The following is a 288,358-nucleotide window of genomic DNA, read 5'->3' as shown; positions in this document are numbered from 1 at the left end:
GAAATCTTGATTCGGTATTTGTTGTCCTCATACATTTGATGTCCTTTGGTATTAATGCACCACAACCCAGCTGGGTTGTTAATATGAACATTCTGTGTTTCTGATTGCATGAGACTGAGTCACTGAACTTTAAACCATTGCAGTGTTCTGTCAAATCTAATTTAATGGAACTATATCAGCACTAGAGACAGAAATACAGCTTTGGCTAACATCCCGACTGACAACCACGATATAAAATTTAATTTAGGGTTTTTTCATTCACATGCAAATCTAGTCCAGCTCCTGTGTGTCTATGAACAACCTTCTCTGTCGCTGCCCTCAGGTGTAATGAGGAGTGTGCTGCGGGCACCTTTGGTCAGGACTGTAAAGGTGTGTGTGACTGCGCTAATGGCGCACGCTGCTACAACATCGATGGAGGCTGCCTGTGCGAGCCGGGCTTCAGCGGCCCTCACTGCAGGGACAGGATGTGTGCGCCGGGCAAATATGGCATGCACTGTGAGCGCAAGTGTCTCTGCCAGGACAAACAAACACTCAGGTGAGTTGATGTCTTCAGAAAAACAGCTTTAAGCTCTGTAGGCAGAAATTATCCAAATATGATTGAGTGAAATCTCAGTGAGCAAAGCCAAAAACTTTATTTGACTTCATTAATTTTAGGCGAGATAGCCAGCTACTGGTGGGCCCACACATTAACCTGCTCATCCACTCCTTAGACGCCCGTCCTGGTTGGTTAACACAGTAATGGGTTCACATTTGTGGGAAAAGTTTACAAAATCAGTTCCTAATCAAGACTTATCTCATAAAAATACTTCCAATAAAGCGTACATCTTACCTTTGGCAGGCTTGTCATAAGTACTGTATGTTTTCAAGTCCTTAACCCACGCTGGTGGGCTTGACGAGCTCAATGCTGCCACCTGTGTGTGTTTGCGTGGTTCCTTGGTTTAAATGGAGCACAGGTTGTTAGCTGTAGAGTGGAAATCCTTTTCAATTGGTCACAAGCCAGTCGGGCTTCACCCCAAACACAACGTTGAACCCACACAGGTGTTTTCTTCTTCTTCACCTGTTAATGAGTCTTATGGCGGTTGGCATCTATGAGTTGCCTTACTTACATTGTCCACTCCTTCACTCAGACTCAGTTACTTGAGTTGGTGCAAATCCTTCCCAAAGTGTAGCATCTAAAACTTCTCCAGGTGTGTCCATCAGTCTTAATCCTAATCTTTTCTGACTACCTCTTGATTTCAACCGCACACTTCATCATATCCACGGCGATTAATGCCAGTACATTCACTCACAAATCTTTTGTCAATTATCAATCATTTTCAGACTAAACTCTACTGATTCACTGTCATCACTGACCGACCAAATCAAGAGCATTATAGCAGTGTCGCTCCTCACTGTTTTCTTTGGCAGAGTCAGCACTCTCTCACAGCTAGGGAGCTGTAATTTTGCAGCGATTTCATCACATTTACCTCTATTTTCATTGTTCAGCTGCCACCCAATGAAAGGGGAGTGCACATGCCAGCCAGGGTGGGCAGGACTGTTCTGTAACGAGACCTGCGCTCACGGTTTCTACGGTCATGGTTGCCTGGATCCATGTCTGTGTGTGAACGGCGGGGTGTGCAATAGTGCCACGGGACAATGCCGGTGTGCCCCCGGGTATACGGTGAGTGGTGGAGTTTAGAGTGATTTAGTTAGGATTCAGTGAATAAATGAATAAAGTTAATGAATCATTTATATTTTCTTTTCACTCTCTGTGCTCAGATGACCTATTTCATTGTATATTTGTCTCACCGGTTAAATACCCTCTAGGTTTATCATTAAAGTTAATATTTTTTATTATTGCAGGGGGTTCACTGTGAGAGTCTATGTAAAAGCGGCACCTATGGCAAGAACTGCTCCCTGGAGTGCTCCTGTAAAAACGTTGTTGACTGCTCGCCGATTGACGGGACTTGCTTCTGCAAAGAGGGTAAAACACGTTCATACAGATGTGGTCACGGTGAAAGAGGAAACGTTTCGTCTGACAGGTCAATGCTTGACCTATTGACAGACTGATGAATGCATGACTGGAGCAACATTGGTGAAATAAGATTCTATCAAACATGGCTGACGGTCCTTTGTGTGTCTGCAGGCTGGCGTGGGCCGGACTGCTCCACCCCCTGCTCGGAGGGAACCTGGGGCCCAGGATGCAACGCCACCTGCCACTGCGCCAACGGGGCAAAATGTAATCCTGCAGATGGATCCTGCGCCTGCACAGCCGGCTGGCAGGGGGCGCGCTGCGACCAGCCATGCCCGGTAAATGTCTGGATATGAGGCTTTATAGCTTTGCCTGTTTAGGAAGTGGTACGGAGGAGAGCATCAGATGATCTCAAACTAGACTAAAAAAAAGTGTCTGTTTTTTATGCAGCAGTTGCTTTAATCCAAGAGATTTGTTTTCTTTCAGGAGACAATAAAATCAACTTGTAATACTTGTAATACTATATATATATATAACGAAACCTACAAATTGTACTATTCACATCCTTCTGCACAGGGAGTAGATTATTCCACCTGTTTTATCAGTTTTATTTCATGAAATTTGCATTATTTTGACTTTAACTACACAAAGATTTTTTATTTAAAAAAATGGATGAACTGCAAAAAGGTAAAATAGAATTTTGTTAATACTGGAAGACGTTTTTATGTAAAAAAAAAAATATATATATACATACATACTACAATGAATGAATTTATTTGATAAAATAATACAAACTATTGAAAATAAGAAAAGTGAACTGTATGTTTATTCTATGTTGAGTGGAACAAATCAACTGCTATCTTTGATTAGACTTATACACGAATCATGACGGTGATAATTATACAGAACATGTCGGCTCTGATTGGACAGTCTTCAGAAATGCTGTCCAGCTCTTCATCCCTCACCTCACCCTCTGTATGTTTTAATCTGTGTTTTGGACACGTACCCCTCTTGTCTCCGCCATGCCAACCCACCAGGCTGTCTATACAACCACACAGTGCCAGTGTAGTATTCTGTCTGAGCTGGCCGAGTGTTGAAGAGATTCCCCTGACAATTCTTTGCCTGTTGGCATTTGCTCACATGTGCAGATGGGCACGTTTGGGCCAGGCTGCCTGAAGAGGTGTGATTGTGTTCATGCCGACGGCTGCCAGGCTACCACCGGGGAGTGTCACTGTCTGCCAGGCTGGTGGGGTAAGTGATGACGTCCTCCCGGTGCCGCTGCCAGCTTGGCTTTGGTACCAACAGAACTAACTGAGCCACAGGTTTTAAACCACTCGGTCTCTCTTTCATCCGGATTGCACTGTCCTGTGACTTAAAGGACCACCATTGACTTCAAATCGACTAAAATTCAATAGAAACTTTTTTTTTTTTTTTTTTTTTACTTTTTTACCAAAGGCTTTCTACTTCCCCTGCAGCTATTAGTTTTCATTTTAACACCAATATCACATCCAGTGTTGGAGAAAGTATTCAGATCTTTTAGCGGTGGAAATACTGCAGTATAAAAACACAAATTAAAGTCCATCCAAAATAGTAAGTAGAAGTAGTTTAAGTATTAAAGGTTATTCATAAATAAATGACCCCCAAGTGTTGTTTTATTATATCCTGATGTATTATGTACTGTGTAAGTCTAATTTTACTGTTGTAGTTTGTCAAGGTGGATCACATTTGGACTATTGTATATATTGATTATTTAACTTTGTAATAATACATTTTTAAAAACCTGCAACGTAACTATTAACTGAAGCTGTTAAATACATTTTTTGGAGTAAAAACTACCATCTCAAAAGAAGCAGAGCAGAAGAATAAAGTATTATAAAAATGGAAACCCTCAAGCAAAGTACAAGTAGCTCAAAATTGAATAATCTTTATTACTTTCAACCACTGATCACATTGTAATACTGCTACGCAATGACAGTTGGTGTGTTTGTGGATACTGAAACACTAAATATGTGATAGTCTGCCCCCAATCAGCAACATTGTATAGCATAAACTACAAAAATAACCTCCTTCTCTATGTCATTGCCATTTGTGTTTGACACATGATTATAGTAGTCTTAGATGTTGGTGGTTCATTGAACACAGTGACAAGGAAATCCTTTAAAACAGTCGTATTATCAGTTAACTCTGACCAAAGACAAAAATGACAACTTCAGTTTCAGATTATTTATCTGAACAAGATTTCAAGTAAATATTTTCATACAGTTCTAAATTGTATTGAAACCAGTGGCTTTGTTCATGGAAGGAAATCAAACGCACGGTACACTATACATCAGTCAGTATTACGTTTAGTACACTCATCGTGTAGTGTGAAACATGCACACACAGCTCATTGCATCACTACTATAAACTCTGAGAGGAACCATTCTTCACATTGACTATTTTCTCATTTGATAGTTGAACACATTGCACTTGTTATAGTTGCTTACTTCTACTGAAGTACATTTATGAATGCATGACTTTTACTTGGATGGAGTATATCTCCATTGTGGTATTGACAATTTGAATACTTCTTATAAACACAATGTCTTTCATCCACCCTCCATGTTTTCCCTCCAGGTTCTCGCTGTAGAGAGCCCTGTTCAGAGGGCCTGTGGGGGCGCCACTGTAACCAGACCTGTTTCAAGCATTGCCCCAACAGCGACACGTGCTTGAAGGAAACTGGAGCGTGTGTGTGTCGCGCAGGCTACTGGGGAGTCACCTGTCAGAACAGTGAGTGTCGTCGTCAGCCGGCAGGGAAACAGCAGAAAACAGCTCAGATCAAAACCAAGAAGTGCACTGGACTGAAATTTGCATCTGCTCACTCTTCATCTTTTTGTCTCCCAGAATGCAGAGCAGGAATGTACGGGGACCAGTGCAGTATGTCATGCCCATCCTGTAGCCAGTCGTACCGCTGCCACCATGTGACAGGAGAGTGTGATTGCCTCCTTGGACACACTGGACCCAACTGTGATCAAGGTTGGCATTTACATCATTAATCATACACCCTAAAATCCTCATGGATGTTTCAGAAACCCTCTACATTCAATCACGACATAATCCGGTGCTGATCATTCTTCACATGACATTGTGTGTTTCACAGTTTGTCCAGCTGGCTACTTCGGCAAACAGTGCACTGAAGTGTGTGTTAACTGTGCCAACAACTCCACATGCGACCACCGTGACGGCCACTGTGAATGTTTGCCGGGCTGGACCGCTACTGACTGCTCCATACGTGAGTACATCAGACAGCAACTAGAAAAGGGCATTTTCTGGAGGAGTCGTCTCTAAGACTCACGTGAAATGTGACTGCTGATGGAGGAATACATCATAACATCACATCCAAGAGGGAGACCTTTAGTGTTATTGATCTACAAGTATTATGGGGATAAAAGCAACTGTTTTCAGCAATTGCCATACATGGCCTGTGAAGTGTTACTGTTTTGGTTAAAATATGAATAGTATAATAGGGTTGAAAGTAACAATTATATTTATGATAGAACAATCTGCTGATTATGTTCTGTTTTTAAACAGCAAAGACATTCAGTTTATTATCCAATATGAAAAAGAAAAGAAGCAAATCCTCACATTGGAGAAGGTGTCATCAGAGAGTGTGTTGTAATTTAGCTTGAAAATGTCTGAAACTATTAAACAATTATTAAGATTAATGTCCTGTTGATTGACTGGTAAATCTATCTATATTTGTTTCACGTGTCTGATGCATGGATGTGAAACGTACGTTGTGTTTTCCAGCCTGCAGTCCAGGCCGTTTTGGTCCGTTCTGCACTCAGACCTGCTCCTGTCCGCTCGACCTCGTCTGTGACCGATACACTGGAGACTGTTTGTGTGAAAGTGAAGGAGAGGACTGTAAACAAGGTATGGATCCAAACATGTTTGAAATCTTTTTCTGGAGAAGTAGTGGGAAAAAGATAATCCATTTGAAAATGGATTGGCTTCTATGGCTGTCCTTGGAAAGTTAAAGTTATTGTGAGTAACTTTTAACTGGTTATGAAACAGTGTCAATTTAATCCTGATGGTAAATGGACTTACATTTGTATAGCGCCTTTCTAGTCTTCCAACCACTCAAAGTGCTGTACACTACATGTCAACATTCATCCATTCACACACACATTCATGCACCGTTGGCAGAGGCTACCATGCCATCACCACCAAGGAAAATCCAACATGTGGACTGGAGGAGCCGGGGTTCGAACCACGATCTTACGATTGTAAGACGACCCGCTCCTTCTCCACCATGACTCTATATGAGCTACATTAGTTAAATGAAAGGTTTTCTCAATAGACTCTGGTGCTTGGAAACACTATGACTTTAATCCACAAGGACCGCCAAAATCAACACAGAATGAAAGTCCCTTGTCGTAACTTTGACGAAAGCCAGCTGCGGTACTTTATTTCTCTTCCCACCTGCTCTTTCACAGACTCGTCTGTGAAGTCCGACAGTGTCATGGTTCCCCTTCCTCCTGGTGAGCGGGAGTCGTGGGGTGCCATCGGCGGCATCGTCGTGCTCGTCATGCTGGTGGTCTTGCTGCTGGCTCTGCTGCTGCTCTACCGCCGCAGACAGAAGGACAAACAGAACAACACGCCGACCGTGTCCTTCTCCACCAGCCGCACGGTCAACTCTGAATACGCCGTTCCAGGTCTGTCAATGCAGTATATGGTGGTGGAAAAAGTAAAAGTAGTGTTGTGTTGGAGGGATTGCCTCCATGCGGCTCTCAACATGGCGACGACCGAGCCGATGGAAGCAGCTAACAGTGCTAACAGAACGAACAGTGCAAACAACGACACCAACATGCCGCTCGGCAGAAATATAACAAAAACAAAGACCATTTGTCTTCCTTTTCCTTGTATAAAGCTACATTTTGAGAGTAGGTTTGACTGCGTTATCAGATGTGATTTCAGTTGGACTTCAGTTGGAATAAATGGCAGGGTTTTACAAAATGGTCAAATTTGAATTATTAATAGTTTTAGTTTTGTGAGGCACTTAACGTTACCTTTGATTCAGCCTGACCATAGACTTAAGAGACTACAGGACAAGTAGTTTGCATTTGGACTATATTTGAAACAATAAATCCACTGGTTGAACATTCGGTTCTGGCATTTCATAATTATAAAAAGTGAGACATTGGAAGATTAATGGGAGTACTTATGTTTTTTTAAATCACAATTCCTATCTCATTGCATCAATTTTCACAAGATCATGATATCACATTTTAAATGGATGAGCACTGTTAAATGCTCACACCACAGTTGATGTGCTTGCAAAAGAGTGAAATGTGATCGAGTTAAATAATTGTGTAATGCCATGCAGTGAATTTTAAGTAAGATATTTAGCTTTTTAATTTTTATTAAATTGTCATAATATTATGATGTTTATATAGCTGCTCTTGGTCAGAATGTAGTTTTAGTTGTGTATCTGGGTTTTTGTAATAAGTGTTCCACAGAGATGCATTTTATTGACCTTGAGGTAATTTAATTGCAGCAGACGTGATTCCATGTGTTTGTTTTGGCCTCCAGATGTTCCTCACAGTTACCACCACTACTACTCCAACCCCAGCTACCACACACTGAGCCAGAACAGGCCTCCCCTGCCACACCTCCCCAACAACCACGACCGCACCATCAAGGTGAATGCCACCTCTGTTACATCACCTCGGCAATCTCATACTTTAAGCAGTGTTCAGGGCACTGATATGCCATTTATCCAGTCAACAACAACTGGATTGCTTTTTGTGGCCATGAAATCATAAACCTTAAAATATTGACCCAGTAAGTCACAGTTCTTTGGTTAATATGCTCGAAGCGTTTCATTTTGTTTTGCATTTCTGATTGGTGTACTATTCACTCTGCCCTACAGAACACCAATAACCAGCTGTTCTGCAGTGTGAAAAACATGGAGAGGGAGAGGCGGGGCCTGTTTGGGGTTGAGAGCAATGCCACTCTACCTGCAGACTGGAAGCACCACGAGCCTCGCAAAGCCTCAGGTCCGTCTGGGGGACTCTCCACTGACTCACATTCGGGATCAGCTTTTAGAGGAGACACTGATGCAGATAAACCTGCAGCAGGGAAATGAAATGAGTGCAGTAACATTTACAAGCTGATAAAAATAAGGATTTGGTTTCCAGACCTCCTGACCACAGCTTCATAAAAAGATTATCTGTAAAACCTACAAATGTAACTTTCTGTTAAAATTGTTTTTCTCATTCTGAGAGTCAGTGGAGTGCTTAGTGTCCAATAGCGGTCTGAGTTTTATCACACTGAATTTGTTTGTATTTCACAAAAAATAATATTTTTTAAAGAGTAAAGAGTAAATATCATCAATCTTGTGTTGATAACGGCATTCAAACCGCAGATGTAACAAAACCATAGGAGTGTAAATTGAGGGAAGAGACATGCAGTGAGAGCTGAGGAGAAAAGTTTTCTTTTATACACCAAAATATATCGTCCAGCATTTCCTTTTGGACAGAAAATCATTCTCGTCAACAATGCACATTTGATGTGAGACTATAAAAACAATGAGGACTTCATAAAACCTGGTGGTTGCATTGCCAGCATGCACTCACCTGGTATTGATTTAGCAGCTTTCCAAAGCAAATTATCTGCCTTTGATTAGTTTGCCATAAATGAAAATGAAGATGCCAGATTTGTCTTTTATTGCTTACAGGAGCTTTTGGAATTGATCGGAGCTACAGCTACAGTGCCAGTCTCGGAAAATATTACAACAAAGGTAGTTGATCACTCTATTTTCACCCTTTTTTGCTCTTCTATCATCTAGAGAGAAGTAGGGACACCAAAACATACATCAGTAAGAGGATGCAACATGAAACTATAGGTGCAATATTGTAAAGATCACATGAATATATGTTTCAAAGAACTGATAGCAAGACTACAGATCCACATCTTGGTCCTGCTGTTGTGCCACATGTCCCTGACTGTAACGTGTCTTTTCTTCCTGTGGTGGCAGAGCTGAAGGGCGCGGTGGCGGTGAGCAGCAGCTCTCTGAACAGCGAGAATCCGTACGCGACCATCAAAGACCTGCCGGGTTTGCCCTTCGGCCACCCAGAGAGCAGCTACATGGAGATGAAGTGCGCCGTGCCCAGAGAGCGAGCGTACACCGAGATCAGCCCGCCGCCCTTCCACACGGCCACCTTACGCAGAGGTGAGCGCCTCTTTAGACCTCCTTCAAACTGTTGGTTCACACTCATGTTTTTAGTGTTCTTAACTAACTAGTGTGTAAATTAAATCTACATCATCAGTATTACAAGAAAAAAAAATCTGGTCATTAGGAAGAATCAGAGTCACATTTTATATTCCATGTAGTGAGCCAATCACATGAAGGAGATCCAATAAAGACTCAAGCTATTCAAGCATAAAGAAGAAGAAATTAAAGGAAATGACAAGAAGTGGAACGAGACAAAAGTAAACATATCTTACTGAACCCTGAGTCATTTAGGGCCCTCCTTCTGAGCAGCATAGCACCAATTCAAAAATGCATCATCCTTCCAGCCTCGATCCATATTTAAAATGTGTCGACCCCTTCTGAGAGAGCTGGGACCTAAAATAATGTGAAAAGCTCATTAAGTTCCTTCGATCAGGCAAACGTTAGAGGAGGATTTGCGCTCCGACAGATGGGGAGGACAGGCTTCCTGAAGGCAGAAGCCTGAAAAATGAACAACTGTTTGTGGGGAAGAGGAAGCGCAGGAGAGAGGATGTTCTTTTGTTCGTCCAGACACCAGCGATACATCAACATGAAGCCACAATAACAGATGATGAGGGGAAACATGTGAGAAACAAATCCTGAGATTAATGGCAATATTGGCTCGATATGAGTCTTTCTCTTCTCGTGAAGTAGAACATCCTCATTTTGGATTCAGCTAGTCTGGAGCAATTTGGGGGAGGAAAAGTGAGAGAAATTAGCACTCCCCTCCGTCAATAACCATTATTCACCCTCACTCTAATGGAAGCAGACGATTGAGCAGAATGGAGATTAATGATAGGAAAACATATATATCAAGGGCGTTTTGCGCATGGACTTTGAGGGTACGATTTTGTTCTAATAATAAACTCTCAATTTAAGATCGGTGATTGTGAAGTTAAAAACTTGGTTCTTGGGTTCATCAGCAGTTTAGTGAACCGATTGTTATACAACTAAAAACACAACGCAAGACAAATACAGTGCAATCTGATTCAACTGGTGACATGATTAAGCATTTAGCATTGTATAAGAAATACATGGTTTATAACACACTATAATGGAGCTGTGAGCAGATATAAGAATGTTTTTAAGTGTTTAATAGTGTAAAAATATTCACATTTTATATTATCACAACTGTGTTTTACCATGTCAGTTGTTACACTTATGGATGTCCTCAGGAGGAGTTGTAGTTATACATTATACATTAATAAACATTTTTAACATGCCTTACTATTAACCACAATAGTCTTTTTGTTGATGTGTATGGACGAAAAGATTTATATTTAATTACATTCATGATACCATCTGTGTGTTCAGCAGACAATTTATACTTTTATAAGAGGAAGGAGGATATTAGTTCTAAGATGCAGAGCAAAGGTTAAAACATACTCTGTATCGGTTTAGCCAACAACTTTTACTATGATTCAATTATATTGTGACATTCTTCTATAACCTTTTGTTAGAAAGCTTTAGTCAGGACTGATTCAGACCACTATGAGTAAATCTCAAGACCAACCAGTCCAGTATGGGTCAATATCGGACTAAAAGCATTACAATAGATTTTTCAGCATGCCACCTGCAACATTGAACTAACCAGTACTATAAATATTACTACTACACTAAAGTACACAGGTGTAGTCTACTTGCAGTACTAGGAAGAAAAAATAGTCAAGCCAGTTGCTGAAACATGACAACTTTACTGTTAAAATTGAACTAAAATCAACATTTTTGCTCAGACTAAAACCAAAAAGTCAAAAAGATGATCAGCAGTAGACATGGTATTTTAATTGTTTAAATAAATAAAGTGGATTAAGAGGTTAAAAAGTGTTTGTTTATCTCTGTGTGTTGTTCATCCCCCTCAGAGCGTCAGAGTTCCCTCGGTCACGCTCCATACGAGGACCCCCAGAGCCACTACGACCTCCCCGTGAACAGCCACATCCCGGGACACTACGACCTGCCGCCCGTCCGCCGCCCGCCCTCCCCCAGGAGAACCCCTCAGTGACGGTCGCAGCAGCGAGCAAGTCTCCCCTCCTCACGTTGGGGATGATTTCAGGCCTGTGCAAATCTTTAGGCTCTTGTCTGACAATCAGAGCGGCAGACCACCCACAGGCCAGCGCCTAGGCGTCTGTCCCACTGAGGACCTCTCGTTTTCTGTGGATGCCCACCCCTCCCCTCCTGTCAACTCAACACTGCCCCTGTGTGGGCTAAAGCGGTACTTGCTTCACCGTGACAGACTTGTCATCCAGACTGGGGAGCCAGCGGGCTGTGGTGAGGGAGGCAGGACTGCGGCACCGCCAGCAGGGCTTCAGCTGCATTCACATCCCGTGGGAAAAACACGCCAGAAGACTTCACGCTTAAACGCAGCAACTGGGGAGCTAAACATGCTGTAATTGAAGTTCTCCACATATTTTGTCTGCAACTGATCAGCTGATGTGCGTAAAAAGGCCCTTTTTTTTTTTTTTTTTGTTGGTATTTTACATTTTCTGTTTTCCTGTTTTTATCAGGCAGCTTTCGATGAACTTATCACAGATGGATTGAAAATAAACCTTTTCAACCTCAAAAAAGGAAAGAGACCAAGGTCATGGGACCTTTAGAGATGTCCTCCAATACATATGTTTGTTTTGTACAGCAAAAATCCTGCCAGTCTTTGCTCCGAGACATAAAAAATGTTTGTTTTTTATTTTTGATATTCAGTCTTTAGTAATTGGAGAAACCAGGTTGTTTCACCAAAGTGACAAAGATCAACAGTATTTTTATAATCTCCAATGATACACGTGTCCCCCGTTTGTTTGAACTAATGTGGGTCACTTATTGCTGCTGTCATGAAAACTTTGTAAATATAGAAATGAATATATTATCTTCGCAGTAATGTTAAATAACAGCCGTATTTCAGAGATGTTTAAGGGGTTTGTGGCCCAAGATCACACACACACACACACACACACATGCTCACCAATATATACATCATTATGTTGTGAATAATCAACAATCAAATGTGGGAATACAAGCCAAATTAAAGCAGCGTTATGAATGTCAAAGCATGTCTTTGTGCGGTATTTAAAGGGACGGTTCACCCAAAATACAAAAAAGGGTCACACAACTACTCCGACTTAAATCATTTAAAATAGTTTTTGGTCTCGTGTTGCCTAGAAGTATTTTTTGAAATTGTATAAATGCCTTTTATCAAATTCAGTAAATTTTTCAGTCAATTAGATAACATAAACCCTGTGTACCAGAACAAAAAAGTACATTGTGCTTTTAATGCCATAGCTTTGGGTAGAGCTTCAGCTTTCTTTTATGTATGAACATATATTTTTGAATGTAATCATGGGAACATGCGTGTATAATGTAAATAAAATTGGCTGCACTTTTCATCTGTGGTTTTGAATGACAATGAAAAAATAAATACAGCAGCCAGTCACTAAAAAAATAAAATAATTTTACTTTTTTATTTTAGAAAAGCAAAAAAAACAACCATTCATTACATAAACTTAATGGCCTTTTCATATTTTTAACAGCATCATTATGATAGACACAAATTCTACATCAAGCAAATTACAACTTTGGCATTAAAAAGGTACACTACAAGAAATCCCTCCAGGTAACATTTTTAATCCTCAAGTCCTTCAAAAGATTCCGGAGGCCTCAAATCAAGACTTTAAGAGGGAAGTCACGATTTCACAAAAGGCCTTTCAAGACTGTCAAATAAATTCACATCTGTGATTTGAATCCGATTTTGTAGTGTCTTCATTAACTTGTTAAAATGTTAAAGAGCTGTCTGTTTCTTAAGAGAACACACTGAAACCATAAGTTCTGGACAGGAAAAAAGTTTCTTTCTGCTTTATAATCTGTCAGAGAGGCCTCTGAAAAACCCAGACCGCAACTTTTAAAGGATCCCTTTCGAGTATGCATGATTCAGTTAATTGCATATATTTCACAATTGCATACAGTAATCGTGTCTCATATTTACATTCTCATATGAGAAATACTAAATCTTTGGAGCTGGTAATTTCTTTAACAATTGTTAGACTTTAAGGCACGTTGAGGATCATCTACTTGAGGCAAAAATAAAAGAATCTAATCTGGCAAAAATACCATTTTATCTTAGTACAATACAAAAACAACATCAAAAGCTATCAAGTATTTTCTCTAAATGCTTTGCTTTTCCTGGAGTATAAATGATTTAAGATGCTAGACTACAGTACAAATCTACCTGCTGTGCATATTTGGCGAGGCGCTCATTAGAAGCAGTGCATAAAGCCAAAGTCACAAAGTATAGAAAGCCCACAATCCCACTGCGATACCAGAATCATGCCAAGAGATTTGCAAAGTCAGGAAAGAAAAAAGAAAATACCTGTATGACCAGTTTTTAGGAGCAACACAAATCGGACAGCTGACACAAAAGTGTGATACGAGCCATGTGCCCAAAGAACAGCGATGGTTGTTTCTGTCCTCTAAAGGCACTTTTGTTTTTTTGGTTTAATCTGTAAAAAAGCTGGTTAAAATGTTTCCAAAAACCCAGAATGTTGCACTCTGTAAACAGCAGCACCAGCTCTCTAGTGGAATAATGTTAATTTGGTTGAATAGGCAGTAAAATCCTACAAATATATACTTTATGTATGGCACAAGTAGAGATTCAAAACATAGTACCCATTTCTGATATTTTTGCAAATCCTACATCCTTCGATCATCATGACAAAACACTTTGAGTTACTTATTAAGCAACACGTTTACATGTCCAACTGAGATGAGCATTCATAACTTTTATAATATTTGACTTATCCAGGAAACAATAATTCCTTATTTCCGTACACGTTCATAACAACATATATCTCTCTGGAGCCGAGCTGTGAATTACAACAACAAAAAAAATACATATTTTCTCTGTGTACACCATAGCAGTCCAAACGCATGATCTAAATCTTTGTCTAAGGCTAAAGGTGAAAACAAAACATCTCCTGAACACCCTGAGCGTAAAGTACTTTGGCTTTCTTTTACAAAATAGTTTATCGAAAACAAAAACTACATTTTATGCATTTTCCCTGCAGTACACAGCAAAATACTGTTCCAAAAAACAAGGATATTTAGATTGTAAACGACTACAACGTCTGAAATAAAGAGTTGATTAATTTGATGGACGATAAACATGATTAACAAACCCCACAGGATTAATGTTCCTGTCTGTATGGCAGTGGGGACGTATTCCTGACCATTAAATGTGAAACCTCGGCTCGGAGCACAAGCACTGGTCAATGGAGCCGTGTGTGCGTGTGAAAGAAATAGAGTGTGCAAGAAGAGCAGGACAAGCATTAGCACAGCACACATGCAATAACATAACTTTAATATAAAACTCAAAAGCTGAATATGAAAATCCTGTGCCCATTACCCAAAAAACCTCAAAGCAATGCTAACCTGCAGATTAATCTGAATACAAAAAAAGATCATATATATTTAAAAAAGACAAACAACCCAACAGTGAGACATTATTATTCTCCTTTGTAGGCTGCCGGAGGTGTTGGTTCAGGTGATGTGCTGTCTGGTTTTTACATGATGGAGCAGTTCTCCGGCTTGGCACGGCCCTGAAGGAGGAAGTGACATTGCAGCGTTAAATGTGGAGAAAATAGGACAAATGGCAATTTTATATTCTTTATAGGATTGGGCCTTCATCTTGTTTATTGGTGTAATTTCACAAACTATTTGAATCTGCGATAAAACAATTTCAAACATAATTTTCTCGTAAAATATAGGTTGATTCTGTTTAATTACTGTTCATATTGTAGCAGATAACTGTGCAGTACCTTTCTGGGCTCGTTGGTCCCCATGAAAAAGGATTGTCCCACAATGCCCTCAGGTAGACCCCCACCGCTGCCGGCACCGGAGCGATCCGATGTCTGCCCGCAGGAATCGCAGATCACTGTGCGGCTCCGAAGGTTGTATTCGTTGTCTCCACCACTCGTGCTGTGAGCTCCCTGCAGCGGGTGACACACAACAGGGTACTTGACACCGCTGCTTCACTGTGAAATGCTGCAGGAGTTGCCTAAAAAGTAGAGGTACATACCATGTCATCGTCTTCGTCATCATGGAACAGGGTGCGTGTCACTTTCCTCATGGCCATTTCCTGATGGTTAATAAAATTACAAAAATTACTAAGTAATTGCAGGAAAAAAAAAAAAAAAAAAAAGGCACGCTAAACCAAATACAGGCGAAGACAGACCTCTCCGTTGGCGCTGATGAGGGCGGTCTGCAGGAGGTCGCCGGTTCCCCAGGAGCTCTGGTTCTTCCACACCAGGTCAGAGGGAGGGTTGTGAGTTCCACCGCCGGAAGCAGCCCAGATCTGCAATGGTCAAAGTTTGCAAGAGATTGTCAACTTTTAGCAATTTAAAAACTGCTCATGATATACAGAAAAAGCTGTCCTGTGGAGTTTTCTCAGGGTTTTCATTTTTTTATTAGTCGTATGGTAAAATATTCATTAGTAATCAATAATAGTATGCTTATTCCACATGAACTACAAAAACTATTCAACATGGTATTTTTGTCATTATGCAATGATGATTACTGGATAATATGTATGCAGATGTTGTCCAATGTCATTTCTTCATTTGATCATGTGACAAAGACAATACAATGGTGTGTGTGTGTGTTTCATAACTAGTAACTAGTGGGCACTGGGGCCCATCGTAACTATCCTAAGCCACTGCTAACATCTAAAGCGCCATCGCTCATCCGAATTTTGCTCCACAGCACTTCTAGTGGTCAACAAAAGACTAGTACCTTTGTGTGTAGGGCAATATTAGTCAAAGTAATGAGAAGATCAAGAAATGGACAAATCTAGAAACTTGATGTAACTTACAGTGACATTTCCTCCAGCCTTCAGAGTGAACTTGTGGGGAAACTTGTAGATGATGGGAGTGGTGTTACCCACTTGTCTCTTCACCTGCCAGTTGGCCAGAGATTGGTCCTGCATACATACATACATACATACATACATACATACATACATACATACATACATACGTGAGAGAGAGAAAACATTTAAAAACTAAATTTACTCTGGCTTGTACACTTCTTTAAAGTCTAAAGCAGGTTAAAAGGGTTTGAAAAGCCACCTGATAGATGGCCTCACTAACCTCATCAGCCTTGTTGCTGAGACGGATGTACTTGCCCTCGAGGTCAACCTCGTCCACTGTGATGCGGCCGCTGGCTGAGGCTTGCTGACTAATGCGAGTCTTGGTCACAGTGCCCCCTGCCATGCTGGAGGTTTCGCTGTCGTTGTCATTGAGGCGCCGCTTCTTGGAGGGGGCTGTGCCAGAGGAGTTGCGGCTGCTGGAGGCGGTGCCAGTGCCGGCTGCGGCGCCGGCTGCAGTGGAGGTGGCGGCGTGGAGCACACGGCTGGTGTGGCTGTGGCCCAATCCGGAGGTCCTCGCCACTGTGACCTTGATGGTGGGAGAACCGCTGGGTGACAGACTCAGCCTGAGGAAAGAGGGAAGAGCTGATTCAGATGATGGATTTAGACCAAAGCAGTCACATGTAACATACAGTCTTTCTTCCTGCTCTGGCACTTGAACCCATACAGTAGCTACTGTAATCAGTGATTTGTTGATGCTCCAAGAACCAGAACTGTTCTTGGAAGAACTGGCTTTGCCGTTACTGCAGCAGGCGCACAGAAAAATCATATTCCTGTAACAACCTGTGGACCTTCGATTGCCTCAAGGTGCATGTTTTTCAATGGTTTGGCTTCTGATCCACAACAACCTCACCTTGCCTCCTCTCCCTCCAGCAGCTTCCTGTACGCATTAATCTCCATGTCCAGGGCCAGTTTGATGTCCAGCAGGTCCTGGTACTCTTCCAGCTGCCGCATCAGCCGAGCTTGAATATCAGCCATCTCCCGCTCTTTACCCTCCAGCCGCCGCCGCATCGTGTCCCGCTCCCTCGACATAGCCTCCTCCAGCTCCCGCACTTTGGACTCGCTCGCTGCCAGCTGGTTAAAGAGAACACGCATACAAAGGTTAGTCAATTAAGATCAGTTAAGCAGTCTATACACAACCTGTTACAGTACAAACACCAAGTCTGCATGATGAGTTGGGTGAAGCTTAACGGTAAATTAATCAATGATGCTCAGTCAGCTGCCAAGCAGCGCGGCCAGTAAAACCAGCAGACTGATAACAAACCACTGAGTGAGTGAGTGTGTACCTGTTTCTGCAGCAGGCTGAGCTGGCTTGACATGCCCTCCACTCGCATACGGGTCTGCTGCAGTTCTTCATGAGCGGCTCCCACCAAGTGGCTGTTCCTGTCAGCCGACTGACGAGCGTTGTCCAGCTGACAGAGATAAAAATTAAAATAAAAAAAAATCCTCAAACAATCCTACGAATGTGGGGGTAGGGGGCTGCTGTGAAGCACCTGGGGGTCGTTAGTGTCAGTGTGCGGACAGGAGGCCCCGGCAATCAAACCGCCAACCTCGTGATTAAAAGGACGACCCGCTCTACACCCTGATCCACAGCCACCCTGCTGTTGTGTTTACTGTATTTCAGGTGACTGTTCTTCAAAAGAGCAAAACATTTCATTCCTAAAATGATGGCAAACACCACGAGAAATAACTCTTTAGCATCTTGCAATCTTTTGTTAGCTCATTTAGAAATAGTAATTCCCAAAATAGATTTCCTAAAAAGGGGTCTAGTAAATAAAAAAGTTCAGCTATGTTTTTATTCTAAAGTAAATTCCAATGACAACAAACTGTTGTGTTTATCCACATTTCTTCACCCACACACTGATTACAGCTGTTAAATGAATTCCCCCTCCTGTATGAAAATCAGTAAACAGCAAGCTAATCAATATGCATTACTGAGCTGTGGATGTTGGACTATTCATAGCTCATTAAATCCATTTGCAAATGCAAAATCATCTACACACAAAGCTGAACTACGACCAAGACAACTGCATAGCAGCCTCTGCGTCACCTCTAGGCGGCGACAGAGCTGTGTCTGCTGCAGCATCCAGACATACCTTAGAGTTGTAGGTCTTCTCAATCTCCTCCTTGTAGAGGCGGATCTGCTCTTCCTGTTGGACTCTCATCCCGACCAAGGCGGCTGCCAGCTTGCTCTCAAAGTCCTGCCGTTGCCCGTTGTCCAACTCCATCACTTGAGTCTCATAGCGACGCCTGGACTCACGGTGCTCCTACAGACAGACAGGCGAAGAATATCAGTGTCAAGAGCACTTACTTTTAGTTTTTTTTCCTCGCGACTAATCCAACTAGGATTAGAAGATAATCTGACTTTCTCAACTCTTATCAGACTACAAAAATAGTAATTTGTATTGACATTTGGTTTATTTCCAGACACTATAAACAAATAAACAGATCTTTAGAAACCTATTATGGTCATTGAACTGAATTGCATTGACTAGTCAGTTTGCAGTATTTACTTGTTTAAAAGGACAGAGCTCCAGCAGAGAAATCTAACTCTAAACTCCTAATTATTGTTGATTGTCTTGTCTAACATCTCATGTCTAATGTTTATGCACCTTCCGCCATGAAAGATTCCTTGTTTCTGTAAACAGTCCTGGCAAATAAACGGTTTCTGATTACGTTTAAATTTGTGAAAGACAAGTCTGTTGCCAGTTTTGGTTCGCACATGACTAGAGCATTACAGAGCATTGTAAAAAGCGACTTAATTATGAAAAGAATATAAAACTAAACATTTAAATAAAATGTGTGCATTTTTTTACTTAAAATAAAAGGATAGGTGAAAAGCAAAAAGAAGAGACATCTGAAGTAGAAATGCAAAACAAACAAGCAGGATGTTGGAAGCGAATCAATAGCCTGTGGAAAAGATGAAAAGTGGCACAGATGACTTAGACAGCTGAATAAAAATAGAAGGGTTCAGGTGAAAAGTGGGAACCTCGTTGGAGATGTTCTTCTGGAACTCCAGCTCCTCCTTCACGGTCTGCAGGCGGTTCTCGGCATCCACCCTCCTCAGCATCTCATCCTGCAGCTGCCTCTTGGCATCAGCTAAGCTACCTTCCAACTGGGAGGGAGGAGGAAAGAGAAATGTTCTTTAGTAGAGGCATGCAAGTAAAAAAATAACTCAAACCCAGCTCAAGGTGTAATCTGGCCGGGCATTGTTTACGTTCCCGTGTGTGGCCAGTAGGTGGAGCAGGGCCACAACTGCATCTACAGCAGTCCTAAAGTAAACTTCATTGATAAAACAAAAAAGGCAGAGAATGCAACCTTGTCTGCCTTGCCACCTCATTCATAATCAACTGCCTGGAGGGTTTACATAAAATTACTACTTCCAGCAGCTTCATTTCAGATGTCGGTCACTGCAGCTTCGCACTCAACTGAATGATTTTTTCTGACAGGTGGAAAACGAGTATTTGAAATAAATTATTTTTTACCTCCATTACAATCAATGCAGGAGAAAACATGTTTTCTGTTTACAGTTTAGAGTGATGTGCAACGGGGAAGACGTCCTCAAAAAGCTGAAATGATCCTGATATTATGCTGGTGTGCCACAGTAGTATAAATAAACGGGCATTTTTGTAATTTTTCCTCTGCTTTCTGAATGAGTTTGTATTCTCCGAGCCATGAAACTTGCCCGTCGTCCCAACAACCACCACGCAAGACTTTGGTCCCAATAAAGACGTTTTTACCTTGGCCAGCTGGGCCTTGAGGTCCTTCAACTCAGCCTCCAGGGTCCGCTTCTCCCCCATGGCAGTTGAGAGGGCAGCATCTTTAGAGTTCAGCAGGGCCTCCAGGTCCCTCAGCCTGAGCAGCGCCGCCTCAAGGTCAGACTCCTTCTTACTGTTCCTGTAAAGACACGAAACGGACGTCAATACTTCATCCCCCATGGCTTTTTTTTTTTAGAGATATGTAAGTCTTCAGTTATAGCTGATAAATGCTGCCAAGTAGCATTACACCTAGGATCACTGTGTTCTTAAATGTCATTATAATAGTTTATTTTCTTTATGTTCATCACTTTGAACTGCGTCTGTGTTTTGAAAGACGCTATACAAATAAAGCTGCCCGTTTTCACATGTGATTTATGCTATATGTTGCATGCATTATGTATTATAGGTTTTCTGTGAACTGTTTACATGTTCTAGTCTAAAATCTTCCCCCAGTAAATTGTTGGCAACTCTTTATTTATATCTAATGAGTCATGACATTAGATGTCAGGCCTGCTGAGTTAATATCAACACCAATGACAACATATTCCTTTACATCTACTTAAAGTGAAACTTGATAAGCACTGGACAACTGGGCTGCAGTGACAGATGTTGCAGACACACAAACCACCATTGTACAGTCCAGAGAGCGCAGCAGTTGTCCGCTGTTGATGTGAACTGAACTTAGACCAACAAATCAACGTACTGTTATCACGTGCTGTACTTAACAGGTGCCCATTAAAGTCCATCTCGAGGGAACCAGCGTTGAATAAAGAGAATTCACGTTTGTCGCGTATGTGCTTGTGTGCACAGCCTCTCCAACATTTAGACTAATTTAGGGTTCTGGGTTGAAAAAAAAAAAAACTTGGATACAGCCATGGAAAAACAATATATACCCAGGAGAAGATTGAGAGAGCAGAGGGGGGAGAGGGAGAGATGTTGTTAGCAGTATAGGTGGTTCATGCAGAGTCAAGAAGGAAATGAGCTCCCTGTTATTCTATTTGGCCCTGTAGGCTAGTCTTCATTGTCACTAATAATGGCCATCTGCTGGGGGAGATGGCTTACAGGCTGCTCACACAGACCTCAGAGTCCTCCAGTCTCTGGCAGCCGAGCATTAGGACAGCCAGGGACGAGCAGGCAGAGCGATACGCACACACACTTTACTAACACACTCACAAAGTTACCGCACATCAGAATAAGGACTCTTTCACAAGCTTCAGAAGTGAAACGGTTATATATAATACTGAAATTAATTTATATTACTGCATTCAATAAACACTAACAAAGTAAGAGGAGCTTGAAAATGCAATTCTGCATCCTGAAAATAGGAAGAGGAAGATGAAGTGGCAGGAAAGCAGAACTGTACTGTGGCTGAAAGAGTCTTTCATGTCCAGCAGAAAAGAAAAAAAAAGAAGTCTAAAATTAAATCCAGAGAGAACATTCGTGATGCTTTACAGATGTTCAGTCAAGCTTAGATAACTTGAATGGGTAATTATATAAAAGCCTCATTGTTCAGATTCAAATGAAAACACACAGTGATGTTGGAAGCTGTAGTTGGTGGTGCTGTTGATTTGTATTGTGTTACACTGAGAAGTGTTTCTAAATAAAATATATAGTTTACCCTCATGTACTACATTTAAGTTGTTTTTGCTAGGTGTACCTATAAACTAGCAACTAAAGTCTATATATTCTACAGAAACTTAACAATTACCTTTTCCAGAGCCCTTGACCACATTTAAATGACCAGATGTTGGGACCAGATGTTTCTACATTCCTTTTGTTTTTGAAACAATGAACCAATTTGTATTGATAAAGGTATTCTCTCGCAGGTAAAATACAGTCCACTACCATTTAACCGCTGGTTGTACAAGTTGTTTTGTTGAAACAGAGGCTTTGATTCAACTTTATGGGCATTTTGGAGGATGCCGTTCATGGTGATGTTGAGTTGTATTCCATTTTGCCGACCACATTTCTTTCCATGATTGTCAGCTGAATAACAAACGCCTCTCTTTACTGTACATAAAAAACTGAATACATTGGAGGAAATCCGAGGATATCACAGAGCGAGGGACGTTTCTTTCCAGTCAATATACTTGTAAAGAGACTCAAGAATGCAACTCTTTACGAGCCAGGTGTACAAATACTTGAGATTTTTGTCTGACATGACACACACACACACACACACACACACACACACACACACACACACACACACAATACGACACCTAAAAGACACAACCTCAATTCTTGAAGATCCCGACAATAATAGAGGCGACAGTGACACCATCGCCCGCCGTATGAACATGTCAACACGCCTCGACAAGCAGAGTAGTAACAGAGGTAAAATGAGACAGCTACTGTAAAAAAAAAATTAATTACTATTATCTTGTTGTGTCTGTAAAATAGTTTAACCACCTCTGGCTGGGCCAAGGCTTCTTTAGCTCTCTAGCTGTGAGGAAAGCTCCAAGGCTGCAGCTGATAATATTGTGGAACATTTTAAATTCACAAAGATGCTGCTCAATCAATTATTATGGACTGTAATAATAAACCCAAACCAACCAAAACAGCTCAGAGACAAAAAGACGCACTTTGTTTTTACTTAAATGGGCTGTAAAGTGTAACACACACGCACACACACGTTTACAACTTGAGGTGAAGATTACTTGAAACTATGCAGCTTTTTGTCTGGACGTCTTTTTAGAAACGTTTTAACAGTGTGATTGTAGTGTGTGTGTGGAGGTGGTTGCTGTGGGGCTCATTAGTGCTAATGGGCCCAGCGGATCAGCACCAACAGTGAATCACTGGACAGAATAATAAGTATATTAAAAATGCTGCTTGACTGTTTGTATTCTCGTCATACACAAATGACAGCAATACAGAGAGGGTTCCAGTGCCTTAAACTTGCAGTCCCTCTCCTGGCCATCAGGCAGCTACGCCTCAGATTGCAACATAAAAAAAGTCTTTGTCTATGAGAAATTGTAAACAGGAGTTTACGGTCTCAATCGCTAGTTTCAAGTCAGTATGAATTATGGTCCCATTTAAATTGAAAGTAAAATAGATAAAGCAGAATATGTTTTAGGGTGTGGCTACCTTGTGATTAACAGCTCGCTACCACGGCATTGTGTGGTCTGGGAGTTGTACACATTTAAGTCTTAGAACTTGACCTTTCAGTGTCTTTCCAGTTCATGAAAGTTAATTGAGAGTAAAGGTCAGATGATCCGAGTCATGAGACTTCTTCCTCAGGGCCGCCTAACCAACATTCCCTGCCGTCTCTACAGCCACTTGTCAAAGAGAATCCATTTATGTACAGCAGGAGGTCCAGTAACATTAGTTAGGATATTGTGCTTCTGTTGTTTGCAGAGGCTAATATATTGTGACCTCTGACCTTTATGGAGAAAATGGATGAAAGAAAATTCTCTGGGTACTAGTTCTTAGTATTAGTCATTAATGCTTGGTATCAACTTTGTATTGTCGAAAAATGTTTCCCTCGCATTAATAAAGTAACTATCTATCTATTTATCTCATGTTACATATTTTGGTAGTGAATTTATGGTCCAATTCTCAAATCACATTTAATGCAATATATTTTTAAATGATAACCTAAAAAAAACATGATTCATTAATAATTACTTAAATAATGATAATATAATGAGCACATTAATCACATTTTATATGCAATATTTCCATTTTTAATGCACTAGTCAAATGCCATAAACTGCCCAACCTACTACTTTAGGGATGTTTCTAAATCTAGCCAGGAACCCTGCATTCCTGTTTGCCAACCACATGGTGTTAAACAGCAGTGTTGTATCAACAGGTTGACTTTTCACATATCAGTGGAAAATTAAATCCTGGATTATATTTTTTTTTTTTGTTTGGAATCAACTGATCACCAAAGCTTGACAAACAAAAAGAGTCTGTAAGGGATTGTAAATCTCTAAATTTAACACCGATTAAGGGCGAATATGGGTTATGACAATAACGACCATTGGCTTCAGGTAAAAGTAAACAACCCAGAGTGGTACGATGGTCTGAGCTGTACTTAAACATGTTGTCTTTACTTCTTGCTCCCGCATGTCGGCTAAAAAACTGTTTGTGTCGCCTGAATGCAACGGAAGGATTTTGGAAAACCTTGTCAGTGTGTGTTTGTATTTCTCTTAAGTGCATGTGTATATGTGGGTGTATTTGTGCATGTTTGAGTCTGTGTGGGAGTGTTGGCTGCAAAAACTGTGTGTACCCCTTTGTGCGTTAAGTGAGAGTGTGTGTGTGTGTGTGTATATGTGTGTGTGTATAAAGTACATGCATGTTCCTGTGCACGTGTTATTCTCATATACAATTTACATAATCCTGTGCAGGGTGCATGTGTTTGAGGAATTTGCTTTGGACTACCCGTTTATATAATCCATGTATGAAGTGTGTAATTAGAGAGCCCCAGCATAAATATCCTCTGACTCCATGTTTATATTGCGTTCCATCAAAACCTCACAGCCTGCGCTCAGAACACATGTGAGGAGCCTCTGCAGTTATTTCCTAGGAATCACACTATTAATATTTACAAAACAATAGACAGTCAGCATGAGACTAACAAGTGAGGTACTGAGAGCCAACAGATGAGCAAACAAATGCAGATTACATTTGGGAAATTAGGAAAATAAAGCCAAAAAACAATATCAGCCTGTTTCATCAAGATAAGGGAAATCTGTTTGCAAGTAAAACAAGGCGGACGGCAGAGTTGGTTCTTGCAAACTGAGAAAGACCTTTGTGCCGAAAGGCTGTGCGATTTACATTCTGCTTTGGAAGAAGGAATTCAAAACAGAAAATTAAGTGTAATTTTGGCAAGCTTTATTTGTATTTTTTTAAGCATAGACCACTTGTCTTTCCACCCACACACAAATGTCTGCACTCGTGAAAGAAATATATATATATATATATATATATATATATATATATATATATATATATATATATATATATATATATATATATATATATATATATATATATATATATATATATATATATATATATATATATATAAAATAAAAAAAAGTAAAGGTTTCACAATTCATCACACCATTTTTAAGCAACAATTTTAGAGCTTTGAAAGGCATTTTGTTGCAGAGTAAATTACACAATTTGAGGCACAAAGACAAAATGGGAGCCTTTGGACACAGACAGTGTGAGATGGGGGAGAGGAGAAGAGGTGAGGTTGGCGGGTGGGTGGTGGTGGGGGGTTGTGAAATGGAAATGCAAGTAAGAAAGAAAGAGGCAAAAAGAAAAAAAGAAAGAGGGGGAATAATAGAGACGAGAAATCTGAGGAGGAGGAAGAGGAATGTGTTGGCTCGGCTCCCAGCCTCAAGGATGACTCACAGCTATCTTTGTCCACCCCGGTAACGAGTAACGAACCCCGCCTTGTGGAGTGAGAGAAAAGCCCACTACACCCCCCGCCCCCTGTTTTGCTATGTCGTTGCCGTGGTAACCAAGGCCTGCTAGTATGCCGTTTCTACCACACTGTGGACGCTACAGAATAAAAATAAATAAAAAAAAGTGTAGACTTTTCTAAATATCTCCAGACTGAAAGAGTGTACGCTTTTTTTATACGCTCCATAAGGAAAATCAAACCCATAATTTCTACAAGATAGCCAAATTACTGCGGCCATAATGGGACTTTGAGACCTTAGCGAGGCCAATGTCAAGTAGTTAATCAGCACAAAAACAAGATCTCAATTTAGAGTGTTATTTAGCAATGTTCAAGCCATTCTAAATGTTTAAAGAAAAAAAAAAAACACATCTTACATTCTTGTGTACAATTCCTATGATTTAGCAAGAGCAAGCAGTATTTTAATGGAATCTATCCTTCTAAAACTACTACAGTAGAAGTTAAATATGTGTGCTGAATATTTTTCAGGGCCACTTTAACACATCCATCCTCTAAGCTCGGAGCAGCCTCCCCCTGTTTTTCCAACTTTGCAAACCAAATCCATGCCCTTGCTACCGAGGGTCAACGTAGTCCAATAGTCTGTGCTGAATGTGGCTGCGCAGGACCCTGTCTAAAAGGGTTATTTCACCCAAGTTACAAAAAAAACACATCACCTTCCTCACCTCAAGAATGATCTACCCATGCAGACTTTTTTGCAGGCGTTGGGGGGGGGGGGGGGGGGGGGGGGGAGTTTGAGATTTCTGCTGCTATCCCAATGTAATTGAACGGCAAATTTCTTGCATTTGTAATTTAATTTAACATTTCTTTCCAGAAACGTAAATTATCCACATTAACGAGGTAATGTGGATAATTTACAGACCTCAGCATCAAGTAAAAACAGTGTTTTTTTTTTTTTACATTTTCATTGTTGTAAGCAACCAAAATAAATTAACCTACATTTATTTTACTGGGGCGGTGGCAAAAATCAGACATGAATATTTCAAACCTGAGGCATATAAAACCAGTTCATCTGTAGGGTTAGTGAAGAGATTGTTTTACATTTGCTCATCTTTTGTAAGGAAAGTTGACTCACATATTCCCATTTATGGCAGTCGCATGGATAAAGCAAAGTAGCTGCCAGGGATTGAGATACCTACATGCAGACAGACACCTGGGAGCTGCCTACTACAGCTGCAGCTCCCCTGCAGCAGTCAGGGGTTCAGCGCTTTGCACATGGGCACATCTGCTGAAGCTGTGGGGGCACAGAGAGGGGGGAGGGGCTCTCATTCACTTCACCCGGGAGGTCTCTCTCTGCAAGAGGCTGCTATAGTTACAAACACTGCATCACCTCGTTCATTTCCTGTAGTACTTTTCAAACAATTCCTGACATGCAGTACAAGGGTCTGTTGATCCATACTGTATGTTCCTATGTAAACACACACACACACACACTCTGTCTGGCAAGCATGGGTGGGTGGGTGGGATTTCCTCATGACTCACTGCTCCAACACAGAAAAAAGGGGTTCTCCCAAATTCCCTAAAGATTGTCAAATTTTCCCTCGTCCAATTACAGCCCCTCTTTTCTTTTTCCATCCATACTACGTTTAGTTTAGCTATTCACATAGCGGCTTTAAGTGGAACCTGGAGGGAAGAGGTGACTAAGAGGAAGGCTGTTGAATAAGGGAAGGGGCTTTAGTAAACAAACATGGGGGCCCAGAAATAGAAGCATGCTGGAGTAGTTTTAATACCATGTTAATGATCCATTTAAATAAAACACCTTTGAATCAGGCTGCAACTAAGCATAATTTTTGCTGATACATTTTCAGTCTATGTAATCAATTAATTAACTGATCATTTCAGCAGGGATTTGAGTGAACGTGACTGAACTGATGTACTTAAACCTATGAATAAAAGATGTATTCGACAACCTCCAAGATGGACTGTTTCACCAAGATGTGTAGTACAGCAGGTAAGAGTTCATCTACACTCTAAAGATAAGAGATGGGAGGAGCACTGATGGCCATTTAGGCCCCGCTACCTCAAGTCAACTGTGCTTTTCCAAGTGTGTTGTTCAACTCCCCCCAAAAAATGTGCAGTAAAATAAATATTACAGGCTGGCACATGACTTCCTGTGTTTCTTCAGGGATGAGGAACACAATAACAGGGATTGTGCGTGTATCTGCGTGTGATAAATCACCAGAAACCAACAACAACGCAGCCTTTGCCTGGGGCCACCCGGACTCATCCACATGCGGCAGATGGCAACAGAGTTGCCAGTGTCTTCGGTCTTAAAGCAGAGCAAATGCCGAGCGCGTCTGATTTCAGGGAGCCGACTTCTGACAAGACGACCACAAAGGAAGGGGACACCGAGAGAGGCCAGGCAATGTTCTCTCATGTCACACTCATGGTTTTGTTTAAGCCGTCTCCAAAGCAAAGTTTGGAAACTGAAAAAGAACCATATGTTATCTCTTTGTGCCATTCACGCTTGTGACAATTTACATTTGTTAATACAGTTCCTCAAACAGTCAGTCAACAAGAGATGAAAGAGGAGTGTCCCGCCTTTTACAGAAAAAAAAAAAAAGCGTTCACCCACAGACACCAAAAGACATATGAAACAGCCTTTGTTCCTCCTTGCATGATTAGTTGATGATTCATCTGAAAGTGAGTCAGACTCTGGATTTGTGTTAGTTTATAAGCTACTTTTTATTAGTGCTGAACCAGATTAAATTCTAAGATAAAGAGCAGTGCAAGGACTTGGAGATTGACACACTTTCATTTTCTGATTGAGCAGTGTTGTAAAAAGAGCCAGAGTACAATTGAACATTGGATCAAAAGTAGGGAACACATAAAACATTGCCTCCATTACATAACAGGTTTAGCTGCATTGCCTCAACATTGTTTCTCTAAGTATACAACATTATCTTGCTGCCAGATGAGACTTTATAAGCATCGTCGCTGTGCACACACCATGTGATGCTGCACTATGTTTCCATGATTCTGATCGGAAGGGTGTCTCCATTTGCATCCTTGAGTTTAATTCTCATTTGCATTAACAAGTCATCTCCCCAGTGCATCAGCACCCTCACTTGTGCTCCACGTAGTAAACAACAGATTGTTATTGCCTCCCCTTCAATGAGGCAGCTGCAGTGAGTTACAATGAAAACTCCATGAGCAGAACCAGCGCTCCTAATGTTAGCTTTAAGCTAAACAAAAACCCATGTGGAGTGTATGGGACTGTGACGAGCTTTGGCTTTTTCGGTGCATACGAGGTGGTGAAAAAAAAAAAAAGGATTTGAAGCCTGGAGTTTAACCAAGTTGTGGTTGTGGGACAAGCGGGTGCTCTCACGCGACTGGCATCAAATACAGACGTACAAGAAATAGAGGGAAGCTCTCTAGTGAGAACTCACCGGCGCGAACGGAAAAAAAAATTCTTACAGCACACAGAGTGTAAAATGTGGAGTTTGCATGAGGAAAACTCATGTAGTGTCAGGTGAGCTATAACACGCTGAAAATAATGTGCCGTTGACTTTCCTGTCATTGTCTCAACTCTGGCACCGTGTGTCCTGTTCTCTGTGGCAAACCCCACCCTTCTGGCAACAAGTGATAAAGAAACAACAACATGCAAACTATTTTCCAAGTACTTTCTGAGCCAGAGGAGTGTGCGTAACAAACATATTTACACAACAGTAAAATAGCTGAGCATTGCAACACTCAGAATACAGGTGATAAAGATTACAAATGAAACTAATCAGCATCTCCTATTATTATTATTATTATACCAAAGTACAACAAACTAAGTGAGGAGGAACCACATCGAGGCATTAAAACCTTGCTCCACATTTCCTTGAGTCGTAATAAACAAAGAGTACAACAGTTAATGCAGAACATCCGAGACGTCTCAAAGTTGAAAGAGCTCCCTCAAACTCAGTGCCCCGTTTAGATTATATAGCAGAACTGCTCCAATCATTCCATTCAGCGTAAAATTCCTTTCCAGATCTGGAATCAGAACATTGTGTTACATAACCAACGAGATGGTAACGAGGGGACGATTGAGGATACAGTCCAACCTCGCCCAATCCCCAAATGAGCTGTTTTATGGGCAGAAAGAGCGAGCAAGCACGAGAAGAAAAAAAGACGGAAAGAGAGAGCGAGTCTGGAGTCCCACCATGTTAAAGTGATTTACTCTGTCCATGTGCGAGTGAGTCATCGAGGGCTTGGCTAGCTCTGAAAGCTCTATGGAAACTCTAATTCTATAAACCACACACACACACACACACACACACGAAGTCCAAGAACGACACACATTACTCGCACATCAATAAACCCGACACGGCTCCATACAACAGCCATTCAGCACATTTGCAGGCCACATCTGCTTTCCATTACAAAGTATTCTGCTAGTAGACGAGAGAAAACCAGCCACTCTTATATACAGCGCCTCCTGACAATACCTGTAGATAAAGAAACCGTTACAGAAGAAAAAAAAAAAGGGTCATTAAACAAACTGTGCGTTCCTAAGCTACAAAACTGAATATCTGCCTCATTAGGGGAAAAAGGTCAGTAAATATGAACATTTTAAATAATCTGTCACGGTTGATTAATTAAAAAAATTTTGATGATCAATTAATAATGCCAGTGATTTTTTAAGCAAAAAGAATTCCGTCTCAAGCTTCTTAATCTTTCTCTTTTAAAATAGTTATTAATTGAATCTATTTGAGTTTTGGACTGTTTGTCTGAGAATTCAAGTAGTCCGAAGACACAACCATGGAATTTTGTTTTAACAGTTGAAGATAAAAAAATAAAAAAAATGACATCAGAATGAGTCGCTTTTTGTAGCCATACTTGTGATACAATTATTCATTTTGTTGTGGAAGAAAACATACATTACACCTTTAATTTACAGTTAGTGTTGCTGTGTAATGTCACAAAACACTGTAGAGAAACTTAGGGACAAATGTGTTGGGGAGGAAACATACTAAAATGACTAATGCATCTAATGAAAATAACTAGGGTCTAAATTATGTATCGCTCCCACATACAAAGCACTCTTTTGTACTTTTGAAGAAGTCTTTCAACACGAAAAGAATGTTTTGACGCTTTCGAAAGAGTGATCCGATTTACACCCCTGCTGGACGACACCCAAAGTCACCGGCTCGACGCGACAGACGATTGTCTGCCATCACACAATAAAAGCTGAGCTCATCGTAGGGGAACACAGGGACGTGTTGCCAGATGAAACCTGACGCTGGTGCGCGGCCCGTTAGGGAGCAGGATTCGTGATGTCGCGCCTCAGTTTAAATCTATGAAATGCTAAATGTTGTGGAGTTTGTTTGGTTCAAACCTGAGAGGGACAACGAGACGGATGCATTCACAAAAGTAGACATTCTTAACGGCAGACTTTTTTTGATTGACGTCATTCTGGTGTAGTTAACGGCATTAATGAGGTTCCAGGCTCCTGGTTTTGTGCGTGCTGCCCCACTAGCACGACTTACTGACTGAATTAATACATTGTTAATTTAATTAGTTCTTCCTGTGCTTCTCCGGATATGACAAGGCAGAATATCTGCTGTGAAAAGGGTCTATTGTTTATTGAAACTGAAGGAAAATGTGTTTACCAACGGCAGCTGGCTTTGTACTATGGTGATGCATACATTGAATACATTGACCACTTTATTCATAGACTATGAGCGTCCACATTAAAGAAGAGAAATACCTGTCATGGTGGATGTTTGACATTTAACAATGGTTTAACAGGATTACAAAGAACCCCACAATTTCATCCCACCAAGTACTTTGACCTAATAACAGCTCATTACAGTCATACATTTTTTACCAAGTCTGCATAATTAGTCTTTTAGATGTTGGAGGAAGGTGCAAACAGTATAATGTGCCATAGTCTCAACTGAAGCTCTTGAAAGTATAATTTTTTTCCCAGTTGTAACTACCAATAAATAGAGCATTTTAATATATACAAAGTATAATGCTGTAACTGTTGCCACCAGACTCTTGAGGAGGAGAAGCCAAGACACTAAAAATGCTTAACAGCACCATAAGAAGGGGAGAGCACACTGCTCTTGTCCATTTTAGGACGAGACTTTGAAAGCAAACATTTTATCTCAACAAACTCGACATGAGCAGCTTGAGCGAGTCCTCCTGTTATCCTCAACATGGCCCAACAGCAGCGCAGATGTATAATGAGTCACCGTAGGGACACATTTAAACATCCCCTCGAGTTAAAAATATAAACTTTTCTCACTGAAACTCAAGCCGACAAACATTAGACCACTTCTTATGACATCCACCTCTGCCACCGATCCTTCACACTCTCCCGTTTTACTTCATTTTTTTCCCCCTCACCAGGATGAAGGTTGGCAGAATATTAAAAAGCTTGTTTAATCACATTGTGTGCGTTGCTTAGTGAGGGTGAGGTTCGTTTCCTAGCTCAGATGACGATAAGAATACATGACGAGTTTGCACGAGGCAAATGAAGTCTCCAGATAACAAGTTAAAGGTCAGAATACAACTTTACATCTAAAGTTCCAGCATTAAACCATATTCAATAGAAAGGAATTTGGAATAGTGCTATAAAATAAGAGCACTTCCTGCTGTGTTGAGATAGTTGGCTTCAACGCATGCTGCGCCTGCACACGTTCTACCACGTTGTGTCTACCATAGCGCTATAATCCTTTCAAAAAAAGAACTAAACATTGTTCCAACGGGCAGGCAGCAAATTAACCTGTGGGGTCCGTCTACCTGTTGCCACACCCTAAACCATGTGCCGACAGGTGGGGCAGACCTGGTAACAGTAGACCTGGTAAATCCCTGTTCTTATATTCAAAGCAGATCGGATCCAGAAAAGGGTTTGGCCGTTTACTTTTCAACCTTTACAGTTGAGTCTCGTCTTATCAGGCAGACTTTGACCAAAGAAAATGCCGTTCAAGGCTGAGAGTTTACAATTAAAAAGGCATTTGATCTTAGACAGTGTGTGCAGCAGGAATAAAGACTCGTGCGAGGCACAACTAATATCACATTAATAGTTAACCATGACTGCAACTAATAATTATTTTCATTATTAAATAACTAATCTCTCAATTATGTCAACAATGAAGTTGACATATGGCTTGACAAATACATTTAGTTTAATATCATAGATCACTAGGAAAACCTGCAAATGTTTACATTTGAGACGCTGGAAGCAGTGAATTTATCGCATTTTTGGATAAGAAAATGGTTTAATTGATTATCCTAAATCATACTTTTGACATCAAGACTTGTCTAATGGTTTCAGTTCACATACGAGCGCGCGTCTTTGGCAAAAACAAACAAACAGATAAATCAAACTGTGAAATTAAAACCATGTGTAGATTGTAAACACTCCCTACTCTGGTCTGCCTGGGTAGAGCGTTAATAAAGGATGTAGAAAACAAGTCCCGTCAGTGACACCAATGAGCCAGTTACCTACCTACCTACCTACCTACCCACCCACACAAAAGGTTCTGTCGCTCAGGGGCTCATGTTTAGTGTTTTCTGACCAGACTTACAGCTTTAGACTTAATTTACAGCACCGCATTACACCCACACCTGCGTTTGCCAAGTTATGTGCATCTTTCTTCTATAGTTCTGAATATTTACCAGTAAAATAGTGCTGTAGGTAGAATGGTTGGCATTGTGGCCCAACAGCTTGAGGGTTATGTAGGGGGAGGGGTAGCATGTGTTCCCAGTCGTAGTTCTGCATACAAAGACACATGTGAGGAGACGCAGTGTCACGCCTTTGGGCCGAACAGGTGTGTCCAGTCAGCTGAAGCGCCGTGACAGACACACCTGTCGCTGCGTTGCACGAGAGGAATAACCAAGGGCGCCCAATAAAAAGTAAACATATTGTGAGGCGTATAGATGTCCGTTGTTTATCGCGCTTCCGTCTGCTGCTGTCGCCACCGCTCAGCGTGCCCGTCAAAGCAGCCGTCACCGTGTGTATTAATAAACCCGACTTCCCGTTACAGGGAGTCAGCAGTCGGCCCATTCCAGACGCCATGAAAAACCTCTGAGTCACCACCCCTTCACACGGCCGAGCCAAGACTCTCCATGGCAACCAAACACACTGGCTAAAGTGCAGATAAAGCCGGCCCTGGTTGGATCGAGGGATTCTTTTCCACCACACGCAAGTCAAGAGATCTGCTTCCTTTAGAAAACAGTATTGCTGCGGGAGCCGCTGGTGCTTCTCCTGCCAAGTAGCTGGAGAGTAACATGAAGCACAAAGGCTAGAGGGGGTTATTGTGGAAGGGAAGAGAAAATTCAAAAATACTGTTCTCTTATCACATTGAGCGAGCGCGCACCCCCACACATGCATGCACACACTGGATTGATGTTGAGCTTGGGACAACATACATGAGCCACATTATTATTTTTTTTAAAAAGGCACATTTCCTGCAGAACTTTGACAATTGTATTCTTTCCAGATGCAGAGCTTTGTCTCTATTCACATGGACATGCTTCACCGTTCACATTTAATAACAATGTGAACTTTTATAAAGTTTACACAATGGTGCTTATTGGGGGAAAGGACTGTGTGTGTGCGTGTCCCACACAGAAAATGTGCCTTTTTGTTTCTTCTCTCCTTATTTGGTCACTCACAAAATGCAGACTGTAAAGGAGCACATATTGTCTGCCATGTGAGTAAATGTACTGGGAGAGTACAAATGCATTTAGTATATTTTCCTTTTTCTCCGACCCGAGGTGAACTGCCATGACGTCAACACATTCCTCGACAGCCACAACTGACTGGGGTCTGATCTGATGAGGGAAACACCCGCAACCAACTCTGCCAACCTGCTGCTAACACCACACTTCACGTGAGCGCTGAGATACAGTATGCGACTCAAAGAGAAAAGATTAACTTTATTAATTATCACCTGAAGTTAATCATTTACTACCCTTGAACGCACCTTCAGTGCCAAGTTAGCTTAAAGGCAGTAGGTCACTTATGATTTCTGTGACTTTGTCCTGGTAAAATATGATTAACTTGTAATTTGATGGACACGTAATTGACAGGATGTAAATACATTTGTGATGTTTCTAATGAACACAAATTATTTAAAATATGGTATTACTTGATCCTCTGTGAACACCAGGCAGCATGTTAATCCCAGAATCAAAAATACAAATTGTTTTCTCTTACCTTTAGTGCTATTTTGAAACTAGATTGTTTTGATGCAAGTTTTCCCCTTTAGGAGATATTGGCTGTAGAAATGTCTGCCCGCCCCTCCTCTGCAATATAATAATAGAAGATAGATGGCACCCAGCTTGTGGTGCTAAAAGCACCATAAAAGTATATTTAAAAAAAACAACAAAAAAAACAGCAATGTCTCTTTCCAGAAATCATGACCTGGTTACTTAAAATAATCCACAGACCTTATTGGGAGCAGTTTCATGTAGGAACTATTTTCTTTAGACCATAGTTCTACACCTTTATAATGTATTGCTTTGAGCACCAAAAAGGTCAAGTGCCATATAGTTCCATTACATTTGAGAGAAAGCAAACAGCTCTACAGCTGATCTCTCCTAGGCAATTTACAAAAAGAAAAACTAAAACTAAAGAATAAGTGTATTTTTGATTTTGGTGTGAACTTTCCTTTTAATGATTCAACCCCATTAAAATGTGCAACAGATCAGAATTGTATGTTATGCTTCGTTATTACATGGAGCGTCACAAACACTAATGAAAGACGTTCTGTCATCAGGGCAGCAGTCCTACCGTAACAGAGCAGGCTGTGTGTTTAAGGTGTAGCCCGCCTCGCTCGAGGTGTGTCATTATGAACACAAAACAACCGTCCTTGCCAACTGACGAGTTAAACAAACTTAACAACCAGGAATGCAGTTGTGATGTTTGATATGATTAAATGCACCGTGAATTACTGGATGAAAATTAGGGTCGTACCGAATAACAGGTGTGAAGAGGCATCATATCAGAAAAGGGAAAGTTGCATTCAGATCGACATGTTCAGCTGCAGCACTGCCTTAACCACCATGATGAAATGTTTTGGGGGGGCCCCAAACTCAGATTGCTCTGGAACGGAACATTTTAAAACACAGATGCAAGAGCAAACCTGCGCCGGATGATGTGCCACAGCAAATACCAGGACATGATACATTCATTATGTGGAATGTATTCTTATCTGACCTTTGGGGCTTAACTCTTTTCTCCAAAAGAATGAATAGTCAGAGTTATACATTATATATATATACACATTATATAAATATATATATATATATATATATATATATATATATATATATATATATATATATATATATATATATATATATAAATAAAATTATACGTCATCAATACTGTGAGACAACTTGAAAGATCTGTGGATGGCTTCTGGTGGTTCTGCTCACTTTAAAAAGTCTGTTTTATTCTGTGCATTTAACATTTAACACTGAACCCTTAACTGCTCCCCGGGCGCCTCACAGGGCTGCCCACTGCTCCCTATCCAGGGATGGGTCAAATGCAGAGAAGAATTTCCCCAAGGGAATTAATAAAGTGCATGTTTCTTTCTGTTTCTTTTTCTTTAACAGTGCATTATTAAGAGAAAATACGTGTTCAGAGGGATGAACAAAATTGTAAATGCGTGTACTTTTTGCCTCTAAAATACAACCACTGTCGCCACAACCATTGTGTGACATTCCTACTGTAACAAAGCCCCTCCCTCTCAAGCTCCACCCTCCATGCTCCTCCTACCTGGCTTTAAGTTCCTTGTGGTCGTCCCTCAGCTTGCTCAGCTCCAGCTGCATACGTGCTCGCTCCCTGGCCACCTGGTCCAGCGTCTTGCGGGCGTCGGCCAGCTCGGCCTCGTAGGCCCCCTTTATGCCCGACATATCGCGGGTGATTGAGGACTCCGACTCAGTGATGCGCAGCCGCAGTCCGGCATTCTCCGTCTCCAGGGAGCGCACCTTCTCAATGTAGACAGCCAGCCGGTCGTTGAGGTTGCACAGGTCCTCCTTCTCCTGCAGCCTGGTGATGCGGGCCGGGGAGATGGTGGCTCCACGGCTGGCGCGTTTCTGGCTTGGGGTTTCCATGGTAATAATGGCTCAGCAAGAGGTGCAGAGGGGGTGAGTCACTGGCTGTGGGGGAAGGAGGGCGAGGGACAAAGAGTTAATGAAAACTACAGTATCCGAGCTTCCTTCTCTGCAAACGCAGTGCACCAAACCATGGTTTGAATCACACTTTAATCTTTAATGAAGTTTGTTCTGAAGAAATGTGACAGCCTTACGTAACCCTGATCCTTGTCTGGGCAGCCCGCCTGCAGTGCTGTGTCTGCACACAGGTCTGCATGATAATATATTCCAGGATCCTTTTTCCACAGGCAGTGAGCATATCTATAAAACTTCATTAAATACCTAGTCTCTAAAGTATTTCAATTGGTATTAAAAGCAATCTGCAGAGGCAGCGCTCTAACAGGAATGTGATCCGTTTTTCATGGTTCTTGTTTTTTTAAGAGCCCATCTTGTTTTATAAAACAAGGTGTGACAGTATTCCTGTCCTCTTCCTGCTTTTGGTGCTCCTGATTACGTCCCTTATTCACACTGTGATAGTATACACCTCTAAGTCCTCTCATCCAGCTCCCTTAAATTGTTGCAGGAGCAGTTACGCCACTTTATGCCATTCACTCTTGAGCAAACATATTTCCCACGAACACCAACCCGTACCTTCGGCTCACTCGCAAGGCAATTAAAACATTTATAAAATTACTCCTAAAATATGCAGTCGTAGCCAAAGACACAAATGAATGAAAAACATTCCCTCCTCTGCTCTCCAGACTTTTGTAAAATGTCAACACTCCCACGATGGTAATACCAAAGTTTTGACTCATATCAGCAAATGCTGCAAGATGCCCTGATAAGGACACGCATCCGCTATAAATGGGTGCTAACAGAAGAATGATTGAAAGAGTGCTGTGATTAATTAAAAATTAGGGGAAACAAGATTAACCTCTTGAATGGACTCATCCAACATTGCAAAGATAAAACATTTCAAGCTGTAAATAAAAAAATCAAAAAAAATCAAAAAAAAAAAAATCACTGCATTAAAAAAAACATGCAACAGCACTATTTTTTTTCAAGCGTCAGAGAGCGTTATGAAGCAATTATGGATGAGGCCTTCAACAACTTTAATAAATGTAGCAGTATTGTTATCAACTGCACCTGTGGCTAAACAGGTGTGACTTCAAAACTGCATCTTATTTCTGAGCAGCCAGCCGCTCACAACCAAACTGCCATTTGTTCCCTGAACGGCGGGGAAGCAGACTTCAATTTGGTTCAGCAGTGGGTGGACTTTTCCGTCCATCTCTTCAGCGGCCATTAAAAAAAAAAAAAAAAGTGCACCCAAGGACGCGCACGCCCATGTGGGTGGGTTGTCGCCCACATGATGCGTGCACACGCCCACAGGAGCAAACCCATACACTCACAAGAGCTCTATGGCCTAATTCTGAATAAATGAAGCATCCACTTACGCTCCCAAAATGCGACGAGCTGTCTGATGTTCCACTCTCCTACAACAGCGGGTAGTAAAATGAGCTGCACCTTTTAAAGTTACTTCACACCACTCCCTGACCAAATGAAACCAACTCTGAGCTGAGCGAAGTTCAAAGAAGCACTATATTATGAGCACATTATTTGTACAACAGTAGCAAATAATGTCTGTCAGTTGAACAAACAGAAAGTCTCACAGGGCAACAGAAATCTGAGCACACTCCCTGGACCTTACCTCGGCTGTGTGTGGGAACCTCTCTACTTCAGCCTCCTGACGACTAAAAGTGAGAGTACAGGACCTTTTTAAAAGTTTGTCTGCTGGTTTGGGAGTGTGAGTGTGAGTGTGAGTGTGTGTGTGTGTGTGTGCGCGCCATACCCCAGAGAAGCGTAGAGAAGTGGATCCGTTGAATAATGCAGTCTTGCTCTCTGCTAGTGGGTGTGTGCGCCTTTGGCTCGTGCCCTGAACTACTCTCCTAGCTGTCGCTCACCGCACATGTACCTACTGCTGAAGAGGGAGCGAGGGGGCGGGAGCGCTTGAGAGGGGAGGGTGGGGCTGCGAGGAGGAGCCAGGCCAGACAGTCTGTGTACACTATACACACACACACACACACACACACAGAGAGCAGCTGCTGCGCTTTATCTCTCCCTGCACTGGCCCTATCTTTTCCTTTCTCATTTCACTCCGACACAGCCCTCGCAGACAGACCGACCTCAGCGACTGGTGCAAGTGGTCTGTCAATAAAACGCAGTGACAACGATGATACTGAACAGCTCACGGGTGGGTGAAAGCGTGTGAATGTGCGGCTCTCACCCTGCTCCTCCTTACTGCTATGAAGAATGCATTCTTTGCCCACATTTGTTATTTAAAAAAACAAACAAAAAACAAACAAAAAAAAAAAAACAGCTGTGACATCCAACTTCAAAGCAGAAAAGAGATGAACACGACACACACAACGTCGCAAGATAATCAAACAAATCCAAAGTACATGGAAAGCATTAGTCTCCTCATAGCCGCGTAGTGTTGTTATCCATGGCAGAAAAAATAACCTGTCGACAATAACGTCCACCGAATCAAAAGAGGAAAAAGTCCACAAATCTTTTGTATCATAATCCCAGTGGGTGATAGAATAATTGCCACACGTCATCTTGGAAGTCTAAAGGTCTGTCACTCCAGAACCAACTTGACTCTGGTCTTATATGTATTTCCTCTGGGTGGAGTTAATGGAGTCATAGGTCCAATCAAGTTCTGATGCAGGGGGAAAAGACGTTTTCTGCGCGTGTGTCCGTGTGTATGCATCTCCTCACCATGGAAATGAAGGTTACTCGATTTGTGTGTGTGTGTGTGTGTGTGTGTGTGTGTGTGTGTTTAAACAAGGGGCAAGACAGCATCTCTGTTTTTGGGCATGGGGCAGGCCCAGTGGCTAAGGGAGTATCCTGGCTTCACCGTGGCCTTCCAGTGGAAAGGCGCCGTCAGCCTCTGAAGCTGGCTCTGAGTCACACATCCTGATACAAACAGCTCACTTGTTCACCTCTCACATTTTCTTTGTCTCTCCATTTTGAAGTTTTTGTGTTTCCATGGAAGTCACACTTGGACAAGAATGCCTGACTGGCAGCCCGAACATCTCTCTACAACAAGTGTTTCAACTACTCTGCAAACATTTGTGTGTGTGTGTCCCAATAAGACCGCATCGCAAACGCTTTCATGTTGAAACAAGGTTGTTCAGGTCAGAAGCAGGCTGGATCCCTGAAGCAGAAAGAGGCCATAGTTGACTCAGATTACAGAGCAAATCGGATGGTAATTGATAATAACTAACTTGTGGTTTTAAAACTCTGCTAATTCACATTTGAAGACAACGTATTCCCTTGTTACACCTAAATACTTATGAGTTTGCAATTTTAGCCGCTTCTTCAAGAATGGACTAACCGAGCAAAAATATTTTAAGTGCTAGAAACATGCGTTTACCATGAAGGGAATCTTTCTTGGGGAGCAACTTTTGATAAATTTCATAAAAATAAAAAAAAGTTGTTCAAAGAAAAAACCTGCCCTAAAATATACAATCAACAATGCTATTGCAACCGAGAAAAGCAGATTATATTTGCATGATTTAAAACTGGAGTAGCCAGTTTTTTGGGATTGCGTTATTGGGCAAAAAGTCCATAACAACCTTTCAGTATATTGTAATTCAAGAGGTCTGAGAGAAAACTAGAACTCTGCACTGCCTCTTGGCTCCGTTGTCTTTAGAAAATCTAGCCTACGACGAGACTTGCATCATTTTAGAGTGGGAGTTCCTATTGGCCGTTTTACAAATGCAGATGCACTTCTCTTTGGGGAAAGTCTGCTGAAAGTGGCGATTCCAACATTGGCAACATCTGCAGAGACTACGAAGCAACCCCCAAAAAAAATATATATAAAATGTACAGACGTATCAAAAAGAGTGACAGAAAAAAAGAAAAGAAATGCACTGAGAGAGAGGCTAACTTGAAACACCTGTGTTACTGTCACAGAGGGAGACGGGACTGGTTTTAATGAAAAAACAACTTTTCAAACTATTGTATTTGTGTGTAACAATGTATGATATATAAGAATGTGTGTGAAACGTTTTTGGAGAGTTTAAAATGTGAGCAGGTGTCTTAAGACTGTGGATATCAGCTGACCAACGTCAGTTGCTCCTCCTGCCTGTGTGCGCGTCATAAGTTGTCGTGGTGACAGCTCTGATTGGCTAACTGGAAGCAGCCGTGTCACAGAGGGAGACTGGACTGTGGATTTAATGTTCACGTTTCCGTCAGAGAAAATTGTGGTCTGATTTAACATGGAGTCCAATGGAGCAGTTGGCCGGACTTCATGTCACTTTCAGGTTTGCTGACAAAACAGTATTCGTTTGTTGGATTCCACGACGCATGTGTATCACAAGCACAATATTTCCGACGTTTTCATATATAAATTATGCCTCAAAAGTAAATATTGTGGAGTGAATGGCAAAATACAAATTCCGCAAGAGTCTTAAGGTCCTCCGTACTAGCGATGACATCACCACTCTAACCTGTGCCATTGTAAACTCTGAAATGGTCCCCAAATTTTCCTAAACTGATGGGAGGGGCTAAGGTTCCACATGCCCATCAGGACTGACTAACATTCATACACCGTAGGCACAGCTACGGGAGTAATTGTGGGTTTAAGTGTCTTGCCCAAGTCTCCAGCGGGCCTTTGGCAGCGACCAGTCCAGCATGGACAGACACAGAGCCAGAGCCAGCAGCAGCGCTTCACCTCGCTGCCCCACCGGTCTCTGCTGGGAGCCAACGCAGACACCACGCTGCTGGAGGCCCAGGCTGGACCCGCTGGAGAGAAGGGAGGCCCGAGTGAACCAAAACTGAGAGTAGCAAGCAGACTGTTGGATGCCTGCGTCAGTAAAAAAAATAATGTAAATGAAAAATAATAAAAAGGGACTGGTGCTCAGAAACACTACTTTTGTCCACGGGGGTTTTAGAAATAGATAAATAATCTAGTTAAATAGATAACTGCAGATTATTTTCAAAGTACAAAATGTTGCAACTGTAAACCACCACTTTGCAACCACCAATAACCTACCTACTAGCGATGCATTCCAGTCTCCAGCCGCCTGTCTGACACTCAGATGCACTCGTTAAAACAGGAGCAGGCATGACAGACTGTGATGCAACTCACGATTCAGAACAGGTACTGAACAACGTGTCAGCAGCCTGTTTCTGACTCGTCTCACTCCTCGCCTCTCTCCTCCGCCCTCACGGCATTCCAAGCGGGCAGCAAAAAAAACAAAAAAGAAGGCAGGGCCGTTGTGCAATCGAGAGATTTGATTTCTCCATTATGAACCACTGACTTGCTGCTCACCTGGGAGGAAAAGGAGCGATGATGACAAAGACGGATTCAGCTTAAGCATATTTGGAGTGGGAGGGGAACTCAAGTAGGCCGTAGCCGGCTATTAACTGTGCACCCATTCCTGTTTCCAAACCTGAGGAACAGCTCCTCTTTGTCATCCTTTATAACCCTTTCCTGCACAGAAGAGTGAGCGTGCATGTATATGTATATATGTATATATAAATAAACTTGTGCAATGCAACAGTTCACAGAGGTATTAATCTTTAATTTGCCAAACCACCACAGTCAGTTACTCAGAAACACGTCAACTGTCCTTGAGTGTGCTTTGTACCTATAATTGTAAAGCAGTCTTTCACTTTGATACATCTGCTGCTCGAGAGACCATTGTTCACACAAAGTGCATTAATCATTAATAAAAGACTCAGATATCTTATCAAATCTCTGTCCAACGCACAAAAGCCTGTTCTTCAGACTTCTGCGTCGTTCTTTGTTTGCTTTTCAAAAGGAAAGCTAAATATTTGTTTGATATTCTGTCCATTTTTACATGTATAACATCAAACCATTGTTGCTTTGCTTACCATGCAAATTGTCCTCAACGTGATCATGGCAGCCTTCATGCTTATGTAAATTCATTTTTCATGATTTCCATAATGTGGACAAATATTGCCCGACACAAGCAACACAATGCGTGTTGTCTTTGTTGCTTGAGTGTGTCTAAACAGATATAAAGCTAATGGAGGAAGGACCAGAAAACTCTCCTCATTCCTTCACTCAGCGACAGGAGGAAGTGACGGTCCCACGAGGGAATTCAGGAAACTGTTAACAGGGCAGAGTCTCCTCTCAGGCCAAGTACTCCTCAACCACTGAGGATTCGGTAATCTTACTAGTAATGTTACAGAGGTGAACAATAAAATAAACAGTGTGGCTGCGATCAGTGGCAGAATGTATCTAAATTACCACAGTACTTTAGTAAAACTCAAGTTCTTTGTTTTTACATACATATGAGTTTACTGCACTAGTGTATTTATGCGACAGCTACAATTACTTTTCAGATAAAAACATAATGTGCATTCAAATCATTCAACCATACAATAGTGTAACACAGGTAGAATAGGCTCCGTGTCTTTTTTTTTAATTCATATCCTCCAACCTATTCTTATATTGCATAATCCTTATTTATTGACTGCACCAGTCTATATTTTTCGGTTTATAATCGTATTGCTTTATTATCAGTTGGTCAGTCCAGATTGCATTAACCTGTACTTACATGTGATTTACAGATAACGTTTGATTCAAACACATGTAAAAGGACAGGTTCACGTTCCAGGTACTTAAAGTATAAATAGTATTTCAATGATTTTTGACTTGTAGTAGAGTAGTTCCACAGTGTGGTATTTTTATTTCACTAAAGTAAAAAAAAAAGGGTCTGAATACTTCACGGTGAATACTTCAGGGTGTACCAGGGTGTCAGTCTCTCCCTCATGAATGACGCTGCAGCTCCGTCACACTGCGCCTCTCTGGCGCCCCCTTCCGTCTGATGACTCACCTCGAGTCATCACAAGCTCAGAGAAGACGCTAAGCGCCATCCACTGGCGGACCCGTATGCCTCCAAGTGGGCAATATCTCTCATTTAGTTCACGAGTTAGTTCAACACCCTGTCTGCTCGTCCACTTTAAACACAAAAAATAAATGCGCCCCCCCCTCCCCAAAATGCACAACGTAAAAGCAGCTTCAACATATTTGCACTGCGACATGTTATTGACTCGACAGTCTTACCGTCTCTCCTTGGAAAAGCGTTTCCTGCAGTAGTTTCAAGCACGTCCTCTCCTTTCCACGGTCACTGTTGACCTTTCAAAATGTCCACAGCCGAGTTAATCATGATATTATCCACTGGGCCGGTTTTTCTTTGGACAAATCGGCGAGGGCGAACTCCTATGAGGCGAGCAGACAGCCACCTGCAAATCAACACGCTTGATTAGACAGACAGTCACAATCTGCGCTAATTACAACGCAGCCTGCATGCGCCACCTGGCGGCCACCGTGAGCATTTACGTCCGCGTCCAATGCAGACTATACCGAGATTATGTTTAACTGGGGATTTTCAGTGAATGAATAAATGTGTGTATATATATATATATATATATATATATATATATATATATATATATATATATATATATATATATATATATATATATATATATATATACGTGCATGGCTATTGTACTTTCAAAGAGTTACTGTCTGTAACTGTTTCTTTCCATACAGCTGCAAAGAGATCCAAGTGGGGTATATATATATATATATATATATATATATATATATATATATATATATATATATATATATATATATATATATATATGTATTAAACACCCAATTCTAGTGCCTGTTATCACCACATGATCACTACACATGGACCCCTCTTTGGCAATGATTGATCTACTGACCTGAATTGATAATTTAATTAGAACCGGCTGCCAGGAAGCACCATACAACTATTCCTCAAGGCAGCTATACCAGCATGACTGCCACTATCAAGCTGTACAGATGGCCCAGTTGAATGGTGCAGGCAGTTTAATTCCCTGTGATCCCAAACTCAAACACACACAAAAACGTTTTTTTTAAATACACAAATTAAAAACAACTCAAGTGTGCTGCTGGAGATATTTTACAGAGCTCTTCGCAGATATGCTTATCATTATCTAACAGCTGAACATGAATTTTACATGACCTATGTTACTGAGCTGTAAATGTTTTTTTACATTCATAATGATCATAAATGATGGAACAGCACAGTGGGTCACTGGGAGGCATCGTGATGCAGAGAAAACAAGGTCAGAGAATGTGCTGTGATTGTGGCCTATCTGGTACTAAAACTGCACCTTCAGAACAGTATTGGCTTGTCATCGTTTGCATAACCCAACTAACAAAGATGCTCATATATTGACGCCGTGGTACAAAACTGCACCATTCAAAATGTCCCTTTTGGGGCGACCAAACAAACAAATCGTAGAGAACTACACTCACAGTTGTAACTTTACAACAGTAAACATGTTTCTGATATTTTGGGAATAATAATAATCATAGTGTGGTCGTGTTCAAAAGACAGATCTCCAAAAAGCACTCAGTTCCTTAAATAAAATCAACACCATGATTTTAAAATGCTTCATTACAAACAAAGGTGCCGCATTCAAATTTAAAATTACGATGAGCAAAGTGTACTTAAAGTATCCAGCGAGAGCATATTCATTGTGCTAAATTGACCATTTAAGATCATAAATCCTAAATAGTTTTATGTTGTAGCTGGTCAAGCTGGAGCTAATTGTATTTATTTAGTGAGCTTATTTTAGTGAGCTGGATTTAATTAAATTGACTTAAATTTAGTTGCAGTTTGGTGGCAGGATGAGTGCTGGAGGAAGTGTGGTTAACAGAAATGTCTGACCATTTCCATATATTTTCTGGCCTTTCATCTTTTCATACTGCCAACTTAAATAATTAAGCTTTTTGGAATATGAATTGATTGCTGTATTGTCACATTATACTTGGGCAAAAACGCAGACAGAGTTATGACTCAAGATGAATATATCTTTAAAATACCACAAGAAAGTCATCAGATGGAAATGGATGCAGCCAAACTCCCCAACAAAGGATTAATGGAGTGCAATTGTAAAGGAAATAATCTGTATGGAGAAATGTACCTTTGCTTTTAGTCTACAATGTATTCATTACGTAAAATACTGAAAAAAAAGGACACTATATGTATACTTATAAGCCGCAACCCATTACATGTCACACTGGAAGACCCTTGTCTCACAACATTGTCAGCATAAAGCAAAAAAAACAACACAAGAGAGACCTTTTTAACTTCATATAGTGTTGGATAAGATTTTTTACGTGTTTTATGTTAATCTGCAAAGCATACATATAGCCTTTAGATAGATGTAGTGGAGTAAAAAGCACAAAGCGTCCCTCTGAAATGTAATGGAAGTGAAGTACTGAGCAGTGATAAAGTACTCAAGTCCCTCACTTAAGTGAACAATGTAGCACAATGTAAAACATCTGCTAATTAAAATATTACTTAAGTTAAAACAATTTAAAGCTAAATGTTCTTAAAGTCTCAAAAGTACTCAGAAGAGGCATAATGACCCTTCCCATGTAATATTACAGATGTTGTAGTTGGTAAAAGTGGAGATCATTTTAACAACTTTACATATTGTTGGGTGGCATGTGTCAACATGTGTCCTTTTCTATAAATTGATGATTGATCATTTTGCGTGTAAAATCTATATGTACAAGGTAATAAATGTGGAAAGTGGAGAGGTGAAAAGAAGCATTACATTAAAATACTCAGGTAAAGTAGAAATATCACAGAATTGTACTGTTTTTAGTTACTTTCCACCACTGCTATTATGCAGCATACAAGGTAAATACTCAAGTAAATCAGGGTTCATTAAAACTGCACAATAGTACTTGACTAAATGTACTCAATTACTTTCCATCACAGATGATACATGTCTGACAACAAAATTAATGGTTTTAAAGTGCATCTACTTTGCATTTTGTCCCCTATCTGATGTAAAATAAACTAAATCATAAAGTGCATTAAAGCTGCGTTGTGTGGAATCAGGTGAGAGTTTATCTCTGAGAAGCCATCCTAATTCATCAACAGCATTAATGTGCAGATTTTTTTTTTAAAGGAGAAAAAAGACAAAAAGTAAACTTTCACTGCGTTCAATTGAAGCCATATCTAAATCAAATGTCATGCTGTCTGCAAGATGAGAGCAGAATGCCAAGATTAGAACGAGGACCAAGCAGGACTCTTCAAAGCTTTCTGTGATGCGTGTGAGCTCACCGCCATACGGGAAGCAAGCGGTGAGGTGAGCCTTACTCATCACTAGGCGTGTCACTAGCTGCACAGCATCAATGTGATTAGAGAGATGGAACGGGAGGAGGGAGGGGGGCGAGTGTGAGAGAGATGACCTAATACCCTGTAAAAAGCTATGAAGTCATACTACCTGACTCATATTCCCAGCTGACACCAGCTCTCCCAATCACAACATCCCAGTGCATCATTTATGTGTTTGTTGTTGAGGAGTGAGAGTGAGAGAGTGTGTGTGTGTGTGTGTGTGTGTGTGTGTGTGTGTGTGTGTGTGTGTGTGTGTGTGTGTCACACAGAGTTTAAAGATAGAAGAAAAAGTGATTGTTGAACCAAAGAATTTCTGCCACGATGAATTAACAACTGATCAACTGTTGTTTTCAGAATTTATTATTCACTTATCAAGTATTCATCAAACATTCTCTGGTTCCAGCTTCTCAAATGTGAAGTTTTGCTGGGACGGTTTTCTGTTTTATATCATTTTAATTTTAATATCCTCAGGTCAAAACAAGCATTTTGAACATGTCACCTTGAGCTCTCACCTTGTGCATTTTGATTGTACTCCAGCACCTCTCCAATCACCCTTCATCTCTGTGTTATTCTATAATATTCTCTCAAGTCGGTGCTTGTCTTATTGTATCGTCATCATGTGCAGTGTGTCTGTAAGTACTTGTACTGCTGCTGCCTGGACTCTGGAAAAAGCTTACAACAAATGAAAATAAGGAGAAATAAAAAAAAGAGGAGAAAAAAAACAAAAACAAAAAGACAAACACAACATGGCCTCTGGATTTAGAGTTTCATCTGATCAGCTGATCGACTTCAGGGCTTATGAGCACAAGATGTGGTATCATTTGCATGAGGTCTTACATCATCCCTGAGCCCGCTCACTATGGCATCAGCACGTGGTGCTTAGCCAACACGTCCCTTTGTGCTCCACAAGCCTCATTCAAGTGACAGCGGGGCACCAGAAAAGTCCTGAAAAGGACATCTGGCCGTGGAAGTCAAAAGGACGTCCTTTAGGGATTCTGAGACATGTCTTCACAGCCTATTAAGCCTGTACTCTTCGGGAGACGGACACTGTCCATAGGTGAAAGCCATATTTGCATGGGCTCTTGGACAAAGAGGTTGGGAGGCTCCGTGTGTCTCTGCGGCACAGTGAACCACAGCATCTCCCCAAAGATGCCAGGCAGCCTTTCATCAGGGGGGAAAAAAGAGAAACAGCACTACTGTGACGACCAGATGGTCAAGATCATTGAGGGTTTTTTTCATGTGCAAGTAACATGACCTCAGCACTCTGGGTTTCACAAGTATCCCGCAGCTAACATACACACCACACGCACGCACACACACGTACACACACATAGAGAGAGAAATTACAATTGTAGCTCACAGCTAAAGACACTGAGGTCTGAATGAAAACCAGACCTGCTGGGATCCATTCAGAGCCCAGAGACGGTTTCGGTCAGGGTCACAAAGGTTATGTAGTACAGTAGCGTCACCAATCAGGCCTCCAACAGGACACACCAAAACACACACACCCAGGCAGAGAGGGTTGTGTTGGAAGAAAGGGGTGGGGGGGCACAATCCCAGATCCATGTTTTTTATTGATTGGGGCTCTGGACTCCCAGCAGACCCCTTTTAATGGAAATCCAGACGACCTCTTGGCCTCATTGGTGCAACCACTGAGAGGCTCTCCTAGGCTGCTCGTCCCCATCACACCAACCCCTCGCCCAATCATCTGGCCACTCCACTGGGTGGGGTTGGGGATTGGGCCAGACCTCCTGAGCCCACCCTCTGGTCCCTCATGCATCACGCAATATGTTTTTTCTTTTCTTCCATCCATGTTATTGTGTGGAGTGGGGATGTTTTAATTCTGGACTCACACCAGGAGTCTCCCTGTGAGTTCTCATCTGCAACGCACCCTCAGGGAACGAACCCCGTCCTGATTGGCACCCAGAGAGCGCGTCTAGACCGTGATTACGCATGTGAATACACCTGCTCTCTCTTTTCTGGGACCATTTCAACGCAACGCTTGTGTTGTTTCGACTTTCAGAACTGCCGCTGGAAATTATATTGTTGCCCAATCCTGTGCGTTATTTAAAGGCAGACGGTGTTCTCACTCAAAATGATAAAATATGCATCTGTGTGAGAGTCACATGCCACTCTCAGTCGGTCATATGAGGCCACAATGGACGACTGTGTGTGTTTTCTTGTTTTTGTTTTATTTCAGTGGTAACCCAGTTACAGTGTGGGAAGACACCACCCATGATGGGGAATAATTAATTGAATGTAATGGATGGGGTTAAAATGCACACGTTATAAGGGGCAAATTCAACACCTCCCTCTGGGAGCACAAAGCACACACAACGAGAGGATTCACCCAACAGCAATTTAGAGATCCCACATGTGTGTAAAGATATCTATCTTCTGGTGGAAGTGGAGAACCAACAACAACAACAACAACAAAACAAACAGTGGAGCACCGGAGCATTTCATGCTGTTCTCAAACATCCCCAGAGTTTTCTTGTCGTTCAGGTAAAGCCTCACGCAACAGATACTCCCTGTACATCCCACCATGCATATGCACAGATGGTAATGGCAGACTAAGCTCGAGTTAGACTGACACTTTGAGGAAGCTGAAAACATGGACATCAGTTGTCGCTCAGCACTGGGTGCCAAATTCAATTCACAGCCAGTACCAGGTCCAATGTTTCCTCGAAGCTTCATATTTATGGCCTTGGCCAAAGTGTGGGCTAATAATAATTTACAACTCAGTCAGAAAATAGTTATATATCATGAGAGGAATCTCCCCCACTTTATTTTCTGCTGATATCATGGATTCGTTGTAAATAGATGTTTCCTTAATTTCTACATCTTAATGACAATAAACGGAAGTTGCAGGTACTTTTATACCTCTTTGAAACCAAAACAAATCTTCAAAAAGGGGAAAACGGTCTGACTACATGTAAGATATTGATACAAATATTGTTTTTCTCCAAAATATTATAAATATTATCAATACTGCAGTTTGGGTCTTTGTGTAGTAGTACAGCCATGCCGTCAGGCGTGGTTTCTGTCGAGGACATCTTGGGGAGTCTATACGCGAAACGAACGGCGCGGTTCTTTGTTCACCGGGGCTGCTGCTGTTTTCTTTTTTTAACGGGAAGTGTGCGAGGGCTTTTCTGATGTTTCCCCCGCTGCATAGGTTCTGCAACGCCTGTCTGACAACTCCCTTTCTCTTCTCCTCCTCGTATACAGCCCCCACCGCCCCAGACACCCTCTTTCCCTCCTATACATAACATCCTCATGCGCAACGGCGCCGGAGACAAAAACGCGGTGACCTGCCGCAAAGCACGGCTCCGCGCGGCTCCGTAGAGGTGGGCGTACCCCCCCCGCACCCTTCCCCCCCCCCCCCCCCACACACACACACCAACAACAAAATGTCACAAACTCCTTAACCCCCTTAAAAAAAAACAATGTCAGATGCCCCCCCCCCCCCCCCCCCACACACACACACACACACACACACTTAAAAACGCACGAGCCGCTCGTGTTTCTATCTCTCAATGATAAAGTTGACATCATCTTTTCAGCAGCCCCGCCGGATGACCATGTGCGCACTCGTACTTGCACCTTTTTCGGTAACGCAACTGTTTACATCCCGGATGGCTGTTCTTACATAAGTCGCCCAAAAATGCGGTGTTTTGGGGGGTTGGGAGGTGGGGGGGGGGGGGGTTATTGGTTATTGGTTATGTTTTTTTTGTTGTTGTTTCAAGTGCACACCGCAGCTCTCGTCTCCGTGAGCGAGTCTGCGGTAACAGTGCGGTGGCGGGAGGTAACATGGTGAGGTATTGCTCTTCCTTTTCATATAGGAAGAGCAAGCGGCGAGGCAGCTTGCTTTGGGATGCCACGGGCTCGGGAACCTGAGACGGAATGGTACAACGGGAGGGCGGCTCGTTTTGTCTCGGCGAGGAGTGGGGAGCTGTGTAAACCAGACGGGGTGGAGCAACGCAGCGCCCGCCCCATCCATCGCGCAGACGGCCTTGTGTCCCGTTCGCCCGGAGCTCGGAGAGAGACTACTGTACTGAAAAGTCTGGCGGATAGAGAGAGAGGGGGCCGGTCTATGGGAGGGACTAGCGCAAAGGGGGGAATCGGAAGGAGGAGGGGGGAGGAGGAGGCGGCACGGTGCTGGTTCTCCAGTCTCTTTCCCCTGTCTTTGTCTCACACACTCTTTTGTTAGCCATGCCTAGCCTGCTGGTTCTAGCAGGGATCATGGAGAAAAATGGGGGCTTCGCCGGGGATCTGGCCGGCTCCGGCTTCGGAGGCGACGGTCTCCTCGTGCCGCCCGACGAGGAGGAAGACGACTCCCGTGCCCTCAGGGTCGCGCTGGGCCAGTTGTCTCTGCTCGGGCTCGGGGAAGGCGAGGACGGCGGCGGAGCCCCAACAACGGGAGTGCAGGACCGGAGTAACAATAACAACAACCACCACAACCACACGAACAACGTCGGGGGCGGCGGCGGGGACGCGGCGATCCTGCAAGGGAAGAGCAAGTTGTGCGCCCTGTACGAGAGCTCCTCAAGTGAGACGAAGGGACGAGGCTGCAACATAACAGAATGCGTCCCAGTGCCCAGCTCTGAACATGTGGCCGAAATAGTGGGGAGACAAGGTAAACCGCTGGCTTGCATATTATCCCCCCTCCCTTCCCCAGCTACCACCACCCCTCCAAACTTGTGCTTTTATCCCGCTAACAGTGCTGCATTATCCCCGCCGTGGTTTCCTGTGTGTGTTTGTTCCCTAACTGTTACCTGGTGTTATTTGACAAAGAAAAGGGAGTGGTGTGTGTGTGTGTGCTCGTGTTTTTTTTTTTTTTAGTACTCCCCCGAGACATCAGCCTCCCACTTTTTTTTCTCCTGCTAGCAAGTTCTCGTGGTCTCATCATTACACTCAGAACCTAGAGACGAGTCGCTCGCTGCTTTGTGTTTATTTTGTGTGTGTGTGTGTGTGTGTGTGTGTGTGTGTGTGCGCGCGTGTGAGAGTGGATTTTTGCACAGAGGCACGGGTGAGCCCCGTCCCCCTCTCCTGGGCGAATTATTCTACATCCACGCCATCAATGTCAGCGCACACACACACGCGCGCGCGCGCACACACTAGAGAGAGCACTTGCTTCCTTTGTCGTCTGAGACGCGCCAGACTGTTCAAAAAAAGGCAACGTGCTGGTGAAAGAGAGGGAGCAACGGGTTTCACTTTGAATTGACGGGCTTAGGAAAGATAAAATGTACACATTTGAGTCTCAGTGGTGGGAGATGGGTTTTGCCTTTTTCCAAATGCATTCAGCGCGTTGTTTATGTTGCGCAATGCCCCAGTGACACCATCGGACAATAGAAGCGTGGTACACTTGTGTGTTTTTTGTTGTTGTTGTTTTCAAATGAGGGGAGTTAGGAAGTTCAATCCCAGACACGTTATAGATTTGTTTTCTTACAGATAGTTTTAATGTATTTATTATTGAACAAAGACCTGAAGTTGAATGACAGCAGCTGTCAAACAAAGGTGTGAAAGTCGGGGGATGATAAGGGGAGGGGCGCATTAAGACTACACGGGATGGCCTTAAAGGGGTGACTCAGCGAGAAGTTGCACCAGGGGGTGGAGGTCCCTTTTTAAAGCAGACCAACAACAAATTCTAATAATAACAACAACATAAAAACATGATATCCTGTTGTTTGTGCTTATTTGCAGTAATGTCAGGTGGGGCTTTTTCACTCTATCCAAGCTCCATATTTAACCAGCTTGAACCTAAAGTTGTTGTTTTTTTTACTCCAGGGATAGATTCCCCTTCTTTCAATTTAGTGGTGGTGTTTATGTGGCTGCACCCGTTGTTAACTGTTATGATGAACCCACGGGGACGAGAATGGGGCAGAAAAAACAAAAAAACAAAACAAGGACTGGGACGCAAGGGCAGTATCGCATCTAAAAAGCTGAATGGGAGTCACGCCTTAGAGCTGAACACAAGGGGCTCCTCATGAGCCCCACTTCACTGCACACTCTCAATACCACATGGTCGCCTGTCAGGAGAGGGAGAAATAGGGGGGCTGGTCTTGGAGAAGTACAAAGACGGCAGGGCGGGTGAGGTACCATCAGCAAATCCTGATTTATCTCACAGCGAAAACAAACAGGTCTCGAATAATGTCATAAGGGGTTCAGGTGGCTAATTTTTTTCCCCCTTTTAAAAAAACAAAAAACAATACCTGCTCTTTCTGGCTTCTGCTGTGGTAATGTGGATTTAGTTTGTGCGGCTAAGTGCCCCCTTGTCTCCCATTGCGGCTCCTGTTCTTTACTCTGAAGTGTAAGTTTTGAATTTTAATGGGGTAACCAAAGACAGCCGGAGGGTGGATCCGGTGAGCGCGAGTGCAGATAGAGGGCCCTTTCGCCTTGACCGAGAAGAGGTACTGATTTTTTTCTGGGGGGGGGTAAGACGAGCCGCTTTTGACCCCCCCCCTCCCCTCGTTGGCTGGCACCGCGTACACACACCCTTCTCCGCACGCATCATAGCCCGCCTGGTTGAATCTGGCAAACGGAGCATCCTGCCTCGGAGGAAGGGTTGGATATGATCATTTTCAAGAGTCACAGGCGTTGATTCGCCAAAGACGCTCTTGTACACTTTTCTGCTCAGATCAAGGGTGGCTTTGTTTTCAATCACTCTCGCAACACAGTTCAATAGCTGGAAAATAAATTTGTCTCCAGTGACCTCAATATCTGGTAGCGATTAATTAATCTTCCCCCTATTTTGTTGACAGGCAATTCTTTAATTGAGGCATTCATTTGGACTAATTAAAAGGTGCAACACAGTCTGAGAAAAAGGAATTGTACAGGTCTATTAGCCCAAAACAAGGCTGTGGCCACAAAGGGCATTTTTAGATTTTGGATATGAGCAAAGCTGAGAGCGTCACTATCTTTCTGTCCGCACCTCTGGCCTCTGAGGAGTAAGTGTTCCCGAACAAAGTGGACCTATTTAGCAGCATTGGAGCGACGCTCGTCTTGAACTTGGGGTGTCTCTGAACCTTTTGAGACCCACTGCTGTGATTTTCAGACCGGTAATGTGATGATGTGCCGTGTGATTGTAGGCACCTGGAGTCTAGTAAGATGAGCTCAGATTTGTCCACAGAGTAGACCCCCGCCCTCGTTTATCCAAAGAAAGGCACCGGCCTTTTCAAGACGCCGGCCTGAGATGAGAAAAGGCCCCGTTTTAAGTCGTCAATAAACGTGGACGTCTTAATAAAGGAGCTGCCGGAATTTCTGAATGAAAACCGACCCGTGCAATGCCTGATGCATCCTCCTCCATGGAGTGTAATATAAACAGAGTCTCACCGTGTTCCTCTTGACCTCAAACATACCTGACAATCCTCCTAAAGAATTACAGATTTACTGTATGTACTGTTCCGTCCCATAACGACGTTGGGTAATTTGTCATGAAATAACATTAACCTGCACTCTCTCACCATGAGACTCTGCCTTTTAAAAGCACTTAATAGAGTAAACTATTGCACTCTGTTCAGAAACGGGGCAGATGTACAGCAGTAAATGTCCCAAAAAACAAAGCATATGTGGGCTGACTGTGTTGTCTCGTGAGTTCAAGGTGAGGTCAAGCGGCTCTTACAGCTCACCAAAACAGTCATGTCGGTGCTGGTTAAAACGTCTGCAACATCCATGTATCGCTTAGTAAGAAGTGAGTCTGATTTAGCACTAATAAATAAGTGCACGGAATATGCTTAAGTGCTGGAAACCTCCTAAATCATGGCAATTACTCGGCGTATCCTTTGCCAGTAAAAACCTGCAACACATTAAGTTAAACTGGTCTTAATTGGGGAATAAATTTAGAATTTTGAAAGATTTTCGTTTCTGTTGATGGTAAAGTTTGTTCCCACCGTTCAACTTGATCCGTGAGCCACAAAATGCAACTGATGTATCATGTGGACTAATTTTCAAATGTATGTTGTTGACTCTGCAGGTTGCAAGATCAAAGCCCTGCGGGCCAAGACCAACACCTACATCAAAACCCCGGTTAGAGGAGAGGAGCCTGTGTTCCTAATCACTGGCCGGAAGGAGGATGTTGCACTGGCCCGCCGTGAAATCATCTCCGCCGCAGAGCACTTCTCTATGCTCCGGGCATCCCGCAACAAGCTGGGCGTGTCCTTTAGTGGCTCCCCGCCCACACCGTTGCCGGGTCAGACCACCATTCAGGTGAGAGTGCCATACCGCGTCGTGGGGCTGGTCGTGGGGCCGAAAGGCTCCACCATCAAACGCATCCAGCAGCAGACCTGTACTTACATCGTCACACCCAGTCGAGACCGCGACCCCGTCTTTGAGATCACGGGCTCGCCGAGCAACGCCGAGAGGGCCCGCGAGGAGATCGAAGCACACATCGCCTTCCGAACGGGAGGCCTGCACGACCACAACAACGAGAATGACTGTCTGGTGGGGCCGAACGGCGGAAGCAGCCCAGTGGGCAGCAGCGGCGGTCTGGAGAGCCGGCTACAGCAGGTGTGGGGGCTGCAGGGGGGCCAGCGCAAACCTCTCACCAGCAGCTACCGCCAGAACTTCTCAGATGCCATGGTGGGAGGGGGAGGGGGAGGCGAGGGAGTGGGAATCTACAGCAAGAGCAACTTCTCCAGCTCCGGGGAGAAGCCATGCTCTTATTTCGGATCGGAGAGCACCCAGAGCTGGGGCGACCCAGACTACCCCAAACAGGTGGCCTTCTACGCCCAGCAGCGGTCCAAGAGCTTCGGAGGCCTCCCGCTCCCGCTGACCAGACTCTCCCCCGGCTTGTCCGAGTCCTGCGGAGGCGGGAGCAACAACAACTCATCAGTCACCAGCATTGTGCCCATATCCGGCTCACCTCACGCCCAGGCCCGCCGCGCCCACAGTGAGCCCATCTCAGCCGGCGAGGGATTCCCGGGCCGTCTGCCAGTGCCGGACTCGCCACCGATCACTGTGCGGGACTGCATGACCTGCTTTGAAAGCAAAGTGACGGCTGCCTTGGTGCCCTGTGGCCATAACCTCTTCTGCATGGAGTGTGCCATCCGAATCTGTGAGCTCAACCACCCGGAGTGCCCAGTGTGCCACACCCAGGTCACTCAGGCCATCCGAATATTCTCTTAAGGAACCACATCAGTTTTTATCATTAGTTTTGTCAGTGTTTGTTCAATAATTATTTACTGTTATTATGATTATTATAGTACACATTTTTGTTTTCCAGAAAATTTACAAACAATCAAGCAGATATTTTAGAAGGCACTGCTTGCTTTACTAAAAAGTATAAGAAATATTTTTAAGTTTTTCTTTTATATATATATATATGCATATATATTTTATAAAAGTTTTGTTTATAAGAGAAGTATAGTACCTTGCATTTTCAGTTTTTTGACTGCTGCTGTTTTTCATTCATGAATCGCAGTGTAGGCAGAGGTAGACAGTAATGTGAACATTTTATTATTCAAATTTTTTATTTTACCATGAAGTGGGTTTATATGGAAGGAAGAAGATGATTGTTGAGATACCCAATCTGCACCTGACTGACCCAGAAAGTCAATGTTGTTATTAGGAGAGGGAAAAAAACGTAGACTTGTCATTGCACCTTACAATCATCATGGTCTAAAATAGGATTTTCAATCATACCTTAAAATTTTGGAAGCTGATGTGAAGGTGAATTCAGCCTTTTCAGTTTTTACTGTGATTGTGGTTTGATTTAATTGGTCCAAAACAGATATTAATTTTAGCAAAAAGATGTGAATAGATTGGTTCGAGTCAAAGCTATGTAATCGTTACAAGAAAATAAAACACAGCCCCCCTTATTTCATTCTTATGCCTTTTTAAAGTCTTATAAAACCGGGTTGATGCTAAAAAAAATTAAAAAAAAGGAATAGGACATTAAATCATTTATTTATGGTAATTGGTAACATTTTATTGGTGTCCTCATTCACAGAGAGGGATGAAAGTTGCATGAAGTATCAGTAAAAAAAAAACTTTCCAGTAGCCATTGATTACACTTCGGTCACTGCAGTTTGTTGAAAAGACTCAGTAATGCTCGCTCCTCGTGGCACTTGAAAAGCGTGTGGTTCCTCGGTTGGCTTAAAGCACTGATTTAATTTGTGAGGCCGAAAGCCTTGGAATTCGTCCAGTTGGCCAGTTCTCCATATCTGTCTCCCCGATGGACTTGTTTCAAAGCCACCTAAACCGCGCTTTATTGTCTTGTGTGGTCATTTGGCCACGGTCGCTGATGCGATATAGGACACAGCAAGAGCTCCAGTCAACAAGCACCTCTCCGAGGTGTGCACTGTAAATAAAGAGGAGAATTGGTACGCCGGACAGAAGCCGAGTAAAAATAAAACGTCCACCGTTTCCTGAATCAGCAGCGGACTCCGATTTTCAAATAGTTGACACTGTAAAATGCAGAGTCCCAAATCAGTAATCCTTCCTCCACGTTCCCCAACGGCTTTGTGTGTGAGCTCCGAGGGGCCAGCTGTCTCCCCCTGTAATTAGCAAAGCTGTACAGGAGCAGGTGTTTCGTGGCACACTGTAGCTGTGACCCCGAGTTGGAGGTTTCGCATGGCCCCCTTTTCTTTCTCCCTTTTCTTTGGGAGGGGCTTTTATTTCTCGCCCTGCTTACAGTTTGATCGTTTGCTTTTCGAAGGCCTCTCCGAGCGCGGCGCATTGTCTGGGCCCGGTAGCGGCGTCGGCTGCGGAGTGCTCGGACACGGCCTGGATCCACTCATTGACAATTAGGCAAATGGGTTGGTCCAGGTGCGGACCGTGTGGGGGGACTCTGGAGCTTGTATGAGGGGTCCGACGGGGTCCCGCAGCGAGCCCCTACCCGCCTCGACCGTTACAGCCACGGTGGGGGCTGGATGGTCTGGATGCAGCTGGGCGAGTAGGACCCCCTCCTTCCACTCCCTCTTGCCCCTCCCCCCTCCTTTTCCTTCCCTTTGCTGCGGCTCCGAGCTATCCCTACGGGGGAGAGGGGGCCTCTTTTGTCCCAAAACACACACACACACACAACATTTGAAAGACACTAGCTGAATTTGGCAGCGCTTGTGAAATGAGGGGAGGCTTAGGAGGAAAATAAATTATCTCCAGACATCGGGGGATTCCCCAGTTACCTGTTTCCAACGTTAAATTGGCTGCACACCCGTTCCTAATTATGAAACTGCGCGCTCACCTCCAAAAGAAAGCGCTGATCTTGATCTGGATCTTGTGTCACACCGGGTGCAGCATTAACTCCCCCTCCACTCCCCCAACATAACCGCCTTGAAATTTGGACGGGGGGGCGTCTGTTTGTGTGACAGCGCGCCAGTGCAGATCGTGTCAGCCCACTACTGTATGGGACATCCTGCAGCTGCCCTCTTCACTATGGACACCCGGGCTTCAGCCAATGGCAGCCCTCCCCCCCTCGCTTTGAGCTTCCAGAATGAAATCAGACAATTGTAATTGACAGGAAAGCAGAGGAAACGCCCCATTTAACCAGCACTCATGCTGAATCAAATTACACACCCTCTGCGTCTGCCTCAGCCCCAGCCTGGGGATTTCTGAGGGCTAGAGGAGAGCGGATGGGGGTAGGGATTAAAGCTGTTGAATGATAGGAGTGGAGAAGGGGGGGATTCATTTTGGCTGGAGAAAGAGAAAAGTATGCTCCCAAAAAAAAGAAGAAAGAAAGAAACCGTGCAGATCTTGCAATTTTATTGATCATACAAGTCCTGCAGAGCTGTTGTCACATGTGGGCCAGGGAACCTCTCTTTGGAGGACAATTCAACTCGGCTTCTGTCTATAAAATATATTTAGCATTTACAGCATGTGTCTTCCGGGACACAAAGGCCCCTCCTTTTTTTTTTTTTTTTTTAAGACTTTGTAAGAAAAACACAAACAAAACATATAAAGCAGACCACTCACATTACGTGTGGACTGCGGGGAAAAGCACCACACTTGCAAAAAAAACCTGAGATCTATCGGATGTAGGAATATAGAATAGTTATGATTTAATGGATGGAGGAATTGCACAGTGGTTTGGCCGAAGCTTTCAATGTCAAATTCAAGGCAGTGTGACACTGCTGCTGAACTTAGTATTTTTTTTATTTTGTTTTCTGCCTTAATATTTTGTATTCCAATATTGCCATAGCTTTGGCATACAAGGTAGCAACTTTGGCCTTTGATAGCACCCCCCCCCCCCCCAAAAAAAACAACAACCTTTTAAAATACTTATTTTTGGAGAAAAGAATGTGAATCAAACTGCTCGGGTGGGGATTAGAGGGATTCAGGAAATTAGGCTCTTAAAACACTTTACTTCAAATATAGAGTAAAGCACCTTATTACAGAACATTTGATTAATACCAAACCGACCACTGATGGTGAAATACTTTTTCATAGAATTTGAAAGACATGCACATAAGGATTCCCTATCATTTTTATTTTTTTTGTATTATGGTGGTTCTTGTTATTCTTAATACTAAAGTAGTACTCGTGGTAATGTGGGAGACCTCTCGTCCTTTTAGTCAATGCTGATGACTTGGTTGAGTTTTGCACTGGTTTAATGAAGAGAAGGCTTATTGGAGATTCTCCCTGTTTAGACGCTGTATAAGTTAATGAGTATTGTACTTTATAGGAAAGCACTCTGAACATCGATGTAAATACAGTATGTGTATCAGTTATGACCATCCAGACAAAGGCCCGCTTAAAGTGCGGTTTTGATTATTTTTACACGCTGAGGGTGTCATCGTCAATGTTTTAGCATATGGAATTCAAAATGTCTCTGAGTTTTAGGGAGAGTAAATCTTTTATATATGCGTCCCATCATCCTTTTTGACTATAATAGTATATTAGATAGATCCATACATTTTAAGAAATATTATTTAAACTGATTAACTTAGTATTCCATCCAAATATATAGATAAGAAATTAACCAGACACTACTATAAACTGTAATAATGAATATCCTTTATGAAGCCGCTGATGTATAAATCCAATCTCAAATAAAAACTGGAATGAATAGTATGTGTAATAACCCCAAATGGATAAATCTGTTTCTATGTATATTAGGATGAAAAGCAATAATAGGACTATACTGGGACAATAAACAGAGGAGCCTGCTTCGTCAGTTCTTTAAATAATATTCTATTCAGCAATTGACCTTGATTATTAGGATTAATACCGTTTATGTCTCATATCTGCTTAAAATTCATTATGGATTCATGCCAGTGTAAAAAAAACAGAGATATAATGACTTAGTAACAATTTCAGGATAAGTAATTGTGTTTATCAGGGTCTGAACTCATTTGATTGTTTAATTATTATCATTTTTTATTACGTTGAATATCAATCAGATCACAGGGTGGGTCAAGGCAAACTGAAATGCTGAAACTGCAAAAAAGTTCCGCGACTTAAAGAGGAAACGGCACGGAGCTGTAAAAGTTACCTGTCTGGAGTAAAAAAACAAACTGGACCAGAGCACGAGCGCCGAGGTCTGGAGCCGGTGACTTCGCTCATGACGGACTGATGTCTCGAAGGCTTCGGTCAAAATAAACGCGGCGGCGGGGAGAAGGGGGTCGGACAGCACGATGCGATGAACTGTCCTTGTGTTGATCGCTGGAAGAGCTTTGCTTCTTTACCCTCGGTGCTCTCTGTCGAGCTCCAAACGAGTCACGTGCGGCATGTCGTCAGAGGATTTCCGTTTACCTAGCGATGCGTTTCTGGTTTCACGGCTCTATTTTTGTACTTGTTTTTGCACCTACTTTTTTTTTCTTCTACATTTATTGTTTCTAAAAGGAAAAAAAAAGGTCAGACATAGCCAAAGAACAAAACACGAGGAGAGGACTTATCACTTGAGTTAACTTATTTTAGCATACAAACAATTCACTTGGTTTAGAGTTTACCCAAAAGTCTTAGAGGCTACGCAATCGATATCTGTGAAAATGAAGGCATATCATGTTTCAGTGTTGTAAGATTAGTTTAATACTACAGAGGCGCCGGTAACAGACTTACTTCTCCCCAAAGAGATCAGCTTAAAGCACATCCTGGCACTTACATAGGTCCTTTTGAGTCGTTTCTTTTTTTCTTCTTCTATTGTCACGGTTTGGTTGATGGGAGAGAAACTTAAATGTGATCAGGTGAAAAATCATCTGATCACTGCCCACGTGATTTAAAAAAAGAAAAAAAACTAGACTGAGAAGTAGTCGTGTTGACAATGACAAGCCAGTGAAAATTCAGGCTGAATTCCTCATTTCTAAAACCCTCGGAGTAAAGGTAATGGGTTGGATGTAACCAAGGTGACAGTGTGATGATGAACGAAGCAGCACTGTGGTTTTAGGGTCAAATCCTTTGAAGGAGCGTCGACTGTATCCTTAAGTTTAACTGCATGCTAGTAACATATAGTACAGTAGGTAAGATTTATCAGAAAAAAAGTTTAAGATCGCTTAAAGAATTCATCAACCTGATACCTGAAGTTTATAAAGAAGCTTTACGACCTTAAAGTGAACATCAATTTAAAATCATATATTTACCGTGTAGTTTAACTAAGTGATACATAAAGTTTAATTATGATTCTTAAGAATATACTAAGGTGTAAGTTTCATTTGTCCAACTCACCCAGTATGAAACACATTTTAATTCAGTGGAGCAGCAAAGGGATGGGGTGACTCAGTGACATTTGATTCGTTAAGTTCTTGTTAGTATTATTTACAATATTGTATTAAGCTTACTATTATAGTAATGGTAGAAACTGTTGATGTTTTTCTTCTCTTGATATGAAAAGGTCTTTATGCATTTATGTAGAATCCCTTTTAAGGAGTGATAGGAAATCCTTATTTTCAATGGATGCACTTAAGCAATTGTACCAACCTGTCTAAATCCACATTGAGAAAGAAATGCATTTGAATGTAAAAAAACAAACAAACAAAAAGACCACTCGACTCAATGCACTCCTTATGCTTATTGTTTTGTCAATTTACAAGTGAGCTCTAAGTTTTTGTTTGTTTTTTGGAAGGAATTTGCGACGTAGACTATATTTGAGTTCTTCCACATACATTTATAGAAAGTAACTTAAAATTAATAAAAAAAAATAAAAAAAACATATTACAGTTTCTCAAATCTATTTTGCTAACATGGGTTATTATTTCATAGAAAGCAGAGGGGAAAAAAAGTCAGTATCTGGATGTTATTTATGAAAAGTACAAAAAAATGAAGCAACATATTTATGAGTAACCTCGAGACATTTTGTTTTTTAATTAAAATGACAAGAAGTTAATATATTTCTAAACACAGGGAGGTCAGTTTCTACTAATAAGTCAAATGAGAAAAGAAGTTTAGAAGTTTTATTTATGAAAGTTATGGACGCTCGACTCCGTGCACTTCATGTGAAGTAACTGGAGGGAGAGTTCCCCATAGCTGAAATTTTAACTTCAGGCGTGCACTACTTTAACACCAGTGCATTCACAATGGAATAATTACAGAAAATAATATAATATTTTTTAGAATTTGGAGATATTTTAGTCACAGAGCATCAATTTTGTGCCTCAATTATATATTTTTCCTGCATCAGCATTCTTTGTGCAGTGCTGCTTGCTGTAACCCCTTCCGTCCCCTCCCCCCCTTCAACTAACCCATGTTACTGACTGAAACGCATAACTCATTTCCTCTGTAATCTAAACTTGCTTTTACTTATCAAACCTATAAAACACGTTACGACTGCTCGGTGTGAATGAGGCAGCCGTGGTCCTCCCGCCAATGGGGGCCACACGCAACTTGTACACACTTTCATTCATACATTTTCTACATCTACTACTCTGACAGTTTGTGATCAATAGCGACGGAGTGTAATCAGCTTAAAGGAAGCCTTTATGAGAGACTTTTCCCCTAATGTGTTGATTAGGCGAAGTGTGCAAATCGAGCAGAGACATCTAGGAGAGGACAACGGCGCGCTGTGTAGTAGATCTATGTAACTAGACGCACACATATACACAAAACAGGTTCATTACCGTACTAGCTTGCATGTATGTTGTATGGTCACTTAGACGGGAGGAATGGCCCAGGGCCCGCGTTATCCTTTAACGTCGGCGCACTTGGGCCGTTTCTCCTCTGTAGATTTTCATAGTTGGGAGTCTCTTTGGGAAGCTGACATGAGTTTGGAGCCAGACAAAGAGTCCATTTCAGTCCCCGCATCAAAGTTGGACTTTGTATTCTAAGTTATCCGTTAGTGATGAAAGACTCTTCGCACCTCATATGAATTAACTTGACGTTCTCAGTTTGTGCAGGAGTTGATCAAGATAAGGACAAAAAAAAAAAAACTTGACGAAGTAAAACACTACAACGGCACATTTTCTGCTACACGTAAAGGACGGGGACTGAAGTGGCGCTCGCTGGTGAAACTCGCAACCTTTTCCAAGGGGGGTCAATACAGTCTGACAGTTTGTCTTTGGTAGCGTTTCCAAATGTTCCAGCACAGTAGAGGTGTTTCATACCGGTCTAATAGTGGTCGTAGTGCATTAGTTTTTGGGCTAGCATCAGCTGGCATTAGTTTCTGGTTTCTCTGTGAACAGTGAAAGACGGACGCCAATGTGGCCCTCGGTGGCTGACCGTCAACTTTGATGGATGGAAAAGAAAAAAAAAGAAAAAAGGAAAAAAAGAAGTCTTTGAACTCTGTTACAGTATGCCGTGCCCTTACAAGGCATGCGATATTGCAGGTTTATTTGTTATAGCACATGTTTTTTTTTGTGAATTACATTTTTGGGGACATTTTTATTATTATTGTATCTGCGCCATGTTAGTTCTGGTTCTTTGTTATTTTTCCAAGATTCAAGATGTATTGTAAATGTTTCTAATAAAACAAAAATGAAATGATCTCCAATTGACACGATTGTATTTTTGTTCTCGAAAGGGGAGCCGTTATGGCTTAATTGATTCTTTGATGATGACTTCATATTTTAATCCCAGTGATCAGAGGGACTATAATTTTACAGCAAAGATTATTAAATAACAGTGGACATTAAGAATGATATAGTAAATACATTCTGGCCTCTACCAGATTCATTAAAGAAAAAACATCTTAGAGAGACATGAGAAGAGGCAGGCTATAACAAATGAGATTTATTTATACATATGCAGTCCAAATATACATATATTAGAATAAATGTTTAAAAAACCTACACCACCCAGTTTAAGACCTATGAAGTCAACAGAAGTCAGTGTTGATGTGGAAACAGATAACCAGGATAAACACCATCTGTGTGTGTAACCTTTGGATTTAATTAAGCCCCACCTAACCCTACCATCCTTTCTCCTTTTCCTCGATCTATTAAACTATTAGATACCAACAAACCCAATCCTGCCTCCCGAAGACAACCCCCGCCCCCTCCACAGGAAATACAGACAAGTGAGAGCGAGGGCAGACCTCAGGGAGATCCCAGAAGGCAGAGTCCTGTTCCAGTTACATACAGTGTGGAGAGAGACAGAGAGGAGTAGGTAGCAGGCAGTGGAGGATTTCACTTACAGTAAAACAAGCCATCTCGGGTACATCAGAGACCACAGTAGCAGGGCAGGGCTGAGTGCCCTCACTAACTCATCCCCTGAAACATTATCCATCCATCTATCCCAGCAAGCGGGCAGCAGGAGCTGCAGCAGCACAGGGTTGTCCATGCATTCAAACCAATTCCCTGATCTCTCCCACAGGTTCAGGGCAAGGGTGACCAGCCGGCTTGCGAGGCGGTTAACCCATTCACTCGTGATGCGAGCTTGGCACAGCGTTAACTCTAAATGAGATGGTGTAGCTGCAAGAGCATGACTCATCTGTAGAGTACAAAGTGTGCGCAGAGCAGGAAGGCCTCCCAAACAAAAGCAATCAAAGAGAAATGACATGTCACTGGTAGAGAGGGATGTTATTGCTCTGAGTGGAACACAACTTGAATTAACCAACCAGCGTTGACCAAATTCCACCATGTGCATTTAGGAAGAAAAAAAAAAGGGAGGGGTAGTTGCCCTTACAAGCTTCTTCAAACAGACATACGATTGTAGGCATCAAAAAGCAAGAGAGCTCCCTTCACTGCAAAGCGATCAGTGTGGAAAAATCAAAACCAAATAGTGTTAAATTGCAAAACTGTTTGGCCATAGGAGACCTTAATCTAGTGTTCAATAAATATTATAAAGGAACATTATTTTCTAAATATTATACATTCAAGGAAAATGGGAATGACTGCAGCGACAGAGGGGTTGCAGTTCAGTCTTTTGGATATGGATTTCTATTGCCCTATAGACTGGCGGTGGGAAAACAGAAATAAAGCATTTACTGGCTTGTAAAATAGAGCTTTCAAAAGGGAGGACAGTTTTGAAAGACAGAAATCGTGATGAGATACAAAAGCGACCTCATCATGTGTTAAATTTTTCATTAGACTGTGAATCAGTTCTGATCATGTACCTCTTTCAACGGCTTAATGCATTTGGTACGTTGCATCGCACCCGTTTTCTTTCCATTGATACTAATCCACACACATCCGCACCACAACCCCCGTCTAAACTCCTTTACTATCCCTCCTTTACTGGTCCCCCTTTTCAAACTGTATTACGGTCTCTTAACAAGACAAAAGACAAATCAACCCCGGCACAACTCAACTGTCCTTGTGTGAAATGGTAATCTCTACCTGTCTCTCCATTCTCCCTGTCCATCTGTCTGTCTCTGTTCTGTCTATCTGGTTGTTTCTCCAATTGCCTGGAGGTGAAGGAGGAGGTCAGTGGTAAGGCCTCAGTTGTTCTGGCAGCAGACACCCTTATTGGCTGAGTTTTGGGTGGGCTCAACCGTGATGGGCACTACGTTGGAAGCCGGTGAGAAGTCGGAGTCACTTCGCCCTGACATCTGCCTCTGTGACACGATGTTGTAGATGGCTGTGATGGAGAGAAGGGTTAAAGGGAATGAGTTATGTGTAGATGCCTACAAATCCAACCAACAGTGGGACATATTGGGATAAGGACAAACGGCATGGCAAAAACTGAACAACAACTGTTCTGTCCAGACTCCTGGCAGCAATGAAGGATTCTTTCCTTCCTAAACTGGCATCGTTATGTCATCTACCGTGTCTCATTTCAGGCATTCCCTAATGCTGCAATGTGCGATACTGTTTAAATTAAAAATTGCAAAGCCGAAATAAATATGATACATTGTGGGACTTGCTTCTGTAAGAAAATACAATACAGTCACATATTTAGCAGACAAGAGCTGCACACACACACACACACACACACACACACACACACACACACACACACACACACACACACACACACACACACACACACACACACACACACACACACACACACACACACACAGGAAATTCTCTTTTCACCTTTTATGTGGATGTCCAATTACTGTTGATGGTCAATATAGTCGATTGGGGGCGATAAACTCCTTTGTGTGTGTTATATGGACAGAGAAAGCGACAAAATATGTCTTCCTGCATCCAGCGCCGTCATTTGATATGGCAGTGATGGAGTTGGAGGCAAGATAGAACTAAACACAATTTTAGCAAGATAGAACTAAACACAATTTTAGCTTGGATTTCTAGTTCTGGGTGGCATGCTCTAGCTGCCGCTTAAAAAGAAAGAACTTTCTTTTTTTCCGCTTGCATTGGAAACTGCAAATGGCATCCCGAAATATGAATGCAAAGGGTGTTGTGGACGAGGATACATTTTACAGTGTTTTGGCTGACTCAGATATACTTATTTATTCAAGCCAGATTATACAGTCGAAGAAATGCAGAAGAGATCGTCCGCGGCTGATTTAAAAAGAGAGGATATGGCGGGGACACTCTTGCCGTCGGTACCTTGAATGCAATTCATCCTGGCACATGCCGGCATTTTATCTGTCACCAACGTTTGCTTCTTCAATACATTTCTGAATGTCAGTTCCCTAAACTTTAGCTTTGATGCCATTGGGGTGGTCAATTGATCAACCTGAGAGAGGGACGCAGGACTAGTGCAGACACCCCTCTGACTTATTGTAACAGTAACGCTGGGTGTCAGTACTTGATGCCTTTATCGACTGAAATAACCCAGTACCAGGTAGTATCAAAATAAGCATTTGTCTGTACAACCATACAGTCCGTGGCGTTGTGAAGTCGAGCGATTTGTATTTGACGTAGTTGGAAGTTCAGCGTGCCGAGAACACTTCAAAGTGTTTGAAAGTATGAAAGTAAATAAATGCCTCTATTCACATTATGGCTTTTGAATCAAGTAATCTATTGGCATGGGTATCTCTTTAAGAGTACTGGTATTGGTACTGGTAATGTCATTTAGTCAACGACACCCAGCCCCACTGTTACATACTGTAGCTTTAGCTTCTAAACTACAGCCAGATGTGGAACAAAAAAGTCCTGAAATAAGGACTGCTTATGAAGCAAGAAGGTTTAAAAACAAGACTCCTTGCTCACTGTGATGTGACACATCAGGTGGAGGAACCATGACTCATTACTACAGATCCTACACAGCACGAGCTGCTACGCCTACATAATCCGCTAGGACTCTCCGACCTACGATCTGTCTGCTGCTGAGATCTATGCACGTGACATCTGCTCTGCTCCACTGGGTCTAAAGTTCAGTTCTAACTGGCCCGCTAATGCACAGCTAACTTCCTCTCTTCTCCTCCCTTTAACAAGCTAATTAACTACGTTAGCTGAGAGGAGGCTTGTTGGTTTGAAGTTTTTATGAATTTGAAATTACTGATAAAGCAGTGGTGTGGGCAGACTGACTCAAACGACTCAAGCTGAGGCAACTGGGAATTCAATGCGGAGCAGAAGCAGGATATAAACAGTAAGTGGCGCAGACTGATGACCCCTGGAGCAATTGAAGTGGAAGCACCAGTCACTGTTGGACTGCTCCTTTACGCACTCCAGGAGTTGACTGAGCCACAACAATTGCTTTTTCCCCCTCCATTGTACCAAATCTGACATTTAATGCACTTGTTAGTGCCTCTATATTCCTCCAAGGGACACTGTTCACAGACATTTACTTGATAAAAGATATCTGTGAGTGTGAACCAGTATCCGAATTTCTGTCCTGAACAGATGCATCTGGTCCAGTGGGTCAACGGGGATTTGTGACCACAAACAAAGACCATTAGTGGTTGGTCAGTGATTATCAAACATCATCGCAGCTCTCACAAGGACTGATTGGCTGAGTGCTCCTTCATTGTGCCAAACCATTATATTTGTCTGTAGAACATATTCGGGTGGTGCTCTTACCACAGACTGCCCATCAGTGATGGGGCATGGAAAACTGATAAGATGGATTTTGTTGCCATCTAGTGGCAGAGGATGAGTGTTGTTATGTAAACCATCACTGACTGGATGAAAATGTGACACTTTCAGCCAACTCAATACCGCGCACACACACACACACACACACACACACACACACACACACACACACACACACACACACACGCGCACACACACACACACACACGCGCACACACACGCGCACACACACGCGCACACGCACACGCACACGCACACGCACACACACACACACACACACGCACACACGCACACGGCAAGAACGTGAAACTCACCTGTAAGAATAGTCTGAAAAGCCAGCTCCACATTAGAGGAGTCTAACGCCGACGTCTCCAGGAAAGACAAGCCATGCTTCTCTGTAAAACACACATGCACAAAATGTGAAAAGCTTACATTATTTTTCAACTTTCAGAACTACGCTAAGGTGTGTTGTTGTACTGGCATTAACACTGCACTGATTCAGGGATTGATTTATTCTGCATTATGCACTCACTCCAGGGTTCCCCCTAGAAGCATAGTCATTTCAACTGCTTCCTGTTTGATCGCTCACAGTGAACTGCTTTGTACTTAGAAACTCTAATGGGTTGTGTGACAGCTGACTGGCCTGCTGTATATTTACAACATGATGAAACGCAATGATGCTACTCACAAAGACCGAATAAAGAATATAATATAAACCCTTTATTAGCAAATAATACAGTCTGCTGGGATACAATTTATATAAAAAAAGGTTATACTACTGTATTACACCGTTTGTATAGGCTAATGCATGATTAATCTGTAGCCAGTCAAAAACTATGTTTTTTATGCTTGCTTGATCTTACCAATAACTACAATATATGACATGGAACCAAGAAACAAGTCACATTTCTGAAGACAGTCAGCAAATAAATGATTGACATATTGTTTTGGCACAAATCATACATCACTATAATTTTCAACTTTTTTTTTCTTCATTTTTTCACTGTGGCAAAAGTGAGACATCAGGTTTGGTCCACTGTGATGTTGTGTCCTTTGAGAACCTATCACTCAGGTGGCATTACAATACACTTTGCATGGACGTGTCCACCACCATGGTCTTTATGTAAATTATGCAACATAAATTACGTTTGTGCCGCAGAAAACCAAATCAGTTAAATCTGAATGCACTGACGGGCACCGACAGAATTCATCCAGCAACGAAAAAGAGTATTTTTACTCCAACATGAATCAACAGGACGAACGTTCTTACAGGCCGACCAAGAGTCATTTACCAGTCAAAGCAGGTACAACACTGACTCGGACCCAAGCCAATAAACTCAAGGTCAAGAGTAGCCACGTGGCCTAACTAATCTAAAACAACAGCGTGCGAGTGTCAAAGAGGTGACAAAATTGTACTGCAAGGCTGGCCGTAACAAACAAACCTGCTCTGAAACAAAGCCTTGAAATTCTCAGAGGGCCGAGATAAATGGAAGTTTAATTAATCTAAATCAAGTACTGTTGACCTCGGGCTGTGCTTGCTTTCATTTACTCACATTCAAGCCAAGGACATATTCATGTAAAAAGCTGTACGTTGTGCAAACATTTCTAACATGGGTGTTCCCAGCGGTAATGAGCGCACAAAACAGTCCTAACTAAACTGAAAAGAAATGTATGACACAAGTAGAAGCATTGATCAGATCACTGTTGGCAACACACGTACGTTATAAGCACCGAAGAGTCTAACTAAAGCAGTTAGGGTCCAGCTCAGTCCATCTATGCTCATTATCACAACTTTAAACTGGAAATAACCTGCCTGTGCGCGCGCACGCACGCACGCGCACGCACACGCACGCACACGCACGCACACACACACACACACACAATACCTGCCAAGGCCTTGGCCTCTTCTGTCGGCACCGCCCTCAGGTGGCGTAGATCACTTTTGTTGCCCACTAGCATGATGACTATGTTGCTGTCTGCGTGGTCCTGCAGCTCCTTCAGCCAGCGCTCGGCATTTTCGTACGTCAGGTGCTTGGCAATGTCATAAACCAAGAGAGCTCCAACTGCTCCACGGTAGTAGCTGGACAACACAGGAGGAGGTGAACATGAAATAAATTAAAGCAGAAAAAAAACTTGTTCTCGTCACAGCCTGTTGATTTCAGGATTCTTCGTGGGTGTCACATGGGCTCGGCCAGCTTTGAGGCTGAGAAACACCAGAAATAAAAGCGTAAATACCCCCCAATAAAAAACTGCAGACAAAGCTCATAAGACAAGTGAACATTGGCTGGCATTACTTATATTTAATTAAAGACTGGCCCTAAAATCTGCTTCCTCAATGCCTGTGGAGGGCTTTATACAGCACATGCCAATGCCTCAGGGTCGGTTATGCCATTGAGGCAGACAACTAAAAAAAGGGTGACAAATGTTGGGACGGGAACTTGATCGAGAGACGAGGAGGAAGTTGTGATTAATGAAACGCTTCCTGCCCCGAGGCAAAAGACTGCATTTTGTAGTATTAATCACTTCAGAGAATATATCGTTCTAACCATTTGAGAAATGATGATTCAAAACTGAATTCATGGATGGAGGATGACTCCAGGTTGGAAGTTTATAACCCATAACCTACAACCCTAGACATTGATAATGCAGTAAAAACCTCATTCGAGTGTTAATAAAACAAAACAATGGCACAATGCATGAGGAAGTAAAAGAGGCACTTAGAAGTTCCTGTCCTTAGGATGTATCTATATTAAAAAACATGCTCATTTGAAACACTGTGTGTCTGCATGGGCGCTGGACTTAATTAAAAGGCCCATTATTTTCTTCAAGTGAGCATGTACTTGTGTGAAGTGGTTATTATCTTTGCATATGTGCGGAAGTGAGCCTGTGACAACAGACACCACAACAGTGTAATGGAGCTTCCACAAGGGCTTCAATGATTACGGTCATGTACTCACGCAGAAGTGATAGCTCGGTATCGCTCCTGACCAGCTGTGTCCCAGATCTGAGCCTTGACGGTCTTGCCCTCTACCTGGATGCTGCGTGTGGCAAACTCCACCCCGATAGTGCTCTTGCTCTCCAAGTTGAACTCATTTCGGGTGAAGCGGGACAGCAGGTTACTCTTCCCTACACCTGAATCTCCAATCAGCACCACTACAGGAGGAAAAGGAACAATCACCATCAGTTACAGGGTTTATTGTAGACTTTTTATTTTCACTTTCTTTATTTAACTCTTGACTGATTGGGTTAAAACAATCTCAGTTTCAAGAATAAAAAACACACATGGAGAATAAACTAACACATCAATGCATTTGTGCAGATCAGCGTACTTCATGGCTGTAGCTATAAAGGAAAATCCATTGTAAACTTCTGTTGTAATAGGTCATTAAACCCCAATGGGTTGATTTTTTTAAACATTTGATTCTCAGTATTATTAGATAGCATGTTACATCAATGACGCATGTGTGTGGCTCCAAGCCGAGGTGCAACAGAAACTCATGGCACGCCCACTGAGCATACAAAATATTAGTACCATCTGATCTTTTCAGGAAATAGCTGCAGATTGAGAGCAGGTAAAACCAGTGAGTCACTACAGATTTCACCTGTCAAATGTACTTCAGTCATTACGGTATTTGACTATAATAACGTTGAATGTTTTTTGTTAATCATCAAGGCAACCGAGACATAGATTATACCACATGGTTGCTTAAATTCATTTGAATACATTAAGTTGTCCTTCCGCATTTATTGTCTCAAATAAATCTAAAACGCCTAAAACTGAGCACTCACTCGGGAGCCAAAACTCTGCTGAAGTTTGTGCAAATGTCAAGCACTTCCTGCAAATTACTTTAGTTATGGCACCACCATTGACTTACCAAACAAAGCATAAACATCAATTACATTCAACATCAATCATGAATACACTTGGAAAAAGGCCTCGCTTTGGTTTACATACAAACTTCAGAAGGGTTTTTACTGACATGGGGTGAGAGAGGTAAATTACTACAATGTAGAACTATTCCTTTAATGCCTAGTGGGTAATGGTGACAATGAAAACAGAAGCTTTGATGGTGCGTTTCCTCTACTGGATCCTCTCTTAAAAATGTACTTAGACAGGCATTATTAGGGTGAGTGTTTAACTTCCACAATTGTCAGGTGAGTCAGTGTGTCAAAAGGAACCAACCACACCAACTCACTGCCAGCACACCACCCTGCCATTACGAAAAAGGAACTTGTTATGGAATGTTGAAATTGCATTAACAAACCGACTACCGTGTCTACACTTGCATTCAAGCAATACTGCTTAAAAGGGAAACACTGCATCAAAGTGTGTCTGTGGTACTACGGCGTAACAGGCACAAGTAGAAATCTAATCAAAATATGGGGCACCAGTGTGGCTCTCCTACATGCCTAAAAAAATAAAAAAGGTAACATTGTCATTCTCTATAGTCTATCGTCAAAGACAAAAGATCTTGGGTGGAGGACACACATCATTACGCAACCATTTCAAGGTGCTCTGCCATGAGACGAGTAATATCATGGCTGCATTACACGCCCATTCACTATTGTTGGGTTGGGCATTCTTCAGCTAAAAAGCTATGACACCTCTCTATTACATTATACAAAACTGCACCCAGTGATCGAGCTCAGACTATGACAATTCGGAGGTACAGTAGAAATAAAGAATGGAACTAAATTATACTGAGGATCTGAGTCAGTATCTCGGTCTGTTCAACCAGATTAATTGATATCTCCTGCTCGGTGTGATAACCATCACATCATTTCCAGTGATATGAAATTAAAGCGGTGTATAATGCTGGCTAAGGCTGGCGATCATCAAGATATACTTTCTATTAAAGTGGGATAACTGTTTTTCATCAGTGCTGATTTTATGGCATCAAAATACATCAATGAGATTTAAAACATTTAAAATGTATATCCACTGAAATAAGCAGATGGCCTTAACATTATATACTCAGTTGGGCAGTGCTTTTAACCCGAAAAGATTATACATGAGATAAAACTGAATTGAAACAGTGTGTATGAAAGGTTCCTACAACAAATACTCAGTAATGAGACTCGCACACGTCACTAAAATGAACATGAGCAGTGAAGTGAGACAGGTATGCTTCAGCAGGACAGCGGGTTTGACTATCTGCACCGACGTCTCTCCATCAGTTGGGTTTATGTGACTCACTAACAACTCACCCAACTTGACTCGGGGCTATCTAGCAAACAACAAGGGACAAAAGGAGGTTGTACGAACAAAGGAGTCATGACAATAAGGTTAGCTCTTTCCTGGTTCACGCAGAAGACGGATACAAAAAAAGGCAGCCAATACCTTATCAGTGCCCTTGCGTCGCTGCACATGATTTAGACAAATTTTCTATTTGGTCACTAAGAGTCATGTCATTTTATCCGAGAGTGAGTGAGTAAGTAAGTAAATCTCATCTTCTCTATGGTCGGGGACACTGCGGCCACACACACACTCTTCGTGCAGGTATTTCCAGTTTGACGACACATGCTTGTTTGGTGTTCTATAATTGAACCGACTGTGAGCACTTCATTTCCCCTTTGCTTGTGACAAGATTCAACTGGAACAATCACTTTCCACCCCCAGTATACAGTTACAGTAGCTTTAGAGTATTGTGGTATAATGTGTCTGCCTTTAGGGAAATTGTTTAAAACATCTATAAATGAGGCTGGACCATCGTATGATATGTTAAACATTAAAGTTAAGGTGGTGTAACAATTAAAGCAGATGATAGATGTTATGACAAGAGTTTTTTTTTGGGGGGGACGAACGAAGGCCAAGACCTGTATGTAGGTTCAAACTACTGGTGCATTATGGAGTCCTTAGCTACAAAACATAATTAAAAAATAATGTATTCTCCAAGCAAGTACGGATGGACGCTCACAGTTGTTGTCCTGCCACAAATTACGACCCCCTTGTTGATCAACATCGCATCCCCTCACGCGATAGCATCATCGGCCTGCAAGATGACGACTCTACTAAAGATGCTGCTTTTACACATAAGAGTACTTGAAAGCTGCCTTTTAATGGGGCGAACGACTGTAGCATCACGTCGAAATAATACGTCGTCAGTCAAAGTTGCGGCCAACAGCAGGTGCCTTTGTCTCCGATGTCGCGCTGCACCTTGTTGTCGGGCACGAGGGTCAACACCTCGAACAAGTCGGCATCAGGTGACAGTTGCTCACAGGTGAATGGGCTTGGTGTCAAAGTTTAGCAAACTAGCTAGAAGATAAAGAGCTACTCACCTTTAAAAAGATAGTCATACTCGTCTTCTCGGTTGGTCATAGCTTCTCTCCTTCTGCGTATCTACGTACAACAAACTTTGTGGTGTATTTCAACTAACTTACTTCGCGACCGACGGAGCGCCGTTCACGACTTTAACGTGATAGTTAGCCTCACACGGAAGACGGTGAAGTCTCACTAAACAACTGCGACGCTAGACAAATACTAATGTCGGAGTAAAACAATGTGGCACTTCTGCTGTTATCGCTGTTATAAAAACATCCAACGGCAACCGGTAGCTGGAAAAGTTTCGCCTCGTCTTCCTCGCCCTCTGTCACTTGCCATTACCGAGGCTGCGACGTAACGTCAGTTTCCTTTGTGCCGCCCCTCGCTCGCTCCTATTGGTCAACAGCAGATGACACCTGTGACCGAGCTCGACATGATTGGTCCGCTCTGCCGTCGGTTATTATTTGTGCCGCTGGGCGTTAACTTTGATGACGTGTGTGGCCCCGAGCCTCAACAGGTAACATCGAGCCGCAGGTTAGTTAGCGACAAAGCAAAGCACAGCTGGCAAACGGTGGTATGACAAATATCTTACTGCAGCGCGTGTCACAGCAGCATAGTACAGTACAAATACAATGGTACACCACAGTAAGCAATGGAGCTGATCAGGAAGACATACTGTTCTGTTTGTGGGCCCATGAATATGGGCCCAGTTTAATATCTAAAAAAATACATTCAACAGAGTTTTATCAACTCGATACTTCATGCAATTTCCTTAAATCGATGACACCTACTCATAAATAGGATGTTGAAACTGATTCATGTTGTTGTATGCTATGTACAAAATAGTCTATTAGTTCTCTCAAGCGTCAAAGCTGAACATGGTGAAATATACTGCCATGTTTTATATTATTAGTATTACTGAGTGTTCTTTATCTGTTGATTTTTTTTCACAGCAGCAGCCAGCACAAATCCATATAAACGTACCAAATATTGAACAGTACGCAATAATGCAAAAATAACAGCAAAATTCCATTTCTAACATTTCCTGGTTCCACCTCAAATGTGAGGATGTGATGTTCTCTTTGACATACATGATCATAAACTAATTATCTATGGGTTTTGGACTATATTTCAGACAAAACTAAATATGTCTCAACAAGTCACCTTTGACTGGCATTTTCACAATATTCTAACCTATAACAAAATGGTTTATTGATAAAACAATCCCTGGCCTCTGACATAATGGAAATAATTGTGAGTTGCAGCCCTAGAAACATGAAGTATTCCTTTATTTGGTGTGATAACAATGTCCCACTCACAGTCATGCCAGTTGGCCACCCTGCACAATACCATGGTCCACCTAAATAGTATAGGGCCATAGTTAATGTTATCAAGTACACCTGTGTTTAGCCTGCAATGACATGTCAAAATGGCTGCTGTGAAAAGGGCCTATACAGTGGGGTCTATGGACGACAAACAAGTAAAGGAAGTAAAGACATGTGTTCACAAAACAGGTTTATTCAAATTCCCCCTTCTGCTTCCTCCTCTTTCTATGCAAAGTTATATACTGACGTTCCTGAAAGACACCATTTTGTACCAATATAAAGTACAAGTTTTAACATTTGAAGTGGAAATAGTGAAATAGTAAGACTTTATTTAGACAATGGAATTCATGCCATTCAAGACTATCAGATGCAGACTTCAGTCATTCAAGGTATCCATATGGATACTAAAAGTGACATTAAATAAACTGAAATTTGGTTAAAATTAGGTAGATTTATAAGATATTTGAGATTGACCTTTCCTAATCCCAACAGCACAAAACACAGTCTTAAAAGAAACTATTGGAAACTAATATAAGAATCTAAGATACTGATCTGGAAATGTGGGAAATAATTGCATATACAATTTTTCTTCCATGTATACATTGACAATAGAGTAAAAAGTGCATTTTAATACATAGTCATTAATAGTAATTGTAAACATTATTGGACAATTTAACTCTTGGCAGTCAGGGGAAGTCCCTGAAACAGCTTGCAGTCAGTGTGTAAACTTATCAATAAAATGAGATTGCACACAGGTTTTACACACTGTTGTGATGTGCTCAGGGAGTACCTTATTTTGTTTTATCATATCAGACATGGATAACACTGACCTGTGGACACCTTGTGTTTGATAAAAGGCCACGTTATATTTGTTCAAGTCTTGTTTTCTCCGTCTCTTATCAGGCCATCCACTAATTTCCCATAAAACTGACAGCCGGTTTGGTTTCCCTGTTATCAAAAAAACAAAACATTTCTACCATATCTGCCAGGCCTAATACAGAGGTCTTTGCACTCATTCACTATGTGCATCATCATTCCAGCAGGTTTTCGCCAACTTTAATTCGGTCAGTTAACCATCGCAGCACAGTCAGAAGAAAAATTAATATCATGCTCCAAAAGGTTGCATACCTCTGACCTATTCTGTCGAAACGGAGATGCTAAAGTATGTCTAAAAATATATTTTTTTGTCAAAATGTCCTCTGAGAAGAAGGCCTATATATTTTGTAATAAGACACATATAGCACGCACTAGGTCTCCATAAATCATTTATTTTTCAACAGAATTGCAATCAGTCTGACCCGCGATCATCAGCTGTAGCACAGGCACAGCAGTGACAGCAAGACTCACAGTGCCAACCAACACAAATTATAAAACAGTCACGTGTCATTACATTTACACATGCCGTGACGCATCTATCTGTGCTCCAATTCTGTGCATGGATTATAAATATGTCATTTTACAGGTCTCACGGTTCAGTGTAACTTTTGACCTATGTTCAATAGTCAGCAGGGACTCTGAAAAGAATGATGTTGGACTCCAGCTACATTCATTCACATATATTAATCATCTTTTGAATATGCCATCATGCAGCTTGCACAATTTATACAACAAAGTGACACCACTTAAGCAAAAACCGTTTACATTGGCACCCACGGTTGCCGTTTCGTGTGCTTCTCGTCATGTTCAACACAGGGTTGTGGGTGAAGGTCACCTGTCGCCCACCCTGAGGCCCCGGGGCTCCTGGAGGACCTTGTGATCAGATGTTCCTGCAGCAGGGTTTCCCCTCCTCTGTGTTTTCTGCGCTGGAGCTGTTCAAGGACACAGCACTGATAGCGTTCCGAACCACTTCCTTACTGTTCGCCTTCCTGTGAATCTCTGTGGCAGAAAACAAATATATGTATAATATACAATTACAGACTTTGAGAGGTAAAACATGTAACAAGTACTATAAAACAAGCCAGACTTAGAAAAAGACAGTAATACTCCACAAAAAATTAATTTATTGAAGTTGTTCATTTCCAACCAAACCTCCATGAGCTGAGGAGATGGAGCTGAGGTTAAATTCAGGGACACAGGGTGGAGCCTAATCCAAGCATGTTTATGGGGAAATGTGTGTACCTAATCCACATCATATATATTCATTAGGATGAGGGCGACCGGGAGGGAAAGCCATTCAGAGCAGCAAATAGGAAGAAACCCAAGAAAAGACCGGGGAATGCTGACAGGCAGCGAACCATATCACCCCACACAGTTCGTAAACAAAAAAAAAAACGCTTTACATTGGTAAAGAATAATACGTTTCATCCGGCTAACGGCTTTTAACCAAATAGAAGTTAAACACATTACAATGAATTACCTGTTAGGACATTGTTGAATGCTGCCTCCACGTTAGTTGACTCCAAAGCAGACGTCTCAAGAAACAGAAGACCATTCTTTTCTAGACAATACAAATAAGCTACATTAGTTAATTTACACATGATATTTATTACATTCAAATATGTAGTTGTTTTCTCGCTACGAAGTAAATTTGACTCAAATTGGAAAAAAATGTAATATAACATTTGGTCCCAGTCTAAATAAAGTAAAATCTACTCTTGCATCAGAGTTAATAATTAAAAGTATGTTTTACTCTATTCAGTGTTCATATTTAACTATACATGATGATATATTTACTAGAATTGTATTAAATTCTAACTTAAGGAAATGTAGTGGGCATGGTCACGCTGTTTTACTCCAATAGATTTTATTCTGAATATGTGCCCCTACTCTACTGGGTACGCCTAGTAATTACGCTCTAAAATGGTGAAATATTTCTACTTGTAAAACTTGTATTTCTACTTGGGAAATTTTAATTTCGGAAAAATTACCCCTTTTTTCCTGTGTAGTGTCACTTTAAAGCTGCATTCCCCAAATCACAAAATGTCACTGTTGATCTTCTCATGAATAATCCTCAAAGAAATTGATGATTTGCGTAGCAGTACTCTGGCCTTTAGCAACATCCCGCAATGTATCTTTATCACATTGACAGGTTTTACAGTTTGGTGAGCAGACTAATTTACATTCTCTACAATCATCATAAAAACTAATGAACATACAAATGCAGTGAGTTCCAGCACGGTGGTAACACTTGTGGACGTTGTACCTGCAAAGTCTTTTGCCTCTTCGGTGGGCACAGACCTTTCTGATTCCAGGTCAGTCTTGTTGCCCACCAGCATGACGACAATGTGGGGGTCAGCATGGTCGTACAGCTCCTTCAGCCAGCGCTCCACACTCTCATAGGTGAGGTGCTTCGTGATGTCATAGACCAGCAGGGCTCCAACTGCACCTCTGTAATACCTGTCCGGAGGAGATTGACTTTACAGTTACTCCTTATGTGACATTTAGGTGTCTCTTCTTTCTAGAATGCTACCTTTAGGGACAAGGTCTGTGAAGTTAAATTAAGGCGATATAATATAACAAAAGTAACAATAATTGAATGAAACGAAACATTAACAATCTACACACACAAACACAAAAGCCTTTAATAACAGATATGTTCGGCTGCTTGGAAGTAGTGGGAAAAAAGAAAAAGTTGTTCACACAATGTACATATGATCACGTTTTAAGTTGATATGGGAAACTTGTTAACAAATAGATACACATTCAGAAGTTAAGGAGCAACACAATCATTAATTCAGTGTCGTGCTTTTGACCAAACGATGAATTTAAGACCAACATTTACCAGCTTTTAGCTCTGTTTTTGGTCTCTTCCATCTCCTGAGGAAAATATATGTCTCTTTAGCTGCTAAATGCTCCACTATGTTCACCGGCTAGTTGCTAACTGTGTCTGCCTGCTGTTTGGTGCTGAGCAGGTCGTTTTCAGAGTATTTATAGCTGCTGTAGAAACGAAAAATTACGCTATAAGAGCAGTCAACCAAAACAGTGAAGTTGGTGTTTAGAGATGCCATAAAACTCTACAGAGACCATTGTTATTATAAGAATATCGATTATCGCTTTAAGCATTGTCTTATATCTTCATTGACAATACGCAGCTGCTGTCAACCAAAACAACACAATGTCTGATGATTGCTCTGAATTCCTGAACCAATCAATACTTCCTTTACAATTATATCTCTGCTTCACTCTTCCAGCAATGTAATTAATTCTGCTTTAATAGGTTTTAGATGCTTGTTACAGCACAAATGGGAAATTCCATGGGAGTGAGAATTTGCATACTGGAATAAGTCTGCAAGTAATTACACCAAAATCTAAGCTGTCAAAAAAGAACTAATCCAGCGCCGTAGCATATCCTCTGATTTTTCCATGTCTTAAAAATAAAATTGACATGGTTCCATTGTTTTAAAACCAATTTTCACACTGTTAATCCTTCTAGTTTAATTAAAAAGAAGAATGAATCAGGAGCACCCTCAGTAAGAACAGAGACCCGCTGAGTGTTCAAACAAAGGTCTCTGCTCAAACCAGTTGGATTTTAGGACTCAAGCGTGCCAGTTGGGAACTGACGAGACCAGAATGTGCTGGTTGTTGTTCAGGTAGTGTGAAAGGAAATTGTAGCATCAGTTCCTGTCCTTGCGTGTGTTTTGGCTGATAACGACACCACCTTGTTGTTGCCGATTTACAGGTTGCTCAACAACTGTGGAGCAAGAAAGCAAGCATGAAATGTTGATTTTTTTTTCTTTCTTTTTTTCGTGTGCCTGCTTAAAAGGTGAGCATGCTTAAAAATGTAATTTCCCCAAAATATGGATGGGACCTTATAGTACTAATTCATAACACGTAAAGAAATGCACACTGTGTTACCGAAAGTTGCATGAGGCAGGTTCTTCATGAACAAACACAACACTTGTGTTAGTCACAAAGGGATAATGCAATGTGAACCATCATCTCCACTAATTGTGACTTTTAGTGTTTCCAAAACAGAACCAAGCAGTTGTACGAACAGACATTTGCCAACGAATGCTGTCCCTGTACCTGCAGTTGGCTAGCTGTTGGCTAGCTGTCTCTATGCTAAGCTAAGCTAACTGACTGCCGGCTGTACCTCTATTACAAAGAGTGGTATCGCTCTTCTCATCTAATACGCAAATTTCCCTAAATGTGGACATATTACTTTATTGTACTACAGTTACTGAAAGTCTGTTTTTCCAAAACAGCCACAATGCAGCTTAAGGGCAGTTAGTACTGATGATCAACAATAAAGCAGCAGGAAATCATTATGGAATACAAAGAGAATTTGATTTCTTTACTGACAGTAAAACCATGAAATATTACAACCACAATACATGATCTCCGCCAGGTGCGTCTGCAACGACCACCGTGGTAGTATGTGATTGAATGAAAACAATCCGTCGCGACACTGATGGGTTGTAAAACGCACTTCATTCGCTCAACTCAAAAACAGGTGGCAATGTTTGCAGGCAATTGGCTCGAAGTCTTCGCATAAGACATTTCATACAATCTTGCCAAAAGCTAAATTAAACTCACCAAGATGTCTGCCCACGTAGCTGTGGATGAGTGGTGGCGATGTGCTCAGCACTGTATGTACTGATGTTCCGTTAGTTGTTATAGATGAATGCCAAAGACACCATCCAAAACATCAACCCCACTGTGGTGATGCACTCAGCTGTGTTGCCACTAGTGGCCCCTACCGGCCGAGGGCCAATTAGGAGTAACGAGTGAGGAGTCAGCAGGCAGTCAATTGCAGTATAATAAAAGCAATAACAGTTATTTTGAGAAACTGTGAGTCAGGCCTCGAGCATCCAACAAACATTATGCAGTTTTCTGCAGCAGAATGCGAGGTTAAGAGTGGACAGACACACAGGTGCACACTTACTCACTCACACACGCACACAACCAATTGCATCATCTTCCTGGCGGAGATCATTTTAAGGGGCTTTCTGGCTTTTTACATGACCAGGTGCCCCAAGTGAACTGAAGGGGACAAGTTCAAATACACCTCTTTTGGGATTTATGCAAGTGATCAGCAAGTAATGGGGAAAGTTGAACAAAAAGTGGATGGCCTAAATATGTGATATTTAATCATTAAGGAACTGCAGGATTGCCTTGAAAATCTGCTCTATGAAAGCTGTGATGGATCTTGACACTCACGCAGAAGTGATGGCCCGGTATCGCTCCAGTCCGGCCGTGTCCCAGATCTGGGCCTTGATGGTGAAGCCGCTGAGCTGCGTTGTCCGTGTGCTGAACTCCACCCCTATGGTTGTGCGGCTGTCATGGTTGAACTCATTTTTGGTGAAGCGGGACAGCAGATTGCTCTTTCCTACACCAGATTCTCCAATTAGAACCACTGCAGAGGAAACAAAAAGCAGGCAAAGCAAATGTCTTAATCATAGTTCTGTTTAGTTGTTGCAAAAGTAAACTGACTGACATTTCCTGGATAAAGGAGACAAGCCTCATTCAGAGAACCTGATCCTGGGCGTCCACTTCATCCTCGACAGCTTTTGGCCAAGGCGTGTCTTTCTTGGTTGCCCCGTAAATCCTCATTCTTAGCTGTCTAATACTGGGGGTAATTACACTATTATTATGATGTCCTATTTGAAAAAATAGCTCCACACCTTCATGGTAAATTACTTTAATGTTTTACGTCAAGACTGCAGAGCAAATAATGAAGAGAAAAACAATGTTGAGTAAAACACTGGTGAAACACTGACGTTGGCCTGCTACACCAGAGTATTGATCGGTAAGGAGATAACTTGGGCTGTGGCCTGTCCCAGCATGCACTGGTGAGATGCCAAATCTTTAATCGATATATTTTTTTATTTAGACAGGAAGGGGTAAAGGTGCCAAGTAAAGGAAACAATACACAGGCTTGAAACTAGTCAAGGCAGAAATGTGGTTGCAGAAGTAGAGGACTTTACAATCTTCAATTCGCTTTTCCGTTTGTCTGTAATTTTCCTAATTATTTAATTTAATTCTTATGGCATTACTTTGTATTTAACGTTGAAGTCTTGCAGCACAACGATAAGTCAGTCCTTACTTTAGATTTGAGTTACTGTTGTTTAGGAAACCTTAATTTCGCAAAACGGAAGGACAAATACATAAAACCAAAAACCTTTAAACAAGTGAGCCTTTATTTCAGGAAATAAAGCAGTCACTGAGAGTGTAAGGCGATCCTAAATCAGGTGGAACAAGTTAGGCTGCCACTACCTTTCATCTTGGTCAGAAGAACCAACTGGGTAAACAGGACGAGAAATAACACAGACACCCCCTTTTTCTCCAGTTCAGTGACTAATGTTTGGCTTTCAGTTGTTAGTGGCTGACTCAGAATGAAAAAAAAGGCTTGACTTAATTGGCACAGATAGGAAAATATGACCACACTGTGAAAACACAGAGGCACTGGGATCTCTGCACAAGTGAATAAGACAAAGTCACAGTTTACTGCCGAGGCGTGTGAGCTTGTGAACACTGAAACAATAATCCAAGTTATATTTTTTATTTTCCAAGGGTGAGATTTAACTTTGCATCTCGACTTTTACCCCTAATGGAGTAATACATTGTTTACTAAACTGCTGTTTCCAAGGCTGAGAATAAACTTCAGTTGGAGTTCACAAATTATTTCTTTACTATTCACCGGTTGCAGAAGAACAGATAATAAAAAATTAAAAAATTCCTGAACAGGTGCATCCTCCCATAAAGGTGCACTCTGGCAGCACCTGGCAGTGCTTGACTTCCAGTATGGTTAACCTGACGTCTAAAGACACGGCAGAGAATGTTTGACAAGTTATTCTGCTTTTGCTCGTTTTAGGTAATTGTTCACTCTGCAGCCAGATCGCTGCACTGCTTTCTCCTCCAGTGGGTGAGGTGAGAATGCCCGTCCTCCCCCTCTTCTCCTCCACTACTCAGTAACTTCTTATGCAAACAATTCCCACCCCTGGTTTCTATGGCGATACGGGACAAGAGGCCTTCGAGTCTGGTCTGTTGATTCTCAGGAAGAACTTGAAGTGATGCAGCGAGGATTACGTTTTCCTTTTGGAAATTAACTTCTGTATTCAGTTCAGAGTATATATACACGCCAGTTTCATTCTGATGTGATACATATTAATTCATGTTTAATCGTCAACATTAAAAATGGTTTAACCCTGTGTTATAGTACACAAGAAAATGCGTATTAGTTCACTTTAAATGTCTGGTCTCTATATATATACATATATATATATATATATATATATATATATATATATATATATATATATATATATATATATATATATATATATATGCAGTTGTAGTAGTAGTAAAGAGTTTTTCTGGCAAAAAGAAAAATCCTTTGCAAAGAAACTCACAACTGCAGCATCTCCATCTGGACACTTTACCTTTTATACTTTTACTGACAGTTTTACACCTGTTTACATCTGTAAAGTGCAGTATACCTGTGTGTATAAAACTTCTGATTAAGTGTCTGTGTTTACATTTCGTTCATTCATTTTTACCTTAAATATATTTTATTTTATGTTGCATATTTGTTATAGTTATCCGTACTTCTGCAGTATTTCATGTCTTAGATTCTCATTTTTTAAAAGTTTTATTTTTATACATATTTAATGGACGGCGCCTGAGATCTAATATATTATATTGCCCACGACTGCTTCTCTGTAATTGTTGGGCATGTGACGATAAATAACTTGAATCTCAAGAGTTCTTCCCCAACGTGTCTGTGTACAGTGGTGCAGGCTTTACTTTCCAAGCAAACTCGATACAGAATCAGATTTCATAGATTAGTTTCTGTGAGCTATCTATAAATCGCTGGAGGAATGAAAACCTGCTCGTACCTTTGAGACTATACACTCTATACGTCCCACACTGCCTATCGGAGCGCTGTAGTGTTGAGTGCTCCTTCTTTTTCTACATTAAGGAACAGCTAAATATTTAGTGAAAAACCACATATTCCCTTTTTTTCTGCAGAGAGTTAGACGAGAGGATCAATTAATGTCTATAAAATATGAAGCTATACGCCCAGCAGACAGTTAGCTTCGCATAAAGACCTGGAGGCAGGGGAGGTTGGACAACCAGTGGGGAATCGGCCCTGCACCTCATCCTCAGTAAAACCGCAAGTTGATGTTTTTACTTTTCCGTCTTTGCACAGATCAAACCAATGAGATGTAACGCGTTAATTAGTGAGTTTTAGAAATGGTGGTAGATGGATTTAGTTGCATTTGGACAAAGCCATGCTTCCCCATTTCCAGTCTTTGTGCTACGCTAAGTTAAGCTAAAAAGACACTTCATATCTACTGTACACATATCAGAGCATCAATCTTCTCACCTAACACTCAGCAATAAATCAAATAGGCATTAAAATGTTGAAATATTTAGTTTTCTAATTTTTTTTTTTTTTCGTGAACAAATCAAGAAGAGAGGGTGTTATAACCGGTACTGACTGTGATGTAATATATAAAGCTGTCCTCTTATGAAGAAATAAACACTTGTGGTGAAACACTGAGTTTCTCCACAAAGAATCACGCAAGAGTACCACTTTATATCTTGTGTTGACCAGAGATGTGCTCATTCATTTCTTAGATTAAGTAGTAATTAAGCATGAATAAAGTACAATGAACGACTATGACTAACACTAATGTAGTATTTGTTGGCATTTCTGCATAGCTCTGATAGTTGACAGCTTAGAGATAGACAGGACCCGTCTCACTCCTTGATGCAGGAGGTGTTACTTTGGATTTAATATTCACCTGCAGTGCCTTTTATCAACATGGCACTTTGTACCCAAAAGTCAAATCACTGTACCTGAACCAAATCACCTCTCTGAATGACTTTCACTTCTCTTGTACATCTGCGAAGAGCCATCTGGTACCTCAACCAGCTGCATATAAGACATGATTACTGTGCCATGTAACCTGAGTGCAGAATGAATAGAGTGAGCGGCACAAGCTGCTTCTCTTCAAAGCACGGGGCATAATTCAGATCCAACACTTTTTCCGACTGGAAGAGTTGTATTTGGGGGAACTCCTGCATGATTGTTGCACTTTGTCTTTTGCCACCGATACGGGGCTTTAAACCAGACATTCTATGTTACGATGTTGTTTATGTATGAACTGCTACAGATAAGCAGGAATTAAAGTACACACCTTGGTTTCAACAATAACCTGTAGCATGCTATGCCTGCTTACTCACACAGGGGCAACGTGATTGTAGTATCATTCACCTTCAAAGGAATGAAACTCACCTGAGGAGCTTTAAAATTTGCAAAATACGAGCATACAATATTTACCTAAACAGCTGACTGAACACACAGACACATACGTTCAAGCGGTTGGTTATCAAAGTGATGTATTACCATGTATTACCAAGTATTGTTCATCATATTAAGCTGTTAAATACGAAAGATATGTTGCATTATGTTGCCACACAGCACATGTTCCTGTTCCTGGAAATAGGCAAGTTAATAATAAACAAGGAAGTATAATTTGAAGGACAAAGGAACACCACAGAATAACTCCTTTCATGGACTTTAAGGATGTACAAGGGGATTGAATCAAGCAAGCAGGAGAGCATGCACTCACCCTTAAAGACAAAGTTGTAGGCCTCATCTGACCCCATGTTCTGTCCATTCAGTGTTGCCGCCCCTCAGTTTACTGCCGTGTCTCCAGCACTCACAGACTGATCTGCAGGTCGGGATGTAAGACGACACTGACTCACACCACAACACAGCCTCCTCCTCAGATCCTCAGGCTTCAGGCTTCAGGAAACACGGTGGCTGCAGAAATGTTTTGACACATGAATGCCAGTCGCCAGCTTTTCTGCCCTTCGCCACCCTTCGCTATCTGAGCTGGAAAGCTGTCTTGTTTGAACAAGACATGCTCAGTGTATCCAGGTTGCTGTTCTGCTGCAGCAGGCGGGGCTTGTTTCAGGGAGTGGCGGGGCAGCTGCAGAGGTGTGTCTTAATGCAGGGCAGGTTGGACAGGTGGGACGACTAAGCAGATACAGCTGGAAGGGGCTGTCAGGCGCCTCCTGCTGGACCGATCCAATGACTGGAAGCAGGAAGCAGGAAGCAAGTCTCACTGCTCATCATCACCACAAGGTAATAAAAACACCCTGAATCAGAGTTCACGTGGGTTTTCTGAAATGCAGCAAAGGTTTGATCAGACTCTGCTTAATCTCCTCATGACTATTGTTTCTCATTTTACTGCATGTGATAATTTTTTGTAAAATTTGTTTCAAGATGCATTTTCAAAAGAAGAGATAATTCATCTTGTGTGAAGTTTATTTAACTTTGGAACGTGATATTTTGAGTTATCTTATCAAACATCTTTCATTGTCCTTCAAAGAAGTCAAGGTCACTTAAACTGTAGGGAGTGTTAGCTTTTGTGTCCCTGGGCCATAAATGCACTATAACATCATATCTATTCGCCTTTTTAGCCCTGTCATGGTTAACTGACTGTTTGGCATTTTGGGCTCCTGGTCTTAAATATTTAGCATTAAGTCATCAAAATGTTTTATGTAATTGTCCATGCTCGTCTCTAAACACTGACATACAGATGAAATCATGTTTTAATCTGTGGAATTAAAATCTCCAACTGATATGAAGTGATGTTAAACAAATATATATATATATATATATATATATATATATATATATAAAAAAATTGTACTGCACTTCGAATTACCAGTTTTCCAGTTAGTAAATCATTAGGCTACTCAAAGGATTTTAGTAATATTCGTTCAGCTTTTAAAAAGGCAAATGAGGATGCGGACAGTGAGTCAAAAGTCTGTTAAAATGAAACTCCTAGTTTCAGTGAATATCTACAGAAAACGGATGGAAAGAGCATCATGGAAATATAATCTTTTTTCCAATTGGAGCTAAATAACAACATGAGAACGTTGTATTGCATGTACCTGATGAATCCATTCATAACAATGCTGAGCTTTGTTAATGGGTAAAGACGAAGACAATACAAAATACATCTAAAGTGCTTCTGATTGATTTAAGATATTCTCTTAAGCTTTCTTTTGAATTTGACACTAAAAAATTAACGTTTGTGTCAGAGAATACTGAAACTATAGGTGCTTTCAAAGCCTAGTACTACAAATAAAGCTTTGAACTAATAGATAATAGCCCACTCACACCAAGCACTCAGTTCAGAGCATAAACACAAAATAAATAAAGTGAATATTAATCAAAATGTGGTTTATTTGACAGCTTTGAAACTAAATGTAGCAAACATCTTCACTGCATTTGATCCGACAGACATTCTTACAAAAGTTTTCCACAAACCACTTTACTCCTCGTACAGGCTGAACTAAAACTGCAAATGAATGAATCAACCGCGGGAACAGTTGAATAATGGAAACCTCTCAGCAGCTGTACACTCAGACTTCCTATTGACAATGTATGTGGACTTTCTGAACAGACCATGAGAAGAACACAAGCATTACAAGGGAAGACAAAGTGTTAAAAGCCCACACAAGTTATTAGTTTCAATACCATGATTATAAATACACTGACACTCACTCATAGATTTATGCATGTAGACAGAATGGTACAGTAGTCAGCGAATGACCTGAATCATATGATGCTTTTTTTTCTCCTACAGGCAGACAGAATCGTCAGGCGGAGCATCAGTCACTTCTCTACTATGATGCCGCCACTTGGGTTAAAGGTTCCTCCAGGTACTTCACCAGGGCCTCTGCCTATAAACACAACAAACACAGGACAAGGCTTACTAGAATTACTGCCAACCAGTCAAGTTGCAGTTCACATCCAACCAAAAACATCCTGACCAAAACGGCATCGCTTCATCTTCTTATCCTTTTCGACATTCGTGTGAAAGTGTCATGATTAGCGCATGAATTCGGGCCAAAAACTTGTATTATGAGGTCACAGTGACTTTTGACCATCAAATTCCAATCTGTTCATCCTAGAGTCCAAGTGGACATTTGTGCCAGATTTGATGGGTTTCGCGATAGTGGGATGGACGCACGACCAGTGTTCCCTCTAAGCTGTGCGCGGCCGCGCAGGCCAGTCGAAGTGGCCGCGCAATAGATTTTTCAGGCCGCACAAACGATTTTTTTTTCAGGGGTTAAAAATATTTTTTGCGCCAGTGCTTCTGAGATAGGAGTGAGTCATCTTCACAATAATTGATCTTTGATGTGACGTGTCGAGTCTTCTCGGCCAATCAGCGTCCCGTTTCTCGACATGCGCTCTCTGTACCTCTGCTAGCGCTCTGCCTCCGTTAGCACCCCCCACCCCCGCTGTCCTCCTTCGGGCGCCAGGAGTGAAGCTCGCCCAGAGCGCCACATGAGCTCGGGCTGGCGCTGTTTAGGCTCCTCTTGGCGGGCCTTGCTCCAGCAGCTATAGGCTACCATGGCGAAAAGAAAGGCAGAGCAGGTGCCCCAGAAAAAGGTCTGCCTAACATTCAAACATGAGTGGCTAGATGAAATAGTCCAAATTGACACAGGTAGGATGAAACTTTAAGACATATTTAAATATTTAAATATGAAGTTATTAAATTGTTTATATAGGTTACCTTTAAGAAAAATGACACCATGTCAATTAAATAGGCCTATAATTATTGTTAAGCACTGCATTAGCATTTTTCTTTCAATGAAGTTCCACTTTAATGTTGTACCTGCTGAGAAATGACTAAACACCTTTGATACTTTTATTTTTGTGTGTGTGTATATATATATATATATATATATATATATATACACACACATATATATATATACACACACACACACACCCACACATATATATATATATATATATGTGTATATACACATATATACATACATATATATATATATATATATATATATATATATATATATATATATATATATATATATATATATATATATATATATATATACATACATATATACATATATATATACACATACATATATATATATATATATATATATATATATATATATATATATATATATATATATATATATATATATATATATATATATATATATACACATATATATACATATACATATACACATATATATATATATATATATATATATATATATATATATATATATATATATATATATAGTTCAACAAAGACCCTTTAAGTTCAACTAAACTGACTGGTAAAACACCATCATTAAAATGTTCCCAAAGTCCAGCCATTATAAAGGATATTGAATACATATCAACCTTGTATACATATTGATGCATTTGCTGTCATCTCTTTGAATCCCCTACGGCTAACGCAGGCGTGTGGTCATTTTCGGCAGGTCGCGTGGTTGCGAATTGCTCACAGTGCTGAAATGTGCGCTCAGAAAAAAAAAATGTTGCTCAGTGCTGAAAAAAATTAGAGGGAACATTGCGCACGACCCCAAAAAACATAGTGCCTCTGGCCGTGGCTGTTGCCATACAATAACAAAGGCTGCATTCAGAGTGACCGGGGATGCAGGATTAGCCTTATGCGGTGTGGTGTAGCATACAAGCTGGATTATAAGGCTTCCTCAACATGACATGATTGGTTTTAAATCACGTCAAGCTGAAGACTGCGTCAGAAATTGAATATCTTTGGGTTTTGGACGGTTGACCGGACAAACCAGACAATCGATTGGGGACCCTCAAAGGCCACGTTACTATTGTGTGCTTTAACCCCCAATATACAAATGAGCTTGGCAAGTACAGCAAACCACGATGAACGCATTAAACACCATGGCAGTGAGATCAGGACACCGGTTGTACAGGTAACCACCGACTGCTGAAGAACTCTCACCTTGGCTTTGAGCATTCCAAAGCCCACCGTCTCTTTGGCGTACATACACAATAGTAGGTTGGCTACACGGGTGATGGCCACTCTCCCCTCCTGAGAGAGGAAAAAAATGAAAATTAGAAAGTGACAAAGTGCCCCAGGTCACATTGTTCCCATCTCACACACTGATCACTTACCCGAGAACACCTGCAAATGGTTTTGGAGGAAATGCACTACGTACCATACAATCCATTAGTATGAACTTGAGATTGTCTTCGTTAAAGGCCTGGTGGCCGTTCTTGTCGTAGGCCGCCCAGATGTTGCTCGCGATGGCGGCTGTCACTCGCGCGTCAGTGTCCCCGTAGCCGGAGTAAGCCAGGAGTGAACCTTCATTATTCAGTAGGCTGGTGGACGTGGAAATGTAAAAGTTGCATGTTTCAGTATCCAGCAGATACCTGTACAATGACTTTTACTCAAGACTGTCATTCTATGGATTCTACTCAGATATTTATTAGTCCTTTTTAAAAGTAATCATGTGCCACACAACAAACTTTAGGTATGTAAACGGACAAATATAATTCCAACACAACCTTAAAATGCTCTTCATTTCATATGATGTCATAAGCTGAAGTACACTTACACACAGAGAGGTTAAGTCTCTCTTTTTCATCATAATCATAGTGGAACTTGTCTGTGTGACTATAACGCTAAAAACATGGGAGTCGTTATGAAGTATGTTGCACTTTATCTGTGGTCTTGGCCAGTTTAATTAAACTAGATGTAAGACCTAAAAAAAAACTATTAGAACTGGCAGTAAAAACCAAGAGACTGTAATTTGTTGTCACTAATACGACAACTACGACAACAAATTTCCCCTTGGGGATTAATAAAGTATATATCTATCTATCTATATACTATACAAAACATAACTAGAAATGCAGGAACTGATTAAATTAACAAATGGAACTATGCAAAGAAGCGAATCAATCTAGACAATCTACATCCAGCAAAACATGCTCCATGCAAACAAGGTTGAGCTTTACAAGATGCTGTGAAAATATAATATTGCAAAGAGAAATAATCATAGTAAAACATCTGGTTGACTTTACTAGTATTAGTAGCTGGTATTTGTCTAATGTAGCTAGTTGTTATCGCGGGATGAAATATTATTTAACGTGTGCAGACTTTTTGTGTTTTCTTTGAAAGTCAAAAATCCCGCAATTGTATACAACAACAAAGTGTATACTGGTCAAAAGCCACATTACTCCTTCACCATGTAGCACTAGCTAGCTAGCAGTATTTACAGAGTACTCTGTGTACTCGCAGTATACTCACAGTGTACTCTGGACTCCGTTTGTGTTCGCTTGGCTGAGAACCTGCGTCAACGCCTTTGGTCGCAACATAGCGATTTAGCCACTAACATGCGTGTTTTTAACCGCGAGTGGAAGGACCCTAAACTGTCAGGAACAAACTCAACTAAACACAAGCAGTCAGCTGACGTTCTTTCATTTCCGGTTGCGTTCTCAATTGCATTTTGGGAATTGTAGGCATCGACATTATTTACTATATGACGTAAGCGAAACGTGGAAAGTATTACGTGTATTAAAGTTTGAGTATTCACATTTGCGTGAGGCTTATTACATTGTGTGTGTGTGTGTGTATGTATATATAGAATTTACTATCTGTTCATACTCATCACAGACCAACATTTGTACAATTATTGAAGTTCAAACCATCCAACCTTTCAGAGCACATTCAAATATGTAAGACGCATAAAGAAATAGGCGCAATAACAAGAAAAAAAGTAATTCTACTTTTAATAATTTAAACAGTTGCGTTGTTATATTTAATAAAGGCACAATAGACTTTTATGATTACTGGAATAGTATTTCTGGTAAACAACATTTACTTAATTAAATTTGTCCTCTGCGTATTACTGTACAGATAACCGTTAGTGACTATTAGATTATTTAAATGTATTTGATTTCTAAAGGAGATATATATACCTACTTGTGAAACCTTTCTGATATCACTGGTGACAGCAAACAATTTGTTACAGGCTACAGACAAAAACATATTGCAAGGAGAAACAGACATTTCTATAAAGGGTTAAATTCAACATACCATAGCAGTCAAATTGCATTTCCAAAGTAAATCATTCACACATATTTAGAATCGACAAGACAAATTGCAAATCATTTATTGGGCTGAAAAGAAAGAAAAAAAACGTTGGCTACTTGGTCCATATAGGGAGACATGCAACAATAGATTTCACAGATAATTTTTGCAATATATTGCTGAACCCAACATGGCAACAATGTATATGAGTAACCCATAGACACAATTAATCACAGTATCATTAGGGCATTGACACTTATTAGAGACACCATTTTATAATTTACAACAAAAAAAATCTAAATGAATTTGAAACGTATTTACTTTTACACTTTTAATCGACAGGAAATCCTCTGGGGCCAAATTGGTTTGCTTAGAAAGTAAATTCCAATGATGTGGTCTTTACTAAAGTTGGGTGACGTGCGGTTTATGTTATTTTAAAGGCGATACTGTGATTCTGGGGCTTCAATGTAGAACAGTTTATAGATTCAAAGATGGAAATGACTGTTTTGGCTAATTCTGCAAATGAAAAACCTGACAAATGTACCTGAGGAAAATCTCTGACAGTTTCCTCCTCCCCCCATTGTCCAACCATTGCCCACCCACCCGCGCACGCACGCACGCACACACTTGGTCCTGGAATCCGAATCCAATCCTAACATATTTAGGCAGCAATGCCAAGCACCTGTCAGGGTAAAAAAAAAAAAAATAAATAAAAAAAAAAAAACTTTGAATAGATAAATACCAGGGAAGTGGACAAAACAAAATGTAAAAACAAGCCGAGAGCACAGAAGACCATCATCCAACCTAATGCGACAACAACCAAATTTGAAAAAAAACTTTATCCAACGACGTAAATACAATCTGTTAAAATTAAATAATGTAAATCTAAGTAACAATTAAAAGTGAATTCCTTGGTAACCTCCAGTGAATGAGCACTTGTCATGTCAGAAATCACCTCCAGCTGCAGTGGCAGGAGTAACTTATTGGTCGTTGGCAGTGATAGTCGTGGCGTCACTTAACAGCAGCAGCGCTGCCATAGCAGAGGACCAACTCTTCCCATCAGGACTTCCCAACCTCCCCATTTATACTTCCTATGATTTACAGATCGGCTAGATAACAAGTGATATCTGGGTGTCAGGTCAGACTTGCGTTTGATGTGGGACTGCGTTCACATGTTAAAATCTCCCCTTTACCAGTCCACAGCCTGTCTTCCACCCTGAGGGAGTTAGGCTAGGAGTCTCTCGATGGCGGCGTTGACGTCCCCTCCTGTGGCGATGAGTGCCTGCAGGTTGGCTTGGCGGTCGATGAAGCCCATGGTGTTGAGCTGGTCGAGCTGCTGCTGGAAACGAACCTCGGGGGTCTGAAGCTGCGAGTTCTGGAGACGAAGCATGAGGTTAGAATCAGATGCTGCGTATTTACAGAGGTGGACCTCTTTCTATTACAGGCAATATCTGGTGAGTGAGGAGAGTAAATCGACCAAATATTTCTTCACACTAGTCGATTCTGACACATTTGCTTTTCCAAATATAATCAAACTAACGTCGAGCACTTTAAGCACTAATTATACTTAATCTCACTTCATCAACAATGTCATATTTTAAGTGTTCGGCCCTATCACTAAACTCATTAACTTACACCTTTACTGACAATTTAGGCACTTCAATCTCCGACACTTCATCTCCTTTCAGTAATTAAACTTCAACTCCCTTTCAGGTCTTCACTTTTACTTTGAACAAAAAACATAAAAACTCAAATTAAACTTTAAACTGTCCCTACTTCCACGCTACTAATAATAACTAACTATTAATACACTCCAACTGCTTTCTCAACACCATGAAGCCTATGGTGTTGAGATGAATTTATGTTAATTTATTCCAGAACTTCCACTTCAACATCCTTTCTTCACTTTTTCCAATTAAACTGATTTTTCACGTTAAATCCACACATTCATATTTGATGAAAACAAATTGAGTGGTATTATTATCATCTATTGTTCTCAATGGAAAAACACCAACAATCCACAAAAAATAAATGTGGCTCTGAATATGCAAAACATGACAAATTCCTGCAAATAGATGAAACATACTGGTGGCCTTCCGCCTGCGAACATCTGTAACATCTGCTGGAGGAGCTGTTGGTCAGAGGGACTGGTGGCCGAGGAGGGGCTGGACTCTGTTGCCATGGCAGGAGGCTGAGGGATCTCTGGGAGGATGCTGCCCCCTGTGGCTCGAGGAACTGGGAGACCTCCAGGAGCAATTCTACAGAGGGGAAGGAAAAAATCCTACAATCCAGAAAACTGTGGCCATTCCATTGAATTTCACCTATACAAGGTTTAAGTATTTCATTTGGAACAAATAGCCAGTACCTGGACATGAACCCCGGGGCCTCGGTCTGTAAGGTCTGCAGGCCCTGTTGGATCTGTATGAGGGCCTGCATGGCTCTGGGGTTGGTCATCATAGAAAGCGTTTCGGGACTCTGCATCTGCTCAATGACAAAACACGGCACAAGTCAACTTCAAACCCAACAGAGACTCCAAAGACCTGATATGTTACTTTCATCTTGTGTACACAAAACAACAATTTAGATGTTTGCATACATTCTCCACAGAGCATTTTAAACCCTGCGGATGCTCTCAGGGTTACTAAGCATTCAGTCCTGGTTACGCATCACCTCTTGCATCATTGCTGGATCCCTTGCCAACTCTGGTCTCTCAAGGGACGAGAGGATGTAAATGACAAAAACAAGCAGCGAGAGCTGAGGAACTAATGTCTCAATAAACTGTTGAGCTCCATCTATATTCCAACACATTTTACCTGATCATGTTGTGGGATCGTATTTCTTGCAGAAAATATTTAATGAAACAATAAGTCACCCAATTACAGAACATTCATCATTGGCTGCAAACAGGACTATCCGGAACAGGTGGTGGAGAGGAGGACACTGAAGAAAGCATTGTCCATATTGGATAACCCGGACCATCCTCTTCACCACCTACTGCAGGTACAGCGGAGCACTTCCTCCAACAGACTGATTCAGCTCTGCTGTCATAAGGACTGATACAGGACAATATTCCTGCCCACTGCTATAAGACTTTATAATAAATCACCTCTGGCCAGATCCTCCTTCAATTGAGTCATCAATAACCCTAGCACCGCTTTTGTCGTTTAGTTAGTCACTGTATATACTTCTACTTCACTGTAAACTTTATATACTTTGCATTTTCTTTATTATTTAATTTTCTTAAATGTAATATTTTCTGCTATTTTATTTTATTGTATATATTGAGTATTTTCAAACATAATGTTGTTATGTTTACTCTGTAACTTTGCTTGCTGCTGCTACAAACAACAGAGGTTAAAACCACAGAGAAGAACAGATGACAATAATACTTCTGTATCCTCAGTGAAAATATACAACTGCAACATCTAGACATAAACCCAGGCAGAAGTGGTAAAAGATATGCACAGAAGTCAGCGAAAATAAATAACTGCGGTGTAAACATAGCTGCAAACTCAAACTGCGTAGAAAAGGTGACATTACTTGGACGAGCTAATGTCCTATAACTTAGTAAAACGACATTTCAAGTAACAGCAACCAGCGTCACAAATATGTGATCAAGCTCGGTCCTGCGTCAAGAGCAGGTGTCTGATTTTCCCTGGCAGAGTGCGGACCACCCAAATATTGAAACACCGCTGCCACTGTTTTCATTCTGAGAGTTGCCGAAAAGCGGTAGGCTTGCAGCAGTGAGAGACAAAGAGGAGAAAGACAGTTTGGGGAACACCTGTAGAAGGAATCTGACGAACTGCAGCGACTTTTCACACAAGAGCTATATTTTAACAATTGGACATTTATCTGCTCTTTGGTGTTTCAGAGAACTACTCTGTACTGACCTGCCTCATGATCTCAGGGTTGTTGAACATGCTGGAGATGTCCGGGGTCTGTTCCACAAGCTGCTGCATCTGAGGGTTGCCTGCCAGCATCTGTCTCATCAGGTCTGGGTTGGACATCATGTTCTGCACCATCGGGTTGCCTGCTATCTGCGACAGCATTTGTGTGTTGGACATCAGCTGACTGCGCACCTGCTGCTGCATCTCCATGAAGCTGGATGAACGCATGCCCTGACCTAACAAGCCAGACAGGTCACCGAGTCCACCTGAGGAGGAGTTAAGCCGGAGATAAGTTCCTTGCAGGTATGTGGACATGTTGAAATTATAGTCATATTACGCTGTAGAACATAATCGTGTTGGTCCATCAAAATGTATGTACGTCAACCAACTATGCATTTAAAGTGCCACATTTATGACGGCATCTTATCAAAAGTCTGTGCGGAAATGCAGTTGACTTCACACTGCATGGCTTAGTGTATGTGGCATTTTAAGTCATGCATGTTCTGTGAATGGCTTATAATGTGTTCAGTGTCCAATACGCTTGTTCTAGACAAATTTAGTCCCCTAGTCAGCCCTCGTGGTTTCTATTCATGCCTTAACAATAACTTACAGGACAGTAGGCAAGCCAAGGAGAAAGACGAGACAAAGAGAGGCATATGGCTTCAGACGTTGTCTTTTCCCCCATGTGGATTTGTACTTTGCAACTCTAATTACAAGGGCATATCCATCACAAGACTTACACGCACTGCGGTGAAAAAAGTAATTCTAAAACTGTATAACAATTCTAACCCATTGCATTCGCAGATTGTGTTGGTGTCTGACTCGTGCCACTTCCGGCTCTGTCTCCTGCGCTGGTGTTGCTGCTGCTGTTGCTGCTGCTGCTGCTGCTGCTAGTTTGAGGCGTTGCAGAACGGGAACTTGTCTGAGACGTACTGTCACCTGTCGATCTTCAGAGAGAAAGCAACCATCAAATAAAACTCTTACCAGCTAACTCTTGATTACTTGTACACATAGATGTACACATGCATTGTACTAGTACTTACTTTGGGGAAGTCTTGATGACAAGATGAACGGTCAGGCCATCTTTGATTCCATGCTGGTTTAACGTATCACCATCCTTAAGAATCTTTCCAGCAAATATCAACACCAGCTGGTCCTGCTGGGCCTCAAACTTTTTGGATACCTCCTGTTTGAACTGGACAGATGAGACAAGAGCGAGGGAAGATTAAAAACGGGGCAAAGTAAAGTAAAATATCAACCAGGTCCTGCATTAGTTTGTAATATTGTGGCCCTCTTTTGAAGAGGGTGTCGTGTCAGAATCTAGTTCTGAACATGTACGTGGAAACTAAGGCCAGACAGTTAGACAGTTGTATTCATTCCTTATATATAGTACAAACAAATGTAGGGAGAACTGCTGTTTCCATGGTTAAATTAGTTGATTACATGGCGATTACTGATGAATGTGTGGATTGTTTGTCGATTGGTGTCAGGCAAGTAGTAACCAAAACAATCCCAGTTTTCTTCAGCTAAAATACAGATAGACATACCAAAAAAATCATGGTAAATGATAAATGGACCTGTACTTCTATAGCGCTTTTCTAGTCTTCCAACCACTCAAAGTGCTTTAACACTATGTCGATCCTCTGATTGAAGGTCATCACTGAGCCATACTGACCTTAAACTGAGTCATTTACAGGAGAGGATGACAACAACTATGATTGACACAGCATATAACTGGGAAATACTCCAACAGTTTCACACAGCATTAAAGAGCGGGTGGTCATCAAAAAAAAATGTTGGTCGACAGAACCCCACCCAGATACTATCAGCGACCTATCGATCTGATACTGTAGGAGGAAGTTACGTCGGGTAGCGTTAAATGTCGCGATATTTCCCAAGTTTTAACATTAGCTCTTGGGCTCGTGACGCCAAGTTTACGGTTATTGTCTACCGTCTGAATAACGGTTGGTATTGGCTCTAAACGTGACGTAAAGGTTGATTTCGCACCAGACAACCGTGATACATTTCCTGGCCAAACAGTAGACATATGTGAGACCACCAGTATAACTTTGAAGATGGCCCCCGCTGCTGGACAACAGTTTAAAAAAGTGACGTTTTGACCTTTCCCCTAATGTTTGCAAAGATTGGGATGGCAAGATCATATTCGCTGCCGGGTGTTGGAAAAAAAGGTGAATTAACGCACCTGGGAGACAGAGGAACCCTCTGAAATCGAGATTTCTTCTTTTCCATTGGGGGTCTTGACGGTGACCACCATCATAGATGCTCCGGGAGCAACGTTTTTATCCATGTTGTCATCCTCCGTACGGTCCGTGCTGCTTTTCTCCGCCATCTTTACTAATGTTTCTCTCTCGCTCTTCTTCTGCGTTACTTCCGGTCATGTTCTTCTTCTTCGTTTTTTTATGCGTGTGGCAACCAGCGTTGAGGTGAATTACCGCCAACCCCTGTGTTGGAGTGTGGACTGGAGTCGTCGATAACCCTACCCAGACCAGCATACAACAAATAAAACAAACAAAAACAGAACATTAATAATAATAATAATATTTAACAAAACAAATATTTTTGTACAGCTTCGACTTCCAGCTTTCCGATTTCCCTCTTGATGTTTCTCGTTCTCTAATTAAATTCCCCACTGGTTCCTCTACTCTGCAGTGTTATATGATCCTGAGCAGTGTATATTACGTCTGATATGTCCTACTCCATGCAAAACTCCCGTTTAGCCCTCTGTGTCTCCCAACATGGCAGAAGTACTTTTGTAGTTGGATGTCAATCTTCAGATTTACTCCGTTTTGTCTTACCTTACTGAGGTGGAAGTATATTTTTTTCTTAATTAAAACTACCAATTCCACACTCTAAAAATACTCTTTTAATATACAAGTAAAAGTCCTGCATTGAAAATGTTACTTCAATAAAAGTAGAATTTGGACAAGTTACTCAAAGCATTAAAAGTATAAAAGTACTCATAGCAGAAAAAGGTCCCCTGTGATTCAAATCGACCAATCATTTCTGTGATTCTGTACTTACATACTGTTGGGTACTTTAATGTACGACACAACATTATATTTCATGAGCTCTTCATAGGTTTTTGCATGCAAAAATCTTAATTAGTAAAATAACTAAAGTTGTCAGAAAAATGCTACAATATTTCCTCTGAGATGTAGTGGAGTAGAAGTATCTATAGCATGATGAGAAAAGACACGTACAAGTACCTCAAATGTGTTTAAGTACAGTACTTGAGTACATTTTACCTTCACCAGTTATAGCTGCATGGCCATTCCCATTCCAGTATTTCCACAGTCCTGCCCTGTTTAATAAGCTGATAAGCTTTTATTTAGTTATTGCGAATAAAGTCACCACTAATGTGGCAAAGATAACAGCTGAGATGTGGTTTGTTTTGGTTGCGCTGGTGTGGCCGCTGGCCTTCGAGATAATTTCAGTTAAAAAATCAAGTCTAATCTGACTCGATTCTTTTTTCTAGAGACGCACCTTTTTTATCTCTTCGGAAACAAACACCACAATCGGTAACAATATGGTTGAACAATCAGTCTGCATTTGTAGTCCACACCTATACAGATAACAAGGGAATATAAATTAAGATATTTTTTGTTGAGCCGTCCACATTCTGACCATCGGTGAAATTCTCCTGGCTGGAAGGTATAGTACTTTTTTAATTTTTAATTTGACCTGAAACTGTTAATTAAAACTTTTCAAGTGTGCTTACTAATGCTTACCTGACTCAGGCTTACCTTAATTCATAGTTATTTATCCATGTATGTCTTTCATTCAAAATAAGTGATCTTGATTCATGCATATTTTTTATTTTATTTTACACATTAGATTGCTCATCTTCCTGCAAAAATGAAGGCTGGTCATACGTGTCTGCTTTCCTACTTTACCCTACTGTCTGTCACGTAAGTACAATATTAAAGTTTTGCAAGCAAAATGCAAGAATAGATTGTTTTTCGGAGAGATAGATTGTTGAACATTCCAAAATCGTGTTCTCAATCATCAGCTTTTTGTGCCATGGAAAAGACGGTTTCTTCAATGACGATGGAAACCTCCTACTCCCGGGGTCCTACAATGTTCCATGGATGGCGGGCATTGAGAATTTCCGCACCCTCTCTCTTATCACCTTCCCCGGTTCCCATGCCAGCATGGCCCTGGATGGAGGACCAGAGGTCAAATGCCAGTCCTGGTCCCTGAAGGATCAGCTCAGGGCCGGTATTCGATTCCTGGATCTCAAGGTGTTAGGACTGGGGGACACCCTCTATGTCATGCATGGAGTGGTGTACCAGCACAGCACTCTCAAGGATGTCCTGGACACTGTCCGAGCCTTCCTGTCAGAGTTTAAGACCGAGGCGGTGCTCATTAGAATCCACCCAGAGTCTTTTGAGAAGAATACTGTCAATCAAATGGTGCAGAGTCTCATCGGCAACGACCAAAATGTCTGGGTGAAGTCTGGAATGCCAAATATTGGTCAGGTCAGGGGGAAAATTGTCTTTTTACAGAAGAGCACCTTCACACTAGGAATTCCCTTCATAGAAACAAACGGGAAAAGTATCAAAGAGGTTAGCAACGTTAAAGATAAAGACAACCGTATAATCAAGCAGCTGAACCAAGCCACGGAAGCGTGTGGAGGGGATAATGCTGTTTTGACTTACAGTAGCGGCTCTGGCCTTGGTACTTTCTGGGGAATGTTTCTGACTCCAAAGAGAGTGGCTGAAAAGGTAAACCCCTGGCTCAACCAATACATGAGACAGTTTTATCCCAATCAGCCCAGACCATGCTTTGGTATCGTTGCCATGGACTTCCCCGGCATTGACCTCATTCAAACTGTCATCAATTTAAACTGGTGGTAATTATGTAACACCGTGTGTGTTTGAGAGGTGGAGGGGTTTCAATCTAATGGATCATTGTGAAATGGGTTCCTGTATCTTTCCCATCACTTGTCTCTGTAAACACTGTGATGTAACTGAATTACTGGAAATAAAAACTTTCATCTGAAAATCGAAAGTCTCCTTGTCTTTGTCGGTTGTATCCTGAACTGTGTAATTTTGGAAGTAACCACAGTCACATTTTGTGATCAGGATAATCACAAAAATGAATGTTGTTTTATTGCCTCCTCATTGACATAATATAATGCAGCCTTAATGTTCTCCATATAAATGTAAAGTTGGAGTAATTACTAAGGATATAAATATTTTAGGTAAAAGTAGCAATAATATGTTAAATCCTCCTTTAGAAGTAAAAATACACTCATTCAAAATCTCAGTTTAATAAAAGGACAAATGTAATATTTGTAATAAGTATGAAAAGTGACACGTTATACCAAGTGGCTTCTGTCAATATTATTATTATATCATTATTGTTATTACAGTTTCATACATATGTAAACATCTTTTAACGTAGCTTGTTGAGGTTATTTCAACATACTGTACTATGGGCCATTTAATTAGAATAGATCACGTTTAGAAAACAAGGCCTTATAATGTGTTTTGTGTGTAAAAGAAAAACAATGTGATGGTAAAACCTATTATGAATGTAAAGAAGTAAAAATTACAATATTCCCCTTTTGGAATGTTGTGAAAGTATAAAGTAGCATAAAATGCAAAATCTTGAGTATCCAATAATTGATCAGCTTTTATTTAATATATAATGCATAAAAAATGTTTTAGGTTGAGCAAAATGTGTTTACTGTATGTTTAGGATATTTCCAACAGGATTTAAACAGGATTTTATAACTGTTAATGGAGAGAGCGGGTCGATTAGTAGATGTGATTATTTTTTGAAAGGACATTGTTTTATTAATCGTCCCATTAATTATCTCAAACCATATTCTCGATGAGATATGAGGTGTTGGTAAAGCTAACCTTGAATCTTGGAAAAGCACCCAGGCTTTAGTTTGTCAACAAGAAGTCCGTTATGCGTCATGACATTATCTTTTAGCAAAAAAAACATTTTTGCAGAGCAGAATCTGCCATTAGTAATAATTACCTTGAATAAAGAAGTGTTCAATTCTGGAGTGAATTTCAAACATTTTCAACAAGAGAAGAACATATGGTTCATTTAGACTGCAGCCTTATGTTCAACATTTGAAACCTTTAGAGGTCATTTTGTACAGAACACATTTAAAAACATGTATAATGTGATGTTCTCGCCATGCAGGCGGAAGAGAAAAGAAAATAAGAACTCTTACTGAGACTCTTATCAACATACCGATTCTTTTGGCACCTATTGATAAGATTGGTTTATCTGGGTGAGAGCTGTTTGTTAAGATTTGTCACTAAGCAAAACTCACCAAATACAAATCTGATATACAAGAGAACACAAGAGAACACAAGAGTGACGTGGAGTATGGCACTAATTAGAAAAATACTGTAAAGCACGATTACTTTAAACTTCAACTTGAGCTACTTGACACATTGTACTACTGACATTGCCAACTGATCTGCACTCTGACACATAAAAAACAACAACATTGGCACGCACTAACTGTCATTGCATCTGTTATTCACTTTGCCAAGACTGCATTTTTTATTGGAGAACAGCTCTCCTTTGGAGCCCCCTCAAGCACAAAGAGGCGGACGAAATAACAAGAACAGTACAACACCATAAACAATCAAACACAACCATGAAATCAAGTCAAGGCACTTTTACTCAGACAGCACAATATCACAAATGTTCCTGATATTTTGTGTTCGCAGCAATGTCAGGCTGATATTTGATTAGCATTTTGCACATCTGAACTGGCATACATCAACTGAGAATGTGTGATTATGAGATATTTTACAAAGAATATCTTTCTAATATAAATTATATTATTTGTACAATATTGCATGCATGTTGGATTGTCCAATCTGCTTTGTTTGACAAAGGTGGGCCTCATTTCTGTCCACAGCTTTGCCCTGGTTCCTACTAAACCTTCCTCATATGTGACCACACAGTCAGCTTTGTTGTGTGTGACTCAGTGTTTGTGTGCTTCTCTTTTCAGAGCCTTAGGGACACAAATCTCTGCAAACTCCCAACGCTGAAGGAGGTCGCCACTTTCACAGCTTAAAAGAAAGGCGCTATGATATGAGTTGAAGTCCTATAAAAGTCTAAGAAATAAAATATAATAAAGGTTTCGTGTTTTGGCTTCTTCAAATATGAGATGCTTATGTGTGTTTGTGTTTATCATGTAACAGGGGCGTTTCTAGGATTCAAGGGAAGGCTTAGCCCCAAGGGAACTGGCACGTATGCGTGCGCAGCGCGCAAAAAATTATTTGGGGCCCATTTGGGGCTGCAGCAATCCATTGTTTCAGACAGTTCATAGATTGGTTCGATCAGAAAGAGTGTGATTTTGCTCTGTAGTTTCGCTTGCATTCATTCAGTATATAATAACACAAGAGACAGAATTGCAGGGTCATAGTGAACACAAATATGAACTTTTCTCAAATAACGAGAGAGAAATACTTGTCCTGCTTGTAAAGAAAAGACGGATAAACTAGCTTTCATATCCGTGTCACTCCCAAATCCAATGGATGGAGAATGGACCTGACAGTGTCAACGTTTGAGTTGTTTACTTGTTTTATTTTGAGCAGAAGGGAATAAGATTTTGATCAACATTTACATCTATTGTGTTGTCTGTGTAGTTTTTACAAACTAGTGATATTTTATGCTCATTTGGACACTATCACTGAGATAAAGATGAAGTAGTGCAGTGTCAAATATACCATTCAATAGAATAAAAAAACATGAATAACAAAAACATTTCAAGTACATCTTAATTATCGAATGATAAATATTGTGTGATGGTACTCCTCCTTGGTATAGTTTACTTTTTGTTAGGCCTGACGCGCAGTGGAGGGCCGGCAAACCCTTGAACAGTACATTATTGTAGATACAGTACTGCCTCGAGTACCTTATTGCTTTTATAATACGGTTTCCTGCGACTTTATGAATAATAATAGAAAGCTCCCTTTCAGCACGAAATAGTTGTAGCCACCAAACGTTGTTGTAGTGGCCATTTGTCCCATAAACCAAATAAATAAATATAAATTAAAGAAAATAAACCAATATCAAAAGCCACTGATGCACCGTAGGTTATGTTATTGACGCAGCCAAAATAATGCAGTGTCCAATGCGGGAGTCTGGTTTTATTGCTATTTATTGTAACTTAACATAATCAAACAAACAAATAAACAAACAAAACGGCCATGCTGCCTCTCCCGTGCTGACCTGTCGCTGTCGCTGCTGCTGGCTGGCTGGTAAAAAACCATAGGCCTACCCAGGTGCATCCCGGTCCTGTACCTGCCTACTCCTTTAAGTACACTAGGTGCCCACAGCATTACCAAATTAACAAACTAAAACCTACGTAAACAACTATAAATAAACAATACTCATCAAAAGTCATTCCCCCAAAATATCAAAGTTTACACGAAACATGTTTGGTAACTGTCAAGCTTGAAATGACAACTAACAGTGGCGCAATTTAAATCTACCTGTTATTTTAAGTGTGCACTGATATGGAACGCTCTAAATGTAAACAGGCTGTACAGTACTTTATGGCTGAACAAAGTACACCCCGTGACTCACTCTCAACCAATCAGAATGCTTGATTTGATCTACCCGTATTATAATTGGAGCTAAACTCCTTTGTGTAGTTTACTTGGAGCTGCCTCGTCCACATATATTAGCTCATGATTTACTGCATCTGCATCTAGCTCCATGACTCTCTGAAAGAGACAAGACAAAACAATGTAGCACAGTACGAAAAGACAGGGATCAGTCAATATGATGTATCACCATACACTTCCAGATCCAGTACCAATGATAGGATAGTATAGCTTACCTGCACATATTCATATCTCAGTTGTTTTACACGGTCTGTGTTTCTTTCAAAAGGGACTCTGCTGCTTCATCCTAATCCTATTGCGTTTCAGTAGACGAGACAGTGCAGAGAGACTCACTCTGTTGACGTTTTGGAGGGTTGTCTGCTAGTATGTGGGCCTGCAGTTCTCGGAGTCTGATGCAGTTATTTGCAATGACCATATTTACTATGTGGGTCTCCTGCTCTGGGGTGAAAAGTCGACCTCTTCCACCAGATATTGGTTTTCTTGCAGTTCTGTAAAAACATTTACGTAAATGGTTTTAGTGATAGATCCTTCTCATTATGAAAGTACAGTACATATTACTGTACCAGTAAGTCTACAGAACTTACAGTTACTTACCGGTTCTCATTTCGAAATATCCGGATGATACCTGCAACAGTATAGCGGCTCAGATTTGGTTGAACCCGTTGCCCAGCCTCCCTCATGGTCATCCCATGGTTGACAACATGGTCAACCACAGTCGCTCTGATCTCATCAGTTATTGTGTTCCTGACTTCCCTTCCTCTTCCTCTTCCCCGTCCTCTTCTTATCCCCCGTCCTACTTCACCTCTTCCTTCTCCTCCTCCTCCTTCTCCTCTTACTTCTTCACGTCCTCGTCCTCCTCTAATTCTCACCCCTCTTACCGTCTGTCCAATATTGGCCTCCATTGTTGTCCAAACCAAATGTTTACCTGTGGCCTATTTATAGTGCTCAAGCTCTGATTTGTAAGTGAACTCATTATCTAAAAGTGTTTTCACATGTGTCAATGTGGAAAAGCAATTGGCAAAATAGTGTAGTAATGTAGAGACCAATGTTTACAGTTTTGCTAGAAGTATGTTAATGAATTGCAAACTGAGTGTAAAGCAGTGGTTTGTGTTTACAGTTTTGCAAAAAGTGTGTTACAAAATTCTAAACTGAGAGCAAAGCAGAGAACGTGCATTCAGTTTGGCACACTTGGTAAATGCATTGGCTAAAAATGTTAATGGTTACTTACACCTACTTACTAAAAACTGTAGGTAGGCTATTGGATTGTAATTTGAAGGGGGAGAAAACATACAAACCAGAACGCACGTACATATGTAGCATATTAGAGTTATAAATAACTTGTCCATGTGAGAAACAATAGTTTAATTTAATGACATCACCAAAATAAAAATAAAGAAAACATTTTTTTTTCAAGCCAAATTATTTTGGAGGGCTGAAGAACATTTTAGGGGGGGTTCAGCCTAATGACGCCCCTGGTTACCACTGTCAAATTATGGCCAGTTTTCTTAATACCTCTGTCTGAATACATATAATATATTATTGGTACTGTCAAATTTTTATTCTAGCAAACTGTATCTCATCTAAACTGTCAAGCGAGGCCTCCACACCTGGCGCTCCCTCATTCCTAGGTCTAGTGATTGGGTGAAATTACCTTGAGTCGCAGACGCTTTGGCGCATACTTCTACAATTGGAGTTTTCCCACTCCTTGAGCAAAGTTGTTATTTTCACCTCAAATAACCTGGCTTCATGGCCTGCTGTACAAAAAACGGATGCTTTATCAAGATGGATGCCTTCAACAGTACCTATAGTATTGGTACCTGTAGTACCATATTTCCCTCATTTTTCCTAATTGATTTGTGGAGTTTGAAGTAATGTTAATCGGTTGTTGAACCTGCTATGAGTTATTTGGCATGTATTGAGTTCTCTAAAAGTAATGTCACTGTTAGTTAGTTAATTTGTTAGTCTGCTAGTTGGATGAAGCTAACTAGCGTTAGGCCAACATCATTAGCCTTGAATACGTGTGCGAAAAGCTAGTCAGTGGTGACGATTCAGCGACACGTTGCACATTATTTAATGTAGTAAGGACAAGCTTTAATTTATATCATGGAGCAATAAAGGTGTGTCTAAGCTTTTTGACCAGCTGTGGAGGAAGAAGCAGGACACTGTTTGAATAAGACTCTTCTCAAGAGAGAGCACAGGACATATACTTATACAGCAGACACCTTTGTTCCAGCAGGCATAAAGAATGGATTTAATGTTAGTTGTTAGTTGAACTAAAAGCGTTGGTGCTTATATTTTTCAGGTTGATGACAAATACACCTGTTGATGTGCTGTAGGTTTTTTTTTGTACAAAGAAGTGCAGTAGACATATTCTGAGAATAGTATATTTTTAACACACTGTATCCATCAATAGCTCAAATGAACTAAAGTGCTGTCAGTGGCAACTGTATCTCTGCATTGAGAGTATGTAGAGGGCTATCGGTGTGTCTGTGTTTTGGGGCTTTTCATTTATTCAAGCAGAACAGATATTATTTTATGAAATTGTCAGAAATAACAAATATTATTATGATAAATATTAATGCATAGATTGCATTGAACAGACCTGTTGCCTTAACTGTGCACGGGCTGACCTTGCTGTCCATTGAATGATGGATTCTGCTAGACCAGACTTGAGCATAAACTGTGTATTTGCATTGTCTTACGAAATACAGTAATAGATTAAGCAATATAGTCAAGAAATAATGTATGCATTGATTTGAAAGACTTTTAGTCTTTTAAGACATGCATTGTCAATAAAATGTATATTTTCTGTATAGCGGTCTCCAGCTCCAGTTTATTTTGGGTCTATAATGGGTTTACTTGACAATTTACAATGTCATCCTCAGAGTTTTACAGACATGACAACACTGTCGATCCGTGATCACTACAAACGGACCCCTCCACATTTCAGGTGAGAAATGTTAATGCACACATTTTTAGAGGGAAATGTTTTCACAGCAATTTAGACTCATTTGAGAGGGAATTGTATAACCTAAACCTACTTTGTAAAACTAGTCATCTTAATGATATGGTTCTATAATGACCAGATTTGTTTTAAACCATTACAATACTATATAAGTGTATAGAATAGTGTTTTTATGAAAATAACTTGACATGCTATACAAGCACGAAGATACCGATACATAAAATTAAGAACAACTAGATGTTTTATATTTGCTTAAAGAAAAGATGCATTACAAACAATGGTTGCGATCTATTTTTGTTTGTCTGTTTAGATCAAATGAATAGAAAGACTGGGCCTGTTTCCAGCTCCACCATAAGACGAAGGGCCAAATTACAAGAGAGACGAAAGAGATTGGACAAGGCTGTCAAAAACGGCAAAGAACCTGGACCTGACTGGCAGACGCATGACGTCAGAGTAACTAGATCATGTGGTCTGCTAATTATATATTAATATTCTAATAACAATTGCCAGTTTTAAATGGATATAAAAAATAATTTACCTTGTTTTGCTATATACAGGGGGAAAACATTCTAATCACATTGTTTATCACATTGTTTATAAATCTGTACTTTTTCATTCTGTTAATTTTACTTAATTTTTAGGTTATTAGTTGGAGGCAAAGACGATGGATGAAGAAATATGTCTTGCGACACTTCCTATAAAATTCCTATAAAGAGGAAGCCAGGAAGAGGCAATTCCTATAAAGAGGAAGCCAGTGCCAGTGTGAGTAAATACATATGTTTTTTAATTTCTTTACAACTTTTTTACCTTTTATTAAAAGTTTAAAAAAATGCATCTGTCATTCAGTGTTATAGTATGACAAATGAGTATTCTTCTAACCCCTTTTATAGCTATTTTGACAGTGAGGAAAATCCTCCAACAAAAAAGAAATCCAGAGTTCAAACCACAGTTGCCCCTCCAACCGTTGCCCCCCGTCTCCCTCTTCCACGGACGCCATCACCAGCGGGACAGCAAACACTACAAGCCAGGGGTACAGACCAACTGGGCGAGGGGGAAGGTGTGGATCAGACACCGTTGCCTGTTGTGGTGAGCAATAACAGCTATGGGATTCAAATGTAACCTTTTAATCATTTCCCTTTTTAACAATGTTAACAATTGTTAATTGTATACCACATATATTACATGCAATACACACTTCCATATTGAATCCAAGCAAATATGATTATTAGGATTGCATTACTAATTGTATAAAGCTTGATGCTTCCATATTTTAAGTGAAATCTGTCTTAATCGGTTGTCCAATTAATTATTTTTTACCTTATTCTAATGTTTTTTGACAGCTGCTCAAGTTCATATGATGAGCTGAATGGAGAAGATGAAACAGCAGCTCGACCAATTGATTGTCAAAGTTGACAATCTCACCAGTAAGCAACACTCAACTGGTCAAGAAGTCGAAGTGACTGGAGACCCGGTTCTGTTTACCTCAGTGGAGGAAGTGAACCTTTTTGAGCAACGGATTAAAGATCCCTCCAACTTTCTGCTGAAGACGAGTGTGGTGAGTTTTTTGTTTTATTAAGCATCTCAAGCAAATCTAATTCAAATTGATCGTCATTTGATCTTTTATTTGTATGTAATTAACACTATATAATACCCTGTTTGATGGAAATGTTTTTTTAAAACATTCTGTAAAGTATCAGATATTAATAGTACTTTTTTGATCCATTTTAGATTTTCTCCCTGGCAACTATCGGAGGACATGATACCAAACAGGTGAAATGGAACATCCTCGCCCGCATCTTCAGTGATGATGTTGGGAATAGCATCAACTGGAAAGGAATACATGGGAAAAGGTCCTTCAGTCAGATGACGTCAAAGACTGTGCTCCTACACGTGCGGCCACATATGAAGAGATTCTCAAACACGCCATTAGGTGGTCCAACCTGCAGCAGACCAGGGCAGCGCCAGGAGCTCCAGGATATATATATATATATATATATATATATATATATATATATATATATATATATATATATATATATATATAATATATATATATATATATATATATATATATATATATATATATATATATATATATATATATATATAGGCCTGACAAACATATATATATGTTTGTCAGGCCAAATGAGCCGCTTTATAAACGGGTCCAAATTGAATACTGGCCGGATCTGGTCTGGATCTTTGACCCGGATCCGTCCCGCTGTGCATCTAGCCATCGAGCCTATGATTCCTCCTGGGCGGATCCGGAACGTAGTCAGTTTGCTATCTGAGTGGCTTCTGCGCTGCATATTATCAACACAAAGTACATGTATATCTTTCTGTTCAGCTGAATGTTCAGCAAAGGGTTAAGTTTGTTTACAGTTGCCAGAGGGAGGTACTTCTGGTAACAGGTTGGCTCTCGTCCACATCTGTCTGCTCGTCTCCTTCCTCTTCCAAACAATAACTGCGCAACAACCTGTTTCAGCCACTCTTCGTCAAGTGGAGTGCAATAGTTTTGGGTTTCTCTTCCACTCTACCAGACACAAACAGGTACGTCTTTTTTCATGTTTGATTCAGTTTGTAAACGAGCCGAATTCAACGTTGGACACTCTTTATTATGTATATATGGCCCTGTGCTGCTGTGCAAGTGAATCCAGATATTTAAGACATCCAGGACTCAAACGTGTTAATTGACGAGTATTTTAAGTTCGAACTCACCAGAGGAAAGTGAAACTTATTGGCAACTTATCAGGGGAGAAAACGTTTATGCCAAGCGGGTATTAAGCGATACAAAATACGACTTATTGAAATGGGTTGAGATTTGTGTTAATCAATCCAAGATGGAGTTTTTAACTTCGCCCACGGACTGCAGGGCTCAGTGGAAGCTGGAAACTCATTTATATTACTACAGTACATGTTCGGGATCATATTGAACTCGCGTGAGACCTATTGTAGTATTTTACCACAAAATAACTACTTTTGTTATTGTAAAATACTACAATTGGTCTAGTTCAATATGATTGAAACCCTAAATGTGTGTTTCCGTAAATTGTCGGTGCAATGCAACCTCTGGCCACAAGTGGCAGCACTGAGCACAATGCCGCTGTGCGAGCAGCACTTCAGTCCGTGAGAAAGGAAGACGTATTTAACTCATTGCAGTCAAGTTTTAAAAAAAAAAAATTACCAAAAGGCTGTGGCTGAACATGAAACATAAAGTATATACGATTTCATATTAAAGCTGTGAATAAACACACTTGACCTACATAATGCTTGCAGACCTTAACGAACCAGTTACACCTATAAGCACAGACATTACTCATCATCATGTACATCCTGCACGTGGTTTGCACACTCATTTGCCATCTTATTATCTCAAACTAATGCAGTCTAATACAACAGGCATGCAACACTCATTCTACCTTCATAAGAACGTTTTTTCTTTTCTTTTCAAAGAGGTGTTGAATCAACTTAATGGTAATTTTTAATTGCAGGATGTCTGTGACCATGACCAAGGCTGAGGGGGTCACTGTGTTCACCATGACCTCTGACCCCCAAAGTGTTCTTCCTCCACTGTGCCACATCCTCAAAGGCCTTTGCTACAGCCCGGTGTGCTGCTCTGTGTCTCAGCACCTGAAGAGGGTCCAGAGAAATTCCCAGTCAGTACTGGGGGTGAGTTGCAAACTTAATTATGTCTTAAATTGCTCCGTTGAATTCTGCCTGAAAGCTTGTATGCTACATTGCATTTTTTTTACACATTTTTAATTTACTACTTTTTCTTTCCCCACCCAATTCTGATTTAAACTTTGAGTAAACATTTTGTTTACGTAAAGTAATTCAATTCAGCGTGTCATTTATTTTTAATAGAGTTTCTGTGAGTGACGTTGTGTTTATATACCTGCATTTAGAGAGAAGGTGGTCCAGTAACAGTTACCAGTATGTTCTGCACAGCATGGTTGTTCTCCAATAACTAGAACAGCGTCACCTGGTAACTGCAGTCTTACCGTACAGGTGTGTGTCGTTCATACCATGTTTCTTCCTCCGCAGGCTCTGCACATTATGGTTGGGTTGCTCAACATCGGCCTTGGACTGATCCTTCTCTGCAGTATCTCTTCTTCATGGATGATGAGTGAAACCATGTTTCCAGTGTGGATCGGAGCATTGGTAATCAAGAGAATGTTGTATGATGCTATGTTTGTTTATGTTGTGTCTATGTTTATGTTAACTTTAATTGGGCTGATCAGTCGTTTCCAAGGAGATCATTTAACAGCTTTCCCAATTTTAGGGTGCACGTACAAGGATTTTGTTTTGATGCATAACAGTAAACACAATGTGAAAAGCAAGATGGTGCACATGTACAACAGAAACAGTGGAAGAGATGTTCAGATTTCTGCTGCAGTGTGCAATATATTGACCAGGCTGGTTGACAGGTTGACAGTATTAAGTAAAAAGTACAAATGTGGGGAGATATTAAAGATGTGCGTGCATGTAACATATAACGCCAGTCATCTGGGACAGTCTGGATACACACCTTGAACTCACTTTGAGGTGTCAAATGACAAGAAATCCACAAAAAAAATCACTAATTGATCGGCATCAGATAAGCATATTTTAATTGTTCCATGTTTTGACGACCTTACAGAATTCTGCCTGAAGCAGAAAGTAGCGCTGGGCAACATATCAATATGGATTGTGATATGAGACTAGATATTGTCTTGGGTTTTGGATATCGTAATATGACATAAGTGCTGTCTTTTCCTGGTTTTAAAGGCTACATTACAGTAAATTGATGCAATTTTCTGAATTTAGCAGACTGTTCTTGCTGTTCCTTTATTAGCTTTTACTTACTTAGTTATTATATCCACATTATGACGATTATTTAGTCAACCCTGCAATATTGTTTCAGAAATGATATTGAGGTATTTGGTCCAATATAAGTTATTAGATTTTTCGCCCTGCCCTAAACTCAAGTGTGACAGTGATACGTAGCAGGTGCTTTGTCTCTGACACGTATGAACTTTTTGTGTGGAGGAGTGAACGCTTACATATTTTTTTTGTCTTTTCTCTCTCTAGAATTTGTTGTTTGGCATCACTGGCATTTTGTCCGAGAAGTGCCCCAGTCCATGTCTGGTGAGTAGTTCATCCTCATGCTGCCTTTTAAAAGTACTATTTTATTTGATTGTCATCATGTAGTCTTAATACAGTGGAGGATAATTTTGTACACACATCCGTTACATATATGTAACGTTTCTCTGCCGGAGGACTGGAGGTGGAATTTGGGAGCGAGTCCCTGTTCCAAAGGGGGGAGGTATTATGTATGTCATCCAGCCTGGGAACACCTCAGGGTCCTCCAGGAAGAGCTGGAAAACGTTGCTTGGAAAAGATGATGGATGTTCCATATCTCTCAAGGATGCACACACCCTCATTGCCTCTTGTGTATACAGTATGTATTTTCATTGGTGGGTACAATAAAGGTTCAGTGTCTTGCTCCATGGCACTTTGGCCGAGTTGCAGGGGTTTCTCAAAATAAGTACCAGCCCACCAAGCTGTGGAGGCTGAGATAATCTGCGGCTTTTTGAACTTCATGAGAACAAATTGCCTGTTGTGTTTTGTGTCTTGCATTGTAGGTCATCGTCAATGTCATCCTGAATCTAGCAGGAGTTGCTTTCTCCATTGCAGCTATCGTACTCTACAGCATCAATATAGCAACCATAAGGCTGTGGTGGATGTGTAACAATGAGGATTCTTACTACTATTACCGTTCACGCAATGAACAAACCACAGCTTCCACTGCATCTCCCGGGCAGAAGTACATGGAGGAGAAATGCTTGGAGGGCAAAGAACTGGCTCTGGTAAGTGTGAAAAATGTCTTTCCAGCCATCAAAATACATATAACTGATGAGTGTAAAACAGAGGGCTTTATTATTTCACATTGTCTTAAAAGTTACCATCCATGATAACCATGTACACACTTATACCGAGGTTATTATGAAGAAGCTTCACAGAGAATTAACTAATGAATATAAACCAGTGATGAATTAATTAATACAAAATTAATCACCAATGATTTTAATTATTTATTGAAGTAGTTTATCAAATGAAAATGGCAAATAGGAGCGGGCTTCTGCTTTTCTCTTTTTTGTGTTATTAAGATTTTGGGGTTTTCTGACTCTTGGTCGGACAAAACAAGCAATTTAATCTTGGGCTCATGGAAATTGTGATTGCCTTATTTCTTTTTATTTATGTAATCTAAAATACATACATTTCATAGAGAAAACACAATCGTAATAGAAAATGTATGGTAGTGCATTGTATTCATAAAACAATTAAAAAGGCCTTGTAATTATAACCTATCTCTTAGTTGTGAGATTGTTTTCTCATATCTATGGGAAAATGTTATGTTAGTTTTCAGTCACTGTTATTTGTGAGTAATATGTATGTTGTTATTATTTTTGCGGTATTATATTCCAGGAGTATTCAACCAATCAGTCCTGACGACTCAATGCCGTTATGTTGATAAGTAGATGGATGTTAAATAAAGCAGAAGTATCCTGCACGTCGTTACCGGAGAGTTAATGTGTAAGACTTGTGTATTCTTTATATGTTATTTTGTAATTAAAGGCATGTTTTCCCCTAATCTCCAGATAGTAAGTCATAATTATGAGATGAGGTCTCCATTTCTTTTTCCCTTTGTGAACACGATGCAGCGCGAAATAAAAGCCAATTTGAATACAAATATGAAGATGCCACATTTGAATGATATGAGCCAAGTAAAAACAAATATTTTAAAGTTAACACTGTTTTCTTGTGTCCCACCAGATGCTTTTGAGAAGCATGAATGTTCTGCTGATCGTCCTGTCAGTCCTGGAGCTCTGCCTCGTCATCAGCTCTGCCGTCATGGGGATCAAGGCTCTGAAGAGCCGTGGGAAGGGAGAAAAGGAGGTGAGAGCTTTGAAAATCACAGTATTTCTGCACCTTTTGAATAAAACATTAGTTTTACTGACATAATTTTTCTCTTTAATAGAAGACGGGTGACCCAGAACACTACAAACCACTGCTGGAGGAAGTCACTAGTCACCCCACAGCTTAGATAACACTCTCTGCTGTGTGCTGTCTATAATCATTTGCATATATTCATACCATTGATTCTATGTGCTGTAACTTTAATGATTTACACAAATTCAACCCGTACGGCCTCTGCCAAACTTCTGGGAGTATATTTTTTATAATAACTTGCACTAGATTGTATATGCTCCTGTCCATTTCATCCTCTGTTGATGTTTAAAAAACTGTTTCCGTTGATTATGATTTTCTATCGGGTAATGTGCCTTACATTCAGCTTGTTTGTGGTGAAAGGGAGGGTCATTCACATGTGTGTGACAGACACCCACATGCATGGACTGATGGGCTTCTTGTTTTCTATTTTACAATATAAAACTATATTTTAAAAAAGCGATTGAGTGTTACATATATTTTGGTGTATTTCTGCTCTGTACTTTACATTAAATCTGAAAAGCATGGCGGAAAAATTGTATCAGTATAATATATAGTTTTGCTCTTTATGTACAAATAGAAGCGATAATTATAAAGTGTGGGGTGAAGGAGATTGTATATTTAAAAAAGGTAATTATAGTCCCCCTTTTTGAAATTATGTTTCTGGAATAAAAAAAGGAAATGATCAGTTCAATAAAATGATGACACTTGGCTCAGCAGCAGTGTCAATCCAACTGACGTGAACACCCTGTGTCTCTGGGTGCAAAGTAGCAACTGAGAAGTGTGTTTCTCAGTAGCGTGTCAGCCAAACATGTGGCTCACATCTGGAGCCCGACTGGTTCCTGGCTCCTGCGCTGCATATTATCAACACAACGTACATGTATATCTTTATGTTCAGCAAAGGGTTAAGTTTGTTTACAGTTGCCAGAGGGAGGTACTTCTGGTAACAGGTTGGCTCTCGTCCTTCTCCTTCCTCTTCCAAACAATAACTGCGCAACAACCTGTTTCAGCCACTCTTCGTCAAGTGGAGTGCAATAGTTTTGAGTTTCTCTTCCACTCTAACAGACACAAACAGGTACGTCTTTTTTCATGTTTGATTCAGTTTGTAAACGAGCCGAATTCAACGTTGGACACTCTTTATTATGTATATATGGCCCTGTGCTGCTGTGCAAGTGAATCCAGATATTTAAGACATCCAGGACTCAAACGTGTTAATTGACGAGTATTTTAAGTTCGAACTCACCAGAGGAAAGTGAAACTTATTGGCAACTTATCAGGGGAGAAAACGTTTATGCCAAGCGGGTATTAAGCGATACAAAATACGACTTATTGAAATGGGTTGAGATTTGTGTTAATCAATCCAAGATGGAGTTTTTAACTTCGCCCACGGACTGCAGGGCTCAGTGGAAGCTGGAAACTCATTTATATTACTACAGTACATGTTCGGGATCATATTGAACTCGCGTGAGACCTATTGTAGTATTTTACCACAAAAAAACTACTTTTTGTATTGTAAAATACTACAATTGGTCTAGTTCAATATGATTGAAACCCTAAATGTGTGTTTCCGTAAATTGTCGGTGCAATGCAACCTCTGGCCACAAGTGGCAGCACTGAGCACAATGCCGCTGTGCGAGCAGCACTTCAGTCCGTGAGAAAGGAAGACGTATTTAACTCATTGCAGTCAAGTTTTTAAAAAAAAAAAATTACCAAAAGGCTGTGGCTGAACATGAAACATAAAGTATATACGATTTCATATTAAAGCTGTGAATAAATACACTTGACCTACATAATGCTTGCAGACCTTAACGAACCAGTTACACCTATAAGCACAGACATTACTCATCATCATGTACATCCTGCACGTGGTTTGCACACTCATTTGCCATCTTATTATCTCAAACTAATGCAGTCTAATACAACAGGCATGCAACACTCATTCTACCTTCATAAGAACGTTTTTTCTTTTCTTTTCAAAGAGGTGTTGAATCAATTTAATGGTAATTTTTAATTGCAGGATGTCTGTGACCATGACCAAGGCTGAGGGGGTCACTGTGTTCACCATGACCTCTGACCCCCAAAGTGTTCTTCCTCCACTGTGCCAAATCCTCAAAGGCCTTTGCTACAGCCCGGTGTGCTGCTCTGTGTCTCAGCACCTGAAGAGGGTCCAGAGAAATTCCCAGTCAGTACTGGGGGTGAGTTGCAACCTTAATTATGTCTTAAATTGCTCCGTTGAATTCTGCCTGAAAGCTTGTATGCTACATTGCATTTTTTTTACACATTTTTAATTTACTACTTTTTCTTTCCCCACCCAATTCTGATTTAAACTTTGAGTAAACATTTTGTTTACGTAAAGTAATTCAATTCAGCGTGTCATTTATTTTTAATAGAGTTTCTGTGAGTGACGTTGTGTTTATATACCTGCATTTAGAGAGAAGGTGGTCCAGTAACAGTTACCAGTATGTTCTGCACAGCATGGTTGTTCTCCAATAACTAGAACAGCGTCACCTGGTAACTGCAGTCTTACTGTACAGGTGTGTGTCGTTCATACCATGTTTCCTCCTCCGCAGGCTCTGCACATTATGGTTGGGTTGCTCAACATCAGCCTCGGACTGATCCTTCTCTGCAGTACTTATGACACTTATTGGATGATGAGGGAAACCATGTTTCCAGTGTGGATCGGAGCATTGGTAAGCAAGAGAATGTTGTACTTGTTCTTTTGTGTCCTCACCAAATTACAACCAAGTTTTCCTTAAAAAGAATGTACACCTGTCCTGCCAAGTCTCTCCCAAAGTGATGCTATGTTTGTTTATGTTGTGTCTATGTTTATGTTAACTTTAATTTGGCTGATCAGTCATTTCCAAGGAGATCATTGAACAGCTTTCCCAATTTTAGGGTGCACGTACAAGGATTTTGTTTTGGTGCATAACAGTAAACACAATGTGAAAAGCAAGATGGTGCACATGTACAACAGAAACAGTGGAAGAAATGTTCAGATTTCTGCTGCAGTGTGCAATATATTGACCAGGCTGGTTGACAGGTTGACAGTATTAAGTAAAAAGTACAAATGCGGGGAGATATTAAAGATGTGCGTGCATGTAACATATAACGCCAGTCATCTGGGACAGTCTGGATACACACCTTGAACTCACTTTGAGGTCTCAAATGACAAGAAATCCACAAAAAAAATCACTAATTGATCGGCATCAGATAAGCATATTTTAATTGTTCCATGTTTTGACGACCTTACAGAATTCTGCCTGAAGCCAAGTAGCGCTGGGCAACATATCAATATGGATTGTTATATGAGACTAGATATTGTCTTGGGTTTTGGATATCGTAATATGACATAAGTGCTGTCTTTTCCTGGTTTTAAAGGCTACATTACAGTAAATTGATGCAATTTTCTGAATTTAGCAGACTGTTCTTGCTGTTCCTTTATTAGCTTTTACTTACTTAGTTATTATATCCACATTATGACGATTATTTAGTCAACCCTGCAATATTGTTTCAGAAATGATATTGAGGTATTTGGTCCAATATAAGTTATTAGATTTTTCGCCCTGCCCTAAACTCAAGTGTGACAGTGATACGTAGCAGGTGCTTTGTCTCTGACACGTATGAACTTTTTGTGTGGAGGAGTGAACGCTTACATATTTTTTTTGTCTTTTCTCTCTCTAGAATTTGTTGTTTGGCATCACTGGCATTTTGTCCGAGAAGTGCCCCAGTCCATGTCTGGTGAGTAGTTCATCCTCATGCTGCCTTTTAAAAGTACTATTTTATTTGATTGTCATCATGTAGTCTTAATACAGTGGAGGATAATTTTGTACACACATCCGTTACATATATGTAACGTTTCTCTGCCGGAGGACTGGAGGTGGAATTTGGGAGCGAGTCCCTGTTCCAAAGGGGGGAGGTATTATGTATGTCATCCAGCCTGGGAACACCTCAGGGTCCTCCAGGAAGAGCTGGAAAACGTTGCTTGGAAAAGATGATGGATGTTCCATATCTCTCAAGGATGCACACACCCTCATTGCCTCTTGTGTATACAGTATGTATTTTCATTGGTGGGTACAATAAAGGTTCAGTGTCTTGCTCCATGGCACTTTGGCCGAGTTGCAGGGGTTTCTCAAAATAAGTACCAGCCCACCAAGCTGTGGAGGCTGAGATAATCTGCGGCTTTTTGAACTTCATGAGAACAAATTGCCTGTTGTGTTTTGTGTCTTGCATTGTAGGTCATCGTCAATGTCATCCTGAATCTAGCAGGAGTTGCTTTCTCCATTGCAGCTATCGTACTCTACAGCATCAATATAGCAACCATAAGGCTGTGGTGGATGTGTAACAATGAGGATTCTTACTACTATTACCGTTCACGCAATGAACAAACCACAGCTTCCACTGCATCTCCCGGGCAGAAGTACATGGAGGAGAAATGCTTGGAGGGCAAAGAACTGGCTCTGGTAAGTGTGAAAAATGTCTTTCCAGCCATCAAAATACATATAACTGATGAGTGTAAAACAGAGGGCTTTATTATTTCACATTGTCTTAAAAGTTACCATCCATGATAACCATGTACACACTTATACCGAGGTTATTATGAAGAAGCTTCACAGAGAATTAACTAATGAATATAAACCAGTGATGAATTAATTAATACAAAATTAATCACCAATGATTTTAATTATTTATTGAAGTAGTTTATCAAATGAAAATGGCAAATAGGAGCGGGCTTCTGCTTTTCTCTTTTTTGTGTTATTAAGATTTTGGGGTTTTCTGACTCTTGGTCGGACAAAACAAGCAATTTAATCTTGGGCTCATGGAAATTGTGATTGCCTTATTTCTTTTTATTTATGTAATCTAAAATACATACATTTCATAGAGAAAACACAATCGTAATAGAAAATGTATGGTAGTGCATTGTATTCATAAAACAATTAAAAAGGCCTTGTAATTATAACCTATCTCTTAGTTGTGAGATTGTTTTCTCATATCTATGGGAAAATGTTATGTTAGTTTTCAGTCACTGTTATTTGTGAGTAATATGTATGTTGTTATTATTTTTGCGGTATTATATTCCAGGAGTATTCAACCAATCAGTCCTGACGACTCAATGCCGTTATGTTGATAAGTAGATGGATGTTAAATAAAGCAGAAGTATCCTGCACGTCGTTACCGGAGAGTTAATGTGTAAGACTTGTGTATTCTTTATATGTTATTTTGTAATTAAAGGCATGTTTTCCCCTAATCTCCAGATAGTAAGTCATAATTATGAGATGAGGTCTCCATTTCTTTTTCCCTTTGTGAACACGATGCAGCGCGAAATAAAAGCCAATTTGAATACAAATATGAAGATGCCACATTTGAATGATATGAGCCAAGTAAAAACAAATATTTTAAAGTTAACACTGTTTTCTTGTGTCCCACCAGATGCTTTTGAGAAGCATGAATGTTCTGCTGATCGTCCTGTCAGTCCTGGAGCTCTGCCTCGTCATCAGCTCTGCCGTCATGGGGATCAAGGCTCTGAAGAGCCGTGGGAAGGGAGAAAAGGAGGTGAGAGCTTTGAAAATCACAGTATTTCTGCACCTTTTGAATAAAACATTAGTTTTACTGACATAATTTTTCTCTTTAATAGAAGACGGGTGACCCAGAACACTACAAACCACTGCTGGAGGAAGTCACTAGTCACCCCACAGCTTAGATAACACTCTCTGCTGTGTGCTGTCTATAATCATTTGCATATATTCATACCATTGATTCTATGTGCTGTAACTTTAATGATTTACACAAATTCAACCCGTACGGCCTCTGCCAAACTTCTGGGAGTATATTTTTTATAATAACTTGCACTAGATTGTATATGCTCCTGTCCATTTCATCCTCTGTTGATGTTTAAAAAACTGTTTCCGTTGATTATGATTTTCTATCGGGTAATGTGCCTTACATTCAGCTTGTTTGTGGTGAAAGGGAGGGTCATTCACATGTGTGTGACAGACACCCACATGCATGGACTGATGGGCTTCTTGTTTTCTATTTTACAATATAAAACTATATTTTAAAAAAGCGATTGAGTGTTACATATATTTTGGTGTATTTCTGCTCTGTACTTTACATTAAATCTGAAAAGCATGGCGGAAAAATTGTATCAGTATAATATATAGTTTTGCTCTTTATGTACAAATAGAAGCGATAATTATAAAGTGTGGGGTGAAGGAGATTGTATATTTAAAAAAGGTAATTATAGTCCCCCTTTTTGAAATTATGTTTCTGGAATAAAAAAAGGAAATGATCAGTTCAATAAAATGATGACACTTGGCTCAGCAGCAGTGTCAATCCAACTGACGTGAACACCCTGTGTCTCTGGGTGCAAAGTAGCAACTGAGAAGTGTGTTTCTCAGTAGCGTGTCAGCCAAACATGTGGCTCACATCTGGAGCCCGACTGGTTCCTGGCTCCTGCGCTGCATATTATCAACACAACGTACATGTATATCTTTATGTTCAGCAAAGGGTTAAGTTTGTTTACAGTTGCCAGAGGGAGGTACTTCTGGTAACAGGTTGGCTCTCGTCCTTCTCCTTCCTCTTCCAAACAATAACTGCGCAACAACCTGTTTCAGCCACTCTTCGTCAAGTGGAGTGCAATAGTTTTGAGTTTCTCTTCCACTCTAACAGACACAAACAGGTACGTCTTTTTTCATGTTTGATTCAGTTTGTAAACGAGCCGAATTCAACGTTGGACACTCTTTATTATGTATATATGGCCCTGTGCTGCTGTGCAAGTGAATCCAGATATTTAAGACATCCAGGACTCAAACGTGTTAATTGACGAGTATTTTAAGTTCGAACTCACCAGAGGAAAGTGAAACTTATTGGCAACTTATCAGGGGAGAAAACGTTTATGCCAAGCGGGTATTAAGCGATACAAAATACGACTTATTGAAATGGGTTGAGATTTGTGTTAATCAATCCAAGATGGAGTTTTTAACTTCGCCCACGGACTGCAGGGCTCAGTGGAAGCTGGAAACTCATTTATATTACTACAGTACATGTTCGGGATCATATTGAACTCGCGTGAGACCTATTGTAGTATTTTACCACAAAAAAACTACTTTTTGTATTGTAAAATACTACAATTGGTCTAGTTCAATATGATTGAAACCCTAAATGTGTGTTTCCGTAAATTGTCGGTGCAATGCAACCTCTGGCCACAAGTGGCAGCACTGAGCACAATGCCGCTGTGCGAGCAGCACTTCAGTCCGTGAGAAAGGAAGACGTATTTAACTCATTGCAGTCAAGTTTTTAAAAAAAAAAAATTACCAAAAGGCTGTGGCTGAACATGAAACATAAAGTATATACGATTTCATATTAAAGCTGTGAATAAATACACTTGACCTACATAATGCTTGCAGACCTTAACGAACCAGTTACACCTATAAGCACAGACATTACTCATCATCATGTACATCCTGCACGTGGTTTGCACACTCATTTGCCATCTTATTATCTCAAACTAATGCAGTCTAATACAACAGGCATGCAACACTCATTCTACCTTCATAAGAACGTTTTTTCTTTTCTTTTCAAAGAGGTGTTGAATCAATTTAATGGTAATTTTTAATTGCAGGATGTCTGTGACCATGACCAAGGCTGAGGGGGTCACTGTGTTCACCATGACCTCTGACCCCCAAAGTGTTCTTCCTCCACTGTGCCAAATCCTCAAAGGCCTTTGCTACAGCCCGGTGTGCTGCTCTGTGTCTCAGCACCTGAAGAGGGTCCAGAGAAATTCCCAGTCAGTACTGGGGGTGAGTTGCAACCTTAATTATGTCTTAAATTGCTCCGTTGAATTCTGCCTGAAAGCTTGTATGCTACATTGCATTTTTTTTACACATTTTTAATTTACTACTTTTTCTTTCCCCACCCAATTCTGATTTAAACTTTGAGTAAACATTTTGTTTACGTAAAGTAATTCAATTCAGCGTGTCATTTATTTTTAATAGAGTTTCTGTGAGTGACGTTGTGTTTATATACCTGCATTTAGAGAGAAGGTGGTCCAGTAACAGTTACCAGTATGTTCTGCACAGCATGGTTGTTCTCCAATAACTAGAACAGCGTCACCTGGTAACTGCAGTCTTACTGTACAGGTGTGTGTCGTTCATACCATGTTTCCTCCTCCGCAGGCTCTGCACATTATGGTTGGGTTGCTCAACATCAGCCTCGGACTGATCCTTCTCTGCAGTACTTATGACACTTATTGGATGATGAGGGAAACCATGTTTCCAGTGTGGATCGGAGCATTGGTAAGCAAGAGAATGTTGTACTTGTTCTTTTGTGTCCTCACCAAATTACAACCAAGTTTTCCTTAAAAAGAATGTACACCTGTCCTGCCAAGTCTCTCCCAAAGTGATGCTATGTTTGTTTATGTTGTGTCTATGTTTATGTTAACTTTAATTTGGCTGATCAGTCATTTCCAAGGAGATCATTGAACAGCTTTCCCAATTTTAGGGTGCACGTACAAGGATTTTGTTTTGGTGCATAACAGTAAACACAATGTGAAAAGCAAGATGGTGCACATGTACAACAGAAACAGTGGAAGAAATGTTCAGATTTCTGCTGCAGTGTGCAATATATTGACCAGGCTGGTTGACAGGTTGACAGTATTAAGTAAAAAGTACAAATGCGGGGAGATATTAAAGATGTGCGTGCATGTAACATATAACGCCAGTCATCTGGGACAGTCTGGATACACACCTTGAACTCACTTTGAGGTCTCAAATGACAAGAAATCCACAAAAAAAATCACTAATTGATCGGCATCAGATAAGCATATTTTAATTGTTCCATGTTTTGACGACCTTACAGAATTCTGCCTGAAGCCAAGTAGCGCTGGGCAACATATCAATATGGATTGTTATATGAGACTAGATATTGTCTTGGGTTTTGGATATCGTAATATGACATAAGTGCTGTCTTTTCCTGGTTTTAAAGGCTACATTACAGTAAATTGATGCAATTTTCTGAATTTAGCAGACTGTTCTTGCTGTTCCTTTATTAGCTTTTACTTACTTAGTTATTATATCCACATTATGACGATTATTTAGTCAACCCTGCAATATTGTTTCAGAAATGATATTGAGGTATTTGGTCCAATATAAGTTATTAGATTTTTCGCCCTGCCCTAAACTCAAGTGTGTTTCGTTATTGTACATCTTAAACTTTTAGCTCTGAGATGACAGTGATACGTAGCAGGTGCTTTGTCTCTGGTCTGCCTGTGTGAGCGGTGTGATGAGGTTTACCTAGTTTCCCTCTTGCTGCTCAAAATGCGGTTCACTCAGTCAAAGTGACACGTATGAACTTTTTGTGTGGAGGAGTGAACGCTTACATATTTTTTTTGTCTTTTCTCTCTCTAGAATTTGTTGTTTGGCATCGCTGGCATTTTGTCCGAGAAGTGCCCCAGTCCATGTCTGGTGAGTAGTTCATCCTCATGCTGCCTTTTAAAAGTACTATTTTATTTGATTGTCATCATGTAGTCTTAATACAGTGGAGGATAATTTTGTACACACATCCGTTACATATATGTAACGTTTCTCTGCCGGAGGACTGGAGGTGTTATTTGGGAGCGAGTCCCTGTCCCAAAGGGGGGAGGTATTATGTATGTCATCCAGCCTGGGAACACCTCAGGGTCCTCCAGGAAGAGCTGGAAAACGTTGCTTGGAAAAGATGATGGATGTCCCATATCTCTCAAGGATGCACACACCCTCATTGCCTCTTGTGTATACAGTATGTATTTTCATTGGTGGGTACAATAAAGGTTCAGTGTCTTGCTCCATGGCACTTTGGCCGAGTTGCAGGGGTTTCTCAAAATAAGTACCAGCCCACCAAGCTGTGGCGGCTGAGATAATCTGTGGCTTTTTGAACTTCATGAGAACAAATTGCCTGTTGTGTTTTGTGTCTTGCATTGTAGGTCATCGTCAATGTCATCCTGAATCTAGCAGGAGTTGCTTTCTCCATTGCAGCTATCGTACTCTACAGCATCAATATAGCAACCATAAGGCTGTGGTGGACGTGTAACAATGATGATTCTTACTACTATTACCGTTCACGCAATGAACAAACCACAGCTTCCACTGCATCTCCCGGGCAGAAGTACATGGAGGAGAAATGCTTGGAGGGCAAAGAACTGGCTCTGGTAAGTGTGAAAAATGTCTTTCCAGCCATCAAAATACATATAACTGATGAGTGTAAAACAGAGGGCTTTATTATTTCACATTGTCTTAAAAGTTACCATCCATGATAACCATGTACACACTTATATCGAGGTTATTATGAAGAAGCTTCACAGAGAATTAACTAATGAATATAAACCAGTGATGAATTAATTAATACAAAATTAATCACCAATGATTTTAATTATTTATTGAAGTAGTTTATCAAATGAAAATGGCAAATATGAGCGGGCTTCTGCTTTTCTCTTTTTTGCGTTATTAAGATTTTGGGGTTTTCTGACTCTTGGTCGGACAAAACAAGCAATTTAATCTTGGGCTCATGGAAATTGTGATTGCCTTATTTCTTTTTATTTATGTAATGTAAAATACATACATTTCATAGAGAAAACACAATCGTAATAGAAAATGTATGGTAGTGCATTGTATTCATAAATCAATTAAAAAGGCCTTGTAATTATAACCTATCTCTTAGTTGTGAGATTGTTTTCTCATATCTATGGGAAAATGTTATGTTAGTTTTCAGTCACTGTTATTTGTGAGTAATATGTATGTTGTTATTATTTTTGCGGTATTATATTCCAGGAGTATTCAACCAATCAGTCCTGACGACTCAATGCCGTTATGTTGATAAGTAGATGGATGTTAAATAAAGCAGAAGTATCCTGCACGTCGTTACCGGAGAGTTAATGTGTAAGACTTGTGTATTCTTTATATGTTATTTTGTAATTAAAGGCATGTTTTCCCCTAATCTCCAGATAGTAAGTCATAATTATGAGATGAGGTCTCCATTTCTTTTTCCCTTTGTGAACACGATGCAGCGCGAAATAAAAGCCAATTTGAATACAAATATGAAGATGCCACATTTGAATGATATGAGCCAAGTAAGAACAAATATTTTAAAGTTAACACTGTTTTCTTGTGTCCCACCAGATACTTTTGAGAAGCATGAATGTTCTGCTGATCGTCCTGTCAGTCCTGGAGCTCTGCCTCGTCATCAGCTCTGCCGTCATGGGGATCAAGGCTCTGAAGTGCCGTGGGAAGGGAGAAAAGGAGGTGAGAGCTTTGAAAATCACAGTATTTCTGCACCTTTTGAAAAAAACATTAGTTTTACTGACATAATTTTTCTCTTAATAGAAGATGGGTGACCCAGAACACTACAAACCACTGCTGGAGGAAGTCACTAGTCACCCCACAGCTTAGATAACACTCTCTGCTCTGTGCTGTCAGTTACCATGAACTATAATCATATCCATATATTTATACCATTGATAAACTTTAATGATTTACACAAATTCAGCCCGTACGGCCTCTGTCAAACTTCTGGGAAACTTCTGGGAGTATTTATTTGATAATAACTTGCACTAGATTCTATATTCTCCTGTCCATTTCATCCTCTGCTGATGTTTAAAAAAACTGTTTCCGTTCATTATGATTTTCTATCGGGTAATGTGCCTTACGTTCAGCTTGTTTGTGGTGAAAGGGAGGATCATGCACATGTGTGTGTGACGGACACCCACATTCATGGACTGATGGGTTTATGGTTTGCTATTACAATATAAAACTACAATTTAGATATATTTTGGTGTATTTCTGCTCTTTACTTTCAATCTGCAAAGCGTGACAGAAATTCAGTTTAATATCTAGTTTTGCTCTTTATGTACCAATAGAAGTGATCATTTTAAAGTGTGGGATGGAGGAGATTATATATTTTGAAAACGTAATTATAGTCCCCCTTTTTGAAATTTTTCTGGAATAAAAAATGAAATGACGGTTTAATAAAATGATGACACATTTGCTCAGCAGTGTCAATCCAACTGATGTGAACATCCTGTATCTCTGGGGGCAAAGTGTTTTTTGTTTGTTTGTTCTATCAGCCACTTAATGTCCACATTTCACAGTTTCTATCTCTGGATGATCCTTGCATTCAGGATATTTGTGTGGTTGGTATCATGTGTAATCTGAGTGGGAATTTCCAGTTTGCCCTTTTGTTAAATTGCACAATCACACCAAGCCTGTTTTAACTTACTCATCATGCTGAAAACATTCACTCAAAGGCTTTTAATATGTAATGCACGTGCATCCATTTTATATTCATTCAGTTAAGTCAAATGCAAATGTACATCTGTTTATTTGCTAATTTGGACAATAATTAATCATTATTTATTTATTAATTATTTTTAACTGGTTTTCAAGCTTTAAAATGGAATTAAGTTACTGTATTTACTGTACTCTGAATCCTAAATGAGAAACCTGTAGTGACTTTATTGATTTTGATTATTATGTAATCTTGGCATCGCTACTTTTACTGAAATATAGCTTATTCTGGCACTGCTGGTTACTTGCCATTTGTGAAAATTAGGCTCTTATTTTTGAAAGAATGTGATGGGAAGTTTAATATGTGTTGCTGAGAAGTGAACAGAGGCAGCATAGACAGAATAACAGGCAGAATAACCAGACGGTCACAGGTACAGAATCAAATCACCAGGTGAGTTCTCTACACAAACAAGCTCATGACTAGGGTTGGGTACCGAGAACCAGACCGAAAAGCAATGAATTCAGATGGTGCTGAAAGGAAATGTCATAAAAGTAGGCCTTATTACAACAAAGTAAACTATACCAAGGGGTTTAGCTCGCAGTGAATGATGCACGGAGTGAATGTTCATACAGGTGGTTACAGAATGTGGCTATCTGTAGTTGTTGATGCTTGTTACCTGCTTACATTTAGGTTTACTTGGAGCAAATGAAAGGGAATACTGTAGTGGGTTATGTTAACACTAAGCTAGCTATTTTTTTATGATTTTTTTTTTATCTGCCCATAATGCTAGTGTTTTTCTCTGTACATTGAAATCCTAGTTTGACTTGATTATAGTGAATTGGATGCCTTCCATTTCAGCCCATCATACAATATTTATCATTCGATAATCAAGATGTACTTAAAATGTTTGTTTTTAAATTTTTTATTCATGTTTTTCTTCTTCTATTAAATGGTATATTTGACACTGAACTAGTTCATCTTTATCTCAGTGATAGTGTCCAAATGAGCATACAATATCACTGGTTTGTAAAAACTACAACTCAAGGTCAGCTGCACTTAAAGGTGGAGTCTGCGATTCTAATCAAATGGACCTTTTTGTCACATTCAGCGAATATCTATTTGCCTGTTCTCTGCGCTGAAAACAAATCTGGTGTTAATACACAGCTTTTGCTCTGCAAATGGGAAAGACACAACTATTCCGCTTGTGGAAAGGAGCACTGATGGATACATCCATCCATCCATCCATTATCAGCCGCTTATCCGGGGTCGGGTCGCGGTGGCAGCAGGTTCAGCAGGCCGACCCAGGCTTCCCTCTCACCCGCAACACTTTCCAGCTCATTCTGGGGGACCCCGAGGCGTTCCAAGGCCAGCCGGGAGATATAATCCCTCCAGCGTGTCCTCGGTCTTCCCCGGGGTCTCCCACCAGTTGGACGTGCCTGGAAAACCTCTAATGGGAGGCGTCCAGGAGGCATCCTGACTAGATGCCCGAACCACCTCAGCTGACTCCTTTCGACACGAAGGAGCAGCGACTCGACTCCAAGCTCCCTCCTGATGTCCGAGCTCCTTACCCTATCTCTAAGGGTGAGCCCGGCCACCCTGCGGACGAAGCTCATTTCGGCCGCTTGTATTCGAGATCTCGTTCTTTCGGTCACGACCCAGAGTTTGTGACCATAGGTGAGGGTTGGAACATAGACCGACCAGTAAATGGAGAGCTTCGCCTTCCGGCTCAGCTCCCTCTTCACCAGGACGGACCGGTACAGCGCCTGTTTTATTGCTGCAGCCGCACCGATCCGTCTGTCGATCTCCCGCTCCACCTTACCCTCACTCGTGAACAAGACCCCGAGATACTTGAACTCCTTCGCTTGGGGTAGGCAGTTTGTCCCCACCTGGAGGGAGCAATCCACTGGTTTCCGGCAGAGCACCATGGCCTCAGATTTGGAGGCGCTAGCTCTCATCCCTGCCGCTTCACATTCGGCTGCAAAACGCCCCAGTGAATGCTGGAGGTCACAGTCCGAGGAGACAAACAGGACCACATCATCCGCGAACAGCAGAGAGGCGATCCCGAGACTCCCGAACCGGATCCTCTCCGCCCCCTGGCTGCGCCTAGATATCCTGTCCATGAAGGTCACGAACAGGACCGGTGATAAAGGGCAGCCCTGGCGGAGGCCAACACCCACCGGGAACGTGTCTGACTTATTACCGAGGATACGAACACAGCTCCTACTGCAGGCGTACAAAGACCGGATAGCCCGTGCCAACGGGTCCGGCACCCCATACTCCCGCAGCACCCCCCACAAAAACCCCCGAGGGACCCGGTCGAAAGCCTTCTCCAAGTCCACAAAGCACATGTAGACTGGTTGGGCAAACTCCCAGGACCCCTCCAGTAGTCTTGCAAGGGTAAAGAGCTGGTCCACTGTTCCACGACCGGGACGGAATCCGCACTGCTCGTCTTGAATCTGAGGTTCGACAAGCGGTCGGAGCCTCCTTTCCAGCACCCTGGCATAAGCTTTTCCCGGGAGGCTGAGCAGTGTGATGCCACGATAGTTTGAGCACACTCTCCGGTCCCCCTTCTTGAAGATGGGAACCACCACCCCGGTCTGCCAGTCCATGGGCACTGTTCCCGACCCCCATGCGACACTGAAAAGGCGTGTCAACCAAGACAGCCCAACAATGTCCAGCGCTTTCAGCATCTCAGGGCGGATCTCATCCACCCCTGGCGCCTTGCCACCAAGGAGCTTTTTGACTACCTTAGCGACCTCTGCCAGGGATATGGGAGAAACCACCCCAAAGTCTTCCGGCGCTGCCCCCTCTCCGGGGGACATGTTGGCCGGGTTTAGGAGTTCCTCAAAGTGCTCTTTCCACCGCCCGACGATGTCCCCAGTCCGGGTCAGCTGCTTCAGGAGACCCCTGGGCCAGCCAGGCCCGAAAGGCCTCCTTCTTCAGTTTGACGGCTTCCCTCACCCCCGGTGTCCACCACCGGGTTCTCGGGTTGCTGCCACGACAGGCACCGATGACCTTCCGGCCACAGCTCCGAGCAGCCGCGTCCACAATAGAGGCCTTGAACATGGTCCACTCGGGTTCCATGTCCCCAGCCTCCCTCGGGATTTGTGAGAAGTTCTTCCGGAGGTGGGAGTTGAAGACCTCCCGGACAGGATCCTCCGCCAGACGTTCCCAGTTCACCCTCACTACACGTTTGGGCTTGCCAGGTCTTTCTAGCCGACTCCCCCGCCATCTGATCCAACTCACCACCAGGAGTTGATCAGTTGACAGCTCTGCTCCTCTCTTCACCCGAGTGTCCAAGACATACGGCCGCAGATCAGATGATACGACTACAAAGTCGATCATTGATCTCCGGCCTAAGGTGTTCTGGTACCAGGTACACTTATGAGCCACCTTATGCTCGAACATGGTGTTCGTTATGGACAAACTGTGGCTAGCACAGAAGTCCAACAACAAAACACCATTCGGGTTCAGATCGGGCAAGCCGTTCTTCCCAATCACGCCCCGCCAGGTTTCTCTGTCATTGCCCACGTGAGCGTTGAAGTCTCCCAGGAGAACTATGGAGTCGGCAGGCGGCGCCAGGACCCCTCCCACCGACTCCAAGAAGGCCGGATGCTCCGAACTGCTGTTCGGTGCATAAGCACAAACAACAGTCAGAGCTTTACTCCCTGCAACCCGTAGGCGCAGGGAGGCAACCCTCTCGTTCTCCGGGGAAAACTCCAACATAGCAGCGCTCAGCCGGGGGCTCGTGAGTATCCCCACTCCCGCCCGGCGCCTCTCACCCTGGGCAACTCCAGAAAAGGACAAAGTCCAACCCTTCTCCAGGAGCTTGGTTCCAGAGCCCATGCTGTGCGTGGAGGTGAGCCCAACTATATCTAGCTGGTACCGCTCCACCTCCTCCACCAGCTCCGGCTCTTTCCCCGCTAGCGAGGTGACGTTCCACGTCCCTAGAGCTAGTCTATGCTGCCGGCGATTGGCTCGCCCAGGTCTCCTGCCTGGCCCGCCGCCCGGTCTGCATAGCACCCGACCCCGATAATTCTCCCCGCGGGTGGTGGGTCCACGGGGTGACTGCTGCTCCATGTTGTTTCTTCGGGCTGAGCCCGACCGGGCCCCATGGGCGAAAGCCCGGCCACCAGACGCTCGCCGACGAGCTCCCCTCCTGGGTCTGGCTCCGGGAGGGTGCCCCGGTTTCCCTTGTCCGGGCGAGGTAGCTTTAAACCGTGGGCTGCTATTCATCAGGGTTTTTTTGAACCGCTCTTAGTCTGGGCTCTCCCCCGAGACCTGTTTGCCTTGGGAGACCCTATCAGGGGCTGACGCCCCGGACAACATAGCTCCCAGGATCACTGAGCCACTCAAACTCCTCCACCACGTTAAGGTGGCGATTCATTGGAGGAGTCTGATTTTTCTTTGATTAATCAGAAGACACGTCTTATTTTTATACATTCCTTTAATGACAGATGTTAGGACCTGGACACTTTTTATTTTTTATTCACTGCAGGCATTAATTTAAATCCAGTGACAAATGAGACTTCAGTCTCTCTCTGTTTCGGGGAAAAAAGGAACGCCACTATGAGGTGTAGTCGTGGTAGCAAATCATCTGATGTCAAAATCAGAGAAGAGATGAGGAGTTTTGTTTTGAAACAGAATTTTGAACTGAGCCATGTTGGTTTTGAAAAAGCTGACTTTTCAGAATGAAACGGATCACTTTTCAGTGCTTTGTTTTTATGTTCAAATATCAAAAATCTTTCTCCACAATGGCGGACTTCACTTCTAATCCAATCCCTGCGCTTCCTCTGGTAACAAAGGCGATAAAACAACAAATTAATAAAAAAAATGTTGTGAAGCTCTCTGCAATAGTTCATCTGCATGTGCCTGTCAATCAGTAACCTCATTTGGTCCTCGCTGACAAGTTAACACATTTGGAAATAACGCTATAAAACAGCATCTCATATTTTCACTTTTAATTCTGCCAGATATTATTAAACAGGTAGTGGATTTCTGCTCATGAATAATGTTTAAATTATGAAATTGGAGAGTGTATTAGTGGATTCACTAAGTAGAGGTGAACGTCACTCACGCATCAACGTTAGCGATGCAGCTTGTGGAAGAACAAAGAGCACCGTTCTTCGTTGCAATCAAAACCTTTTTAACTCCAAGCTCCAATTAAATACATAAATAAATGTCCACAATGTCTGAATGAAGCTAAGATATAAAGAAAAGAAATGTGTAAAAACGTACGCCGTGAAGTCAAAAGAATAAAGTAGTCTTTCTTCTCAGGTGGGCTTTGCTGTGTTGGTGAACATAATTGGCTCTATCTTCGCCATTATTGGCGTTGTGCTGTACGCCGTGGACATTGGAGATGTCTTCACCTTCAACTTTTGTGACGACAATGCATATAGTTCTGATGACAACTGCAAATATACTATTTCCAGGTAAGCATACTTTTAAAGGATCAAGCTGTTTTTATGCAGCAGTATTTTTGTTGTTGTTAACACACCCCATTAGTTTAGCCCGTCACTCAGCACTTTCCAACTTGTCTGCTCCGTCTGTGGCGCTCAGCTCAGTCGTAAATCATTAAAAACTTCCTACGTATACATAGTTAGATGATTTTTTTTTTAAAGGCTCCTCAATTTCCTTAAACTGCTTGGAACTGTAGTCTTTAGCAATTGTTACTCAGAGGAGTTAATACAGAATTAGTTGAGACTATTTTCAACTTCTGTTATATATATATATATAATATATATATATATATATATATATATATATATATATATATATATATATATATATATATGTATATATATATATATATAAAATCTATGGAAAAGAATGAAACTCAGTGTGTATTGTTGTCCTTTTAATGGGATTTGTTGACAATGACAAAGATATTGAATTTTTCCAGCCTTGTCCTTTAAAATTCCAAACTGACATTTGGCAGTTTCATAGTGCAGGAATCTATTCCCATTTTAAAGTTGAGTTTGAAATACCCGCAACTCAAACTGAATTCCTTCCTTTTTATGTGTTTCTTGTTGCGTACCAGCGGTTGCTGACAGCCATGGACATCACTATGATCATCTGTTCTCCCACTGTGTGTCTGCATCATGTTCACTGTGCTGGGCACCTACGCTCTGTTCAACCTGAGGAAGCAAAAGGTACGAACACACCCGAGCACTATCCAAGTCAAATAGTGATCGATTGTACTTGTAGTTGTACTCCCGGTAGCATTAGTAATGGCAGCAGTTGTAGTAGGGTTACAGTAAGTGGTTATATTAGTGAATGTAGTGTACAACTTGAGTAACAAGTTGACTTTACTGAACTCTCTCATGTTGTCACGTTATGAAGGTGGACTTTGTTGTGTCAGCAGGGCGGCAGAGATGAGGAGATTTACCAGCCAGTGTTGAAGGAAGTCCTCATGACCAGTCCTGGTGCCTAAAGTCTATCAATTACGCTTCCAAACACAAGATGATGATGTCGGAGGACGATAAGCAATACATCGTTGTAATCCTTTAATATAGCACCTTAAAACAAACAGCATTTTTTTTCTAATCACAAGTACACTACAATTGTATGCTGAAGAGAAAATACCGTCCGTAGTCTGGCACAGGTTGAATGGTAATTTTAACGTTGTGGGGATTGTTTTGAAATATACAGTATATCCTTTTATTAACTTCTGGATTATGTTTTAAAGTAAACTTTCTTGAATAAAGGTAAAAATGGTGAAAACATTTTTGAGTTTTTCAAATTTCAGGAATGAGATTCAATTCACTTCATTGGGGAGGCAGACATCTCAAACTCTAATTTCATGTAAACTAAATCATCAGCATGGATGCAACAGCATTGGTTATGTTTATCCCCCCGTTTTCTGGGAAAGTAATGACTTATTACATATTCACCAAGGGTACCACAGTATGCACGATCTGAAGTATACACAAAATATAATACTTGATGGCAGGGAAATGATCAGGAGACTAGAAATGAAAGTCCATTTAACATGTATCGTACCTGTAGGGGTACATAGGAAATACAAAAAATAATGGCAAACATGTTTTGGATTCGGCTATTTAACCAACTTTCATTGATGTGAATGTGGTGCACGTAATAATACATTTGAATCAACGCCCATGATAGGTTAGGTAGGCTGTGTTGCAGGCCTGTTGTCTGTAATGACACTGTTGACCACTAGGTGGTGTCCATTCTCTAAGATACACACTTGTACATTACCTGCTGTGTTGTTCCTTTAGCTGTACATGTACATTTTTTCTTATTTTGAGAAGGGAGCAAGCTCTACTTTATCCAATACTGATATAAGCCTAATTCATATTGATGCTATTGATTATAATCACTGAAAAAGAATATTGAATATAAGTTAAATTTCAAAACATCATTTGCGACAGCTAAATACAAATACTTAAAAAAAAAAGAAAACTGATATGTTGGAGGAGACAAAGCATGAAACTTAATAAATAACAAATATTTTATAGGAATGGCAAAAAGTCAAAAAGTTTGTGAAAAACCTAAAGAACGCTGAATCCTGGTGTCTGTGTTATCCTGAGAAAATAAAATAAAAACTGAATTAATCTAAACAGTTTGTTATGTCAGAGATAAGGATAGAGACGGTCTTGCAGATGATCTATCGTCAACCATTTCTCATTTCATATGTCTTTCTATTACACTTATTTGTATTTCTCCCCATTTTTCATAGTCAGTCATTGCCACAACAGTCAGAATCATTGCTTTGTGTTCCAGATGGAACTTTAATCTGGTTTGAAATGCATTAATTCTGATTAATTAATTAATTTTAATAAAGTTATTCTGAATTCATTCAAAGCTAGTGATTATCCAGCTGAAAAGTACTCTTTTAATCACCCCTAAAAAAATGTTTTACGGTCAGTTTAAAGACACAATCCCTGATTTTGTAAAGTACTCGTACATAAATAAAAATGTATAGTTTTAAAATATTTCAACTCTGAGAGGAAATTGTGAATTCTGGGAGGTAATTGGGCCCTGAAGGGTAAAGCAGGCGTTTTCTTGTTATTAACTCTAGACTCTCACACATGTGGAGGTGACGAAGGCACCTGTCCTATTTGTATGCGGCCTACAAGATTCGGTTCTCATTTAAATTACAGCAGGTGCCTCAAATGTACTTGTTGATTCATGTTGAATTCCTGTTGCACAATAGTTCCAAACCCACAGAGCGGCTTAAGGCAGAGCCACAGGTATGTCTGTGTTTTTCATGTGTTATCAATCCTGAATGATGAGGTGTAAGACATCTACGTAACCTGTGTTTAAAGGTACAGCTTCCAGAGCCAAGATCAAAACACAGGACTGGAGGCCGATGCTTTCACAAATGACTTACTGAACACCCTTATTATTACCACTGAGTTGCCCTTGAGCCCTTAAACCTCAACTTCCCTACTTAAAAGTGCATGTGAATTTCATGTTTTCATATATCATATTCATGGAATATGATATTTACATGTAAAATATCACACAATATTTCACATATGAACTGTACAAATACCTCACATTCACATATTCATGGGTAATGCTGTTTCACACTAGCTCATGCATGTAAAACTGTCTTGGATATCTTACATTTCAAAATATCCCAAAATCACAAGCACCAATATGATGTCAATGTATCACGTTTGGAATGAACACAAACCAGATGCCTATGTGAATGTTTCACACGTGAAATGATATTCATGTGTTTTTAAGTACTTGCTCTTAGAGACGCTGGATACATAAATAAAGGTGAAAAACGAAATACTGATAAACTGAACAGAACCATGTTGTTTTACTGTTGGCCACAGATACACTGCTCCAGAATTAAGGACTGTGTTCTTGGCTCCAGTCAAAGTGTTTTTGTCTTCTACCGTAATGGGAGAGAAACCAGTCAGGAGTTATTCTAAATACTGAAGATGTGCAGATGGTGACTGAAGGCTTTGCATAGTTTGTGCTGGTGTCATTGTTTGTTATTATATTGCAAAACAGACATTGGAGTCACTGCTCGTACAATGTCTGGAAGAAAAGTTGTATGAAAGGATCTGAACGAAGCCTCAGGTTACATTTTGAAGGCAATACCAGAGCTAACTGTGATACCCCTGTAAAGCTCCTTAGTAGAGGGTTTTCTTTGACGCAGTCAGAATGCAGTGCCACATACGCTTGCTGGGTCATGCCCGGACGCTGGTATGTGAGGAGGGGAAGGCCAGAAGATCACAGTAACAAGGGTGAGGAAGGGGTCCATCGTGAGTGAAAGTTGGTCAAGAAGTTTGTGTTTTTTTTACTTTTTATCCCGCAAATGATTTATGGATTTTAGTTGACTTAATTCAGAAGTCATTAAACTAGATGCAAATCAAAACCTTTCAAACTGAATGAATTGTTATTTGGCCACGTGGAAGCAGCGCAGCAAGCTGTGAATAAATCATTGAAATATTATCAACCAAAAACTCCAAACTTTAGTCCAAGGTAAAAAAAAAACATTGAGTAGAGCAGCTTTATCAGTATAAAAATAAATCAATGGAAAAATAAACAAATGATTGACATTGCGTAATCCAGCGAGGTCATAAACATATTGATAACTGATAAACTTCATTGAGTTTTGTGTTGATGTCTCCTTCACTTCATTCAGCATCAACAGACTATTTCAGGTTCCTCAAACTGGACACAGACGGAAACCTGCTGGTCTGAAAAGTGAAGCCAATGCCTTGAACTTGCATTCTTCATAGTAGCCATCAGGGCTTCTCTCTTGATTTATTACCTCAGTAAACATTGTAAACATTACTTTTTGTTGGCAACTATAGTTTCAAGGCTTCTTTAATATAGCATCATGTTAATTTAGTAAATGAACAACATAGTAAAGTCTAAATCTCATTTAGAGTCAAATACACCATAAAGTAGGGTAGGCTTTAGGGCGTGGCTACTGTATGATTGAGAGGTCGTTGCCAGCGTTGTCCAGTCTGGGATTTGTCTGTGTTTTCGTCTTAGAACTGTAACCCTTTCACAGTGAGTTTCAGTTAGTGAAAGTTGATTCTAAAATGTTTGGTTCGCTTAAAATGTCTTAAACAGTGTTCTGTTGTACTTAGCTTCACCCTCTCGGGTCACTTAAAGTTGCAAAAAAACAAGATGGTGACACCAAAAACCAAGATCGCGACGATCAAAATGCAGAGCTTGAGGCTTCAAAATACCAAACGTATTTGTTTCCTCTTCTTAAAATAAGATTGAGTTAGAACCCTGAGCCCTGAGAAGACGATGTCTCTCAGAAAACTGGCCCCTCCCACGCACCATCTGACCTGAACCATCCAATTCAAATATGTGATAAAAAATGTTATTTCCCCAAATGACTGCTATTCCTATTGAGTTAAGGCAGAGTTGAGGATTACGCTGAGGTGACGGGTGGCAGCACAATGTATTCCTGCAAAGCGGGCGAAACCTTTCGTTGCACGTGATGTTTTTCTGCGTTCCTGAGGTCAACTGACGATCCGGACTCAATGCAGGGCTGTGTGGCCCAATCATATTCATGGTCCAGTAATTCTGGTCTGATTAAAAGCACCACTTCCCCTATTCCAATGGTTTGTATCAGCAGCCCCGTTGGCCCACCTGGGCGTAGAAAGAAACTGGCCTGTAGCAGCCTTTCAAAGGAAAACAGATCAGGAGCTCGCCAACAACGTGTACTTAAATTACTCTAATTAGTTAGTTCTATTGTACTATTTTATTCCTGCATAGCAATTTTGTTCAGAGTCAAAGTTTTCTAGTTGCATAAATTAAGATAAATATGGGTTAAAATACTCATTGGCTCATCAGCAGCATTGGTGGAGACCAAAAACAAAGCTAAAAGACAGTGGATATTGGACTGGTATTCATCAGATGACCATAAACATGACTCCAAATGAATGATACTGTTGATCTTTAATCTGCTGGATGTATACATATACAACTGTTTGCTCAAAGGTTTGTCAGATCAACTTAAAAGATGATGATTTCTTGTCCACTTTCCTAAATGACAAAAATGTAGAAATATATCCAGAAAATTCTAAAAGGTTTTCCCATATTGCAGATGTTTGTCAATGATGATCATTTTCAGGCTTGTTTTCTGGAGGTTTCTTTCCCTCAAAGTTGCTGATAAAGCAGTTTGTGGGCCTCAGCTGTCTGAGCATTGACGTAACTCGGTCATTTGCTAATGGAATTTTGGAAACTCTTGTAAGAGATTTGCTTCATTAAAAAGCAAAGGGAAAGCTCTACATTCCTTCTGTCTCAGTCTGGTTCCATTGGCAAACAGGTATCAGACAACAAGGTATGTCTCCTCTGTGAGCCAGATTTGATAATTTGAGTGTTTTTCCTGACATCAAAAGACTGTCTGAGCTCCCCAAATTTCTTGCTGTTATTACAGTATTCTTTATATTTCTTATGCTGGACAAAATCCCATCTCTCCTTTGGTTTGATATACGCTTTAACTCCACATCATTGTCCATGTTATTGTGTTTTATTGTTGTGCACCTATTGCACATCTTTCGGGGTTTGCTTGTCTGTCTCTTTACAGCCTGTTGAGACTTGCTTGTGACTGTATAAATAAATTGAATGACCTTGAATGTGTCGCAGTAGATCCAGATACAGAGAATATGCGGCACTGACTAGACCACAGATTCCCAACCTTTTTTTGGCTCAACACGTTTGTTTGATTCATAAACTAGTCAAAGTCATCTAACAACTCTTAGTTCCCCTGTTAAAGTTACATATTTGAATGAGCATTTCAAGCAAAGAGAGTTTCACCTCCTGAGATCATTTTAACATGTTCTAGAGTCCTGAAGAAGTGGAACTACACAGTATTTCACAAGGAAAGAGACGAGACAAGATACACCTGTTCTCTTCTCTTCCTTGCTATCTTGTGAGAGGTACCTTATTGTATCTTATCTTGTGAGCCCTCAGATTGATCTCTGGAGCTGTTGGGGGATGGGTTGGGAAACCAGTGTAACAGATTAACATGAAGCTGTTTACTTGCTGTCATTGTTCGGGGCATCAATCATGACAACAGCTGTTTAGATCAGCTGGTCTCCTCTATCCAATAAGCACAACGAAACAAGTACATCACTAGCCTATCATCGTGCTGCTGTCTCTTTTAAATATGACCCCATATGACCCTATATGTCCCTATGTCCCTATACTTTCAGTTAATTCATGTAGTTGTTACGTACCCCTCCATCTCCCCATCTCCGCCCAGTCTTCGCAGATCCATCAGCTTCATCAACTCATCATTCTATCAGCCTCATCAGCACCACCAGGTCTTGACTCCACGGGGGATTCACCTTGTTGCTGATCGGGGCAGACAGCCCTCAATTACAAATCTTCCTGTAGAGTCCAAACGCCAAAGACTCAGAAACTTTATCATCACATATCATCTGTTAACAATAAACAATAATCCTTTCTTTATTTGACTGGTCTCTCCTAATTGAAATCTCTTTAGCGTGTTGGAGAAGTATGGTTTCAACAGCAACTGTCTCTGAAAAATAAAGAGTTCCCATACAATGAAATTGGTTTCCCGATGTCCACACGGGGAGGAGGGTTGGGGTGAATGGGTCAAACAATCAAGGAGACAGCTTTACATGTCCCGCATAAAAAAAAAAAAACACATGTTAAACCACATGTAACCACATGTTTAAAACTGTTTTTAAACTGAGACTGTAATCTGGGGGACTAAATATCTCCTTCAAAACTTAATTGAGAGTCTAGTCGTATGGGAACGTATATCATTTTGTAGGTGACAAGGTTGGTTTGACGGGTTGTCTCTAGTGAACATGAGAGATATTCATCCTGAAATATAGTTTTCTCTTTCATTGTAAATTTGATTGGCTTATTTGTCACAAAAGGTCAGAGGTCACAAAGGTCACATTTAGCCTGAGTTCACTGTGTCATTTTCTTTGCTTCCGCTTAAATGTCCAATCCAAGAACTCGTAGTGGAAATACAGACAACTATCTTTGACCCACTTGTTTTCCTGTGCACTTGTTCATTTCGGTTCGGGCACTTGACCCGCCAGTGTGCTCCACTGCAGGGCCCTGAGTCTTTGTACGCCGAAGATAGAAAAGCCACAACCACATAATTATAGAGCACTATGGGTGTTTCCAAACAAGCTAACCAGAATATCATTTTCCTCTTCTCTCTTTTTCTCCCAAAGATGTAAGATTTCTCCACAGAGCAGTTGGGTGTTACATCCTCTGCTCTGTGACACCTCAGTGGAGTGGAATTTGATGTGGTATTGTGCATTTAGCTTTCAAGAGTCACCGTATTAAAGGAAAAGCTTTTTTAGTGAAATGCATAATAAGGACACACATTTGTGGTGCAAGTGGTGCAATCACAAATATTAGCAATCAGATCTGTTATATTTGATCAACAAGTGAACAATAAATGAATTGATTAACAATGTCATTATTATTAACACTGCAGTTAACTTGTTTTACTCATAGCAGGTATTACCCCCTCCAGTAACCAGACAGACAGTCAGAGGTTTGTGTGTCACAACAACCAACACACTGTGAGTCAGTCACAAAAATAAACAAACAAATGATGATGACTTTTTTTATTCGTAATATTTTGGTATGACATTCATTGATTTGGTGTACCAATAGGATTTTGACTCTGAGACACTGATAATCCAAATGTACTGTGTGAAAATAGAAATAATAAAGTGCAAGATGAACATTTTATCAATCACTTAGTATTGATAACTACAGTAAATACGGGGCAAGTTTGGGTCAATTGGTCACATGTTTAAAGACATTATTAAACTTATAGGCGATAACATATAGACAAAGAACACACACAAATTACAGCGGTTTAAAATAAAAAAGTGATCTAAAACAATAACAGGTCAGTGGTGTCTTTCTTCAGTGTCTACAAGTACATATTTCTTACAAAGTAGTGTTGATGTTGGACAAATTTTGATCAAAGCTTTAAAAAAAAGATCCCAACCCATGGTTTACCTTCTATAATTCAACAAAGTAAATATTTCACCATTGAGCAGGTACAACCTTCCAGTTTGTGTTGCAACACCACATGAAACCGTGACTCAAGAGGGGCTATGCTCGGCATCTGTCTGCAGTGTTGCCGTCACTACGCCTCGGCATGTTCGTGGCAGGGTGTGTAAATAAAGTTTCATGGGTACCAGTTCACGACAGCCAACGCTATGTGGGGCCTTGTATCGTTTCTGCTTTGCTTGTGCTGTGCAGCAGGCAGTGACTTTTTGAGAAGTATGAGTAGTGAAATCAAAATGAAGGTTTCTGTCAGTCTGTGAAAATATCTGGAGACATTTCTCTCTTGTAGCTTTGTCCACAACAAGGCGAGGTCACCGCTTATCACCACCAGCAAGCAACACAATATCTCTGTAAGACAGCTGGATTCTAAGTCAACAACTTTCCCAAAACAAAACAACCACGTCCACCTGAAACTAACAGCGAAAACACAGTCGTAGATCACATACTAGAATTCCTCAGCAACTGTGAACTTGCAGATTATTACGTTACACGATTGAGCAATTTCATAGCAAAAAGAGACATATAATACAGCCTAAAGAGAAGAGCCGAGCTCTTCTGCCTGTTCAGAGAATACAGCTAAGCACAGCTATAGGGGATGAAAAGGTCATTATTCTTAGTGAAAGAAAGTTACTTTCTTGTGGAAGTCTGTCTATATGACATATATTGCATGTCTGTCCAGCCTGGGAGACGGATCCCTCTCAGGCGTTCTTCTTTTCCCCCAATTAAAGTATTTTTCTCCTGATCTAAATCAAGGGTCTAAGGATAGAGGGTTTCGTATGCTGCACTGACTGTAAAGCGCCTGTAGACAAATTGTAATATTGGATGAATATATACAATTGACCTGATTTGATGCACCCATAATACAATAAACAAACAGTTAACATCTTTAGAAAAAGAGAATAATTTGGTAAAAAAAGACTCAATTAAGGCACAAAATGTGAAGTATTTAAAGACTAAGGCAGCGATAGACTCTGTGAATATCCGTGTAAATATGAAGTAACCTACAAAGTGAATGATTGACTTTTGAGAGTTTTTTTCCGCGTTTAAAACTTCAGGCACAGTGAACGCAGACGTAGAGGTTCTTGTGCTCCTCCCAGTAGTGGAGCTCATCTGTGAAGCTCCAGGAGCAGGCCAGGTCTTTGCTGGTTTTGACCGTGTGGACCACGCAGGAGCCGGGCAACTTCTCATACAGGACCTCGGCTACACCCACCACCGTGAGCTTCTTCTGACTCTGGATCAGCTGCTGGATGTGATTGCTGTCCACAGGCTCGGGCGAGGAGCTGTAGGACACCCAGACGTTAAGTTTCTCATCTGATGAAGGGACCTGGAAGCGACTCTTCCCTGTCGGGCAGTGGTAATCCTTCTTGTTGGCAAACAGGCCTGAAGGGGACCTGAAAATACGCACGGACCAGCCCACCCAATCGTACTTCTTCTTCAGTATCTTTATGATAGCATCAGCTAGCTGCTGGTTGGTTAAGTTTGACTCGTCTCTCACCAGTCGACGGGAATCCATCTCGGCCTGTTTGGGGAAGCTGACGATGCAGTCTTCAATGACGGCATTCATTTTAAGTTGGACGGTCTTCATCTTCTCACCCCACTCTTTCAGAAGCGCGTCCTCCTCATCGTACCCCTTCAGAGCGGCGTGGCCCAAAAGAGCGATGATCCCGATGCAGAAGAGCTTCTTCAGCCTGGCGCAGAAGTCCTCCAACGGCCGGCGACTTTTCTCCTCGTAGTTCAGAGTGATCTCGAGCACGGATTCCCCAGAGAAGTTATCTCCCGTCACAGAGTTGTAGAGGGTGATCAGGTTTTTGTCACCGCCGGACTTGGCGAAATGATCCAGGAAAAGCTTCTTCTTGACCTCCCGAAACTTGGGTTTGGCGTTGAGGATGTCCATGTACTTCCTGAACTGGTTAGTGATGTTCTCCTCCACTGGGAAATACACAGCATCCAATCCGCTCTTCTTGATCTCCTCGTTGATCCGCTGGATTTCCTCGGAGACCCCCTCCAGATGATCTCGCACCTTTTGAAACTGCTCCTTCATGAAAACCGCCTCTTTGCTTTCCACATTGTCCAGAGCCAGTTTAACGATTGGGGCAGCGATGGCGAATATGGGGAAAAGGTCGCCAGCGATGCTGGCCACCATTTCAGCTCCGTGTTCAAACACTTCCATCACAGTCTCCACCGTGTCCTTCCTCTCCGCTACAAGCTGCTGTAGCTGGCTTGCCATCTTTGCTGATGTCTCTCAGGCTGATTGTAATAAGAGAAACATATTGACATGGTTAGAAACAGTCTGTTGTGATATTTAAGCAAGAAAACCTCCTCTAAGAACAATCAAACAGGTAAAACACTGACCGCAAAAGAAAAGACAGAAACAACAAATGTTGGGCTTACTGTTCTTTTCAGTGTTGTTAGACTGCAGCCGGCTCCCTCGCTCCTCTTACGACACAGCAAAAACTGATAAGGAAAGAGAGAAACAGCCAAGTGAGCTTCAGTGCTGGCTGAAGGCCACACCCAGTGAGCAATGACTCAACAATGCAGAGGGAATTCAGCAGTGACGGAGGGCCGGTGTGGGCTGAATTGTTTGTATGCTATTGGTGTGCTTACTGTTGTAAACAGTTTCATCGAGGTGGCTCATTAAACCTTTTAAGTTAAAGTTGTGGTAATTGTGAGAGTAGCTGGTATTGGTCTTAAAGAAGAAGTGTAATCTGTCATTTCTCTTCGTGGAGTATAACTTGTGAAGACAACATGGAGGAGAGCTGACTGACTGCCTAAAAGGGTTTAGTGGTGCTAGAGTCCTCATATCAAGGAAATGACATCCTGTCTTGTGCTTTGCACTTGAAAAACAAGGTCCATTGGATTTTGAAAAAAAAATTATATTCACCAAAACGCCTCCTCCCAAAGTACAGGAAACGGAGAAAAAGCTGACTGGCAGAGTAACCCAGATTGATTTTCTAGGCATGTTTGGACATGTCCTTTTGCAAAATTGGAAAAGTGTTATTTGGGTGGAAATCTAATTTGAATGCAAGATGATGGAACAGTCTTCTACTGGCTGCACAAACTCAGTCTCACATTAATTTTTCACACAGCAGCTCAAGCAACATGTTTTAATTCATGTTTCTGGCCTTCAGAGAGGCTTTTTTTTTAATTTGGGGCTGAAGGAGGAGCAGCAGCAGTGCTTCAGCAGTGTTTCAGCCCAGTCAATAATGGAGCAGCAGGCGTGGGAAGTGATTAAGTGTAAGAGGTTAAACTTGCTGGGCAAGGGTGCGTTTTCCAGTGAAACTCAGCAAGTTACCACAGCAACAAGACAATGGAAAATAATCTGTCAGCTTGTTATTCTTTCTGCTGAAGTGTGCTCTGTGCCGGTAATCTAGCTCGACTGCAGAAGATTTCTGTGAGAAGATATCACCCATTTCTCAGTCTGATGCATCAAACACTTCTACAGCAGTCAGACACATCTGCAGGCCTCCACAGACAAGAAGGCTGTCAACACTGGTGACTCCATTCCAACATGGATTTACAGATCTCAACAAAGGTTTAGGGGGTAGTTCAACATTTGTGGGAAACACACTTATTCTCTTTCTTCCTGAGAGTTGAACTCATATCTGGTTGTCGGGAGATTAAGAGATTTGAACTGAGCCAGGCTGTTTCCCCCTGTGTGCAGGCTTTATGCTAAGCTAACCATCTGCTAGCTGTAGCGTCATATTTAAAGGACAGACATGATAGTGATATTGATCTTCTCATATACTCTTGGCCAGAAAGCCAAATTCATTTTTTTCTGGCTTTTTCCAAATTGGGAAACTATCCCATTAAAGCATCCTTTGAATGTCAACCACAAAGCTCTGTTTCTGCATTAATTGTGAAATAAAATATGTAATATCTGCATAATTTCCTTGTGAGACTTGACAACAAAAACAACAAAGTACAGGACATTCCCGCAGGATGTTAGAGCATTTACAGTTACTGTATCTTATTGGATTTGACCGTGCTAAAACTGTGATTCCTGTTTTCCACTGACGCTATCTATCTCTTTCTCTCAAGGTCCCGGGGGTGGTGTAACTGCAGCTGAGTGCATGTGAAGCACCTTCACACAGTTTGAGCATAAAAGTGCTTGAAGAAATCACATTTTCAGAAACAGAGAACTGAAGGTGCATCTCACCAGAGATATGATTTCCACCCGATAGACACGGATAACAAGTATTGTTTTTTTTACTAATGTTTTCACTCTAGTTACTTTCCAGTGGTGGAACGTAACATACAAATGTTCTTGTAAACATATACTAGACTGTAACTTTGAGGTATTAAGTATTTCCATTTATACTACATTTCAGAGGAAAACATTGTACTCTTTACTTTCTGATTAAGTGTATTAAACCCTATACATTAAAAAAAAGCACTGTTTCCAATATGTTTTGGCTTGTGACACCTCATAAAATACTATATTTGACAAAAGTCAAACAAATAAAATAGATTTGTGTCTAGAATATTTGTTCTTTCTTGTTTCCTGACCCATTAATCATCTCACGACCCCTTAGATTCTTCTTGTAACCCTATGGAGGGCCCGACCTCTAGTTTGGCAACCACTGGACAGGAAATAAATATAAAGTAGTGAGAACTAGCTCCACCTCTACCCGCTATAAAAGCACACGGATGAATCTGTATAAACGATCTAATATTGCAATACATAATAATACGTCAGTCACAGGGGGCCTTTTTTTCTGCAGAAGATACTTTGAGTACTTTTAGCCGATAGTTCTTCTGTATTTTGACCACAGACTGTAGATTTTGACCTACATTTTAAATGCAACTTGTATTTGAATGTGTATTGTGTATAAAATCGAAACTAATAATTTAAGTTTAGCTACATTAGAAACGTGTTAATTTCTCAAAATAAAATAAGTGAAACGTCATGTGCATGCTACCACCTCCATCAAACGATAGTTCCATTAATGTTTCATTAATGTTGTGTGGCAGAGCTTCCTCTGAACACAAAGATGACCAAACCCTCTGACAGCTGACCACTCAGTCTGGCCGCCGAGAGACGAACTAAGCGCTCAGTTAATGCGCCTCTTAATGGAGCATGTATTGATCGGTCCGCGTACAAGGCTTCTAATTGTATCATTCTACAGCCGATGGACAGAGAGCCAAACAAACATCGCAGGTTAACACCACAGACTGGGCTTTTCTGTTACAACGCAACACAAGTGGATAGCGCCATTGAAAAAAGTAAAACACTTCCTGGACAAAAAAAAAAGAAGTGAAGCGGTGGCAACAGATCTGGCAACCAACGCCCATACAAGTCGACGCGTTTCAGTTTAACTGCATTACTTTTACTTTTTTTTCTTTTTGCTGATTCATCTAATCACCCACTTCACTTTATTAAATGAAGCCGCGTTAACAAAATACGCGCATTTGACTTTTTTTTTTACACAGCACGTTGCTGCTGTCAAAGAGGGAGAAAAGAAAAGCTCGATTATATAACGAGAGACTGGAATGGAGTTGATGAAGTGGAATCGATCGTTTTCTATTTCAGTGTCTTATCGCTACCATCACTGTTAACCTATATGAGCCTGTCCACTATGGAACATTTTAATCAGAAAGGCACTCACCTTAAAAAGTTTGCGGAAGAAATACACTAACTTCCAGACTGCGTGTCTTCCTATTGGTCATGTGGCTCTCGTGTTACAGAGGCACACCCAGTCAGACAGAAAAAAGAAAAAGAAACTTGGGTGGTAGAGGATTACAAAAAAAAGTTGTGAGCACAATAGATTGTTGCTGTGGCGATATTATTACAGTTCAACCTCCACCCATTTGATAAACAATGTTATTAAAGCATTACTACTGTTAAAAGAGATGTGCTGTCAGCAGAGCATTAGGCGTCATAATTAATCATGATTTTCAATCATTGTAATAGGTTCTAACTCAAAAAGTGCTTTTGAATAACTGAGTAATGATGACCAATGATGACAAAAATACATTCATATTTTCGTGTTTATTACAAATTAAAGTAAAATATACATATGTATCTTTGCAAAGTGATTGTGGAATAAAGATTTTGGACGTTCGCCCTGCAGCAATATATTGCACCAAAAGCAGCAAGAATATTGATTTTGTTTTATACACATTTATATCAAGGAATGGGCAATATACAAATAATCCGCTACAACAGTGTGTGTCATTTGTTTTCATTTTGTGATATAGGTGGTAAATATTCTCTTAAACAAATTGAGAAATTGTATAAGAAATTAAAAAACAATCTCAACTCAAGGTCCATTTATTTACTTATGTTGCTTTTGGCCATATCAGACTCTTACTAAATATGAATCTCCAGCCAGGAGGCGGTTATCTTAGCTTAGCATAAAGTCTGACAACTGCTATCTTACGCGTCCAAAGGTAAAATAAATCTCACTAGTTTAACGCGTTATATGTTGTTTATTTAACCTGCACGGTGGTTGTGTGACGAGAAGTCCCTGTTAGTAATAGTTCGGCACATAACTTGCAAATTGTCATTTGGCACTTCCTGTCTTCATGCTAAATTAAACTAACGGTCTCCTGGCTGTTGACTCATATCTTACAGACAAACATGTTACACATGGTCTGCATCCTCTTATCTTACTCTTAGCAAGAAGGGGGGCAAGTGTTGAGCTACACAGTTATTTTTACATCAGAAACAGCAGTCCACAAACAATCCCAAATCAAGGTAAAATTGCTTGCTTTGAGACAACTTTCAAAGGTCAATAATGAACTGGGAGGCCTAAAATAACTCAAACAGTACTGCATCACATCAGTGCAACAGGACATTTTATACAAATCTGATAACGCCATAAAGTAGTCTTGCTGTAGTTACTAAATTGCCTACAATGATCTGAGAAATGTTTAAAGGTATTAGAGGGGAAGGTTGCCTTGGTATAAACTGTATGGCTAAGTCCCTCGCAGTTAGAGACTAATATCGTCATATCGCCCAACTCTAGGAATATCCAATGGGGACAGAATCATTACAAGAGTCATTACACTACGTCATAGCTGGCATGGAGATGTAAGACACTGAAAAAACCCATGAAATATATATGTAAAAGAATACAAATCATTACAAGCAAGACAATGAATCACAAGCCAGAAACCTGACAAAGCAGATTATGAATCAACAAAGACAGAATGTATGAATTAATTTTTCAATATTTAATGGAAATATTTCCAGGTCCCTGGTAAAGACATTCATTAATGTATGCGTTGCTCATTCCTGTAAGCGGCTGTACTTTTTTTCTGTGAGCCTACTCGGAGTGGATACACAGGTAGGCTCTTTTGTGTTTACCATAGTAGTAACAATCCTCATGAAAGTTGTTGGACTCCACCACCTCCTTGTAATGGCTGACAGCATGGACCAAGCAGTTGGGGAAGCTCTTGTTCAAGGCCAGAGCCACTTCAATCATGTTCCCCTTCATCTTCTGAATTTCAATCTGCTCCTGGATCTGACTCTTGTTGATGGGCTTGGGGTCAACGCAGAAAGAGACGACCACTTTGATCTTGCTCTTGGTCAAAATGTCAAACCAGTTGGCTCCTCCACTTCCGTGGCACTTCTTTCCGGCCAGCCAGTTGAAAAAAAAAATGCGCTCCTTGTCGCTGAAGGCCCTGATGGACCAGTTCACCCAATCGTATTTCTTAACGAGAGAATCCAGAAGGGATTTGGTGAAATCGTGGTTGATAGCGCCGGGATTCTCCTGTAGCAGGAGCTCCATGTCCAGCTTGGCTTGATCGGCGAAGTTGTCAGTACAGTCATCCACAGCCGCTTTCATTCGTGTCTCCACATCCTCCATCCGTCCCTGCCACTTCTTCACCATCTCCTCCCCCACCACCCCTTCCTTGAGGGCGGAGTGGCCCATGACGGCGATAATGCCCACCACAAAAAGCTTCTTCAGCCGGGCGCAGAAATCCTCAACTGCCCTTCTGCTTCTCTGCTCTGTGGTGACGACTGTTTCAAGCAAGGGGTCTCCCGCGGTGCTCTCTCCAATGACAGCATTGTAGAGGGCGTCCAGGTTCAAGTCGGCATCGGTGTTCTCGTAATGGCTGAGGAACTTCTCCCTTTTCTTCTCTTTGAACTTGGGCTTAGCCGTGACAAAGTCCTGGAACTTTTCGTACTGGCTGAGCATCTGGGCCTCTCGATCAAAGTTCTGCTTGTTCAACGACGACCTCTGCAGCTCCAGGGCAATTTTATCAATCTCATCTTGGATTCCCTCGAGTTGCTGGTTGACTAGTTCAAACTGCTGAGTCAGGTAGCGAGCTTCTTTGCTGTCCGGGTTGCTGAGTATCTCGGCTGAAGCCACGAACACGGCCTCCAAGATGGGGTGGAGCTGGCCCACGGTGGCTGCGAGCACCTCTGAGGCTTGCCCCATGATCTCCACACCTTTCTCGATCTTGTCCCTGTTCAGCACGAGCCAATCTGCCACACCGTTCATCTTTGCGTTATGTATTTCACACTAACTGATCTAAATTGTTTTCCACTGCCAGAGGCTTTGCTGTTGCCTGAAAGAAGAAGAGACATGAAACCCTTGTGAAGTTCATCATAGTTTTATATATTTGATGACATTTCAGAAAACATATGTTCACTTTTTTTTTTAACTTAAATTTGGCAAAGCAAAGCTAAACAGCTGACATAGAGTCTTTTTTTTCTCACAGGACATTTTCCTGACAAACAAAACCCTAAAACGTTATAGCCAACAGCAGGTCATGTCTGCACATGTAGGCATCCAGTTTCATGCCGCACCCTCGAAGCCTCGGCTAATGACAGGGACTCGTTTTTTTAAGCCTTGGTGGCATTGACACATATCAGAAAAAAGCTCATGAAAGTACACAAACGAGGCACACATGGATGGCAATTCAGAACAAATATCAAACATGGTGTGTGTACTCATGAATTATGACGTATTGTGCAACATTGCCATATTGGCCCTTTGAGATGTCTTTTTTTTCTTCTTTTTTTTAACTGCTCCAACAATAGCCAAGACCCAAAGCAAACACAGATGTTCACAACATGGTGAAAGAAGGGGAACACTTTGGGAACGATAGTAGGTTTTCGATGTAAAATACACAAGAGAGATGACCTAACTAATTTCTCGCTCCCTGGAGCCCATATCCAGTTCAGAAAAAGGCACACCCAGGTCTGAGAGAAGAAAATCCCCACCACTGCACTTGCTCAATAATGCAATCACACTTCCCTAATCATTACAGTACCAATGTAATTAAAACTAGTATGCATACAAATGTCTTTTTGGTAGAGAGAAATACAGGTTTATATTATTGCAGTAACTACAGAAAATAGTAATTGCTGCAGTGATGAGATCAGTGGTGTCGTTTCAAAGCCTTGCCTAATACTAATTAGATCTACTTTATTCAACCGCATGCCATCAGTGCTTTTAAGATTCATCCACATCACATCTCCATGTCATTAAAATAACAAAAAAGTGCACCATTTAAAATGTTTACATAATTAAATTCCATTCTAATTGAAAGGTAAAACAAATAACAGTGAAAGTAAATACTTACTGAGTAATAATCTTGGTTTGTGTTTGAAAATATCTTCCCTTGTAAAAACCCCAAAAAGTGTGTCTTCTTTCAGCTCAAAAAGTGAAATATATTTTGTGAAAGGAAAAAAGGCGAGTCGCACACGGCACTTGATTAAACACTGGTCTCCCCTTTCAATGTGATATACTTTGCTACAGAGCTAGAACTTCAATAGGAACCACACACGTAAGCTTTTAACAAGACCACATCCCCCAAAGGACTTAGTTCTTCCTCTGGAATTTCACTTACATACATTTTTTCCTGTAGAAAAACATTTTACCTTTAAAGAAATTAAAAAGCTTCTAATGAAGGCCAGCTTTAATAAAGGTGGGAAATGCTGAACCTACAAAACTGAATATTGAGTTTTTCATTACTTCTTTCTTTCTTTTTCTTTACCTTTTATGGAAAACTATAAATGATGGTTAAGTGGTGAAGTAGATGATGGAGATGCTGAATAAAGAACTAGAGCAGAAAAAGATGAACTCACCTTTCTAGCTAAATATCCAGTGGGCTACGGTCCAGTTATCCAGTAGTCCAGCTGTGCCTATGAGCACCAGCCTCCTAGGGATGTATATATAGACTCCCTCTCTCTCTCTCTCTCGCTCTCTCTCTCTCTGTCTCTCTCTCTCTCTCTCGTCACTCCCCCTTTGGAACTCCTCCATCCCGTTCCAGCATTCCTCAGAAACCCACTCAGAGGGATGAGGGGCCGGCACTGACACAGATAACATCCTGTAAACACTCCCCATGCAGGGACACCATGCACCCTGGGAAAATTAACAAAAAAACAAGACTGGTTTGTGTGTGAGTGTGTCTGCGTTAGAAAGAGAAACAGTCAGACAAGGAGAGCGAGGGAGAGAATGAAAAGGAGACCAATGACAGCAGGGTTCACCAAAGCGACCCATGAGCACAAAACCCCTCTTGTTATGGCTCCCACAAGGTTGCCATGGCCACTGAACTGGTTCCTTTAGCTTCTGTGAGACTGTGCATGCTCCAAAAGCCCAAATAAGCGACCTGTTTGCAACAAGTTTGGATTCCCAGTAAGTTACTAACCTAAATATAAAAAAAAAATCATCACACTTTTTAAGAAACACCTTTGGAGATGATTTGGTAAATGTTGACCTACTTGACTCTGATTCTGATAATTAGTGATGGAAAGCTATTGGCTGCTGGTTTCAAGCATTGCAAAGAGGGATGACATTATCCCTGCGAGGGCTGCGCTGAGTCCGTCACAGCGCCGCTCAGTGAAAGACGGTCTGTGTTTCCGAGGACACGCCATGACAGTCGGAGCTCACTCACGGCCTTTGTGCTTTATATAGCAGGCCGTGACACATGCGGCTCGATGCCCCTGTCAACTGTGCTCTTTTCTGGATCGGCGGGAGCAGGAAGAGGAGGGAAGGATGTCTGCTGCAAATTGATACTGGTCAGCCGGGCTGAGGAGGGTTAGGCGAGCACATCGGCCACCGCCTTGTTCCCGTGTCGTCCCTCTGTCAGATCTCACACTTGACTCGCTCATAACCATCAGAAAGTGGAGCGTGGACCTTTCGCAGGGACTCAACAGTATGTGGCGTGATGGGTGGCACAGGCTGATGCTGGTGAACACACACTGTAGAGGCCTGAGTGTGACGTCACCCAGCTGGAGGACCTCACTTGCTTTTATGGGTGTTGTGCTGTGTGTTTGTTCTCCAGACAAATGATGACTTTCTTTCATGTTGGCAAAGAAAATGGAAAATTTATGGAAAGGTTTTTACCTTTGTTGCTTGTGGTTTCAGACTCCCCAGGTGGAAACATGGGTGAAATATTTGAGATAATGACCGCCAGCTGAGGAAAGAGCTTGTGTGCGTCGAGCTGTTTTGTCTTGATTTACTCAGCATGCATCCACTCGGCTTGTTGGACAAGCTGAACTAATCTATTTCATGATGTTGTGCTTGAAGGTATTATGTCTGCTTTTGAATGCACTACTCTATCAAGATAGAGCTGGCTCTATTTCCAGCATCAGGAGCTTTGATTCCGACAATATCAGATATAATATAAAATATATGCACTATTTTTAAGAAATTCTGGATCTAAGTGTTGGACTTGAATTACTTGCTGATGTATTTTTTGGTCTATTTATGTTATTTTATGTAAAGGTCATGACTATTTTGTTTCATGACACTAAATCAAATGACAAAATACAGTAATACAGGTTGTGCTGTCTTTGTTGTTTGTGTCTGGAAGGCTGAAGAGATAAATTACTTCCTGGTCTGAGGAAGCTATTGGCCACATTTTATCTTTTTGACCTTAGCCAATGGCTAGTGTTTCCTCTTTGCCACAAGATGTCTCTTCAGCTTACAGGAAAAGCCCACAGTGCCTTATCCCATGGTAGAATACACACAGCATTTTCTAGAAAGGGCTGATGTTTGAAAATATCAATGGCACTAATTGAGACACAAAAGAAAGCATTTCTACATAAGATGACGTTTGTATCGTTGACTATCAAGTACTAAGAAAAGAAAGGCGCAGAGACTGCACAGAGGAAAGAAACCAAGATGCTCAGCCTGAAATACAAGACTTATTTTTGGCAGAGCTTTAAACAAAGCCGTAAAACAATGTTGATGACCTGCTCAGACCAGGATATAAAGCAAATTATTTAATAGTACAAACTGTATTTTGGTTGTCGGCACATTGTTATCCAAACCGGCTGAGTAAGCAATCAAGATACCACACAACAAAGAAAAGGGTGATGTGTGCTTGCAGACGTTAACTTTCCTTCCATCTATCCACACCTCCGTATTACACCAGTGTAAGTAAGTGTGTAGGATTTCTTCATAGATAGAAAGTCGTTTGTGGGAAAGACGGGATTTAAAACCCGTCATGCTGGATTTGACTCCCATGGGAAAAATAAATGTGGGCAGGATTGACGGGTCCTTTGAATACAGCTGAGCTGTACATATTATATTTGTTCTTTTGTGTAATTCATGCTTGATTGTGGGATATTGCCAGAGGCCCCAAACAGCAGACACAGAGTTGGCCCGTGCCCAGATCCTCACCTATTAACATTTCCCCTGAAACTGCATGCAGGAAAATCAGTGATGTGTTCACCAGGGTTTGATGAAACTAGAACGGAGGTAACCTGAAGAAGACTTGCTGCGTAAACAGTATTTAGTAAAATGATGAGATACATCAGTGCAGCATATAGATATCATTTCTAGGATCTCATAGCCAGCTTTCTGGAGGGATAAATATCTCTCCAACAAAACATCTAAATATTAAATATCTAGAGATATCTAAGAAGATAAATATCTCTCCAACAAAGTGTGTGTCTTTAAAGAGAAAGAGCAAAACCTTGGCTTCTTTTTCCTTTTTGAAGTTGTAAATATTTTATGAATGCATTTATGCTCTTACTGCCATGGCGGGAGATTAGATGAAGGTGAACATTGCAGCCATGTTAAATGCTTCAGTCTCTGACTTGATAACTCTTTAATGCAATATCAGCATCAAAACAATCCCAAAACATTTATACCGCCACATGAAGAATGATCTGTGGTATGACCCATTCACAACTGACATTACAATGCAATCTGAATGTAGAACATTATCCGGATAAAGGAATTGCAATTGCATTTGGAGGTGGTCAGTCTCACATTGTGATCAGATCTCAGTTAAGTGCAGGTGAAGACCACATTCTTGAGAAACAAAAAACACCTGACAAGATGAAAGGTGACCTAACTCCGCCTCTTCCTGCTATCTTAAACAATCCCAGTAAAAGCTACAAGTAGTTGAAGTGAGTGGCTGCGGTCGAATAGTCTTTTTTTGCTTCGTAAGGTTCGAGTGAGAAGACAATGAAGTTGCAGCCGTGATAAGAGCTGGTGCAATTCTCTAAATGCCAAGGAAAGGTACTTCAGTGCTTCCTTTCTTATCTCCTTTATCTCCTTGGGATACACTGGACCATCATTTACAAAAGAAAATTACATAAAGCCGTCCCTCAACATTTATAGCGATGCAAAAACATCCACTGTCACATGATTACAGAACCCTAGTGTAAATGCAGTCGGATTATCTGAACAGAGCTTCTCTTTTCCTAAATCTTTAGAATCTCTCCTTCACATCTTGCCTTGACCTCATGGCGTTTTCCACCGAGGTTCAGGAAAAGTGGCTGTTTGCAATGTTTGACCACCAGCAAATCTTCAAACAAAAAGTTATTTAAAAAAGACTTTGATTTACAACATGCCATGTATATTGATAGGTCAGCCAGAAACACCTACGATCCGTCATTATAATGCAGGCCCACTCCAGATAATACAAACATGTCTTAACCGCAGGTGCAAAGACCCATCGTTATCCAGATAATGTATCCAGATCCACATCACATGTTGATTTTTTTCTTCTTCCGGCTGTTCTTATTGGACTCGCCAGAGCCAATCATTTATTTCCATCTAGTTGGTTATCCGGGCCTCGACCGATCCGATATTGAAATCTGATCACAGACTACATGTTAATACCAGATGTAAATGGAGCCTTAAAGTTTAAATACACATTTGACAATATGGATGCCCAAATGTATTACAATTAATCCTGAGCAGAACGTGATTGTCTGCCCCAAAATGTCATGGCATCCATTCAATACAATAACATACTTTTACAAAAAAAACACAAATGTCAATGTGTAGAAAGGTTAGGGGATTCCTAAACCATTAAATTTAATCTGAGGATTCACAGAGCTGCAAGTGTGGGTAAAAATATGTGCATAGCACACACTCTTCATACTGAGACTAACATTTCAGCAATGTCAGTTCTTCGTTGCATCCACATTTGGCCATCAGGGTTTTTTGTGACGTGACATAACCCTGAACGGCAGCATATCCACTGTATTTGAGAAGGTCTGTAGTTTTGGTTTGAAGGTGGTATTTTCCTCTGAGTAATGTCGGCCTTCCCCCTCCCCTGTCCAGATGTTTCCAGGTCACAGAGAACATGACGTTTGGTGACATACTACGCCATTACTTGGTCTGAAGAAGTCAAAGGAGAGCAGGGACAGAGGGAAAGTGCTTCCTTAGTTCATTTCAAGGACGTTTTTCATGGAAAATAAAAGTGACAGAACTGCTATCAGTACCTCTTCGCTGACTTATCGCTATCAATTTACGATCTTGTGCTGTAACTTGAGCCATGGGTTTAAAGTCCTGAAAATGGCAACATGTTCCACTTGTAAATGATCAAAGAGGCATTTTTAGAGGGAATGATGTTAACATTATTAAAAGGTAATCTACCCCAAAAATAATTTGAGACAGAAACAGTTTTACAAACAACAGCTGACCATTTATCACTTTAACTGTTATCATTGTTAAATTTACAGTAATACGTTGCCACGTATCTCTTCCTCACCCTCTTTTTATTGAGTTGCTGTATACAGTTTGCTCATAATCCGTAACACAACTGAACTTTGACCAGTCTGAGTCACGCACCAACGATCTGTATGCGCAACACTTGACTCCAGCAGCGAAAGGCCGACCGCCCGCCTTGATACGAACCCAATCTGTCACTCACGCAGATCAATACAAACTCGGGTTGGATCTGAGGAAACAGATAAAGGTTCAGGGGCTGAGAGAATGCCATTTATTGATTGCAGGCAAATTCACCCCAAAGTCTATCTTTGCCCTTACACAAGTGAGTCAAAGCACCTTCAAGCTCATGTCTATTGGAAATCCAATTACTCTTCCTGGCAGACATTTTGTTTAATCATATTGTTGTACTCCTGATTTACCGAAAGCCTCCAAAAAATGGCCTCTAGTTTCCGCTTTATGCTGTACATAAATAATACAGAAGTTAAACTAATTCAATGTTCTCTATTATGTTAACTAACTACATGATCTATTATTTTAGATGGGTTTATGTCCACAATAAAAGCTGTGGCTCTAACATGCTCCTTTACGTGGAACAGTCAGTCATATCTACAGTTATTCACTGAGACAAGACATGTCATCATATCTATTGTTGCAGGTAAAGACTGCTGGAACAAAAAAAGAGAAACTGATGCTGGGGATAGAACATATTTTACATTGCAGATCAATACAGCAATTACGTCTGTAATTCACTAATGCTTTTGTGGACAGACAAATAAGCCTCGGGGACTATTTATATTCCTGCTTGGGGGGGAAACTCCCAGAACCTGAATGTTGAGGTCACACATCGCCATCCACCAGGCCTCCTCCTCAAATTATACCATTGCTTCTTTAGAAAACCACACTGTGTTAGTTACAGAGTGGACTCCTACACAAAAAAATATAATTAAAACAATCTGATGCAGTAGCTCATTGCTTTGACTAATCTCCTTTTCCGTTGACATCCACCCCAGATATCAGCTCTAACTCTGAACTGAATAAACATGTCACTACATTTCATCTTCTTTTCAGATGTGTTACAATGTGTTTCCAACAAAGAGTCCATCTGCTGCTACTATGACCATGGCTGCTATAAAAACAAGTTCTACTAAACAAGCATTGGCTCTGTTTGAACTGTTAGTGAGGGCCAAAGGTAAATAATGCAGTAAATACTGATAAGAAAATATGTAGGAATTATGGAAGATTTTAAATGCCAAAATGAAAACAAATCAAAGAAAAAGTTGATCACAATTTAATGAAAAATATTCATTAAATGACATTCATTCAGCCTTTTATCTTGAACTATTTAATGTATTATTTTTTGGTTTATTGTGACAAATAAAGTGAGGAGGTGCATTGCGTTACTGTGTTGGCCAGCAGAGGGCAGAACAGGCCTGCCGATAATAAATGCAAAGCGCTGTCTTTAGTTTTCATCTGGAGGTGTAAGACAGTTTTTTATTTTTAAGAGTGAGACGCATCATCGATGGCAAAATGAAAAAGCCAGTACCAACTGTCCATTCTTTGCTTTGGGCAGAGCATATCTGCTCGGACACCAGCTGGTCACAGATTTCACAATACAACAGTTTCCTCTGAGACGTCAGCTGGAGGCACACGATTATTGAATGTAAATTGAGTTACATTTGTGATTGACTGTCTGCAGTTTTAGGAGCTGGATTGTGCTTCAGGAGGCTGTGTAGACAGACACTTGGAGGGTTCTTAAGAGGATTCTCAGGAAGTGTTGATGGTATAGCTAACTAGTGTTAGTTGACTAGCTAGCATTCGCTTACAGTAAACAGCTGGATGAATGGAAGAGAATAAAAGTAAAGGTATACGATTTTTTTTAAACAGCATTATTGACAGTACGGCATCACTGTTAGGGTAAGTTTGAGTTCAAAGCTGGGTCGGTATCAAAGTCCTGCGCTTTGTGCACCCAGACTCCACCCTTATGCCTTTTGTGTCCTGGAAAAATGCAGCCCTTCCTCCACTAGAAAACTATGTTGCCTCTGTTTAGTTTTTTTTAAATAGAGTTCAGACTCTGGGGGGGCACTGTTAGTATTTGCCTCGAGCCCTTAAATCCTGAAGTCCGTCCCTGCATCTGATTCTCTGTATTTGTTGATGTTCTCATGAGGATTTGATTCAGATCGGGAAGGATTAACCCACTGAAAGCAATGACTATCTGTGACGTGGCATTTCCTGGTTCTCCTCTTTCATTTCCTCTTTCTCACGCTTTTACCTCTCCCTCCATAGGGGTCTTGATCCACAACTTCACCTCTCCCATTTAGTGTTGCACAACCAGACTCACCTAGTTTCTGTTACTCATGAAACCAAAGAAAGTAGGGGTTTTCTCACCCAGTAAAGTGTCTTTTAAATTATGGAAAACATTCCTGCAAAATAACTTAAAACATTCTCAAAATCAGTCAGTCTGGCAATTTTTTTTTATTATTACCAGATTAGTAACATATGCGAAGTGCTGTTTCCGAACATAGAGGAGTGGTTTGGCTTTTGTTGAGGTTGTTACCTCATCTGCTCATCTGCTCAACTAAGAATGACAGAATGACAGAAGACAGGTAAAGAGCAGCAGGACTACAAATGAGGAGCGACAGATGGGCTTGCGGCAGAAGAGTGAAGGTCATGGTGAACAAAAACACAGATTAATATTCAGAGATTCTCCAGAGGAATCTGAGGAGGTTACACTACAACAGCACTGGGGGTTCGAGTGAGACAACATGGGGCCTTGAAGAGGGAGCGCAGACAGCGATGGCATCAGAGGAGAAAGGGAAGAGTTGGAAAACATGAGGGAAATTTTGAGGCGCTACAGATGGCCAAAACACGTGTTTCCCACCCAGTGGATTTCCACTTAAAAAAAGCTTTACTGACAAATGGATTCCCCAGATATTCCACTCACAATCAACGCGACGGTCCTCTTTATGTACAGCAGGTACAACTGCTGTTAATACTGAAAGCTGCAACATTGTATCGCTGCATTTCCTCACTTTGAATATGATTCAAACATATATTAACATTTGTGTTACCTTCTCCAATGACGACATGTTTGCTGCAGACCAACAATATGGTGACACAACTTTACAAACAGTAATGCTATATGTCACGTTGAAGGTGACAGTGGTGGAAGAAGTACTCGATTATTTTACATCTGTAAAAGTAATTATACCACAATGTAAAAAATAATAATAATAATGTCACAAGTAAAAGATACTGTAACGGTTTCATTACCAAAAATAACTCCTTGTTTAGGTTAATTGAGTTCTTATATCCAGACTTTTTAAACTAATCTTCCATCCAGTCATCACATTGGAGCATTTATTAATTCACCCACACCAAGTCACCCTTTATTAGCTCCAGTTTGTTTTGTTGTTGTATCTAGACAACCAGTCATGTGTTGGACTTCCATGTTGGTGCCAGATGTGGTCTCTAGGACATTTGCATGAAATAACTCTAAAACTAAGGTCAACAAAATCACATGTCTTTTGTGTCTAAAGCAGTCAGCCAGCTTCTGGGCTCGGACAAGCAGCCGGTGTGTCACTGAACAAATGTTTTAATGCTTTTTATCGGATTAGAACACTCAAAGAGCAGCCGGCTGGTCGATGCTCCACTCGGACTGATGGGTAATAGCATTGTCCTGTGTGGGCCTGCGGATTGGCAGACAGCAGTGGACAGAGCTATCCTACCATTGATCGACTCTCCTCCAGGGCCACTCTGATGCTAGCTTCCATCCAGTGTTTCATTTGTTTATGAAATATTGATATTGGCTTTCTATCTCCTCTTGGAGATGAGGAGAGTCAGCTTGATGGAAAGGACAGCGTTTAGAGATGCTGAATAAAGGTTTTATGAACTGAAAGTGGTTTTTCTTTTTTTTTCTTGGGGGGGGGGTCATACAAGTTTATTATTTCCAGAATTACATCAGAAAGGCTTTTTCTTTTTGTGCAAACACATCCAAAAGTACAAGATGAGCAAACCTTGTTGACTGCTTCCTGGTAAAAAGGTCAAAATCTGTGATCAATAGGCTCATGTGACAATGTGACCTTTTGCACTTTAATGGCATAGAAGTTCTATAGTAAATTAATTAAGAAAAAACATGAAATCATCCAAAAAAAACATTGCAGACTTTCATATTTCTTTCATATTTCTTATTAATATTGCTTTAAAATTATTTTTGAAATATATAGGGGGATTCTACAACTGTCAATCAATAAGGCCCATGCAACATAATTTATCTCTCATCTTTGGTTTTGTTAAAAACTTGATTGCCCTAAGATCTGAATGTTGATAGCGCCCTCTGTCTGCCAGCTACCTCTGGTACCACTCCCTCAACAGATCTCCCTCTGTCGTCCAGAAAACCTTTCTTTAACCTTCCTTTCACCACAAAACCAGATAGCTCTGGCTCCTGCGCCGCGGGACGGATGCAGTCGATCTTGTCAGTAAACAGATGCTTCAGTCTGCCCATAACGACAGTCAGGATTGACGGGCTACCACAGCCAAAGCCTTTTACGCAGGGGAAGAGCTTCTCGGATCAATAGTTGTTGCCTCGGCAAAGCCCACACAACCACTAATGAATCCTGTGGCTTACAGTACAGGCCGCCGCAGCCGCTCTTTATCTCCGCACAGAAGAAAAACCTCGGAAATACTTAATGCTCCTGGTAATAATGTGGAAATTAGCATCCAAATGCATCCACCATATTGGATTAGCAGATAAAAATGAAGAGATTCGGATGAATTTAATTTAAATAAACCGTGCATGTAGGCTATCACAGGCCTGCTGTTTAGACACCAGCAAGTTTCCAGTTTTGTTCGTCGTGTTGCAACATTTTAGTGTTCTGTTCTCTCGGACTGGTTCAGTGGTGTTTGTAGACTGCGCGTGTTGTCTGGCACACCCGTCTCGCTGTCTGTTCCACATTATCTGTTATTTCAGCGTGGGATTTAGGTACTGATATATCAAAGCGTGTTAGTCACCTGTCTGGGATTTCTCATTATGAAAAGGCTGTGTGCCAACGAGGTAACAGGTGCAGTGTTGTGTGTTGCAGTCCAGAAGTATTTGGACAGTGACGCATTTTCCTTTGTTTTAGTTTTGTACTCAAACATATTTGATTGAGAATGTAATGAAGATGAAGGTCAAATGCTGAGTTTTAGAAATCTTTTTTTTATGACATTCACATCAGAATTCAACTGAGTACCATTTTTTTTTAAACAGTTCCCTCATGTTTTTGACAATGCAGAAGGTCAATAAACTCCTTCAAATTAAAGGAATAGTTTACCATTTTGAGGACTTCTCTTTCAGAGTTAGCCCAGAAGATTGATGCCCCTATATCTATATTAAAGGCAGAGATGGAGTCAGTAAATTATTAAGCTTAGCATAAAGACAGCAAGCAGTGGAAAACAGATATAGCCTGGCTGCATGCATTGTTAATAAATACACCTACCAACACTGCTAAAGCTCACTAATAAAGGAATAGTTTGTCATGTTCATCAACACGCTTGTTTACTTCCATATTGAGAGTTAGAAAGCTGATGGTTGATACCTCATGTCTGCACGCTAAAGATTAAGCTAACATTAGGGTTAGCTTAGTTTAAAGACTGTAAATCCACCAAAAGGTGATAAAATATGTAAACCAACATTTGTTTTTATTCAATACATGTCATTTGTTTAGTATTTACAGAAATTGAAGCGTAAAAATTACAGTTTACAAGGGGTTTGCGCCTATTTCTTTGCTGAGAAACAGCGATTTGTTGTTTCACACATTGTTTTTGTCCAAAATAAACAAACTACAAACATCACGTAAATATAATGAGCTTTAGAGGTGATTGAAAGCCTAATTTTGAACCAGAGCCAATCTATCATTCAAAAATCTAATTCATAACATTGATTTAAAATTGGTTATATCCACGAATTGTATCATCCTAACCACCTCATCCTCCCAGCTGCTATTTTCCACTGCAGACACAGAAACTTCAGATGGTCAGTGCATTTCCTCCTGCACTGCGCTGTATAATACACATGGCACTTGATGGAGTCTGACAGGATGGATTTACGAGCAGCTAAAGACCTCCCAGATCCACTGAGATATGAAATGATGGCCGTCTCCACCCGCTCTGCACCTACACCAGGCCAGCTTTATGACTGACACCATTCTGCTAAGCCAAGCACTTTGCAGCTCGTCTGCAGGATATTAGCTTCGCCAAAGGTTATTCATAGACTATCAAACCAGAGCTGCGGTCAGGAAATGCTGACTTATGTGCAAAATATCAATTAAATTAGTCGGAGTGCCTGTTGCTGAGGGTGCACTACCTTGTTTTAATGGGCCAAGACGCTAACAGTGATGCGTAAATCACATTTGTACAAGGAAAAAAAGAGGCAGATATTAGATTATACTTGTTTACACATCCATTACCTATTTGTATTTGGTCAATACTTGTCTGAAAGCACAACACATTTGTTGAACATTGATCATGCACTGATTTTATTCAAAGTATTTGGTTTGAACATAGAAGTTGATGTGATTTAAGTAATAATACATGACATTTTGATATGACTAAATGTTCATTTATGTCATTGATCGGCATAACACAGTGGATTTCAACCTACACAGTACATAAAAGTGTATGTGTGTTGTAACAGGGTTTTCTTCCATGGGGAAAAAATATGGATGCACATGGACTGAACTTATTTTACGCATTTGGCAACAGAAAAAAAGCAGTGGTTTGTTTGAAATCAGCAAAAAAAGAAGTGTTTAGTATGAGCAGGATATCATAAAAAGCTAAGAAAAATCATATACATGTATAATCTTGAAAATAAATCTTCACTTAAGACTGGGAAGTGCAAAACCGCACAGCAGTCAGTGTTTAACAACAAACGTTACAAAAATATAAAACAAGAATCACAAATGAAATATCTTGCAGACGAAATCCCTTCTCATCAATTTCATAAATAGGCACAGCACTGGTGAGCAGTGAGGTTCAGTTGCTTTGGTTCGAGGGGATTGAATGTGTTTAGAACACAAGGCACATAGTCGCCTCTCCAGTGCCAAACTCCAAGCCTCTTGTTGGTTCACGCCTGAAGAGGTAACCTCTGTCCCCCCGTCAGAGTTATGTAGGCCAGCCTGCTGAGCAGAGACAAAATGGGAGTGCAGCTCAGTAGATGCAGCCTCAGCAAAACCATCTCTTCAGAGCTGCATAGGTGCAGAAGCCATTTCTCACGGGAGACTGATTATTACTGTATGAAGCTGCGGTAAAAGCACAGACACTTCTCATTAGTATAGACAGTAGTGTTTGTGTAAAATGGAGTTAGTTACGAATACATTACAAACAAATGCAGATCGCCACAGTTATGCAAGCAGTTGATTTTAAAAAAAGCGACAACATTAAATACATTTACATCATAACTTTATAGAAAATTGACAGAACATAGAAAGCTAATAAAAGTGCATTTGTGATTTAATTATTTTAACTGTCTATCTGAAATACTTTTGATGCACCGATCTGACTTTTTCTCTCCTGACATCAACATTACTTCTTCTTAACTGTAAGTGGAATATGAGTTATAAATGCACAAAGTTAGGAGTAGTGCACCCTGCTGTAAGAACGCCATCTGGCTGACTGAAGTGAATAATAACTGCTGTCACATTTTGATGAATACGACAATATTTTGCACATTGGATTGTCAGAATGAAGGTGGGTATTAATGTGGATTGGTTACATGTGGTCGGTACTCGGTTCTCTTCACGCGGTCCATATCGGTGCAGACACCCATCAGGCGTATCGGATCAGTGCATCCTTAGAATAATGGATCTCAGAAACTAATTTAAGGTAAACTTACATGCGGATATCCTCAGCTCACTCTTGTAGATGGACAAACGACACAAGTATCTCAACCTAAATACACCCTTCTGCTGTGAAATCCTAAGAGGTTAAACACGAGTCAGCTTTACTCCGAGTGCACACACACTGCCACATTCTTGTGCCTCTCCCAGTAGTGGCAGTCTTCAGGAAAGCTCCACGCAGCTGCAGACTCCTTGTGGCGACTGACGGCGTGGACAACAAACCCGCACAGCTGCTTCTCCAACACCTCCACCACCGCCGGGGCGTTTCCCTTCTTACCCTGGCCCTCCATTACCTGCCGGATGCAGTCGCGAGGCACCGGCTTGGGTTTGGCACTGTACGACACCACCAGGTTGATGTTGTTCACCTGAAGCACCTCGAACCAGTTCTGTCCCGCCACGTGGTGAAAGTGCTCCCCTGCTCGCCAGTTCCGGTAGGTGCTCCCTGAATGATTGATCAGCCGCACTGACCAGCTGACCCAATCGTACTTTTTCACCAAGAACTCAAGCAGCTGCTGAGTCGTATCTTGCATGCTCTCTTCTTCCTTTTCTTGCAGGAGGTGTTGAGCGTCTAGTTTTGCTTGCTCCGGGAAGGCGGCGACACAGGACTCGATGGTTGTCTTCATCCTGGACTCTACTTCTTCAATCTTGCTGCTCCACTCTTGGATTTTGTCATCTTCTTCCTCTTGGCCCCGGGTTAATGCACAGTGGCCCAGCAGAGCAATCAGACCCAAACAGAGGAGCTCCTTCATCCGGACACAGAAATCTTCCAGGAGACGCCGGTTCCTCACTACGTACCTGCAAAACACAGGACCCATTGACATTCATGATGAAGTTTATCTTTTGCTCCAATCCAGCGAAAACTTCAGTTATGACTGTGTGAGAAGCATGCATATAACAGCATGGCGGCTACAAAGATACAGAACTTACCTTTCAACCAACTCTAGAACTGACTCTCCAAAGCTGTTCGTCCCCATCAGAGCATCGTGCAGCACAAACAGGTTCTTCTCCCCTCCGGTTTTGGCAAAGTGCTCCACAAAAAGTCTGGTCTTCACCTTTTTGAACTGCGGTTTTGCCTCCAAGATGTCCATATACTTCCGAAACTGGTTCCGAATGTTCTCCTCCACTGAGAAGTACTGGGAGTCCAGTCTCCCCTTCTTGATCTCGCAGTCGATGTCTTCCAGTTGGGTGGAGAGCACGTCAAGCTTGTTCCTCACCACCAGGAACTGCTCTTTGACGTAGAAGACCTCTTTGCTGTGCACATTGACTAAGGCCAAGCGAAGAATCGGGGCCGCGGCCTCACAGAGGGGGAAGAGCTCGCCCACAGCGCTCGCCAACACCTCGGCCCCCTTCTCAAACATGTCCATCACGGCCTCGATGGACTCCTTCTTCTGGGCCACAACCCTCTCCAATGAAGTGGTCATGTTCGGAGACTCAAGGTCAAAAATCTATTGTCAGAAATAAACATTAGGGAGAATGATATGAAGCGAACAGAAATGTGATAAAAACAAACAAGAGAAAACTACATTTGGGTAGCAGAGTAACTTACCATTACCAAATTGAATTGAACCTAAATGCTTTTTAAAGAATCTGGGTCTTTGTTCTTGATCATGAATAGGAGACTTTTCAAAAAAGCACACACTGGTATTAACACAAAGACGCTTCCTCCTTGAAGGTTATAACATACATTGGTGAATGGTTATCTAAATATTCCAGAGCTGAAAGAATTCGTCCATCAATTGTTTGATAAATTCTTCAAGCATAAATGCCAAACATTTGGCCTGTTGCTTCTCCAATTTTAGGATTTGCTGCTTTTCTTTGTCTTTTGTGATGACATGATTAGTGTTGGTCGGACAAAACAAGACATTTGAAACTGACAAACTTATGAGCATTTTTTACTATTTTTGACATTTTTATTGAAAAAAAGAAGAAACTAATCCATAATGAAAATAATAATTAGTTGCAGCCCGAGAATACTTCTATTAAGACAGACAAATGACAAAATCTCTGTTTTTGTTATTTCAGGAGATACATGTGAAGGTTAATATGGGCATCAGTCTTGAATGCAGGATTAAAAAAAAGATAAATTGACCCTGCTTTGACATGGCGCAGAAGGTAATGATGTCATATACAAAATGGGGGGGCTGAGATAACTTAGATGAGAAAATGACACAGATACCCTTGGGTCTGTGCATGACTCATTTCAGAGCAGAAACGAACAGACCAGACCAAGGCCAAACAGGTTTGAAAAACCCTCATTCTCCCTTACAACCAGATCAATGACCTCTGCTCTGTTTTGTCGGTGGATGGAGTCCAACTGCGTCACCTGACTCCTCGACAAATTAACATCGACATTAATTTGGCTTATCTGAAAAAGGCTATTTCTATATTTAGATTGAAGACATGACAATTGAAGAAACAACTGAAAATCAATTAATAAAAAAAAGACATGCAAGTGCATATGCCTGAAATATCCTTTAAATAAAAAAAGGTTTGTCATGTGAACAAGCTGCACCTTGTTCTGCCATGCGCACCCAAAAGAAATGCGCAACGAGAGGCTTTTACGCACACATCCCCTGAGCATCAGACACACCCTGCAGCATATTTACCCCCTCTGACGGGAGATAAGAACATTCATCACATTCCTATATTACCAATGATGTTTTTCTGTACCTGAGTGAAATCAATCTGCTGGTCCTTCTCGCTTGATGAGCTCCAACAGTTGCAAACCAGTTTTTTTGTTATTCCTGTAAGTTTGAGGATTTTCCCACGGTTCTCTCTTCTGGTGTGGAGCTGAGGAGGGGTCCAAAAGCAGGATCCAGAGAGGGGGAAGAAATGCGCACTTAATATCTGCAAAGGAGAGAGAGAGAGAGAGAGAGAGAGAGAGAGAGAGAGAGAGAGAGAGAGAGAGACAGACTACAAGAAGTGACATATGTGGTCGCTTCCATTTTCTTATCAGTCTTCGCATCAACATGAAAGGACGATTCAGTCTCTTCTCAACACAACGGGGCTGAATTTAATTTGCTGTTTATCAGTTTCAACATATCTTCGACGGATTTTAATCTGCGAGGTCTCTTGCGCACTTGGTGCAAATGTCTCATCACCATCATGCGATTGAGCTGCTATTGAAGGATCCAGACTTGAGGTAAGACGACTGGGAAACTCATTTGTTTTGTATTTCTAGTGTTTGAGGTCGATAAATTGATAAATAATCATTAAATAAATATTCAATCACAAATGAATATGCTGTACATAATAGGTGGTGTGACATAAATACATCCTAAGCGTGTGGATTTGTAAAAAGACTCACAATCTGTTAAATCAAATTATAAGGATATAAATGTGCAGGGAGCGAGCCAATTTGTCAACCACAAAGCGTTTATTTATAACTATATGAGCGCCACCTCTCTCCACTCAGAATGGTCACAAATAGATCAGAATAAAACATGCTTATACAATCAAAATGAAAAACGAATTATGTTGTTTTTTTCTTTATCACTCGGAGGACTTTACAGTGAAATGAAACCTCGCATCTCCTTCATCTGTGCGCACACGACGCGCCCTGCCCGTCCAGCCGAACCTCCCTCACAAAAAATAAATCATTACGCAAATAATTTCTCCTCCAAACCACGAAGAGCTTCACCTCACGTAGGCTATGAAGCCTCCTCTTCGTTTAATGCCAAATACTTTTATCTGAATTTCTGAAGAAGTACACGTTCATTATCCTCAGGTGGAAAATGGATTCTCTGAAACGAGCTCCTGTCACGGAGAGAAACATGAGCTCCATCACATGACAGACGACGCGCGTCTGCGGCTCAAAGACACTCATCGTTCCTCCGCGGAGCAGGTAAGAAACTCAATTTGCTGTTTCTCAGTAATCTGCATTTCAAACGCCTGCAGTTCACATTTTCCTGTTTGGGTTCCCCAACTCTGAGCTGTGAGTCAAACCTGTTCAGCTGGAAAACGATGCATGAGGGCCATACCAGAGGTATTGGCGCAGGCCATGTGACCATTTAACTTCCCTTGAGGTGCATTCTTCTATCGTTTGATCCTAATAATAATTTGGATTGCCTTCGCGCAGGTCATGTAGCAAATCAGTTGGAGCACAAAGGAGGAAGTTATTAGCTCGTCCGTTTAGATGTGACGCTTCAATCCCGTTGGCCCTCAGGGAGTTCAGTGAAAACAGGTGTAGTGATGAAGCAAGTGAAGTATTCACGCCCTCTTGCGTACAAATCACTAAATTGCACATTTTTGACTTTCCCCTTGCACTGGCCATTCAATAATGTTTTCTAAAAATAAAATAACAATCTCTCATATTTCAAATATTCCAAACAGGCAAAATTTGGGCCAAATACAATTGTATAAGAACCTTAAAATATAGACAACATAAATGATATATAATTAAAAAACACAAGGCCTTATTTTGAATATTGTACTACCCTATACATTAAAAAGAAGTGTTTAATTAAGTAGGAACTAAATAAACATGACTTTGTCAAACTGTGGAGAAAAGTTACCTGCTTGTTTCATGTGTGTTTTATATTCTAGATTAAGATGCTTCCAACACAAATATTTGGCTGTGAATTAGATTTGCTCTGATATTATTGAACAAATATCTGAATAATCCAACAACAAACATTGCATCGCATAGTTTAAAACCAAAAAATGATTTCAAAAAGCAAAACCTGCCATGAAACTGTTATAGTTTTCGCTTGTTTTTCTGTTTCTCAAATGAGTGTGATTTAACATGTGTTCCTGTTTGGCAGTAGAAGGCGCTTGTTTGACTGAGTTAGAAAGCACATTTCATTCCAACAGACTCACTAAAGAAATTGTTTGTTTTGTACATAGCAATAAAAAACACACACACGGTATATATGTTCTACTTGCAATGTATTATTTTGTGCTTTCATGGTGTTTTCAAGATTATTCAATAGAAATGTGAGCTAAATACACTATAGGGGCCAACAGTATGTACATAGACAACCAAACCATATTCCCATACACAATAGTTCACCATTTCATTTCTAAACCATCTGCCGGTACAAACGCCTCCATTCTTATTATGAAGGCTTGCAACAAGATTTTGGATCTGCTCCCATTTAGCCACAAGAGCATGAGTGAGGTCAGACTGGCTCCCAGTTGGCGGTCCAGCTCGTCCCGGAGGTGCTGGATGCGATTTAGGTCAGGTCTCTGTGCAGGCCAGTCAAACGCTTTAATAATGGTCTACTTCATATCAGTTTAATTCACTCACCTTTATTTATAGTGGTACATATACAACCAGGCATCAAAGATTCATAAAAAAGGCAACATGTTCACATATGGCATTTCACATAAAGCTATATAATATTCTTCTAAATCGACAGCATTTAGACTGTTTATGTAGCGTAAATTCAATCTGTTGTAACAATAACAGATATGGCTCAATGCCACAGAACCATAAAGCAGTTTTGAACAGTTATATGTTGAACGAATGAAACTAAAACAGGCTAGACATGTGTGAAATATAAAAAAAGAAATAGAAACCAATAGATTGGAAAGCCATTAATGACCATCAAATATTGTTTAGTGATCACGTGTTTAGTTGACTGTTCTAATTTACAACTTTGCTGACTGAATGGGCCTGAGGCAGCGAGCTAAACCCACCTGGTACGACTGAGACCAGTTTGCTAAAAAAAAAAAGAGACATTTACAAAAAATAGTTTGAAATCTGTAGTGTAGAGACCATTCAAAACACAATGCCTTATACAATCATATAGTTAAATGATTAAGACAAAAAGAAAGTGAAAAAGCGTTTACCTTAATGCTCAGACTTAACTGTAATAAAAAAAAGCTATTTTCAAGGCTCTTACCGGCCATACACCAAATAAACCCATTGATAATTGCACATGTAATCGAAAATAAAGTTACGAGTGGTAGGATTCATTCAGGGACATTATAACTTCCTATAATACAACATTTAGAAAGTCAAACGCCTCAGTTGTGGATCAACATAAAACCCTTGCAGGTAGTGAAAATAGAAGCACACATCTTCATTTGTTTAATTTGACCTCACATTTGACCTAGTGTATCCTCCTGTGATGACGTGTTTTGCCATGTAGTGTTAAAACAAATCAGATTGTCTGTGTGCCGTTAGTGTTTAGAATTAACCGCAAACGTTAAAGCACTAAAGGTTGAGAAAAATAAAGAACTCTGTACAGCAGCATCAGAAATTAGTGTGAAATTACATTAAATTTTTCCACAGCAACAAGTATGCATAGTGTATCATGAACGCCATGCACAACACATATACAATGTATGTGACATATTTTGCACATGGCAGTATGATGATGATGATTATATTACGTCTGTAGTTACATTCATAGCTACGGAAACTTTGGGATGTGTGTTACTTATTTTGGTTTGCTTATTTATATTATAGATTAGTTATAACTTAAATCACTCTGTTAGCAAACAAAGGATGTCTTATAGCAGTTATAATGTCAATAAGTCAAAACATTTGTTTAATTAATGAGGCCCTCTAGTGGAGATATACCAGTATGACAGCAGCTTAAGCTTGTTTCTCGTTCCTCTTAAAAACAGTTGCCTCTCATGTGGAAGTTGTATCCATTCCAACTGATTATCTTGTAGTGTAATGTACTAATTTACTTGACTTTGTATGAAGTTTGGAGAAATAGTGTATGGATAAGAATGATACATGTTGCTCCTCATCATCACTGATGTTTAGGGGAGAACAAGCTGCGAGGGAGCAGTAACAGAGGGAATGTGGACATGTGAGTCCGGACTATGAAGGAAAAGCAGCAGAGGAGGAAAAGAACGCTCTTCGTTAGGCTTCTTCTTCTTCTTCATTTGCACCTGGAAAGCGCATCCTGCATCTTCACCTGCACATGCTCCATCTTCTCGGCCCACTCCTCGCTCAGGCCCTCCTCGTCGTCGCCGATGACGGTGGCGTATCCCATGAGGGCGATGAGGCCGATGCAGAACAGGTAGGTGAGGCGCGTGCAGAGTCGGTCCATCGTGAGGCGGTCGCCTTGCGAGTGCTTCAGGTACACCTCCAGGATTGGTCTGCTGAAGAGCTTCGGCTTGCCCACCACGCCGTCGTAGAGCGTGTGCAGGTTCTGGTCCCCCATGTCGTTGGAATAGCTCTCCTCGAAGTCGTCCTTCTTGCGCTCGCAGTGCTCTGGCCGCGCCTCCACCATCTCCATGAACTTTCTGAACTGATTCTTCAGGTTTTCCTCCACGCGGCAGTACTGCCCATCCAGCGTCTCTTTCTTGATCTGCACCAGCGTGTTGCGGTTCTTCTGCGAGAGCTCGTCCAGCGCCAGGTGGATTGAGCCGAACTTGCTCTTCAGAGTGCGTATGTCCTCGTCGTCGACGTGATGCAGCACCACCCGGATCAGGGAGCCGGCCACGCCAAAAATGGGGTTAACCACAGCTGCTGCCGAGGAGATGGCGGCCACACAGTGGAGGACTTTGACCAGGCCCTGCTTCAGCTTGGCCCGGTCCTCAAGGATCTCCTCTTCCATCATTTTGTTCGGGGTGGGGCAGATGTTGAGCTCACCGTGTGCAGATGTTGCCGTCTGTGACAAAGAAAGATCATAGTTTGTTATAGTTGATGGTCTTTAGGATTCTGCAGACACATCTGTTTGTTCATGGGACAGTTTCAAGTGTAGCATTAAACGGGCATTGCACCAATTTTACACATTAAGTTCCGCTTTTGTGTCGGTGGAGGGAGCTTTAATTATGGGGAATATACAGACAATGTGTTAGACTTCTGATGAATTAATTGTAATTAGCTGCTGGGGTAGTAACCTGGAAAGTGTTTGCCAACAAGGATGAACTACATGATATCAAAGCCATGTTGTTTTTAACCTCAGTAATAATACTCCAAAGGGATGTATTGTATATTATAATAACAGTTGAAACAAGTGGCTGATTAATCTCCAAGCAATGAAGCTTGAACATTTTTAAATGTATTGAATTAACTCAAAAAAGAAAAAAAAGGCCACACATTCACGGCCTCCAGCCGTTCAAATTGCATTTTTTTTTTTTGATATACATGGTATAAAATTAGCAATTTGTTATATTGTTTGATGAAAAAAAGCAATTGAAGGCACTGACTTAGCCTCTGTGAAATTATAATGGGCTATTTTATGACATTGTATGACCAAAAAAATGACTAAAAAAAGTCAAAGGGCAGATAGACATTGTAATAAACAGTTATGAGATTTCACTTATAAATCCATGTGCAGAAATTTGACAGTCGTGAAAAAGGGATAAACTGTCCATTGTTCTGGTGTCCAGGCTCAGCTTGACCAATAGTTTCACAGCTATAAATCAGCTGAGGCTACTTCTCAGTCGCTCGATGAATCTGCTTGAAGACTGCATGCAAAACTGATCGAATAGAAACAATAACATCGGACTGGCGCTCTTTACAGAGACACTTTTATTCAGTTAAGCTCTACGGAAGCTTATCACTGATTATTTCAGTCCCTCTCAGCCTGACATGTCTTCTGACAGCCAGTTTCACAGCAGCTTCACAGAAAGTCTCAACATGAAAATAAATAAGTCTGCAGTTTAACTGTTGTAGAAGACTTGTGGCTTCTTACATCGAATCTCTTGTCTTCTTCAGGAGCCTCGCCCTGAAGTTGTTGTAGTGAGAAAGGGACTCTGGTCCTGATCAGGATGATTCCTGAAACAAGAGACAAACGGGGACCCAATTAAAAAAATATCCAACGCAGAAGTTGCAAAGTACATATTTTCAATCTGTTTCTCGTTGAACCAGGAAGTGAACAGATTATTTTCCCTTGCTGGTTGCAGTTTTTAAGCAGTGAAGGAGTTAACAGCCTCTCTGCTTCTTGTGTGACGGAGCTTCATTCGGCACTCGGGCCTTTCAGCACCAGGCTGCTCTGTGTGCGTTTCTATGGACGGAGCTGATAGCTCCTCAGCAGCAGCGATATAAGCTGTATGTAGGGAGCTGAATAGGGGAGGCACGCTGAGACGCTAGCAGCAGCAGATAATGGGCGGGACAGTGTAAAAACAAATGTCACGGCTGACTGAGCCGTAAGACTTGTTTATTACATAACAGATGTTACTGTACAACACATGACATGACTTCAACATACCTTAGAGGCAGAGTTAAGATATTTTAAAGTGAAATGTGTGTGAGCTGTAAGGCGACAAGAGGGAGCCGTAAAAACTCTGTTGACACAGATACTTGTGTTTGTTAAATAAGGATTAAACAGGAAGGCATTTCCTTCAAACACAAACATAATATGTGACAGTTTGACATCTGCCACAGAGCTGTTCCAAGGACTTGTGTTCCTAGCAGCAGGATCAGTGTCCTGTTATCTTCTTCAACACTTCAGTAAGTTAGTTATGGCTCGGCATGCGTGCTATGGTACTACAGACACATGCCACTCTGAGATTACAACACAGCCACAAAGACAATCACAACAAAAGTGTTGTGCTGACACTGGGGACCCACACAGCTGATGACCAAAAGGCTGAGCAGGTTCAAACAGGCCTTGAGACACAGACACCTGCAGAACAGGCTGGTGTGCGTTTCTGTTTTGTTTTCGTCCCTTTTTAATATACCCGTATTCACCAGAGGGGGGCAGTAATTCAACCTATAACGACAAAGACACCCATAATATCCACCATCAGGTTTCAGCACCATCACTGTGGACTAAAAGCAGTGACGTCTGGAGCTGGATTTAACCCTTAAACTCCAGGTTAACTGTAAATGATGTGATTGAATGCACAAATTCAACTTTATTTCAATACTAGTGATTTTACTAGTGTTTCTTTGCATGACATCATCTTTGCATTTGTGCTGAAAGTCATCTGCTTTGCCTATAAATGTCCTTTTCCCCCATATTATGACTGCCCATGAAAAGAGTTATTGGCGTCACAGTTGGTACTTTGCGGCTACTAAATAATAATCAAATTAAATTAATGTGTGTGTTATATTATAATTGTGTCCCTGTTTTCACAGAGGATGTTCTACAACAGAAAGGCTCCATGTCTCAACACAGTACGGCAAACTGCAAGAGGACAGGCAGGTAATATAATTACAGTTTATTTAACTTTCATAATTCTCTGGAACAATACCACCATACAATTTTTAAGATATCTCTTTTTAAAATACTAGATAATCTGAGTTAAATTTAAAAACAAATCGGATGATTTTGGTGAATCTGAATATACTGCAGCTGCATTAAAATCTGCAACAGACAATGAATTAACCCTTAAAATCAAATTAAATCATTAGATGTAATCTTCACCCACAGATACATGTCCCAATAAATGTTAGAAATCAATCTGAGGGCAATCAAGGATTGATGTGTGATCATATTAGTTTTACATCTTATTAAAAATCTTAATTAAAGGCCGATAAATAAGACCGAATCCAGCTCTTCGTGGGTTCACCAATCACTGCCCTGGAGCAGCATGGCCTTTTTAACGAAAGCACAGCAACTTCTACATCTCGGTGAGAGCGTCTGGGGCTAAAGTTGTGGCGTGACTCAGCTTCTGCAATGCTGTGCATCTATACAGACCAGAGCTATAAGAACATCTGAAGTTTTAGTCAGTGTTGGGAAAGAAACGTTTGACTGATGTGTTGGTTGTAAACAAGCAGCTCTGTGTCTAATCAGGAAGTGCCGGGCTGCTCTCACCTGTTTCCCTGCAGTGGAGTGGCCATCTTGAATGTTTTCTATGATAGCAGCAATGCTAGGTCAACCGACATTTACACGTTATATTCTTTTAAAATTATCCCTTATTGTACACAGTTTACATTTTTACAACTCGTCTGAATGATGTCCTGCCACTTCTTCGTGTTAATTGACTTGTTGCTATCTCTTTACAGCTCACAGACTGTGTGGCAGTCAGGACACTTTCTAAGGAAGTGTACACCCTTGAGGCCAAAGCAGTTCAAACTAACTTTTGTTTATGAACGCTAACGTACAACAATGAAGTATCTTCCGGAGTTCTTCTGATTGTGAGTACTAAAACAAGTCAAACACCCCCTCTGCTAACGGCTCAGGGCCAGGCAGCTGCCTCCCGGCCCAGCTATGGCTCCCCCTAGCCGTGCGTCCATATTTCCTTGTTAATGCACACCATAATGCCCTGGCCCTCCCTGCTATGTCACACTGCAAAGACACCAAAAATATACATGAAAACGTCACTTTCTCTGTCTAAATGTGGAGTACATAGTCTCCATCTGCCTCTCGGACAATATTGGGCACCATTGGCCACAGCAAAATAGAGGATTTCTTACCTTTTTGAGTGTGGTAGTTGCTACACCTCCCTCTCCAAAGTCCCAACCTCGGTAGCCTCCTTCTTCTTCCCAGCAATCCCTGCAAAAAAGGACACTTCCATGTATGTTGAATATGTAGGGGTGATCAAATTGGACTAAATTAATTCTAAAGAGCCCATAAGCCCCCCAAAACTCAGAAATTGCCTCTTTGGCTCCAAATATATTTAAGCTCCAAATTTCCATTTTAAAATGGAATGCCAATAGCATTAAACTGTAAAACCCACTCCTCAAATACACCATAACCCACCCCTATTGTTTCAACTTATTCTGGCCCATCCAGTACTCATACAGTTGAGACTGAAGGGCAATTGTCAGTCTCTGCGCAGCGGAGAGCTCCGGCGCTTTCTGCTACCCATTGTGCGTTTGCCAAGCCTTGAAGCATCTCTGGGAGGCTACAAATAACCCATTGGTCGTATTCGTGAGTCAAAGAGACCCTTATCTTGGGGACTGGATAAAAAAAACGGGAAGGGAAATATGTTTATGAGCGTAGACTCCAACCAGGCAAAGAGAGGGCTATGCATCCAAATGGACCTCTCCAAAAGTGCACAGGTGCACCCAAAGGCACAGAGAGCTCTCTAAAGGCTCCTGGGGAAAAACAAGGAAGTGTATCCGGCTTGAAAGGTAATTATAATAATAATGCCGTTTACATTTTACCAATTGTACTCACAAATTAAAGGCTACACTCTATAATTGTCGTATTTAAAGTATATTTGAAATCAAATCGGATCCTGAACAATACACCAAATGGCACAGATAGTGCTTTAGACCTTGAAGTAAATATATTCACGTATTTAAATAAATATGAATTATTGGACGTCGTTTTGTTAATACTGACAGCACAGTAGCAAAGCTCACAAATTGAAATAGTCTATTCTGACCAACAGTAGCCATCAAGCTGGCAAATACCTGAGCTGTAAACGCACCAATTCAGTGTGCCAAAGTCCGTGTGTCTGGTCCTCCAGATTTGAATGAGCAATACTTTAGGCCTGTAGCACACAATATAAATGTATATGTAGGCTCATACGAAAATCCAACCAGGCAAATCCACCGGATTCTTTCATGTGGAGCGACTGCGCCGGCAGTTGAAGCTGTTTTCCCCAAAACAAACCTCTATGCAAATGCTGTTGGCAGCTGCCAGCAGAGCGTTACAGAACAACCCTGTTCCCTTCAACACCTGACTAATGTCTGGGATGTTTACGTCGTATATTACAACAGGAGATAGTCACAAACACGATGGGCGTTTGCCTCCATGCGTGTCCAGACGAGCCTCCAGCATTAAAGACCCCGCATCCCCTCTGAGAGCATAAGAGAAGCACTGTCCTCCCTCTTTAGTGGAAGAAAAAATAGAAGAAGAAGAAAAAAATAACACGAGTGTCCTTTTAGAAATACAAAAAAGCCTTCGTTATCTGCTCAGAAGCGACTATCCACATCAACGCTCAGACCGTATGGTTGGTCAAAGCAGGCGCATGTCACGCAGCTCTTTATTCAGCACCACAGCCGGAGCTCGAGCTGTACGCGCGCCTGTCCGCATTGTGCATTTGGCGCAGCAGCTGTCAGAGGGATCACATTTCAGACCGAAGTCACAGTGCGATGAATACTCACACGTTCTATATAATACTGTAATAACCTCTCTTGTGCAAGATCAGCTGTGCGTCGGTCGGCGGTCAAAATGCGTAATATTTAGGCTGAAGGATGACAAACAGCTTCTGTTGCAAGACGGTCTTGTTTTTTTAAAGCAGGAGTGTCTGCTGACGGGTTGAACGCCGCATTAATGATGTCTCGAGGCGGTGAGTACACACAGCACAAGAAGCACAGAAGTGTGACAAATAAAGCGATACATGATCCCTGTTATTGTGGTTAAAATGTCGTATTCATTATTTTCTGTGCTTTAGATGACCTATGTTTCTTATTGCAAGCCTTTTTATTTGGATAAAACACTTTATTTCAGAATATAATGTAAGCATACCTTATATTGTCTGATTTCATTCAATGTGTAAATATTTAAAAATAAAACAAATGGAACTCTTGTTTTTCTTTTACTGTGCAGAATTTCAAGAATACAATAAGACACACAAATAGACAACGATTAGACATGCTTCTCTGATTACAATAGTAAGACAATACCAGAATTGTTATATATTTGTATTCAACATGTTCCAAAAAAGATTTTCAAAAAAGGACAAGTACAAATTTAACTGGTTATTCTTCATCTGTCTTTTTTTTTTACACGGAGATGTGATTGTAGTTGTAGATGTCGGACTCCAGGGGCGCTGTTGATACAGTCGCTGTTCAGAATCAGAATCAGAACCTTTATTTGTATGTTTTCACGAACAAGGAATTTGTCCTGGCTGGAGGTGCATAACATTTAACATTTAACAATAAACAGAGTGCAATAAATGGGAGCATGAATATTTATGAGTGCTATTGTACAATAGCTTTAAATAGTTCAAAAATATGTATTAAATTTTAATATAGGGTTAATGTTTTCTAGAGGCATGCAGTGTACTAAAGAAGGAATACAATTATACAACCTTGAAAAAATCATAACCAAAGGGATGTGTACAGGGACGCTTACATAATTAAACTATGAAGTAACACAAATAACAGTTTGTACAAAAAAATGACATATTTAAAAATAAATCCAGGAATAAGCCTGGAAGCTGCCCTCCAGGCGGCCTTCTTCAGTCTCTGAACTTCTTCTGTCAGTTCGGACCACGGCACGCCCCTTCTTGTTTCTGAGGAAATCAAGAGGTCAGAAATTATCCCACATATGAGTAAGTATCCAGGTCACCAAGCACTTACACATCCTTTCTGTATTTGTATTATTTTTCATTATAATTCATAACGCATTGTCATAATTCAAGAATGTATGGCTAAATACAATTTTTCTCAATTAAGTCAACTTAAATAATTGAAATCTGATTGTTTTACAAGGTTTTAATGCCGTTAATTGCAGAAGGCAATAATATGATTCATAGGAATACATACACATCACTATTTGCTGGAACAAATATGATGCTCTTACAAACCTTTAATACAAACACATGCTGCTGCTTGTAAGTACGGCATGACAACGAGTGTGAATAAACAATTAAGTAAATTTCATGTTCGTGTATGCCCAAAACATCAGGATATAGTATAGTATGTCTTTTAAGAGGCAAACAAAAGTCATGATATAGTGTGTCTAAAAAAAAAAGGAAAGTAAAACATGTTCAAATATGGTTATAGTATAAAACAGTCAGAAATGTTATTAAAAGTAAGAGTAGTATAAGTCATAGTATATTATGTCAAAATAAGAGTCTGTATATCTTGTTAGAAAGTTCAAACGTTAGAATAAAATATAGTATTTCTAAATATTCTTCTAAAATTCATATTTTAAACTTTTTTATGTAAAAAAAAGTCAATGTATAGTTGATTTTAGTGAGTAACTCTCATGTCTTTTTTCAAAAGACTGGGTTGATTAGCCCTCTGATCATCGTCTAATGACGTCCAGGTGGAAACAATTCCTTGGTAATCGGAGTAATCAGGACCGGAGTCATTCAGTCAAAGGTTACATGATAAGATGCAGAATGATCAAACAAGTTAACATGATTACATTGTGCTATCAGAAGGATTTCCCTGACAAAAGTCAAAACATAGTATGTAGAAAAAGTCACTAAAAAGTCATAAATATGTAATAATTTAATGTCATGAAAAGTCAAAGTATGGTAGGTCCAAAAAAGTCATTAAAAAATTTAAAAAAGCTTACAGTATGTCATCACAAAAACAATAGTATAGTATGTCAACAAAATGTATTGTATTGTTAAAATATTGTATGTTGAAAATGTTATTTTAAAAGGGCTGCCTAAAATCCACACATCTTTAGAGTATTGTTGTGAGATGAGTCCATTGAAGTCCACGAATTTCAGCTCATAAACTCTATGCTATAAAAAAAAGTCAAAAAATGTGGGGTTGTATATCGTCGAAGGTTTTTTGATTGAAAGACAATACCACATTTGTATTTAAATTCTCTTTATCTAAAATGTTCCAAAAAAAGAACAAAATGTACATTTTAAGTCTTGCCAGTAAAAGTTAAACCACAATTATTTATCTATCATTTACACAGAGATGTGGAACTCATAATTATATCATTATAGATGCCTTGACTGTAGTTCGACGTTGGACTCCAGCAGCGCTGTAGTGATACAGTGGCTGTTACATAAGAACTACTGTACAATAGCTTTATTGCCTTAGAATACATTTGCAGTTAGCGTTTTCTACAGGCATGCAACGCAAGTATACTGAAGAAGGTTGAAAAGAAGAAAAATAATACAACAATGACAAATTAAAACCAAAGTGACAAATGCAGTGTTCTCAGTTCTGTTGTATATTAATAAAATTAAGAAAAAGAAATGACGCATTTAATAAAAGTTCAAAATATGCAGACCATATCAAAAGACCTGAAACAAATCTCAACTTCACTACAAATTAACCCCCAAAAATTAGTAAACATCTAAGCCGTCCTGTGTTCTACATAATAAAACATGATGAAATATAGCTTTGAATATGAGGAACATAAAAATCTCATCCACAGCATTATTGTCCATCAGCTGCACATAATTCCTCCACTGTTGGTGTGGGATCCTCCTCTGTTAGGTTCCAGTGGGTCTCCAGACGGCTCCATGTTCTGGAGCAGGTGTGGGTAATGTATGGGCTCGGTTTGGTGCCGTGCGTTCTTCCGAGCATAATACCTCTTCGACGCGGCTCTCCACGCTTCCCTCTGCAGTGACTGAGAAGTTTCAGGTAGATCGGATATCAGCGACCTCCTTCTCTTGTCCACAAAAGAGATGGATTGTGGATACCTGGAGTCTGTAATGTGAGGGATGGGGCCGGAGCGTGATGAGAAGGGGCTGGGGCCAGATGGGAAGGGGCCGGGGCCTGAGCGTGATGGGAAGGGGCCGGGGCCTGAGCGTGATGGAAAGGGACCGGGGCCAGAGCGTGATGGGAAGGGACCGGGGCCAGAGCGTGATGGGAAGGGACCGGGGCCAGAGCGTGATGGGAAGGGACCGGGGCCAGAGCGTGATGGGAAGGGACCGGGGCCAGAGCGTGATGGGAAGGGGCCAGAGCATGATGGAAAGGGGCCAGAGCCTGAGCGTGATGGGGAGGGGCCGGGGCCAGAGCATGATGGGAAGGGGCCGGAGTGAGAGGTGACGGCAATGGGGCCAGAGCGTAAGGGGTTTGCTTGTTGGCGGGCTACTTTTCGGGCATAGTAGCGTCTGGAAGCTGCTCTCCAGGCTGCCCTCTTCAGTCTCTGAGCCTCCTCCGTCTGCTCAGACATGGGCATGCCCTTCTTCTTGTCCCTGATGAGGTCAAGAGGTCAAAAAGATCAAACAGATGAGTAGGTATGCAGATCACCAAGCACTTACTAATTATGTTGGTTTTTAATGGGACTGTAGGCATCATGATGTATTTGGCTTCTTTGTATCTATGAAATAACTCACCTCAGGTGTTCTTCATTAGGGTTGTAATAACCGCCTGGATCGGCATACGGTTTCTCCTTTAAAGTTCTTCCCTCCATGTTCTCTAGGTTTTCTAGAAGGGATCAGCAGGAACAAACATTTTCTTAGTCACTGCCACACTAATTCATTTTTAGAGTGACGGCATTTAGCCAAGACTTTTCTCTTTCTAAGGCTGTCATACAAGGCTGGGTATTGCTTGAACATATTTGATACCGTTGCCAAAATGATGCCAGAGATTCAGCCGCCATACAAGACAATATCTTTTTTTTAAATTATAACCAAACAACAATTGATATTCGATTGGTTTTTAGGTTCGATACCCAAGACTAAGTCACAAAACCTGCCCTTTTTGCAACACAGAACAATGAGATAATCTAGTGATGTTGTGAATATTCACGTGTAATAGGAAGAAAAAAGGTCAGCTGCAATACCTTTTACAACGGGGCTCTCTTTGTCCGGACATGGACTGCCTGCGCTCTCCTGATGCTCCCCGAATCTCTCCTCACTCATTTCCCACTTGATTAAAACGGTGTCGATATCACACGGCTCTTCTTTGATGACGAGGTTGCTGGGAGACATTGGCAGATTCCTGGCTTCTTCGGAATCAGAGATGCCGGACTGGTCCAGACCCATTTGGCTAGGAGATGATGGAAGAGCTGACTCGTGGCTTTGGGAGGAGACATGTGAGGGGGGTCTTGCAAAAAGGCCCACTGTGGAGAAAAGAGACAATAAAATGGCAGGGGTGGAAGTAACATTACATTCAGACCTTTTACTAATTAACAACACAGTTGTTGTTTGTGTATTAGTACATTTTGAATGTGTATAAACACGTACACCAAGACAAACGGTTGATCCCATGTCTGCCTTTTAATGAATGAAAAAATTGCTTTGTTTACACGAATGTGCGCATGCCCAGTGTACGTACGCATGCCCAGTGTACGTGAATGGTTATGTTTTTTCAGGTGGTAGTACAGAAAAAGAATGTTTCAGTAACTTACTGAATAAAAACAAGGGATGAAGTGACAATTGATTCAAGTTACTTGAAACAAATATTCACGTACTACTCCCACTCTTTGCCATTAAAGCGACAGTAAAGAGGATGTACTATTGCGCCAATATCCCATGTACTCGTATTTACGTACAAGAGATGCTCATCTCACACTCCTGCCGCCCGGCTGTCATCTCGGTGTCGATGCAGCTCAGTTCAAACCGGCTCTCTTCCGTCGGGGTCTCTGATCCCACGAGGCTGTGCTCTTTCCCAAACAGTCCGCAGGTGCATCCCTGTCGGCGCAGCACCTTTAACTCGCGCTCTATCTCTGTAACGCTGCCCTCCAGCCGCTGGATCTCTTGATCCCTGTCGGCCACCATTCGCTGGTACTCCTGAGTCCGGGCGCTGTTGACGCCGTATAGCACGTTTATTATCGAGTCTATCGCCAACCGGGTGGCGTTTTCCACCACGAGGGCTTCCTCGTCGCGCAGGTGTGGGTGCAAAGTTTGTTTTTTGAGCAAATTCATCTTGAAAAAAATCAAACCAGGTTTGATGTTGGCAAGCTACGTGGAGAGCGTCAGCCTGAGCTAGCGACGACAAAACCAGGCAATCAGACGCCACAGACGTAGAAAACCATAAAGTCACATTTAACACACGAATCCAAGGCTTTTCCCTGATGTCGACCGAGCGTAAACAAAAAGGAGAAAGGCAGACTTGTCTTGGGCTAACGGTGCGAACCTACTACACCAGAAGTGCAGAATTGCTTCCTGCCTTCATCCACTTCTTCGGCAGTGGTTGTTGGTCCGGCGGCCACAGCGCCACTTGGTGGCTCGTATGACTGCTCACACCGACACTGCCGGTCCTGATGGTGATTGCGAGGCCATACAACAATGGGACAATTGTCTATACGGGCTACAATGCAATCATTATCATTAGTATCAAATAACCAAATCAAGTTTGTTTGTCTCTTTTGTACAATCAAATAACATTAATTAACAAAACATGGTAATGGTAATTACACCAATAATTAAGTCAAGGAACAGGTGGAAGGTATAAAAAGTATAAACATAAAACCTAAAAGGACACTCAAAGGACCTAATGATTTAAAAAAAATACTATTTAAGTGTTCATACTGGGAAGTTGATTTACCCCAAAAAATATATATATACTGATTTACAGCCTTCTCTTTCCCAAAGTAAGTCTAGGGGCCCAAAAAACACATTATTTTGCACTAATTAACTATTGTGATAAATCATGTTTGTTTTTTTTAAACTCATTTTCAGCACATACTGTATGGTGATGAGGTTTACTGTCAATGTTATATTTGTTGACACAGTGAGGTGCTGGAAGCTTTAGCTTTTAGGGTCCATAATAACTACAAAATAAACAAGCCTGCATTAAAAAAAAAAAAAAATTAGACAGGGCTCCGTATTGCGAACCCATTTGAATCTTTATTGCAAAATGCATTGGCTCAGTATCAAAAGTGCTGCGTTAACATTTCAACAGATAATAATCTTTTGTATACTGTGTTAGCATGTCATGTAAAATTATTAAACAAATCAGAACTTGGAGGTCTAACAAGACATACAGAACCAACTTAGTTTTGGTGTTTGTGAGACTTGAAACTATCGAAACTTTCAGAAACTTTGGGGGTACAGGACAGCAGTTCCCTGGAGCTCTTGACTTCTGTCTGGATCTCTTGCAGAGGTTCTCTCAGACAAGGCAGCTGCTGCTCCCATGGGCATTATCCACCTGAACATATATTTGATGGATAAGTGTTCTAATTCATCATCGGTTATCTTCTGTATTATTGTCTTTAAATGTATGCCATTTTTCTTTCCTTCATAATGCTAATAAGCTTCATAATGCTTCATAATGCTAATTCTACCTTAATTTGGAAGTTGATCTACTGAGTAGCACTTAAACAATAAATAAGTGCATAATAATCAGACTTAAATGTATCAGGTTTGTGACATTTTGATGGCATTCTCTTACAGAAATCGATCATTCTCTCAAGGCTGCTCTTTCATTGGGACTCTTAATTGCATAGACCGTCAACTATATAGTACTTAGAAGAGCAAGGTGAAAGACCTCCGCTGCAATTACTTTTATTTGATCACAAATGACAGTTTAATTTGATAATGCATGGATTTTGCTTGGATAATATTGTTTGCAGTAGGCGGAAATATTTCGAATATTTCGAAACCAAAACATCTTTGTTTCAAAATGACTCAAATCAGTCAGCGAAGAGCTTTAAATCAGTGCAAAGTGACCATCAGCAACATACCCACTAAGCACTCCACTCAAACTCTGAAATGCGGGTAATGAGGGTCAGGACCTTCGGGTTCACCACATTGCTCTTCTTCTTTTCCTGACGCTCTACTTTGGAGCCCTTGTCGGGATTGATCTTGAAGATGCACCTTAGTTTAACAAAAATACAAACACTGTTAGAATATCAACAAAACAACAATCTCATAAATCTCAAATTAAAGACAGACGAGGGATGGTGGAGGAGACGGGTAAGAGCCTGTTGCTAGTTTCAATTGACCACCCAGTTGTCATACCTCAACAGTACCCACAGTACTCCTTTGATCGGAAACTTACTTTATATTTACCAACACTGACAAAATGCCTGCATCTTGCCTTTACAATTCGATTATGTATTTGAATAGTAAAAAAAAAAGCAACACTACTGTCTGCCTCACACACTAAATACACTGCATCACGGAAGTCACCGTACATGACCTTTGGGCTTGAGCTGAACGAGAAATAATGCAACAGCGACTGTAATAATGGCAGATAACTCGGCCGCAGAGGGAGTGACACGGTGTCCTTCCAGCAAGCGCTAACCCGCACCTACCTATCAGCTGGAGATCAAAAAGATAATTGTCAACAATTTATGTTAATTCTACGTGTTTTCTTAAATGATTGTATGGCTTTCAAAATAATAGGTTGTACACTTTGATGTACAATCATTTGTCTAAATAAGCAATACGATTTCAGATTTCCCTTTATAATCAGTAGCGCCAGCTGTAATGGGTGTCTAGAGAGCAGCTCGTACATCAGCACTAATAATCAGAATCAGAATCAGAATCAGAAACCGTTTATTGCCAGGAAAATGTTTGCACAGACACACCACGCTACATTCCAGCGGTCTGTCTAATGTCTCACATTACGATATAATCTCCTCTTTTCCTGTTCATGTTGTGTAAATTTGATGCATTAAGTCCTAGTTAAATAGCATAGCATTTCAACTTGAAATGAAAAATATCATGAAAAAAAATCCCAATCAGAAGAGAAATAACGCACATTCACCTTTGAAGAAACTCCATCGTGGCCCCGAGGTCCGCTGTGTACCGCAGGTTGAAGACGGAGTAGCAGGCGAACATGGCGACCAGTGCGTCGGTGAAGCTCGTCAGGTCTTCTATTATCACCTCCTGGTCCACCACCACCATGAAAGTTGCTGCAGATATTGGACTCGTTCCTGTTAAAAATGAAAAAAAAAATGCATCTCCTGTATATGCATGTAGATGCATGCCATTGCTTCTCACCTACCACATGGCAACTACGCATGGTGTGGGTGGCAGGCGTTCCGTCCGGACCGAATCTGCGATGCAAGTTCTGTCCCACACGTGGAACATTCTCGAAAAAATCCTCTTTGAAGTGTGAGAGCAGCATCAGCACCGCCCCATAGGGCCCACCAGCAGCTTGGATTTCTGCCCGCCGTCTTGCAGCTCCGCTTGACTGAAAATAGTCAAGGACTCTGGCAAACTTTGTGTCCATGGCCTCCACAAATCTCTCGTCGACATCGACACCAGTTAGAAGTCTGAAGTGTGCCTTAATGCCGACTAATGAGAATAGGTAGGGCCACTCTTCCTTCAGGGCAAGCGTGTCCTTACCGGCCCATATGTCGTTTCTCTGAGATACGAAAGTTTCTGACATTAACTGTTTGACTCTTTTTGCATTCCCCTCATTTCCCAAGAACATTCTTTGCATGCTTCTTTTCTTCTTCATCTGTGCTTCCACATTCACGGGCCCAGATTCCCACTGAATGCAGCCATAGGAGGCCCTTCGTCGCTTCTTATTTTTTGCCACAGTGCTGCCGTCCCCGTTTTTCTGCTGACCCAGCGTCCTCTTTCGGTTGCAGTTATCAACTCTGCTCTGCAGTTGTTTTGTTAAAGAATCATATCTACTTCCAATGACTTCATCCTCCATTATGTCCTTGAAAGACTTTGGATACGCTAGGATCATCTTCCGTGCAACTTCCTCAAGGTGCTTCTTTACCGGGTTTTTGCAAACAAACAGGATTTCAGCTGCAATGATGCAAATCATTTGCCTCCTTTCCTTGGCTGTTGGCCGCTCCTGATCGTTTAATTTCTTCCTCAAAATAGTTGGCAGCATGTTCCAAGAGACTTGAAAATGGTAGTGCCAGTCATTACCCAGTTGTCTCGAGATGCTAGAGCTCTCGCCATCAGATGAAGGGGAGATGAGTCTTCCGGGTGAGCTTCGACAAGTAGAGGGTCTGCTTCGTCTCGTAGTGACCCGCCGTGTTTCCTCAAGAGGTTGGGGTGAGCTTGGGAAATTCTCCTCCATGTTTGAGTGGCTGGCATCGCTCTGAGCGGAGAAGACACCTAAAAAGCACGGAGACACATTTGCTTAAAAGGAATAATGGCCACCTTTATTTAGCAGGGATACATTTTAGGGATTTTTAATGAAATGCAAAGATATCACTTATATTCAAATTACAGGCCCTTTCTTTCAATATTTGCAAACGATGCATCCATTAAAAAGTAAAAATCGTCTGCCTTTTTGAAGCTGGTGACTAGCGGACACCTTCTGTCGATCATCACGAAGCTGCGACAATCAATTCAGAAGAGAGATATGTTTTCATTTCAATGACGCAATAGCCCAACAATGCCACTGATGGCAACATACTCACACTATGTTTTGGGCCTGGACTTCTTTTTGACGTGTGCAGAAAGCGCCCTTGTTTGAATGGGTTTGAGTACGCCTCATCTATCTGGATAGGCTTCATACTTTCAACCATTTCCACCCATGGCTAAAAAAAAAGGAGAAATAAATGTGAAAGGGAAGTTATGATCATTGCCAAAAGTGATGTATGCAGGCAGTGGAATGAACTATGCAAAGCGTAACCATTCACAGCTACTCCAACTTTATGCAGCCCATAATATGACCCGTGTGCGACTTCATTTTTCTTCCATCAGATCCCTCTCTGTAGAGCGCTCCCTGAAAGCGGACACAAAGTCAGGTGCGGTCAAGCTCGCCTCAACAGTGTTGCATAATTTACTGCTGAACCGAATCAGCATGGGAAGGGAAGGAAAGAAGAGCCTTCAAACCGACGTAGCAGGGATGTGAAGTTGAATAGGTTGTGGGTGCACATACGAGACGATCTAGGTAATGTGTGTAAACGGAGCCGTTAATGTGTCCGACAATCATCTGTATGGTGGCTGGAGGAGTGAGAGCGTTTTATGTGACACATCATGCCATCAAACCTCATCAATGTCATATCATATCTTCAGACTTAGTTGTATCAATTTCAATCACATCAAAAGCCGACTCAGTACGCACCAACTCTACAGAACCTGTGGCAGAAACTTGCCCTGCTATTGCATTTTTATGGATCCTGGATATGTGAGAAGTAAATGATGCTTTAAATGATTTGCCGCAATTAGCAAATGGACAATTGACCAACTCACTTTTGGAACAACTTTGAGCAACGGTTACGCTAATAACTGTGAGTTATAAAACACTTAAAACACTCTAAGTATATTAGAGACTTGCAGACTGCAGAGTTGAAGGCTCTATAACCTATGTGAACATTTTTAGAAACAAGGAGAGCCTTGGTGGCCACACGTCATGTAACCAGCAGGTTGCATGCCCTTGAGAGCTCACCTTTTTAGGTTATTCTTCGATAAAAATGAGTGGTCACATTTACCAACCACGTGATTAAAACCTGTAGCTGCGTGGGAGGGAAGTTGTACCACCTGGTATTTCCCAACCTTTTGTGCCCATTCATTTCAGAATCAACTGACTCAGATGGTTCATCGTTTTTTTTTCATCTGTGCTTTGTGGATTTCACTTTGCAGTTACACTAGAGAGGTTGAAGATATTCATCACTGTTCTTTAGATCAGTGACTTTCAACCACTGTGCGGCGGCACTGTGAGAGATAGTCAGGTGTGCCGTGGGAAAATGTCCAATTTTACTTAATCGGTCCAAAAAATTATTATTTAGTTGCTGCAAATAATTTTCCATTATTGAGCGTCTGAGCCTACAATGTAGTGGCTGGCCTAGTAATGAAATACTCTTCCATGCCAGTAGGTAGCGCAATAATTACCTCCCTACCATATATGCTGTATTATTTTACAATGGGACATTTTGTAACTTTTTTGGTTGCTGGTGTGCCGCGGGATTTTTTTATTGTAGAAAATGTACCGGGGCTCAAAAAGGTTGAAAAACACTGCTTTAAATGACAGCATTGTACCTTCTTTTGCAGATGTTTCCTCATGCAGATTTTCAGCTCCATGTTGACCCTCCTGCTGATACTGCAAACTCCCCTCACACTCCTCCCATTTAATGTCCGTCTCCAGGTCAGAAGATTCCTCTTTAACCAAGGAGGGGATGCATCCAAAGGGCTGGTCTCCATCTGCTCCTCCACCCTCCCATGAAGGTTTCTCAGTCTGGTTATGTTGGTGGGGAAATGCCTCCCCTGTGTCATGGCATGGTGGGGAAATTTCCGTGGGTGCTGCTGCACCTACACCGTATGAACAGATAAATTAACAGAACAAAAATATGAGTGGGTGGACTTCCTGAGCCACATGCAGCTCTTCGGGGGAGATGTTGTGTCGCCTGCAGCCGTGGAAGAAGTACTCAGAGTAGCAATATCACACAAAGTTAGTTAGACTAGAATACAAAAGTACAGAAAAAAGAACTCACATTTTAGAATCCTATTAAACTATATTATTGAATTATAACTAATGATGCATTAATGGAGCACATTTTACACACTGCAGGGTATCTTAATTCGTGTTACTCACTCACTTTCATCGTTCGCTTCAGACGTAATCGGAGCGGAGAGTTCATCCTCAGTCGGCCTCCAGCCCAACTCCAGATTCAACAACCTCACCTCACTTTCCCTTTTCTCCAGTTCCCCCTCCAGCCTCCCGATCTCTCGGTCCCTGTCGGCCACCATACTCTGGCACTCGCGCACTCTGCGGCTGCAGGCGCTGCAGAGCGCGTTCACGGCGGTGGTGATAGTCGCCCTGATGGCGCTTTCTACGGCCAGAGCCTCGTCCTCGTTGTGCAAACTCGGGACCAACTCGGACAGGTGGCGACTACTATAAACTGTACTCATGGTCGCTCACTCATGGAGCCGTAACTGTGGATACAACAGCACTGCTCTCACTGTTTTGGGCTCACCGAGGCAGCGACGCACAATTATTGTTTCACCGTTTTGTTTCGAGATGTTTTTAGACGTCAGTGTTATTCTTTTTTGACTCCCAGTTCAGGCCAAATGAAACACAAAGGAGGTTACAACTTATCTGAAGTTATCGTGGGGTCGTGGTTTGTGCATTTTCTCCGTCGCTCTTTTTTCTTCTTCTCTTTCTTTTTTTGAGGCTTATTGGCGGTTGGCAAACAACGAATTAGTGCATTGCCGCCACCAATCGGCATTTTTTAACCACCTCTTGGTTCCCATCTCCTACACCCTCCCCATCAGTCCCGCTGCTCGCAAAAAAATTATCAAGCACCTTCTTCCCACCTTACTTGTTCCCCACTCTACTACCAGGGCTCTCAAGTGTCACGCATTGAGCGTGACTGTCACGCATTTCGGTCTTAAGTCACGCCCTCCTGCCACACGTCGTATTTCTCACGCTCACGCCTCCGTCCGGGGAGAGAGAGAGAGATGTCACGCTTACCTGTCTTAAAAACTTGAGAGCCCTGTATTACACTCCCCAGCTCTCTTCCTTCCATCCCTCGACCCTCCATTTTCCCCATCATGCCCCTCCTCTCTGCTCTATACCTACTACAAGTGGTGACGACGTGTACGCTTTCTGGTACCTGGCAGTGTTCGCAGAGTCCGGTTGGGTGCTTCCCTATCTTATGCAGGGTGCCGTGCAGGTTACTGTGTCCAATTATCAGTCTTGCCACCAACACTTCCTCTCTCCGGTTTCCTCCCCTGTATCTAGCACTGCTCACTTTCCTCTGAATTCCGTGTAGGTGTCTTCCCCTCGTCTCCTGGTCCCATTGCTGCTGCCATACTCTGATGATATTTTTCTTGGTGATGCTCTTCCCCTCTTGGATAGCTTAGTATCTACTTGTACTTGGTTTGCCTTTAATGCTTGCTTAGCTAGTTTGTCCACTTTCTCATTTCCTCTGATACTGACATGAGCCGGTACCCATATACATATAATTTCAGTGCCTCGTTCTACCGCTTTTGAGTGCAAAGACATTATTTTATAGATCAAATCTGGCCGAGTAATGGACCTACCCGCCTTCATACTATCGAGTCCAGACATGGAGTCACTACAGATAAGAACTTTGCCTTGCTCGCACTGTTCCACCCACTCTAACGGCAAAACAATTGCATACAACTCAACTGTTTACACTTCAAATTGTTTACTAGGGACTGCAACAGCCGTTCCTGTACGGTCTGTATCTGTTTTTTTTTTATCCATCTGTAAAAACATGCACATATTCTGCGTATTTTACATATGCGTATTCATAGAACTCGTTCACCAGGTCAGCGTTCTTTCGTTTTACTTTAACTTATAGCAACTCCATGTCCACCTCTAGTTCTTTATGTAACCACACAGGAGTTATTGGCGAAATGACAGTAGGGATAAACTCTATGTCAGAGACTCCAAGCTTCTTGCTGCTGCTTCTCCTATCAAGCCAAAACTAGTCTTTGGTACCGTTTGCCTTTCCCAACAAGCTTCTAGTACTTTTTTTGTTGGATGATTGTCTTCATGACCTCTCAGATTTACCCAATAATTTACTAACAGTTGTTTCCTGCGAAGACATAATGGCATTTCTCCTGTTTCTACTTGGATGGCGCACACCGGCGATGTTCTTACTGCACCTATACAAATTCTGAGGGCCCTGGTCTGGATACCATCCAGCTGTTTAAGTGTAGTTTGTGATGCTGACCTATATGCTATACTACCATAATCTAATCTGGCTTTAATTGAAGCTTTGTATATGTGTATCAGGGACGCAACCTCTGCTCCCCAGTCCAACCCCACCAAACATCTCCGTACATTTATAACTTTTTTACACTTATCACCAACACTTTTAACGTGGGCTTTCCATGTTAATCTTCTGTCAAAGTGCACTCCTAAAAACCAAAATGACTCTGAAATCCTCATTTCTTACCCCATAATTCCACTTGTTTTATCCCTTCTTGTAGTTTCCGAACAATATGTTCCAAGTTTCTACCTTTTTTAAGGCCCCATCATCCGCACATAGCGACGTCCCCATATCTGGTGAGACTGCTCCAAAGATGTCATTTATTGCTATGGAAAATAATATAGGACTTACTACCCTTGTGGTGTCCCATTTCCCACCTCATATCTCCTTGACGTTTCAGTTCCTACTTTTACCTAGATAGTTCTTTTATTTAAAAAGTCCCTTACCCAATTAAATAGTTTCCCCCTAATTCCCATTAAATGCATTTTTATCAAGAGACCTTCCCTCCACAGCATGTCATAAGCCTTTTCTACATCAAAAAACACTGCTGCCACAGTTTCCTTATTAACCTGTGCCTTTCTTATCTCATCTTCTAGACATAAAAGTGAATCTACGGTTCCCCTACATTTCCTAATCCACTCTGGCACCCTACAAGTAAATGTTGTTTCTCTACGAAACACATTAATCTTTCATTTACCATCCGCTCCATACATATTACATATATGTGATGTTAGGGCAATTGGTCAATAATTTGATGGGTTACTCGCATCTTTCCCTGGCTTTTTTATAGGGACAATCTCAGTCTCACAAAACAGTCTCCTTCCACCTTGCTGGTATGCTACCTTCTGCCCACACCTTATTATACAAGGTTAGCAACTTATTCAGCCCATCTCCACTTAATTGCTTTACCATAATGCAACATATTTCATCATTTCCTGGGGCAGTCATTCCAGCTTTATCCACTGCTCTTTTTAACTCCCCCATTGTAAATGGCACACTCAATTCATCTTCAGTATTCTCCTTCGTACTCAAGGCCTAATAATAATAATAATAATAATTACGGCATACTATAGCTAGTTTTAACTTCTTTATACACCGTTAGGTAGTCTAGTATTTCCCAAATTGGGGGTAAGGCCACACCCAGAGGGTCACAAGATAAATCTTGTTTATATGAAATCATATTAGAAGAGAGGAAATCCTTGGTAAACTCATACACCTGAACGGAACCCCAACAGACCTTTATTTGTAATGCAACTACACACAACTAAGTAACTACCTGTGCTGAATAAATGTAGTGGAGTAAAATGTAGCCTAAAATATTTCCATTTTGAATTGTATTGGGGTAGAAGTATAATGTGTATAAATGTACCTCAAACTTGTACTTTACAGTTGACTTACCTTCCACCATTGAAACACATACACCAGTGGATTCTGTACATCTAGCTAAGAGTAACGCAGAAAGCAGCCTTAAAAATGACCATACAGTTGAATTAAGAACTTTCTAAAACAGTTTTGACAAAAAAAATGTAACATAGTAATATTTCTGAAGCCAAGATTTATTGCAGGACTGTTGTTGGCTAAATTTCAGCTCGGCGTACTGGCAACTGATTCTATTTACTGTTTGATTATTTTTAAACAGCCCAGTCTAACACACTGAGCCTTGGTCATAAACACTTTTCATACACATTATGAAAGATTCATTCTTTTCAGTGCAGTTCAATCATTTTGAGATTGTTCTTTATTGATCAACTTGGGGAAATATTGTGTACGGTAAGCATTCAACTTATTATTTTAGGAGCAACCAGCCTCACCTCGGCAATATGTAGTTTATCATCGTTGAAGGCAAAGTACAAACATGGGCAAATAGAAAATGTTCAGCAATGCATAAAAAATAAATTCATAGAAAGGTGATGGAAAAATCACACACGTCCACATTGCATTGTAATTCAAGTGTAACATAGGAAAGTTAGCCAGTGTTGAAGCCATATTTATGTTTGCTTCATGGAAAGAGACGTATACTCAGGTTGAAATGGTTAATTGCAGTGAAATCGAAGCATAAAAACACACCAAACCAGCATCGGCTAAATAAAAAATGCTATTTGGAACGCATAACATACAGTACGTGAGAATGCAGGCCTGCGTGGGACCATTCCCTGCAATACAATATACATTCATTGTGATTAATTTCCATTCCTCCAAACCAACTGACAGGACCATTTCTTATTCCTCTTGCAGGGAATCAGATGGAACACTCAGGCTACTTTCTTTGGACACAAAAACAGGAACAAATCCTCCTGCTGTTTTGTTGAGAATGCAGTAATCATTACAGAAACATGGTGGAGGACTGTCATCGACCGGACTGTTTGGTAAACTGCACTCTGGGCTTTGGCTCGGATCCTCAAAGCTGCAGCCAGAGTCTGAACTGCAGATGGTGAAGAAATCTTTAGGTAAAGTGGAGACAACTTCTACCTCTTCAATGCCAACACCCCAGACAGAGCAAGGGAGCGGAGTGTAAGAAGTTGCCCCATGCCAGACCATAGGTACAGGCGGGGAGGCCTCGTGTATCCCGGGTAAACCTACATAGGAGGTTTGACACTGAGTTAAGGCCAGTTGTACTGTAAGATTGTGGAAGACCTGGTTCTCCTCTGGCTCCTTTGTAACGGGTTTTGGCACAACAATCACAGCAGTTGTCAAGATCTCCTCTGTTTTGTATGTCAGCACCATTTTGCCTTGAGGTGAAAGCCATTCCTGCAAATTCAGAAGCATTGAAACACATTACATTCACTGTAGCATATGTTACACACACCATACACACCCATATGCTAAAACTACTAAATACTACTATGTGTTATCCACCTTTTGATAAATTGGATAATATCAGCTGATATTTTTAGCTATACATGGCACTATTGGTCTTTCGGCTGGTTAACCACTTTTGTAACTACCGGATGGATTGCTGTGATATTTGGTACCCATATTCATTGTTCACAGAGGACGAGTCCTAATGATCAGCTGACTTTTCATCCAGGTCAAAAATACATTTTGTCAAAAACATGTGTTAAGTGTCAATTCGAAAATGTTGGCATGCGAACACAATACACTAAGATCGTGAAAATGATACCGGCTTACAGTAGCATCTGCATGTTAGCATTGTCATTGTGAGCATGGTAGGCTACTGTAGCATGCTGAAATCAACAATTAGTTAGCTCAAAGCACCGCTGTAGAGCCTCAGAGACAAACTAGTGGGGCTATGGACTCTTTTACCATGCTGATAATTACACAACCAACTCTTTTGAGAAACTCATTTGGTCTCTGCTTGTTTTTGTTTTTTTACAGTGCTGGTTGGAGTCATTTATTTAAACTTTACAGCAGGGGTCGTTACGGACGCACCTGGTGATATCTGCACTCCTACTGAGTGCACCTTTCTAGCTACTTACTGTATGCGTTGTGCTTTCTTTTGCACTTTACATAAAATAAATGACACAAAAAGACAGAGAGAGCACAAGAGGACATCGCCACCTCACCTGGAGATTGCCTTCATGTTGTTGAAATAGAGGTTGGAAGAAAGGAGCTGGCGTTGGTGTGTGGGATAGAGTTTTTATCTTCATTCTGTGGTACAAATCAAATTGCATTTAACTCGTCACACTTTTGCTTATCCAGAGCAGATTATGTTGATAATTCTAAATTTACCCTTTCACCAACATTTCAAAGTACACGTGAATTACCTTACAGCGGGACTGTAGAGTACAAACAGCAGGAGGACTCCGACAACCACACACACCGGGCTCAGAGATTTGATCAAAATGACGAACGTATTATCTTCTCCTTCTGAGAATGTGTCGTGAAATAAGACAGAATTTGTGAGTCATACTGCAGAGAAGACAGTAATTATAGTTAGGTGGCTGATTAATTATTAGTACAATTCTACGAAAGTGGTGATTAATGAAAGAAAAGGGGGTGATTTGTTTGAGGTCTTTGAGCCTCTGACTCAAGTCATTCATACAATATACAACACTTGTTCTTGATGACACTGAGACACAAGAAGGTTACAACAAGAACTCACTCTGCAACAGACCTTACAGATGTACATCAGAACATGTACATGTCAGTCAGAGCCATGAAGTAGCAAAAAATACTTAAGCAAAAAGTACTTAAGAAGAAAAAGTGTAATTTACCTTTATTTTCCCAGCATGTCGATGGACTCCATTCACTCCAAGTTCCTTCATAATCACCATTATTATTCGGTGTAGATCTCACTTTAATGCAAAATGTAGCAGATGGTTTAAGTCGTGACTTTGGAATCGATGCAGACATCTCAAGTGTCGGGAAACGATGAGTCTGAGGAAAGGTTGAAACAATCAAGCAAACGATTGTTCGCTCTTACTATGGCAAAACATGTTGAGGCAAAGTATGGTTATGTATTTACGAGAGTGGATCTTACTTTGGTCTCAGTGCTTTGAGATGTCTGAAGTAAGAGTTCGTAGTTAAGGTCACTTATGAGGTACGGATGGCCTTCATACCCACTTTTCCAAGTGATGTTGAACGTCTCTGGTGCTTCTTGGATCTCAGGTTGATGCGGTGGTGTCGGCTGAACTGCTCAATACAAACAGCATATTTTGCAAAAGCATAACCTAATGTTTGTTATTCCTTATATCTCCTGAATAATACATACACTGTAATATTCTAGTTTCTTCAAATGTGTGATTTTATGGGTACAGAATCATGCAAATGCATCTGCATACATGCAAACCAACACAGACATCAACACACATGTAAGCTACAAGTGATTCATCAGTTATTGATCACAATGAATGCATGCTTACTGTTCAGGGATGGTTGGAAATGATCTGTTACACTATGGCACACAGATTTATGACAAAGTTCTATGCCATATTCATAAGCGTAGCTTAAATTCGTTGACCCATTCGTGACTTTGCAGACACAGCTGTAACTGTGATTCATCAGCACAAGTGGACAGGAAAAGATATCCCAAAAGCTTAAAAACACAAATAACAGAACATTACCATTTGTTTGTGTGGCACAGACACAAACATTAATTTCTGTAAGAAGAATTGAACATTTTTATTTATTCATATAATGCAAGAAATGAAATTACCTGTCTAATTCATTGAATTTCAGGATGTAGGTGGTGTTGAACTGTCCTACGGGATTACCAGTGATGTTCAAAACACAAGTGACAGTGTCCCAATAGGCACTCACACATGAATATCCACCAACTAAATTAGGAAATGAGAGGAAAGGATTATTGTATGGAACATTTTGACACAATTTATGATAAAAACAACAATGATAATACAACATATTTAAATTGATAGAAAGATAGAATGATCCAGGGGTGGAAGATGTATTCAGATCCTTCACTTAAGCAAAAATAAGTTATATTAGATATTACATCATTGGATATTTACAGATATCTAAGTATCATTTTACTGCTGTAGCTGGTTGAGGAGGAGCTGGTTTTAACTACTTTATATACAGTCAGGTAATTTAATCCGGTGGTTCCCAAGCTAGAGATCTGGCACCCTCCGCAAAATCATAAGATAAATCTGAGGGGCAGTGAAATAATTAAAGGGATGGGACAAAACAAAAAGCATAGTTGTACAACACAAAAACATTCAAGACTGAACAATTTGACCTCTTTGGGCCCTGAGCAGTTATTAGTTAAAGTAAACTATCTGAGAGGTTTTGAGGGTAAATATCTCTTCTCAACTCATAGAGATCTGAAATGTGACATTGACACATTCCTTTTCAAAGCTGTCATAAGCCAAACAGGTTGGAGCCTCTGGTTTGATCTCTAACAATGTGTCGTATTTTATAAATATATAGGCATTTTAAGTCAAATCTGTAAAGTAACCAGCAACTTTAGCTGGCAATGTCAAAATGGTTCAGTACTTGAGTAAATGTACTTTGTTACTGCCCACCACTATTGTAATATAAATTGTACTCAGATGTTAATCACAGGCAGATAAGATAACATGAATTTCTACTTGACATTTCCATAGTTTGACATTTCCCCTGAACCTCCTCCTTTGGTTGAAGTCATGTGGGCAGAATTAATCAGAGGAAATAATTTGACCACATGGCTACTGACAACAAGATGAGATATGCCTGAAGCTGCCTTATTAAAGCATTTCCCACAGAAGAAGTTCATAGCAAAACGTCTGCGTGTTCAGAAAAGTGAGCTGTACCTCTGAAGCAGCTGGCCACTGCGAGGATGCTGGAGCAACAGCACAGGAACAACAGCTGCAGACACGTCATGACTCCATGGATACGAGTATCACACTGTGGATATGGATGAAGCATTTGCATTATATCTGCTGCTTCTATAACACCGGACATTAATCCTTCCAGTCTCGGCCAACATCATTTTATCTTTCTGTAGTATACACTTATAATATGCACATAACACAATCAGAAATATAATAATATTCTTCAATACATTATTTAGAAAAAAGACAAGCATATCATTAGTTTCCATGTGTGGTGTTGTGTGTAGTGGATGGGAAAGAGCTATTACCTCGGGGCTCTCCTGGTGCAGTTGATGTCTCAGACAGTGAATGAGAAATGGAACTGAGGTTTAACTTATCACTGGTTTCATCACAGGAAGTCAGACCTTATTCGTCACAGTATTTTTTTTCTTTTTACCTTTTTGACAGTTTTTTTCTTGCTTTTGTTACTGTTACTGTTTGTACTGTTTTCATTCATATTTGTAATGTAATTGAAGGGTTTTAAGAATCAAAAACATTTATTATGAGATCAAAGCTATAAAAGAGTCGATCTTCCTCTTCTTTACTGGAGGGATAAACACCATTCTTCCAAAAGGTATTTCCTGATGGTGGTGAAAGCGATGTCTAACATGTTGCCTCAAAATCTCCCATTGTGTTGGTGGTCAGCTGGGTCAAGATCTGGTGACTGTGAAGTGCATAGCACATGATTCACATCATTGTATACTCATCAAACCACTCAGTAACCCCTTATGGAATCACATGTCTTCATCTTTTTCATTTGTTTATTCATTTAAGGTGTCAACTCCCGACATATGCGGACCACACAGACAATAAATCCAACTAAACATTTACACAAAATAAAATAAAGAAAAAGTCAGGTTCTTTCTGCAATAACTAATACTACTGTGCAAAGAAGGCAAGCACATTTCATACCAAAAGGCAACCCAAAGTGCTTTACATATTACACAAGAAACAAATGATTACAGCAATAACAGCAAGCAAGCACAAGGGTCGATTCTGGGCCTATTCCTTTCTCAATGTACATGCTTCCATTATTAGCATTAAGACACAATATATAGTTTAATTTTGACACAGATGATGACCCAAATATAACCTCCTTTCAATCCTACTGATTATTGTAGTTATGACATCAAGTGTTGGATGTATTGTAACTTTCTGCAGGTTAAAAAGGACGAGGCTGCAATAATTATATTTGCTCCATCCAACCAGAGTCGAAATTAATGGAAAAGTTGGCTTCATGCCACAGTAACCTTTGCCAGCGCACAGCGTTATTCAATCCTGTTATTATCAGTTGAGAAGCAAAGTCAACCCCTTTACGTCGACCTGGAGAATGTTATTAATGCCTTAATTTCATCCAAACTGTGTTACCATAAATCGATATTTTGCAATTAGCAAAAAAAGCACTAAATCATCTACAATTAGTCCAAAATGCTGTTGTAGATTGTCCCATGTTGTGCATCCCTTCATTGGCTTGCCATTGAGTCCAGAATACCTTTCAAAATGAATAATCACTTACAACAGTAAATGGATTCCCAAAGCTATATTTCTACCCATGTGTACAAAGGTGTGCACTTAGTGCAGAAAAAGCTCTTCTCACAGTTCCTACAGTAAGGCTAACACCAAGAGTGCAGTCAGATACAGTGTATATGAAAAAAAGTAGGCTGGTCTCCAATTACAACAAGAAGGGGCTGCTATCATTTTTGTCTACAAATGTCTTCTAATAAAAGGTGCCACATCTTCTCCAATTGAACATCACCAGACCAGACCACTCTGGGAAATACTCGGGAAGACTCTCATCCCATTGAGTGAATTGAAATGTGTAATCAGAGCAATCTGTAACTGTTACTGATGTGGGTTGTATGTGCTTACGTGTGACTGTTTGTCTATTGTATGTCAGGTCTCTGAGTGCTGGCCATTAAATTTAAACCAATTTCAGTTGTAATTTTTTTGTAATTTATGTAACTTTCGACATAACTTTCAATGCCTAAAAATGTAAGTCGCCCTCCAATCAAAGAAGTGTTTTGCTTATGTTACGTCACTTGGGTGTTTGACCTTCACTATGCAGAAATCTATATGTACAGATTGTGACACCAGAAGGCTATTTACTTATGCTCTATGCTGACTTAGATTGTATTCACCAGGTCAAAAAACTGTTATTAATTAATAACAGATTGGTGTTGGCGAATATGAATAATTGTTTTCTGGTGTGTACAGATGATAAAACATGTCCTCCTAGTATGCTCTCTATACGTTAGTTGACACAGGATGGACGGTTACAGTGGTTACTGAGAAAATGCATGGGCTAGGAAAACAGACATTATCTGACATCTTGATAAGGTGATTGATCGTCGGCTGATGAGCATCTCTCTCTCTCTCTCTCTCTCTCTCTCTCTCTCTCTCTCTCTCTCTCTCTCTCTCTCTAAACTGTCCTTAAAGCAAAAACACAATAACGAATGTAAGGAAACCTGACTCTATACACAGTACAAAGTGCACAACTAAAGCATTTAAAGAATAACAGAACATACAGTTCTATATGCTGATCAAATACTTTCAATTTACTATTTAATGTAATTATTCTTTTTTTTCTCGTATAATTGTCCCACAGCACTGACTGATTGTGGCAGTGAATCAGCGGCAATAATCACGTTGTTTCCTGAAGTTCGGTCTCTGAGTTGCTGAAGTCGTCTTGAATCGTGTTACATATCATCCACTGCTTGACGTAGTTAGAATTCAAGCTTTTGTGCTCATGAAATAAATCACAGTGCATCTGCTCTGCTGCGTTTGAGTCCGAGGCTCCAGGGCTACCGCACTCCCCAAAACCACTGTCAATAGTGTCCAAGTCCACGCGGGGGTATCCGTCTTCTGACTGCTCGTTTGAGGCGAATGAGTTAAGAGACATTCTCTCTGGTTCGTTAGGCTGGGCATGTGGCTGAAAGTTTATATTTTCCATTGACAAGTCATTCAATATTTGGTTTACGTGTTGTGGTAAAATCCCACTTTGCCTACGAGGTGCCTCTAAATCATAACCAGCCTGCTCTCTGTGCTCTTCCTCAAATGAACCAAAGCGTTCTCCATCTTGGGAACTTCTGAGGGAGTTTAAAGAGCTCTGTGATGCGACGTCCTCCTCAAACTCTTCTTCTCCAGATAGAGTCACAGTGTGGATGGAGACGTGTCCGGTGGAGTGTCCGGTGCCCTGTGAACTGCCACCGTCCTGGAAGAACAGCAGCGAGTCGCTGTGAGGCTGTGGGGTGTGGAGGAAAGGACCACCCGGTTTTATCTCGCTGTCCTCGCTGTAGTGTTGTTTCTCGTTGTTCCATTGAAGGACATCGTGCTGCTTCTCGCTCATCATCCGAGCATGTGGGCTGATCCTCAGGTAATCGTACTCGCTGAATACAGGCTTCACCCACTCCTGCAACAGAACGAATGGAACACATTCATATATTAGCGGAAATAAATGGCAACAAAGGCCAATACAGAGTAATAGTTGCTTATAAGTGTGAGACATTTTTACCTGGGGATTTTCAGCAGGATACATCTGAACATCAAGCTACTATTGTACAAGTCTATACATCTGATGATTTGCCCAGTGAAGACACAACGTGACACTAAAGTAAAGGAAAACATTCCATGGGGTACCTGAAGTGAGTTCATCAGTTTCAAATTAATATCTTGAGTGTCCGTCTTTGTCTTATGTATATCTTTTTAATAAAAAAAGGTGCTGATCTTGCATTGACTACATTTAGACATTACACAAGATGATTTGTCAAATGAGTCAAATACAAATGTTTGCAAGGATTCAGCCCCTTTTTAAGTTTTGAGCTCAATTCAGAAGTACTGTTGTACAATTTGGATTTCGCGTGCGACTCTTCCCACAAATCTGCATGGCTTTCATCTACACATTCACGCTACTGAAATGGAAAACCTTCTGCTGGCCTCTATTCAGCAAGGTGATGGCCAGATAAGCATAAATCTGTTTCTTCATGCAGAGGCCACCACATCCTGAGGTACAGAGCTCATCAGCATCACTGAATTGTCTCTGATCCGCTGAGAAAGCGTAAGCAGTCTGCACCACAAGAGTAAGATATCGCAGTCGAACAAAACACTGCTTTCAAAAAGAGCTGGTTCAGTCGGTTGCAGTGATCCTGGAGATGTACAATAAAGTACAAAAAAACCATAGAGAGGAACAAGGATTATACTTCGCCTGTCACAAAGCTCGACACACTCTCACCTATATTTTTGCACCACATTTGAAATAATGTAATGTATGCAGTTGCATGTACGTCATTTGTAAACTAAAAGAATGAAGTAAATTAAAATCCAGTTTGATGAATTTGAGAGATATTCACACACATCTTCCATTAAAATAAAAAAAAAATCTTTATGATTGGTGGAAAACAGCCTTGTGGAGTATTTAACGTATTTAGGACTAAACACAGGGGACTAAATCTCATAGATGGAGGTTAGATCAAATTATGACAAAGGTTGAGCAGCATCTGCACTGTCTACCTAAAGTAAACTCCTTTGGAGCAGATTGGAGTCCAAGGTCCACTAATTAAGTCTTCAAAAAGGTTAAACACATGTTTTATCAATGATCCAACAAATATCTTCTTCGTCCTCAATAAACTAATGTCATCAGATATATGTTTTTATTGCTTGCACTTAAAAATAAAGAGAATGAAGTTACATTTTCTTTTTTTCCTTATAGTATTTTAATATATTCTAATTAGAGGACAAAATGTTCCTCATTTAGCCCAGTTCAGTACATTCTGCAGCACGAAAAGCAGTGCTAAATAAAGAACAACTGTTTCCTCTTCTCTCTAGCGCTTCCTGATCTTTGTGTTATTTGCAGCAGTAGCGCCCTCTGTACCACCAACATTTGTAACTGCACACAGATCTCAAGCTACTGGGTTTGTTGAGCTTGAAATAGTCATGTTGTTAACTTGGTATGTTCTTTTCCCAAAGCTAAAATGTCTGATAAGACCAGGAGAAGATTACCTCAAAAAGCAGTATGACACCAGACAACATCCACAGTACACCCTTCATTAAACTGCAAATCTCAAATCTGCAGCTGAAGTTGGTGAAAAGTCTTTTTAGTTTTTTGAAACCCTGAAAACTGTTTTAACTGCTTAAGAGCTGTATTAATTGACTGTAGCTAACTGTATAAACTGCATTTGTGTATCTATCTTTCTTCATCTTTTTAACTTTGACCTTTCTTGGTTTTACTGCAGTGCGTCAGTAAGTAAAATGCCGGTGTACACTGCACATGGCGAATAAAGCCATTCTTATTTATTGGATTTATTTGTGCCAAGCAGATGCTCAGTCACTTTGATCATGTTTGTTGATTTTAGAACAATTGTATACCATACATATTTCTAGGTTGTTTTAGACAAGACATTTTGGACATATTTTGGGGTTCTTTTGCAATGCAAGAGTGACATTTTACCAGTTTGAGGCCCTTTTGGCTACATAGTCCGACAGAAATCAAAGCTGCATTTCAAATCGCATATTTTTCTTTTTTACTTTTAATACATTCTGCAGCTGCCCTTAGAAATAATGTACTGTTGTATGCAGTTTGCATTCAACTGAGACATACTACGTCATAACGTGGCACCTTAAACTTCTTGCTTATATATCTGCTGCTCAAAAGATTGTGGGCCAGAATTGCTAGAAAAGCATGTTGGCTTACATCCTGCTATATATAGACCGAATGCATTAGAACATCCTAGTATTTTTGTCATTTTGTTATTGGAATTCACAGATAGTCTGCTCTCTATCAGCCTTAACATTAAATTAGCACACATGAAATAAAGTGAGTGTGTTTCATTGAAAACAACAATCAGTCTATGTCTGTTTGTCAAACGCTAGGAAGAATAATTTACATTAGGGGAAAATGTAATAAAGGTGATGGAAAAAATTATCATGAAAACAAACCAAAACAGGCCCGTCACAATGACGCATGAGCAATCTCTATCAGAGGTATTTTCCTCTGGGGTGGAAGAGGTCGGGCTGCCACACACACATCTACCCACAGCATGTCAGATAGGTGAACAAATGAAAAGCCTCTTGAAGCCCCTGCACACTGAGTCATTCACATCATGAAAGCCCTTAAATGTGAAGTCAAGGGAAAGTCCCATCAAGCGGGGTCCAGATGTGCTGAAAGTCCCCACTTGGGCAACACCTGCTGGGTACTTTGGAAATTACACATAATGTACAGAGTTCATTTTGCTCCATCTTCATACCTTGAAGTTCCCTCCATAGTTGAGGTGGAGGGGCTTGAAGAACTCCTCTGCCTTGGGTATGTAGAAAACCCGTTGGAGTTTTTGCTGCCACCACCTGAAATGAATATGAAATGATTTTCAGAAAAAATAATGTAAATAGAAAAAATAACACAACATCTGTAATTCAACTGCGCTGAGTCATTTTTGAAGAGGTGATTTTGTTTTCGGTAACTGAGCTGTGCAGAAGTGAAGTCGTGACCAAATAAGAACCAGTAATGCTGATAGCACAACAATACTTTAAAGAAAAGTGTTCTATAGTGCAAAGCTAAAGTCGGCTAAACTTTGGGATAAACCTTTTACTTTATTCAGGTCAAAACAGTCCACATGCAGTTTAGGTCAATTGGACTCTTAACTGCCAGTAGGCATGAACGGTTGTCTGTCTCTATGTGCGCCCTGTGATAAACTGGCCACCTGTCCAGGGTGAATCCTGCCTTCTCCCAATGACAGCTGGCATCGGCTCTAGCGCCCCCGGGACCCTAAATAGGATAAGCGGTTTGGATAATGGAATGGAATATTAATAAGTGAGAAATAAACACTCAGTGGCCAATAGTGGTGTCCCAGATTGAGAATTGACATAAAATGAAATCAGAAATCAGATTGGTAAAGTCTTGAACTTCAAATCTTTTATTTCCCCTAAATTTAACCTTTATGTAACTATAGAAAATAATTAATAATTTTTGTTTTATTCCCCTGACGATAGCATGGCCTCGTTAGCCGACAAGATTACCGCCTTGCATGCAGTGGTGCTGTGGGTGAAGTGCTAACAAGTCGCCCAGCTGCAACCATAACCAATACATGAACAGGTTAAATCAATCAGTGTATGTGCAAAACAGGCAACTGTCCCCAGTTCAACTGAGGAGAGTGAGCAGTCACAAAGTTGCTTGCATTGTCCTGAACACATACAGACACTTTTCACAGTAAGTTTACACCACCTCAATTAGTTTAACTGAAAGGTTGTCAGCTGTGTGTCTGACTGACATAGTATGTCAGGGTCTCAACCAGTGTTCTGAAAGTCAACTCACATTAGTGAGTGTGCATAAGAGAGAGAGAGAGAGAGAGAGAGAGAGAGAGAGAGAGAGAGAGAGAGAGAGAGAGAGAGCCTGTGTGTGAGTATGAGGTCAGCTGAGAGCGTAGCAGTGCAGTGTGTGTACAGGTTAAGGCCAAGTTTCCGTTTCTTGTTTGCTACCTGCTGATTAACATTAAGAGGGTTGAAAAAATAATGGCTATTGTTGTTAAATCAACATTTCAGGTTGTTGGGGACTCAAATAAATATTGCTGTATAAAGAAAAGTTTTGTCTCGTGATAATAGAACTGAACACCCTCTCCGCTCTGAATTTGAGATCATCTTAATAGGTGATACAAAGACAAACTTCTTGGGTTGGCGGGACAATAAAGTGTATTCTATTGTATTGAACAGTCCTGCAATAAATCCCATCATCATGAAGGTTATAATGTCAACTTCATGGTCATTTTTGAGGCTGCAGTTTGTGGTGCTGTTGAACTGAGGCGTTTCTCGTTATTAGTCTACATTGATATAATAATACTAAGACAACATATTGAAAAACGCCTGCAAGAATAACACAATAGAATTAAGCAGCACCACAAACAAACCGGTTATATTGTAGGTGCAAGGTTCATTTACTTTTTTGAGCTTGAGCTCTTTCTCGTCACTGTGCGCTGTGAATAAGTGAGGTGTTGTCAGCTCTCACACCGATGCTCTGCATGACTTCCTATGTCTGCTCGCCATTTCAGTGCAAAGTGCCGCTGCACGTACATCGCAGCAGTGGTTTCTGTATCTGTGGGAGGTGATGCCAGGAAAGTGTAGATCGAAGCAGTGAGAAGCATTGCTGATCATTTACTGGAAGACAAAGCGTTGCTGAACTTTGGACTTTGCTTGCTTTCATTTAAGCTTTGCCAAGTAATTTGTCTGTGTAGTGAATGTAGATTCAATTAAGTGTACATTTAAAAGGAAATTTAAGATTTAAATAATGATTTCCACGTTTAATTTTTATAATAATTCCATTTCCACAAGCTTCTCCAAAAAAACTAATCACTGAACATCGAGGCCCACCAGTTTGAAAATTAATAAATAAGGCCGTGGTAAACGTCTTTAACCCGACTGTATTTTGAGGATTATGGAAAAGTGGACCACTTAGAATTGTTATCAAGGTTCTGAACATGGTCAAATTCTTGAAGAAGAAAAATAAAGTAACTCCTGTATTTACAGTACTCACGTTTTTTTAAAATAACCCAGCAACAGGAGAACAAGGACAAGAATCACGGACGGGGGGACATACCACCAAAGTCCATTCATTCCTGTCAAGGAGACATAACGTATCATATATGTGTTAACAGAAATGATACGATAAATAAACTTCACACTTCCTGTCTCTGAAATATTTGTATAGAGGATCAATGCAGAAACGCATAATAAAATGGTTTGAAGTAAAATAACATCTGTGGCTCGCATGAGACCAAAGTTGATTATTTTACAGCTCCAGAACAGAAGGTAAGACGCTCTTCTACCTTCATATGCTCCTCTCGTCCTCCAATGTGCAGTGGAACTCCACTCGCTCCATGGACCCAGAAAGACATTCCCAGGACACATTTTGGCCTGAACATCCACAGCATAGTTGACATGTGGCCGCAGATTCTTATGGTCCAACAGAATGTTCTTCTCTGTCACCAAGAGGGAAAGAGCCGGATCCTGTGAGACAGGAAATAAGAACAGGAAACTTTTGGATGGGTGTCGTGAACAGAGACAACTGACAATAATAAACTGCAACAGCCTATTGATTTTGGTGGCGTGTTTCTGCTCACAAATCACCTTCGACAAGTCTTTGTCGTCTCTTACGCGCACCCTGTACGTGAGACAATCGTCTCGGTTGCTGTGGTCCCATGTGACGTTGGAGAATCCGTCGGTGTTCGTCACACGAACATCGGCGGGAGGCGAAGGTTTCACTGTGGAAGTGAAGTCCCAAAGGGACCGGGGGAATGTTATGAAACTGAAAATGTGTGTATGCCAACAATACTCCACACCACAACAGGCAGTTGAACATTATTTTTAGAGTTTTATCTCAATCTGGAGGGTAAAGCAGGTGGGTGGGCGTTTGCTGCCAAACGACTATTTAAGTATGCTGGGAAAGTTTGTCAGAACAATTCTAGTTTTCTGAACTTTCAGAACAAAAACAGAAAATGGTTTACTGTACAGGAATGTGATGGCTTGTGTTCAACAAGAGGAAAAGTGTTTCACAATTGTCTAAGCTCTGTAAAATCTGCATGCTAGAATAATGAAAAAAACTTAAAATGTCACTTCTTATAAATCATTTTGAGACACATTTGAATCTAACTAACATATAAGTGATGTCCTGTGACCTTCTCTTCACTTCCGTGTTATCCTTCGATCTGCTCAGCAGAAATGAAGAGTACAGAAATGTGAAATTACTCATTGATTATCTGTTTAATCTGACACTTACCCACGTCACTCAGTTCCCATTCAGGTGACACACTGGCGTTCACTTGGTCACCCTGCTGGCTGGCTGTCGCAGTACACACGGTTCCAACGGATGCAACTTCATAGAGCTTCTCCGGATGCATTACGCACCAGGATTGAGGAGGTTTGACTTCACAACTTCCATTAACTACGAGATCTTCACCACTACAACAGATAAACAAGAGTGTGTTATTCTCATTAATGCCCTGTGACTTCAGATGACGTCTCAGCTCCAACTGTTGTGGTTTTCACGCGACTGATGCTAGGCAGTTCTATGAAAAGCTCCATTTCACATCACGAATGTCTCTAAACAAATCCCAGTATTTTTCATCTGTCTACTTGTTTCATAGAAAGAATATGAAATATCTCACGGTATGCAGCTGCTAAAATCTCTTTCCTAGAGCCTGACTAATAAAATCAACCAACCACAACGAATGTTTTTTTTCTTCTCATTATGGCATACTTTCATGTTTTAATAAACAACAATCAGCAGCATGTCCATTGTTTTTGCTTTTTTTTTTTTTTTACTCAAACATTAAAATCAATTGGCTCTTCTCCTTCCACCAATGACAATAAAATAAAAGGATGTTAATACTGAAATCATTCTGATGGACAACGCTGTGAGGAAGGTGCAATAAAGACTACCAATTAAACCTATTCAGCGCCCTGCAGTCTTTCCATTATATCACAGCAACTCTTCTGAAACAACTCCATTTTCAAAAGCTGGCCGAATGTCACCCACAAGGCCACAACAACAAAAATTAACATTAAAATGTTACTAATATCAGAACAAAATATTCAAATTGACCAAACTTGGGGTTCCCGTAATTCAGAAGGGGAGAATACATATTTGAATAAAAGCTAGCGGGTCTATGATGAAACCAGCTTACTGTAATGCATCAGCATAAAGCATATTCATATACAGCGATGCTACAGATAGCTTGTACCTGCACAGGACTTTGAGGAGGCCGGAATATGTCGGCATAGAGCCGGAGCAGGAGCAGTTCAGAGAGACATTGTAGTCGGTCGAGCAGCTGACGTCGCACAAAGACGTGACTGCAGCAGAAAAAAGAAGTGCAGTCAGTTAGTATTTATTATATTTAACATCAAGGCTGTACAAGCATCAAGACAACCGCACAACAATGTAAAAAGAGTAAAAAGAAATTCAGTTGGTCTTAAACAGAGTACATTAATGGGGGGAATTACCTGTCGAAATACATGGAAGACCACAAAAGACACAGATTAGAGAAGCCAACTTACCACCGTGAACAAACAAATTGAGGTTCCACAGCAACAATAAGAGCACCGGTTTAAGAGCCATGGGGACGACCCACTCTCATCAGCCGCTGGATGGAAGGAAACACAGCAGCTGAAACTAAATATAGACAATTTGTTTTGAAGAAAAAGAAGAAGAAATTCACCACTGAGAGAAAAAGAAAAGATTCAGACTTCCTGAGGGAATTTACTGTTAAATTGGGTCAAAGCCTTGTTAATTATCAAATTCACAACAGCTCTGAAATCTAAAATAAACATCATTATTAGTATTAAAATCGATAAAGAAAAACATTCATATAAGAGCGTCAATGTTTCTTAATCCGAATGATACGGTGATGAAATTAAAAGAAATTATTATTCAACCTAGGTAAACATCTTTAAAAGAACATTCTACATCTACATTTTTCTGTTCTCATATTTAATACATTTTAAGAATCGATCTTCTTACCTTCTTTCAATCCAAATTTCTGCCACTTAATCAGCCAACACGCTAACAGAGTTCACTGAGGCACTGACGTCTGTGTGAGAGAGTTAAGTGGAACAATGTTTCGGTTTGTGACTGCAAAGGCATCATCATCAGTGACTAAGGATGTGGTTTCAGACCCTTTGAACGGCGTGTGTGTGGTGCCTTCCCACCACATCTACACTGCTCCTATGAATATGCAATAGCTAACCAGAGAACCAAAAAAAAAATCAACAGGAAACTGACATCTTTTCAAAAATAATTCAGTCATCCTATTTGTGTTACCTAAACAAAAGGAAGACAATATAAAAGAAGAAGTGATGAATACAATATATAATATAGCTTATGTTCTACTGTAACTATCACAAAATGTATTTTGCTATCACAACGCAACTCCTTCTTTATATCATTTATAACATTCATTCAAAACAAAACTAATACAAGTTTCATTACTGAAATGATGCTTTTTGATACCTTTCAAAAGACCATTTTCATAAACCAACTACATGTCTACAATGATAGTTCATCAGTGAGTGTGTAGCCTGCTAAATGAGTCATAATCCTGTTGTGGAGCCCCTCAGAACTGACTTTTATTAATTAAATTAGCTCTAAATATAAATAACTCAGCACCTGTTGAGTGGTATGTACGTTATCCACCAGGAGTTTACTATGAGAATCATGTTTCCTGTGTATATTGCATGCCATGTAAACTACTTAACGGTGCAGTGCTGTTTTTGTTGAGTGGGTTGGGTGGGCTGGTGTGGTATTCAAATCATCAAGTAGGTGTGCAGACGACATCTTGTACCAATATTAGTCAAAGCCAGATGCCATTCTCTCACAAAGAAAGGACACAAGCTGTATACAATGTGTGACGCGGTTTCTGACGTTGCTTTTGAGCAATGCAATGGTCTTAAAAGTAGGGTTGATCTCCAGGTGCTGCACTGTGGAGCATGCACATATTTTCAATAAAATAACAATTGTTGAAGTCCTTTTTCAGCTCATGAAATGGAGAATTGACTGATTTTCTAGATCTTGCATAATAGTTAGTTACATATTTTTAGGTTTATAATGGTTCCTTGGACAAAAATAACAACACATTTGCTAAAGTCACATTGAGATGTATATTTTCCCTTTCACTGTTGTCTGATGTTTTATAGCGCTGTTGCACTGTGGTAGAACATTTAGAAAGGATCAATTCCCTATTGAGGATTAAAAAAAGCCTAAATGTTGCACAAACACTTCACTACCACTGGAGGTCATTGTAAGACAGGTTTATTTGCAGTTAACAGGCGTTATCAATTAATTTGATGCGTAGCTGCCAACTATAGAGAATACTGCAAATGCACTTCCATAATGTAATGCTTTCTGTTTTGTATACTTTAACCACACCTACAACATGGATTGCAGGATGGTTTGCACAACATTTAACATTTAAGTGCATATTTCACCAGTCATCTGCGCACAGTATTCTCAGACTGTTGTGCTCACTCTCTGTGGCCATAATCAGTATGTAGTCATAAGTAAAGGGATACACCAAGTTGGTTACCTTCAGTTTGGAGAAATGGAAGCAGAAGGGCAGAAAACGCAGCTGTGAAGTGGATGAAAGTCTATTGTGCAAATGGTGAAGTAAACAGGCTGCCGAACATATTTAGATTTTATTTTCTATGTTTATTTCCATTGAATTACTGCAGATGTGAACTTATGATTTGATTCTATGTTGACAAAAAATGTTGCTGGTCTCTGAGGAGGTCTTTGTCAAGTATTTTCTCATGAGACACCAGCATGTCATTTGGGAGATTGTGTTTGAAGCATGTTTTTACTGTTTTGCAAACTATAAAACACTTTTGGTTTATGTGTCACTTGTTCTCAGAACTGGACCTTGTGTTTCTGACAGTCACTGAGGTTTAGGACCATAATGTGTACGATATCTCTATCAGAGGGGGCAACTTTATTGCTCATGTCATTTCGACCAAGTCACAACCACCATTATTATAAATATCTCTCACAATATTCGCAAAAAAAATTTATTATAGTGCAATTATACATCTCCCCACTTTGACTCCAGAGACGATGAATAATACATATATATATATTTATTTGCCATATAAAGGGCCTGATCCAGAAAACCTTATTCAGCCATTTTATTGCTGACAACATTTTCCTCGATCTTTTGCCTCTTGCACGTCTTTGGTGAGCTTTGGGTGAAATCTCATCACATACAAGCCGGTGTTTACACATAGGCATATTATGTCACAAGTTTGGAAAAAGTGACCTCCTTGTCATTTAGTGTCAATCGTGTGCAAAGAAAACGCAGAATAAAATCGATATCACAGCACAATTGTAATACATGACGACAGAAATTATCACAAATTAGGACATTTTGGAAACAAGGGGAACATGTGTTGTGTGGGTGATAATCTACCTTTGATCTCGAGTTTGTAGTCCTCTTCCCATCAGCAGGTTACTGCTGCTTTACCACAGGACTGGTGACATTACTGGCATGCGAGTCCAGAGTGTCCACTGAGGATCGGGGACCTGTGCTGCTGAAGCGCCAAATGAACAGACGACGGTGCAGAAATGCCATCTTTGCACTCTGCAGAGACTGATGGAGGCGTTGCTGCTACAAGACACAGAGAGCATGGTGTTTGTGAACAAAGAGAGAACCATGTATTCATGCAAGGGGGAAGTAGGCCAACAGCCTCTCTGTAAAAAAACTGCATGTCATACAGAGAAAGATTCCACCTCTGATAAGGACGTGATATATTACTCACTATATTCAACAGGTTCAAGGGTGTGTCACACCAGCAATGGATCCGTATAAAACTGCTTCATGCATACAGATTACAATAAGGTATACTGACAAAAAAGTGAAACAGCATCGAGCAGTCATGCTACGAGCCTTCAAAACAAGTATAAAGTTAGTTGAGGCTTATAACTGACATAGAGCTAATTTTAGTCACGGGAATATACAGGACAGTAGAGGCATCAACTTATCCGAGCATGCACTCACTGGGGAACTCCGTCATGAAGTCTGGTTTCGTTTTCACATCGTGGCCTCTCATTATCTGAATCAATTGTGATTGGAATGAGGCCTTAACAATTCTCTAATGTAAACAGGTCCCAGGAACCGGTCTGAGATCATAAACCCATAACTTCCCTTTTGAGTTGTTCCAACTTAAACTCTGGGGGAATTCTTTGTCTCTCTCGGTTACCTTCTGTGTTACTCATGTGACGGTATTAATTTAACTCGACCTTTGGAGACCACAACAGCCTCTTTTATTACATTTAAATAGCTTCAAGCAGCTCGCTTAAAGTCTGTTAACTGGCTACTAACTGCTAGCTTGCTAACTGTCACACTTTTTCTAAAAACAAAGTATACGATTGCAGCAATTAAATGTATATTTTTTGCTTTCATTTCTAGCTAAGAGACATCAATCTCAAATGCTAAAGGTTTTTGCTAACAGCTCGCCTCCTGCACAAGGATGTTTTTGTATTTAATTTATATACATTTTTAACCCACAGCGCCAACGTGTGGTGCAATTACAATAGTCTAAATTATGCTGAGATACATGAGGTACATGAGGAAATTTGACAGATCTTGTACACAAATCTCATAAAATGTGATTTGAAATTTCCCCACAGTATATGGAGCCAGTCTTGCTGTACCATCAAGATACTTAGAGTTTAAGGCCAATCACAGGAAGCAGTGTTCGCCTGACTGAAGCTCTCCTCACTGAGAACAATCCAGGAACTGATCCAATAAAGAGGATGTACAAGTTTACTTTAGACACTGGTTAAAACAACCTAACCCTTGTGTTGCAGAATATTAACAGTGTGAAGAATCAGCCAAAAAATGCACAACCCAAACACATAGCCTATGGTTTGAAGGCACATCTGTACAATGAGCAACAACTTAACATGTGGACAGATTGCAAAACCCTATGTGGCCAATTTGTGAATACAAAATAAATTGAATTGAACTGAGAAAACCGGCATCTTCATTTAGAAATGTGTCCCAAGTGATCCTAAAAATAACACTGTGAAAATACCATAATATTCACAATGAGCAATTTTACTTACTTAATTTGCATCTTTAGTGTGATTTCTTCAATATTTCTCTCTTTAGTGAACTAAAATTTCTACATGAGACATTTACACTTAGCCTTAGCAGTAAATATTAGGCTACTTCTTTCTATTCAAACCAAAAGGTGACACACACATTTTGGCTGTTCCTTTATAATAAAAACAAGAATGAAAATGCCACGAATGCCACAAATGTATAAATGCTTTAAGAAGAAACATGCATCTGTATAAATTAGAAATAGTATCCACTGATAAATTACTCGACAATATCGTCAATGGTATCTCTTGACCTTGAAAAGACAAAATTGTGTGCCACTTTAATAGGCTATAGTAGATCTGTCTTACAACTCCCTATTTTATTGCTGAGAGACAATGTCTTTGAGTCATCAGTGTGTGATGCATGTCACTCATCTAAGATGCATGACTTCTGCCCATGAAACTAATAAAATATAAATCACAATTTACAGATTTGAAATACTAGCCTTAACAGCTTTTAGCTAACTTCCAGTGTACCTGCATGTACATGTCGTAAGAATATATTTTAAAAGTGCTAAAATGTAGATGTATTGTAAGGTTTTCAAGGATTTTTGTGACACTAAATACTGAAGAGAGTTTAAATACTATGTATACTATTAACTCCAGTGATCACCCTAGTTAGCTTGTTAGCTTTGTAGTTAGTTATTAAAAATACATATCTGTAGTAATTCTACTAAAGACTGCATCGTGAATTTCCCAATTCCTGGAGAATTTTATTTTTATGTTCAATAAAAAAAAATGTATATAATATTTTTGGATTCTTATATGATGTATGTAAAAAGTGATTCGCAATAAAGCAAAAATACAGAATAAAATACAAACAATTTCAACTGTAGTTGTGAGGCGGCGCTGCAGAGTATCTCTGTGCAGTACAGTAAGTTCTCCACTGGAGGGCAGTGTAGATTGTGTTGCTTCCCTTAAAGCAACAGCATAAAATACAGATAAAGTCTACTTGTACATTTAGAGTGCAGTTACTAGTCTCTTTTTTCCACTCTTCAGTGATCTTTTTTGTTGTTGTTGCACTGTGCATCAGTGCATTTGACCCTGTACCAGAGACTCAATATGTGTCCATGCCGATGAATGACCTGCAGTTAGCTGGCAAACAATGTCAAAACTACGTTCTCCCAGTCTCAGTTTGTCTGTGATATTTTCTCATTTTACTTTATTCATGTGTTTATCCACGTGTTTTTGCTGCAACGTCTTTCCCATTAAGTAAACTTTATATTATAAACCAGCATTAAAGTCCAGTTGTTTTGGGGGGAATTCCCCTGCAGGTGCAAAGAAAAACATAAATAAATATGCAAGAACATCGACTAAAAAGAAGTAAAAAAAAAAAATCCACTGCTTCTAAAACTTTGAGAATTATGCTTATGCAATAGATGACACAGTGGTTCCCTAGAAGTTATGTAATAATCCACACTGTGCTATTTGTTACCTTTTGGACAACAGAACAGCAAAATAAACACAAATACTAAAAAGCGCAAAAACAGCTACAACGTGTACGCTTGTGACCTTTCACCAGTTTTTGCCATAGGGCGTACCTGGAGGCGCTGTGTTGGTGGTGTGTTGTGGGGGCTTTGCTCTTTTTAGAGGCGGCTGAAACAGCTCTCCTCAGGTTGAGAAGGGGGCTTTATCCCTCTCGAGGGCTGCAGGCTCTCGTCGAGTTGTTCTGTGAAGTGACCCGCACACTGAAGCAAAGTGGTGGAGGTGTCTTTACCGTGAGGGGGGCGAGGGCGGTGCTCACATGTTCAGAGGTGGTGGTGATGGTGGGGGTGTAGAAGTTGACCGTGTGTGTGTGTGTGTGTGTGTGTGTGTGTGTGTGTGTGTGTGTGTGTGTGTGTGTGTGTGTGTGTGTGTGCTGGGGGGAGGTATTTGGGTTGTAGTGGGTATGTCTGAGTGAATAAGGGGAGGAAGGGCCAGTGAGGGTGGGGGGTGGGATTCAGGTTCAGAAGTGTTGAAGCATACAATCTCTCTCTCTTTCTCTCTGTCTATCTCCCCCCTCTGTTGCTGGGCCAGACGCAAAGCAACAGCAATTTGTGCGATTTCACAGCTCACCGGATCCCTAAAACTCTGACAGCCTTGCGCTGAGGTGGGGGGCGGGGGGGGTAGGTGGGGGGAAGGGGGGAGGGGGGGGGGGGGGGGGGTAATGAGGGAGGGGAGGGAGAGATGGAAGGAAGGAATGAGGAAGAGCGCAGAGATGGAGGGATGGAGCGGCGCAAGTCAATGAATGCAGAAGCGACAGTGGAAATTGAAGATGGATAGATTGGAGGGTGAGCGGGAGAGATGAGGAGCTGATGTGGAGCAGATGTTTCAAAGAACTTACGGGCGTCATCTACATCACGGCACCTTGTTCCGATGACCACAAGAAACAAACATACTACTTCAATTGCTTCTGATGCCATCTGGTCACTCAGAGATTATTAATGATGTCTATCTCTGTCTCAAGGAATTGAAGCATTTACAGGCGTTCATACAACGAGTCTGATTCGCCAACAGGTAGCAATTAAAAGTCATGCAACAGGTCACCTCGAATACTACACCGGTCCACGGTTTCTCAAGCATTACAGATATCAATAGTGCTTACACCTTACCTTTTTCCAAAATAAATCAACACAAATGTTTTCTAAATCCAGAAGGTCGACTAACAACTAGACAGCAACAGATACTTCAAGAATCTTCTCACCATCAGCAGGAAATATAAAAAATAAACACAAGGCAGAATATAAAAAAATATATAATTCCTATCGTAAATTGACCTTTAAATTTAGTTTCACGTGGTTCATTCAGCGAGGACAAATGTATTTTCTGTCTACCCTCATTGTTTGGACGAGAAAATGGACAACTTGAGAAATGTTTTAGTGTGCAGGAGATCACATTTTATCTTAAGTCTTTAAGGATTTTGAAAATACTAAGTGTTGTTAAATGACCTTCTGGGGTCTCAAAGATCAACAGGTATTGATTTTCTTTGTAATCTGATGCTTAGCTCTGTCACTTGGAAATAACAGATTTTCAGAGGAAATGTCATTCTTCTCTGCATCGTCATGGTATTTCCTTTGGCATCATCCATGATCTTGTATGTGGAGACACCACATTATGTATCATCGCTTAAGCGACTCAAAATTAACTGGCAAATTAGGCAATCATTTATGAAAAAACAGGCTAGAACTTGATAGCCTGATATTGATCAGACTGAACTACCATTTTGTGTGCACTTTGTTATTTTCATTATTTTAATCCAGATGTCTGGAACCATGGCTAAAATACAGACTTTTAAAGAAACCTCAATCATTGTAGTGCTCATCAACAACTCCATGCGTTGTTCCTAATGTGGAGTTTTCTCTTGCGACCGACCTCATCTCCTTGGGAAAAGCCTACCAAAGAAGGCACTAATACAGAAAATAATTATCTAAACACCTAATCTCACATTTGGATTATTCTCAGAAGATCTGAGAAGGTCTTTACTGATAGAAAGTAATCTTGGATTGTGCCCCCTAGAGTGATTTAATCCATTCATTGTTCATCGTGCCCCTCTTAGCCTTAAATGAAGCGCCAATTGGGTGGCCATTACTTTGACCAAGACATGACTTATAATCCTAAAACAGGGTCAAAACCTTAAAAGACCACGGCCGACCTCAGAGGACCTCTGAGCAATCTCCATATAAAGTGTTTATTTCCTATTTTGATTTAGTCGTGTCATTCAAAATCTCACCCTCATTGTCGTTGCCGGTGCCTCTTGACCTTGGTTTCCTATTTGAAAACCTACTGCAGCCAAAGGGCGACAGAGTACTGAGAGTGACAGGGTAATTTCCATACTAAGGTCATTGGGAAATCTGACCATGCTCGGCGTCAAACGATAGCCGATACCGGGAGGGAGCCCTCTCAGGACAAGAGAGAAGACACAGAGGCCAAGAAAGAGACAGAAAGATGTACTGCCGAGGAGATGAGATACCAGAGATACCAATTCAAAGAGAGGGCGAGTGCTCTTGTGATAAGAGATGTCACCTGAGTGCTTTGTTTTGGTCGCGGGGTCAAGAGAGGGTTCGAGGTGAGAGGGGGTTCTATGAGTGTGTGTTGGTGATCGGTGGGTGGGTGGAAGGGGATCAGGACATCTGCGCAGGCTTTGAAGAGGTCAGCCACGGGACAGGAACCATTCTTAATCCCCCCAGCTGGGCCTGTAAGAGAGGATTTGGACCTCTGCTCGCTCCCCACCCACAACAGTAGCTAATTGAGCTCCAGTGCTCTGATCGCAGCACTTCCATGCAAAGCCCCGCATGCTTTCACAGGGCTTTGGAGTCCGACTACGAAATCCCTTTTACCGTCTACCTGCTATCATTGACAATACCTAACATGGGATTATCCACATCCTCTAACATGTACGCATGTGTATGCCGATGGCTAGATGTACTATTGCTATTGTACTGTACTATTGTACTATTTAGGTACTTAGGTGCTTAGGTGCTTCAATTCCACTACGTTTCAGGGGGGGTATATTGTTCTTTTTACTCCACTACATTTATTTTAAGGCTTTAGTTATTAGTTATTTTGCAGATTCAGATCAAAAATAAATATCTGTTATCTGTTGTCGGTATATAAAGTGGTTCAAGTTAGTCCCACTTTATTCTGAAATGAGCCATTCTGCATATACAGTATATTTGGATGCAAACACATTCATATTTTTACACAAGAAAAAATGTATGCAGGACTTTTACTTGCAACAGAGTATTTCTGGCCTGTGATATTGCTAGTTTTACTTAGATGTGAGTATCCTTCTTCTTCCACCACTGAGGTGCATAAAACAACACAAGGAATCATTTCAGTTACTCCTATCAGCGCCTATGTTTAAATAAACGCGCTAGCTGCTGGGTGGGGCTGTACTTTGGCAGAATTTGTCCTTGACCATCTTAGTTTTGTATTTTAGCATACTCTTATAGTCATAGTATCTTAGTACAGCTGAGGCGGATGGCAATTATTGGACAAATAAGAATGCGGACGCTTGATAGGAATCTCTAAAGTCGTTTCTCCTGAGGGGAACATGAATGTTTCATGCCAATCCATCCAATAGCTGTCAAGACCTTTCACTCAAAACCACAAATGTCGACTTCATGGTGGCACTAAAGGAAAAGTCAGTTATTGAGAACAATGAATGTTTGTACAACACTGCATGGCAATCCATCCAATAGTTGTTGAGATATCTGGACCAAAGCACTCTCTGGCAGAAACTGGACAGTGCGTAGATTCGGGACGCTCTGGGCACTCAGCCTGTTATAAAATGTTTGGCTAAGCTAACTCCTAACGTTAGCAATACCCAACGTTTTCGTAGGCTTATTGTTACATTTTCATATCCAGTGGTGTACAGTAACGAAGTAGAAATACTTTGTTACTGTACTTAGGTAATTTTTTGGGATATATGTACTCTACTTTACTATATAAGTACATTTTATATCAGAAAAATACTTTTGATACTTAAGTACAGAAAATATCAGATACTTTAAGACTTTTAATCGAGTAGTATTTTAATAGGTGACTTTAACTTTTACTGGAGTAATTTTCCAGTAAGGTATCTTTAGTTTTACTCAAGTACAGCTTTTGGGTAATTTATACACCACTGCTCATATCTCATCATATCATTGTAATTCTAACTGGGAACAAGCGCTTGTACAAGAGGTGCTATTCTGCATTATTATATATTGATAAGGTTTTTCTTTCAGAAACGTATACATTTGTTAATTCGTAAGGAAATAGAACGCTCTGTTTCTTAAAAAAACAGCCTTTAAGTGTTTAGCGTCAGATTGTATTTTTGTTAGTTCTTTTTTTTTACTGATGCAAAAATATTTGTTGTTTGCTCGCTTTTGTCATGGACATGAAACATATTTTGGACATGAAAAGATGCAGAGAGACAACTGGCCTGGAGCTCAAGTTGCATCGCCCCATCTATTTTTTAAATGTTTTATCAGTGCCCCTCCCCCTGCTAAATGACATTACCATACAGGCTGAGGGGGGTCAAGTGAAGGTTCTCGCCCTGATCAGCCAACTGGAAAACTCACAGTTTCAGAGGTCATGGATAAGCTGCCCTATTGGGTGATTGGTCAGACAAATCAAATTAGCATCCCCTGGTGATCCCCTCTTAAACTGCCACCCATGAAGAATTAGATGAGGTGGCTGCACATTTCATTTGATTCATCCTTGTGGTATTCGATCTGTGGATACATTGAGAAAATCTGAAAGAAAAGAGGTGCAGTTTTTATGGCTATAACGTATCAATGAAACCATCTCTTACACGCTTCGAAATTATGACAAATCTGCTCATACACCTACAGATGAAGAAAAAAAAAACTAGAGAGCTTGTCAACTTAAGCAAATGAACCAAACATGCTCGTCAATTTTACATTATTCAGCCGTTAAAAGCAAGTTGAAAAGAAAGCAACTTTATGTAAAGTCATCCACATGTGCTACCATGTGACGTGACTCCAGGGTGTATTCACAGCGTTTCCACAACATACCCGAGAGTAACCTGTTCAAAATACTCATGCTAATATACCATTTGAACGTTGATATGCTCCTAAACATAACTTAGCCCTTTCAGATGGCAATGTTGAAATACATTTCCAGGACAACACTTTTTTTGAGGACATTTTTGAGGACATTTGATTCCCCCCCTCCCCCTTTCATTTTCCATGCGTTTTCAATGACTGGAAAATTGGTCAACCGTTTTCCATGTTTTCCGGGACGCATGGGAACCATAGATCTGATACCGGCAACTGTCAACTAACTGTTCACTCCCTGTTGTATATTTTTCTCTTTAATGATGGAAGTGAAAGAAAGTGGATAAGATGCAACAACAGTACCTGGCATGACCCCGACTGGGGGCATTTCAGCGATATATTCAGCATCTTAGACGCACTCACAGGGCTCATTTAAGTTAGTAACTGTAGCTGTGCACCTGCATTTATACTCTAGCCTTTTAAGCCCCGTTAAGCACCAAGGCATTTTTTAGGATTTAGCTCGAAATAGCATACCCAAACTAAAAAGGGTGAATCTCTGCAACCACAAGGGATATTTGAATAATTTTGGTGTTATAATAAAGACAACCCTTGTGAGCTTTTGGTCAGATGTGTAAATATTAGTATATATGTTGCTGGCTAAGAGTAAATAAAGATTGAAACACATAACAAATAGAAGTTCCAGGTCCGCCTACAGAAAAAAGCACTTTCAGGATGATTATCTCCTTGAAATGATGCTTCACTAAGCCCTGAAGCTCTCCCAAATCACACCACAATATGTGAACATTCTCTCTGCACTGTTTTCACTTGAAAAAGTGAAGAAGAACAAAGTCAGATTGGGTAAAGTACAGAGAGAATTCAGGCGAGGTTTCCAAAATTAGCATTTCGGCACATTTGCGCATATTTTCGCACATCTGTGACATTTGAATTTTTTCATGTAGCAAACCTTATATTTCACTTTCATATGACTTATGGTGTTAAATAAACTTGTATCAGTGTGGATTTACTGGGGGAAATGCATTTTTTCAACAAAAAAAAATAAAGTTTCAAAATGTGCTGACTCAGCGATTTATGTTGCTGTGTTCTTTGGTTCATATCTCAGTGATGCTTTGCAGCAGAGGGATTTGGTGAATAGATTTGGAATCTGTGTGGAATTGTCTTGCTTTTTGCTATTTGTCTTTTTCTAATAGCACCAAGCTACGGGCTGCTAGTTCCGGAAACATGAGTGGGCTGACTCGTGACAAAATTATAACTATTATATTTTAATAATTATTTTAGTTGGTGTTTGAGTTGTGTTGAAATGGCTGACTAATTATTGTAGCCCAGGTTCTCTTGTTTAATTTGAGGTGTACCATCAATATATTTGTTCATGATTATTGTAATGTTTTACACAGTTTAATTAAATTTTTAAAAAAGGACCTATATAGGTCCATGCGGGGCTTAAAAGGCTAGAAGGCCACATACTTTTCTTGCTGTCAGGAAAGGGCCCGTCTACGTGGAGTTTCTCTGTGTGTCTGCTCTGGTTTCCTCCCCCAGTCTAAAGGCATGCAAGTGTGGGCAAATAATGAGTCTAAATTGCATGTTTGGAGTGTATATGTCTGTTTTTATGTGCCGGGCCCTATGATAGACTAGATTTCTGTTCAAGTAAAGTGTACACTTTAAGTGTCATCACTGCTGCTAATATGAGGAGTTACAGTCCTATTTGTCTCGAGTGTGAACAGGCCAAGTAGTGTTCGCTTTTTTGATCCCCTCCAGGATTTTTAGTTAAATAGCTTCTTATTTTAACTGTATGTTTTTTTTATTTTAACAAACTTATTCCACTGAACAAGTGGCATCAAATGTTTAATCCATATTTCTGCTTGATTACAGGTGGAGAACTGGTCAAACATGGCAGGAGAGATTTTTTTTAAGTGACGGACATCTGTTGAGATATTTTCTCATCGAGATAAATACATGCAAACTATATGTTTCTTAAATCTCGATTCAAATTGTATGTAGGCAGCTCGAGCCACTATCTCTGCGATTTCATTTACATCCCCTTCCACAACTTTGACCTTGCACCACCACCAACCGGCATTTGGTAAGCAATGATTTATCTGCCAAATAAATGTGTTGGCTCCATTGGAATGTGTTTAAGGTGTGGGGTCACTCACTAGGTCAGAAATGACAGCTCATAAATTGAAGCTGATGCGAGACTTAAAAAGGTGAAGCGAGGAAATGAGGACTTTAGGGGGAAAAGGTTTTGGATTGAAAAATTAGATGGCTTAAAAATAAATAAATAAAGTAAAACAATCTAGAGAAGAATATAGTGCAATTTTGAGATGCATAAAAGCAAGACACATAAGGTTCCATCATTGGACACCTTACCTTGAGTGAGATCCAGCGCTAAGATGGTATATCAGTCATTTTGACAGTGTGAGGTTAGAGGGCTCATTTAAGAAGTGAAGGCCAGTGTCCCTCTCAGTGATGTGAGATCATGAAGCTTTAGTTGCAGCTCACCTGCCTGGAAAATCTACTTACCTGCCTCTCCTTCAAACTTATACGTCTTGTTGAGGCTCTTGTGTGCTGTCTGTTGTGACATTGAGTGTCAATGAGTGGAATGATGAGTGACTGCCTGCTCTAAACAGACAACTTTGCAAAACAGTGTTTGTAAAACTTTGTTTGGAACTAAAATCCATAATTACAGCCCAGTCTTGAATACGTGTCACAGAGCAGGCTGGTGTTTTAGCAGCAACATCTCTCCACTGCTGTGACTTTTAAATCCACTGTGGATCCACTTTGAATGTGCAACTGTTTTTTTGAGTTTCTAAATAAAGAAAGGAATTATTATATTCAGTCCACTATTGATAGCATTCTCTCATTGTCCTCGCAGGCCAAACTCTCTGTAATCTTGTTTGTGACATTGCTTTTGTTTTAATACCTTTAACCAGTGTTATTTATTTAATATGCAATGTGTTTAAATGGTGGTCAAAGCCACCACATAGCCCGTAGATCAGGCTTCTGGTTGGTTGTCCTGTTTGTAAAATGTTTTAGCAGTAGCTTGAATGGTACTTTAAATTGTAATTAAATATTTTTTATTGATAACTGATTGCTAAATGGTTTGTGTTTTTGGTAAGTAGCCATCTAAATATCAAGCCCCCAGGAACAGCGGCAGGCGTTGAAGCACATTTTACACAGTGGCCAAACGATGTAATTATGATATCCGGTATTTGTCACAATTCTAAGATTTGAATAACCCTTATTATCCATTAGGTCCTAAAAGTTGAAAGATGCTTTTATAGCCGAATCTCAAGTTGTTTTATTTCCTGCGTTCATGTGAATGAGCCCGAGAACGGATCTGGACCGAGGGCAAGGAGGCGGGGTTATACGGGTCCCACAGAATATAACACATAATAGATTTGTATTACTTAAACTGGGCTTTCTGGATCGTATTTCCGACACGAACACACCACACAGCCCTTGTATTGTTTTAACCTGTGGCTAATTTTTGTCTTTGGGCCTGACCCAGGTCTTGATTTGCACCGTCAGATATCAGTTTTTTCGAGGATTTCATAAGTTGATGCTCAGTCGACATGAGATGAAAGTCTCTTGTTAGTGGTCACTGTCTGCTGAACTATTACAAAAATGATGAGATTGCTACTTTTACAATTAAGGGGATCAATACATTATGTGATGATTCTCTGAGCTTGCGTTTCACTCATTTTAAATTTTGCATGCGTTGCAGATAACAATTACTTCCAAACCACTCCCTTCAGACAGCAAAGAGCTGCTTTACCAAGGTAAGAGCATACACATGAATATATGGATAGATTTTTACTTATAACATTTTATTACATATACTTCCCATTAATCTACAGCTTCATTTATTCATAAAATGTGTGCATTCAATGTTTTGTTACAGAGTAACTTTGGTATTTTCAGCCTGGACCTGACAGTTTTTGGAAATTGGTCGAGAATTGAGGGATAATGCTGTAACCGCTGCCAAAAACAAGCTGTGAGGGCAAGTGAGCAGCGTCAATGTAACGTTGTGTTCACTAAAAGAGTTTGTTTTCGCCTCTGACAGGCACAGGTTCTTGTTATAAGACATCGTTATGGAATGAACCCTACAGAGAAATAAAACCGTTTTCTTTACCTTCCGCTTGATCCGGTCACAGCACCCATAGGAACACCACCAGTCTCCCGATTTTACTCAGATACTCGTCTACTCAGAGCTCTTTCTCCGTGTACTCTGGCTTAAATAAATACGGGCAGCCATCGAATTCAAAGATGTCACTCACGTTTCCAGAATTGTCTTCTGCAAACACGTCACCTCACTAGATTTCTGAACGAGACGTCACCTTGAACAAGAATTTTGCCAGAATGTCAGATAATTATGATTACAATCAGAGCCTGTAGGTGGCAAAAACAAGCACTTTTACATTACATTCCATGAGTGTCTGCCATCCACAGCGCTCTCGTTCAACACTAGACCAATTTCCGACATTGTTTGTATGGTAAATTTCGCTTTCATAGTCTTCCGACCATTACATGTCACCATTCACACCCATTCATACACTGATGGTAGGGGCCACCATGCAAGGTGCCATCAGGACTAACTAAAATGTACGCACAGCTACTGCAGGAACAGCCTGCGGGAGCAATTTGGGGTTAAGTGACTTGCCCAAGGACACATTGACATGGACTAGCGGTGCCAGGGATCGAACTGCCGATCCTCTGATTGAAGGCCACACTGGGCCCCCTTGTCTTTATTAGACAATTGGACACCAAAACTTTTAAAAATAGGGTCCTGGTTGAAAAATACAGAAGTTACCCTTTTAAGCAAGATTTTTGTTTTGCCAATCTAGCGGATAAATACGTTGGTTGGTCGACCACTTTGTTCCAGAATTAAATATCTCAACAACTAGTGCATGGCCATTAATACAATGGGGAATTTGAAATGTCCATGTTCCCCTCGTTAAGAACTTTGGTGATCCCTGAACTTTTCCTGCAGCGTGACCATCAGTGAAGCTGTTTGAACCTCGGATGTGACATAAAAGATGAAGCATTTACCGCTCATGAGGTCTGCTGGCGAGAGCTCAGCCTCAGTCTGCCTGCAATCGGCCCTTTGTTTGGTCTAATTTGCCACCTGCAGTCAGGCCACGGCCGAGGTGGTTAATACCAGGGCCAGGGGTCTTTTCACAGGAGATCTGAGAGAGTGCAAGTGGCCAGTCCTCGGAGCAGATGTTGAGAGCCCGACATCAACAACTCCTAATCACTAATTAGGGAGGAGCTCTGATGAGGCCCTCCTAACAAGAGCCCCAATGGAGGTTTGACTCTGGTGGACTGTAAAACCGTAATCATGGAAACATAATTGGGGGAATTCATGACTGCAGTTGTGCATAAATACTTACATTCACTAACTTTTGCCTTATGCTAATCTAACAAAGCAAAATACACTGAGGCTCTAATAAATGGACGGAAGCCCAAGGAAAGAAAACAAAGCTAATGTTTTCCTTTATTTACTTTGAGGCTGAGTCATGGGTGCAGGGACTGTTGGGGATTTGAACTGTACACGACCCGAGGGTCAATCTCTGTGTTTGTTTGTGTTGGAATATGACTGACTTTGGTCTGATGATGCATTTGCCCTGTGGACCGTTCGCAACGAGGAAATCAAAAGCGGGAGAGCGCGAGAGAAAGAGAGGGCCAGATGGGAGACTGAGATGAATTGGCCGGGCTAACAGGCAGATGTTTATGGGCCATTATTTACAAGCTCTTTAATCTGGGCTATTTCCTCGCCCTTGGCAATGGATAGGTCTATGGGTCATGCTGCCTGAACCCCACCACCACTGGTCATCCATCTCCCTCTCTAAAAGACAGGAAGAGGGGGAGGGGAGGACGGGCAGATGTGAAAAATTCAAAGATTGCTTTTCTTTCACAAGATGTTTGTCCATAAAAATGTGAAACTATGGATAATGTTTTTATTCACTGATAATCACAGAACAATTTACAATGTTTTGTTTTTCACGATGACTACTGTCGCTGAGCGATATCGCAAATTCTTACTGATGTGTGAATATATATATAAATATATATTAAGATACTAAGAAGAGTTTGGATATGTCACAACAAAAGAAATAACCCTCAAGAAAGATGACATTCAGAAAAGTGAGTAAAGGAATAAATAAGGGAAGAGAAAGGTGATGGGCTATAAAGGCTGGAAAGAGGGACAGGGGGAGTGATGAGAGAGAAAGTGAAAAGCATGATGAAAAGAGGAAGGATATCACAGGAGAGGGAGAAAGACAAGATGTTGCTTCGTTAAAGAGCTTGTCACAGCTATTTTGCCGTCATCCTTTCCCTACTATTTAGAGCTTTTCCTTCGCTGTGAATACATTCAATTAGAGGAGTCTGAGTAATGCTTTGACCGTTGCACCAACAGCATGTCTCTCCTCTATCTCCAGCAGGCAGACTTGCGCCTAATTTTCCCATCTGCTCGATGAATATTAGCCCAATTGCCGTCTCTATCGATTTGCGCTAAGGTTAAAAGCTTGCGAGACCTTGGCTTGAATATGGGTTGCCTGGCAACTGCTCAGTTCGACCCCCTAAACCCCACCTTGTTCCAGTCTGCACGGACAGCTTCATGTGGGATGTGGATGGGGCTAGAGGTGGGCAGGTTCGGCCTAGCCAGATAGCAGAAGCCCGGGCCTTGATTTCCAGCCCCATCAGTGATTAAAAGCTCCCCCTTCTGCCTGACATTGTGACCTTAACCCCCGGACCTCCGTGCTCCAGGGTCACTTAACCTTGAACCCAATTACAAGATAAGGTTACTTAAGTGTGACCCGCACCGCGCTCCTCACTCAGTTAATAGGACAGGCTCTAGGAGAAAAGGGCCAGCGTGGCTGATACGCCTCTCGGTTAATTCGCTGGGTTGACAAAGGTCGCGGGCAGCGGCCATAAAGAACGGGATTGCACTTCGATTTCTAATGCAAAGTGAGACTCAGCAATACGATATCGCGGTGGGAGCCAAAGAGCAGAGGCAGCAGAGCTTGTGTTCTGATAAGATGGTTTCATCGCCAGGTGCCATTGCTGAGCCCATAGTTTGGTCCAACTATGCAAAAAGCTGCCTCTGCATAGAGTTACTTATTCTAATAACGTCCTATACATCCATATTGATACACATATACATTCATGTTTTGTTTAGTGTGCTGCTTGAAAAGTAAAAAAATAACTATATACATACATACATAACTATATATATATATACATATATATATATATATATATATATATATATATATATATATATATATATATATATATGTATATATATATATAATTATTGCATAAAATGTATATTAAATGCTGCTTTTTTAAAATGCTGTGTTATCTACCTTCTAATCGCTTAGCCTCTACTCCCCACTAACATGTCCATAGTTTAAAAAGTATTTTTTATTTAAATTGAGCCATTAATTCCCTGATTTCAAAAGGTGAATGTTAATTGTGAACAAACAAATTACCCAATAAAACACCAAATCAAACCATTATCAGCTGAAAAATGAATACATATTTTTGTACATTAACTACCATTCACTGGTGTATATATCGTAGACATATTCTTCATGGACTATATCGTGTTTTGAAACTGTGTATTATCTCTTTATATTCTCACAAACTCGTCAGACAGAGAAACATATTGAGAGTCTCTGCTTAACTAATCCAATAACGTGTGACTGGTTTGTTTTGTCCCGTGTCACGTCCGGGCTGTATCATGTGGTAAACTCTTACCCTGCCTCTAACCCCCTCGATCTGGCATTATCCCTCTTGGATCAAAGCCAATGGGCTGGCTTAACAAGCCACATCCGAGCAGACAGGCACGGGGATTGAAGGGTTGAAGGGTGAGCGCAGCAAGCAAACAGGCACTGTATATCATGGCAAAGCCTGCTGGGGCATTGGCTGTGATTTGGTGAAGCCGAAACAACAGTTCACTTTCGTACTTACTGCAGCAGTTGCTTATTGAGTCGTAGTTGCGTATTGAGTCGTTCTTTCCCTGGGTGGGGGGGGTGGGAGGGGGTTCCTCTTTAACCACAAAGTTGGTAATACAATTCACCCCAAGAGGAACCCAGTGGAGGTCATTCTGGCCAAAAAAGAAGGGGGGAAAAAAGGCTCATAAAACAGGATCATCAGGAAATTGATAGTTAATCTTCAAAAGTTATACATTCAAATTAAGTTAATTCATTTCTCTGATATACAGACAAAAACACCTGGTCAATTATAGTAATTCAACCATTAATTTGAAATATTTCCGAACCAAATCCTTAATAAAGCCTTACCTTCATTATGCTTTGTTCTTGGTGACTAGCATTTGGCCGAACTGTCAAGTCAGGTCAAGAAACAGCTGCTTAGAAATAATAAAGTGAGTCATGGTTCAAACAAGCTATTAGTTATACAGTGTACTTGCCAGACAGACTATTCAAATTAACAGAATAACTTTGTTCAATGGGTAAATGTGAAAACATGAAAACATGGGATATTGAGTGTAAAGTCAGCCTTTTATTTATAAGAAGAACAACTTATGCTATAAATAGTAAAGTTTTAATTCACCGCAAAAGAAAAGGAAGAAGAATAGAATCAGTGTGTTCAGCAGCATGCAACTCATTGGAATTTAATGTAATTTGCTGTATTTAATCTGGTCAGTCAGGTCAGATTGCCGACTTTGTGCGGCGCTGCTCACAAATAAGGCTCACCGATCAAGCCCCAACACTCTCGCCGCCACTTTGTTTGAGGTCAGCTGCTGAAATAGGTCATCGTTTTCCTGTAATGAGAGACAAAGGAGGTTTCTGATTAAATTGTTGCAGCCATAACGGTCATCAGGCTCATGGCACACGCTAGTCAAGCAGAAAAGGACTGTATGTCCTCATCAAAATTCCAATCATAAAAACCAAAACAAAAGCTTTCAGGTTCATTTATATGATGCGGATAAATGACCTGAAAAAATAAAAAACGTTGAGTCAATTCAAGCCAACAGATAGAAAATATTTGGCTTTCAGTGACAAGCTGTTTGCCGTACTGTATGTGCTGAAAGGTTAAACCAGTTGGAAACCATATTAGGATGAGCACACTCAATTTAACAAACTCTTTCTGCAACAGGGAGTGAAGCACTTTCTGCACATATTTTCACTCATGGACAATACTCTTTTTTTCTCAGTATACATTTGATCTAAGCTACACTACATTGTTAGATTAAAGAGTAAATATATATATGAAAATGTCTTGTTTTGTAAACTTTTGTATGCCACCTGATTGAATCCCAACCTGGGTCAAACAGAAGGCAACTGATCAGCTGAGAGAAAACAGAGAGGGGAAGAATTTGTGTAAAATAGAGAGCTGTATGTAAAGAAAGGGAGAGTGTGTGTGGGAGTGTGGGGGGTTGGTATTAGAGAATAGGAACAGAGAGAGAGAGAGAGAGAGAGAGAGAGAGAGAGAGAAAGAGCGAGAGAGAGAGAGAGAGGAGGGGGGGGAGAATAAGGTTGCTCTAACAGTGGCCCGCTGACCGCCAGCTGAACCTCTCTCTGAACTGAAGATGAACTCTAAACTTGAGGATCTTCGGTCACGGATCTCCCTGGAAGCTATAAACCGCGGCAGCTCACCCACAGGATGATGCTCTCTCACACACGCACACGCATGCACACGCACACACACACACACACACACACACACACACACACACACACACACACACACACATACACACACACTCACCCCTCACCAATGTTACAAGCAGATAATTCCATCATCACCATGGCGTAAACAAGTCCACTCATTCTACTGGTGTGACATTCGCACACACACAAAAACACAAACACACACACACACACACACACGCACACACACACACACACACTGATCCTCTGAACATGCATGTTCACCTTGCCCTTTGCCCTTCGTACCTTTACAGCAGGCACATCCACTAATCCACAGAGCTTTGCATTTATGACAAAAAGCAACACGTAGAAGCTAAAGGTGTGCCATGTACATACACAAAAATATACACACACACACACACACACACACACACACACACACACACACACACGCACGCACGCTTTTGTGCGGACAACAAAACACACCACCAGACAAGTTAGAGGTTGTGGTGGCTCTTTAACTACCCCCACTGTGGCGCACCCAGCAGGGCACAGCAGAATGCACTGTGGGGTCGTGGACCGGTCACCACAACGCACCGTGATGGCGGTTCGGTGTTATGCTCAGCTGACAGACAGACAGAGGAGGGAGGGTCGTATGACAGTGGCTGAGGTTAGAGCATTAATATCTAGAATTGACATTGCTCTGGTTCCCAGAATTAGACATAGCCATGGGACTTTTTTTCTTTTCTTTCAAAGATGTAACCAGACCTCCTCTCAGGTTTGGCTTAAAATGTCAACATGCCACGCCAAAACGTACCATACCCACACCTTCCTTCCAATCCCTGATTTAGATTTCACGTTTCTTTATTTTTATTATTTCATTCCTAAAATATTGGTAAGCTTTTCCAAATCTGATTGGATGAAAGTTCAGACTAGTGAAAGAGGAAGGATGGGGCCGTTTAAAAATGTTTAAGATGCTGTTAATCACAGACAATGTACAACGTAAAATGTAATGTGTCTGCAGTAAAACTACATCCCCCCTTGCTACAATATTCAGATTGAAATGTTATATTTGCACCTTAAGGCCTATACAGTACTTCCCCATTACACAAAACATGCATTAAAAATAAATAAGCTGTTAACATAAATAATTTAAATAAAAAATAAATGTGTGAAAATTGAATTCCTGTAAGTTACCGAGCGGCATGCGCTCTGCTCCTTTTGTCTGACAGACTTCACACACTAAGCCAAAGAAATATTTCATGGCAACAGAAACACATTAAACATCTCCTCTGATGGGACACAACTACACTCTCACCTTCTTCTTTGAACTGTGGAGTAACCCGAGTTTTACATTCAGCTGGCTGGTGAAATGAAAACTCCCCTCTGATGACTTATTCATAACCCACAGGTACAATGCAAGGCAGAAAAGCGCCAGGAGAGGAAGTCTGTATTTCTACAAATGGACCTTAAAAGGAAATGGTAAGTCAGATGTCAGAGTGAAAGGATTTTTAACCTTTATCTTGAGAGCAGCTTTCCGAGCATGCATGCTCATTATCATTTACTGCCGTACCTCACGGTTATACTTTTACACACATTCACTCCAGGGAGCTGCTCACTGCAACCACAGCCTGTAACTGCAGGCGGCAGAGCCGCTCCAGCCAGGCAGCTGGGGGTCAAGGGCATCTTGACGGTGCTTGTTGAGAGGCAGACTGGCATCTTAGTTATACAAACATTTCTCAGCGTTTCTCCGGAGGCAGAAATTATGTCCCTGGTTGAGTTAAACCACAAAGCGCAGAGGCAAGGAAGGCAAGTTTATTTGTAGAGCAACTTTCAGCAATATTCAAACTGCTTGACATGAAATATAAGTCAACATTAAGACAAGATATACAAGAAACACAAGGTGATTAAGGGTTATAGTTTGTGATAAAAGGCAGTTCCAGAAAGAACCGGTTTAACCTTTGGAGCAGAGTCAAAACTTAAGTTTACTGTGTGAGTTTGTTTTAGATAAGTGGTGCATTTGAGGGCAAGGACAGCGGTATGCTGATTTAATTTTTTAAATGGATATGAGAGCTGACGTTAAAAATAATTCATAATATTTCAACATTAAAGACAACACAGGCTTTTAAACATAAACTGGGTATAAGAAGTGGACGTAGTCACCGTGATGTCACCCGTAGGTTTGTGGACTACCGGTCTGAAGCCTTGAGTTCAGCAATTTGGCCATCGCCATCTTGGTTTTTCAAAACCAGAATTAACTTGAGAGGGTGGAGCTAAGAGCAACCAAATGAGACAAATAAGGAATATTTAGGCGACCAAAATGTTACAGTTAATTGTCACAAAAACTACTGTGAATGGGTTAGGACCGAAACACAGACAACTTCAGGACTGGTCAACAGGGACCTGTCAATCACAAGTTAGACAGGCCTTAAAGCATACAGTGATTTATGGTCTATTAATTGCTTTATGGTCTATTTTACACTAAAGAAGACCATGTTTACTAAATGAACATCATGCTATATTGAAGAACACTTGAAAAGCGATTGAGACAATGTTTAAATCAAGTTAGAAGTAGAGTCATTTTCTCAGACTTCTATACAATCGGATTTATTTTTGCAACCAGAGGAGTCTATTTTATTATTGGCAGCATCGTTAAATCCAGTAGCAAATGGAAAGGGAACAGAAGCAATTGTGACACTTCAGTGATGTGTTGACAGCCGTGGGTTAATGTTGTGTGACAGCATTGCTTTTAAAAGCCACACACCATGTGTGTTTTAAGGTAAATATGTTTCACTCAATCTATACAGTATTGATTTTTAAAATACTGTTCATAAAGACTCAACACTCATCTGAATCAATGTGGGGAAACACCTCAAGGTCTTTCAGCCCAAATCTGTAGCTTCTTATTTGGGCTAAAACATGTTGTATGGCAGTCTACATCACATGTCTTAGCTGACAAATTGCATCAGCTGATCAAAGGCTGACTTGTCAAAGCTCACAGAAACAATGTGTGAATTCAGGTCTAAGCTCTTTGAAGCTCTTTTGCAAAGAATGGAAGGAGCTGGACACTGAACTGGAGTAACACTGCTGTGATTACAAGGCAGCTTTTCTCAAATTCCATTATTAACTAGAGACGGTAGTAATAATATATTAATAACACTACAAACAATTGTCCATCCAGTTTCTTAAACTAGAACTAGTACAATTAAAATGATATCTTTAAAAGGACCACAGTGATCCATCAGGATAACTTTGAAAGGTTTAAAGGTTCCTTTCTTTTGGAATTTCTTACCAACATGTAGTGTCTATTTTATATCTGTGTATTTTAGTATGTTTATGATGAGCCATGTGTGAGGCAAGGCAAGTCTGTGACGCACACAGAGGCAATTAAAAGTACTTCACATAAGGTTAAAAAATGCATTAGCACATCTAAAGACCTTCACACACTGGGGGACGAAGCTATTTATACCAGCAGACATGTACATTTGCGTAGACAGTTTTTCAATCAAGACAACCAACTATACTGGGATCCAATTAACCGAGAGCAGTGTCTGGCTCTCTGTCTGATGTTAATTGTAAAGCCTAAGCCACTGTAACCTATTTATTGAGTTTTCTTTTAGCGACTAGCTCTGAGTTTCCTGTGTGAAGCAGTGTATATGTCTAGGGCTTTTATTGTGAAGGTAAGAACGGAAGGAGTGGATCTGGTAAAAACTGCCTTTGTCAAGGTTGAAAGAAGGAGGCTAATAAAGTTTGCCGTCTTAGTTCAGACGACAGAAAAAAAAATTGGTGTCACAACGTGTGGCAACGGCATAAAATACGTAAAAGTGCACGAAAAAAACGCCCTTGGTGGCCTTTTTAAATAAAATCTATTAAAATGTAACAAAATGGTATTAATTATGTTATATTATCACATATAGAATAAATGACTAGAAATATAATTACAGTGTGTTTAAAATGCAGTAATACATTTGCCACTCATTTAATAATGGAAATAATGTGCAATTAAACAATCAAAAGCAGACAGACATGCGTATCTTTGTCCCTCTGAAAAATGTATACAAAATTGCTGTATACTGTGAATACTGTCTAGACAACATATGAAGAGAAGCTTTTGAATATGTTTGTCAACAATGCTCTTTAAGCTTCTTACGGGTTACCGTTGGTCTAACTCTGTATCATTCATAATGACACTGCTGTTTGTCTGGAGACGGACAGCGTTCAATGCATTACTCAGTATGAACATAAGGCAATTTGCATTTTAGACACATGCTGGTGGTTATTATGATGACCATATGGAATAAAAAGAGGATTTTGGATTGATCCCTGGTTGTTTCGTAACTCTGCATTTAAGCTGTTCTAAGGTCACAGGGGGTGTTAGCCAGAGGTCATGGGGACACTGTGTGTGTGTGTGTGTGTGTGTGTGTGTGTGTGTGTGTGTGTGTGTGTGTGTGTGTGTGTGTGTCACACGTGGACCACACGCGGGTGTCCAGCCTGGAGGGCATCACAGAGTTCTGCCAGAACCAGTTGTGTTACTTGTGTTACCACACACATCGTATGTGAAAAGGTCACAGAGCCGTCCCTGGAGGGATGGCTGGGAGATCCTGTGTTGTTCAGGAATTGTGTCCCACTTCCTTAATATATACTACTATAAAAGTGTTTTTGAAGTTTGCATATGAAATCAACAAGTTGCAACACTTTAATGCCGCCAAAGAATAGAAAAAAGTCAGATGTTTGTTAGCTGTGTCAGGTTGAAAATGTTTATTTAACTGCTGCCCTGTACTGTCTGCCATTTTTTTTACCAGCTTTTTTCCAGTCATGGTTAATATCCATGGTTAGTTGCATGATGTCCAAGAACATAAGTGTGTCCTACATTTGTGGTTCCAAGATTGTTTAGCGTGTGCCCTCTTGAAATAAAGCAACATCTAACATGTGACCCCCTCACTGCCTCACATTGACTGTGACCATTTCACAATGTGATTTCATTCTTTACTTTATTTTTAGAGACCAAAAGAGATACATTTCCTCCAGTAAAAATGATCCTACTTTGTTTAGTAGATTTTCATTTCCTGTTCCTTTGCCTGGTGATTATCTCACGATCTCTCAGATTTACCTTGCAACCTTTTTAGAGATCCTGACACCCAGTTTTGGAATCACTGTCCTCCATCAACATGCCTTCACATCAAGCAGTTCTTCATGCTAAGTATATATATATTTTTGAAGAATACTTATTTATTCCACTGTGAAAGTACAGTGCTGATTTGTTATGACTCATCTTCGAACGTTTCCCCTGTGTGATATAATAATGATTAATAATCTGACTGATTTATCTTTTTCGCTGGATTAAATACTGTAGGGTCTTTGCTCCTTAAAACCACAAAAGGGACAAACAGCTTTCCCCAAAAAAGCCAGGGGGAAAAATACATTGTTATTCATTCCTGTCCATTCTTTGTATTTTTTTTATTTAAATTGTTTTATTTAATTTGTTTTACATTTCAATGAAGCTAGATTTAGCGTAAGTATATTGGCTAGACGTGAGACAAGTCCTTGTCAATAGCCCTTGTTAAACCCGGGCCCCGTAATGTAAAGAGGATTAGTCTACGTCTTGAAAATCATGTCTATCTCTCGATGAAGGATTTTGAACAGATCAGGCTGAACTAGAGAGCTAGAACTAAATGTTACAGGCTTTACACTGCTAAATCCTCCTTGACTGATGCCTCACTCCTACACTCTTAACGACTATTCCATTGCTGTCAGTGTGCCCTGGGGTCATGGCAGGTGGTGGTGTCCCCGGGCCGCGACAGTGGGAACAACTGCCATGGAGACCAGGCAGAGGACTCCCAGGCCGGGTGTAGACTGACAGGTGGTCAGTTGGGGAGGATGGGGGTGGGAGGGTGGAGGAGGTTGTCAGCGTCACCTATCATGACCTGGGATGGGGTTTCACCTCTTGGGCCAAATGGAGGTCAGTGTTTCCAGGTCCGAGGAGTTTGCGTTGTCAAGCTACATTTTTGCTTTTTATTGCATGTGTAATATTTTGTTAATGTCATTTCTAAACTTGATTCTAACCACATGGACGTTTAAGTGTCCTGGTTTTGAATCAGTTTCATACTCGTTTGTGTTTTTCATGTATTAATGTAGTTTCATTTGAAATCATATCCTTATTAGTGGATCATTTCTGATACCTTCCTTTCAGATTTGGCTGTTGAAAAAACATAAATTCCGTTTATCAAGTTAAGGAATAAGTTTGAGATGGTACACACATGCTGTCCTGGCAAAAGTAAAACAAACTCCAATATAATGTTATAATGCGTGGGCCGCTTAATTGTAGGCTGTTTTTAATTTCCATCAGAGGGAAAGGACCAGAGTCAATGTCCCAAGGGGATACAAGTATAATGTATAATGATCTTAATGTTTGTACAATAGAGTCAGTCTTGCTTTCTGTGTCTACTGTACCCAAATATCCCATTTCAATCTCTACAAAGGTGGGATCAAGGTAAGTAATTTTAGTGTTTCTACATGCAAATGCATAGCACAATGTGATTCACATTGTTTTACTCTAATCCTCTGACTGTAACAATGCACCAAGGAAAGAGGAGAAGATGAAAAGCCAGCAAACATGGATGTAAATAATGCAGGATTTTAAATATTTCTAAAAATAGACTTTGCAAATGATTTCTGAAAATGTGTCCTAGTTTATTTCCTGTTGCAGATGAATTTGAATGACATCAGCTGACAGGAAGTAAACATGGACTCAAGCTGTTTTTTTTTCATCAAGCTGTATTCAACACCTACAAAAAATTTTTTCCCTCCATTCCTGATTCAACAATGTCAGGACGTCAGTGATGACAGGAAGAGGATTAAAAAAGCTGATAGGCATACGCGACACAGCATCACGGAAAGTTGGATCAATTTAATTTGCGTGAACAAGCGACTAAGGCACATTTTGCCTATTCGCATTGCTTTATTTCGCATTTATTTGTGTCTTTGCATTGATTTTGTATGTAATCTAATCGCGCAAAAAAAATTGCAGTGTGTTTGGTGTGAACACAGCATAACACATTAAAATTACAAAAGGGAACCATCACTTTATCTTTATTTGACTTGTCAATTATTCCGAATGATCAGAATCCAAATCAGATTCAGAAACCGTTTATTTGTTACACATTTGAGGAAGAACCGCACATAACAGCTGAGTGAGCAAAATGTCAATCAGAATCCATGGTGACTTCTTCTGTTTCCTGCTTATGGGGTGGAGTTGTGTGTATTTAAGAGTCTACCAGTTTATTTATATCCCTAACCTTAATACGGAGTGCCCTTCACTGCTGTGTGTGTGGCTTCATGCAGAGTGACAATCTGTAGGTGGAGAAGAAGCAGTTTGGGAAGAAGCCAAGCTGAGTTTTGATCTCTAATTTATGAGGTGGTATTTCTCATAGTCTGACTACTAGAGATATTAGAGATGAAGCAGGGATTGTGTGGCACACAGACTTTTCTTTAGCGGTCCAACATAGGCACTCGGTTTGTGGAGCTCGCATTTGTAGCTCAGGGACAGAAGAGGCAACTCTGGGACAAACTGTCAGCCGCTAATATTGAAAAAACACCAAATGCTCGCCTGCAACAAGAGCGCACACATGGTTTACACTGTCCAAACACAACCTGTTTAATTCAGAACAATCCGTCCACAGATTGTACTGTATACACAAACACACACACACACACACACACACACACACACACACACACACACACACACACACACACACACACACACACACACACAGCTGCATCACCCAGCACCAATTACCACAGCTGTGACCTCACACGTCCGGGTCAGTGATTCCCACAAAACGGACAAGAAAAGAACTTGTCCTGGAATCTCGGCCCCCAATTACTCTGCACTGAGCTCCCTGGGCGGACAATGCTGCAGGTGAGAAGTTGGAAGGAGCCCATGTCACAGTTTGGCAGAGGAACAATGGAGCCCTGTGGCAGCGCCCGGAACGGCTGCGAGTCTATGAAGTGCCAGGTTGGAGCTTCTTTTGAAACAGGGTTTTCAAGATGAGATATCTTTATTCTCTGTGTTTCATCTTCATAAGCTCATCTCACTGTGTTTGCAAGCAAGACAGTCAAGATCTGCGTCATTTAGGCTTTGACAGACTTCACATGCTGACAGTTTAAGTGCCTCGACAATAAGAGTCAGTGGGAGTTTTTCTTTGTTACTCTTTGAAAAAGTCCAAAAGGATTAAGTGAAGACAAGTCAATGTATCTAATATACAGTCTAGTCATACTCATAGTTCATAGCTCGCCAAGATTTTTATTGCTAAATAAAGTAATGGTAATTTACTGTAATTTGTGTAGCTTTACATAAAAAAGCATGTTTTTCACTCATCATCCCCACAGGAGAAGGCAGCTCTTATGTATTCAATTATGAAGGCAATAGTGTGTTTAAGCTATAGTTTTAGGTTTTAGTGCAATAACACATTCTGCTTTTATAATCTTATAGTGCATGAGGATCCATGCTCAAAGCCACAAGAAAAAAACAGATTATTCCATATCTTACACTTTCTGATCTGCCGCCTCTACAGTTAATAGGGGTGTCACGACTCTCTAAAACCACGATTCAAATACAAATTGGCAACAAGTTGAAACAATATTAAGTTGAATTCAACATAGTTAAACTATTTCAAATGGAATTTTATCCAATTTTGGAAGGAAAATCTTCCAGTAATGTTTTGAATAGAATGCATTTTTTATTTTATGAGGAAAACCTAAGCGGAATGATGGAGAGAGAAGAGAGGAGCAAAGCAGGGAATGAGCATATAGGAGTTATGTCTTTAGGAAACAGATCAGCGGTATGTGTTAAAGATAGAACGGCAAAGGTCAACAACAGAGCCCTGCATTGATTCCACATATGTGGTAAGGTCAACAACTATCATGGGACCTTTGCCCCTGGGCAGTTTCCAATCATTCCGTTTCTCATAATCTGTGGAAAACTTGTCTGCTTTTCACAGCTCAATGACCACTCATCTCTGCAGCAATTACAGTACCCTCTTTGCACCCAGACCGTTCAATGCCATGCACAAGTTATCTAATGTGATTTAGTTTCCCCACTGCTTTAAACATGTTAAACATTTGAACTACTGTGCAGGACAATTATATTCACATTCAATTGATCGGATACAAGCAACCTAAAAAAAAGAGTTGTCAAAGAAGATCATTATTATGCCCTTTGATCCGCAGACAGCTCCCTAAGGAACTGTATGGTGTTTTGAGGGTTTAATGGATTATTGATTTGTAAACAAAAGCAGCTAGAATTTAGCTTGATGGAAACTAAACCTGGCTGATTATTTGTGGGGAGATACGGACATTACAGCCAAGAATAAAGTGTTTTTAATGACAACACAGCCGATACATGTCGTGCATCAGTTGGCAACCATTTATGATGTCCCCCTTCTGCATACAACACTCAATTGATAAACCCCGGGGGCCATGTGAAGATGACTTAGTGGGTCAAATGCAGCCTGCAGTAATCGCAGATAGTGAGAGATGCACTAACACACAGACACACACACACACACACACACACACACACACACACACACACACACACACACACACACACACACACACACCGCAGCTCATACACAAAGTGGAAACAGACGGCGCTAAAAATAAACCCTCTGAAATATTTAACTTACTGACCCAGAAAACAGCCTCAGTGTAATATGTTTGCACAAGCAGAGGACAGCGCAGCGACAGAGCCATGATATCATTAGGGCTGACGGTAACTCGTAATAAAATGCATGCTACACACTGCACGGCCCGCTGCAGGTTAATGCATCATAGTTGCATGCAAATAAAGCAGGTTGTTCAGGCAATTGTGAATTGTAAATGATAAAATCATCAGAGGGATTCAATCAGGTCACTTGGCATCATGTGTCCTTAAAGTGGCACTCCAGCCATCTAGTGCTGCACCTTCATGAAAAGGAGACAGATTACAGAAAAAAAGGGAAAAATATTGAAGCAACTGAATCCTGACTTTTAGTGCCTTACATGGTTCAAAAGCATGGGATCCTACAGCCATGCTCGCAGCTCTGTGAGCCTGTATTTAGGCACGTTTGCTTTGAGCTAAATGCTAACACTCACATGTTAAAATGCTCCCAATGGCAATGTTAGCATGCTGATGTTTAGCAGGTCTGATATTTACCATGCACAATTATAGTTCAGTGTGCCAGCATGCCAACATTAGCTAATTAGCAATAAACACAAAATGCAGCTTAGGCTGATGATGCATCAAGTATTGGACAAATTGCATTTCTGACTTGATGGTACGAGAGGGAAACTCAGACGATCACCAAAGATGTTACAATTCATCCTGGGGTGAAAATGAATGTCTGCACCAAATTTCATGGCAATCCATCCAAAGGTTGTTGAGGCATTTTGCTTTAAAATCACAAAAGGGCTCTCAAGTTTTTAAGACAGGTAAGAGTGACATCCCCCCCCCCCCCCCCGGACGGAGGCACGGCCGGCTGGTATTACATTTCACCCAGATACAACAGATACGTTTTTCTGATTGGCTATTCGTGTAGCCCATTTCTTTTTATTGATTGGCAGGGGATTCGGAGGAGACGTGCTTGATTCCTCCATGGTGAGGGCAGACCAGGTCATGTTTGCGCGCTGCGGCACATTAAATAGCCTAAAGTTTTTTTTCAGCGTGAGAAATACGATGTGTGGCGGGAGGGCGTGACTTAAGACCGAAATGCGTGACAGTCACGCTCAATGTGTGTCTCAATGTCAATCGCATTGTGACTCTGAAGAAAGATTCAGAGAGACAATACAATAAGTAGGCTTCATCATTTGGGTACCTAGACCAATGGCAATCCATTTAAAAATGGTTGCAATATGCTTTTTTTCAGTCTGGACCCAAGTGGTGGACCGACAGACATCCCTATCCCTCGAGCCATGGCTAAAGAGACTAAATATATTTCCAGCTATATATTCCACAGGTAAAATCCAAGAAATTATGTATAAATGGATGGATGATGGTGTGCCTTGGTTGGGTCTCCCTTGAAAAGCATCTTTAATCTCCCTTGGCCTGTTTGTTGATAAGTTCATTAGAAGAATCAAATCAAATGAAGTCAGAGTCAAAGTTCCTCAGTGAGCCCAGACGTGCCCGGCTTCTTAGGACGGTCAGGCTGACGAAGAGGACATGGTGATTGGCATGGGCTCCTGTCCTGCTTGCAGCTAAACAGCCATGTCCATATTCAGCAATGATATTGGCCTCTAACCCCCAATCCGGATGCCATTACCATTTTAGAGCGTCCGGGCTGGTGCACAACACTATTAATATTAATGTTCTGTGACTGAGGCGGCTTTGGAAGAACTTTCTCCCACATCAATATTGATGGTGTTGCCATACATTGGAGTCAGCGCCCTCTTTAAGGATTTATAAGAGGAACGATGGTGGGGGGTGTGGTATCCTTATGCGAAAGGGGCCAATGCCATTTTTGGTCTGCACCTCAATGATGTACATTTTCCTGCCGTTCAGAGCAATTTCCGTCGGAGAGGGGTGACTCCAACTCACGCCTGATGAGATCGGAGTGGAGAGGGGCCGTGCCGAGACAGATCCAATTCCCCCGCAATGCTTTGCCGGAGATGATAGTTATGGAAAAATGAACGTTTCATTTCAGGGGATCTGGGAATGCTAAATGGGGGTCTGTTGATTCTGGAGAAGGGGGTATTGCTTTTGGGACATCTTCACAAACAGTCCACTCTCGGGCCACACACGTAGACATAGATCCAATTCATTATAATATTAGCTTTGGAGATGAATTGCTCTATATATCAAGTGTCGAGAGGGCGTGCTCTGTTAAGAGTTTCAGGCCTGGCTCTTTTGTCATGCATTCAAATATAAATCATACAGAGCAAAAAAAACAAGAGGAAATTAATGAAACCTTAAATGAACTTTGGCTTAGCCTTGTTCCACTGTGAACCACTCGCAACGCCTCCACTGGTGGTTGAGAATTGCAGCTGCATTTGTCATGCTGCATTAAATGTTCGGAGTTTGTAGAAGCCGTGTTTTGTAATGCGGTGACATGGCAACAAAAAATGGGGAAAAGACCACTTAATTGATGCCGTTGAATATCACTCAGACTAGCAAAACATACATCTTTGAGCTTTTTAACAAGAATTGACTGCAGACAAAGGATTATTATCATTATCAACGGAACAAGCTGTATATATGACAATGACATAGAGTAGACATCAGACGTGTTAACACAGAGTGCATCAATGGCATTCATTTGGAGTTGTGTTGCTGGTCACCTTCAGTATTCACTCTCTTTTCATTCTAGTCGGGTCTCCAACGTCACGACAGCACCATGCTCGCTTTGCGACAGCGTTCATGCAACACTAAGGCAACCGTTTATACGGGTTGTCTGGTCCGAGCATTTCAAAGCGTCGACTAGCCAGGGAGCCGCAAACCTTGTGTGCAGTGTGCAGTTTCTCTTTGATATGAGTATTCCTGATCTATTGTTCCATCAACAATGATGCATATGATTGACACGTAAGGAATACACAATACAGAATCAATAATTTGGCAGCAATATCGGAGAAAACATACCATCAGAAGCAATGAAATGAAAGAAAGTCAGATAAGGAAATATAGAAATTAGAATTAGAAAAATCCTTAATAATGAAAATGTAAAAAAAAAAGATGAGAAACAAATATGTAGTACATTGTAGCAAATTAGTAGTGTTTTTTTTTATTAAAACAAGAGCATGTTGCTTCAGACATAAAAGTAAAAAACATGTCTGACACATTTGCTGTCTCGATATGGTTAGTCTGATGAAAATTTATTTAAAAAAAATACTGTACAGTAAGAAATAATAACAAACATTTCAAAACTTAAATCTGTTTACTGGATAAATTACTAAAACAATTACTAAAACAAAGATCGAGGCAGTTTCTGAAGTGCAAGCCATTGATTAATCTCTAAAGCACCAGACTGCAGTGATTTCACCCGCAACAATATTCACTCTCACAGATATGCATTTTTGTTTGTTCAGCTGAGCAGAAAAACTCTATTGTCAGTCTGTTTAACATTTAGATAGAATTAGGCAACAACAGCCTCATCACATCCCATCAGGTTATTGATCCGTCAAAGACCAGCATCGGTCTCAAGCGCACATCGTCTCTCAGGACAACTCAGAATAAACATGTTGCAGAACAGAAAGCCGCTGCTCTGACGAGGGTCATTGTTACAACTGTCCGGCCTCCTCCCCCTCCACACCATCCCTTTCACTTAATACCTCGCTGCATTTTGATGGTGTGCCAGTAAGTGGGACCTCTTTGGGGAGACAAAGAGTGACCTCAATTCAATTTGACATCCCACCTATCGATCTGGGCCGCCGTATCCCCCAGAGATGGACGTCTAGCTCCGGCCTGTGCTGCCAACATTCACATTCGGCGTCAAGACAAAACATGCCTTTTTTATTAAACAAAATCTGTCCACATGTCTCGCCTCCTCGGCCCAAGTCTAGATTACACACACGGCGAGGTGCTTTCACAGGCCTTCCTCCTCCTACGTAAGGCACTGTTCATCTTCGGTGGGGCCCTTTTGCGAAATTGAAAGTGTGTCATAACAAATGGAGGAGGTGTCTGGCTTAAATGCATGTGACTGGCGCCGATGTCATCTCTGTCAAAGGAGCATCCCTTGTATTTTTAACCGGGGGACTGTGACATGGACCCAGGACAATTACTGTCAGAGCACACGGGGTGATGAATCTGCTGCCTTATTGTGTTTGTCATCTCGACCTCTGGCTGGGACCTGATTGGTATGGTCACCTACCTACAGACGGCTCCGAGGGACGCATTGTTTCTGTCCTGCATGTGTAAATGTATGCATCATAGCACTGCGCTGCAACCTAATTGACCCTCACGTCAAAATGAGTCATGCATTTAGAAACAAATATGACAACCACGCTTGATCGGTAGCACACATCTTGTGTATTGTCTTTGGACGTAACTCGGGCTTTTTGAGATATATTATTAGGTGTTTTATTTAAAAAAAAAGTTTTTATATAGACCATGTTGAGACCATCATATTGCATTTGAGCGTACTTAAAGCTCATAGTTTTGGGGGTTTGACTTCTTTACAATCTGCTTTTCACCCAGATGTTCTGTCCTCACACAAGTTAGAATTGTTGCGTTTTCTGCAAGACAATGCTGATCATCACCATATTACATATGACTGAGTTTTATTAATGAGATTATTTTTCCACAGCTGAGTTCCTCTGAATAAGTTTAACAAACAAGAGATGGTGAAGCTAGAAGAGTCATTTAATGAGCTATAACATGCACGATACCATTGAGGAACAACGTTCACCTAGTCTATGATATTGTTGATTTGTTTTCATCTGTCAATGTTTTTTTAGCAATCAAAATAAACACAAGTTGTTCAAACAAAGCAAGACATCTGGACCAGATGCACCAAATTCCCACATATTAGTGCAAAATGTAGTAACATTTGTAATTTATGCAAAGTAATTTACCCACAAAGAAATAACCTGCAGTTGCGACACCTGGTTCTGATATTCACTGCCGCTGATTTGTATCTTGAAGAAACATATTTTTTGCTTTTATGGTTTATGCTGAGACCAGTGTTTGCCATAAATGGCAGGTGTGCAAAATTGAAGTGCAAAAGTAATTCAGCTCCTGCCATTCAAAGGAGCTGTGTCAGTTTGATTTACCTGTGCACATAAAAATGCATGCACACACACACACACGCACACACACACACACACACACACACACACACACACACACACACACACACACACACACACACACCTTTGGGCCACATGTGTTTTTATTCATATGGTGAAGGAAAGAAAAAAAGAAGAAGTGCGCCTCCAAAATGGAGGTTGAGGGGTCATGGTGTTTGGCCAGGAGTGACAGCTCCGAAATGAAGGCATAAGTCAATCGGCTACTCTTTATACACGCACACACACACACACACACACACACACACACACACACACACACACACACACACACACACACACACACGCACGCACAGGGAGGCTGGATGGCGGTGGGCGGATAGGAAGGAGGGTGGGGATTGAGGGATTGGGGGAGGTAGTTGGAGGAGGGGAGGGTTGGGTGTAAGGGGCACAAGGTTGCCATGTGGGGGGAGTGTGTGTGTGTGTGTGTGTGTTGTGAGAAGGTAACATGGCATTATGTTTGAGATTCTGAGAGTCAAAACCCACAAACCTGTACTTGTCTACGTCCCTATCTTTCTTTTTGGAGTCGATCTGACTACCAGCAGCTATATTTACCCAAACTTGAACACCACACACACACACACACACACACACACACACACACACACACACACACACACACACACTCACACACACACACACACACACACACACACACACACACACACACACACACACACACACACACACACACACACACCCCTTGAACCCAAAGGTCAAAGACCATGTGTGTTCTTTCTCTCGCAGTGTCTCCCCACACACACACACACACACACACACACACACACACACACACACACACACACATACACACATACACACTGGGCCGTGGTGTTTGCTTACTTTCTGTCACGCACCAAGCAGGCCTGTATCAACATTTGGGTTGCATCCCAGCGTGAGTGCGGGGCGACCCCCACTTGCTTTAAAATCATTGATTGATCCACGGCATTGATCGGCACATGTGCCTTCCCCCCCTCATTGAAATCAAAGTGCTCTTTGGACAAAGAAATACCAAAAAGTCCAGAATTATTTATCCTTAATGATCTGTGCGTTATTGGTGTCAGTGGATGAAATCACAATGCTGCCACGGATAGATGAGCAAATATGATCGATAAGATTGCCCCGACGATTAGTCCACAGTCATTAGACAGGCCAGATGAATCAGAGCCAGGAGTAGAACACGACTCCAAGGTCGGTGGCATTCAGAGTTTATGATGATTTTCAGCTCGCCACCACGGCTCGCAGTGTGTGGTCATGGCAACCACAGAAACCTCAGCAAGGGAAACAACAAAGGAGCTTATTCCACATGTATCGAGCATTCCCTGAACTCTGCACTTCTTCACCAGCAACAAAAAGATCACAGAGCGCCACTCACTGTTTGAAAGTACCTTAAGATGCTTAGGGAATGTGGTCGCATGATTGACCAAGGCTCAGTTCTGCCTGTGTTGTGAGTCATTCCCATCTTTTTCTCCCCTCATCTCCTCTCTGCCTCAAAACAGTCAACTGACAACAGTGAAAATGACAAATAAGTTATAACAGTGGAATAGTACAACACTCTCATAACATATTAGGCATGCAAGACTTTTAAGGCTTTTAAAGCGGCATTCCACATATGAGTGCACTCATTGTGAGATGAAAACAGTCGTTTAATGTCTTGGCTTTAATGTCAATGTCCAGGGATGAAAGATAACTAGACTACTTTACTCAAGTACAAGTACTTCAACTTTAAGAAATGGTAATCAAGTAAAAGTAAGTTACTTGTGTGAAAATGTACTCAGATAAGAGCAGATCAGTTCAAATGTACTCTGCGTAAACGTCATGTTGTACATTTGTAAACAGGTTAACAACATCACACATCCAAACCACAGTGGTGAAAGTTCTTATTTTGCTTTAGCAAAACAAGCAATACTTAGTAAAAATACTCTCTTACAAGTAAAAGAAAAATACTTTAAATACGCAACTAAAAGTACTCAATATGCAGAATGGTCCATTAAAGAATCATATGTTTGATGCATCACTGCATGGCTTAACCTATAATAATGTATATAACAATATATTTCTTTATATATATATATTTTTTTATCTGTAGCCTAACAAGTAATTAATGATTTATAACACATGTCAGCCTTTAGTAAAAGTTGAACGAAGCTTAAATGTACATTCACATAGGTAGGCCTGTAAATAAATGTTCCTGGTTTCACTGCCAGAACAACAATAAATTAATTTTGTAGGCATTATTGCAGTCTATGACACCACACCGTAGCAGGCAACAATCATAATTATATTACACCAATTTGATAGCGTGGACAGCACAATAAAGCCTCAGAAAAGCAACCAGCACAGAGATGTAAAGACATTATGAACTCGACAGCAGCTACACAAACACACGCATTAGAGCAACACATACACACAAACACACACACACAAACACACACAAAGTCAAGTTTTTACGCAACGTGTTGACGTCATCCATCTGTTGCTTCCAGTGAAACTTCTCTGCTCCTTCTTTCTAATTCTTAAAGCAATATTTAGTTAGAAGCCCACTTAGCCTCTCTGTCCCAGTATAACCAGTTCACCAGTCCACTGCACCCCTCGTATTCAAAACATTTTAAAGTGAAGAAGACACCTGAGGGAATCCAGCTCCATGAGCATGTTAAGGAGCTACATCCAGCATGCACCTTGTTTTTGCACATCTTAGGCGTGTTTGATTTGGGTCACTTCAGGTGTCAGCCGGGTGGTGCCTTAAATCCCTTATTTCAACCTTCTACCCTTATTCACACTACACACTGGGTGTATACTGTATGGATATAACGAGGTGTATGGAAATGTATATATGGTTTAATTTAATTTTAATTTATCTATTATACATATTAGAATAGTTATATGTTATGTATGTGTAGCGTAAAAGGGCTGACCTACATTTCACCGTATTGTGAAATGACAAATAAATTAATTGTGTGACTTTTATTTGTATTACTTTTGTTGATATACCTTAATGCAAATCTTCACCAACATATTTGATTTTATTGCATTGTTGTTATTTTTCTTTGTACTGTTCACACACAACATGCATCTCCTACAGCTGAGACATGAAGCAACAATGTTACCTGACTCAAAGTTGGAGAAGTTCCACGGTAAGGTGGGCATGAACATTTGAATTATCTGTAAACTACAGTAGATCAGAAAGTATATGGTTGTTTTGATCAATAGTCAAACATGTGTACAGAAACACTTTGGAGTGTTGACTTCATCGATAAACATAAAATCACAGACAAGACTAAATACTGTAACTCATTTTGTGTGCTCTGCTTTAAACATACTGAGGTCGCAATTATATGACAGTAAAAGACAGCAGAAAACGTACTGTGAACAACAGAATTTTATTTCAATTAATGGATAATCCATATTTCCAAACAAAAGAAGAGGGGATAAAAACAAACTCATAGGAGCTTTCTGTGAATTCATTTATAAACAGACAGCTTTCTAAGGTCCCAGATGGCCTTTCCAATGCCAATGTTGATACCACAGTGCCATGTTGGAAATGTGAGACAGGTTGTCAAAACAAGCTTCCACCAAGGGGAAGAAAAAACAACAACAACAACAACTTAAAATAGTCCTAAACTAAGTCACAGTCATAAGTCCAACTGGGATAGTAGTGTAACATAGACTGAGGTTTTCAGAGGTTAGTGATACTTTTCTCTAGGATATCGGTACGATAAGCTCAAATGACATGAGTCAACGGGGTTTTCCCTACATGACAATATCATCAGGAAGTGGAAAAGAACTCGCATGAAGTCTAAACAATGAAAGTGCTGAGGATGTCAAGCAGAAATATTTGTTCTCTCTGTTGATGGATAAAAAATGTTTTCCATAGTTTGCATCACTTTTCTACGACTTTGTGTGCACATTAATAATTTTTACATCGCGTGAGTTCATTTCCTCTCCTGACGGGACATAATACCTGTTATAACAGGTAACGAGAGATTATGGCACAGTCATAAGATAAATGCTCAGTGACAAAATCTTTGTTCTAAGGCAAGTACAGCTAGTTTTGTAAAATGCTCCCCTCCCCCCAATTCATAAGGTCCAATATTGACAATCAAGACAATAAAACAAAAATGAGGATGCGTTGTGTCACACCTGTGAAAACAACATGTACAAGGTTTTAATTGGCCTTTTAATAAGTGAAAAGGTCGATCGATCAAATGGCATTAGGGCAGCAAGAATCTACCAGTGCTGTGATTTCTTTCAGGCGTGAATAAGTGTAAGTTCTGACTAGTTTACAATGCAAGTGCCTAGACTTTCTTTTTTCTTTCTTTTTTTTTACAAATTCCTTCTCTGCCCCTGAGACCCCAGAACAAGTATATAGTCAAATTATAGACACAATTTTCATCACCAACATGACCACAAACATATCCAAACAATATGCATTTTTCAGCTTTGGCACAGGCTGCTGTAAATTTCTACTGGTATTTTGCTCTTGTACTGATATTGGCATGTCTGTCTGTCTGTCTGTCTGTCTGTCTGTCTGTCTGTCTGTCTGTCTGGCTACCTCACCTTTGAACCTGAGCTTTTCCCATTGAACCCTAATATGCTATAGATGCCTATGAATCAACAATATACTGTACATATGGACACAATCATGAGTTTTCTCTCCATATAAACAGTGCTAATACAAACACACGCACATTAAAACATATCCTCTGCAAAAGCCCGAGACATTTTGGCATTTGTCTTCTTTTAATGGCTTCTGGCTTTCTTTTCAAAAATGTGTATATTATACAGGGGGCCTTGTGCTCTTGGTTTTAGAGTCCCATTGGCAAAGCCCTTGCTCAGTATTTGTCATACTGAGATGCTCGTACGCAGTCTTAATAAATGTAGGCTAGCACCAACAACAAACCAACTGTTTTGTCTTTTTCTGCCCCTGGTTTTCATGGGGTTTGAGACTGACATCTGAAGTGAGTCCAACAGACCTGCTGGTGAACTGCGCAATAACCCGTTCGACCAACTTGTCCGTCTCGCGCCACATCTCAAATGTAGACTGCACTGCCGGCTGGCGGACTGCAACGAGCCACAGAGTCTCTGCAGCGGCCACGGTGAATGATTGTCTGGCTTATGTAACCGGGACGGTAATAGATTACATTGCCAGGGTGTGTTTTTGAGCGGAATGGTGAGGGAGAAGTTGAAGTGAATGAAGGACAGGATGGATGGATGGGTGAGAAGTCAGATGGACGTTCGGCCTTGCATTTCTCCCACAGCTTCTCCTCTTTCTCGTCTGCCTCTCCACCTCAGGGCCCGTTCTCGTTGTAGTGGAGGGAGATGGGCCGGTCGCGCTGCACGGTGGGCATGTAGGGCCAGTTGTAGCTGGAGCCCGAGAGCAGCATGTCGCGGAGCAGCGTCTCGATGGGTGTCTTGCCCACCAGGCGGACGAAGAACAGCTGCTCTATGACCGGGGAGGAGACGATGCGCAGGGATGGCAAGCGGAGGAGGAGGCGTCCGAAGCGGTTTGGCTGGCTGGGGTACTGGTTCCTTACGTACTCCTCCAGGGCGCACTGGGACTTCTCCTGGATGCTCTCCACGTGGGTGACGTCTGACAGCCCCATAGCATCTAGAGGGAAGGAAGAGAGATTCAGGGCTTGTTACATATAATCCTTATTGTAGTGTCTGAATCAGGAGGCAAGAAAGTACAAAACATTAACAACACATTAGATGAGACAAATACACATTACACACATTAGATGAGACAAATGGCGATTTTTTTTTATGATGATATTCTGTAGTAGAAAACTGATGCTTAGATTTTGCCAAAATGTAACCTGTGATAAGTGACTCAACGTGAGGTTGACCTGATACTTTAAATCTCATCTCGATGATTAAAGCAGATACATGTTGACCCAGAGGAGTAATACAATGTAATGAGCTTGACAGTTGCTTTTTTAAATTCTTTTTTATTTCAAATTCCTCAAGTCAGAGAAATCTTGCTCAAACTTGAGGAAATCAAGGTTGCCACTGCAGAGATGCGTATCTACCACTACCCCTGTGGTCTGTGTTCACAGCACACGACAGCGTTCCCTTTTCCCCGCAGCCGGAGGTCATGTTCTGCCTGCCGCCTCCTCACACCTCCCCTCCTGCCGGCCCCCGCCTTAGGAAAGAGTCTCGCACAGTCGATATAGTGCGTAACGCTGTGCGCGATACTTTTCGCACCCTCTGTGTGCAGGGGAGAGCACAGGGGATTTAGCAAAGGGGGTCAGAGACGTGTGAACTCAAAACAAAGACACAATTCACTGTACTGTGCCACATACTGTACATTGAGTGGGAGTGCTCTCTGACTGCCCCCTGAATGAACCCTCCTTTGAAAGACAGGTTTCCGATGAGGGCAATTTCTTCTCAAGCGCGTTCTTTTGGTCTGAAAGCGCTGGCCCGTATGTTTTAACCTGTCACCTTGCATCGTTGTTCCCCTTTGTCATCTCACACTTTGATCTGTCCCCTGCGTAAACCCTGCTGGGCCTTAGCTCCATAGAACAACAAAAAATGTAATATACGTCATATTTTAATTGAGTGTGTCAGACCCTTCCCTCCCTCAGCGGCCACTATTCTCATAATTCTGAGTGAATAATTACTCCCACTTCAGCTGTATTTCCCTTCCACGCGGGTGGGGGGTGGGAGGGGGTTAGCTGGACTGCTTTCTTTTTCTTTTTCAGGGCCGCCATTTTGGGTCCTGCGTGACAAGGCAGTCCCTGCCTGGTTGGGATTAGTAAAGCTGTCTGTGGGACCGAAACCACATCGCGTGCCGAAGCGACAGCTCTGCGGGCGCCCTTACACGCCAAGCGCTGTGTTCTTTTGTCTGATCCTTGGGCACACACCGGGTCAGTGGGGGTGAAGGATCAGGGTGGCAGCGCTGAGATGCCCGATCTCTGATGTGGCTTGATGGGCCTGGGCTTCACAGGAGGAGCGGAGGGAGGGGACTCGGAGGGAGGTGAAAGACGATTGGTGTTTGTCTAAGCTTGTTAGCTCATCCCACCAAGTCTGCAGGAGTCAGGTTTATTAACGGGTCTATCTAGTGTGTGCGTGTGAGCATGTCCGTCTCCATTAAATTCAAATTTCTGTGTTCGCATCTGCATGTTTCACTAAATGTATTGTCTTCTTTTGGCAAGACGTCTGCAGTTTTTTTGCGACGTGTATACATGTGGGTACATCTGCCCGCATGCGGGGAAGTCACATGGGATGCTCAGGGCTACAGGGGTTATGTAGGTCATGGCCGGGGCTGTTGCGAATCCTCCGTCTCACTGAAACCCACTATACATAATTCAACTCCCGTGGTGGGGGCAGGGGTCCCGGAGCCTGGGCTAGGCTTGGGGTTGGGTTTGGGGAGCGTATAGGGAGGAGGGGTGGATGACTGGTTTCAATAATAGATGGGATCAAGGAGGGGAGATGGCTGATGAGTGCAGGGGAGAGGTGGATCTACAGACACATACATACATGCTAGAGAGGCGCTAGGTAAACGCAGAGTGAAGCTGACAAGCCATGCAAAGGAGAAAAGAGGGAGAATGCAATAAACGAAAAAAAAAAAAATAAATAACAGGGACGAGACACATCTCGGTGTTGGCTTCTTCACCATCCGTTTCCCCCTGGGTCACATAGCATGATCTCTCTGTGAAGTATCCCAGATGTGACAGTATTTTGGCTGGCACTGGAGCCCAGTGACTGTTAGGATAAACCTCAACAGGGTTTGTATATAGAAGTATCAAAACAATGCCGATCTCATGGGATTCCTCAAGATGTAACACCATTATATTTTGATTTAATAGTGTCTGCAGCTCAGTGGGGAGAACATAATGCCACACAGGGAGGAGGGTGTGTTTTTTTAAGAGCTTTGGGTGCAAACAGCTATAAATAGCCAAATCTGTGCGTGCATAAAGGTACTTTTTGTCAGTACGTCCATCTGAGAGTTGTTTTATGCAGGTGAGAAGTTACCATCATCATCAATAATATAAGATTACAGCAAATGATCAATACATTTCACATGGAAACTATTTTAGCACATCGTGGCTGCTGGCTTCCTTTTTTTAGGTAGTAAACATGGTTTGGTGGGTTCAGATTAGCATGTGTTTCTCTTTATAAATGATGTATCTGTCTCTATCTGAACTTTCTTTTGGTACAATGTCAATAAAAAAGTTTCTCCAACAAAATGTGAAATATATTACATGGGCTGAAATCTAAATAAAACTTAGATCAATACTGATGCCAAAGATTCAAGTAAAATCTTACGGTTAACCCCAGCAAAAAAAAAAAAAAGAAGTGATTTAAGTGAGACACAAGCAGCTACTCCCATGAAGAGTATCGGTCTTTTTACAGTATTGGAGAGCGATCAAATTACAGTGAAATTCATGGAGGGCAGAGACCATGACTGACTAGTGGGAGCACTGTAGCAGAAGCATTTGCATATGGAGCCAACGAGACGATATCTGCTGCAGCATTAGAGGTCACGTCCCGGTCAGCCTCGGCGGAGGTGAAAAGGTTGCGGGTTAAACACAGTTGAAGTCGGCCTCATGAGTCTGTCTGTGAGCTCTAACTGGAGCTCACAGACAGACTGGCTCACAGACAAACTGGCTCTGACAGCAGAGGGAAGAGATTTTTCTTAGCACCAAGAACTTCCAATGTTATGGTTAAATCATCGAGTATTGGTCCAAATTCACAATCTTGGACCGCAGTTTGGTTCTCAGTGCTGATAATTAGCTAGCTTTTACGTGACTTTGGTGGCTTCTTCTATGTGTTAAATGGCTTTCTGTCTAATAGACATAGGTGTCAGTTATGTAAATGTCCATTAAGTTTTCTCACTGATAGATTTTTTAACAAGTTTTTGCATCAAAGCCTTAATTTTCAGTCATTTTCAGTGGAAGAGGTGCTCGCCTCCTCTTCTTCTTCTTCACAAGAGGATACTCTCACATTAGCTCACACGGCGTATGTTAAGCATTTCGCAGGATATTGCTCCACTGCGGATATTTTCAAAGACAATCCAACATTAGAAGTATGTCCACAAATTGTATTACATTTTTTGTGCAAATTAGATTATTGTTAAGATAATCAATGGAGACAGTGCTCCTAATAAGGCACCACAAGATGCACATTTCTATTCTTCCTGGGCAAATTTCACCTCGTGCTGCTGCAGCCTTTGCATTAATCTGATGGCATTTAGTTCAGATTTAAGTAAAACATACTTGAGCTCTTATGCAGACATTATGAGCAATAATTTAAAGTTTCACTTGAACTTCTATACCGGAAATATATTTTTAATACATAGTTATTTACATTTATGATTTAATTCAATGGTTTATATTTCGCCCTGATAAATGAAATTAATAAATTAAGTTTTATTTTCTGCTTGAGTTTACTTGGCTATGTCAGAGCAACCCTCCTATTGGCCATATCTTGAATTCAGGTTAAGCTGTTTACATGTGCTTTGATACCCTGCGATTAAGTGTCCCTGTCAACATGAATAACCCAATTAGCAGAATCCCATGCCAACAGAAGTCAGCGCACCCGCCTGCTAATTCCTCCCGTTCGGCCAGAGCAATAGTAAAGTTACTCACAGGAGAGAGGTGGTGTTTTCGTTGACATCAGAATCTACCCATAATCCTCTGTGGGTCCAAGTTTGAGTAGAGGATTAAGATCAAGTGAAAGCACTGTTTTCCATTGAAAATCTTAGTCTCAACAAATTATTTTGCACTCATATTTGATTTATTACACCAACATTCAACTTAAAGTAATGCTATTGTTAAACTTTATTTTGTTCCTATTCTATCTCTGCGAGAAAAATTGCATCCTCAACTGTCTGGCACGGTTGGCTCTTGAATTTCCTCTCCTAAGGTTTCTCCTATTTCTTTTTAGTTTTTCGATGTCCTAGTTTTGTATTGTTTTCTTAGAGAACTTATAGACCAATAATACCATACAATTAAAAATGTTGTGCCATGGATTTCTAATTTCTTATAAACTTTCGATGACACAGACTGGAGCCATCCAGCAATAAATCCTGCTTCAACATCCTGTTTCCACGTTACATGACACCATTGACATTTGATGCAGTTTCCCTGTAACTCTCCACTGTTTATATGACACATGCGCTTCATTCAAACTCACCAGACGTGAAGAGCACGATGGACTTGAGGCAGGAATATTCTGCCGTGTCGACCTGCAGGGCCTTCAGCTTCTCCACCTGCTCTTGGAAGACCCGGATGTGGTCCATGAAGGCCACAACCCGCTCCGCTGACATGGGTGATGCGTGCAGGCCTGCAGCTGCCAATAGAGGGGCCACATGGAGCGGCATGGAGCACTGGGCGGCGTTGAGGACGAAGAGCTCGCTCCATGACATGCGCAACAGCGCCACCTAGGAAAACAGGCAGCATAGAGTGGTTAATGTACTTTATGTCTAAAAAAATAATAACACCAGATTAAAATCATGTGGTCGACAGATCTGGATTTAAGAGTTCAACAATATGTCAATTTTTTTAAATCATAAACATGAAACGTTGCAATTTATTTAAAATACTACAGGGTGGAATCAATTAAAATGTGTCTCACAGGAATGATGCTTAAAAATGTGACAGCATGTTTGAGAAGGTCAAACTGTGTTTCAATAGCAACATTTCACATTCCATCTGAGTGTCAAGGGATGCAATAAACAGCCAATAATCCAAGCCACATTTGGAAATGGTCAGAATTTGGTCACATTATAAAAGACCAAATGCAGACTAGATACAGGACAGTAGCGCTATTCATGCACATATTTCTCCCCAACAAGTAATATATTCATTCACTAAAGGAAGAAGCAAGCGCACACACAGACCAGGCTCATGGCACAAAGCTCACAGAGAGCACCTTTTATAAACTGATTGAAAGGAAGAATTAATGTGATGAAACGTTTACTGTCAGTTTTAAAGGTCATACATATTACAAGAGGATGTGACAAGCTGTGTAATGGCACAAAGAAGAGAAATAAGCTTTTAATATACAATATGGCAACATCGTGATGGGTTGACAGAAACGTGTGACGTGATCACAATGGAAAATGGCAAAGCTCCGAAGTGCAAATCATTCACGCAAATTATCGATCATCGCTAACAAAAAACAATATTATTTAAAGGTTTTGAAAGGCACAATTGCTTTTAAAAAAATCATGATCTTTATATGTGAGGAGGAGAAGTCCCAAGATGAAGGCTGTGGATATATACAGGTGACAGGTTGACAGCCTGCAACAGGAATCCAACCACGTAAGACTCCCCTTTGCACTGAAGATAATTGTCTTTTTATAGACTTTACATTATTTTGTCCACCCTGGGTAATCTAGACACATAGTTAAAGATATGGATGCAGTTAAATTATGACACGTGTTGATGTCAGGTGTAAACAGAGTCATTTGATAGTTTTGAAAAGGTAGTTTCAAATAATAATTAAACAAAGTGGGTTTATAGAAAGCAGAGAACTGGTGGCACATCGCTAAAGCACTCACTGTGAGAGACGGGACATCTCGACATGACGTTAATGGTGTATTAATGATATGGTGCAGCTACAGCGTGACATATCTGTGATATGTCGGCCCAAGGTGCATGTGAATATTTATAGGTCAGGCGTTTCCTCCGTGCCAAGACTTTACAGCTGGTATAAATCTACATATGCCGCATTGACATTGAGTTTGTTGTGCCGGTTTCTGCCTCCAGTAAATAATAACACAACATCATTTATTTGTATATTCCACTGAGTGATGATGATTCTCAATTAATGAAAAGAAAAAATAATATTTAGAAGCTCAATTATTTTTCAAAGTGTAAGGAGAGGGCGAGATGTCATAAATAAACTGTTTATTAATCATAATTTCTTTTGGTTTTGATGAAGTTGAACAGGAGAATTTAATTGTGGCTCTGGCTCTACATTTCTTTAAAAGCAAACATGAACTGAGGAAATGTGATGTAAAAAAATGTTAACATGTTGCAAAGTGTTGGGTGATATTTATAAAGGCATCCAGTATATGATATACTGTACATTACAGTATGGACATCCTTAGATGGTAAGTTTCTACATTTGGAGGCTGGAAGCCAATCCCTTATGTATGTTCCCTTTACATGCTTTCCTGGAGGACCAATTTGACATGAAATGCACTCATTCTCTTTCTTAACAGAGAATTAGATGCTAAAATGATAACACTCATTTAAACTACATATGAAGCTACAGGTTGGACTGCAAACACGGGTAAACACCTAGCCTGGGTCAAACGTTGCCAGGTACAGTAATGTCCTTGGGACACATGTCGTTTTTACACTTTTGTTTTTGTATTTTATCCAATTCATGAGATATAACATGGCAGTTATTAAGATTTAAAGGTGCTGTATTTGTTATCTTTGTGGAAAACCAGGCTAGCTGTTTCTCCCTGTTTCCAGTACTGATGCTAAGCTAGGCTATCCCGCTGCACAGACACAAGCGTGGTTTCCACCTTCTCATCTAACTCTTGACAAGAACACAATAAGCCCAAAATGTCAAACTAAACCTTCAGAGTTGGATATTTAAATGTAAATTAATTGCCATTAAAGTGGCAGTCTCACCTGGTCCATGAGCTGCAGATCGGGGAAGAAAGGGATGTTTTTGGCCCACTCCACAGCACTGAAGAGCAGCCTGGCCGCCAGCTCGCAGATGTTCTCAATGCCCATCAGGTTGTTTCCCTGCATGCACTGGGCCCCGTAGCGAGATGTGGGGTAGGGCTCTGCGCGCAGCAACAGAGAAATGAAGCCGGATAGGTAGGGCTGGCCGTTGTACGGGTCGGTGCCGTTGGTCAGGTACTGTCCCGGGCTGCTCTGGGAGTTCGATGTGCGTCCTCGTTGGACAGCTGATAGAAAACAAGACAGGTGAAGGTGAGAATTCAGCCGCATTAATCTCGACTTTTAAACATGAATATGTGATATTTGTTCAGTGTTTCTGTTTCTTCTCGCTTTGCGTATGTCCTCTTCTATGTCTGTCTGAAAAGCGCACTTTTTTTAAAATTTATTTAGGAGCTTTAACAGAGTGAGATACACCCAAAGCTGGTCTACATCCAAACGGCCTCTGTACAGCCTGCATGTAATATGGAGTGAAACCAAAACGCCTGCAGCAGAAACAGAAGGGAGAGGAGACGAAGACGGAGGGCAAAGAGTAAAATTGGGCATATAAAATGTGTTGGGTGGGGGGAGGTTTACAGAATGAGGTCAAAGGGGCAAAAAGTGTGACGACGGGAACATTTCTCTGATTCCTAAATATGTCAGCTCTCGTCATTTCCGTGGAGCAGAAGAAAGTGCCCGGCCAAGGCCACTCTGCCCCTGCTGTTGTGCATCAATGAGTAATGACAAGCAGCAGCTGGTAAAGATATACCACTTCTTCACACCTACATATGTTATGCATCCGCATATGCATATACACATGCACGCACCACACATGAATATGGTAACACGCCCCCCCTCGAACAAACCACCCTCCCTCTCCTGGCAAATGGCTCAGCCTGAGGAGAAAAGGGCACGCAGAGGCCAAGCTCTCGTACGCACATAAAAACGGCCAAACCCCCCTCCTCTTACCCCCCGTGGAGCAATGATGATGCGGCGAGTGCTCGAAAGGCCTATTTGGAAAACACCTGTTCAGTCATCACACTGTCTGACTAATAACTCCATCTACTGTTACACAGAGAGAGGAGGGTGGGAGTGGAGGGGCAATGAGAATGCAGAGGGGCGGGCCGCGTGAGGGGAAAAATTAGGTAAAAGGGTGAAATGGCGAGATAAGGTGGAGAGGGAGCGATCGAGAGGTGATAAGTTGAGAAAGGGGAGCTTAAGGGCCGGGAGAGGGGAACGAGAGAGAAGGTGCAGAGTCCAGTGGATTTGAATATAATCTGAGATGAGGCTTCAGATAGAGCGGTGGTTTACATAAAGAGACAGGTGGAAGCTGGAGGTGGAGGGAGGGGGGAAATAAAAGGGAGGAGGAGGGGTTTGGAAAAATGCTTTTCAACTCTGCATCACCTGTCACCTCGCACACAGCAGCTGTGTCAATTGAACGCACCGTGGCACGTCCGAGAACCGAGAGGTCAAATCACTCAAGAGCAAAAAAAGCCTTTAATTCTAGCCTGAAAAATACCTCAGCACAAAAGGTGTTGACCTCAAAGTACTAGTTTTCCCTGTGAACTTGTGTCAACCCGCGTGCTCCCGGAAAAGAATGCGGCCTCCTTTCGCAAACAGCGCAGTCTCGCTGTGGAGAGGTGTTGCCTGTCACAAAGACGTTGCACAATGGGACATTCCTTGTCATTCGCACTCCACAAGCTCTCGTCTCGCTTTGCAAGGGACGGCTGTCAGATTAGCCACACGTGTCTGTCTTTGCGGGGGTTTCACAAACCAATGAAAATGAAACACCGCCTTGAGCAGCTGGGGTGAAAGTAGTCTCAGTGCAATTTCCACAAAGATTACCTGGTCAAATGTGTTTTTAGTCCCTCTGAGGTGCTTTGAGCTAAAGTATACAGAGCTGTTGCTGTCAGCACGAGAAGCAGCAGCGCTCAACAAGTCCCCAAAATCAAACGTCAAACTACTTGTGTGGTATAATCGCTCTTTAGAAACACACTGAATCCTTGTATGCATGACAGGAAAAAGAAAAATAGAAAAATAAATCTGTTTTTTTATTGGACAATGCTCTGGTTAAGGTTCAGGCGCAGAAACACCTTGGTTAGGGTTGGCAAATCATTGTGGTTTGTTACTTAGTACTTAAGGTTGGGGGACCTTTGTTGTCATGGTTACAATAACATGCACGCGGTTAAGCTCATGGTCGACCGTGGTCACGGTTAAAAGAAAATAACTTTGGCTGTCGGGGGGAAACAGGAAACGGGATCCGTCGCTTTGTTGGGAAGAGTTCCTGACCTCATCCCTGCGTGGACTTTGGCGCTCTACAATAACATCACCCGACTTCCTCTTTTGCTCACGGGGGGACAACAGTCATCACATCGAGGGCTGCCGGAGGGCTTTGTGGCTTGAACTTTAGCATGTGTCACTTTAGGGCACTTGCTGAAAGGACCCATTCTGTCTTGTTCCCTGAGAGGACAGTCTCCTGAAAAACTCTTTCCCCGACTGGCCATGTCTAAGTCAGAGCACTTCCATAACCCAAAACTGTCACTCTGCCCTGGCTTGTTAATATCATCTAGAACAAGAAAGAAATCTATTCTACAGGGGGTCAACAACCTGGTTTCCACTTCTTTTGGGCTCCTCACTAATGCATTGAAACAGCCGTGAAACCCACTGTCCCTGACTTTCACAGGGAATGCACCAAATTCTTCCAAATTCAATGACGTTCCACAAATTCCACGACCTGTTGGTACCCTGCTGCCTCTCGTGCCGCTGATATGCGAATTCACAGCTATTAATCTGCTTTCAAATTGATTCGTGGTTAATCCTGCGGATGGCGGCGAATATACTTGATCCACTTGACTTTTCAAAAGCCTCATTGTGGGGGTCACTCGTGGCTGAGAGGCAGAGCACTTGAGGACTTCTGACTGCGACACATCACTCTCTGTTTTTTTCTGAGGAGCAGAGAGAGAGAGAGAGAGAGGGATAGAGGAAAGGCCCGAAAGAATTGAGAGAAAGACAGGCATATAGACGTGCAGAGACAGAGAGATGTAGTATCTTAATATAGAAGAGGGCAGCGATAGAGCGAGAGAGACATAAATGACATTAGAGAGAAACAGATGCCTGAGGATAAGACAAAAAAAAAGGAAAGCAGGGTCAGAGAGATCGAGAATAACGGGGGGGATGGGAGTATAAAGTCAGATTTGGGTGTCTGCCATAAACCGTTTCCTGCTTTTTAATTGGTGCACTGTGGCTCAGCTCAATGTATTGGACTGAGCTTGTCAACGGACGACAAACTTGAAATCCGAGCGATGTACACAGTCATTCTTCCTGGAAAACAAAATTATTCGGATACCAAATTGAGGGCAGAAAAAAAAAGTCACGAAATAAAGACCTACAAATCCCTAAAAGCCAAAACAAAACATCATCCCGTGTACGTAAGTAGGGCATGACATGAGGGTGAGGAGGAAAGTGCATGCAAACAGAGGTACCATGGGACATTTCAGCTGCGACTTTCAAAATGCCACTTCAGCAAATGGCAGCTGGAAGAGTGCACAGTTCGCTGCCTGGCTGCCCGGGATTAGCCTCTGGGTCAGACTGTTAGTGGAATTACAGCAGCTAAATACAATTAAGGCCTATCAACATTTGGACTAAAAGGTCACGGTGCCGGGGCAACACAGACACATTATAGATTCGTCTGACAGTTGCATTTAATAAGTAGATTTTCCCTTTCTAAAGTCTCCATTGGTGAGCGAAAAAGAAATACATGTTCTTGCATGAACCTGGGCCTGTCTCTCCATGTCACATCTGCAATCAATAAAAAGTAGTTTTATCTGCTGATGAAAACATGTGGATGCCTGTGTACATGTACGTGATCCCGCTAAGAGAGATGTTTTATTTCGGCCCTGAACTTTGACCTGCAGGTCACTGCTCTGCAGCAGGGCAAAGCTCCCAAAGAGAATCAGATAGGAGGCAGATAGGAGCTAATGTGTAAACCAGGAGAGCGCTCGAGATAAAGAGACAACCGACGTGATGTTACGGAGCAGACTAAGTTGGCGGGTTATTTATTACCTGGTCTCCACCAAATATAATGTGTCAATCAAACAGCGGTGATGCTCCATATTGGAGCTGCTCTTCAGAGTCAAGAGTTAATGTGATACATTCTTATTTCTATGAAACGGATATAACACTGTGGCTAGTTGAGTCCATGGTCCACAGCATTTGTCCCATCGTGTGCTATTGTGTAAGAGCAAGTTCTGTTTAGCCAAAATAAATAGTTCACCCTGCATTTCAGAACGGTTCTCTATTAAAGCTGCTATAATCTATATTTTTTTGCATTTAAAACCAGTCACATGACTACTTTTTGACATCTTTCAGCTTGTTTTGGTTTTCAAAACAGTAAACTTTACCGCTTTGATTTACTCTCTCTTCTCTTTGAAAAAGCTCTAAAAAAAGCACTGTACACAACCTGCTCAGCACCAGACAGCAGCATGTAGCAGCCAGATATGTCCCTCAGGAAAGTTTGCCACATCAATTTTTTAAGCAGTAATATGTCAGTGTTGTGTTTACAGCTCGTTTCCACCGCCCCCTAGTGGTATCAAAAAAACTGTTATTGAAGGTTTAAAAATACTGTTTCCATGTGTTGATACTAGTCGCTAATATAAATGTACACTAAAAGTTTAGCATTTAATACGTGTTTAATGGTATGATAGTTGGACCACAGATTAATTAATAGTTGCGTCCCACTAAAGGGGGGTGGGGGGGGAGAAATAGAGCACCTGATGAAGCAAAATGATAATTTGTTTGTACAAACTTTACCAGTCAGCTAAACTCACTAGCAAGCCATCTGCACACTGAAAAAGGGTCCGACTCAAGCATGAAGGAGCAGGTATGCGACAAACGCGAGAGCCGCGTCAGAACGAGAGTGCAGAGGAAAACCGGAGGCAGTGCAGGAGCGAGAGGACAAGCAGTGACACAGACAGAGAGAGACAGAGCCATGGAGGGCAGGGGAGCATCGCGTGAGGAAGTTTGGTTGCTTTGTCGCGCGTGGAGGCAGTTGCCTCAGTCCCTCTCTTAGACTTTGATGAGGCAGTTCCTGAATTAATTAGCTAAGCAAATTCACCCTGAACTCAGTGACTCACACTATCCTTATTTACACTTAACGCACAACCCCTCCCCTCCTCTCTTTATCTAACACACAGTGGGCCACAGCAGGGCTACGTCCATGTGTTTCCTTTGGAGAAGAGATCTGAGAAAGACACATGCATTGGCTGCTTGGCTTTAAATGTAGTTGCTCAGTAGTTGTTGTTATTATCATCAGACAGTAAAAATAGAGACTGTGACTGTGAATTATTTTAGTTTTTAAAAGCCAATTTTAGTGCTGGAGCTTTGTTTTCTTTACTATTCTTTTTTCACGGTCAGATGGGCAATACATTTAAAGGGACAGTTCACTCAACACATTTACTCCCACTTATCCCTAGTGGTATGGAGCCATATATTTTTGGTTCATTCTTCTCCTTTTATCAAGATATGAGATATCTGCGACTGAGACTTCCGCTGCCGCGGCAATACAGTGGAAGTGAGTGGGCTTTTGTTTCCGGTTATCAAATCCCAAACCATCCACCCCAAAAGAGAGCTGCTCACCAACCCACACGTGAGTCATCGTTAGTCTGTGTTGCAACACACAGTATTAGCTTCACGTCAGGCTGTTTCAGAGGCTTTTATTTTGGGCAACAAAAGTCCCCACAAAAAAACAACAAACATATTTTCACATTTCTTTTCACACCTTCTGTTTTTGAAGATCGGACCTGAACACCTGAGCAAGTGAGACCAAAACCATCTGCACGGCCAGAAACTACAAGGGAAATGGTGAAAAGACTATTTTATAATATGAAGAGATTATATGAGGAACTTAATTCAAATTAGAGGTGGAGAACATGACTAGCCAATATCCATATGTATTTAAATTTGAAACCGGTTCCAAATAGGGACAAATTGAAAAAGTATTTTAAAACGTCGTATTTTTTATTATTATTTTTTGTAATGCATTTCGGTCATCACTACAACTGCACTCCCACTCAGTGAGCCTCGTAAGATCATCAACTAGATGCCTAAATTATAAATGATACACAGATTCCCCCACAGCCCTTTAATAGAGAATGAATGTGTGGCAGACTGAAGGAGAAGCCTTGTTGGGGTTAAATGTTTCCGACTGTTTCCGATTCTGTGTCCCTTTCTCTTGTGTGTGTGTGTGTGCGTGTGTGCGCGCGTGTGTGTGTGTGTGTGTGTGTGTGTGTGTGTGTGTGTTATTACAAGAGACCCGAGTGACACACAAAAACAGGTTGAGCCACTTAAAGTCTCAAGCCAAACAGTCCGGAGTCGGTCCATTTGTTAGAGTTGATTGACTGAAGGCACCTGAGAGGGTCACATGACTTTTGTCACGTTAGTGATACATTGGAATGTGCAGAAGGAAGCATTACCTTTTTAGAGAGTACACTCGTCACCTTGATGCATCCAAAAGCATAAAAAAACTAACATCATCAATCATATATTCTGTAATATTAAAGGGAGCCTTGGAGATAGTAACGCCAGGGCCTCCTGCATATTACTTTAATGGAAGCTGCAGTACTGAAAGATTTGTGAATGGGAGCCATTTACTTCTTCGAGGCCACTGATAATGACTACAAGTGCGGTGACAAGGGTTAAGTATTTAAATGTGTCAATAGCTAAACTATAAGTAAAGGTTTTCAGAGCCAAGGGAAGCCAGACTGCAGTATTCACCCACTGTGGAGTGTCTTCAAAACTGTCTTTCAGGGGACCCACTTTTGAAAAATGACCAACCAAATTCACAATCGGCTTGATCTATAAATCATGATAACAGCCAATTTGTGCGTAAATTAATGTTTCTGACCATTTTTACTGGATTTATTGACAACATGGCGGCTCGCAAACGTTCCCAAGTGCTTCTTTTTTTTTTTAAGGACTCGACAGCTGCGCCCCAAGATAAAAATAGTTTTAACTTTTGGAAATTTTGGAAAAGGTCACGTGATGAGGAACAACCAATCACAGCTAGCAGATATCATTTCTTCCTTCCGTTTGGTTGCTTAGAAACCGCAAAAGGCAGCAGGAGCTGTCTTAAACGCCTGAACCTTCCTGATCAGAAGAATTTGAACATTCAGGCTCTCTGATGGGGCTCAAATGTTAAATAAGGAAGAAATTCATGAAATCTCCTGCGACCCACCTGTGGGGTCCCGAGCCAGTCTTTGGGAATGACTGGATTAGTCACTGTTTACTCACTGGAGAGAGGCCCTGGACGCTCCACACATTTGGACTTTGACTTGAGCCTGTCTGTTATTAATGTTTTAGTTTTGGTTGACCTACATTTTCAGCCGCTGCCGGTATTTTGTCAGAGTGCAGTGTGGGTGAGAGGAGGCAGCAGCATTCCCACTGCGCACGTTGAATGTGTGTATTACAGATTCCTGTGATCCAAATGGATATTGAGACTATTTACTATCACTGCACTCCACTAACTCGGCGTGTCTGCATGTATCTGGGTGCGCTCATAGCTGCCCAGGTGCATGATTCAAGACGCACGCGGCCGACAAGAGGACAGTCTCATGGTGTGCGCGTGCATTAATCAGAGCGGTAAAAACTACCACACGTGTCTCTCTCTGTCCTCAGCTGCTCGTCCTTGTGGGCCGCTTCAAAATTAAAACATTCACTCCAGTTCAAAAGCAAACTGTCAGGCTGATTCTCTTTGCCTCTCCGCTTCCTATTCAACCTAGGAACCGTGCTGACAGAGAAACAAGACGGGGTTCTGTGTAGCTGCGTGGGGAGACAATGACACTAACGCTCCCATGGTTTTTTTTGGGCGGGGGGAGGGTTTCACAAGGTTTGATTCCCACTGAGCTAACACAGAAATGTTTGCTGCCATGGTGCTGAAAGGTACTCTGAATAAAAGTCTCCAACAAATGATATTATGTTCCACACAGCACGACTGCAGAAAGAGGTCAAACGTCCTCCTTTGGAAAAAAAAAAAAGAACATGAAACTAAGTGAAGTTGTCTCTAAATCGGACGTGGCCTACTCATGAAACTTTTAGTGTGTCTTCTCAGGAAGCTAAATATGAATTCAGCCAAAACAGCAAAGTCATGCAGCAGTGTTAGTGATATCAAAGGATGCTGTAAGGGTGGAGTAGCAGCGCCTACAGGACTCTCACATGTCAACATCACTTGTTCCATCCAGATGCACTTTCCCTCAGAAACACATTGTACTTAGTCGGGACGTGAAGTACAGTATGGACAATATGACCCGAGTAAAAAGGGATTTTAAATGATTAATAACTGTTTTAGCTCAACAAACATGCATTTCCACTTGTGGCATTCTGCTTTATTTTGACGATAGCTTCCCGCATATTGTTGGAAATGTCAAACAGAGATACCAAAATGCTTTTGTTTTTCTCCACCTGGATCATAACTGAGAATAAACACTGCCTCCCGTCCACAACCAGGTGAACCTGTTGAATAATGTAGAGAAAACATGCCTTGTGTCCTCAGGGAAGGATGACGGTAGCCGTGCGCTTCAACAGTTTCAGTTGGGATTTAAGGACACAGCAGTGTTTAATTCACTTAAGATGTTACAATAAAACAATGAAGATTTTGTTTCAAATATTCATGAATATTTATATGTACACAAATATTAAAATATGTATTTGTTGTGACTTTTACTTCATTAAAACAATGGGAGTCTTGATTAAATAGCTAAAGGACAATTGGATGTCTGTGATTCACTCAATTCATGCACAATATGTCTAATGACTTATGATCACGGCCTTTCTCAGCCTCACATTTAACACAATATAACCAGTTTATGTTGTTAAACTCTGTTTTTGGATTCTTTCCTTTTCCAAATTGTTGAGCAGGTCACGTGTCCGAACAAAACAATTTCCTAAATAGACAAATGAATGCTGATGAACAGAAGTCAGCCGACAAAGAGGATTTAAGGACACAGTTTAATCCTGCTGACCTCGAATGCACCAACAGATGAGCTCCGCCAATGTAAGTTGACCTGCTCTGCATTTAAGCCTTTAACACACAACTATAAGCCAGCACTGCAAAAAAAAGAGAAGAAAAATACTAATGAGCAGATAAGGATGTTTAAAACCTTATTATTTATATTATTTCTTTATTTTCAATTAAAGAATGTCTGGCCTTATTTTAATGCACTTTTTTTATTGTAGAATGACCACAAACTGAATTGAAAGAAATATGTCCTGCTAACTAGAAGAATACCACAAAATTAAGATGCTAAATGATAAAAGATGAAAACGTGTTTGCAGTGTAGAGCAGCTTTGCTGAGCAAAAGCATCGCAATGTGTTCTCATCTAAACAGCACGACTAATGCCAGTCCTGAGGTTTATAAGAAACGTCGTGGATGGTGGACAATATGACGCCTTCAAGGCTCAAAGGTCGGCACTGCGAGAAAAAAATACGTTTTTTAAAAATGTAAGAAAATGTAACTACGGAAGTAGAATTCTAATCTGCGTTCAAAATAGCGTGCATCTCCAAAATAGGACGAATAAGATTATTTTCAAATTATATATTCAGATATTTTTTTGCAATAAACACAATGCGATTTCCTCGGGTTCATTCAGTCGTAAAGGAGCGCCAACGTGTCGGTGTCGCTTGCGGGCATTTTACACGAGGTAAGACTGTGTGTACAGTATATACAGTACACACACACACACACACACACACACACACACACACGCACACACACACACACACACACACACACACACACACACACACTCACACACGCACACGTGCGCGCGCAGAGAGGCACAGTACACTAGCGGGAAACCCTTGAGGGATTGTCTCATCCAAGGAGGACGGGTATTTCCACCCTCTATACTGTATTTACATTTTGGCTCAGGCGGAGAACAAAGGGCGGAGGGGTCGTGGAGACACTGTCTGTCTTTAAAACATCCCCTGCCGAAGTGTCCTTGAGCAAGATTGCTCACTATGATGCTGCTGCTGACCTCATTCTGTTCTCTGAGAGAGAAAATAAACGGGTCGAAAAAGGACATCTTCAATAAAGACTTTGGACTTTTGCGGATAAACGTTTGGAACGCACTTTTTTACCCTCGCACTCACAGGACAGATGCCCACGATTCACCTGCGTAAAGGTGTGTGACATTGCTTTTGGCATTTGCAGGCATCACCCAAAAAGCTTATACAGAAATTCGGCCTTTTAATCATAAAATAGGTCGCCTCTAAATCACGAGTTTCTCTAATCCAAAGTGCATAAACAAAGACAAAACGAGCCCATGCGTAACGCTGCCATGCAGCACAGATGTTTCGGCCCCTTTCGGTTTGGAACATTTTAAAAATATGCACCATCTCCATCTCTCGTGAATAGGACGACGCTCCTCATTGATAATCAATAAGGGAAGCGCTCCTCTCCGCCGACACGTTGCCAGCGCTCCCCTTTGCGAGTAACTGACCGGTTGCTAATCCAACACAATACAACAAATGCAGCGGCATCCTCTTCTAGCGGCTCTGGGTGTCGGTGAGCAAACAGCATAATTAAAACAGGGGGACAAAGGAGGGATTTCACAGAGCAGAGCGCACCAGCGTGAATGGCGCTGGAATTGGTAAAAGAATGTGAAGTAAGCATTGTGTTTTTGCCGCAGGTGGTGGCTGATTATTTACCCATAATAGCAACAGTGGATACAAACTGTGTGACACGTTATAGGCTCAACAGGCATCAAGGAACGTGACGCGTATTTTACGCACAATTTATCTCACTGGCGCTAGTTGGACACAAGAGAGACCAAACAATATTTTGAAACAAGAGTGTTTAGTTTCAAATGCATAATGAAAAATCTGTATTTTCCAAGTTTGTCCTCATGTGTCAAATGTGTTCTTGCTGCACCTGTAATTCTGCTGCAAAGCTCTGCCGACGTGAAGAATTAGTCGCATGTTTTGAGACAGTAAAATATTTTACGGCTGAGTTTCAGACTTTTATGGCCTGTTAAGATTGATATTATACACTGGGCAACATTAGGTCACACACACACACATACACACACACACACACACACACACACACACACACACACACCCACACACACACACACACACACACACACACACACACACACACACACACACACACACACACACACACACACACAGATACATGAGTAAATAAATGTGCCACAACTTCACGCGGACATCCGTAACACACCTATGGTCTTACCCTCTCTTCGCATGCCGACTTTGAGGCACTTCTTCAGCCGGCAGTACTGGCACTGGTTCCGGTGGTGCTGGTCGATGGGACAGTCTCGGTTCCCCCGGCAGGTGTACGAGAGGTTCCGCCTCACCGAGCGCTTAAAGAAGCTTTTGCATCCCTCGCAGGTGAACTGGCCGTAATGCTTCCCACTGGACTTGTCCCCGCACACCATGCAGTCCACGTTGGGGATCTTGTCCCCGGAAAGTGCGTCGTTCCCCGGGGTGGAACCGTTGGGGGTTCCAGGCGCCCCGCCGGGCTCCTGGACGCATATCTGGAGCTGGGACCCCGGATCTGCAGAAATGTTCTCTGGCCACTGGTTTACTACCATAGCCATGCTATCCCCAAACACTTTGGTCTTTGTTAAAAATCACAGAAGGAGAGAGTGAGTGATAGAGATCCGTCCCGACGTCTTGGGAGAGGAAAACAAGGGAGGGCGAAAAGGCGCTTCCCACTTCCTCTGCAGAGGTCAATCTGAGCGTATCTGAGCGTATTTATACTGTATATTGTTTATAACGTGTATCTGGACTACTGCGGTCTTTCTGCAAACATCTACCAAAGTTCACAGCAACAGCGAGGTATCAACATGATCGATGCATACGAGCGAAGCATACAACTCCCGGTGTCCCTCGCTGCGCAGCAATCCATAAACACGTTGTTCTTCAGAATGTAACCTCATGGAAAAGTCAGTCCAGTTATGTCAGATGTCAAAAAGAATATAATAATAATAATAAAACGCGATAGCACTTCTTCTTCTTCGCCTCTATAGAATTTGAAAAGACGGCGGAATACAACCGACAGCAAGGTTTCGCCTCTCAGACACTCGCTCCGGTCTCCCCGCCGCTCAACAGCCTACCGCGTTTGGGTTCGCGCGAGATCAATTCTGCCTCCCGAATGACCGCATTTCATGTTGTTCTGTGACGGATTTATTTAGTCCCGGCCAGCTCTTTGGAGACAGTGTGAAGCGCAGTCCCGAAGCAATCCCCGTTCCTCTTGTCCTTGCGCGCCGCAGTGAGGTTCTGATCTTAATTTACCCAACAAGCGCACTCTAAATATCCTCGCTGATCGTCCGCGTGGGCAGAAGAAGCTTGAACGGAGACCGTTACCGCGCAGCACAAATATTTTGCCGCTCGAGTGTCTGGCTTCACCCTTCGACTGTCCGCCCCATCTCCGAGAGGCGAAGCTACAATTTGGGGGAAAGTGTCACCAGCAGGCTGCCTCGTACCGCTGCCCCCCTGGCGGCGACCCATATAAGGTCATAGCGGCCAAATAAGGTCATTTCCCCTCCCCTCGGCGGGAGAGGGGAGACACGCAGGCCCGGCTGTGATTGGCCCCCAAAGTCTGTTAAAAAAAGTAAGGGGCTTTCTGATTGGAAGGCGGTCGATTAGGGATGGGGTTGACTGACAGGAGCGGTTGTTGTCGTACAAGTACTTTAAAGTGGCTACGTCAGTGTCCCATCGAAGAGGAAATGTGCATGTTGTGCGTCCAGAGAAATCTACAAAACCTGTTAATTAGAAACAACTTTGTAAACTATTGGTGCTGCGTCTATATTTTAACTTTTAGACTGGGCTTCACATCTTTTAAATCTTCAAATCAGGATTTAAAGTTCCTCTCCACATTAACAGTGCGTTTTGCTTTGTGTTGCTTTACTTGAATGTTTGACCAACACTTTGCAGAATGATGAAGGCTGGAAGGTTGTTTTTTCATATTCATCTGCTCATTTCATATTCATCTGCTCATTTCTCGCCTTAAATGGCAGGATTCTGTGACAAGTGTGGAGGCTAATTGTGGCCCAATATGCAACTTATTTTGAAAACTTCATTTTCTTGTGTAGGAATTTCGAAATGATCAGTATTTTCATTTTCATATAGCTATACTGGACTTTTCAGTGAGGAGGAAGACGTTTCAAACGAGGCACTTAGAACTTTTTTTTGTTTGTTTTGCGGAGAAAACACCAGTTGCCTGTATGCAAAATATTATTACAAGCAGAGTACATGCTTTAAAACATGTCTCTAAATATACATGACATGATGTGTGCAGGCCCCGACAGTCTGGTTCTCAGGTATTTATTATTTCATGACATGATATATTATTTTCTGAAAATGTAATGCCATGTTGTTTATTGTTTTGCCCTCTGATCCAAGACTGAAGGTCACAGTTTACCAACCGTTTTATCTCCCATGCCGCACTGCCTTGCCATCAATCTCGGGTCAGCTGTCCAGTGCATGCAATCCCACTGATGTTGTATGATCAACACAATCTTCCATCCCGACTTTTAAATAGTGTATAGCTTAAACTGTGCCACGATCAAACGACCAATCTTGTCGAGCAATAATCAAACAAGTCCCCTCTCATCTCCACAACAACTACACAAACGTGCCAAACTTCTCACCGAGCCATAAAACACTCCTTAAATCGTTTACCAGTCAAGAAAGTGTTGATTCTGTCGGTGTGTTGTGTCCCTGCCATGCGCACAAAAGGCCAGTGCGGTAATTAACAGAGGCAGTGTTGTTCTCTAATGGGAGGTTTTTTTTCACGCCGAGAGCAGCGGGGACCTGATTATGTCCCCAGATTGGGTCTTGATTTGTCACGTGAAGGTAATAACGACAACACCGCTGTCAGGGGGTCGAGTGTCCCACCGCCCCTCTGCTGCATGTGCACCTAGGATTGGAAAGTGATAATGTATTTAGACACACTCTCACACTTCCCCTCTCAGCGACATGAATCTATAATATATCAGTCTCTATTTATGTCTGAATTAAAGCTATACTCTCGGGACGTGGGTAAAGCAAGATCACGAGGACAGCGTCTCCACGATAACCTTAGACCCACTTTTAATTCCATCCTGACAATTTAACCCGAACCAAGCGTATATCACCTCACCACCGTATCACTCCGCCGACATTAACCGTTACTAAAATCACAGACAAGGTGCAAATCGCTATCTAACTTAAAGAACAGAATAAAATATATGTATAGACCCTAAATGTAGTTACCATTAATTACATTATGTACATTATTTCAGTAAACCTGCCAAATAAATCGTCACAAAAATCTATCCATCTATTTCTGATATACCAAACTTCATGATGCGCACGTTGTATTGTTTGCTAAACCACACCCACACGTTTAATAATAATAATAATAATAATAACAATTATATAAGTAAATAAACGGATTGGGGGGGAGGGTGATAAAGTGAAACAGCTGATTAATAAGTAATCTATCAGTTTATATGTATATGACCATAGCGCAACAAGAGCAGCAGAAGGACTTTACATCCATAATCCGGTGAATCCGCAAAGAAAAATAGGAGAACTGTTATTCCCAATTTCGCTTCTCCCCAAAAGGAAAGAGAGCGCTAAACAGACAAAAGCTGCACTGAGGGTCCTGAGTGCAGCGGGCTGCCCCGAGGCCATGAGGTTGGCCCTGCGCTCGGCTTAATTGCTGTCACATGTAACCTTACCTGTCTCCCAATTAGCCCTGCGAGTCGCTATTAGGAGATTCCACGAGCTGTAGGCAGTGAGCAAGGGCACCTCGGGGTCTGGGGGCCTAATAATTAGAGTGTAATTCTATACAGCTGAGGCTTATGATGAATTTGACCAGAAAGGGGTTAATTAAATGAGGATCAACCACAAGTTTAGTAATATATGTGATGTCCACCCATTAATAAAGACAATACATGTTTGTGGTCACTCTCCTTCTTTAGGACATGACGTTTTATTTATTTATTTTATTTAACTCTGTTTAACTTATTTAATTACTTGTATTTAAGTAGCAGGCAAACTGTAATGTATCGTTGGTTATTTTCAGTGGTGAAGAATTCAGATCCTTTACGCCTAAGTATTATCAGCTAAATGTTCTTAGCATATCAAAAGTTAAAGTTGTCGTTGTGTAGTTAAATGTTCCTCTCAGTGTTTTACTATTATATGATGTTTCTGGATTAATAATACTATTATGTCACATTTCACTGCTGTAGATGTTTACGGTTGTGCTAAATCTGACTTCTTTATATTTAGTCTGGTAATTTAATGCATGATATTCTAAAATATAATCTTATGTGTGTAGTCAACTTTCCATGAGTTCAGAAAAACAGCCCTGTTGCAGCTTTGTGACGATGCAGCTGATCAAAGAGGCTTTTCAAAGATTTGATTTGGCTCAACAAGTATGAGAAGTTTCTCAACACTTAAATGCACTCTTCATCTTTCATATGATCATAAAACTATTTTGGAGATAAATTGTAACCTGAAAAGTAACTAAAGATGACAAATGCAATGGAGTAGAAAGTAGAAAGTAGCATACAATGAAAATACTCAAGTAATGTACAAATACTTAATTTGTGCTCAAGTAAACTTGAGTAAAGTCAGTTACTTTCCACCACTGGGTATTTTCACCATGTTTAGCCTCACACTATGTGTGCAGTCAAGCTTGAACAAATATCTGACATTCAACCAGAGCAGTACAAAGTGTTAAGAGATATTATTCTTAACACTTTAGTATGTTATCCTCATAGAAAAATATTACTTAAAAGAGCAAATATTTGTATAAAATTCACTTTATGCTTAATATCGGATTAGTTAATGATTTTATTTTCCAGCAGGAAAAGACACCTGGAATAAAAACACTTAACTTTTTTCATTGTGCATCACTTTAAAGGATAGGTTAATATATATTTTTAAGTCTATATTGAAAACAACACTCACATGTGTTGAAAGAGGTGATTCCTCTTGTGGAGGTGATGAGAGACAGAAGCGTCAGCTCTCCTTCTGACCAGTATCCTCTTCTTGGCCATTATGGATAGGAGCAACACGGGCAGCGACCAAACACCGTTTCAGGGCAGAGTGAGCTTCTTCTTTTTTCTTCTTAAGATAGAGGTTAAAAAATGTGAGCGTTTGGTCATAAAACTGTGTTTGAAGATGTCAATGTGCGTTTCAAAAGCCACTTTCAAAGTTCAAACTCAAGATCATAACCTGAACAAACATGAGTCAGCACTTGTGAGTTTGGTTTCCTCCGACATCGAGGCTTACACGGTCACATAGCACCGTAGCATTGTTCCAGGGAGTTCAAACAGAGAAGAACGTGTATTTTACATCTTTTCTGTGACTGATTCCGCTTGAATGCTCTAATCATATCAAACCTTGCGCAATCACACCAGAAAGCACCTTAAACAAACAGGCAGAACAGCTTGCCAGTTCGCGTTTGATGCTCAGTGATGGATGGCTGGACCAACTGGTGCGGCGCAGCTCTGACACACGAGGGTGTCAGTGTGGGGGCAAAGGCTGGTAAACATGACCGCACCGGATGGCCTAGGAAATGCAGTGGCCACCGGTTCGCCTGTTAATTTATGGACGGCCTGACAAAACCAGAGCCCACAATGCAACACTTCGCTTCACCCGACGCTAAATATGATCCCATTGAGGAAAGGAGCCGTCAAGTGACCAGGTATGTAACCTGAGCGCGCTACCAAAATAGAAACTCAAAGCTGAGGATGACATGTTTGTTAGGAGGTCTTGCGTCTGCAGCCCGTGTGGTGCGTGACCTGTGGGCAGATACGGATCTGGATGCTCTCATGCTCACCGGAGGTCAATCGCTGATGCTCAGCTGGCGAGGGGCTCGCTGATGGATGGACGAGGAAGAAGTGAATTGTAGTGTACAAAGAAACGTGTTGCCCGAGTGTGTGTTGACAAAAAAAGACATCATGTGAACAAGTGAGTGGCTCGCAACCTAAATGTTAGCAGCGTGAACCTCCTGCAGACTCTGGCGATCAACTTCAGGGAATTTCCTTTTTTTTGCAAAACATGTTGTAATTAAACTCTCATCACGCAGGAGTAAACGACCCCACATTTCTCTACACACGCACGCACGCACGCATGCACACACACACACACACACACAGTGCAAATGTGCGAGGGTGTTTACTCACTGCAGAGACGCAGATGATAGTTTTCGAAAGTCAGCGCCATTTCCTTTGGCCGATTGGGGTTGATTAAGAGGTTAACTGTGGAGAGGCATTGGCGTCTTTAAGGGAGATTTATCTGTTCCTGTTCTGACCCCTCGGGGGAAGCTTCCCTCACCCCCAGTGTCCCCAGGATTTATTTAGTTATTTGTTTATCTGCTGGAAGGGGTCACCCTTTTCTCTGCACTACATCTCCGCCCTGTTTGTGCATCTCAAACCCATTTTTCATGTCATTTCTTGTGGGATCATGGCGCTGGTTCCATTTGCTGACTAAGCGGAGAGGACATGAACGAAGGCCCCGCCGAGTCTCGTGACCTTTGATATTTGGCAGCGATACATTCCCAGAATCGGTTATTTTCATTTCACACGTATTTTGCTGTCTGTTCAACTTTGGCCCCCATTTGGAGGAATTATGGTGTTTTCCTAATTGCATCCTGCTTTAATTTATGGCCTTTTATTTCCTATTATTGCATTATTTCATTAAAGTGCTTCCGCGTGATTCACAAAGGCGGCGAGTAATGGCTTACAATGCTGACAGATTAAACTTTAGTTTATCATTTCACACAGGAAAATGTATAACCTTCCCAGATAGAAAAAAGAAAAACATCATCAATACAAATCATCAAGCTATTTTTGCAACCCAGCATCTCATGTTTATTTACTTTTGCCATTTAGATTCATCACAGTGTCAGAAAACTAAAATCCAGTTCTGAGAAATGCATTTACTTACAGTTTGACTGTAGGAAATCCATTTGCCAGACTTTTATATTTGCAAAAATACTTTTTAGAGAACTATCAACAATTCACATCTTTCGTGATCGTTCCCCAGTCATGCAACCAGATTAGACCTCCTTTTGCATCGAAATCATGCTCATGTATATGAATTTAGTGTTAAGATTCGTTTTTAGACAACATCTCAAAAACCACCTTCAACAACGTAAAAATCCTCAAGTGACTGCTAGTACTCACTATCTCTCAAAATGTCACACACATGCTTGCTCAGCCGCACATACTCTCACACCTCTTGTGTAAGGGGGGTTTGTCACTGTTAAGAGGCAGCGGGCCTTTTGCTGGGGCGAAGGGGAGGCAGGGTGGGGTGGTGGGGGCTATACAGGGAATGCTATGTGGCTTGCATGACCTGACATGTCTCTGAAGCTGGAGGGGGTCCCGACCTTTGACCCAGGGCTCCAAAACTAGGAAGATGAAAAAAGGGGATAGGGTGGGAGGGTTTCGCCTCTAAACAAGGGCTTCTGTTTCGACCACTTCAGGAATGTCAGTTCCATAAAAAGACGCCTACAGAGAAAGAAGGATGAAAGAAGACACAGGAACAGCTCTATCTATCCATCTATCCATCCATCCGTCTATCCAAAAAACTAAAAGTTCACCTCCATGAATCCAATAGTGATTTATTTCCAGCCACAGTAGAGACATACTGTCCTATCTGGTTAGTTGTGGCGATCATAAACCGCCAGGCGTTCAGACTGTGACCAATGCCCTTAACCAAGCAGCGTTCTCTGATTCTCCACCCTTCCTCCACTGTCATAATGCAACGTTTACTGCCATTTTTACTCCAAACTGCGGTCATGCGATCAGGCAATAAATTAACCTCTGGACCCCGGCTGAAGGCTCAGCCCTTGTGACTCGCCGGTCGAGGCGAGCTGCAGCAGAACAGTGTTGACTCTGCACTGCAGGGGTTGAGTCAGGAGATAACCTTGTTTTTCACGATGTCTTCCCTGTCGTGGTGGAGTGAAGTCTGGATGAATGCTCGACTCGACCCAGGGAAAGCGATCTGTAATCTGCGGAGAGGGGCTCGACATGGCGACTGCTGTCTGTGTGTCTCAGAGAACTTGTGTCTGTTCAGGTTGTGATAAGGGCCAGTGAAAAAATTAGGCAACAGGGGAGTGCAGTGCAGAGAGACTGGAGATAGTGAAGGCAGTTCTGATACAATTCCAAGTGGCTCCTGAGTGAGTTGAACGATCTGCAGATCTGCTAGCTGTCGGCTACATCGAATGCGTTTGGAAACGAGTGTTTTGATCATAACATGCAGAAATCTGGGGATAAAAAATAAATATGTAATGCTTAAAAAAATGACATATCGAGAAATCAACCATTACGTCAACCAATTTAAGTTAAATATTACAAAACAGTTAAATATTACAAAACAGTTAAATATTACAAAACATTCACTGTTAGGGTTTGCTACTTTTCTCTGTATTACTGTACATTAAAGATCCCCTCCAGACTCTTTTGAAGACATAGGGGAAACATTTTTTTTTTATTCCACAAAAAAGTAAATTCAACTTCAAAAGATTCCATCTAGTCGTTGTCCCTCAATAATAATACGTTGTGTATCCAGGTATGAATAGGTAAACAAGTATCTAATCTAACTGTTGCACATAAGATGTCTTCTAATTCACCGCTAAATCCATTCTCAGAATATGGGCACTGGAGGTTTCACGTTTCCACATCCCACTCGTGTGAGTTGCATACTGAGCCACCATTTGCTTACAAGCTAGTTGGGATGTCACAAAATTACGATTGCACATTGACCTCTTAAATTTAGATTGATGGTGAGGGCAGAGACGAACAAATGAAACACCCTCCTTGCAAAACTTCTTTGAGACTTTAAAACATCTTTGTGTGTTTGGACTGTAGGTCGGACAAAACAAGTGATTGGATCACCTTGGAGACTGTGATAGCCATTTTGCACAACTGTCTCACATTTGATATGAGTAACCAATCGATCAATTCATATTATATGTTGCGGCCCTATTTTCCTATCTTTGACTGTAAAAGTGCATCAGTTGTCTGAAGTTCAGGTGAGATTGCCAACTGTTCAGCAAGCATCTTGATGGTGATTTTGATGAAAGGTCAGAGGAGCTAACTTGTTCCTACAGGTTCTATTTGTGGATCATGAATCCCTATCGACTGTGCCAGCAACTAATCAGAGGATCATATAGGGTTTTTAGAGTTGCCTCACACCGATCGTAGCCTCTGATTGGATCAGCGCTAATCCTCCAGAATGACGTCCCTCTGATGGAATTTCCACAGGCCTACTATCCGACGGTAATTACGTGACCCGAGAGATCTTCAATACCCTGAATAAGCAATGCATGCGACGCAAGTGTATTCTCTCAACTTTGCTGTCTGGTTGCTGTGCAGCGCCGGTCAACATGCAGCGTACCCCTGTGATACCCAAATCATTCACTGAAGCTGTTGAAGTTGAAATGATCCCGCAGTGCCCAGGGGCATCAATTCACATAACTCCTCTGTACTTCAGCGTTTGTCCGCTAGCACACAGGTCTACCCAGAGCCTGTCCTCGAGCTGCTCAGCGTGTGTAGGGGTGGAAAAAGGCCAAATTCCCCTCCCTGCAGTTAAAATCTCAGACGGTGGTCTTTAACGCATACTCCCACTCCCGCTCCCTCCCTCCTGCACTCCCAATAAAAACCTCTGACCAACAGTTGACCTTTTGCATAGCCCCCTTCTTGCTGCTCCCTGTCCTTCTCCCTTCTTTCCTTCGCTCTCCTTCTCTCCGTCCATTCCTCCTTCCCCTCTGCCACAACGGCCCGCGGCGGGCCAATGGGAACCAGCAGCTGCAGGGAGAGAGGTTCTGGGTTTTGGGTTGGGCAGAAAGGGGTGTCAGGGTCAAGGGGGGTCACAGTACTGGTAAAGTCATCGCAGGGGCTCCGATGCGGGGGCTTCTCTTCCCCTTCAAAGGCTGTGCGGTGACGTCCATACACCCCTTGCACCCCTTCTCCTCTTCCAGCCCCCCACCTCTCACTCCCTCGCGGCCCCCTTTGGCCCTGCTGTTCCTTGGCTCCCAGGGGTCAAGACAGCCGAGGGTTAATAAAGTGATACCAGGTGTTGGCCAGAGAGAAGCATTTCCCCCCATGTCTTCTCTCTTAACTCCCACCAGCAGCAAGCTGTGGGCCCCCCATTTCACACCACTGAATCCTGCTGGGACGTCGAACCTGAAAGCAAGCCTGTTGGAAGGGGTGGCCGTGTCAAAGTAAAAACAAGCCTCAGGTAGCATGCAGGACATTCCCTCTCTGTGTTTATGTGTTTGTGTGCATGTGTACGTCCCCCCCCTCCTCGTTCCCTAAATGTGTGCGTGGTGGCGCATGTACATGTTGCACAAAAGTTGCCACCACAAGCAGAGAGGAAGGGGGGGAAACCAGCAAGCTGAATGGCATCGGAGCTTTAAGGGGCCTCCGGGACAATACTGGGTTAACCGACCTGACAAAGTGACCGATTATGTCTCAGTGGAGGAACCTTGGAAGCAAAAAGGTCCCAAATCCTACCACTGTCATTCCTCTGGATCAGTGGACACACAAACACATGCATGGGGGAGGGGGATGGTTGGTTTTAGGGCTGTGCAAAGAGTCGAGATGGAATGGTGGTTTCTTCTCTTGACCACTCAAAAAGAGGAGGCGGAATAGCTACAGAGATCAAACCCAGTGAAAGGAAGTCATTGTGGCGAGAGCAAATGGCCTCTGACAACGAGCACAGAACAAACAGAAGGAAGCCGTCAGTGGACGAGTGTGAGCGCCAACAAGATGCTGAAATTAACGAGAAAGTGCCCCGGCTTGTGCGTGCCAGTGTGAAAACGCGTGCGTGAGAAATTGTGTGCACAAACATGAGCCGAGACATTTGCAAAAACACCAGCAGCTCTCCTCCGCCTTTCAATCCAACCTGCTAAATGAAGGGGGTCCTAATTAACGCTAATTAACATCAACGACAAGTTGGGGACCATTAGTCCGGCTAATCCCCCGTTTACATTTTCCCCTCTCGCAGGAACCCTGCTGGCCAATTCTTACCCAGCCACAGAAAGGACGCATTGTTAACGGGCTCAGCATCAAAGATACGAACCAGAAATGAGTTTCCTCTATTAAGGCCTGAGATTCTGTCCTGATCCAAACGCTCTGCTCAAACAGCCCGGGGAGTGGGAGAAGGGGGGGAGAAGCAGGGAGGTCAAGCCTCACGTTTAGTCTGCTCCATCCGATCCATCAATGACTCGTTTGCACTCTTTCATGATCCCTGGTCATGTCAAAAAAAAGAAAAGAAAAGAAAACTACAGCGAAGCATAAAAGGGGCAGTAAAGGATATGATACCGAGTGTACAGGCCTTTTTTAAGTGACAACTTCCCCATGCAGAGAAAGAAGTAAAGGCAGTGAGGCGTGTGAGTGGATAACACGTTCATGCTTTTGAACATGAGCACAGGTGCTGGTGCGAGCGCGTGCGTGCAGCAGGGCGGCAGAAACCGAGAAAACAAAAGCCCAGCTAGTATTAGAAGTGTAAAAACTGGTTGAGACTGGGATTGTGGAAATTCTAAATATACGTTCGCACACATTCAGATGCACATCGTGCACAGGCCTTCTGACAGATCTGGCCTGTGAAAACGTTTTCAACCCCTAAATAACATTGAGTTTCCCCTTAAAGTGGCACTCCACCTCTTCTACACACACAAAGGTCTGTTTACTCGTCATGGTTAGTACAACCATGCCCATGAAAACAGATGTAGAACGTCTTGTGTGGCTCTGCAACGTGATCATTGGTCCTGCTCGTGGTATTTTGACAGATCGGCGTCACATTTGTGAAACAGTCCCGGTTCACGGTGTAACGACGCACCAATGTGAGACGGTCGCAGGTGGAGTCGTACACAAGGTTAGCGTTATGAAGCGGTGTTGTAACTCGTGGTTATCATTATGAAATGGTTGCGGTCAAGGTTGTAACACGTGGTTAACGTTGTGAAGCGGTCGAGGTTTAGATTTAGGCAACCAAAACTTTGTGGTTAGGGTTAGAAAAATAAACATCATGGTTGATAAGTATGTTTTTGAAGTAACTTAAGCCACAGACGTACCGTTGTATGACGTAATGGCATCATGTCATGTGACATACAAATAACTCAACTTCTGCCGTCTGTTTGACCCGTCCAGCAACCCTCCCACCCCTTTCTCGCCGTTGCTCTGTGCGTCGAATGATGATGCGGATGGGTTCAAATTAAATTTAGTTAGAAAGCCCCGTGTCTCATGCAGACGTCAAAGGGTACCTTGTGCGTTGATATCAAGACGCCAAAGGGCTACTCCCAGGTGTTGGTATTTAACGCCCTGGGAGTGAAACCAGGCTGTGGGGAGGAGCTTTATGAAGTCTGATAAAAAAAAAGGGTTAACATGAATTAGAGAATTAAAATGTTTGACAAGAAACCTGAGTTATGGACTGTGCCTGTGGAGTTTGAAAGATTAGGGCATTTAACAAACACAAATGGTCGCATTACCCTCTTGTATTGTGGGAAACGTATGATCCAGAATATCAAAGCTTAAAGTCAGGATAGCCACTGCTGCTTCAATTTTGAACATTATGTTCTATGATTTTATGGCTGTGCGATTTTGAATGACTGGAGTACCGTTTTTAGAAGTGTAAAATGGTACCATTTTCAATGAAGTACCATTTTTGATTTTCTGTGTGGCTGTGAGGGTCTACGCGGTAGTCCACGCCATCCAAAATGTTGGACCACACTCAAAATGCTTCTCATCTCTTGCAGCAATGCACCGGATTGTCCACTCTTGCCCCTGCTCTATATACAGTAGCCGAACACACCATTTTCTCTTTTTTACTTTTTTCGTCATTCAGCAAAATACAGCAAACAAAGGAGCTCTTCTTCTTCCTGTTGCATGGTCGCCATCTTGTTTTCTTGTGCACATGTGTGGAACACGTCTGTGTGCATGATCGCAATACATATATTAGTGAATTATGCAAGTCCACAGCTGTCTGTGCTCATATTGAAGTATGAACAAACCTAAAAGTCGAGGTTGTTAGACTATGGCATGCATCTTATGTATCAGTTTCCAGCTCTTTTTTGAGGTTTCATGATGTTTACAGTGAAATAGTCAAACCAAAGACTCTAGTAAAATAAAGTGGAAATATTCAAGATTTCTTGTTATCGTCTAAAACACATTTCCTCTAAATTCAGACGGATATGCGTTGTATCTTTGGAAACTTTCAATCTACCAGCAGAGAGTTTAATATAAAACTGGGTTTATTTGGCTGCGCAGTATGAGTTTGTAATGACCGATGCCCATCCAGCTGGCCGGTTATGGGGTTAAATGAATTTGCATACACTGCTACTTGCAAACAGTACAATATTTGTTCTGTGTCATTTCGCAGATTCTTTGACCCCAATTTCTTCCCTGAAAACAGAAGAACGAAAAGAGGACTACTTGTTCTGGATCTGCTGTCATTGCACAGTCAAAGTATGGCACTTCCTCTGCCTACCACGAAGACCACAAAAACCACAGGCAGCCAAACGCATAAATCTACAATTCTCATATTGTGAGGCAGAATATGAGTCAAAGCAAGTGTCATGAGGTAGCTGGCCAGTTTTCTTTGTTACATTGAAACAGCTGACAAAGAGCTTGTATTGTAATGCGTAGCATTTGACGTTGTTTCAGCAAGTTTTGTAGTTCATTGAGCTGCTGCAAAGGGCATAAGTGTCAAAAATGAAAAGTGTTTTTTATAGAACTATAATCTCAAGGTTCTGATATAATGTGTAATTAAAATCAACAAGATATGGCCCCAGAAAAAGGCCGTCATTGAGCATCTGTCTTTTGAGTTTAAGTGTCTCTACAGTGAGACACTAAGTGAAGTCATCCCCAACATATTTCACACTACCTTCCCTTTAGTCTCTTCAGTTTTCATGTAACATTATCATCCCTAAAGAAACTTTCACGTCATGCCAACATAAATCACTCCCTGATTTTCAGTTTCATATAATCGTCCTCGTTATCCTCTTCAATGTTTCCTACGTTCAGGACCACTGACCCTTTTGTTGTTGTTATTTTTGTTTCTTTGCTTCTTTACACTTTGAAAAGTAAATACAACAAATTCCAGCACATTGCCAGAGCCGGAGTGTTGTGTTTTTTTTCGGCACCGCGGGTAAGCACAATAGAAACACAGCTGTGGCGATCAGTCCGGGCTCCCCAGGAGCCACCAGGAGGCCCGGAGCACATGTTCGTTAATGATCAGTTACAAAGGCCACAATGGGAGCCGCTGGTCGCTGAGGTCTGTACTCCTTTGCATCTCAAACCATTTGAATGACTGCACCTTCTGCTAAATGTTTAAACCCAGGATGCGTCGTACTGGATTGATTGCGGTTGAGTCGACAGTTTAAACTCTAACTGAGTGAGGCGTTAAAAGTTGTTCTTCTTTTTATAAAGAGACTATTCAATCGGTAATCCCTCTGAAAGTTATTTACTGTCTGTTGAGAATGCAGCTTTTGGATTCATTTGAATGTAAAATGGTTTTAACTAATGTTTAATACACGTTTCATCCATCCTTTGTAAAACTGTTTCATTATTTTAAGCAGCAAAACAACTCAAGGAACATAATCTGCAGCATAAGATGTATTGTCTCTTCTTCTGATAAGTTAAGGAGGCTTCAGATTTTGTCTCCAATAGGCAGAATACAGTATTATCTGAGCACTCAAAGTGCTTCATCCTAACAAGAAATAGCAATTATTAAAAAAAAATGTACTTTGTTATTTTACAAATCATGACAGGTTTCAGAGCTCCTGACTGACCAGCGGCCCAAAATGGATCTAAAGCATTTCTGGAATAGATGTCTTTCAACTGCGGACAATGTGACATTGAGGTCAGGGGAGCTTAGGTGTTGCCTTATGATGGGCGAGTCTCCCCCAAATGACTCCCACAAAGCAGTAAACATCAAGAGAAAGTTCCAAATGCTCTGAGCACTAAAGCTGCAAAAAGATGTTTAAAAAAAAAAGGGGGCAGCCCGAACAAGCTCACACATAAACACGTATTTGTGCACACGCAGGCCGAGTGTGCACTCATGGCACCATACATGTATATGTGTACTGACGCACACACATGCACGCACACACACAAGCACACACACAAGCACACACACACACACACACACACACACACACACACACACACACACACACACACACACAAGCACCTATCCCTCTAGGGCGATCCGAGACCCTCCCCCACCCTTGAAACCTGATCTGTCGGCATGCAGCGCGGAATTCTCCAATCGCCCTGACTTTTGACCTCTGCCCTTTTTGGCAGTGCACACAAGAGAAGATGAAGTGCCCAAGCCTCTCTTTTCCCTGACACAAAAAAATCCCCTGTTCTAGCAGCCCTCCCACACATGAACGGGTGCGCACACATACACACACACGCGCGCGCACACGCACGCACGCACACGCACACATTTGAGGCCGAACACTCTGCGGTTCCTGTGAAGCACATGATCAAAATTATTCCTGATATGTAGGTAGCACCTACACACGTGTGTGTGTGTGTGTGTGTGTGTGTGTGTGTGTGAGACAGAGAGAGAGAGAGAGAGAGAGAGAGAGAGTATGTGTGTGTGTGTGTGTGTGTGTGTGTGTGTGTGTGTGTGTGTGTGTGTGTGTGTGTGTGTGTGTGTGTGTGTGACGGAGAGAGAAACTTTCAAAATCCCTTCATTGCATCCCTCACAAAGCAAAGACGTAACAGAGCTGTTACAGCTTAGAGGGGTTTTAGTGAAGGCACAACGGAAAAGCCATTACTTGTTAAAATTACCGTCATCTTCATCATCGTCGCCACAATCAACATCATTGTCCTCATCAACAAGGAGGAAGAGACTGGATAAAGAGTCAAAAAGAGGGTCACAGCCATGTGTTTCTGTCATTTGCCCTCTGACTCTGTTTTTATGTGGTGTCACTCTGTGTTTTGCGTCTCTGTAAATAACATTTCTTGTGTGTTTGGAGTCTCACCTGCCTTAAAATCTCCATCTCAACTACAGTCCCAAAAGGTTGTGAGAGAATTTGACCTGGTAGTTGGGTGTCACTGATGTAAGTTCCTCGTTAGTGTCATTGAAGGTTGTTTGATACATTTGATTGCATGAGCACTGCAGACGCACGTTCTATAACTTTGCTCTACACATTATATTTCCAATTTCCAATAGAAATGTTGACTTATTCAGTCACATTTTCTCACTCAAATCCTTCATCTTTGGTTTTTGGTTGCATTTTTAGATTTGGTTTTATTTGCCCAAGTTTTGAGATATTCAAGATCAGTATATCAACACTCATTCATATGCCATTTCATTGGGGTGGTGGTAGAAATCTCAGAGATGAAAAAGGCCAGAGTCTGCTTGAAACGAACCGCTGCCGTCTGTCCATGTCTGGAGGCAAAAGTGCTTATACGTACGCAAAGTGTCATAAGCAGTTGTGTGAAGGCTGAAAGATGAGAGCTTGAAGAAGTCCACACATCTGGCTAATTACCACAGGAAGTGGGCATGCTTGTCAGATTGATGGTTTTGGAAAGTTACAAAAACTGGTCTGGCGGAAAGGTGTGGGAGCAGAGAAGGTTTCAAATGTTGTTTGATGATCCGACAAGGACTTCGTTTGAAGTGTACTTATGCTTTCATCTTAAATAAAACCCAAACTATATGCATGGCTAGATACCACTCGAGGTAAACTTGTAATTTGGGTGAATTGATCCGTTAAAAGTCTTCATTTGAGGGGGAAATAACTGAAATTCAGATGTAGTTATTCAAAAGTTTCAGTTTTTAGGTGGTGTTTTTAAGAGGATACAGTCAGAAGATCCTCAGTATTTCTTTACTAAATTGCTACCAAACTTGAAGCACATATAATCTGTTTTGTTAGAACAATTAAAACATGTTTTGTCTGTTTATGTATATCTTAAAAATCTAATGTCATGAACATATTTTACCAATTTTACATTTTAGGGACACAGGACCACTCTGCTTATTTCCCTGTACTTGGAAACCATTTAGCAAATGAAGCCGTGCTAGTTTAACTCGCTTCTGGAATAGAACTAACTTCGATATTATAAAGTTGTTTGCGTGCTTGCACTGAGAGCTTCCTATACGTCGGACCCTGTCTCCCAAAATGCGTCTCTAAAAATCTCTCTCCTCCACCATCTGACCGCTGCCATTTGTGCATTGTGTGTGTCCAGCATGACTGCTCTCGTCATTTTCCCCTTTGATTGGCCTTCACACAATATAATCAGTGTTGCAGCTGTCTGAAAAGGCCTCTTGTGCAGCATCTGAGCAATGCCGATCACCCCGACGCGTCCACAACTTTGCTTTTAGTTCCATTCAGGCGCTGTGACAAACGGCAAACTGTCTGGTGAGCATGTGTCAAGCCTCTTGATTTAGTGCTTTGTTTGACTGCACTGGCCCTTTTCTGAATGTCGCCTCCGTCTTGTATGGCCTCACTGTATTGGTAAAAATTGCCATGGCCGTAAGCTTGAAATTTTAATGTACAGACAGACTGAAAGAATTGTCCCACTGTATGCGTGGGTCATTTCATGTAATCCCAATACACAAAAGCTGACTTATTCCCTATCTTTCTGTTTTCTGAATATGGATGAAATGATTGACTGAAGAATCAATCACGATCATCTTCGGGTCAAACTGCACAAATTCAGTCGGCTCTCAGAGGTATAACATAGAAAAAATATGAGAACCAACGTATTTTGCATTTCTAAATGTGAAATAAAGATCCAAGCCAAGTAAGTTTTAGGGAAGTTCCATGTGGTTTGAGTTATATTGTTAGCAAGTGATGTGCTTTTAACTAGGTATAACTCTGTGTACTGGAGACCTAAACTGTAGCCAATCCATTAAGACAAAGCTCTCTTGATCCCTTTCTTTAAATCCTCCACCGTGGCTGATTAAATGTAGCCAATTTTCACGCCTGTGCCGTGGAGGCCGCGAGGCCTGAATGGCTCCTCACAGCACGACCACAGTGTGCTGTCACTCCAACAGCATGAGGAGGAAGGAGAGGATAACCAGCAGGCTGAACAGTAAAGGCACATGTTTTAAGATCCTGGTTAGACCTTGATACTCCTGCACAGATATGCATTGACTGTATACAGACTGTCTTCGGCACGGACAATATGTCACTTGTGATCACTAGATTTTAGTTTTCTGTTCAGCATGGAAGTGAACGCACTCTTTGCAAAGTTTCTCTCCATTAAAATACAATTAAGAGCCATCCCAAAATGTTCTGAAATATCTAATCCATTATTAAATCAAACCAGCGAGAGAGCTGAACAGAAAAGTAGCCAACGCAATAAATTACAACGCCACTGGAATGTAATTACATTACATTCATTTAATTGGCTAATAGCAACACAAAGTTAACTTAACACATAAAACACCTAAATTCTAAATTCGTACAAATACATTAAACATACTTTGTTGCCACTTTTGACTGCTGCTCAAGTTACTCTCCCAGCCTTCAGTCTTATTCATTAGGCTAATTCTTTCCGTAAACTCTGTCTGTTACCGAGGTGTTTAAATTTGTGCAATACCAGTTTATGATCAACTGCCAGACTGGCATTCCCCTCAGTGTCAGCTGTACTATATGTATTGCTTACTAAGAAATGGTGAACATGGTAATCATTTTACTTACTTAACATCAACTTGTAAACATCATCATTGTGAGCATGTTAGCATGCTGATGCTAGCATTTAGCTTGAAGCATCACTATGGCTGTCGACTGAACCGACAGAGCGAGTTTTAGCGGCCGCCAGGCGCATAAGCATATATGTTTGGTTCTGTTTGTGACTGCGTGCGTTCATGACTGAGTGAGTGAGTGTGCAGCTCTGTGTCTGTCCACGCCTAATCTCCCTTTCTGCTGCAGCAAACTGGACAACAATTTGGGTGCCTGGTTATGGCTGCACGCTCAAGGACCTCTTTCGGTTGCGGGGACTCACACTTTCTCAAAACACCTTTTATTGTCTGTGTCATACTGCCATTGAATGCCTGCTGACTCCTCACTCACCACTCTTAAGCGGCACCTGTGGCTCATGATAACACAGCGGAGTGCAACATCGACACCCAGCTGCTACTCTGCTGCCAGAGCCACAGTGGGGCGGAAACAGTTTTGCACACTGTTATTATTTTTTGGACTACCCGCTAACGGAGCTACCACTACACACACTGCTGAGTGTGTTTGGCTAAATGCTAACAGAACGTAGACAGAAAGTAACAGAAATACCGGTGCAGACACTGAGGCACCTCACCGCCGCTCAGCTGTGGCAGACAGCTTAGTGAGTTTACCTTTGTGTTTGGGCACAATACTCACTGTACAACTTTGAGTCCATTGCTTGTAAAACATTACATGTTTTTGAGTTTAAATGAGGCCTGATTGATGACTCTTTACAGCACTGGTTGTATCCATTCAATCACACAATACAGCAGTGGTCGTTACAGACACACCTGGCGGATTTCTGCAACAACTTCTGGCATCCTTGCTCTGGCAACAGTGGTGTAAATAGACAGTGCAGGCAGTGTGATTGCAGTAGGGGACCATAAGGTGGGCCAGACCCGTAGGCACGATCAGGCCGAAACCTGAGAAACGGACTTGCTGGTGGATTTACTGATGACGCCTTTCGCACAGAGGGTTATGGCCATCTGGTGAGTGAAATGCTGGTTGTGTTACTGTTTTTACATCTGCAGTCGTATTAAATCATAAACAAGCCACAGCGCTGTTGTTGCTGCTGGTCGAGCCGGGACTGGGTCTGGTCCCGTGCCTCTCCCCTCGCCAAGGTGCCAGCAGCTGCGCCGGAGATGTCTTGTGTGTGCAGTGTTTTAATGCCGCCATTTTGTTGGACTGTTTTGTTATAACTAAATGTGACTGGTTGTTGACTTGGACAACATTCATTGTCCGTTAAAGACGCAGCAACCCGACGGTGTTGGGCTGGTCAAGTCGCTCAGCCAGGATGCACAACATCGCCTCGGCGAGGTTGGAGACATCCGACCGAGAAGCGCTGCGTAATTGCACATTGCTCCACAGAGTGTCCGCTGTTAATAAAGCGCCTTTTTCTCGTCAAAGTGGTTAAAATAGCTCCGCAGGTCGGTCCACACACCCCGTGTGACCTCCCTCCATGACCGTAATAGTAAAAAAAAAAGTCTGTATAGCAGAGTGAGCGTCTGCTGTCCACACATGACAGTCTGTATGGACGCGCCGTGTAGTGGGTAGCGCGCCGTGTATTGATTGGGCAGCGCGCCATTTAGTGAGTGGGTCGGTCTGACAGTAACTCCCGGGATTTTTTTTCTTCCCCAGCCTGCCCCTGATGTGTACTACATGGCACTGAAGCCTAGGTCGAAAATGCATGGCCCGCCCCTAGTATCCGTCCAAACTACGTTCCGCCACTGCCTGGAGAAGTACTCAAAACCTCTTCTGTTCCTGCTACAGTAGGTGTATCCTGGACCACATTTGGCCACGATGACCCACACACCGACTGACAAAAAAATGAAATCAATAACCAGCCACACGCTGTCTTGGCTGGTGAAAAAAATATAATAAAACAGGATGCATAATATATATATATATTTCGTCCTCGTGATGATTTCTTGTATGCCTCTTGTTTCACACCTTCAAACTGTATAGTTGAAATCGGATGAATAGATGTCTTATAGTATTGTGCTGATTAAGGCATCATTGTTATAAAAGTCGACTTTTATAATAGTTCCCATGATACATTGACCTTTTTCACCTCCTCAATCTTTGTTTCACGAGCCGTTTCAAAGGAAAATAACCCAATTACAGGCAAATCCAGTAAATTCCTTCCCCCAGATCAGTCCAAACAAAGCATTACTTATGCATCACTTGACTCCCAATACGTGACCCTTCGGACAACAAACTGCCCTCCCCCATCACCCTCCTCCCTTCTCCAAAAAGGGTGTTAAGACCTGTCCCCACTCTCCCAAGGGAATGCTGGGAAAGGAAGGCCTCCACATCTGTCCCAAGCCTTGGGCGGAAAGAGTGAAGGAACGAGACGGAGAGGGGAACATTCTTTCATCCACAAGCAAGAAAGAAAGAAAGAAAGAAAGAAAGAAAGAAAGAAAGAAAGAAAGAGGTGGGGGACCAACGCAAGTAGACGGGAAATAAAAGAATAAGAAAAAGTGAGGGCTGTTATCAGTGAGAAACTGAATGCATGCGGCAAGAGACGGACTG

General features: G+C 41.3%; 18 protein-coding genes and 1 long non-coding RNA gene across 23 annotated transcripts in view; 7 read left to right on the top strand and 12 right to left on the bottom strand.

Annotated features, from left to right (window-relative positions):
- Window positions 1-13,255, top strand: part of pear1 (platelet endothelial aggregation receptor 1) — a gene marked incomplete at its 5' end in the record, with an annotated part of 25,080 nt that extends 11,825 nt beyond the window's left edge. The window contains 15 exons of the mRNA XM_079227594.1: window positions 323-535; window positions 1,486-1,660; window positions 1,843-1,963; window positions 2,126-2,289; window positions 3,100-3,202; window positions 4,568-4,720; window positions 4,835-4,966; window positions 5,091-5,222; window positions 5,741-5,863; window positions 6,427-6,645; window positions 7,523-7,632; window positions 7,863-7,989; window positions 8,670-8,732; window positions 8,970-9,164; window positions 11,063-13,255. Coding sequence (XP_079083720.1) covers window positions 323-535; window positions 1,486-1,660; window positions 1,843-1,963; window positions 2,126-2,289; window positions 3,100-3,202; window positions 4,568-4,720; window positions 4,835-4,966; window positions 5,091-5,222; window positions 5,741-5,863; window positions 6,427-6,645; window positions 7,523-7,632; window positions 7,863-7,989; window positions 8,670-8,732; window positions 8,970-9,164; window positions 11,063-11,202 — 2,170 coding nt within the window. The 3' untranslated portion in view covers window positions 11,203-13,255. The remainder of the gene's footprint in view (window positions 1-322; window positions 536-1,485; window positions 1,661-1,842; window positions 1,964-2,125; window positions 2,290-3,099; window positions 3,203-4,567; window positions 4,721-4,834; window positions 4,967-5,090; window positions 5,223-5,740; window positions 5,864-6,426; window positions 6,646-7,522; window positions 7,633-7,862; window positions 7,990-8,669; window positions 8,733-8,969; window positions 9,165-11,062) is intronic.
- On the bottom strand, window positions 12,619-38,215 carry LOC306744894 (lamin-A-like). Its single transcript, XM_079227595.1, has 13 exons — window positions 38,186-38,215; window positions 36,020-36,402; window positions 19,845-20,001; window positions 19,094-19,219; window positions 18,201-18,371; window positions 17,391-17,516; window positions 16,958-17,178; window positions 16,328-16,670; window positions 16,051-16,158; window positions 15,415-15,534; window positions 15,259-15,318; window positions 14,999-15,169; window positions 12,619-14,779 (listed from the first exon to the last, which is right to left on the bottom strand). The coding sequence occupies exons 2-13, from the start codon at window positions 36,355-36,357 to the stop codon at window positions 14,744-14,746; spliced, it is 1,977 nt and encodes a 658-aa protein (XP_079083721.1). The 5' UTR covers window positions 36,358-36,402; window positions 38,186-38,215; the 3' UTR covers window positions 12,619-14,743.
- Window positions 38,216-50,467: 12,252 nt separating this feature from the next.
- Window positions 50,468-55,694, top strand: mex3a (mex-3 RNA binding family member A; the record flags this gene model as incomplete). Its single annotated transcript, XM_079226944.1, has 2 exons — window positions 50,468-51,207; window positions 54,544-55,694. Exons 1-2 carry the CDS (start codon window positions 50,784-50,786, stop codon window positions 55,692-55,694), a joined length of 1,575 nt encoding a protein of 524 aa, XP_079083070.1. The 5' UTR covers window positions 50,468-50,783.
- A 7,948-nt stretch (window positions 55,695-63,642) lies between these two features.
- On the bottom strand, window positions 63,643-74,373 carry rab11al (RAB11a, member RAS oncogene family, like). Its single transcript, XM_079226896.1, has 5 exons — window positions 74,099-74,373; window positions 70,777-70,972; window positions 69,706-69,899; window positions 68,134-68,214; window positions 63,643-65,450 (listed from the first exon to the last, which is right to left on the bottom strand). The coding sequence occupies exons 1-5, from the start codon at window positions 74,136-74,138 to the stop codon at window positions 65,311-65,313; spliced, it is 651 nt and encodes a 216-aa protein (XP_079083022.1). The 5' UTR covers window positions 74,139-74,373; the 3' UTR covers window positions 63,643-65,310.
- Window positions 74,374-76,663: 2,290 nt separating this feature from the next.
- Window positions 76,664-86,148, bottom strand: rab25b (RAB25, member RAS oncogene family b). The gene is made up of 5 exons (XM_079228055.1): window positions 85,927-86,148; window positions 81,506-81,701; window positions 78,549-78,742; window positions 77,763-77,843; window positions 76,664-77,281 (listed from the first exon to the last, which is right to left on the bottom strand). Exons 1-5 carry the CDS (start codon window positions 85,961-85,963, stop codon window positions 77,163-77,165), a joined length of 627 nt encoding a protein of 208 aa, XP_079084181.1. The 5' UTR covers window positions 85,964-86,148; the 3' UTR covers window positions 76,664-77,162.
- A 1,388-nt stretch (window positions 86,149-87,536) lies between these two features.
- Window positions 87,537-91,571, bottom strand: lamtor2 (late endosomal/lysosomal adaptor, MAPK and MTOR activator 2). The gene is made up of 4 exons (XM_079227983.1): window positions 91,432-91,571; window positions 90,338-90,500; window positions 90,121-90,210; window positions 87,537-88,054 (listed from the first exon to the last, which is right to left on the bottom strand). Exons 1-4 carry the CDS (start codon window positions 91,497-91,499, stop codon window positions 87,998-88,000), a joined length of 378 nt encoding a protein of 125 aa, XP_079084109.1. The 5' UTR covers window positions 91,500-91,571; the 3' UTR covers window positions 87,537-87,997.
- A 1,400-nt stretch (window positions 91,572-92,971) lies between these two features.
- Window positions 92,972-98,451, bottom strand: LOC306745261 (ubiquilin-4-like; the record flags this gene model as incomplete). Its single annotated transcript, XM_079228015.1, has 7 exons — window positions 92,972-93,589; window positions 94,301-94,472; window positions 94,580-94,695; window positions 96,105-96,367; window positions 96,891-97,048; window positions 97,145-97,296; window positions 98,305-98,451. 7 exons carry the CDS (start codon window positions 98,449-98,451, stop codon window positions 93,440-93,442), a joined length of 1,158 nt encoding a protein of 385 aa, XP_079084141.1. The 3' UTR covers window positions 92,972-93,439.
- A 1,759-nt stretch (window positions 98,452-100,210) lies between these two features.
- LOC306745260 (1-phosphatidylinositol phosphodiesterase-like) lies at window positions 100,211-100,978 on the top strand (the record flags this gene model as incomplete). The annotated part of the gene is made up of 1 exon (XM_079228014.1): window positions 100,211-100,978. The coding sequence occupies one exon, from the start codon at window positions 100,211-100,213 to the stop codon at window positions 100,976-100,978; it is 768 nt and encodes a 255-aa protein (XP_079084140.1).
- Window positions 100,979-110,154: 9,176 nt separating this feature from the next.
- Window positions 110,155-115,323, top strand: LOC306745416 (uncharacterized protein). Of its 2 annotated transcripts, none has more exons than XM_079228202.1 (7): window positions 110,155-110,249; window positions 111,191-111,368; window positions 111,744-111,860; window positions 112,770-112,826; window positions 113,324-113,548; window positions 114,516-114,638; window positions 114,724-115,323. In XM_079228202.1, exons 2-7 carry the CDS (start codon window positions 111,192-111,194, stop codon window positions 114,784-114,786), a joined length of 762 nt encoding a protein of 253 aa, XP_079084328.1. In that variant the 5' UTR covers window positions 110,155-110,249; window position 111,191; the 3' UTR covers window positions 114,787-115,323. The 2 variants fall into 2 exon arrangements, with proteins under 2 accessions (XP_079084328.1, XP_079084327.1); XM_079228201.1 differs by having other exon boundaries at window positions 114,721-115,323.
- A 347-nt stretch (window positions 115,324-115,670) lies between these two features.
- On the top strand, window positions 115,671-120,924 carry LOC306744933 (uncharacterized protein). 2 transcript variants are annotated; one of them, XM_079227638.1, is made up of 7 exons: window positions 115,671-115,764; window positions 116,707-116,884; window positions 117,260-117,379; window positions 118,371-118,427; window positions 118,925-119,149; window positions 120,117-120,239; window positions 120,325-120,924. In XM_079227638.1, exons 2-7 carry the CDS (start codon window positions 116,708-116,710, stop codon window positions 120,385-120,387), a joined length of 765 nt encoding a protein of 254 aa, XP_079083764.1. In that variant the 5' UTR covers window positions 115,671-115,764; window position 116,707; the 3' UTR covers window positions 120,388-120,924. The 2 variants fall into 2 exon arrangements, with proteins under 2 accessions (XP_079083764.1, XP_079083763.1); XM_079227637.1 differs by having other exon boundaries at window positions 120,322-120,924.
- Window positions 120,925-121,259: 335 nt separating this feature from the next.
- LOC306745069 (uncharacterized protein) lies at window positions 121,260-127,903 on the top strand. Of its 2 annotated transcripts, none has more exons than XM_079227803.1 (7): window positions 121,260-121,365; window positions 122,308-122,485; window positions 122,861-122,980; window positions 124,091-124,147; window positions 124,645-124,869; window positions 125,837-125,959; window positions 126,044-127,903. In XM_079227803.1, exons 2-7 carry the CDS (start codon window positions 122,309-122,311, stop codon window positions 126,104-126,106), a joined length of 765 nt encoding a protein of 254 aa, XP_079083929.1. In that variant the 5' UTR covers window positions 121,260-121,365; window position 122,308; the 3' UTR covers window positions 126,107-127,903. The 2 variants fall into 2 exon arrangements, with proteins under 2 accessions (XP_079083929.1, XP_079083928.1); XM_079227802.1 differs by having other exon boundaries at window positions 126,041-127,903.
- Window positions 127,904-132,200: 4,297 nt separating this feature from the next.
- LOC306745421 lies at window positions 132,201-133,586 on the top strand. Its single transcript, XR_013771113.1, has 3 exons — window positions 132,201-132,373; window positions 132,982-133,093; window positions 133,306-133,586. It is a non-coding gene; the product is annotated as an uncharacterized lncRNA (long non-coding RNA).
- Window positions 133,587-140,497: 6,911 nt separating this feature from the next.
- rpz4 (rapunzel 4) lies at window positions 140,498-143,480 on the bottom strand. Its single transcript, XM_079227541.1, has 2 exons — window positions 143,358-143,480; window positions 140,498-143,213 (listed from the first exon to the last, which is right to left on the bottom strand). Exon 2 carries the CDS (start codon window positions 143,191-143,193, stop codon window positions 142,018-142,020), a length of 1,176 nt encoding a protein of 391 aa, XP_079083667.1. The 5' UTR covers window positions 143,194-143,213; window positions 143,358-143,480; the 3' UTR covers window positions 140,498-142,017.
- A 3,456-nt stretch (window positions 143,481-146,936) lies between these two features.
- On the bottom strand, window positions 146,937-151,138 carry rpz5 (rapunzel 5). The gene is made up of 2 exons (XM_079227629.1): window positions 151,009-151,138; window positions 146,937-149,483 (listed from the first exon to the last, which is right to left on the bottom strand). The coding sequence occupies exon 2, from the start codon at window positions 149,414-149,416 to the stop codon at window positions 148,235-148,237; it is 1,182 nt and encodes a 393-aa protein (XP_079083755.1). The 5' UTR covers window positions 149,417-149,483; window positions 151,009-151,138; the 3' UTR covers window positions 146,937-148,234.
- A 12,209-nt stretch (window positions 151,139-163,347) lies between these two features.
- On the bottom strand, window positions 163,348-165,131 carry rpz6 (rapunzel 6; the record flags this gene model as incomplete). Its single annotated transcript, XM_079228013.1, has 2 exons — window positions 163,348-164,505; window positions 164,638-165,131. 2 exons carry the CDS (start codon window positions 165,129-165,131, stop codon window positions 163,815-163,817), a joined length of 1,185 nt encoding a protein of 394 aa, XP_079084139.1. The 3' UTR covers window positions 163,348-163,814.
- A 3,819-nt stretch (window positions 165,132-168,950) lies between these two features.
- On the bottom strand, window positions 168,951-172,384 carry rpz (rapunzel). Its single transcript, XM_079227735.1, has 2 exons — window positions 172,314-172,384; window positions 168,951-171,284 (listed from the first exon to the last, which is right to left on the bottom strand). Exon 2 carries the CDS (start codon window positions 171,231-171,233, stop codon window positions 170,550-170,552), a length of 684 nt encoding a protein of 227 aa, XP_079083861.1. The 5' UTR covers window positions 171,234-171,284; window positions 172,314-172,384; the 3' UTR covers window positions 168,951-170,549.
- Window positions 172,385-192,932: 20,548 nt separating this feature from the next.
- LOC306745258 (uncharacterized protein) lies at window positions 192,933-196,991 on the bottom strand (the record flags this gene model as incomplete). Its single annotated transcript, XM_079228012.1, has 5 exons — window positions 192,933-193,460; window positions 194,237-194,321; window positions 194,438-194,540; window positions 195,887-195,949; window positions 196,922-196,991. 5 exons carry the CDS (start codon window positions 196,989-196,991, stop codon window positions 192,933-192,935), a joined length of 849 nt encoding a protein of 282 aa, XP_079084138.1.
- A 2,631-nt stretch (window positions 196,992-199,622) lies between these two features.
- Window positions 199,623-208,073, bottom strand: il21r.1 (interleukin 21 receptor, tandem duplicate 1; the record flags this gene model as incomplete). The annotated part of the gene is made up of 8 exons (XM_079228009.1): window positions 199,623-200,390; window positions 203,221-203,314; window positions 205,557-205,575; window positions 205,786-205,966; window positions 206,087-206,220; window positions 206,736-206,917; window positions 207,700-207,808; window positions 208,013-208,073. 8 exons carry the CDS (start codon window positions 208,071-208,073, stop codon window positions 199,623-199,625), a joined length of 1,548 nt encoding a protein of 515 aa, XP_079084135.1.
- Window positions 208,074-248,789: 40,716 nt separating this feature from the next.
- nr2f5 (nuclear receptor subfamily 2, group F, member 5) lies at window positions 248,790-267,743 on the bottom strand (the record flags this gene model as incomplete). 2 transcript variants are annotated; one of them, XM_079227030.1, is made up of 4 exons in its annotated part: window positions 248,790-249,109; window positions 253,639-253,885; window positions 256,095-256,375; window positions 267,365-267,743. In XM_079227030.1, the coding sequence occupies 4 exons, from the start codon at window positions 267,741-267,743 to the stop codon at window positions 248,790-248,792; spliced, it is 1,227 nt and encodes a 408-aa protein (XP_079083156.1). The 2 variants fall into 2 exon arrangements, with proteins under 2 accessions (XP_079083156.1, XP_079083157.1); XM_079227031.1 differs by having other exon boundaries at window positions 267,377-267,743.
- Between the last annotated feature and the right edge of the window lie 20,615 nt (window positions 267,744-288,358).

Source organism: Taurulus bubalis (genome assembly GCF_910589615.1).
Source record: "Taurulus bubalis genome assembly, chromosome: 12".
Lineage (NCBI taxonomy): Eukaryota > Metazoa > Chordata > Actinopteri > Perciformes > Cottidae > Taurulus > Taurulus bubalis.
Note: the sequence above shows the minus strand (reverse complement) of the source record. Positions and strands in the feature narration are given on the sequence as shown.

What these genes read in the sequence shown, in the direction of transcription:
- rpz4 (XM_079227541.1), bottom strand. Translation starts at nt 143,193, where the DNA reads ATGGCAAGCCAGCTACAGCAGCTTGTAGCGGAGAGGAAGGACACGGTG.
- rab11al (XM_079226896.1), bottom strand. Translation starts at nt 74,138, where the DNA reads ATGACCAACCGAGAAGACGAGTATGACTATCTTTTTAAAG. An exon ending in TACCGAGCTATCACTTCTGC is followed by an intron (nt 69,900 to 70,776) that starts GTGAGTACATGA and finishes TGTGTTGTCCAG; the next exon opens with CTACTACCGTGGAGCAGTTG. An exon ending in AGAGGCCAAGGCCTTGGCAG is followed by an intron (nt 68,215 to 69,705) that starts GTATTGTGTGTG and finishes TGTGTTTTACAG; the next exon opens with AGAAGCATGGCTTGTCTTTC.
- rab25b (XM_079228055.1), bottom strand. Translation starts at nt 85,963, where the DNA reads ATGGGGTCAGATGAGGCCTACAACTTTGTCTTTAAGG. An exon ending in CTACAACTTTGTCTTTAAGG is followed by an intron (nt 81,702 to 85,926) that starts GTGAGTGCATGC and finishes TTTCCTCTGCAG; the next exon opens with TGGTTCTAATTGGAGAATCT. An exon ending in ATTCAACAATGTCCTAACAG is followed by an intron (nt 77,282 to 77,762) that starts GTAATTCATTGT and finishes TTTCTGCCACAG; the next exon opens with AGATTCACAGGAAGGCGAAC.
- rpz5 (XM_079227629.1), bottom strand. Translation starts at nt 149,416, where the DNA reads ATGAACGGTGTGGCAGATTGGCTCGTGCTGAACAGGGACAAGATCGAG.
- lamtor2 (XM_079227983.1), bottom strand. Translation starts at nt 91,499, where the DNA reads ATGTTGCGACCAAAGGCGTTGACGCAGGTTCTCAGCCAAGCGAACACA. An exon ending in AACGGAGTCCAGAGTACACT is followed by an intron (nt 90,501 to 91,431) that starts GTGAGTATACTG and finishes CACGTCCACCAG; the next exon opens with CCTACTGAATAATGAAGGTT. An exon ending in TTGGAATGCTCAAAGCCAAG is followed by an intron (nt 88,055 to 90,120) that starts GTGAGAGTTCTT and finishes TTGTGTTTATAG; the next exon opens with GCAGAGGCCCTGGTGAAGTA.
- LOC306744933 (XM_079227637.1), top strand. Translation starts at nt 116,708, where the DNA reads ATGTCTGTGACCATGACCAAGGCTGAGGGGGTCACTGTGTTCACCATG. An exon ending in AGTGCCCCAGTCCATGTCTG is followed by an intron (nt 118,428 to 118,924) that starts GTGAGTAGTTCA and finishes CTTGCATTGTAG; the next exon opens with GTCATCGTCAATGTCATCCT. An exon ending in AGGGCAAAGAACTGGCTCTG is followed by an intron (nt 119,150 to 120,116) that starts GTAAGTGTGAAA and finishes GTGTCCCACCAG; the next exon opens with ATGCTTTTGAGAAGCATGAA.
- LOC306744894 (XM_079227595.1), bottom strand. Translation starts at nt 36,357, where the DNA reads ATGGAAACCCCAAGCCAGAAACGCGCCAGCCGTGGAGCCACCATCTCC. An exon ending in ATGACGAAGACGATGACATG is followed by an intron (nt 15,170 to 15,258) that starts GTATGTACCTCT and finishes CACCCGCTGCAG; the next exon opens with GGAGCTCACAGCACGAGTGG. An exon ending in GGACCAACGAGCCCAGAAAG is followed by an intron (nt 14,780 to 14,998) that starts GTACTGCACAGT and finishes TTCCTCCTTCAG; the next exon opens with GGCCGTGCCAAGCCGGAGAA.
- LOC306745416 (XM_079228201.1), top strand. Translation starts at nt 111,192, where the DNA reads ATGTCTGTGACCATGACCAAGGCTGAGGGGGTCACTGTGTTCACCATG. An exon ending in AGTGCCCCAGTCCATGTCTG is followed by an intron (nt 112,827 to 113,323) that starts GTGAGTAGTTCA and finishes CTTGCATTGTAG; the next exon opens with GTCATCGTCAATGTCATCCT. An exon ending in GTGGGAAGGGAGAAAAGGAG is followed by an intron (nt 114,639 to 114,720) that starts GTGAGAGCTTTG and finishes TCTCTTTAATAG; the next exon opens with AAGACGGGTGACCCAGAACA.
- LOC306745069 (XM_079227802.1), top strand. Translation starts at nt 122,309, where the DNA reads ATGTCTGTGACCATGACCAAGGCTGAGGGGGTCACTGTGTTCACCATG. An exon ending in AGTGCCCCAGTCCATGTCTG is followed by an intron (nt 124,148 to 124,644) that starts GTGAGTAGTTCA and finishes CTTGCATTGTAG; the next exon opens with GTCATCGTCAATGTCATCCT. An exon ending in GTGGGAAGGGAGAAAAGGAG is followed by an intron (nt 125,960 to 126,040) that starts GTGAGAGCTTTG and finishes TTCTCTTAATAG; the next exon opens with AAGATGGGTGACCCAGAACA.
- rpz (XM_079227735.1), bottom strand. Translation starts at nt 171,233, where the DNA reads ATGATGGAAGAGGAGATCCTTGAGGACCGGGCCAAGCTGAAGCAGGGC.